This window comes from Salmo trutta, chromosome 15 (genome assembly GCF_901001165.1).
Source record: "Salmo trutta chromosome 15, fSalTru1.1, whole genome shotgun sequence".
Taxonomy (NCBI): domain Eukaryota; kingdom Metazoa; phylum Chordata; class Actinopteri; order Salmoniformes; family Salmonidae; genus Salmo; species Salmo trutta.
In genome coordinates this window covers 19,167,795-19,456,152 of record NC_042971.1, presented here as the reverse complement: position 1 = coordinate 19,456,152, position 288,358 = coordinate 19,167,795, and the positions used below count along the sequence as shown (strand labels likewise).

General features: G+C 41.9%; 5 protein-coding genes, 1 long non-coding RNA gene and 1 other non-coding gene across 20 annotated transcripts in view; 3 read left to right on the top strand and 4 right to left on the bottom strand.

Moving 5' to 3' along the window:
* Positions 1-21,287: 21,287 nt before the first annotated feature.
* On the bottom strand, positions 21,288-46,934 carry LOC115148596 (probable E3 ubiquitin-protein ligase DTX2). Of its 2 annotated transcripts, XM_029690636.1 has the most exons (9): positions 46,104-46,934; positions 43,777-44,362; positions 36,050-36,108; positions 34,381-34,533; positions 32,781-32,848; positions 31,953-32,111; positions 25,091-25,252; positions 24,923-25,012; positions 21,288-22,647 (listed from the first exon to the last, which is right to left on the bottom strand). In XM_029690636.1, exons 1-9 carry the CDS (start codon positions 46,414-46,416, stop codon positions 22,381-22,383), a joined length of 1,857 nt encoding a protein of 618 aa, XP_029546496.1. In that variant the 5' UTR covers positions 46,417-46,934; the 3' UTR covers positions 21,288-22,380. The 2 variants fall into 2 exon arrangements, with proteins under 2 accessions (XP_029546496.1, XP_029546497.1); XM_029690637.1 differs by lacking the exon at positions 34,381-34,533 and having other exon boundaries at positions 46,104-46,933.
* trnaa-ugc (transfer RNA alanine (anticodon UGC)) lies at positions 23,706-23,778 on the top strand. Its single transcript has one exon. It is a non-coding gene; the product is annotated as a tRNA-Ala (tRNA).
* Positions 46,935-54,295: 7,361 nt separating the features above from the next.
* LOC115148594 (general transcription factor II-I repeat domain-containing protein 1) lies at positions 54,296-94,669 on the bottom strand. Of its 8 annotated transcripts, XM_029690633.1 has the most exons (28): positions 94,099-94,182; positions 82,128-82,293; positions 81,892-82,024; positions 77,290-77,431; positions 76,542-76,718; positions 75,321-75,507; positions 74,840-75,171; positions 74,374-74,457; positions 72,362-72,445; positions 71,868-72,051; positions 70,972-70,997; positions 70,660-70,786; positions 70,304-70,347; positions 69,829-69,909; positions 65,576-65,695; positions 62,967-63,020; positions 62,527-62,604; positions 60,605-60,788; positions 59,992-60,053; positions 59,500-59,580; positions 58,979-59,246; positions 58,790-58,818; positions 56,781-56,828; positions 56,507-56,593; positions 56,123-56,315; positions 55,870-55,907; positions 55,649-55,758; positions 54,296-55,435 (listed from the first exon to the last, which is right to left on the bottom strand). In XM_029690633.1, exons 2-28 carry the CDS (start codon positions 82,136-82,138, stop codon positions 55,367-55,369), a joined length of 3,033 nt encoding a protein of 1,010 aa, XP_029546493.1. In that variant the 5' UTR covers positions 82,139-82,293; positions 94,099-94,182; the 3' UTR covers positions 54,296-55,366. The 8 variants fall into 8 exon arrangements, with proteins under 8 accessions (XP_029546493.1, XP_029546492.1, XP_029546495.1 ...); XM_029690632.1 differs by lacking the exons at positions 82,128-82,293; positions 94,099-94,182 and adding an exon at positions 94,285-94,669; XM_029690635.1 differs by lacking the exons at positions 82,128-82,293; positions 94,099-94,182 and adding an exon at positions 94,290-94,669.
* A 3,224-nt stretch (positions 94,670-97,893) lies between these two features.
* Positions 97,894-181,246, bottom strand: LOC115148593 (CAP-Gly domain-containing linker protein 2). Of its 4 annotated transcripts, XM_029690624.1 has the most exons (19): positions 180,715-181,246; positions 174,787-175,006; positions 167,042-167,583; positions 147,661-147,785; positions 138,327-138,540; positions 126,016-126,213; positions 115,417-115,520; positions 112,617-112,677; positions 111,955-112,050; positions 110,700-110,750; positions 109,397-109,762; positions 108,676-109,257; positions 108,310-108,367; positions 106,905-106,988; positions 102,029-102,185; positions 101,054-101,213; positions 100,309-100,500; positions 99,116-99,178; positions 97,894-98,758 (listed from the first exon to the last, which is right to left on the bottom strand). In XM_029690624.1, exons 2-19 carry the CDS (start codon positions 174,908-174,910, stop codon positions 98,747-98,749), a joined length of 3,189 nt encoding a protein of 1,062 aa, XP_029546484.1. In that variant the 5' UTR covers positions 174,911-175,006; positions 180,715-181,246; the 3' UTR covers positions 97,894-98,746. The 4 variants fall into 4 exon arrangements, with proteins under 4 accessions (XP_029546484.1, XP_029546485.1, XP_029546486.1 ...); XM_029690625.1 differs by lacking the exon at positions 110,700-110,750; XM_029690626.1 differs by lacking the exon at positions 111,955-112,050.
* A 32,080-nt stretch (positions 181,247-213,326) lies between these two features.
* LOC115148592 (myelin protein zero-like protein 1) lies at positions 213,327-236,357 on the top strand. Of its 2 annotated transcripts, none has more exons than XM_029690622.1 (6): positions 213,327-213,706; positions 221,634-221,806; positions 222,899-223,112; positions 223,593-223,722; positions 227,011-227,131; positions 236,024-236,357. In XM_029690622.1, the coding sequence occupies exons 1-6, from the start codon at positions 213,634-213,636 to the stop codon at positions 236,123-236,125; spliced, it is 813 nt and encodes a 270-aa protein (XP_029546482.1). In that variant the 5' UTR covers positions 213,327-213,633; the 3' UTR covers positions 236,126-236,357. The 2 variants fall into 2 exon arrangements, with proteins under 2 accessions (XP_029546482.1, XP_029546483.1); XM_029690623.1 differs by having other exon boundaries at positions 213,329-213,706; positions 227,011-227,119.
* A 7,868-nt stretch (positions 236,358-244,225) lies between these two features.
* LOC115148591 (uncharacterized) lies at positions 244,226-250,830 on the bottom strand. Its single transcript, XR_003866698.1, has 4 exons — positions 250,560-250,830; positions 247,917-248,037; positions 247,761-247,828; positions 244,226-244,532 (listed from the first exon to the last, which is right to left on the bottom strand). It is a non-coding gene; the product is annotated as an uncharacterized LOC115148591 (long non-coding RNA).
* A 25,154-nt stretch (positions 250,831-275,984) lies between these two features.
* Positions 275,985-288,358, top strand: part of LOC115148590 (transforming growth factor beta activator LRRC32) — an 18,765-nt gene continuing 6,391 nt past the window's right edge. Inside the window, exons 1-2 of one of the 2 annotated variants that reach the window (XM_029690621.1) lie at positions 275,985-276,113; positions 278,351-278,447. In XM_029690621.1, the coding sequence (XP_029546481.1) occupies positions 278,355-278,447 (93 nt within the window). In that variant the 5' untranslated portion in view covers positions 275,985-276,113; positions 278,351-278,354. Of the gene's footprint in view, positions 276,114-276,136; positions 276,937-278,350; positions 278,448-288,358 lie in introns of those variants that run through there. The other variant, XM_029690620.1, reaches the window with a different exon arrangement.

Below are 288,358 nucleotides of genomic sequence, written 5' to 3'. Positions count from 1 at the left end.
TGTTTGGGTGTAGGGCCTGATCAGAGCCTGAAGGTACGGCGGTGCCGTTCCCCTCACAGCTCCGTAGGCAAGCACCATGGTCTTGTAGCAGATGCGAGCTTCAACTGGAAGCCAGTGGAGTGTGCGGAGGAGCGGGGTGACGTGAGAGAACTTGGGAAGGTTGATCACCAAACGAGCTGCGGCGTTCTGGATGAGTTGTAGGGGTTTAATGGCACAGGCAGGGAGCCCCACCAACAGGGAGTTGCAGTAATCCAGACGGGAGATGACAAGTGCCTGGATTAGGACCTGCGCGGCTTCCTGTGTAAGGCAGGGTCGTACTCTGCGAATGTTGTAGAGCATGAACCTACAGGATCGGGTCACCGCCTTGATGTTAGCGGAGAACGACAGGGTGTTGTCCAGGGTCATGCCGAGGCTCTTAGCACTCTGGGAGGAGGACACAATGGAGTTGTCCACCGTGATGGCGAGATCATGGAAAGGGCAGTCCTTCCCCGGGAGGAAGAGCAGCTCCGTCTTGCCGAGGTTCAGCTTGAGGATATGCATATAATTGGTTGTATTGGATAGAAAAACCTCTAAAGTTTCTAAAACTGTTAAAATAATGTCTGAGTATAATAGAACTGATATGGAAGGCAAAAACCTGAGGAGAATCCATCCGGATGGGAATATAAAAGGAACACCTCCCAGATTGCAGTTCCTAGGGCTTCCACTAGATGTCAACAGTCTTTAGAAAGAGTTTCAAGCTTGTTTTTTGAAAAATGAGCTAGAATTTGTAGTTTTTGTAAGTGGCTCCCATTTTGGCTGTAGTGTTTTCACGCGTGCGTGGATGAGAGCGCACACTTCATTATTTATCTCCGGTAATGAACATACTATTCTCTGTCTTAAATTGTATTGTTTGTTTACATATTAGGGTACCTGAGGACTGATTAGAAACGTTGTTTGACTTGTTTGGACAAGGTTTATTGGTAACTTACAGGATTCATTTGTATGCATTTTGAAAGTCAAGTGTGCCAACTAAACTGACTTTTTGGGGATATAAAGAAGGACTTTATCGAACAAAATGACCATTTGCTATGTATCTGGGACCCTTTCGATTGCAACCAAAGGTAAGTGATTTATTTTATGGCTATTTCTGACTTTCGTGACTGTCACGGTTGTCGTAAGAACGGGACCAAGGCGCAGCAGATGTTGAGTTCCACATATTTATTACAAAGTGAAACTTCAAGCAAAAACAAATAAATCAATAAACGAACAACGAAACGTGACTACGTGGTGCACATGCACAAACACAAAACAATATCCCACAAACACAGGTGGGAAAAATAGCTACTTAAATATGATCCACAATTAGAGGCAACAATTACCAGCTGCCTCTAATTGGGAACCGAACCAAAACACCAACATAGAATTTTTAAACTAGAACACCCCCTCGTCACGCCCTGACCTACTACACCATAGAGAAACAAGGGCTCTCTATGGTCAGGGCATGACAGTACCCCCCCCCAAAGGTGCGGACTCTGGCCGCAAAACCTGAAACCAAATGGGAGGGTTTGGGGGGGTGACTGGTGTCGGTGGCGGCTCCGGTGAGGGTTGTAGCCCCCCCTGCCCAGACCCCGGATCCGACCATAGTGCCGGGCTGAACGACGTGCCTGGACTGGGCATCGGCGCAGAGAAGGTCTCCGGCCCTGGAGCTGGGTTGGACGCCGTGCCTAGACTGGGCATCAGCGCAGAGGAAGGCTCCGGCCATGGAGCTGGGTTGAACGCCGCGCCCGGACTGGGCACCGGCGCTGAGGAAGGCTCCGGCCTAGGAGCGGGACTGGACGATGTGTCTGGACAGGACACCGGCGCAGAGGAGGGCTCCTGCCATGGAGCTGGACTGGACACCATGCTTGGACTGGACACCGGCACAGAGGAAGGCTCCTGCCATGGAGCTGGACTGGACGCCGTGCCTAGACTGGGCACCGGCGCAGAAGGCGGCTCCGGCCATGGGGCGGGACTGGACACCGTGCCTGGACTGGGCACCGGCGCAGAGGAAGGCTCCGACCTTGGAGCTGGACTGGACACCGTGCCTGGACTGGCCACCAGTGCAGAGGAAGGCTCCTGCCCTGGAGCTGGACTGGACGCCTTGCCTGGAAGCTCTGGACCGTTGACCGTCGCTGGAGGTTCCGGACTGTGGACCGTCACAGGCGGTTCCGGACTGTGGACCGTCGCAGGAGGTTCCGGACTGTGGACTGTCGCAGGAGGTTCCGGACTGTGGACTGTCGCAGGAGGTTCCGGACTGTGGACTGTCGCAGGAGGTTCCGGACTGTGGACCGTTGCAGGAGGTCCTCAGATAATCGCATGGTGTGCTTTCGCCGTAAAGCCTTTTTGAAATCTAACAAAGCGGCTGAATTAACAAGAAGTTAAGCTTTTAAATGACGTATGACACATGTATTTTCATGAATGTTTAATATTGCAATTTTTGTAATTTGAATTTTGCGCTCTGCAATTTCACCGGATGTTGGCCAGGTGGGACGGTAGCGTCCCTACCCCAAGGAGGTTTTAAGTAATGCTAATTCAACATTTCCCCCCACAGCGTTTGTCCAGGGCTAAAGCAAAAATGTTCTGCTGGGGGTACTCACAGACCAGGGTAAACACTGGGTTAAAGGATAGATTTGGCAACTAATGTGCCAATCAAATATGTAACAAGGATGTGAGTTGTATACAATGGAAAGGTATATCAGACAAAAAAGTTAAGGGCCCTTACCCTCCTGTCTGTTGTGTGAGGCAGCTTGATGTACAAGTACACCCCTTGGCCAGGACGCTAGTCTGCAATCTATAGGCTATGTCACAGTTCTCTCTCCTTCGTCCCAAAATGTGCACTTGTCCACTTCCCTTCACTTATTTGAAAGAATGACGAGTAGAAGAAATATGATGGAAACTCACTCTTGCCCAAGCTCTTGCCCAAGCTTCCAATAATACAATCAATTCAAACAGTGTTCACTTGAGGATATATTGTGAAATGCTCTTCATATATCTTACCTCTGCACACAAGGCAGATGAATGAGTCTTTTGGCTTTGAGACCTGCTGCAGCTCAGAGAGTTCTTGTATGGTGGTCCTCACTGCATCCAACCCAATCAGAGACCTGGACCACCTCCTCCTAGTCTCTTTGGGAAGAGAACAATTTGGCATCAAAGTGTTTAATTATTCCAACTTGTTTTATCTTACGATGATATGGATCTTATAGCTTTACACATACTTATAAACTGTATTGTTTGCATCCTAATTAGTTAGTGAAATTCCAAATTAAATTCCAAATTCACAATTTACTACAACAGTTGAGACTAACTTTGATTTTGGCTTTTAATAGGGTAACAGTTGTCCTAGCCAGTCACATCCACACAACTTTCATTGCTTTGCCAATATACTCTACATTTAACATGAAAATGTAATTGTGTATGAAAAACGATTTTGCCGTGGTCTCTTTCTTCCTCTTTGAAGGGCCTGGGGGTCTGCCTGGGGGAAGGCCAGGACCTTCCGTGCATTCTACTTCCAATATATTGATCCTTCAGAAAAGAGAGCAAGTGAGAAAGACAAATAAAAGAGGGAGAGAGAGGGAGATCAGTGTGTTCTATACCATTATGTTAGTCAAAGCCAAGGCTGAGGGCCCCAAACCTAGATCTGTTGTGCCACGTCCAAACCTTTTATACCCATGTGGGTCCCATACTTAAAATAAAGACTTAAATTGTATGGAACTGGGCCAGTATCCATAAAATGCTTTAGAGTAGGAATGGTTATGTTGGATCAATCCATATAATTCTATTAATTATGACCTAAAAGGTATAGATATCAATCCTACTCTGAGAAGCTTTGTGGATATGGGCCTTGGCTGTAAAAAATAAAATAAAAAATAACTGTGATTCAAGTCTGACTGCCTCTATTTTTAATGCTACGTATTTGTTTGAATACACTTGTTATCTGTCATTTCAAGGTTCTACATGAAGGTCTCATATGGACTCCAGGGTTAATTACTGATTTCTACTGCCATCCAGAGGACTTTAAAAGTTACTACATGCAATTGAACTTAAAGGGACATTTCAAAATATTTTATATTCATCTGCAGCACCACCCCAACATCAACATAAGTGAAAATGGCCTGTTTCTATGTTTTGGAGTAAAAAAGATAGAGGAAGATAAGTGTTTCCAATGACATAATCGGTGTGCCTACTAATTGCCTACTAATTAGTTGATGATGTCAATGGAAACAATTATCTTTATCTTTTTAATACAAAACATGGAAACACGCCAATTCACTTTTTTTTAATTTTTTTTTTATTGCTTAATATTGCGGAAAGAATATTGCTTCCATCAATGTAATTGTCTACATCATTTCCAATCCCCCATATATTTTTTGGGGTAAATATTTATATCCATACACACATGCATACATATACACATATATACATACACATACCTATATAGACATACATACTTTTTTAAAGAATATACCTTTATTATTATTCCCCGCAAACCCTACCACCGATCGCCCAATTGCAGTAAACTAATAAACACTTAGGCTTTTACCTTCAATTTATTCATCTTATACACATTTTACAGACACAGTCTATTTTACAATAGTTATTTTTTGTTTGTTTTTAGTCCTTCCTCTATTTCTGATGTCCATCCAGTTTGATTTCTATTTGTAACTGCTATATCACAAAAGTTCTGAACATATATGCGTTTTACAGACCCGTATGTTTTACATTGTTTATCTTGTTATTAGTCCCACCCTTCAGCTCCATTCAACCCTTCCCATCTATCTCTCAACATCATCCATTTCGGATCTCTATTTGCCATATATTTTTCAACTGTGCTGTGATGCTTCACAAAACAATGGAACCTTTCTATTCTCATAGCTTCTACAGATTGTAAATTAAAAATAAACATGTTTGCTAAAGTAATTATTATATTATTGATTGATTGACTATGGCTTTTCAAATCACCCAGTATTGCTATCTGCATCGTTAGTTCTAGGCAAAATGTTGCAATTCTTCAACCATTCCTGGACCTGTGACCAAAAACGAGCAACATATGGACAATACCAAAATAAATGATCTAATGACTCTGCCTCCTCACAGCAGAATCTGCAGAGCTGGGAAGATTGTATCCTCAATATATATAACATTCTATTAGTTGCAAGAATTTTGTATAGTAATTTAAATTGAAAAATTTGAAGTTTTGAATCCGGCGTTGTTTTGCGTATCAATTCATAAACCATGTGCCATGGAATGGGCACATCGAAAATCTCTTCCCAACTATTTTGCAAGTTATATGGCACAGCTATCAGTTTTTTGCTCCTTAAATGAAATTGGTATATGTTTTTATTTATCTCACTTTTCTTTAACCATTTATGTTCTTTAATACAGGGCCGACATACAAGTTACTTACTTTTTTCCCCTTCTACTTGCCTCTTCCATTTTTGTGGTAATGCTGCAATTAATTGGTTGTAATTTTGGGTGGAGCAGACATTTCCATATGTCTGTGTTAGCTGCATGTGTGACATCACTCCACCAGTCCTATTTATAATATAATTCACTAAAATTATACCTTTTTTTAATTTCTTTGAAAAATACAGTTTATCAATTACTATATTTGAATTTCACCACAATATTTGTTGTATTATTTGTTCTGTCGTTTCAGGTGGATTAAACTGAAATTGAAACCAACTTTCTAAGGCTTGTTTAAAAAATAAAGATATTTTGGAGATGATTTCCTTTTCAAACAACCGAAAGTGGGCAGTTGTAATCTGAATAAAGGGAAAAAGGCCCTTCTTGAACATAGGATGAGACATTCGTACCAATTTACTAGAAAACCAGTTTGGATTTAAATATAACTTTGGTATGACTGATGCCTTTAGTGAGAGGTATAATGCTTTAATATTTAATAATTTCTGCCCTCCGAATTCATATTCGTTATATAAATATACCCTTTTAATTTTATCTGGCTTGCCGTTCCAAATAAAATTGAATATTTTTTGTTCATATAATTTAAAAAGCAGGTCACTAGGTGTAGGCAAAACCATAAGCAAATAGGTAAACTGTGATATGATTAAAGAGTTAATCAGGGTGATTTTTCCACAAATAGACAGGTATTTTCCTTTCCATGGTAGCAAGATCTTATCTATTTTTGTTACTTTCTATAAAAATGTATTGGAGTGACATCATTTCTTTCTTTTGGGTTTTGTATACCGAGTATGTCCACATCTCCATCAGACCATTTAATTGGTAAACTACATGGTAATGTAAAATTTGCATTTTTGTGTGATCCAATACGTAATATCATAATTTGGTTTTAATCCAGAGAGGATAGCAAAAGTATCTAGATCATCTATGAGGCCGTGGAGAGACTGTAATTGTGGTTTTAAAAGAAAACATGAATCATCGGCGTACAATGACACCTTAGTTTTTAAACTGTTTAGGATAGGGGGAGGTATTTTCACGGCCGGATAAAAAACGTACCCAATTTAATATGGTTAATATAGAATATGCATATAATTGTTTGATTTGGATAGAAAACACCCTAAAGTTTCTAAAACTGTTTGAAAGGTGTCTGTGAGTATAACATAACTCATATGGCAGGCCAAAACCTGAGAAGATTCCATACAGGAAGTGCCCTCTCTGACCATTTCTTGGCCTTCTATAGCCTCTTTATCAAAAACAGAGGATCTCTGCTGTAACATGACATTTTCTAAGGCTCCCATAGGCTCTCAGAAGGCGCCAGAACGGGGAATGATGACTCTGCAGTCCCTGGGTGAAAAACAGTAGGGCTTTTGGAAAGTGGTCATTCTGAGAACAATGACACGGGTGCGCGGGTGCATGTGAAGACTCCATTTTCTATTTTCAGTGTTTGAACGAAAACAAGGTCTCCCGGTCGGAATATTATCGCTATTTTACCAGAAAAATTGCATAAAAATTTATTTTAAACAGCGTTTGACATGCTTCGAAGTACGGTAATGGAATATATTGATTTTTTTTGTCACGATACGCGCCGGCGCATCACCCTTTGGATAGTGTCTTGAACGCAAGAACAAAACTGAACTATTTGGATATAACTATGGATTATTTGGAACCAAAACAACATTGGGTGTTGAAGTAGAAGTCCTGGGAGTGCATTCTGACGAAGAACAGCAAAGGTAATCCAATTTTTCTTATAGTAAATCTGAGTTTGGTGAGTGCCAAACTTGGTGGGTGTCAAAATAGCTAGCCATGATGGCCGGGCTATCTCTACTCAGAATATTGCAAAATGTGCTTTCACCGAAAAGCTATTTTAAAATCTGACACCGCGATTGCATAAAGGAGTTCTGTGTCTATAATTCTTAAAATAATGGTTATGTTTTTTGTGAACGTTTATCGTGAGTAATTTAGTAAATTCACCAGAAGTTTTCGGTGGGTATGCTAGTTCTGAACGTCACATGCTAATGTAAAAAGCAGTTTTTTGATATAAATATGAACTTGATTGAACAAAACATGCATGTATTGTATAACATAATGTCCTAGGAGTGTCATCTGATGAAGATCATCAAAAGGTTAGTGCTGCATTTAGCTGTGGTTTTGGTTTTTGTGACATTATATGCTAGCTTTGAAAATGGGTGTGTGATTATTTCTGGCTGGGTACTCTCCTGACATAATCTAATGTTTTGCTTTCGTTGTAAAGCCTTTTTGAAATCGGACAATGTGGTTAGATAAAGGAGAGTCTTGTCTTTAAAATTGTGTAAAATAGTCATATGTTTGAAAAATGGAAGTTTTGGGATTTTTGAGGAGTTTGTAATTCGCGCCACGCTCTATCATTGGATATTGGCGAGGCGTTCCGCTAGCGGCACATCTAGATGTAAGAGGTTTTAAGCCACGGATTTCTAATCCCTTAATATTATTGTTTGATATAATCTTAACCTGTTAGGGTATAGGGGGCAGTATTGAGAATTTTTGAAAAAATATGTGCCCATTTTTAACTGCCTATTACACCAACTCAGAAGCTAGAATATGCATATTATTGTTCGTTTGGATAGAAAACACCCTAAAGTTTCAAAAACTGTTTGAATGGTGTCTGTGAGTATAACAGAACTCATTTGGCAGGCAAAACCCTGAGACAGATTCTGACAGGAAGTGGATACGTGATGTGTTGAATTGACTTTAAGCCTATACCATTGAAAAACAAAGGGGGTGAGGAATGTTTTGGCACTTCCTATTGCTTCCACAAGATGTCCCCAGCCTTTACAAAGTGTTTTGAGTGTTCTACAGTGAGATCTGACTGAAGAAGAGCCATGGAACGTGATGGCCCATTAGACACCTGGCGCACGATTTGATGGTGGGTACTCTCATTCCGAAACGTTTTAAAAGAGAACCCAATGGTCCGCCTTGAATTTTATTCATGTTCTGGTTAAAAAAGGCCCTAATGATTTATGCGATACAACGTTTGACATGTTTGAACGAACGAAAATATATTTTTTCCGTTCTTGAAGTGAAGTGAAGTCCGGCTGGCTTAGATCATGTGCTACAACACGGAGGTTTTTGGACATAAATGATGAGCTTTTTTGAACAAAACTACATTCGTTATGGACCTGGGATTCTTTGGAAGTGACATCTGATGAAGAGAATCAAAGGTAATGGATTATTTACATAGTATTTTAGATTTTAGATCTCTCCAACATGGCGGTTAGTCTGTATCGCAATGCGTATTTTTCTGGCGCAGTGCTCAGATTATTGCAAAGTGTGATTTCCCAGTAAGGTTAATTTTAAATCTGGCAAGTCCATTGCGTTCAAGAGATGTAAATCTATAATTCTTTGAATGACAATATAATATTTTACCAATGTTTTCTAATATTAATTAATTATTTTGTTGTCATGACTTGACTGCCGGTATTGGAGGGAAACGATTTCCTGAACATCAACGCCATAGTAAAACACTGTTTTTAGATATAAATATGAACTTGATAGAACTAAAAATGCATGCATTGTCTAACATAATGTCCTAGGAGTGTCATCTGATGGAGATTGTAAAAGGTTAGTGCATAATTTTAGCTGATTTTATGGTTTTGGTGACGCCTGTCTTTGAATCGACAATACACTACACACAGCTATTGTCAATGTACTCTCCTAACATAACCTAACTTTATGCTTTCCCCGTAAAACCTTTTTGAAATCGGTAAACGTGGTTAGATTAAGAAGATGTTTATCGTGCAAAGGCTGTAAGTTAGTTGTATGTTTGAGAAATTTGAATTTTGACATTTATTTGGTTTCAAATTTGCCGCTCTTGAAATGCACCTGCTGTTGATATGGTGCGCCACGGGTGGCACGCTAACGTCCCACATAGCCCCAAGAAGTTAACAGCTAACATTTCAATGGCAATAATAAATAAATATGCTGATAGTGGACAACCTTGTTTTACTCCTCTAGATAGTTTAAAACTTTCTGAGATGTAGCCATTATTTACTATTTTACACCTAGGGTTACTATACATAACTTTAACCCATTTTAAAAGAGATTCCCCAAAATTGAAATATTCTAGGCATTCATGTATAAACTCCAGTCGTACATTATCAAAAGCCTTTTCAAAATCAGCTATGAAAACCAGGCCTGGTGTCCCCGATATTTCATAGTATTCTATTGTTTCCAGTACTTGTCTTATATTATCTCCAATGTATCGTCCATGTAAAAAACCTGTCTGATGAGGATGAATAATATCTGACAATACTTTTTTTAATTCTATGCGCCAAGCATTTTGCTAGGATGTTTGCATCACAACACTGAAGTGTAAGAGGTCTCCAATTTTTTACATGGACTGGATCTTTATATATACCATTTGGGCCCTGTTTCAGTAATAATGATATCAGACCTTCTTGTTGCGTGTCTGATAATCTACCATTTATATAGGAGTGGTTAAAACAAGCTAATAATGGTCCTTTGAATATATCAAAAAAAGTTTTGTATACTTCCACTGGTATGCCATCCAGCCCTGGAGTTTTCCCATCCTTAAAGGCCCCAATTGCATTAAGCAGTTCCTCCTCTGTAATTTGGCCTTCACATGAGTCTTTCTGTACAGATGTTAATTTTACATTATCATTAGGGGGGAAAAAACACAATTCGTTTCAGTTAGTGGAGATGGAGGAGCCTGAAACGAAAACATATTCTTAAAGTACTTTACTTCCTATTTCAAAATATAATTTGGTGAATCATGCGTGACTCCATCATTTGTAAGAAGTTTTAATACATTTTTTTGGTAGCATTTCCAAATTGAAGATTGAAAAAGAATTTGGTGCATTTTTCCCCATATTCCATCCAGTTTGCTTTATTTTGAACACAGAATCACAAAAAACAAGTGTTCGACTCATAACTATCTGTGGGCTAAAGAATTGTTATACATTTTTTGTGAAACTTATTCCCTGTCTTAGGTCAGTTAGGATCACCACTTTATTTTAAGAATGTGAAATGTCAGAATAATAGTAGAGAGAATTATTTATTTCAGGTTTTATCTCTTTCATCACATTCCCAGTAGGTCAGAAGATTACATACACTCAATTAGTATTTGCCCACAAAAATGACCGCCGCGCCACCTTCCTGTTCAAGTGAGCACAGCACAAGGTCAGTCCAAAAATGTCTTGCATGATCCTGCATAAATTATGTAATATGCCAGGGAGATATGTATACTGTAGCTAAGAAAGTAATCGTATGTTGTGTAGTAAGCTGTTAGTAGCCCATGTGCCTCACCCTAATAATTTGGTCTCTTTCCCCCTCATAACTTAGCCTACTGTTCTGACTTGGTGGTGCACATGTAGCCTATAGCATGTTTTGGAGAAATGTCATGATCGAATATTATAAGAGCTTTCATTTTCTGCTTATGTGCACCCTTAATTTATCCTACGGTTCTGACTTGGAGTACAGGTAGAATAGTGTAAGAACGGCCCATGTTCTGAATTCTGTCACTGTACATTTCAAAAGTGCTGAACAAATAGTTAAATTAACTATGTTCGTCTTAGCTCGCTCATTAATGTCTTAATCTAAATTACGGATTGGCTCATCCCCTCATCGTTCCCTTTACCCATAGTTTGTACTTCTCAATTGTCAGTAGAAACCACATTTGTCTAAGCAAGTCAACCATGTTTTTTAAGGCAGTAAATGAGGCTGAATGAACTGTTTCGCTGCCAGACAAGACTCCGCTGATAGCCAGGTGTAGCGGTGGTAAGGATTCACTTCATGGTAAAGCGACAGCTTTATGTAGGCCCTAACAGTTCATCACGGTTATAGTTCAATTAATGTATTGTTTAGTGTTGTTTAGTGTAGTGGCACTGGAAGATGTATGTCACTTAAATAAATTATATAAATCAAATCTAGTATCCATCAAAGCAACATTCGCAATGCAAATTCAGGGAATTTCATTAATTTGAACATTTGCTCAGTATTTGAAAGGTGATTAGAAAAACACATTAGACCTCTTTGAAGGTGGTAGCAAATTACTGCCATCAAGTGGATCAAAAATAGTAGAACACGGGTTATTCTATACACTACTGTTCATCCATATTTGAGACTTGATGCAGAATTAATGATAGTAACATCAACCCATGTCACATTTTTAAATATTGGATACCTTATTGTACATACAGTACCAACACATACATAACCATAACAATAAAGCCTGTGTCACAATTTTGACACTTCCTCCAAAGAGCTTTACCTGAACATTTTAAACCAGGCCTGAAAACAGGAAATGCTAGCTGAAGTGGATGGTGACTGCATTTGGCCAGTAGATGTAATTCACATTATGTGAGAGGGACTCATTATTTCAATACACATGTAACAAGTAAATAGAAGGATGGGAAACGAGACGAGTGTCTCAGCTGAAGTCCAAAAATTCTGATAAGTTCTGTCCAGTTGTCCCTCAAACAGGTCTGCAGGTTCTATCAATCAGCCTACATACCATCTGTGACTGAACTGTGAGGAATGTCAAGACAGCGAGAGAGAGAGAATTGCTCATTTTGTATTGTTTATTCCACTTGCTTTGGCAATGTTAACATACAGTTGAAGTCGGAAGTTTGCATACACTTAGGTTGGAGTCATTAAAACTTGTTTTTCAACCACTCCACAAATGTCTTGTTAACAAAATATAGTTTTACCAAGTAGGTTAGGACATCTACTTTGTGCATGACACAAGTAATTTTTCCAACAATTGTTTACAGACAGATTATTTCACTTTTAATTCACAATTCCAGTGGGTCAGAAGTTTACATACACTAAGTTGACTATGCCTTTAAACAGCTTGGAAAATTCCAGAGACGGTACTTCGAAGCATGTCAAACACTGTTTAAAATCAATTTTTATGCTATTTTTCTCATAAAATAGTGATAATATTCCAACCGGGCAACGTTGTATTCATTCAAAGAGAGAAAGAAAAACATGGCGAGTTCTCGTGACCGCGCATCTCCAGTCTCACTGTCCCCAGGCTGACCACTTACAAACTCTGCTCCTATACTTTGCCCAGAGACGTCATTCCGCTTTCTGGCGCCTTCTGAGAGCCAATGGAGGCCTTAGAAAATGTCACGTTACAGCAGAGATGCTGTATTTTTGATAGAGATGCCCTAGAAGGAGAACAAATTGTCAGACAGGGCACTTCCTGTATGGAATCTTCTCAGGTTTTGGCCTGCCATATGAGTTCTGTTATACTCACAGACACCATTCAAACAGTTTTAGAAACTTTAGAGTGTTTTCTATCAAAATCTACTAATTATATGCATATTCTAGTTTCTGGGCAGGAGTAGTAACCAGATTAAATCGGGTACGTTTTTTTATCCGGCTGTGAAAATACTGCCCCCTATCCCAAACAGGTTAAGTGTTTTGTTTCGTTTTCTTCTCATTAAATAAAGAAGATGAGCAGACATATTCCCGCTGCGCCTTGGTCCCATCTTTACGACGAACGTGACAGCATCCAGTCAAAGCTATCAACTGCCTTTTCCCTCCAGGTTCTTTGGTGTGTTTTTACCTGGGTATGGAGTTGCATGTGCCCTAGACCACATTCGGGAGATCTCTAGCCACAGAGAAATATGGCAATGATAAAATAATTACGTAAATTGTTTCTGCAGGTCAAGGGGGCACTCATGCAATCATTGGCGATGAATGTTGACCTTTTGTCCCAGTACTTTTGTCCCACTCTTCTAATATGACTGATCTCACAAAATACATTGCCACTGTCACTAAGAATAATTCCCAACAACCAGAGTGGACACTTGCAACTTGAATGGAATCCCTGTTTGTAAATTGGGGATAACAAAATGCCAAATGGGCTGCAGGATGTGTTTTTTTGCTTAGTTTGCCTAATTAACATGCTGTGTATGTGTGTATATTTTTTTATGAATTCACTCCTGTTAATAGAAGTATAACCTTTATTGTGATGATAGTATTACCATAGTCGTGGCCAAAAGTTTTGAGAATGATACAAAAATTAATTTTCACAAAGTCTGCTGCCTCAGTTTGTATGATGGCAATTTGAATATACTCCAGAATGTTATGAAGAGTGATCAGATGAATGGCAATTAATCCCTCTTTGCCATGCAAATGAACTCAATCCCCAAAAAACATTTCCACTGCATTTCAGCCCTGCCACAAAAGACCCAGCTGACATGTCAGTGATTCTCTCGTTAACACAGGTGCGAGTGTTGACGAGGACAAGGCTGGAGATCACTCTGTCATGCTGATTGAGTTCGAATAACAGACTGGAAGCTTCAAAAGGAGGGTGGTGCTTGGAAACATTGTTCTTCCTCTGTCAACCATGGTTACCTGCAAGGAAACACGTGCCGTCATCATTGATTTGCACAAAAAGGGCTTCACAGGCAAGGATATTGCTGCCAGTAAGATTGCACCTAAATCAACCATTTATCGGATCATCAAGAACTTCAAGGAGAGTGGTTCAAATGTTGTGAATGTGACTCCAGGGCGCCCAAGAAAGTCCAGCAAGCGTCAGGACCGTCTCCTAAAGTTGATTCAGCTGCGGGATCGGGGCACCACCAGTACAGAGCTTGCTCAGGAATGGCAGCAGGCAGGTGTGAGTGCATCTGCACGCACAGTGAGGCGAAGACTTTTGGAGGATGGCCTGGTGTCAAGAAGGGCAGTAAAGAAGCCACTTCTCTCCAGGAAAAACATCAGGGACAGACTGATATTCTGCAAAAGGTAGAGGGATTGGACTGCTGAGGACCGGGGTAAAGTCATTTTTTCTGATGAATCCACTTTCCAATTGTTTGGGGCATCCGGAAAAAAAGCTTGTCCAGAGAAGACAAGGTGAGCGCTACCATCAGTCCTGTGTCATGCCAACAGTAAAGCATCCTGAGACCATTCATGTGTGGGGTTGCTTCTCAGCCAAGGGAGTGGACTCTGTTGTGGAAAATTGCAAGATTGTTATAATGGTTGTTTTATTCGACAGAATGGAGTATTCTGTTAACTATTGTGTGTGTGTTTTACAGAGGATGGGCCTCTATGAGATAGCACTGACAGAGGAGATTTACGATGTCTTTGGGTAATAAAGCCTAAAGAGCATTCCAGAGAACATGAGCTAATGATTCTGTTCTATACCGTACCAGGGAGAGACGGTTCCAGTTTGGAGTAGGAGGACCAGACACTGGTCTATACAATGAAAACTGTTGACACAGCAGTTGCTGTCTGCTATGTTTTATAGATATCTTTCAAACAAATCTTAACCTTGTCACCATTCTATGTATCTGTTGTTCGTCATGTACGTTGAGGGGTGTATCTTGGCTATAAAAGATCTTTGTACTTTTGTGTTGTCACTTTCAAATGGTTCATTAGATAGCGCATCATTGAAAGTCAAGTGCTTTTGCAAAGCTCTTATTATTAAAGATGTAGTTTAAGTATAACTCTGACTGGTGTGTGAAGTTTGTCTCTCTCCTCATTTGGTAATGCAGAAATTAGCCACCATATTTGGCGACGGGGATGGGATGTGAATCTTCACTTGGTTACCGCTCCCGACGATCTGGGCAAATCGTGCACGAGGGATCCCTCAAACTTGGGATCTCAGGGAAACCACACTTCGGGAACGAAGCAGATGGACAAACTTTTGATCTGAGAGGCAGCAAGCCGAGTGGATACCACATCTCGAACTTAGTTATTTTTTTTAAGAAAGAGGTGAGCAAACCACACTTGAAGTCAAGTTTTTAGAAAAGCCTCTGTTACGTGAGCTCTGAGTGTGTATTCCTTTGTGAGGGGGGCACCTTGGAGGCGTAAGCAGGGCCGAGTCAGAGGAGAGTGATCTGAGAGTTTGCGGACTCAAAGATACTCTGCCACTGGTCGGTTGCGGGCGACCTAGAGCCGTCCTGACACTGAATTGATCACAGTGGGGATTGGTGCAGTCTGTGGGGGTGAGGGACCAGGGTGACTGTGTGTTCTGTGAGAAACACGGTACTTGGTGAAGCCCTATTGGAAGAAGGACCTCGTTCTGAAAGTGTCTGTGGGACTGTCTAAGTGACCCTCAGAGGTGGTGAATTCCAATTATTTTGAATGTGCTAGCCAGGTATGCCCTGGTTTACTCTGTGTGAGTATTTTGTTTTGGGACCACTAGGTAATCTTTGTAGAAGCGTTCTGTGTGAGCGGGGTAGGTTGACTCTGTGGGGGTAACCTTTCAATTATGTTCTGATGTTCTGTGTGGACATCCGACCAGTTCTGTGTGAGCATCTGACCAATCCTGTGTGGGTGATCCTTAAAGTTCTATGTGAGTACCTAAGAATTTCTAAGTATTCTGTGAATATAATGAAAATATGATAAATTGTATGTGTGTATAATCAATTACTAGAGATTTGATAAAGTAATGCTGAGAATATAATTAGATACAATTTAAACCACCCATTCGTAGACGTACGTAGGTTTTGAGTTGGTATCTTTAATGGATAATTTGATAAAGATGGTTTTAAGCATTATTAAACTGTCTACAATGTCTGGGAAATTGTGCTCTAGAAACTGATTGGAGTATGTCCACTTTTGGTTATAGCTTACCCTAACGATGTAACTATAAATGCTTATTGGATTATCTCCGTCTGGGTGCAACAGTTGAAATAAAACTGCCCTTAAGGTCTGAAACTGTTTTATTTTTTCCTCCCAGTATGAGAGGAGTTGCTGGATTTATTGAATAAACCGTTTTCCATAAAGTTAGAGCGAATTAAGATTCAATCTCGATGTAATTTGTCGTACAAAGCCTAGGGTATCCATCAAACTAATTATCATTCCGCGATTAATGTGATGTAGTAAAGTAATTGAAATACGTTGCATGAGAAAACAATCTACTTTTATTAAAAGGCGCAAGATCTGTTTCCTAGTCTATGAATGTCGATTTTACTCTTTGACTGCTAACTATTCATTTGGCATGTGAGAATCATCGCCGGAGTAACGCTTGGACCTTTAAATTAGGGCTATTTTCTGGGAATTGTCTCGGTTGTACGTGCCTAATTTTACGACTACAGACAATTATAAATAGGGTTATTTGCGAGGAGTCTGCGTCATTTCAATAGTGGTCCAGTGGTTTCCCGGCCAATGTACCAATTGACTAAAATCTGGGTTTCTGATTGTAATTCAACTATTGATATGTTTTGCCTGGAAAGATACGGTCGCTAGTGTTTATTGAAGATATAAACTGAACGTTTTAATAGCTTGTTTGGTTCAAATTGAAAGACGAATTCATTCAACATAAATAGCGAGGCAATTTTGATATAATACGTTGTCTGTTGCCTAAATGGCCTGCTGAAATAACATATTGCGAATAAGAGTTGGATTTAAGCAACTGAATCAAAGAAGAGACAGTTACCTGAATCTAATTAGTTATAATAATGAGCGGATAGGTAATTGCGATAGAGTTGTGCCCACCGAAATGTGTTTTTTGTTCTTATGGATTGACTGATGCATTTTATAAATTTGGCTCTTTACATGTTATTTTTAATGTCTTGGACATTTCATAAGTGTGAAGCCGAAAGAGAAGAGAAAGTTGTAAAGTGTGGTTTTAATATTACGATAGAGGTAAGGCAGAACGTTGTTTGAGTAGGGGTTATATTTTTGCCTACTGGTAAGGATAGGAGAGTTGGTTGTGCGCGCTGGGCTATATTTGGCTGTTGCTTGGTTTATTCTTTAGGTAACACCAGTGAATTTGAGCAGGAAGTTAATGCATTCTAACATTATAATCTGTTTCCATTACGTGGAACAATGTCAGGTCATTAAAGTGGATTGCAGTTTGGAGTAGGAGGAACAGACACTGGTCTATACAATGAAAACTGTTGACACAGGAGTTGCTGTCTGCTATGTTTTATAGATATCTTTCATAGAAATCTTAACCTTGTCACCATTCTTTGTATCTGTTGTTCGTCATGTATGTTGAGAGGGGTGTATCTTGGCTATAAAAGATTTGTACTTTTGTGTTGTCACTTTCAAATGGTTCATTAGAGATAGCGCATCATTGAAAGTCAAGTGCTTTTGCAAAGCTCCTATTAAAGATGTAGTTTAAGTATAACTCTGACTGGTGTGTGAAGTTTGTCTGTCTCCTCATTTGGTAATGCAGAAATTAGCCACCACAGCTCACTCACAATTTTGCCTAAGAACCATGAATAAAGAATGGTACCAACACATTCTCCGAGAGCAACTTCTCCCAACCATCCAGGAACAGTTTGGTGATGAACAATGCCTTTTCCAGCATGATGGAGCACCTTGCCATAAGGCAAAAGTGATAACTAAGTGGCTCGGGGAACAAAACATCGATATTCTGGGTCCATGGCCAGGAAACTCCCCAGACCTTAATCCCATTGAGAACTTGTGGTCAATCTTCAAGAGGCAGGTGGACAAACAAAAACCCACAAATTCTGACAAACTCCAAGCATTGATTATGCAAGAATGGGCTGCCATCAGTCAGGATGTGGCCCATAAGTTAATTGACAGCATGCCAGGGCAGATTGCAGAGGTCTTGATCTTTGCATCAATTTCATGTAATTGTCAATAAAAGCCTTTGACACTTATGAAATGCTTGTAATTGTACTTCAGTATTCCATAGTAACATGTGACAAAAATATCTAAAGACACTGAAGCAGCAAACTTAGTGGAAATTAATATTTGTGTCATTCTCAAAACTTTTGGCCATGACTGTACTATTGTATAACACAGAACGAAGGGTTTGAAATACTGAAGAATCTGGTTATGTGTTGATTTCCCTTACTTTAATAGAAGTATAGAACCTTTTGATAGAAGCTATAATCCAATGCTTACCTTGAAATGTAATGATTGTCACAAAAGTGATAAGGGGAGGGAATGTGAAGAAACATTTTATGTTTGTGCTTTTCTAATAACCAATTCGACAAGGTTCATGCAAGTGACTGATTGATTGTGCCTGGGGGGAATCCTCACTAATCGGTATCTGCAATTTGGCAGTACGCTCAGAACATTGTTTTGAGAACCGAAAGGGATATCTCAGGTTCAAGGTCTCAGCTTGGAGAGAAGCCTCGTGAGCTACTGGTCGGTCACATACATGAACCAAGCATTAATGATGAATTAATTATGAATAAGCTAAATCATGCAAATATAACTTGTCTGTGAAAGCAGCACGAGAGAACTAACGTGACAGCCTCGAGAGAACTCACTTCAGACTGGTACTTTATGCATCCAAGTTTGACTGACTTCTCCAGCTTGCTGTTAATAAAGAATGATTCAATAAATACCCCATAATGACAAAATGAAAACAGGTTGACATTTTTGCACATTTATACTTTATATATATATATATATATATATATATATTTTTACACACACACACCTTATTTACATAAGTATTTAGACCCTTTGCTATGAGACTCGAAATTGAGCTCAGGTGCATCCGGTTTCCATTGATCATCCTTGAGATGTTTCTACAACTTGGAATCCACCTGTTGTAATTTCAATAGATTTGGAAAGGCACACACCTGTCTATATAAAAGGTCCCTCAGTTGACAGTGCATGTCAGACAAAAACCAAGCCATGGGGTCGAAGGAATTGTTCGGAGCGCTCAGACAAGATTGTGTCAAGGCACAGATCTGAGGAAGGGTACCAAAACATTTCTGCAGCATTGAAGGCCCCCAAGAACACAATTGCCTCCATCATTCTTAAGAAAATCGGGGAAGAAGGGCCATGGAGGATCTTCAGAGAAGAATGAGAGAAACAACCCAAATACAGGTGTGCCAAGCTTGTAGCATCATACCCAAGAAGACTCGAGGCTGTAATCGCTGCCAAAGGTGCTTCAAACTAAGTACTGAGTAAAGGGTCTGAATACTTGTAAATGTCAGTTATTTTTATGCATTTGCAAAAGTGTATAAAACCTGTTTATGCTGTCATTATGGGGTATTGTGTGTAGATTGATGAGGGGGAAAAAAAAATTTTTAGAATAAGGCTGTAACATAAAATGTGGAAAAAGTCAAGGGGTCTGAATACTTTACGAAATTTTTTTTTTTACCTTTATTTAACTAGGCAAGTCAGTTAAGAACAAATTCTTATTTTCAACGACGGCCTAGAATGCACTGTAAGTGGGTGTAGCAAAGCATCAGGGACAGTATTCATAAAGCGTCTCAGAGAAGGACACCAAGTGTACCTATACAAGATCAGTTCTGCGTTTTTGATCATAATGAATAAGATTACATTGGCAGGGAGGACCTGATCCTAAATCAGCACTGCTACTTTGAGATGCTTTATGAACACAGGCCCAGCTTTGTTTGCATTAAGAGTGACTGCATTACAAATCTGCTTGTTTCCCCATTTTAAATGGTTAAAGATAAAATCCTTAATTGAAACCTTGGTTTCTCAAATGATTGCCTCGCCTGGTTCACTAACTACTTCTCTGATAGAGTTCAGTGTGTCAAATCGGAGGGCCTGTTGTCCAGGACTCTGGCAGTCTCTATGGGGGTGCCACAGGGTTCAATTCTTGGGCCGACTCTCTTCTCTGTATACATCAAGGATGTCGCTCTTGCTGCTGGTGATTCTCTGATCCACCTCTACGCAGATGACACCATTCTGTATACTTCTGGCCCTTCTTTGGACACTGTTAACAACCCTCCAGATAAGTTTAATGCCATACAACTCTCCTTCCGTGGCCTCCAACTGCTCTTAAATACAAGTAAAACTAAATGCATGCTCTTCAACCGGTCGCTGCCTGCATCTGCCCGCCCGTCCAGTATCACTACTCTGGACGGTTCTGACTTAGAATATGTGGACAACTACAAATACCTAGGTGACTGTAAACTCTCCTTCCAGACTCACATCAAACATCTCCAATCCTAAATTAAATCTAGAATTGGCTTCCTATTTCGCAAAAACAAAGCATCCTTCACTTATGCTGCCAAACATACCCTCGTAAAACTGACCATCCTACCAATCCTAGACTTCGGCGATGTCATCTACAAAATAGCCTCCAATACCCTACTCAGTAAACTGGATGCAGTCTATCACAGTGCCATCCGTTTTGTCACCAAAGCCCCATATACTACCCACCACTGCGACCTGTACGCTCTCGTTGGCTGGCCCTCCCTTCATACTCGTCGCCAAACCCACTGGCTCTAGGTCATCTACAAGACCCTGCTGGGTAAAGTCCCCCCTTATCTCAGCTCGCTGGTCACTATAGCAGCACCCACCCGTAGCACCCACTCCAGCACGTATATCTCACTGGTCACCCCCAAAGCCAATTCCTCCTTTGGCCACCTCTCCTTCCAGTTCTCTGCTGCCAATGACTGGAACGAACTACAAAAATCTCTGAAACTGGAAACACTTATCTCCCTCTCTAGCTTTAAACACCATCTGTCAGAGCAGCTCAGATTACTGCACCTGTACATAGCCCATCTATAATTAGCCCAAACAACTACCTCTTCCCCTACTGTATTTATTTTGCTCCTTTGCACATTCATCCACTGCAAATCTACCATTCCAGTGTTTTACTTGCTATATTGTATTTACTTCGCCACCATGGCCTATTTATTGCCTTTACCTCCCATCTCACCTCATTTGCTCACATTGTATATAGACTTATATTCTACTGTATGTTTGTTTTACTCCATGTGTAACTCTGTTGTTGTATGTGTCAAACTGCTTTGCTTTATCTTGGCCAGGTCGCAGTTGTAAATGAGAACTTGTTCTCAACTTGCCTACCTGGTGAAAAAAAATAAAAAATAAAGCAATCACCCTGTCTGTGCTTTGGTAAAAAGCTGAGGGATGGGCCTGGAGAAACATAACCACTCTCAAAATTCATAGATGCAAGGACTGACCATCCATTATATACAAATGTATAGTTTTAAACATGTTGAGGCTATACAGATTTTGTTTAAATATACATTGTTTAAACATTGGAGTAGCAATCTTCTATTTTGGGTTCTGATGGGGTATGACAATTGAACTAAGCTCATGAGGCATTTATAAGTTATATTTTTCAAGAATCAATGGGTACATATCATTAATTTAAGTAAAACATGGATGTAGCAACTAAGGATTCCACATTTCAATTACAATGCATTAAGAACAAAAAATACAACTGAAACAAAGGCAAAGTGAGAAGTTTCTCTTACGGGTTATACTTCTAAAATAACTGGCATTTACAGGTAAATCTGTTCCTTTACTGTGCTTTCATTACAGCCAAAAATGAAAATGCCCAATAAAAAAGTTTTTCCTCCATTATAACACAATCAAACAAGTACTCACTTTGCTACCATTTTGTTATATGCCTGTGTATTTGGTAACTACATTGCTCAACAGATAAACAAAAATAAGTATTTGCATAATTTACTTAAAATATATTTTTAACTATCAACCAGATAACCTGGTAATTACCATGTGTTAATTAAATGCACTGTCAAAACTAAAAGTGCTACTGATGTTCTATATTCCCCGCGAGAGCTGGCACTTTCCATGGTGCATGTCAAAAGGGGTGCGACACATCAGTCTGTTCCAAAAGAAACCAACAATCCTTTTGTCAAAGGGCACTCAAATATATATATATATATATATATATATCTCCCTACAAAAGTATATCACTACAAAAGTATATCGGGATGTATACAGGGTGCCTTTTGAAAGACAGCCTAGGTGACTAAACCAAGAGCTGATGGAGCACTACTATGGCAAATAAAGTCCAAGTCAAACCCCACATTATCAGTATGTGCAGTATTCAGCACACTGCACTTAGACATACGCTTTGCATTGAATACTTAATAAAAACACATCCAGGTGGGAATGTGAATACTTGGTTTATCCCTTATGTTCTCTATGTTGAAGTTGCGACATTACGAGGAACGTGATTCACGGTCAGTTTCACAGTGGGATGCTCCCTAGCCATAACCAGATTTCAGTAACTGGATTCAAGGTCAGTTTTCACAGTCTAGAGTTTGACGCTCCTCCCTGGCTGGGGCCCTCCTGTCTGAGGAGGCAGTCGTCGGTCACCCCCTGGGAGGCCAGCTCGGACAGCACGTTGTCCAGGTAGTTGGGGTCCGGGTAGCCATGGCCCGACACGTTGGACATCATCTCCGTCTTGTGGTGGATCTCATTCCACACCACCGTATCGGGTTCGCCTGTGGTGCTGGACGTTCCCACCGTAAAAATGAGGCGCCGTGTCCAAGCCACCTTCAGCAGCTCCAGCACCTGACATGAAATTAGACATGAAATTAGAGATGACATGCCCCCATCACTGCCATAGACTTTTAGCTAGCGGTGGCCAAAGTTACTTGAAGTTTGTAGTGGGCAACTCCATACGAGATTGGCTCAAAGATATGATGTTCCTGAAATTAAATGCATTGAAATGCCCTTTGGGGTAAGGATGTTTGGCATACCTTTGAAGTCTACCCAAAATGATTATTGAGAAATAATTGATTGAAATGAAAAATGTGACATTTTGGCCTTACCCAGGCCTTCTTTAAAGACACTACAACGATGAGTGTGTAGGTGCTACAAAGACAGTCTTGGTGTCATTTGAAACCTTACCGTGTGCTCTGAAATATGATCCGTGTTTAGATTAATAACAACATTTTACATTCATTTCTGGATAATTTAAAAATAAACAAATACCTTGAAAGTACACTTTTTGACATATTATGAGAAAACTAGAAAATACTGTCCCACGTACATTGTGTAATTGGATAATCACCAACTATCCCCATAGATATCCAACAGCGACCTAACTGCCACGGTCGCACACTGGCTGGCAAAAGTGCTATGTACTGTACTTCAGAATCACCTTTAGAATTTGACTTGGTAAAATGGTGCTGCTAGCAAGACATATAGAAATGTAATATAGAGACAATAGAGGACTTTAAACAATGTAAATATTGTATATTATATACAAAATACAACATAGAACTATAAGAGTATGAGCTAATTTAGTGACTTTCACACCTCACTAACCATTTTACTCCCCCTAGCAGAGCAGGTTAGAATGTTTTGAAGTTATTTAGACGAGTAAGTGACTGTGGTACCGTTTTGCCATAGTTAACGTACAAACGCTTCCCACGTGCGAACACACACACACATCCAACCATGCCTCCAAGACCCAAATCTTGTGTTCTTAAATGAGGAAAACCCGAAGCAAAATCTGTCAGTTCGGCCCCCTTTAAAAGTAAACCCCCTTTTAAGTTTCTCCTGGCCCATTGAATGTTCCTCACCCTGAAAGTGCTGAATGTCCCTTTTAAGGTGGTCTGCACTGTCTCCCTGTGGCTCAGTTGGTAGAGCATGGTGTTTGCAACGCCAGGGTTGTGGGTTCGATTCCCACCGGGGGCCAGTACGGAGGAAAAACAAAATGTATGCATTCACTACTGTAAGTCGCTCTGGATAAGAGCGTCTGCTAAATGACAAATGTAGAGGTATGCCCATTTGATTTCGCGTCGACAGTGACAGGAAATCAGATATAGAAATGGATTTCTTTGGCAAGAACATTTGGATGAATTATCAATAAAACAATTACCTCACACTGTACAGTAAATAAGCATTTATTAAATATAGCCAACAGAGCAGCGGAGTTGGTCGCAATGAATGGTAAATTAAAATAGTAATGAGGAATTGGAACAAGATATTCAAGTGAGAGGTTTCACTATTTTGAATGGTACACCTGAATAATTAAATATTTTCTCTTTTCCCCCCCTGAAACTGCTCAGTCAGACTTCCTAGACTGGTTTTAGCACATACGAGGAATGTGAGTGTAACAGTTGTTCAAATATTTTGTGCATTTCATCAGGTTCGTATATTCATATAGCATGTCGAGTTATTATGCTTGCCCGAATCCTGGGGAATAGGGGAGCGGGTACTTACGTTTTGCCCTGCATGCTCAAATAATTTTGACGCAGAGAGGTAGGCACGCCTTTTCTGTCATCTTCAGAAATGTTACATGTAATAAGCACAAGACACTTTTGTTCATAAATAATGGTGTACATTTAGTGTTTACTCAAAGGGATGGTATTGTGAGTATTACTTTTAAGAATAACATTTTGAATTCAACATCTGGTTGTTAGCTAGCTAGTGTGTTGTATTTGTGAATGATGGCTAGCTCCTTGACGAATCACCGTCCTTTGTATTGTGTCTGTTGTAGAGAGAGGCAATGATTGGCAGAACATATGTGCTCGACAAATGTTTTTGTATTTTCTTTTGGATGCAGATGAAACTCATTACATTGAAAACAGCTTGATCACCGAAGTCCACGTCTTCTACCAACGGAGCTACAAAAGGACCACACACACACAGCGGAGCTACGGCGGTGCAGTACAGCACCGGTTACATGAGCAGAGCAGAGTCAAAGGTTGTGTTCATTAGGGAGCAAGCTGGAAAAAAACGGAGAACTGCTAATTTTCTGTTGCGTGCCCTTATGAGCACATCGAGGGTGTTGTCAACTGTTTGCAGTGTGTTGGTTCGTTGTAAGATAGCTGCTTACCTTTCTGCCCTTTTTGTTGTCTGGGAGGAAGCAGAAGCGAGGGAAGCCTCTAGAGGTGTACGACTGCCCGGGATTAGGGTGCTCTGGACCCTGGAGAGAGTGAGGAAGTGAGTGAGTGTGTCTCGTGGTGTCTATTGTGTGTGTCTTGTGTGTGTCTTGTGTGTGTACCTGTATCCCATGGGTGATGCTGTAAATTATCTGGATAGTTCCACAGTCGGGGTGGCCAGGGAGGGACTGGGAGATACTATAGATCTCCATCTTCCCCTTGGGCTGGGTCCCAGTCTTCTCCCCGTAGATTGTCTTGCATGAGGGGCACTGGAGGCTGCCATCCTGGAACAGAGAACAGACAGTCAACCACCTTAGAAGACACCCAACGGAGGCAGACTTTCTTTACAAAATACCAAAAGGATTTGTACAGTGCATTCGGAAAGTATTCAGACCCCTTGACTTTTTCCACATTTTGTTCCAGCCTTATTCTGAAATTGATTCAAATATTTTTCCTCAATCTACACACAATACCCCACAACAAAGCGAAAACAGGTTTTTAAAAATGGTAACAAATTTACTAAAAATAAAAAGCAGAAATGCCTTATTTACATAAGAATTCAGACCTTTTGCTATGAGACACAAAATTGAACATCCTTGAGATGTTTCTACAACCTGATGGGAGTCCACCTGTGGAAAATTCAATTGATTGGACATGATTTGGAAAGGCACACACACCTTTCTATATAAAAAGGTCCCACAGTTGTCAGTGCATGTCTGAGCAAAAACCAAGTCATGAGGTCGAAGGAATTGTCCGTAGACCTCCGAAACAGGATTGTGTCGAGACAAAAACATTTCTGCAGCATTGAAGGTCCCCAAGAACACGGTGGCCTCCATCATTCTTAAATGGAAGAAGTTTGGAACCACCAAGACTCTTCCAAGAGCTGTCCGCCTTGCCAAACTGAGCAACTGGGGGGGAAAAGGGCCTTGGCCAGGGAGGTGAACAAGAACCTGATGGTCACTCTGACAGATCTCCAGAGTTCCTCTGTGGAGATGGGAGTACCTTCCAGAAGAACAACCATCTCTGCAGTACCCAACCAATCAGGCCTTTATGGTAGAGTGGCAAGACGGAAGCCACTCCTCAGTAAAAAGGCACATGACAGCCTGCTGGAAGTGTGCCAAAAGGCACCTAAAGACTCTCAGACCATGAGAAACAAGATTCTCTGGTCTGATGAAACCAAGATTGAACTCTTTGGCCGGATTGCCAACCGTCACGTCTGGAGGAAACCTGGCACCATCCCTACGATGAAGCATGGGTGGCAGTATCATGCTGTGGGGATGTTTTTCAGTTGCAGGGACTGGGAGACTAGTCAGGATCAGGGGAAAGAGATCCTTGATGAAAACCTGCTCCAACCTGCTCTTCAGGACCTCAAACTGAGGCAAAGGTTCACCTTCCAACAAGACAACGACCCTAAGCACACAGCCAAGACAACGCAGAAGTAGCTTCGGGACAAGTCTCAATGTCCTTGAGTGGCCCTGCCAGAACCCAGAATTAAAACCGATCAAAATAATCTGGAGAGACCTGAAAATAGCAGTGCAGCGACGCTCCCATTAAACCTGAGACTCTGCAGAGAAGAAATTGGAGAAACTCTCCAAATACAAGTGTGCCAAGCTTGTAGCGTCATACCCAAGACAACTTGAGGCTGTAATCACTGCCAAAGGTGCGACAACAAAGTAAAGGTTAAAGGGTCTGAATACTCTAGGAAGTCTTGGTGGTTCCAAACGTCTTCCATTTAAGAATGATGGAGGCCACTGTGTTCTTGGGGACCTTCAACACTGCAGAAATGATTGGGTAACCTTCCCCAGATCTGTGCCCTAAAACAATCCTGTCTCAGGAGCTCTACAGGCAATTTCTCCAACCTCATGGCTTGGTTTTTGCTCTGACATGCACTGTCAACTGTGGGACCTTATATAGACAGGTGCGTGCCTTTCCAAATCATGTCCAATCAATTGAATTTACCACAGGTGGACTCCGATGAAGTTGTATAAACATCTCAAGAATGATCAACGGAAACAGGATGCACCGGAGCTCAATTTTGAATCTCAAAGCAAAGGGTCTGAATACTTATGTAAATAAGATACTCTTTTTTTCCTTTTCCATAAATTTGCAAACATTTTGAAAAACCAGTTTTTTCGCTTTGTCATTATGGCATATTGTGTGAAGATTGATGAGAATTTTTTTTGGAATCCATTTTAGAATAAGGCTGTAATGTGTCTCCCGGGTGGCGCAGTGGTAGAGGTGTTACTACAGACCCAGGTTCATTCCCGGGCTCTTCCACAACCAGCCGTGGCCGGGAGTCCCATGGGACGGCGCACAATTGGCCCAGCATCGTCCAGGTTAGGGGAGGGTTTGGCCGGGGCTCATCGTGCCCTAGCGATTCCTTGTGGCGGACCGGGTGCCTGCAGGCTCACCCCGGTCGCCAGTTGGAAAGCGTTTCCTCCGACACATTGGTGCGGCTGGCTTCCGCGTTAAGCTGGCGGGTGTTAAGGAGCATGGTTAGGGGTGTCATGGACACATGACTGTACCGTCGCCTTTCCCGAGCCCGTTGGGGACTTGCAGCGATGAGACAAGATGGAAATTGGGAAGAAAAAGCGGGTTAAAATAAAAAAATAAAGAATAAGGCTGTAACAAAACATGGAAAAAGTCAAGGGGTGTGAATACACTGTACAGTGTATGAATACTTTTTGAAGGCACCTTGACCTGTGCTACAGCCTGAATTCAAAATGGATTACATTTCTCACACACTAATCCATAATGACAAAGTGAAAACAAGTTTTTATTTCTTGAAAATGAAATACAGAAATATCTAATTTACATACAGTACCAGTCAAAAGTTGACATACCTACTCATTCCTGGGTTTTTCTATAAATTTACTATTTTCTACATTGTAGAATAATTGTGAAGACATCAAAACTATGAAACACATATGGAATCATGTAGTAAAAAGTGTTAAAACATCAAAATATTTGAGATTCTTCAAAGTAGCCACCCTTTGCCTTGATGACAGCTTTGTACACTCTTGGCATTCTCTCAACCAGCTGAGAGAATGAGGTAGTCACCTGGAATGCATTTCAATTAACAGGTGTGCCTTGTTAAAAATTAATTTGTGGAATTTCTTTCCTTCTTAATGCATTTGAGCCAATCAGTAATGTTGTGACAAGGCAGGGGTGGTATACAGAAGATACCAAATAGGGTTAACAGACCAAGTACATATTATGGCAAGAACAGCTCATAAGCCCTCTGCTGCAGAGGATACATTTATTAGAGAGTTACCAACCTCAGAAATTGCAGCCCAAATAAGTTCAAACCAACAAACAGCTCAACATCAACTGTTCAGAGGAGATTGCGTGAATCAGGCCTTCATGGTGCAGTGCCTTTGTGAGACGCAGAGTAGGTGAGCGGATGATCTTTGCATTTGTCGTTCCCACCATGAAGCATGGAGGTGGTGGTGTGATGGTGCTTTGCTGGTGACACTGTCTGATGCACAGCATTCTGCAGCCATCCCATCTGGTTTGCGCTTAGTGGGACTACCGGGGCTGCAGGTAGCCTAGTGGTTAGAGCGTTGGGCCAGTAACCAAAAGGTTGCTGGATCGAATCCCCGAGCTGAAAAAGTACAAATCTGACGTTCTACGCCTGAACAAGGCAGTTAACCCACTGTTCCCCGGTAGGCCGTCATTGTAAATAAGAATGTGTTCTTAACTGACTTGCCTAATTAAAATAATTTGTTTTTCAACAGGATAATGACCCAAAACACACCTCCAGGCTATGTAAGGGCTATTTGACGAAGAAGGAGCAAGATGGAGTGCTGCATCAGTTGACCTGGCCTCTACAATCACCCAAACTCAACCCAATTGAGATGTGGGATGAGTTGGACCGCAGTGTGAAGGAAAAGCAGCCAACAAGTGCTTAGCATATGTGAGAACTCCTTCATGACTGTGGGAAAAGCATTCCAGGTGAAGCTGGTTGAGAGAATGCCTAGAGTGTGCAAAGCTGTCATCAAGACAAAGGGTGGCTACTTTGAAGAATCTAAAACACACTTTTTTGGTTACTACATGATTCCATATGTGTTATTTCATAGTTGAGATGTCTTCACTATTATTCTACAATGTAGAAAATAGTTAAAATAAAGAAAACCCCTTGAATGAGTAGGTGTGTCCAAACCTTTTACTGGTACTGTATATGGAGTGGTACTCAATAATGTGTTGCAAACATAAAACTTAATATTCAGGACAAAAAGTTAATTGCTTTGCCAACTTTTTTGCTTTACTTTACTTGTTGCAAACAGGAATACATTTTTTAAAATATATATATATTATATATAAAATATAATATATATATTTATTTTTTTTAAGAGAAAAAAGAAATCATGCGATTTTTTATTTTTTTTTCTGTACAGGCTTCCTTCTCACTGTCATTTAGGTTAGTATTGTGGAGTACTACAATGTTGATCCATCCTCAGTTGTTTTCTCCTATCACAGCCATTTAACTCTGTAACTGTTTTAAAGTCACCATTGGCCTCATGGTGAAATCTCTGAGCGGTTTTCTTCCTCTTCAGCAACTGAGTTAGGAAGGACACCTGTATCTTAGGATGGTGTATCAATACACCCAGTCACTACAGAGTGTAATAAATAATTTCACCATTCTCAAAGGGATATTCAATGTCTGCTTTATTTTATTTTTACCAATAGGTGCCCTTCGCAATTCATTGGAAAACCTCCCTGGTCTTTGTGGTCGAATCTGTGTTTGAAATTCACTGCTCAACTGAGTGACCTTACAGATAATTTAATGTGTGGAATACAGAGGTGAGGTAATCATGTTAAATACTGTTATTGCACACTGAGTGAGACCATGCAACTTATTATGCGAGTTAAGCAAATTTTTACTCCTGAACTTATTTAGGCTTGCAATAACAAAGGGGTTGAATACTTAAACTCAAAACTACGGCTGTTACGATGACCGTATTACCTCCACACCGGCAGTCACGGGTCATGATGGCAGTCAAATTCCACGGGACCGTTTAGTCACGGTAATTAAGCTTCTCCAAGCTCCGATGCTGCTGATGGTCATTAGTAGTCTACCAAACTTGCTAACTGCCTGGTACTCAGCACTACATTGTCCCTCTAATCACTCTGACATCAATGCAAACGTAATCGAACCCTTCATGAGAGCCCATGAGCTCATGTTGTGCAACATTTCTATAGGCTATGCAACTGCGTGAGAAAACAGACAGATGGCCTCTATTAAAAATTGAGGATCTCAGCTTTCTACAGGCTAGCGAAAGTAGGACATGTATTTTTTTCAGCTGCCCGTTTCGAGACAGGTGCATGATAATGGTCCATTCTAAATCAAATTTCACACAGATTATTTAGTATATGTAAAGACTAGATTAAATTAAGAATAGTATGCTGGTTGACAATATCAGCCTATCACTTGTGAATGATTCAAGAAACAGAGAATGCTTCTTTTTTTTTTGCGACTTTAAAATCAGTCACACACACCTCATGTAGCCTAGCCCATAGGCCTATATGTTTGTATCACAACTAAAAAGTGGCCAATTAACTTCTTAAAATGAAGCACATTAATACGCTTTACAACAGGTGTAGAGACATAAGAGTCAACTTTTGTACTATGGGGGATAGTAGATTGACAGGCTAGTGCTTTTGCTGTTTGTTAGGCCTACTCATCTTGTTGGCTGACGAAAAGTAAATGTGGACAGTTCTTCCAATATCTTAAATATGCACTTTGGAATTGGATAAGGACGCACACAGTTGCGTCCCCAATGTGTCGGTCTTCGGGATACCTGTGAGAAAGACCCAATCATGTGATGGAGAGCCATGTGAGTGAGGTGCTTCAGCACGCAGCGGGGAGAAGGGAATTATAATTATTATATTCAGCCCAAGGACACAACGGCAACAAAAGGCATGGATTTATTTAGGGGGCATTACGGCCACAAAAAGGGGGGGCAGCCGGGAAATTTGAGGCATTGTCAAGTGCTTGTCAAATTGTGAATGAGAGACTGACAATGTACAGCCTGCGCAAAAAACAAAGCAGAGCTCATGCCTTTCATGCGACTTTTTTCAAATCATTGGAGTCGCATCATGGAGCCTTAGAATGTATCCAAAATCAAAACATATAGCCCAACATTTGTATCAACACAGAATAGTCACATGTGCGCACTCAAATCTATTTTATTCAGCTATGTTCAATTGTATTCTTCAAACTATAAAATAATGGCACGGAATTCTAAGCAAATCTTGTAGGCTAAATTAACTAGTGTAGCCCATAGCCTGATCAGGGCCTAACATATGGACAACTCAGAGTATGCTATTCTATACTTTTGAAATAGACTACATCTTCATATCATGTTTCTTTAGACCTGTCTAAAATACATAACAGATTTACTGTGATGGTGTAGGCTATATTACATGGATTTATATCTACATTTTTTTTTAAATGTAGATGTTCCTATGGTCTACATCAGTGGCTTGTAGGCTATGCGTGGAAGCCAGGAGATGCTACGTGTTTAATTAACAGTCATTTACCGTGAGACCGGCAGTTATTTGCTTGACAATCACCAGCCGTCAAAATTTAATGACCGCCACAGCCCTTCAAGACGTTTTAGCTTTTCATTTTTAATTAATATCAACATTTCAAAAAATAGAATTCCGCTATGATATTATGGGGTATTGTGTGTAGGCCAATGACCAAAATATTCTAAATTTAATCAATTTTCAATTCAGGCTGTAACAACAAAATGTGGAAAAAGTCAAGGGGTGTGAATACTTTCTGAAGGCACTGTAATATGACATGTTGTGGGTAACACTTAACTTTAAGCCTGCAGGTATAACGCTTCATTACTTGTTATAAGCATGTGCAAGCCATTAAGGCTTATAATATGTTAATGCCTCTATGTAGGACAATATGTGGGCTGGTGTCTTCCAGGCAACCAACTGAATTACATTTAGGATATCTATGGCACCCACCTTGGTACCATTGTTGTACATGGCCAGCATGCAGAGCATGTGCAGGGAGTGTCCACACTTGAACTTGCCCACGGCGCCAGGCTGGATGGACTGGGCTCCCTCAGACGCGACGTCATAATCCGACGGACAAGACAGCCGGTCCATACAGATGATGCAGTCCTAAAACCACAGGGAGAATGTTATAATAAAATTACACGAGAACAATTATTGCAGGATCTCTATATTATATTGCAAGTCTATAAATTGAGGTTGGCATAACTTGGGGATACAGATGGGTATTGTATACAAAACAGCAGTTGGTTTGCTCATACTGCTTTAGAAATAGGCCACGCCTGTGTTCATTTTAGAGAAATATTGCTTTCAACATGCATACTGCAAATTCTTTGCAAAATAACAAATTTCTTTCTTCAATACAAATAAAATGAGTGGCTCTGTATAATTTTTTTTTTTTTAAATCACATCTTCACATGAATGTATAATTTTTACAAAAATGGTTTAAGTCAGAGACTACATGCAAACAAAAGCAGGTGTAATTCATTTAATGTTTACAATGAGTTCCAGTGTACCAGAACGAGGAAACAAGACTGATTCTCCTGCAAGAGCCGTACTTCAGTGAATGCTGCGTAAAAAGACAGCCCCAGGGAGAAGTTCCCCCTAGGTACAGATCTAGGATAAGATTCCCTTCCCCCAATCCTAACCTTAACCATTAGTGGGGAAAATGCTAAACTGACCCAAGATCAGCGTCTAGGGGCAACTTCACCCTATACCAAAAAAACTAATAAATAAGATGCGAGGGAGGAGGAGGGAGATTGACATTGACATGCGTACCTCGTCTTGAGCAGAGGCCACTTCCTCCATGTAGCGGTGAATGACATCCTCTGGTTTCTGGGCCGGGACTGAGAGGACAGTGGACACAATGAACAGAGTTGGGGAGAAGCCAACCACACACAGGACACAGGTGGTATTATAATGACAGAAATTGTATAGACTTTTTTTTTATCCATGGATTTCAGTGGTTGAAACAACAGTGGTTGCCTAGTTGTTTTGCAGTTTGTGAACAAATTATGTTCACAGAAATAATAGCCTAGATTTTAGAGCCTAAAGTTTATCCGAAAACATTTTTTAACTGACACTTCACTTTTCGCTGTATTTTATATTTCTGCCTTCTGAAAGCCTAAAGCAAAAATTCCCAACTCATTCTGCAGAAGTAGCCTACACACTTCGCTGCAGCTCAGACTTTAGGCAGGCTTCGTTGGCAAATCTGTACCATGCAAGAGCACTGCTCAAAAATGTAAAATGAGTTTGAGGCACACAGTATTAATGTTTGACAGTTATGGCTGTCATTGACACTAATCCACTAATGTGCCAAAAGCACCCTCTTGCTCTTCCTTCTTTCTTAGTAAGTCAGGGTCTGCATCACAAATGCCACCCTATTCCCTACATAGTGCACTGCTTTTGACCAGAGACTTGTGGGCCCTGGTCAAAAGTAGTGCACTATATAGGGAATGTGGTGCCATTTGGGATCCTTCTTCAGAGTTAGATTTGTGAATGTCAGTCCGCTCTGCCATCTTCATATAACACCTTTGTAAATAAAAAGCATTATATGAAGATAAGCTGGATCCAAAAAGCAGGAACACGATTAGTTCTGAAGGAAACACACCAACGTTTGTTAGCTAATGAATACGGTGTCGACTGCCAAGCAACATCACAACACTGATTTGTGGATATGAATGAGAGAGAGTCACGGAAGGGCAAATGATTCGTACAGAGACAAGTGGGCGATGGAATGCGATAAAAGAGCGAGCACATGTAAGAGAAATAAAAGGAAGCTATACAAGCCTGCAGAAATCAATCAAAACACACTGCCCGAGATGCCTTTCAGGTTACATTTTGAAATGCATATATAATATAAAATACACACACAACTTAATGATAAATGGTTCCTTACACGATAGTAGTATATCAGCCAGGGGAAATGTAATCCATGGAACAGGTTTATTTAAAAAGCCACTACTAACTTGAGCTAACTTTAGCCACCACTAGTGAAAAATCAATGGAAGTGATAGGGGCAACCATGCATATATTTTGGGCCAAATCACCTTTAAGTCAAACCAAATCAATGAGTTGATTTCAGTTGCCCCCATCACTCCCATTGATTGTAAGTCTTTTGTAGTGACTATTGAGATCCTAAAACTGAGTGAGAATAGGAATTCCTAGCTTGGATATCTCCAATGTTTCACCAGGCAGGCATATTAGTTTCCTACCACAAAAACACAAGGAATAAAAAAAAAAGATTTGAACATGTATTACAACTTGTTTGGGATGATTCAAGATGACAACACAATGGAAAGCATTGGATGTGATAAGGCACAGAGCTGGATGCAGGCCCATAATGGGGGGGTAGGAGGGGGGTGGGTGGCGTAGCTACCTGTCCTGTGCTGCCTCTTTTCCCTCCTAACCGAGCTGCGACTTTTGGAGCCCGCGGGCCTGCTGCTGCTGCTGGGGGGAGGAGGAGCGGAAGAGGGGGCACTCATGAAGCGCACGCCGAGTCCCACTGCTGACATCAAAATGGAGGCCATGCCTGGAGTGGGTGGCCAGGGGAGGACCGGTGGAGACATGCAGAGGGGGTGGGGGTCAGGGGGGGGGGGGGGTTGGAAGGGGATCGGGACCAAAGGGATGCGACATGGTGGATAAAGCAGTGACTGACTGGTGGGAAAAGAGGGCGTGTATTGGGAAGTTTGGGAAGCTTCCAGACCAATTCTGCTTGGTCTAAATAGAGAACATCGGATTCAGGAATAAGAAGTAATTTGGATTCAATGTTTGTACAGTAAAGAAAATGTGTTTGACTAACATTCCGCAGTAATAAATGTGGGCTGATGTGATAAATGCACCGATTTCCTCTTTAAAGCCATATTGTAAGGTTCTGCCTCGATTCTGGACAGCATTTAGCCTAGTGGTTAAGAGCATTGGACCAGTAACTGAATGGTTGCTGATTTGAATCCCTGAACCAACTAGGTGAAAAAAAAATCTGTTATTCATTAAGGGTACGTTGTAAAAAGAGGAATACCAGCACACAAAAAAATATTTACAAATGTGACAAAAGAAAATCTTTAAAAAATGCACTCTACATTGGCTCTCTACAAAACATTTTAGCTAAAGCCCAACTGGACCAAAAGTGTTCTTCACAGATCAGAGCTTGTTATGACTTATGACCAGTCACATGCAAAGGAAGCTGAATTTCTGTTGGTCACACATACATATATATCCTCAGTCTCAACGGGAATTAGATATTTTTTGCGTAAAAAGATAAACTACTAGTTAGGACATTGCGAAATAACCATATAACAAATAAAATAAACGGTTTGGATAAAACGACAACACCCTAAGTGTAACGAAAATAATCTAACGAGAAAGAAAAAAGTGAACTATTGCTTTAACTATCCCTTTTCATTAAGACCACAAACCCCTGAGACTACCCTGGAAAATAAACGACATCATGGGCTGGGCAACTGACAAGAACCAAGCATGGTTGGAGCACAACAGGGCCTGGTCTGCTAAATGACTTAAATGTAAATGGTCTGTGGAGATTGTGCACAGTGATAAACTGAGGTGCTAGGCTAGTTGTCTAGAGAGACAATGGCTTTCACACCATAGACAGTGACAGGCCATTGCCATGAAATCACACAGGAGTTCTCTGTATCACTGCTATAATGACTGGTCAACAAAAGCTATGCCTCTAAAATCTGTCAGGTCTATCAAATAAGCTTACTAAAGCACACAATTGCTGAACAGTGCTGTCAAATGTGTAGCCCATTTCTGGTGTATCAGCCATCTTTGTTAAGACATTAGCTTGCCATAGGCTACACATTTGGCTGAAACATCGATTTTTAGAACTTGAGTGAAAACGTAACACATTTTCACCCTCTTACTTTCAAACTGAGACGTAAACGCATGGAGCAGACAGTTCTGCCATCATCAACAGGAAAAACAATGCTTTACCGAAACCGCTAGAATTCACATGGATGGGGACTGTAAGAATACAGGTAGTACCACCATGGGGGACGTGAAAATTGGATGAATTATTGGGACCTGTTTACCTGCCAGGGCTGAGCTCACACTGGTGGATCCATTCAGTTGCACAGGAATGGCGGGGATACTGTGGCAGAGGAAACAGGAAAACAGACATTAACGAAGCATTGTGGAGGCCAAAAGGCACACACGAATCCGTACACACCATTACATAAGCAATCAAGTGAAAAACTGATGTGGTGGTTCTCAAAGAAAATGTGCTCTTGACACCGCAGAATCCATCCACGATATCATCTATATTGAATAGTTCTGCAGCCTGTCACTGCAGGTTAACAAGTATATCAATAACAATACTAAAAGGTTACGATTTGAATTTCAACATTCTAAACTAAAAAGCTAGGAAATCCACAGAAGATAAATGGCCTTCCTCTGATTAATGATGGATGGGGAGCTAGCGTGGCCTTGCTAAAACATGCCTGCCTGTGTTCAGAGTTGAACCTGCCCCCATGAGGAGGATAACAATGGACCCCCAAAAATCTGTCTTTCCTGCTCCACGTCAGACAAAGGCCAGGGGGACTGCGGTGCACTGTGCGGGTATTTCCTCCTGGTTTCCAAATCTGTCATGTTGTTCCATTGAGGCCTGTGTTTAGTGGTGCCCAAGAGAGAGCAGAGCAAAAGCAGAAACAAGTCCTGCTGCAAGTATTCCAGAACACATGCAGAGAGGGCCTACCGCAGTTACGCATATCTAGTGTAGCGATACCTAAAGTGTATATATGTATACAGCACCAGTCAAAAGTTTGGACACACTCATTCCTGGATTTTTCTTTCTTTTTCTACATTGTAGAACAATAGTGTAGACATAAAAACTATGAAATAACACATATGGAATCATGTAGTAACCAAAAAAGTGTGGGTATCAAATTAACTAGCCGTGATGGCTGAGCTATGTACTCAGAATATTGCAAAATGTGCTTTCGCCGAAAAGCTATTTTAAAATCTGACATAGCGTTTGCATCTATAATTCTTAAAATAATTGTTATGTATTTTGTCAACGTTTATCATGAGTAATTTAGTAAATTCACCGGAAATTTTCGGTGGGTATGCTAGTTCTGAACATCACATGCTAATGTTAAAAGCTGTTTTTTGATATAAATATGAACTTGATTGAACAAAACAAGCATGTATTGTATAGCATAATGTCCTAGGAGTGTCATCTGATGAAGATCCTCAAAGGTTAGTGCTGCATTTAGCTGTGGTTTTGGTGACATATATGCTTGCTTTGAAAATGGCTGTGTGATTATTTTTGGCAGGGTACTCTCCTGACATAATCTAATGTTTTGCTTTCGCTGTAAAGCCTTTTTGAAAATCGGACAACGTGGTTGGATTAACGAGAGTCTTATCTTTCAAATGGTGTAAAATAGTCATATGTTTGAGAAATTGAAGTTACAGCATTTGAGGTATTTGTATTTCGCGCCACGCGATTCCACTGGCTGTTGAATAGGGTGGGACGCAAACTTCCCACTGGCCCAGAGAAGTTAACTGACTTGCCTAATTAAATGAAATAAAAAAAATGAAATAAAAAAATTCATTCTTAATGCGTTTGAGCCAAACAGTTGTGTTGTGACAAGGTAGGGGTGGTATACAGAAGATAGCCCTATTTGGTAAAATACCAAGTCCATATTATGGCAAGAACAGCTCAAATAAGCAAAGAGAAACGACAGTCCATCATTACTTGAAGACATGAAGGTCAGTCAATCCGGAAAATGTCAAGAACTTTGAAAGTTCCTGCAAGTGCAGTTGCAAAAACCATCCAAGCGCTATGATGAAACTGGCTCTCATGAGGACCGCCACAGGAAAGGAAGACCATGAGTTACCTCTGCTTCAGAGGATACGTTCATTAGAGAGTTACCAGCCTCAGAAATTGCAGCCCAAATAAATGCTTCAGAGTTCAAGTAACAGACATCTCAACATCAACTGTTCAGAGGAGACGGCGTGAATCAGGCCTTCATGGTCGATTTTTTTTACATTAATTTAACTAGGCAAGTCAGTTAAGAACAAATTCTTATTTTACAATGACGGAATACCCCAACCAAACCCTCCTCTAACCCGGACGACGCTTGGCCAATTGTGCGCAGCCCTATGGGACTCTCGATCACGGCCGGTTGTGATACAGCCCGGGATCGAACCAGGTTATGTGGTGATGCCTCTAGCACTGAGAGGCATTGCCTTAGACCGCTGCGCCACTAAGGAGCACAACATATATGTGAACTCCTTCAAGACTGTTTGGAGAATGCCAAGAGTGTGCAAAGCTGTTATCAAGGCAATGGGTGGCTCTTTTAAAGATTCTAAAATATATTGATTTTTTAACACTTTCTTGCATCCTACATGTTTCCCTGTGTTATTTCTTTGTTTTCATTTCATTTTATTCTACAAAGTAGACAATAGTAAAAATAAAGAAACTTGTGTGGTACTGTATATACAACTGAAGTCGGAAGTTTACATACACTTAGGTTGGAGTCATTAAAACTCATTTTTCAACCACTCCACACATTTCTTGATAACAAACTATAGTTTTGGCAAGTCGGTTAGGACATCTACTTTGTGAATGACACAAGTACTTTTTCCAACAATTGTTTACAGACAGATTATTTCACTGTCACAATTCCAGTGGGTCAGATGTTTACATACACTAAATTGACTGTGCCTTCAAACAGCTTGGAAAATTCCAGAAAATGATGTCATGGCTTTAGAAGCTTCTGATAGGCTAATTGACATTTCAGTCAATTGGAGGTGTACCTGTGGATGTATTTCAAGGCCTACCTTCAAACTCAGTGCTTCTTTGCTTGACATCATGGGGAAATCAAACAAAATCAGCCAAGACATCAGAAGAAAAAAAATGGTACACCTCCACAACTCTGGTTCATCCTTGGGAGCAATTTTCAAACGCCTGAAGGTACCATGTTTATCTGTATAAACAATAGTACGCAAGTATAAACACCATGGGACCACGCAGCCGTCATAACACTCAGGAAGGAGACGCATTCTGTCTCCTAGATATGAACGTACTTTGGTGCGAAAAGTGCAAATCAATCCCAGAGCAGCAGCAAAGGACCTTGTGAAGATGCTGGAGGAAACAGGTACAAAAGTATCTACAGTAAAGTGTAGGTATCCACAGTAAAACAAGTCCTATATCGACATAACCTGAAAGGCCGCTCAGCAAGGAAGAAGCCTCTGCTCCAAAACCGCCAGACTACAGTTTGCAACTGCACATGGGGAAAAAGATTGTACTTTTTGGAGAAATGTCCTCTGGTCTGATGAAACAAAAATAGAACTGTTTGGCCGTAATGACCATCGTTATGTTTGGAGGAAAAAGGGGGAGGCTTGCAAGTCGAAGAACACCATCCCAACCGTGAAGCACGGGGGTGGCAGCGTCATGTTGTGGGGGTGAAGCACGGTTGTTGTGGGGGTGTAGCATCATGTTGTGGGGGTGCTTTGCTGCAGGAGGGACTGGTGCACTTCAAAATAGATGGCATCATGAGGGAGGAGAATTATATGGATATATTGAAGCAACATCAAGACATCAGTCAGGAAGTTAAAGCTTGGTCACAAATGGGTCTTCCAAATGGACAATGACCCCGAGCATACTTCCAAAGTTGTGGCAAAATGGCCTAAGGACAACAAAGTCAAGGTATTGGAGTGGTCATCACAAAGCCCTGACCTCAGTCCTATAGAAAATGTTTGGGCAGAACTGAAAAAGTGTGCAAGGAGGCCTACAAACCTGACTCAGTTACACCAGCTCTGTCAGGAGGAATGGGCCAAAATTCACCCAACTTATTGTGGGAAGCTTGTGGAAGGCTACCTGAAATGTTTGACCCAAGTTGAACAATTTAAAGGCAATGCTACAAAAACTAATTGAGTGCATGTCAAGTTCTGACCCACTGGGAATGTGATGAAAGGAATAAAAGCTGATATAAATAATTCTCTCCACTATTATTCTGACATTTCACATACTTAAAATAAAGTGGTGTTGCTAACTGACCTAAGACATTTTTACTAGGATTAAATGTCAGGAATTGTGAAAAACTGAGTTTAAATGTATTTGGCTAAGGTGTATGTAAACTTCCGACTTCAACTGTAATATATATATTTGTAATACTTTAGGTAGCGTTAGTTACCGGTGGTCGTTTGTACCTGCTCCAAAACGCCAGTATTTTTCATCCTATAAAACTTTTGTTCGGCATCTTTTTAAATAGTGAACTAACATGTTTTCAGCACTTTTATTTTCCTGACTGATCAAAACTCATTTTCTCATCTCTTTGCAGCAGATATATAGTGAGCAATATTTGGAGCATCAAATAGCAATATATATAGAACCCTGAGAATTGCAATACAAGCCTATGTGTTGCGATAATATCGTATTGTGAGGTCCTTGGCAATTCCCAGCCCTAATCAGATACAGTGCCTTTGGAAAGTATTGTGACCCCTTGACCTTTTCCACATTTTGTTAAGTTACAGCCTTATTCTAAAATGGATTAAATTGTTTTTTCACCCCCTCATCAATATACACACACACAATACCCCATAATGACAAAGCAAAAACAAGTTTAGAAATGTATCAAAAATAAAAACTGATATCATATTTACATAAGTATTCAGACCCTTTACTCAGTACTTTGTAGAAGCACCTTTGGCAGCGATTACGGCCTCGAGTCTTCTTGGGTATGACGCTACAAGCTTGGCACACATATATTTGGGGAATTTCTCCCATTCTTCTCTGCAAATCCTCTCAAGCTCTGTCAGGCTGGATGGGGAGCGTCGATGCGCAGCTATTTTCAGGTCTCTCCAGAGATGTTCGATTGGGTTCAAGTCCGGCTTCTGGCTGGGCCACTCAAGGACATTCAGAGACTTGTCCCAAAGCCACTTCTACGTTGTCTTGGCTGTGTGCTTAGGGTCGTTGTCCTGTTGGAAGGTACATCGTTGCCCCAGTTTGAGGTCCTGAGCGCTCTGTAGCAGGTTTTCATCTTTTCCTTGATCTTGACTAGTCTGCCAGTCTCTGCCTGTGAAAAACATCCCCACAGCATGTTGCTGCCAACACCATACTTCACCTTTGGGATGGTTCCAGGTTTCCTCCAGACATGATGCTTGGCATTCAGGCCAGAGGTAAAACTAAGTTTTATCAGACCATCAAATCGTGTTTCTCATGGTCAGAGTCTTTAGGTGCCTTTTGGCAAACGCCAAGTGGGCTGTCATGTGCCTTTTACTCTGGAGCGCTGTCAGAGAGAGCATTGGGTTCGTCACCTCTCTGACCAAGGCCCTTCTTCCTCGATTGCTCAGTTTGTCCAAGCGGCTAATTCTAGGAAGCGTCTTGGTGGTTCCAAACTTCTTCCATTTAAGAATGGAGGCCACTATGTTCTTTGGGACCTTCAATGCTGCATACATCTGTGCCTCGACACAATCCTGTCTCGTAGCTCAACAAACAATTCCTTCGACCTCATGGCTTGGTTTTTGCTCTGACATGCACTGTCAACTGTGGGACCTTATACACAGGTGTGTGTAGTTCCAAATCATGTCCAATCAATTGAATATACCACAATAACAATATAAAAACATTTAGATTCATTTTCGATAAGGTCGAAATAGAATAATTAGGTACAGCAGTCCATTTCACCTCTGACGCAGCAGGAACGTGCAGAGATGTGACAATATGCACGTGGAGAGGTATACGCCCACAAAAAACACTTAGCACCTCAAGTGATGGATTAGCCACTATTAACCACGAAAAATGAGTGATGTAGGCAAAAACAGTGATAGTTGTAAGCTGCTCCTTCTCCATGGCTAAGAAATTATTGATAAAAAGGGTTAAACTGTTTCAGTAATTTGGAAGTGGTTTGGCTTTTTGAAGTCCGACAAAGAGCAGAGCAATGTTCGGTGCAAATTGTGCCGTAGACAGGTGGCTACGAAGTCTGGTAATACGACAAACCTTTTTCAACATCTGAAGCAAAATCACTCTTTGGAGCATGCAGGAAGTTTGAGTTTGCGCCACGGTATTGATGAATGCCCCTCAACCACCAGCCAATCTAGGGATGTTTGCCCGAAGCAATCAACACTGACAGTGTTTATGCCCTACAAGCAAACATCGAAAAGACAAAGACATCACAAATGCTAGTATGCATTGCTAAGGACATGCTACCAATTAGCACAGTCAAAAAGGAATGTTTCAAGAGGCTTATGAATTTAATTGACCCCAGGTACGTGCTCCCTGGCCGCAAACATGGAACAACTTTCCTTAAAGTATAATTTTATGTGTAGCTCACGTCATTTTTATTTTATGGAACCTTTAACTAGGCAAGTCAGTTAAGAACAACTTCTTATTTACAATGATGGCCTATCGGGGAACAGTGGTTTAACTGCCTTGTTCAGGGGTAGAACGAGAGATTTTTACCTTGTCAGCTCGGGGATTCGATCTAGCAACCTTCGGTTACTGGCCCAACGCTCTAACCACTAGGCTACCTGCATAGTAGTTTGTTAAGGCATTAGGCATTCTTGAGTCTGAAGCAGATATGCACCTTTTAAACATTATTTGAGTAATATCGTCATAATTATCGTTATCGAATGAAATAATATATAGATATCGTGATAATTGATTTGCCATATCTCCCAGCCCTAGGTGGACTCCAACCAAATTGTAGAAACATCTCAAGGATGCACAATGGAAACAGGATGAGTTCAATGTCGAGTCTCATAGCAAAGGGTCTGAATACTTATGTAAATAAGGTATGTTTTTTTTTTTGTGGCAAAAATGTAAAAAAAAACTTCTTTTTAGATTAAGGCTATAACATAAATTGTGAAAAAAGGGGTCTGTATACTTTCTGAATGCACTGTACTTTGTGTGCTTTCTCTCCAAGTTGATAAGTATCTGGAGTAATGTGAATGTTTATGTTCAACATTGCTTAATGCTGCCACTTTTCACTCAAGTTATTTTAAGAATATTTGGCAGGCGCTGTGTGGCATCAAGTCTGCTTCAAAACATTCAGAAATAGTGCCACTAAGGTTTTATTGAAAACAAAAATGCTATATAACCGTCACAAGGATGACATACTAGTATGTCATCCGCGTGCTTTGTTCGTCACATGGTGTGACACAGCCTAGGCCTACTACAACCAGGGACCACATGGTGACACAACAATGGGAGGAAGTGTGTGTGACACGCAACAGTTGATGTAATGTAACCCTTTAAACATCAGCGGGCGTATTGACCAAGCAGAGCTTTGGGTCACAAATCTTGTTTCCTATCCTGCGTAACACCACTTCCTCTTTAGTGGAGGTCAACAAAAGAGCTTATCCTGGTGTTTTCGACCAGTGTTTGTGAATCTTTCAGATTCAGCACTCTATGACATACTGTAGTTTAACCCCAAAACATAACGATATGTCACTCAGCTCACTCGATATGTCACTCAGCTCACTCAGCTCAAGATGAAATTATAGATCATAGAAATAAATTGGTTCAAAACAACAATTTGGTCTAAGGCTGCGTTTACACAGACAGTCCAATTCTGATCTTTTGCCACTAATTGGTCTTTTTAATTTGCCAATAATTGGGAAAAAGATCAGAATTGGGCTGCCTGTGTAAACTCTGCCTAAATGTCAATCAGACCCTCTATCAGTAGGCTATGCCTTACTCAACTCAAAGACTATTAGTCTAAATGGATAAGCTCCTAAATGAGTCGACAATTACTTTTCAAACAATGCCAACAAAGCCGGTTGAAAAGGCCAATAGATGGACCTGAGGACCCACCTTAAGCCATTGGCACTGGTGGAGAAGGCCAGTTGAGCTCCAGGGAGTTGACTAGCGGAGGGTGCCAGTGGCCAGGGGCCTCCCCACGCCATACCCCCCACAGAAAGAGGCCTCCTGGGGTAGGGTGAGTACACTGAGGTGGGGTGAGCTCCAGTCGCCCTGCTAGGGACCTGGAGGCTAGGCCGGCTAAGCTGCCCCGACGAGAAGGAGTGGCGCGAGCGGCTGGTCATGGGGCCAGTGCTGCTGTGGCTCAGACACTGCTGGCAGGAGCAGGCCGGGCCCGAGTGGATGACGGATGCACCAGATGCCAGTGGGTAGGGGAGGTTACCCTGCCGTCGTACCTGCCGCCGGTAGCCCGTGGCCTTGTTGACCTGGGCCAGCGCCGTGAAGTCCACTATGTAGTTATAGCCGTGTGAGACAATGTCCGCCGTGGCCTGCCGTGCCTGGTAGCTGTGTTCTAGTAGGATAGAAGTGCGAGTCTCGTATGGAGTCCATCCTCCTTCGTCATTCACCCACTCCCAATATACTCCGCTAGCCAAGCCTGAGGACTGGGCAAACAATTGACGGCGTACAGACCGCGTTTTCCCTAGAGAGAAAAGAACAACACTGATTTAATAATGTACTCATGAGGCAAAAGTGCTTTGCACAGAAAATTATGCAATAGACATCAGTGAACGCCAAACTATTTATTAATTATAGTCTTAGTCTAGTAGTAGTGTGGTTCATGATGTCAACTAAGTACACTGAACATCCATTAACATCTGAGCAACGGAGCATCTACACCCCCACTTTTTTAACCAGAAAATGATCATGAGCCATTGGGTAATTTGACATTTTCAATGATTCATGTTTTGATCTAGTCTGCATTAAAATGGATTGTCCATTTTATATACAATATATATGTATACACAAAAGTATGTGGACACCCCTTCAAATATGTGGACTCTGCTATTTTAGCCACACCCGTTGTTGACAGGTGTATAAAATTGAGCACACAGTCATGCAATCTCCATAGACAAACATTGGCAGTAGAATGGCCTTACTGAAGAGCTCAGTGACTTTCAACGTGGCACCGTCATAGGACGCCACCTTTCCAACAAGTCAGTTCGTCAAATTTCTGCCCTACTAGAGCTGCCCCGGTCAACTGTAAATGCTTTGATTAAGAAGTGGAAACGTCTAGGAGCAACAATAGCTCAGCTGCAGAATAGGACCGCCGAGTGCTGAAGCGCATAAAATTAATCTGTCCTTGGTTGCAACACTCAGTACAGAGTTCCAAACGGTCCCTGGAAGCAACGTCAGCAAAATAACTGTTCGTCAGGAGCTTCATGAAATGGGTTTCCATGGCCTAACACAAGCCTAAGATCACCATGAGCAATGCCAAGTGTTGAGTGATGGAGTGAGGAATCACGCTTCATCATCAGGCAGTCCAACAGACAAATCTGGGTTTGGCAGATAACAGGACAATGCTACCTGCCCCAATGCATTGTGCCAACTGTAAAGTTTGGTGGAGGAGGAATAATGGTCTGGGGCTGTTTTTATTGGGTCAGGCTAGGCCCCTTCATTCCAGTGAAGGGAAATCTTAATGTTACAACATACAATGACATTGTAGGTGATTCTGTGCTTCCAACTTTGTGGCAAGAGTTTGGGGAAGGCCCTTTCCTGTTTCAGCATGACAATACCTCCGTGCACAAAGCAAGGTCCATACAGAAATGGTTTGTTGAGATAAGTGTGGAAGCCCTGACCTCAACCCCATCGAACACCTTTGGGATGAATTGATACTGACATCAGTGCCCGACCTCACTAATGCTCGTGGCTGAAAGGATGCAAGTCCCCGCAATGATCCAACATCTAGCGGAAAGCCTTCGCAGAAGCACAAGCATTTCACTACACTCACAATAACATCTGCTCAAATTTGATTTGAGGAGTGGAGGCTGTTATAGCAGCAAAGGCGGACCAAATGCATATTAATGCACTTGATTTTGGAACTAGGTGTTCGTTGAGTAACTTAAATGTCCACAGTTTTGGTCATGTAGTGCATATCCCTGGCTGATATAATCTCTGTGACATTGCAGTTAGTTAGCCAGCTAACTAGTTGGCCAAAGAAAACGTTGCCATCGCTGGGAAATAGACAAGCAGCTGACTCTTCGCTATTGCTGTTATCAAGCTAAGCAATGCGATTATGTTTGGTTTATGGTAGCTAACACATGATCACAACAACAGCTAGCTATCTTGCGCTGCGCTAGCTAGAGCATAAACTAAAGCCCGAAGGCTTCCGTTGAGTTGTAATATAAAGCTTACATAGTAGTTCAGTGGCTTAATTTCCTTACCTGTATCTTGGCGGAACTGCTTCAAGCTTGGTATGTCTATAAGATAAGGCGACAAACTGGGATCTGATTGTCCGAGCCAGATACTGGTGGAGCCAGGACTCCCACCTCTGTGTCCCCGCGGAGAAGAGAAACATTGTTCTATGTAGCCGCTCACCTGGCCGCTGTATGGCCGCCAGACGCCAAGATCATCCTGCCATTCCCATACAACGACCATAGGCTGTGATTGTCCAGGTGCTCCCGAGGTCGGGGTCGAGACAGAAGGTCCATTTCTAGACACATTTCTCCCCACACAGGAGCTAGAGGCAGTGGCCATATCTTGCAGCTACTAGCCAGTGCCAGCTAATGTTACGTCAAATCCAGTAAATGAAACGATAGTTAAAGGAATAAAGCGGAAGCTGGTAAACTAACGTTAGCTAGGTTTAGGAAGACAGATGGACAAACTACAGGACACCTTGCCAGCTAACGTTATCCCATCAATAAAATGTAACGTTAGCTAGCAAACCAAATAATTTACGTTTACACTATTAGTCCGCTAACGGTTAGCTAGCAAATTGGCTAACGTTACGCTAGCAAAGCACATTGAGTTTACAAGATGGAAAGCTAGCTAGCCAGCTAGCTTGGATTCTTAAAATGCCTCATTTTTACAATACGACTGATTCCAGGTCAGGCGGTAAACGTTCAAGCAAATTTATAAAACAAACATTTTGGCGAAGCAATGAATCCTTCGATTCGGAAATGATTGTATGTATCTATGCTAATCATACATTGCATACCAAACTGGCTAGCCACCAATCTGTCTGAACCACAGAAATAGAATGAATAGAATGGCCTTCCCCATTCAACCCAATAATAGATACACACAACGAGGCATAGCTTTACATGACCACGCCCCCGATTAAGGTATTGTATTGTACTCCCATTACTGTAATTAGCCTAATTTAGGCGTTATCCTAAGTGAACTACTGACACTTTTTTTGTCGTTTCAATAAACATTTTCAGCTGCCACAAATGATTTGCATGATCGTTATTCAGCCACTAATTTGTTACCCGACCTTCTAACGCTGACAGTAAAGCCGTTGCGTTTATTTCTATCTTTTTCGCCTGTTAGCTGGCTGGCTATCAAGATACATTAATCTAGATCTAATTCGCTAGTCTTAGATATGTTGTGTAACTACTTCCATGTTTTTGCTTGCCTTGGAAAGGTCGAGGTATTTAGAAAAGTTTAATGTTGGCTTGCCTATATATTATGTGCTTTCAACTTGCCAGAGACCGTCAAGTTGGGGAGACAACCCTACCAAATGGCCCAAAGTAGCCTATGGCGATAACTACACCTACTTGGTGGAATCTGCAGGTTTGCATAAATATCCAAATGCAGAGGAAAATTATTGCTGTTATTTTGACCGATACAGCTCACTAGTCCTTACTACAAGCTAACGAGCAAGCTTTGTTCAATACACATAGCTAGTTCGATACAAACAAGTGATGAAGTGGTTCGAACACATAATAAATGTGTCGAGTAACCGGAGCCCACAGCTTTCCATCGTCATCGTGGCATAATAGCCTAATCTGGTCCTTTGGCAGTTGATATAATTTAATTTAGTGGTCTTTTCTCCTACTATTGTTCAAACAAAGCGGTATGTAACAGCTTTTCGGGATCTTAAAAGCAGGGTTGGTTATCTATACTGAACAAAAATATAACACAACATGTAAAGTGTTGGTTTCATGAGCTGAAATAATGATCCCATACATTTTACATATACACAAAAAAGCTTATTTCTCTCACATTTTGTGCACAAATTTGTTGACATCCCTGTTAGTGAGCGTTTCTGCTTTGCCAAGATAATCCATCCACATGACAGGTGTGGCATATCAAGAAGCTGATTAAACGGCATGATCATTACACAGGTGCACCTTGTGCTGTGGACAATAAAAGGCAAATCTACAGATGTCTCAAGTTTTGAGGGAGTGTGCAATTGGCATGCTGACGACAGGAATGTTCACCAGAGCTGTTGCCAGATAATTCAATGTTAATTTCTCTACCATAAGCCGCCTCCAAAGTTGTTTTAGAGAATTTTACAGTACATTCAAATACCCTCACAACCGCAGACCACATGTAAACACGCCAGCCCAGGACCTCCACATCTGGCTTCTTCACCTCCGGGACCGTCTGAGAGCTCATCTGCTTCCTTCAGGGGCGAAAATCTGATATCAACTTTGGAGGGGACAATTACATGAAATTTTCTCAAGAGCAATTCCTGAGGGGGACACCAAAAGTAGTGCTGTAACACATAGCCTACATTGTAATATGGTAAATGTATATTGAGGAACCAAAGAAATAAGGTGTTTGCCGTACTCCTAACTACCGGTACCCAAAACTACACAACTAATCACAACAGCAATACCATTGCCTTTAACAAATCTTAGTTCAGTCACCAGTTTAAGTTGAGAGTGGGGGTATCCATGGCATTTTCCAATTATGTTCCTATTTTACAAGTCAAAAAAATTGAGAACCTTTCATAATGTTGCCAAACAAAGACTCAACAAACTTACCTGAGACTCCCTGTCTCTGCCAGTCTGTCCCTGCATATCTGTCCCCAACTCTGCTGTCTGTGTGCCATCTGTTGCCTGCTCTGCCTAATGACATCATTGTGAAACATTTCCATTAGAATTTCATTTCTTTCTTATGAACATTTTATCAACTAGTCTTTGAGATATTAGGCTACTAGGGTTCTTACTATGCGTTTTGGTGTATTGAAAAATACTCTGATGTCCGTCTTTTATTTTTCTGCCATTTTTCTACCTGGCTGGCTGGCTGGCTACACACACAGTGTGTAGGTTATTTACAGTAGGAGATGGGCTTCTATCATCTTCAATCATTCTATTTGGGCTTTGATCTAAAAGGTAGCTAGCAAATGTGAAACGGATTAAAATGACAAGAGTTGACAGCTGTATGAGTTCACCATTTACACAACATATGCTGCAACCTTTTGTAATTTTAATAGTTTGTTTCATATTGGCTGGCTTCCAACAATAGCTGAATTTGCAAAGCTAGCGAGCACCAATTCCGTTTCAGTGGTGTTTGCTATAATCTTTGCTACCCGGGTTAAATAAAGGTGAAATAAAATAAATAAATAAAAGTTCCCTTGCGACAATTTAGCTTTTGCAACGAGACCATTAAATATATTTAAGACAATGGTAGAAGAGAGTGTAGTTCTGTTCAGTTTGGATTTCAGTTTATCGCTAACCTTATCACAGGGACTTTGAAGCACTAACTTACATCATCTGCATGCTGATTCCATCTTTGACGACACCACATAAATGGAATAGGTACTAGAACTAGCTTAATAGTTAATATTTGCGCGCTAGCTCTGCATATTCAGCTAGTGTGTGTGCGCGATTGACTGGATTAACCTTACGTCAGTTACGTAGCAAGCTAAGGAACTGGCAGTGGATCAAACCATTGTGAGGCAAAGGGTGGGGGGGTTGCAATCTTTTGAAACTTAAAAACGCGCTATTAAGTGTCTATAATCAGCACAATTGCTTTCATTGCGTATTATTAATATTATTTAAATTACATAGTTATGTTTCCGTGATATATTGGGGGGGACAAATCATATTTTTCCCAGGATGGGGGGGTCGTGTCCCTCCCGTCCCCCCCGGGATTTCCGCCCCTGGCTTCCTTGTAACCCTCCCCAGGGTCTTGACCTGACTGCAGTTTGGCGTCATAACCAACTTCAGTGGACAAATGCTCACCTTCGATTTTTTTTTTTTTTATTATAATATCTATTTTTTAAATGTAACCTTTATTTAACTAGGCAAGTCAGTTAACCTCTCTGGGCCAGTGGGACGTTTGCGTCCCACCCTAGTCAACAGCCAGTGGAATCGCGTGGCACGAAATACAAATACCTAAAAAATGCTGTAACTTCAATTTCTCAAACATATGACTATTTTACACCATTTCAAAGATAAGACTCTTGTTAATCCAACCACGTTGTCCGATTTCAAAAAGGCTTTACAGCGAAAGCAAAACATTAGATTATGTCAGGATAGTACCCTGCCAAAAATAATCACACAGCCATTTTCAAAGCAAGCATATATGTCACAAAAACCAAAACCACAGCTAAATGCAGCACTAACCTTTGATGATCTTCATCAGATGACACTTCTAGGACATTATGTTATACAATACATGCATGTTTTGTTCAATCAAGTTCATATTTATATAAAAAAACAGCTTTTTACATTAGCATGTGACGTTCAGAACTAGCATACCCACCGAAACTTCCGGTGAATTTACTAAATTACTCACGATAAACGTTGACAAAAAACATAACAATTATTTTAAGAATTATAGATACAGAACTCCTTTATGCAATCGCGGTGTCCGATTTTAAAATAGCTTTCGGTGAAAGCACATTTTGCAATATTTTGCAAGTGCCCTGTCTGTCAATTTGTTGTCCTTCTGTTGCATCTCTATCGAAAATACAGCATCTGTGCTGTAACGTGACACTTTCTAAGGCTCCCATTGGCTCTCTAAAGCCGCCAGAAAGTGTAATGGGGTGTCTGCTGTCTCTGGGCGAAGAACAGCAGGAGAATTTGTGAGTGGTCAGCCTGGGGACAGTGACACTGGAGATGCGCGTTCATGAGAATTCTACATTTTTTTCTTTCAGCCTTTGAATGAATACAACGTTGCCCGGTTGGAATATTATCGCTATTTTACAAGAAAAATAGCATAAAAATTTACCCGGACGACGCTGGGCCAATTGTGCGCCGCCCTATGGGACTCCCAATCACAGCCGGTTGTGATACAGCCTGGATTTGAACCAGGGTGTCTGTAGTTGTAGTGCCTTAGACCGCTGCGCCACTCATGAGCCCATATATGGCACTGGCACACTGGAGAAGTGTGCTCTTCACAGATGATACCCGGTTTCAACTGTACCAGGCAGATGGCAGACAGCGTGTATGGCGTTGTGTGGGCGAGCGGTTTGCTGATGTCAACATTGTGAATGAATTGAATGCCCCATGGTGGCGGTGGAGTTATGGTATGGGCAGGAATAAGCTACGGACAACAAACACAATTGCATTTTATTAATGGCAATTTGAATGCACAGAGATACCGCGATGAGATCTTGAGGCCCATTGTCGTGCCATTCATCTACTGCCATAACCTCATGTTTCAGCATGATAATGCACAGCCCCATGTCGCAAGGATCTGTACACAATTCCTGGAAGCTGAAAATGTCCCAGTTCTTCCATGGCCTGCATACTCACCAGACATGTTTGGGATGCACTGGATCGACGTGTACGACAGTGTGTCCTAGTTCCCGCCAATATCCAGAAACTGTGCACAGCCATTGAAGAGGAGTGGGACAACCTTCATTCCACAGGCCACAATCAACAGCCTGATCAACTGTATGTGAAGGAAATGTGTCGCGCTACATGATGCAAATGGTGGTTACACCAGATACCGACAGGTTTTCTGATCCACGCCCCTACCTCTTTTTTTTTTTTTTAAAGGTATCTGTGATCAACAGATGCATATCTGTATTCCCAGTCATGTGAAATCCATAAATTAGGGCCTAATGCATTTATTTCAATTGACTGATTTCCTTATATGAACTGTAACTCCGAAAAATCTTCGAAATTGTTGCATGTGTTTACATTATTGTTCAGTGTAGTTGAAGAAAGTCCGTTGGAATCGACTCTTTGGCTGATACACTGATGTTCATTCCATGCAGACAGCTCGATCTGTTAAATACTCCTAGAGTCGATTTCCGTGCACCTGTGGAAAACTAATTAGCATAATACAAAACTCCCCATCAAAATCTGTCAGTTTAAGCTAGAGATATTCTCACAAAGTCGTCTGTACCGTCCGAATGGTTTGGCCTAACTATTATGACCCTTCTATGGAAAGGCGAGACTCTCACGAACAGTATGGTGTCATCCATTTTTCTCTATGAACCCCACAAGCATCTTGGGACTTGTCTGAATTTGGTACAGCCGATCTGCCAATTTATGTCTGTAGCGTACAAACAGTTTGGGCTACACACTAATATGACCCCTTTGTGGAAAGGTGAACAAGTCTCTGTTTTGCTCTAGGATGCCTACAAGCCTCACAAGACTTGTCTGAAGGTCCCCCATACCAGTTTAAAAAATGAATGTTGTATACCGTATATGGATTGAGTTTAGTGCCAAAAATAAGGGGTTAAATACATTTAAAAAAAATTAAATATATAAACTCAGCAAAAAAAAACACCCTCTCACTGTCAACTGCGTTTATATTCAGCAAACTTAACATGTGTAAATATTTGAATGAACATAAGATTCAACAACTGAGACATATACTGAATAAGTTCCACAGACATGTGACTAACAGAAATTGAATAATGTGTCCCTGAACAAAGGAGGGGTCAAAAGTAACAGTCAGTATCTGGTGTGGCCACCAGCTGCATTAAGTACTGCAGTGCATCTCCACATGGACTGCACCAGATTTGCCAGTTCTTGCTGTGAGATGTTACCCCACTCTTCCACCAAGTCAAGTTCGTGGACATTACTGGGGGGAATGGCCCTAGCCCTTACCCTCCGATCCAACAGGTCCCAGACGTGCTCAATGGGATTGAGATCCGGGCTCTTCGATGGCCATGGAAGAACACTGACATTCCTGTCTTGCAGGAAATCACGCACAAAACGAGCAGTATGGCTGGTGGCATTGTCATGCTGGAGGGTCATATCAGGATGAGCCTGCAGGAAGGGTACCACATGAGGGAGGAGGATGTCTTCCCTGTAACGCACAGCGTTGAGATTGCCTGCAATGACAACAAGCTCAGTCCGATGATGCTGTGACACCGCCCCAGACCATGACGGACCCTTTTTTTTACTATCTGTTAAGCTGTATTCAATGCGTTTCTATACTTTTTTTTTGATACCTTAAGGGGTTCTTAAACTCAAAATGAAATAGCTAAATTATACTTATGACCATCTTAAATTAATTCCCCCAGCCGCTTAGACTCAAGGGTTTTAATGTTAAAATGTTTACGTTTAGAATGTATTTTTAGATGCGTAGTTTGTTGATAATAAAAAAAATACAGCCTTTGTCGGGTTATGAGTTAAGTTGGCAATTTAACATGGGAGTAACGGGAGTACGCTATGGCTGTACCCTCCTCAGGTGCACGCCTCGCTGTGTGTATCTATGGCATAATGGAGGGGCTGACATTTTGAGTGTACCCATGCCAAGAAGTGAAAGCTAGGTAAAAAAAAATACAAGGTTAAGACAACACAATAATTCCATGCGGAAGCATTTGAAAATAAACAAATTCATGGGACTAACGCCATTGATTGCAAGGAGTTATGGAATATTAGAACCCTGTTGTCTTAATCTTGTAATCTTCAACCAAAACATTAGCTAGCTGGTGAGATGTTTTTCTTTTTTCTGGCATTATCTTAAAATGCTTTTTTCCCCCACCAACCTTATATGCTTTAGACCGCTTGCCTTCTGCCTAGGCAGCGTAGCTACAACGCTTGAGCTGGTCCTATTGTTGATTCGGAGCAGTAGAACCTCTGCATTATTGTGATGCCGTTGTCTTCAACCTAGAGTTAAAGCAGGACGTGTACCTTTCAATATGTACTGTGAATTGTTGAGTCAACTCAACTGACATTACAAAAAATACATTCCATTGCATGGCCCACATCAGTTAGCATCTTTTGAATGAACATTCTACATTACCATGGCAATCCAGCATCAGTTGATAGAACATTTCAAATTACCATGGAAATTACCACCACAATACCAGGCAGCCATTTTGAGTGCACCCAAGGAGCTTCCATGTTCTTTCTATTCATTCTATTTCTGTGTCTGAACAACAATAGTTGCTTGGCAAATGAGGACATGTGAATGCAACCGAAAATGAAAACTCATCTTAAGTGGCTGAGTCAAATGTGCTAAAGTTACTTGTATAGTGTTTGACACAGGATTAGCTTTTTTTTTGTGGTATAAGCGTCTATATTAACCTTGTCGTCATCAGCTACTGACAGCCAGATGTTTTTTTTTATGTAATTTAAAATGTTTAAGCCTCTAAGTCTTAGGTAGTTAAAAGCACTTAGCTGTCAATTGTCCTTTCAAAGCTCCATCATATACTTTTAATTTCTCTAATGATACCATGACAGTCAATGACACAATACGAATACAAAAGTAGTAGGTTTAAGCCTTTAGAATTATTTTTATTTTTTTACTTGCATTCATCACACACAAAGTCACTGCAGTCCAATGAAAGTGCAAGGCAGCACATTTTATTTCAAAGGCCTAAATGGCATTAAGGTACAGCATATAAATACTGGTGAATCCAGAGACAATCGTTACAGGATAACACAGACCATTCTTTCTTTTACACACATTACATTCATGTTGACTTAATGAGACATTTCAACTTAGCGCAGATGTGGAACAAACATAAGAAAAGCCGAGTTGAGAAATCTCAACTCCATGTACAAGTACTGTGATAAAAGAAAAGCCATGTAGTTATACAAAATATGAAACATTTTCTTAGATATAGTGCTATCACCTTGGGTTATTCCTACCACGGAGAATACCGGTACGCACACCTGAAGGCAAACATTTTTCAATTTATATACTTTTTGAGTTACATACAGTAGTAGTTAGTGTTGTAGAGACATTTGATTCAGTACTTAGATTACTGAACATTGTAATTTACATCCCTGCACATGTTTTTTTCCCCCATCTTCAAAATAAATAAATAAATAATCATACAAATATCTGAATGTTGTAAAACCAGATTGATCCAATACATTTGTGCCGTAGTTACACCCCATAATGAAAGTCTCCATGTTGGATCTGATAAAAATTATTTAAAAGGGTGAGTACTTCAGTAATTGTGAGTTCCATAAGCTTAGTGCCATAACATAACCCCAGTCGGTTTGAATAGCGTTTTTTAAAAATCACTTTTGAAATAGGTGTATCAAGAAAGCCCCATCAGGACTTGTGGGGGAAGACAAAAGAAAAGAAAGCATCCTGCAACAAATTCTGCACAGATTCTATAGTTCCTCCTCACCTTTCCACCCAAGCCACCTAATATTGGCAATTGCCACCATTCCAAAACACACATCCAAACCTATATTTTCAGTCAGAAGAGTATTTAAGCAACAGCACACGGGCAAAGCTGAAACTTGGAGATGTGGTTATAAGTACAGCTTTGATAAAGTCCTCTCATGTCTATTCTCTTCCTGTAGCATAGCATATTTTTCCTCTTCTAGTATTTCACCTTCCCATGGACTTGCACATTCACTCCACTGTAGTCCACCATGTACATGGGCCATTGCTACGAGCAGAAAGAGACAAAGCAATAGAAGGATCATTAGAGAGAGCATGAGGGAAACTAGTTATGCTGTTGCAGAAGCAAATTCCTGTCCAATTACACAACCTTATTAGTGCCTTTTACAAATGCCTTTAATACCTACAAATGTAATATACATTTGAGTGATCACGTAAATACAACAAACTGTTATATAATAGCTTTCTTATTCCCACGTACCATCACTGGAATCTGATTGGTTGATACCCCTGACTCGGAGGGTAAGGACACCCGGCTGCTCTCCAGGACTCTTTTGCGTTTGCGTCGATTGGTAGAAACCGCTTTCCCTTCTTAAAACACAAAAACAATAATGTCGTTTTGAACATACTGCTAAAGCACGTGTCCTTATAGACTGCATTGCTTTTAAAAAAATAAATAGGTTACTGTAGAACAATCCTTACCTGTGTTACATGTTTGGGTGCATATTTCTGCAAAAGGCCTGTGGAAAAGAAAATTAATTAAATATGAATTTAATTTCTGTAAATGACCTGAGGTGAGCCTGGCTTTGCCCAAGAATGAGTCTCTCTACTATAATTTCAACGTGTACAGTTCTTTCATGTCCTTCTTTCACATTTTCGACTTTGTATCCACAATCTGGGATATTTCCACAAACTTCAGATTGACGCTATTATAAACAATTACACAGACACTCACTGTAGCTGGCTTTTGATGTTGATGTTAATCTCATCTCGGGCTTGAAGAATCTTTTCCAGGCGGACTATGTCGTAAGTGTTGGGATTTCGGAAGCGAATATCGTCCGGAAGGCCACTAACCTCCACAGACTCGGGACTGGCACGGATCAGCTTGTATGGGACCAGGACAGAGTGGTCCAGGCCCAAAGCATGACCTAAACAAGAATCTTTTCAGTCAGTTTTGGGCGGATCTTAACTTCAACTTAGTTTGAATTTTCACTAAGTCATGCATGGATATCAATGAGAGACTAAGTGAATATTAAACTTAAGTGTAAGTTAGGATTATTGTTTTCACTAAGGCTTGTATAGATAAAGCATACAGTATGAATGAAGGATATACACTGACCATATTTCTGGTTGAAGAGTTCTTTCACTTGCTCGCGAAGGATCACTTTCTCACCGATGCAGTTAACCTCTTCCTCATCTGTCATTTCAGGAGGAGAGGAGTCAAACAGAATTGGTGGGAAAATAAAATAAATACATGTATGCAGTTGACTCTGATAAGTGCATGGTTTACTGGGTATCTGAATGCTCATATTTAGTGCATGCATTCATGACAGTTTCAAACCAAGTGTTCTTACTGCATCAAAATGAACATGTAACACAATTATAATGCTCACCACTTATTGAGGCATAGGCCTTCTTCAATAAAGTGATCCGACGAGGTGCTAAGAGGGAGACAAATGTAATGTCATTATACAACCGAGTGTACAAAACATTCTTGCTCATGCTCTTTCCCTGACATAGAGTGACCAGGTGAATCCAGGTGAAAGCTATGATCCCTTATTGATGTCACTTGTTAAATACACTTCAAATCAGTGTAGAGGAAGGGGAGGAAACAAGTTAAAGAAGGATTTTTAAGCCTTGAGACAATTGAGACATGGATTGTGAATGTGCGCCATTCAGAGGGTGAATGGGCAAGACAAAATATTTAAGTGCCTTTGAACGGGGTATGGAAGTAGGTGCCAGGCGCACCGGTTTGAGTGTGTCAAGAACTGCAACGCTGATAGGTTTTCCACACAACAGTTTCCTGTGTGAAGCAAAAAGAGGTGCAGCTCAATATTAGGAATATGTCCCTAATGCTGTGTACACTCAGTGTTTATTACTACTACACTATCTATGAGTTCACAGTTGACACGGGACATTTCCTAACAAGTCATGCACTTGTTACGAAATGTGCTTACCGCCCCAATATGTCCACAGACGACGCAATCACAGTCCTAAACCATTTGGACAAAGGGAATACCTATGTAAGAATGCTGTTCATCGACTACAGCTCAGCATTTAACACTATAGTACCCTCCAAACTCGTCATTAAGCGCGAGACCCTGGGTGCAACTGGGTCCTGGACTTTCTGATGGGACGCCCCCAGGTGGTGAGGGTAGGAAACAACATCTCCACCCCGCTGATCCTCAACACTGGGGCCCCACAAGGGTGCGTTCTCAGCCCTCTCCTGTACTCCCTGTTCACCCATGACTGTGTGGCCATGCACGCCTCCAACTCAATCATCAAGTTTGCAGACGACACAACAGTGGTAGGATTGATTACCAACAATGACAAAACAGCCTACAGGGAGGAGGTGAGGGCCCTTGGAGTGTGGTGTCAGGAAAATAAACACCCACTCAACATCAACAAAACAAAGGAGATGATCGTGGACTTCAGGAAACAGCAGAGGGAGCAGCCCCCTATCCACATCGACGGGACAGTAGTGGAGAAGGTGGAAAGTTTTAAGTTCCTTGGCGTACACATCACGGACAAACTGAAATGGTCCACTCACACAGACAACGTGGTGAAGAAGAACCTCGGAAGGCTGAAGAAATTTGGCTTGTCACCAAAAACACTCAAACTTTTACAGATGCACAATTGAGAGCATTCTGTCGGACTGTATCACCGCCTGGTACGGCAACTGCTCCGCCCACAACCGTAAGGCTCTCCAGAGGGTAGTGAGGTCTGCACAACGCATCACCGGGGGCAAACTACCTGCCCTCCAGGACACCTACACCACCCGATGTTACAGGAAGGCCAAAAAGATCATCAAGGACAACAACCACCCGAGCCACAGCCTGTTCACCCCGCTATCATCCAGAAGGCGAGGTCAGTACAGGTGCATCAAAGCTGGGACCGAGAGACTGAAAAACAGCTTCTATCTCAAGGCCATCAGACTGTTAAACAGCCATCACTAACATTGAGTGGCTGCTGCCAACATACTGACTCAAATCTCTATCCACTTTAATAATTAAAAATTGAATGTAATAAATGTATCACTAGTCACGTGAAACAATGCAACTTTATATAATGTTTACATACCCTACATTACTCATCTCATATGTATATACTGTATTCTACACCATCTACTGCATCTTGCCTATGCTGTTCGGCCATCGCTCATCCATATATTTATATGTACATATTCTTATTCATTCCTTTAGACTTGTGTGTAAAAGGTAGTTGTGAAATTGTTAGATTACTTGTTAGATATTACTGCATGGTCGGAATTAGAAGCACAAGCATTTCGCTACACTCGCATTAACATCTGCTAACCATGTATATGTGACCAATAAAATTTGATTTGAAATGAAAATTCAGAAATATGAATTGAATATCTGCTTCATAAAATATATGGAGTTACCTGGTTTAGGGATGAGTCCTTGGAAAGGTCTGCAAGAGATAAACATAGATGGAATCTTAACATCAATCAACCAACTACCAGGGAGAAAAGAAAAGTAGCAATAGTTTGTCCCGAGGGCCAGTAGCTGAACATCCCTGCCATATATCTTCTTTCCACAACCCCATGAAAACGTGAAGGAGAACTACCCACCTGGTGATGGTGAAGCAGATCTTGTCGGCAACTGCCAGGATCCTCTCCAGGTTCTGCGAGCCAAAGGTACAGGGTTTTCTGAAGGGGATACCAGGGGGCAGGCCCTCGATGATCACCGAGCCCGGGTTGCTCTTGATCCTCTTGTAAGGTACTTGGACAGGGTATTTGATACCAAGTGCCTCCCCATACTTCCGGTTGAAGAGGTCCTGGACCTGCTCTCTCAGGGTGTTGGCCAGGTCGATCCTAGACAGCTTGGCCTCTAAGCTATCTGTCAACAGAACCATATGACAACATCAGATGAATGGAGTAGTTTTGTTTATTTTATTTCATATACACCTTTGCAGCTTGAAGCTGATTGCGGCATTTAAATAGTGCTCCTCATTTTAGAGAAAAAGTGAACAAGCAAGAGGAAAAAAACAATCCTAACCAGGCTCCATATGATATCCACTATGTATTACTCAAAGTATAGGAGGGCAAATTAATGTACCGATATTGAATCAAGTATTTGGTCTCCTTATTACCTGGGAAGCTTGGTCTCTGCATTGCAGCCCCTACGTCTTCTGACAAAGCATCTTTGGAGTCCAGGTCTGTGGAAAAAAAGTCTAAACTTGCAGTGAATACAAGCAGTTCATTTGGAAATATTGATCCTAATCACTGCCTTAAATGTGGAATTACCAGCTCATTTGAATTAATTACAGAGTTAATTCTAATGTATGGGCTCAACATTTTGAACTGATCATGTGTAGAATAATAGTTGCTTTAATGGTAAAGGACACAGTGGAGAACATTATAAGAGGGTTGGGCCCATTTACACTCAATCAATTCAGTAATGAATCGACATTGAACCAAAATTCAAATTTATTTCAAACTATTGAGATATTGGCCATTATATTCAGTGGGGATGTTTAATCTAGTTTGTTAACTTACTTTGTGTATTTGAATGTTAAAATTGTTCAAATCAACTTTGATACAATCATTAAATCAGCTGGCATTTAGGATCAAGATGTATTCACCTGAATCACAGGCTGGGAGAGGAGGCGGTTCTAGCTTGACTTGATCTGTTAACAGTTCTGGCCTGGATAGTATACCACAACAAAACATGGTTAGAACTTCATAAAGAGAAGCTTGCACACAAATAATGCTTTTGTGCTTCATTCCTGCACCAATGTATACAACGTTTTACCTATATCCTCTTCATACAACCATAATAATATACAAACAAGGATTGTGTTCCAGGCTGACTACATTGCAGATGCCTTCTATATCTCACAACGCCTGGATAAGTGTTTTACACATCAGTTAACCACATCATATGATATAGCAGTCTGATGCCCGACTGGGCAGTCGATGATGCAACCGTTAGTTGATGTAATGCAACATCTGCAATGTAATCAGCCTGGAATGTGACCAAGACCTTAGTTGCGTTCCAATAATCCTATTGAAGTGTGCACTTGTTCACTGCTCCCCACAAAAGCATTAGATTGGTGTAGGCATGGGCTAGAGTGTTTCCATATACCAGTCATTTCCTATGAAATCAATGAAGGGATATAAACAACTGCAAACTTCTGGAGAAAGGAGATATTACTGGGATGCACCCTGCCCCTGTGACAATGTATGACCTCTGACCTTTTGATAACAAAGTGGATCTGGCTGCCAACGGCCAGGATCTTGCGCAGCTTGGCCGCTCCGAAACAGTTGGGCCTACGGAAAGTCATGCCCTCTGGGAGCCCTGTGACACACAGCTCCTCTGGGTACATCTGAAACTTGGAGTAGGGCACCTTTGCAGACTCAGGTAGTCCAAGGGCCTCAGCTACAGAAAGAGAGGGGGATGGGAAATGGAGAGGAATGTGGGTGATTCATTTTATGCAAAAGCCCTATGCTGTTCAATATTTAAAGTGACACTCCAGTCTCCTTTCACCTCATTAAACACTGGATTTACTTAACAAAAGGCACATCTCAATAGGTGGTCCAGGTAAGTCATGACATTGCACAAGTGGGAGGGTGGACCTTTCTTCTTTTGTTCTCTATTTCTCCTCTATTGTTCCTCAAGCAAGAGGGTAGGCTGATGACATCACGGATTCCGATCAGACTAACTCAAAACATATTTTTTTACCCTTTAGTGTTTGTACTTTACTGTGTTTACACTTGGGATATCACTTTTCAACAGTATAAGTTCAAAAATCGCTGGAAGACATCTTTAAAGGCAGTGTAGAACTTACGTCTCAATGCCAGAAACACATATAATAATAGCTTAGAGCACCAAAAGAAAACATATACCCAAATTACAAACTCTTAAATCAGTTATAATATTGTAATGTTTTCCTAAAGTTGGGTTTGAGGTTTTCTCCAAGTCAGCTCTAACTTCAGACACAGTTCCATAACACCCCTCGATCAGCGTCACAAAGTGGGATACATTGGTGAGAATGAGGCGGGCGAATTGGGTGTCTATGGTCAATCTGCATGTCATATTTAATCCCTGGGAACTTCCACAGCTATCAACAATGGAAGGACAAGAACTTGCTTCACAAAGTGAATGCTGGCCCTACCATCAACGTGACTTCTAAAGCATCTCAAACAGCCAGCAGCTTCAGCAGACTGAGCATTATCACAGTCTTCAGTGAGCCTAGAAGTGAACAGGGTAAGTGAAAGAGCTAGCTTTCTACCTCTATGCTAACATTTACTAGCTATAGAGCTACCACATGTAGTTCACATCTTCCATCTAAATAACACTGATAAAAATAACCAAATGTAAACATGTCTGCCAGGTGTTGGTAGCTAACTGCTGGTACTGTCCTACTATAGATAGTACAAGCCTATGGGAAAGAGTAGGTTTGGCCACTACGGAGGTCATGTATAGAGCCCTATGGCTGGGGCTGAAACTGTGTGTGTGGATGGCTCGTCTTATGGATCCACGCGGGTTGATGCATCACCTGCAGCAGAATTTTATTCTACCATCTTCTATGGGCTACTCAAAGATATTCCCTACACTGTACTGATGGCAGATTTTAGGAACAGAATATGTGGGGGCTGCGCGTTGCGGTAATTAGTCCGTTCTGTAGCTCTAGGGGAGTTTTCTATATGGCCTGCCGAGTGCGAGCTAAACTGGAATGCTACTCAAATTAAAAAGTGAAGTGCCACTTGGTGCGTGCCAGATAACCATGTAGAGGAGTCTACCAGCAATATATTCCTCCACTGTGTGAGTCAGAAATTATGATCTTGTGTTCGGGGCTTTCCGGCAGTCTTTGTGGTTTTTATATGCACGGAGCACAAATTTTACAATTGTAAACTAACAAATAATTGTTCAAGTTAGAACCCATGTATATTAGTTCATATACAGCACCAACTGGAATTATTCCCAGGATAGTTAAATATATATTTTTGAGAATCATTGCTTACTCTGTGACATCTTAACAAAGATAGAAAATTATGAGGCTGTGTAGAAACGGTTGATGAAGTCTAGAATTTATGATTTATTGCTTGAGTCAATTGCTCTCGCTTGGCCAGAGTCTGAACATTGAGTGTGCAGGTAAGTGTATTAGGCAGCTTACCATACTTAGTGCTGAATAGGCTTTCCACTTGCCTCCGAAGCTGGAGGATAATTTCACCTATGTCCTCAGCTAGATTTCCTTTCCGGAAAAAAAGCAAATGAAGAGAAATGTTTGTGAGTGTTTTATTCAGAGCTGAAGAAAACGACCTGATTAGTGAAGAAGAATGTGATACATGTACAAGTTACAACAGATTCCAATGCATTAAAACTGCCGTCTGAATCAACAATGGCCTGAAGGGGTAAAACAGTTGAACTAAAACTCATGAGGCATTTATACATTATATTAATCCAGAATCAATTTAAAAGTGCAAAGTGAAAAATCACAGATTACACCTTTAACAATCAATCATTTCAAATGGATTTGTTAGGCTTTGTCCAATGTAAGCATACAGTGCATCCAGCTGAAAGATCTTAGAGACAGGTTGTCCATCCTATTTTTACCTTCAGAAGATCTTCTGAGGCCTTGAGAAGCTGGTTTAGATGAAAGTGCTTCAGCTGAAAGGAAGACGGCAAAGAAGTGAGCAGGGTTGGCAAGTCCAGTTAAAAAGGTTTCACATTGGTACTTACAACTCATGCTACTGTTTGTCAAGCCAATATATACTGTTTTAAAAAATGACAAAGCTCAAACAACAGTAGAACCTCAAAGATACAAACCTCAGAAATACAGACTGACCGGTCAAACGAAATGGAAATATAAAACGAGGAGGATGTATTCAATTAAAAATCAACTAACTTTTCCAGGCTACCGACAAACAAATGTTGCTTACATTTGCTAAAAACACATCAATATTTACTATGCCATGAAAAAATAATTAAATATAAATATATATATATATATATATATATATATATATATATATATATATATATATATATATACATATACATATACACACATACATACATACATACATACACACACACAGGACCAGTCAAAAGTTTGGACACACCTATTCATTCAAGGTTTTTTCTTTATTCTTTACTATTTTCTACATTGTAGAATAATAAGGAAGACATCAAAACTATGAAAAAACAAATATGGAATCATGTAGTTACAAAAAAAGTGTTAAATCAAAATATATTTTATATTTGAGATTCTTCAAAGTAGCCGCCATTTGCCTTAATGACAGCTTTGCACACTTTTGGCATTCTCTCAACCAGCATCACAAGGGAGTCACCTGGAATGCATTTCAATTAACAGGTGTGCTTTGTTAATAGTTCATTTGTGGAATTTATTTCCTTCTTAATGTGTTTGAGCGCATTGTGTTGTGACAAGGTAGGGGTGGTATACAGAAGATAGCCCTATTTGGTAAAAGACCAAATCCATTTTATGACAAGAACAGCTCAAAAAGCAAAGAGAAACGACAGTCCATCATTACTTTAAAACATGAAGAACAGTCAATCCGGAAAATGTCAAGAACTTTGAAAGTTTCTTCGAGTGCAGTCGTAAAAACCATCAAGCGCTATGATGAAACTGGCTCTCATGAGGAACGCCACTGGACAGGAAGAACCAGAGTTACCTCTGCTGCAGAGGATAAGCTCATTAGAGTTACCAGCCTCAGAAATTGCAGCCCAAATAAATGCTTCACAGAGTTCAAGTAACAGACACATCTCAACATGCATAGAATCGCAGGAAATTAGCTTTAAAACTGCAACATGTCCTCTCAACTCCATGGAGAATTGCAGGAAATTGCCTTAAAAATGCAAAGAAGTTTCCCTCCTAAATTCAGCCGTGCAGACGGGCGCACCCCCTGCCACGCCCACCACATTTTGATCCAGAAAAAAACCTGACATTGTGTCTCACCATTGATCATAAGGCAAAGATATTGTTGTATATAATTTATCTGGTAATATGCTGTAGAAAAAAAATAACATGATATTTTTCTGCACTTACCCGTGTTTTTTTCCTTCATGATCATCGTTGGAAAAGAAAACTTGAACATAACATCATAGCAACCAAATAAAACAAACAAAATGTCTAAGGATCTAGACAAGAGGTTAGCGTGGACACTTGAGTACAATTCCTTTTCTTTCCTCTTCTCTACGAATCTTCAAATAACGAGCCAAACATGACAATGAGTGACATGATAGCACAAACAGACTGGCACTCAGGCTAGTATAGCTCCACAACTATAGCACAACTTAGAATTGAGGTTCAGAAAGAGAATGTAGTGTACTCAAGTGTCCTTAGTTACCTCGTGCTACTCGACTACAATCAGGGCTTGGGGATGGATGTTTAGGCCTAGGGCGTGGGTGACTAGGGTAGGGGGTTGGGCTGCAGGGGCTGTTGGCCGGGGTTGAGACAAGAATTTGTGTACGGTGCATGAACTGTACCGTCAAACCTGAGACAGAGTCCAAATTAAAAACATATAGCTTTAGTGAAACTCACAAACTGGACAAAATAAACCCAGTTTTGGTCAATTCTCAAATTACATTTGTTTATAAATAGAGGTTTTCTATTGCAGTTATTATATTAGGAAACTGAAACCGATCTGGATGTTTGCAAAAATTGTCATTTGTTGACCAATCTTTCTTTGAATATGTTTTGTGGGAACACAGGCTTTAACTGTGTTTAATCTGAGGTATTGCTTATGGATACTAGCTAAAATATTGGATCTCCGCACCATCCATCAGATTCTAAAATGAAAATGACACGTTCTTAAAGTCTGATTTCCAATGATGAAAGCCAAATTCATCGATACCATAAAAAAATGGGATAAAAAATTATAAATAAAAAACTGATGGACAGTGTGTCCAGAGCAGGCGGCCTATTACTTACTTATAGTGTGTTACAGGTTTGGCAGAGAGTAGGTGGGAGGTGGAGTGTAAGAGATGATACTGGGTACTAGTGACTCGGGGTGGGGTAGGAAGTGTGAGAGGGGGGAAAGGAGGCAGGGAGTATCTGTGAAAAGTGATTCCATACGTGTGCTGGTAATCTAGCTCCCTAACAGAGGGAGAGACCGTGTTGGCGGTAGTAGGCCCAGTGGCGTCGGGTCTGGGCTGTCCCGGTGCAGCCGTGAGGTGGAGAAGGAAGGCGAGGCTGCAGTTACCTGCGTGGGTCTCCAAAGGGCGGCAGGGAGCAGCCTGCGCCGGGGTGACTACTGCCAACACTGCTGCTGCAACTGGGTCAGCCTGAGGCTCACTTGGCTCCTCCACTGAAACACTGGCATCTGGGGGAGGAAGGCCGGCACATGGTTAGGGTACTTAATAAAATACATGCGGGAAAAAGAATGATGTAATTCCAGCCCCAGGCTGAAACACATTAGCGCTTTTGGCAAGTGCTCTATCAGAGGACAATGGGCTGAGGCGCGTGCATGAGTCGACCCTATGCTTTTATTTTCTTTCGTCTTTTATCCTAAACACAGATTCTCGGTCGGAATATTATCGCTTTTTTACGAGAAAAATTGCATAAAAATTGAAAACCTGAGGAAAATACATCCAGGAAGTGGGATATTTTTGATGTGTGAAGTTTTCAATTGAATGCCTATACAGTATGTATTGGGTTAGGACCCAGATTGCAGTTCCTATGGCTTCCACTAGATGTCAACAGTCTTAAGCCATTTTTTCAGGCTTGTTTTCTGAAAAATGAGGAAGAATGAGACCATTTTCTAAGTGGACTGTAGAATGAAGCAGAGCTGGTTTGCATGCGTGACCGATTGCGCACCCTTCGTTCTTTTTCCTTTCTATTGAATACGCTATTGTCCGGTTTAAATATTATCGATTATTTAGACAATAGACAACCTGAGGATTAATTATAAACATCGTTTGACATGTTTCGATGAACTTTACCGGTACTATCAGGATGTATTCGTCTGTATGTTGTGACCGCCATTGAGCCAGTGGTTTACTGAAAAAAACGCGCCAACAAAACAGAGTTTTTTGGACATAAAGAGGAACTTTATCGAACAAAACAAACATTTATTGTGTAACAGGGACTCTTGTGACTGCAACAAGATGAAGATCATCAAAGGTAAGTTATTAATTTTATCACTATTTCTGACTTTCGTGACTCCTCTACTTGGCTTGAAAATGTTGTATGCTTTTGTAAGCGGGGCCCTGTCCTCAGATAATCGCATGGTATGCTTTTGCTGTAAAGCCTTTTTGAAATCTGACACAGCGGCTGGATTAACAAGAAGTTAATCTTTAAACCGATGTATAACACTTGTATCTTTGATGAATGTTTATTATGTGTATTTCTGTATTTTGAATTTGGCGTGCTGCAATTTCACCGGATGTTGTCGAGGTGGGTCGCTAGCGGAACGCCTGCGCCAGAGAGCTTATCATCCTTATCATTTATCGCCCTCCAGGTTCCCTTGGAGAGTTCATCAATGAGCTTGACGCCTTGATAAGTTCCTTTCCTGAGGATGGCTCACCCCTCACAATTCTGGGTGACTTTAACCTCCCTACGTATTCCTTTGACTCATTTCTCTCTGCCTCCTTCTTTCCACTCCTCTCCTCTCCTCTTTTGACCTCACCCTCTCACCGTCCCCCCTACTCACAAGGCAGGCAATACGCTTGACCTCATCTTTACTAGATGCTGTTCTTCTACTAATCTCACTGCAACTCCCCTCCAAGTCTCCGACCACTACCTTGTATCCTTTTCCCTCTCGCTCTCCTCGAACACTACTCACTCGGCCCCTACTCAGATGGTATTGCGCCGTCGCAACCTTCGCTCTCTCTCTCCTGCTACTCTCTCCTCTTCCATCCTATCATCTCTTCCCTCTGCTCAACCCTTCTCCAACCAATCTCCTGATTCTGCCTCCTCAACCCGCCTCTCCTCCCTTTCTGCATCCTTTGACTCTCTATGTCCCCTATCCTCCCGGCCGGCTTGGTCCTCCCCTCCTGCTCCGTGGCTTGACGACTCATTGCGAGCTCACAGAACAGGGCTCCGGGCAGCCGAGTGGAAATGGAGGAAAACTAGCCTCCCTGCGGACCTGGCATCTTTTCACTCCCTCCTCTCCACATTTTCTTCCTCTGTTTCTGCTGCTAAAGCTACTTCTACCACTCTAAATTCCAAGCATCTGCCTCTAACCCTAGGAAGCTCTTTGCCACCTTCTCCTCCCTCCTCCCTCCTGAATCCCCCCCCCTCCTCCCTCTCTGCGGATGACTTTGTCAACCATTTTGAAAAGAAGGTTGACGACATCCGATCCTCGTTTGTTAAGTCAAACGACACCGTTGGTCCTGCTCACATTGCCCTACCCTATGCTTTGACCTCTTTCTTCCCTCTCTCTCCAGATGAAATCTTGCGACTTGTGACGGCCGGCCGCCCAACAACCTGCCCGCTTGACCCTATCCCCTCCTCTCTTCTCCAGACCATTTCCGGACACCTTCTCCCTTACCTCACCTCGCTCATCAACTCATCCTTGACCGCTGGCTATGTCACTTCCATCTTCAAGAGAGCGAGAGTTGCACCCCTTCTCAAAAAACCTACACTCGATCCCTCCGATGTCAACAACTACAGACCAGTGTCCCTTCTTTCTTTTCTCTCCAAAACTCTTGAGCGTGCCGTCCTTGGCCAGCTCTCTTGCTATCTCTCTCAGAATGACCTTCTTGATCCAAATCAGTCAGGTTTCAAGACTGGTCATTCAACTGAGACTGCTCTTCTCTGTGTCACGGAGGCTCTCCGCACTGCTAAAGCTAACTCTCTCTCCTCTGCTCTCATCCTTCTAGACCTATCTGCTGCCTTTGATACTGTGAACCATCAGATCCTCCTCTCCACCCTCTCCGAGTTGGGCATCTCCGGCGCGGCTCACTCTTGGATTGTGTCCTACCTGACAGGTCGCTCCTACCAGGTGGCGTGGCGAGAATCCGTCTCAGCACCACGTGCTCTCATCACTGGTGTCCCCCAGGGCTCAGTTCTAGGCCCTCTCCTATTCTCGCTATACACCAAGTCACTTGGCTCTGTCATATACTCACATGGTCTCTCCTATCATTGCTACGCAAACAACACACAATTAATCTTCTCCTTTCCCCCTTCTGATAACCAGGTGGCGAATCGCATCTCTGCATGTCTTGCAGACATATCAGTGTGGATGACGGATCACCACCTCAAGCTGAACCTCGGCAAGACGGAGCTGCTCTTCCTCCCGGGGAAGGACTGCCGTTCCATGATCTCGCCATCACGGTTGACAACTCCATTGAGTCCTCCTCCCAGAGTGCTAAGAGCCTTGGCGTGACCCTGGACAACACCCTGTCGTTCTCCGCTAACATCAAGGCGGTGACCCGATCCTGTAGGTTCATGCTCTACAACATTCGCAGAGTACAACCCTGCCTCACACAGGAAGCGGCGCAGGTCCTAATCCAGGCACTTGTCATCTCCCGTCTGGATTACTGCAACTCGCTGTTGGCGGGGCTCCCTGCCTGTGCCATTAAACCCCTACAACTCATCCAGAACGCCGCAGCCCGTCTGGTGTTCAACCTTCCCAAGTTCTCTCACGTCACCCCGCTCCTCCATACACTCCACTGGCTTCCAGTTGAAGCTCACATCTGCTACAAGACCATGGTGCTTGCCTACGGAGCTGTGAGGGGAACGGCACCTCCGTACCGTCAGGCTCTGATCAGTCCCTACACCCAAAGAAGGGCACTGCGTTCATCCAACTCTGGCCTGCTCGCCTCCCTACCTCTGCGGAAGTACAGTTCCCGCTCAGCCCAGTCAAAACTGTTCGCTGCTCTGGCACCCCAATGGTGGAACAACCTCCCTCATGACGCCAGGACAGCGGAGTCAATCACCACCTTCCGGAGACACCTGAAACCCCACCTCTTTAAGGAATACCTGTGATAGGATTAAGTAATCCTTCTAACCCCCCCCCAACAAGATATAGATTTACTATTGTAAAGTGGTTGTTCCACTGGATATCATAAGGTGAATGCACCAATTTGTAAGTCGCTCTGGATAAGAGCGTCTGCTAAATGACATAAATGTAAATGTAATGTAAATGAAATGCATTCCAGGTGACTACCTCATGAAGCTTGTTGAGAGAATGCCAAGAGTGTGCAAAGCTGTCATCAAGGCAAAGGTTGGCTACTTTGAATAATCTCAAATATACAAAATAATTTAATTTCTTTAACACTTTTTTGGTTACTACATGATTCCATATGTGTCATTTCATAGTTTTGATGTCTTCACTACTATTCTATTATTATTCTACAATGTAGAAAATAATCTGGAATGAGTAGGTGTGTCCAAACTTTTGACTGGTACTGTATTTCTCCGCTATATTGACTTGCTACTCCCCAGATGCTATCTGGTTTAACAGCTAAAGGTATTTCAAAGGTACTATAATGACGGAGGCGCACCACTTACCTGGTACAGTCACCTGGATGATTTCCCCATCTGGGGGTTCCGTCTTAATCTTTTTCAAGGGAATACAATCTCCTGAAGGCCCTTAAAGAGTAACAGTAAAAACAGTTCATACAGCAGTGCTGCCTCCCAAATGACACCCCATATAGTGCATTACTTTGACCTGGGACCATAAGACTCTGGTCAAAAGTAGTGCACTATATAGGGAATATGGTTCCATTTGGGGTAAAGCTAGATCTTTCTCCCAGAAAGTGACATTGGATTTTTATAGATGTGTTTCAAATGCTTTAAGTAAGTATGTTCTGTATCAGATGGCTTAAGTTTTTGATTTGCGAATCCCAAGGGACGGTTAAAGAGTGGATATGCAAAATGAAACTTATTAGACTACTGTAAAAAGGAGTGCTAACCTCAGAGTTCACGTATTGGGTTTGCATGAAAGTATTACTATAGTAGGCTATAGCATAGCCTTGTCACTAACCTGCTTCGCAGTCAGCCAATGGACTCACACAAGAGCTTGTAGATCTGAAAAGGACAACAAATGCACAATTTCGAAATATGACAAATGTATTGGCATAGATACATTGTGGTGTGTCAGGGTATGGCCTTCCATTACCAAGTGATAGACATGTAGCATTCACTGAATGGCTCTATCAATATATTACAACGGGTTGAAAAGTTTGTTTGTATTGTCTTCTGATCTAATTGTCTGTTATAGCTCTGGATGCAGATTGGCTAAATCAGGTGCGGAACACATTTTTCTGATGATTCCAAATGACATCTAGCGTCACTACACCCTCTACATTACTGACTCAGTCCTAGGATTTGCGTACAGACCTGCTGCTGTGAGGATTGGTGACCAGCTCCAGTGCAGCCGACGGGACCTGGAGGTTGTCAGGGAAACCGTCCTCAAAGATGGAGTTTATGTCATGCTTCCCCTCCTCCTTGGCCACCTTACCAGCAGCTTCGTGACACAACATAACAGAATCAATCAGATCAATCAATCAGATCAGCCATGATGGACTACAAGCTATTACAGCTAAACATCCATGGTATCAGAAGAAAAATAAGGACATGGCATTGCTAAAAGGCATGCTAAGGGCTTCTTTAGAAATCAACAATGCAAGATGAAAAAATACTCAGTATTACCTGTGAAAATCCTTTCGTCAAACATTCTGGAATGAGAACAGAGGGTTGTTATTGTTTATAAATATGATTATTGGTCATTGATAACAGTCAAGTAGGGAGGGCCCCTTGTAGTAAACTGTTGGTGAACAACAGTGCACATGTCAACAAGAGAACTGAACAGACATCTCACGAGATTAAACAGACATCTCTGCACGGTCTATATCTGGGCCATCTTGAATAAACAACAACAATAACAAATATCAAAAACAAAGTCGGGAGTGAATCACTCTTGGATAAAAATATAATCTTCAATCTGCTCTAATTGTATTAACATTAATGACATGCCCATGTCGCCTTGTGCATGGGCCATGCGCTGATACCGGTGTTGACTCAAACTAAGCCTGTCGCCCAATCTACATTTATTTCATCAAATGGGTTGAATGACAGCGAGACGTTGGCTCAATATGCCAGAGAGCAGGAGGCACCATGCTGTGTGGTGTGCGGTGGTGGTTACCAGCCAGCGGGGCATTGTCTATTGGAGGAGGGCAGGGTATTTAACCGACAGATGCCCTGGTTTGACACTTCTCCCTTCATTGATTCAGTTTTCCAAATAGGAAATTAGAGATAGATGAGATGCTGTGCATGCTTTTGTAGCTGATCAAACAGTGGTCCTCAAACAGGGTTGTTTTCATTAGGGCATGTTTCTTATTGGACAACTGCATTAGTTGTAGTTCTTCCCTGTTTCAGTAAAATAATATATATATTTCGGAGCCTAATGAACACAACCCTGGTATGATGTGTTATTCAGCCCTTATATGGGTGCACTACACACTACAGTGCAATCTCTTATTTTTGGAGGGAAGAATGAGAGAGAAAAATGACAGACTTTCCCAGACTGATCTCAGATCAGTGTTTACCTTTTCACTACAAAGCGGACCCCGTGACGCTCCTCCAGGATGCGTTTGAGTTTGGGTACTCCGTAGGTACAGGGCCTCTTGAAGGGGATTTTGTCTGGGATGCCAATGATCTCCATAGCCTCTGGGTCGCAGGCTATCTTCCGGTACGGCACTGGAACCATGTGGTCCAAGCCCAGGGCCTCCGCTGAAAATAAGGTGGTTGTCAGAAATCATTGACGGATTTCAATCATGAGGCCCTACAATGCTGTCTTAAAAGGGTATAATGTATGGATTTATATGCAGTAATGACAGCTGGAAACCAACTAAACACAATCATTGTATAGTAAAACATTTTTTTTTATAAATTGTATAAGGGACGTTTTCCCAGAGAATCTCCACTGAAAGTACTTTTTGGACTAGGACTAACCTTAATCTGGGTCCGGGAAACTGGAATGTTGTTAAAACCCTAAAAGTGTTTGTTGCTAATGCCCTACCAGAGTGGTTGACCATCTCACCATAGCGACTGTTGAACAGGATCTGCACACATTCTCTCAGCGTGTTGATGTCCTCTGTCTCTCGAATGAATGAGTCCCATTTTTCTGTTGAGCGCAAAAGAAAATAACGTAAACATAAAAAATAAGTGAAGAAAGGGAGGATGGAAAAAATAAAGTTCTTCAATCTGTATGTCTACTTTCCACATGTACACTATGAGGGTTTTGAAAGGGGCTTTGGTGGTGGTTATCAAGGTTGGGGTCAATTCCAAATCAATTTGAAATTCCTATTCAATTATTGAATTCAATCATGAAGTGGAAAATTTACGTGGAAATCAATTTGAATTTCAAAAATGTTCAAGTTATAGAATTGGAATTCTATTTGAATTGTAAAAAATGTAATCTTTGGAATTGAATTGGAATTCAATATTTGTATATTTCCCAGTTAATGGAAATAATGCACTTAGTATCAACAATTGACTACAGGATTTGTTTTAGATCATTTTAACTGCTATTCCTATATTTCCAGTATAGCTAGGCTGTCTGAACAATTACATTATCAGCCTGACGGAATTGAATTTGAGGAATAATATTGAATTGGGAATTATATTTTACCAAAACATTGAAATGGGATTTACAGGGATAAGGAATTAAATTAGAATATCATTTGTGGAATTAAACCCAACCCTGGTGGGCATTGCAGGGGGCATGACAATGGGCGCGATTGGCCCATGAGCGTGGCGCGGGGCTGAATTCAGTCTTCACCGAGGTCTAAGGGGCCTCACTGCAAATTGGTATAATGCCTTGCTGCCAAAAATACTCCCCGACTGTTTAGCTTTAAATTAGGTGATTGTTAGTTCTCAAAGATTACATTATGTAAAAATGTATTGGCCTCCATAATCTTTTCTACATACTTTCTATCTGGTTTCAGTCGTTTAAAGGAATACTATTTTCAGTGTGAAGGATGTTGAGGTAGTTTTGCGAGCCAATGCTAACTTACGATAGCACAATGAATGGAAGTCTATGTGTATATGCTAGCGTGCTAATATATAATATATGCCATTTAGCATTTTATCCAAAGTGCTAGCAGATACCCATAGAATTTCAGTCATTGCGCTAACACTAGTTAGCAACTTTTTTTAAACTGCACGCAGATACATAAAAATGTTATGAGTTCAACTGACTCTGGGAAAGTAGATAAAGGGCCTCATTGCCAAAATGCCGAAGTATCCCTTACAGTTAACACTGAATGCGTTTTACCAACCCCAAAATGTATTTCTAAAAATATACTGTATGGCCTTAGACGGCCCACCCAATAATTTACTATGTAGAATAAACCCTGACAAAGTTGAATGAGAAAATAATTAAAAATCAGACTTCTGCAAAAACTTAGAGTATGACACGCTAGCATAAACTTCACACTGTTTTGGTCCAGCAGCTATCATGTTCCAGCAGCTATCATGTTCCAGCAGCATGGTGCACATGTGCAGATACTCTGTGTGAGTGCACTGTCTTGCTTCACTCTAATCTGCAATATCTTGTGATAATGCCATATCGTTGAGTCAAATGTTAAAAATAATATGAAATCAAAGTAAAAAAATGTAAAACTATAATTCTCAATCATGTTATACAACACAAAGGAGAGGAGTCCCATAGCGTGAGGGAAAAACCATTGGTTGATTGATGTCATCCCCTTTAATTAACTGCAATGTGAGATTCACATGAAAAAAAGAGCCATTAAGTGAGCCGACAAGTCATTCTCTAAGACTGAGTCCACATTTGAGAGATTGTCTATACCCAGATGTAGAGTATATGCATTGTCTGGCAGGGGGGTGGGGTGAGATGCCTAAAGACTCTGACCCTTTTTTACACTACTGAGCCGAGTCAAACTGAGCTAAGCTGTACCTGTTACACATCCACCATAGACGCTGCAACCATGAACAATGTGAATGGAAAATATCTGAGACAGCACAAACAGGTTGGTGAGAAAAGTATGTGGCCTACAGGCCTACAGTCTGTGTCCAGTTCAAGCCTACCTGACTTCTCATGTACGAGGGAAAACAGGAGGCGCTTGGAGACGTGGATGCTGGGAGGACTCTGGCCCAACTCCCCTTGGAGTACTATCCACAAAATGACAGAAATTAAACATTGATAAACATACTCACAAGCGTAGCAGTGTTAAGCCTATTTTAAAGCCTATTTAAAGCCTTAAATCATGCTTCAAGGCCAAGCAAATCTTGAAAAATGAAAATTGCCATAATCATAAGTGATTCCCGATCAAATAAGTTATGTGAAATGACAGCCAGTAGTATAACCACTAGCAAAAATTACAGGGAGAATAGTAACCACTCCACTGCCAAATTAATTAAATTACAGACACAGAAAATGAACAGTGACTCAAAATGGTGAAGGGTTTGTCAGAAGTAACCTGGATCTCCATCATCTGCTACCTCAGCAACAGCTTCTTCCTGTGGGGTCACGTTATATATTTCTATTACTTACCATTGTCGGAACTGTCCTTGGCGGCCGTCCCTTTCTCCGCCCCTGCCACCCAGGCCCCCAAGCGGTCTTTATCCAGGTTGAGGAGGGACGTGGGCTTGAGGTCCAGCTTGCCGTCAGGGTGTGGCAGGGAGGACATGGGCATGCCATACAGGAAGCTGGAGAGCATGGAGTTGCTGGCCGAGACCGATGCAGTGGACAATTCCTGGGCGGTGGCGGCAGGCTTGGAGGCTGGGCCGTGTTTGGCTAGGATATTGGTGGTGCCCGAGAAGGAGTTGTGGTTGCTGACGTTGCCGGCACTGGACTTAGCCTCGCGCAAAGGCTCCTCTGTTCCTCTATAAACAGATGATGAAGAAGAAGGAAACAGGAGAAGATAAAGCTGTGTGTCAATAACAAGACCAGCCCTGGATCAATCCTAATTATGCTGCTATACTTCTGCCATTTATGCAGGTACATCACGGAGTACTGTATGGAGTGAGATCACCTTTTGACAGTGAAGTAAATGCGGTTACTCTGCTCCAGGATCTTCATTAAGGTCTTGGTGTTATACTCAGCAGGTTTCCTCAGGGCGATCCCCTCAGGCAGGCCGTGGGCCACCACAGAGCTGGGGTCCTTCAGAATCCACTCATAAGGCACAGGGACCAGGCTGTTGCTCTTCCCAACAGCCTCACCTGGAAAATTATCACATACGTACAGCATGTCAAATGACTGTAAATGGCAACTATCCATGACTTGTCAGAAACATGTTTTCTGTTGTGAGATGCTAAAAATTAGAAAAGGACATGTCAAACGACTGTTTGACACATGCACACGCACATTCACCTATAATATATACACTGCTGCTTCTATTGTTATTATTACTGGGTCGTTCCACTAATTCGGTGCCTTTTGAGAAGTGTAACTTGGTCAAATGTTTTTTTGATTTAACCTAATTGAAAAATTATGTCAACGTCATAAAAAAATTAGTTTTCCCCATCTCAAAAAATACTATAGTAAGTTCCTATTATGTGCCAAATAAAGTTACAGGGTTGACAATAACAAGGTTGATGATTTCATCTTAAATCAGCCATAAAACCCCCTTGTGGCAGGAGGAATGGAAGCTTGCTGTGTGCAACAGAACGTGGCAATTGAATGCAAGCTCCACCTGCTTTTACACTATGATTTGACTATTAGATGTTCAACGTTTCTTTCGATTTTTTTTTTAAGGAATAGTTTCACAATAATAAATGAGTGTTCAGTTCACATAAGAGGGTTGACCTTAAAATGAGGGACAAATTAAATCACTAATCACATGAAATAATAAAATAAAAAATGCGTAAAACAGTCCAGCGAAATGCTTACTTACAAGCTGCATTATTGAGAAACAGCTTGTAAGCAAGCCTTTCGCTGGACTGTTTTACACCTGTTGCATCCTGTACACGAGACAAATAAAGTTTGATTTGACAATGTAGACAACATTCAATTACGTGTCAGAAATAGGATTTTAGTTATGAGAAGGTAGAGATTAGAAAAGGAACGTTTCATCTGAAACGTTGTTGCATGTCAATTTACTGTAAATATCAACATTCAATCATGTGTTTGACATTTGATTTCAATTATGAGAAAGTAGAAATTAGGAAGTTAAATTAGAAAATATAAATAATTCCAATAGCACAGGCCTATAAAAATGATATCTTTGTTTGGTGAGGTATGTTGAAGCCCTTACTGTAAAGCACACTGAAGACTTCCTCCACCATTTTCCTCAAGACAAAGATGTTAGAGTGGGCATCTGTTGACGCCCTTTGTTTGCCGTGCCCGCCCTCTTTGCCAAGCTTGCTGGATTCACTCTCCTGGACTTTGGCATGGGCATTCACTTTGGTCAGCCCTTGCAGACAGGGCACCCCTGAAAGAATCAAGCATGAGAAACTAAAGGCATACATCTCTACTTTTCACCTTGCCAGTTTCACTCAAAGTTGGGCTATTCTGGTTCTCAATTGCTTTAGAATTGATTGATAGATTTATTTATCAGTAAAAAAAAAATACATATTTACACAGTACACAGATTTTTATTTTTACTTGACTGGGATTGCACAATAAAGTCAGGGACTTATTTCCATTGTGGTCCCCACTTTAAAAAAAAGTATATAGATACATTCACAATACAGTTACATGGATAGAGACACATTACAGAGATACAAACAATAAAAATGGTTCTACACTCCAGATATGAGCAAATGCTAAATGACTCAAATGTAAATGTAAAACTAGAGATTGAATTACTTAAATAAGACAAAACCTTTTTAGGCTAAAAAAAAATAAAAAATAAGTTCAACTCCAAGACAAAAGTAGGATCTGTGAGGAAAAAGTTATAGAAATTTTGCTCCAAGTGAAAAATCTAGCCTAATCGTGTTATGTGATTTGGGCAAATTATACCCAATTCAGCTTTTTTGCCCAGTACACAGCAAAGCACTCACTGCAAAACTTGTGGAAGTCTGTTTGTATTTCCCTCCGTGAGTTGAGGAAAGCTCTTCCCTTCTCTGTTCCCACGGCGATCACGCTGTCCTCGTGCACTGTGACGCAAGCCACTTCGGCATTGAGCTTTGACATGGCCGTACACTGGAACACAGGTTAAAAGACAAGGTCATAGGTCACCTCTCAAGCAAGACTAAAGCTGTGTTTGAAAACCCATACTAAATACTACATATTTAATGAGTATATACACTACATACTATTAGTTAATTTTAGAATACTGTAAATGAACGGTATCCTTTCAGTTGAGTGTACTAGCACTTTGCCTTTCTACCGGAAGTAGATGCTGTTGCTATGCAACTTCTTGGTAGCTTATTAACATAGCTAACAAATTACTAGCTAGACATCTTACGACTTCATTAACAATGTCCATTCAGAACGCATAACGACTATACCACTTAACTAAGCTAAGAAGGACGTGAATAATCAAGTCAATAAATGGTAGTTAGATAGCAAATAGTTAATATACTGGCAAGTTTGATGTGTGAGTAGCCACATTACTGCAACTGCAGTAATGATATGCTATGTGGTTTGTAAGGCTAGCGTAGCTAACAAATTGTCAGCCACCATAACGTGTAACTTATTTGAAAAGTCATTACATTGCTCAACAGTTGTCATAGTTAGTTAAAGAAATGAATTTGAATCCGCTCTCGTCAGACTTCGGCTGTATATTTGTCAATTTTCTTCAAATCTGAAAATGTGAATCCACACCCATTTTCTGAATAATTACATTATGGGCCCTAATAGTGTCCACTCCTTGTATACTTCGTATTTTGGCGAATGTAGTACGTCTTTTGGCATACTACCTACATCCATACGATGACCAATAAGCATACTACATACTCAATTTACGTCACAAATAGTACGGTTAGTATGAGTATTCAAACAGCTTAAGAGTGAATAAAGTAAAACATCTGCCAGTGTTACTGTGAGGCTCAAAGTACACTTAATCAACATTTAGAATATTGTTCTATTCAATGACTCTTCTTCCGACTTCTTACAATCCCTAGCCATTTTTGCTGTATAAATACTTTTGGTTGTATTGGCATGTACACATATTTTACTATATTACACAGTGGCTCACTTCACAATGCTTTCTGAGGCCAATTATATATATATATATAGATATATATATATATATATATATATATATTAGTACCAGACAAAAGTTTGGACACACCTACTAATTTCAATATATATAGTTGAAGTCGTAAGTTTACATACACCTTAGCCAAATACATTTAAACTCAGTTGTTCACAATTCCTGACACTTAATCCTAGTAAAAATTCCCTGTCTTAGGTCAGTTAGGATCACCACTTTATTTTAAGAATGTGAAATGTCAGAATAATAGTAGGGAGAATGATTTATTTCAGCTTTTATTTATTTCATCAAATTCCCAGTGGGTCAGAAGTTTACATAGTAATTGAGTGTATTTGGTAGCATTGCCTTTAAAGTGTTTAACTTGGGTCAAACGTTATGGGTAGCTTTCCACAAGCTTCCCACAATAAGTTGGTGAATTTTGGCCCATTCCTCCTGACAGAGCTGGTGTAACTGAGTCAGGTTTGTAGGCCTCCTTGCTCGCACATGCTTTTTCAGTTCTGCCCACACATTTTCTATAGGATTGAGTGATGGCCACTCCAATACCTTGACTTTGTTGTCCATAAGCCATTTTGCCACAACTTTGGAAGTATGCTTGGGGTCATTGTCCATTTGGAAGACCCACTTGCGACCAAGCTTTAACTTCCTGACTGATGTCTTGAGATGTTGCTTCAATATATCTACATCATTTTCCTGCCTCATGATGCCCTCTATTTTGTGAAGTGCACGAGTCTCTCCTGCAGCAAAGCACACCCACAACATGATGCTGCCACTCCCGTGCTTCACGGTTGGGATGGTGTTCTTCGGCTTGCAAGCCTCCCTCTTTTTACCTCCAAACATAGTGATGGTCATTATGACCAAACAGTTCTATTTTTGTTTCATCAAACCAGAGGACATTTCTCCAAAACGTATGATCTTTGTCACCATGTGCAGTTGCAAACCGTAGTCTGGCTTTTTTATGGAGGTTTTGGAGCAGTGGCTTCTTCCTTGCTGAGCAGCCTTTTAAGTGGATATAGGACTCGTTTTACTGTGGATATAGATACTCTTGTTCCGGTTTCCTCCAGCATCTTCACAAGGTCCTTTGCTATTGTTCTGGGATTGATTTGCACTTTTCGCACCAAAGTACGTTCATCTCTAGGAGACAGAACGCGTCTCCTTCCTGAGCGGTATGACAACTGCGTAGTCCCATGGTGTTTATATTTGCGTACTATTGTTTGTACAGATGAACATGGTACCTTCAAGCATTTGGAAATTGCTCCCAAGCATGAACCAGACCTGTGGAGGTCTACAATATTTTGTGGAGGTCTTGGCTGATTTCTTTTGATTTTTCCATGATGTCAAGCAAAGAGGCACTGAGTTTGAAGGTAGGCCTTGAAATACATCCACAGGTTCACCTCCAATTGACTCAAATTATGTCAATTAGCCTATCAGAAGCTTCTAAAGCCATGACATTTTCTGGAATTTTCCAAGCTGTTTAAAGGCACAGTCAACTTAGTGCATGTAAACTTCTGACCCATTGGAATTGTGATACAGTGAATTATAGGTCAAATAATCTGTTTGTAAACAATTGTTGGAAAAATTACTCGTGTCATGCACAAAGTAGATGTCCTAACCGCCTTACCAAAACTATAGCTTGTTAACAAGAAATTTGTGGAGTGGTTGAAAAACAGGTTTTAATGAGTCCAATCTAAGTGTATGTAAACTTCCGACTTCAACTGTATATATATATATATATATATATATTTTTTAAGATATTAAAAGTATGAATTAACACATATGGAATCATGTAGTAACCAAAAAAGTGTTAAACAAGTCAAAATATATTTGAGATTCTTCAAAGTAGCCACCCTTTGCCTTTATGACAGCTTTGCACAATCTTGGCATTCTAGTGAATCATGCCAATTCTGTTCTTCATTTTGACAGTTCGTTACAAAAGTGCTATTTTTTGTTATTTTAGTAGTAAATCTAGCTCTTTTTGCCCCTAGCAGTTGAACTCTACCATTGAAATCATGATGTAGAGAGGCACCTTGAGAAGGTCCCCCTACGTCATCTCAAGGGAGGGGTTCGGTATGAAATAAACTCTTCTGGGTGGTTCCACCTCAAGGCTTATTATAAAAGCAGGTGACAGCGCGCCTTATTTGGCAATGGTCCTGGTAAGTGGAGTGTAAGGAACATTTCCGCATATGACCAAATTCAATGTTTTTGCTTACCGTTTCATACACATCGGTGCTTATACGAAGAAGAAAAAAAACGTAGGCTATGAGGACTATACGTTTATATTCGTAGCTACATCCATCATAACAATGAAATAGATGACAATGGTGGTCATGTTAACTTGTTGTATTTTTTTTACCAACCACAATTACTGATTGGTGGCACAGTCCACTAAGACAGTTGGCTCATAGTTCAATGGCTGTAAATGCTAATCCCACATGGGGCAGGTATTTAAAATCCCTTATTTACAACATTCATACAGTGCCCACACACTTCTAAAAAGTCAAATTATACCTGTAAGAGGGATAACATTGGTAACAGTTGTAGGTTTTTAATACAGTACCCAAAACCAATCTGAGTTAATTTGACCATTGGAAAAATAGCTACTGCATAAATATTGCAATGCGGGCTGGATTGAATTGAGCACCTAATCTTCATTTTCAAGGTGACGATTGCACTTTTCTTCCCAACACAGTACCAAAAATACAAATTTCAAAGATGTATTATGTGCCCCATGGGGTATTCGAACTTACACCGCAAGTGGCAATAGATGGGGCGGCAGCTAGCCTAGCAGTTAAGAGCTTTGGGCCTTGAGTCTCCTTTAGGATTGCACATTCAGCAAGTGACCAGCAGCGGGAGTTCCCTTTGAATCTATTTTCCCATTCACGGTGTTGGTGGTGCTCATAAAATGTAGCATATCTTCAGAATTAGCAGAGAGCCCACTCTGGCAATTTGATGTAATTGTAGAGTATATTGTTCTAAACAAAGTCTTAAAATGAACAAAATCAAAAAGGGTCATTTTGAGAAATTAATATTTTTAATGTTGAATAAATTAATGTGACATTTTATTTTGGAATCAATACATATATTTGAGAGAACACCATAAGGAGTATAATGACACCAAGATGTTGTCTGTATCATGTAGTTCATAGATCATAGGGTCTTACAGGAGGCATGTATAGGTCTAAAAATAGCCAAAAATGGCCACTTTAATCATGATTTTTTTTTTATGGTTTGTGATACTAATGTAAAAAGCATTCCAAAAATCCATCCTCCCAATGTGAGAATTGCCAGAACAATCCAAAATACCAAAAATATTTTCAGCTCCCGTGGAATTGCCAAATTTGCTTTTGTAAAGAGTCATTGAAATAACACTGCCTGACTAATCAATCTTTGATATGTTTTTTCCGTGGCAAAACTAATAGCGTATGTGTATGTGTGCGAGTGGTCCTACCACTGAGTCCAGCGCAGACACTAGGCTGGTGAGGATCTCCTGTCTGGCCGACACCTGTGGGACCCGCAGCTCAGTCTGGGAGTTAGTCCTTATCCCGTCACATCCCGACTTCCTCATCTGTGCCATTCCTCTTCTGAGGGGACACAAAACAGAGGGCTTTCAATAAGTTATCAAGAAGATGAACCGAAACAGTCATTTGTGTCAGCCTGTATAGATTACATAAATGTGGATGGTACCTCGTCTGCATCCCATCAGTCACTTCTGGGAGTAGGATGAAGTTGCTCCTACACTGATCTTGGGTCAGTTTAGAATTTTACTCACTAATGGTTGATGTTATGATTGGTGATCCCAGATCTGTACTTAGGGGAAACTTCACCCCAGAGCTCGGTTCTGAATAAAACACTGAACAATGATTCAGTGTTACCCACGTCTGCAGAAAAGGAGGCTGTGTATACATGGTCTAAGTATATGGCATTTGCTAGGTAGACAAAGTCATGTCCTGCCATTTAAGGAAGCTAAAGCCTACAAATTAATGAGCAGTAACCAAATGCACATGACGTTGATCTGGAGTGAATAAGGTGTCTCTGCCATTCATCGCACCAATAAAACAACAAGAAGCCCATTTGATTTGACAACAGGGTTTGGCTGCATTTTGAATTGTGATAAAACATGGCAGTTGGATGGGGGGGTCATTTGGGTGGAGGGGGAGGTTTATTCTCATTAAGAGGCTTTTAAAAGTGGCGGTAATACCCTCCATGTAATATGCTAATACCCAAATCCGTCACACACATGCGAAAGTAGCTAATTACGATAAGCCTTTGTCAGCCAATTAAAGATAGCTCTGAATATTTATTTGAATCTCTTCATCCTTAAATTTGCTCTCCTTAGAAGGTAGCTCAGCAAATAACTGTAGAGGTTGGAATTGTCTAGGAATTGAAAGAAAAATGTATCCAAATTCTGTTTGCTCCCGATTAGGCCTAATTTCAAATTTAGGGTTGGCACGGTAAATGTATAATCGTGTAACAGGCGATTATGGATGAAGATCATCATAAATGTTTATTTTATTTTTGTGTATGTGAAACGAACATCTGACTGAAGACGGGGCCCTTAAACATAGTATGGTCATGCTACACTGAGTGTACAAAACATTAGAAACACCTTCCTAATATTGAGTTGCACCCCTTTTCCCCCCTCAGAACAGCCTCAATTCGTCGGGTCATGGACTCTACAAGGTGTCGAAAGCGTTCCACAGGGATGCTGGCCCATGTTGACTCCAACGCTTCCCACAGTTGTGCCAAGTTGGCCGGATGTCCTTCGGGTAGTGGACCATTCTTAATACACATACGAAACTGTTGAGCGTGAAAAACCCAACAGCGCTGCAGTTCTTGACACATTCAAACCGGTCCACCTGGCACCTACTACCATACCCCGTTCAAAGGCACTTAAATATTTTGTCTTGCACATTCACACTCAGAATGGCACACATACACAATCCATGTCTCAATTGTCTCAAGGATTAAACATCCTTCTTTAACCTGTCTCCTCCATCTACACTGATTGAAGTGGATTTAACAAGTTCCTAATGTTTTGTACACTCAGTGTATATCTATGGATGGGATAGACAGGAATTCCTGCGGTTGAGTCCGTTTCCATGGTAACAATGTGATGAAACTTTCTTGTTCTTTGTGGAAACAAGCAAGGTGTTGTAGCAAACAAGTCTACGGTTGAGCCCCCCCCCGGCTCAAAAAGAGAAAAAGTACATATTTTATAGCAATGACGCTGACAAATAAGTCACCCAAAATGCCTTGACCATAACAGCCCTAAATGTTCACTGTCATTTGGAAAATGGCCAGCCGTGTAGGAGAAAACTCGTAATTGACCGTTCGCTAAACCCCGCCCCAGATTTTTGGGCAATCAATCACAGTGCTTCATTGGATGGCAACTGTTACAAACTGTTAGCTAGCTGCACTGGCCACCATTGAAAATGCTGCTAATGCTAGTTAATTATACCTTGTTTTCTCCAAATGTATGTTAGCTAGCTAAGTTAGCTATATTATGTATATAACCCTCATCTGCGGTCGACATCAGGATATGATTTGAGAGCATTAATTAGCTCTAAAAGTGGTTAGTAGCTACATGCTGACACAGTGCATTCAGTCATCCAGTGGCTAGCCACACAAAAAAAAAAATATTTGACCAGGTTCCAGTGAAGCAATTGTTATAACAGTCCACCACAACATACCCGAGAGGTTCCTGATTAGTAAAGGTTAGTTTGTGTTTTATCTTCACCGAGTATTAAAAACACAGTTTGAAATCATTCTGAGGGGTTTTCTCCACTAGTTTGAACGGGGAATTGGGCTTCCCAGTAAAATGTTGTCCGAGTTTTGTCACGGGCAATGTTACAATGACGCTGATATTCCGATTTTTCACTTTAAAAGAATGTCAAACAAAAACCATTGATTGCAAAGTTAAACAAACCATACAATTCTATGCACACTGATTACCTTTAACGATTTCCACTGAAAATGTAACTAAAACACATTTACTCGAAAAACTGTGCAGATGTATAGTTTGATAACAGAATGATGGTAAAATCTCCCTCAGTTTTTTATGTGACCACATTTTCCAAAAACTCTTAAATATCTACTCCAAATTTAAAGGAGTGTCAGCTATGATATGACACCTTGAGTTTGAAAAAAATCTATTTTGTTTATTGTAATACAGTAACTGAAGTGGATTAACACCCAGTAACAGAATGACATCACGGATCTCTGATGTGCACAATACAGAAATGCATAATTATGAATATCATTCTCTTCATGGTGATGTATCCTAAATAGGTACACAAAAGGTAGAAACATTTCCTAGCTTCCTTTGCATGTTTGGGTATTATTCTACACACTGGCTATTATTCTAATGAGCTCCTCCCACAAACAAGACCAAATGTGGTTTGTCCACCACAAATCTGTACCAATCATCGACATCTGTTTCATAAGTTTGGACATCACAGTACAGCACAGTAGAGTACAGCACAGTAGAGTTCAACACAGTATAGTTCAGTACAGTTTATTACAGTACAGCTCAGTATTATACTGTGCTCTAGTGTGCTACTGTACTGTTCTAAACTCTACTGTACAGTACTGTATTGTACAGTCCTATACTCTACTTTTCTTTACTGTACTCTACTGTGCTGTCCAAACTTGTGAAACAGTCATTTATGATTGGTTCAGATTTTGACTGATCAAATTTCAACTACTTCTCATCGTCTGATGTCGGTCAGTGCTCAGTGGGTGAGAGGGCTGGTTACAGTATGGAAAGAGAGGGGGCTCATGGGTAGGTGTCAGTAAAAGACAGGGAGAGCTGACATTATTAACTGGAGAGAGAGAGATAGAAGAGAGACAGGGGGAGAGAGGGAGGGGGTTGTCCAGACGGTTTTCACACTCTTGCTTTGACCACCACAGGACAGAAAGAGAAAGAAAACATTGTGCTGAGCATAACAGTATGTCAGTGGAAGGGAGGATAGTAGCAAAAATTCCCATTGTAGCCAATTCAGTTACAGTCATTCTGTTACAGATTTTTAAGTGTTTATGTTACCAATTTGGTAACAGAATTACTTGTTTTAATCCCTTAATAAATCGAAAAACAAATTGTTATCACAAAAACACTAACTAATTGGTAGGTCTACCTTTACTTGTTACTTCTGTGAACTTTCATTATCCTCCCTCATGAACGAGAGAAACTATAAAATATCTTAAAGATATGTAGATTTTTGGTAACACAATGACAAGACACTAGGCTATATATTTTTTTTTTACTTACAGAAGGAAAATATTTTCTGAAAAACAATATAAAATGTTGATATTAGTTGCCAGGGTCTTTAACATATTTGTGTTTTGATGTATTTATAATACATTTTATAAGACTTTGTCTGCTAGATGTTTTCTAAGACCACCTTTCCATCTGTTTGACCAGAAATCAAAGCCTTTACTTATTCCACATTTTTAGGATGGAACATTTTTGAAAAAAGTGTATACAGTATATGTCTTAAAATAAATAGACTCAGCTGTCATCTGACACCAAATTTGATGTGCACCTATGAACTTCACGTTGCTCTTGCTCGACAGTAACCAATGGGGTGGGGCTTAGAAAAGGGTCAATTAGCCTATTTGCAGGGGAGTAGGCCTAACATTCATCACAAACATGTTAACTGGACAATATAATCCGTGCCAATACAAAGTCAAGGAAAGAAAGGGTAAATAAAAGTGGGAGGGAAAGAGTGGGGCATATAAAAATAATGTTTTCCCCCCTATCCTAATTCCAAGCGCTGCGTTCTCATGGCAACAGCAATCTGCTCCTTGGAAACTAATCTCGAGGCATTTGAACAATGCAGCTCCGGCCTTTAATCTCTCCAGACACTGGGAGCCATTATCCTAGCCTCTCAGGGCTGCCTCAAACCATAGACTCCACAGTAAGGGAGGGCAGAGAGAGAGACAGTCTCAACCGCACCAATATGCCTGTCTGAATAGGGCCTCCCCTGAACCAACAGCAAACATAAGCCCCCTTGAAAACTATTACACCACCGAAATAGACGGCTTCTTTCACTCCCAACTTTAAGGCAAAAGAGGCACAAAACATTTGAGAAGGGGGCACTGTCATTTTGTTCGCAGCCAGAGAAAGCCACCACCAGTGAACTCAAATGAAGTGTTTTCTGGCTGGCAGTGGTTAGGCTACTTCAAATGCAATGTCACTCAGTCACAAGTACAAATGTCAAAACAAAGAGCATGGAAATACAAAAGGGCTATTCTAAAAAAAAAACATTGCCATCTTTGACCTTTGGCAAGGACAAAACAAAAACAATTAAACTGTTTGCAATAGTAGCCTCTCTTGCCTTACAGCAAATAATTTCAGACTGTAGCCCATTTATGTACAACATTTATGATACCACCAGGCTACAGTACCTAAAATGTTTTGCCTGTGCCTTGATTGTGAGATAAACTGGCCTCTACCAAAGAAACAAAAAAGAACCACAACAGTATGGCTACACTTCAGAACACTTCCCTGGTATGAGAGTACGCCTTGATCTTAAAATGATAAAATGCTGCTCTAGCTGCCATGCTTAAATGCTCCAGCTAATGACATCCTCACCCATTTGAGTCCCCCCGGGAAGCCGGCACTGTTATTTCCTTCATGTCATGTAAACCTCTGCAGGCTACAGAGGGCTGAGCTGATCCTTTACTTGTTGAATAATTGCCCAAGCATTATTTAGCCAGAGTTATTAGGCTACAATGTACTCAGAAGGGGTATAAGGGTTTTCTGAGCTGGTTTTGCACTAAGAGGCTTGTGGCACTCGCTGCCATTGATACACAACACTTTGCTTATACCCCTTAACAAGCCATTACGGCCGGAGACCTTTTGAAGACCACAACTGTATCTAAATTGTTAGGCTCAGTGCTGATCATTGACATTTAATTAATTATGTTGATCTTTGGGCATGCCCCCAGAGGCTGTAGTAGGCCTACTAGGCTGTAGACATGCATCAGCTAGGCTATTATGCATGCGGTGTGGGATTGGCATAGCCATGAGTCATTCTAGCCATTCCTCTGTTCAGACGTTGCTGATGCATGCCATATCTTATAACACCTGGATCAGTATTTTACGTATCAGCTTACCACATCATATGATATAGTAGTCTGGTTGATGAGAGCTACGTCTGAGCAGGGGAACGCAGTTTGGAGATCTAGCTAGTTCTGGATAAGTTCAAATACACGGAACAACTGAGGTTCACAGTTCACAGGCTCATCTTATGGTCATGATGCAGCAGTGTGTAGGAGGGAGATCTCGAGATGTGAGAAGTGTGCAGGAGGGCATAAGACAAAGGAATATGTAGTATTGGTGGGAAAAGCTGTGCATGTTAACTATAGGGGTATCCATGCTGGAGATCAAGAGTGTCCAGTGAGAGAAAGCCAGGTCAAGGTTTCCAGGGTCAGAGTAGCAGGGCTCTATGCTGGACTTTTTTACAAGGAGCACGTGCGCACCTAAGTTGAAAACTGTAAGCGCACACAAAGAAATTTAGGAGCACAATGACAAATATTTGAAGTAATAAAGCTAGAATTATTACTTTTTCTTGGGGCATCTAAATATAAAATTCCAGGTTGCACAGCTAAAATATGTAGGTACATATGTGAGTAAAATGGTAGCACTGTATAGCCCCAAGTAGTACAGGTTTGATGAGGCAGTGAAGAGAGTAGTAGAGGAAGATGGGTCCAGGGAGAGGGATCCTAAGAGGTTCCCTGTGAGTAAGGGGAGGCCAATTGAGAGTAGTAGGAATAACGTGCTTCAGTAAGGTTTCCACTAGTTACCACAGCCACAATGTCAAATTGGCTATATCGAAAAAATGCAAGAAAAGTAAAATGTGTTTTTTGGTCTTCATTTAAAGGTTAGGCACAAGGTTATCAGTGTGATTAAGGATAGGTTTAAAATCACATTTTAAGAAGAGAAATTGTAGAAATAAGCGGGGTTTATGACTTTGCGACTGTGGTAACTAATGAAGACAATTTAGTAAGGTTACATGCTGACCAAAACGCATGCATGTTGATTTTGTACACCCACACCAGACACAAAACCGACACGCAGATTGAAATATCATAGACTCTGAAACAATTACATTAAATTTGGGGACAGGTCGAAAAGCATTACCGTAATAACATTTATAGCAATTTAGCTAGCTTGCTAATTTGTCCAGGGATATCAACATTGGGTTATTTTACCTGAAATGCACAAGGTCCTCTATTCCGACAATTAATCCACAGATAAAACGGTAAACCAAATTCCTTTCTCATCATCTCTCCTCCTTCCACAGGCTTCTTTTTTACTTCTTTGGACTTTATATGGTGGTTGGCAACTCAAAGGCGAAATCCATTAAAGCCAATCTAATGGAATTCAATGCACTTGACAATCAACTGTTCTCTGTCGTGGGTGATGTTGGCTTTCGCCGACTGGTCGAGCACCGGTACACACTACCAAGTGCACTATTTGTCAGATGTTGCCCTAACGGAGTTATACAGTAATAGCGTCACTGCTATTAGCTTCACGACATGCATACTATGGTGTATAGGTTTTGTATAGTGAAAGAAATAGGTTTTGATCATGTTTTGCTGGTAATGGGGACATACGTAAATTCCAACAAAATAATTGTTTGGTCAGTGTGGTGTGTGTAACCTTTATTTAACTAGGCAAGTCAGTTAAGAACACATTCTTATTTACAATGACGGCCAAACCCGGATGACGCTGGGCCAATTGTGCGCCGCCCTATGGGACTCCCAATCACTGCCGGATGTGATAGAGCCTGGATTCGAACCAGGGACTGTAGTGACGCCATTTGCACTGAGATGCAGTGCCTTAGACCGCTGCGTCCATGTGTGTGTGTTAACTATTTAACTGTACTAGAATGCTTAAAAGGCCGCTAAAATGTTAAATATCAGTTATCGGTATTGTTTTTTTTGGCAAGGAAAATATCGGATATCGGTCAAAAATGTGATATCGGTGCATCACTAGGTGTAAATGTGGAACTTTTTATCTCATTTTAAAGTCAGAGTGGTAAGCTTCCAGTGAAATAACAAATGCCCAAGCACAATATACACAAAAATATGCATTTTTGCCTTTAACAAGCAACTTCAGCTGTATTGATACAGTTCAAAGCTCCTAGCTAGCTACCTTCCAATCAACTACTGGTAGCTCGCTATGAAAGATGCAAGCATTTGTGTTCTTGGAAGCATGGCAACTAATCAGTCTCCGTTCCAAAAATACTGAATCTTAAGAGCTGATTCCTAGCAGATGTATTTTCTTTCTACTAAATGTCTTGGTGAATCACGGTATTTAAACTTTAAAGTACTTTTTTTAGAGTGGTCAGCTCGAGATTATTTGATTGAGAGTTCTGGTCGCCTAATGATGGATGCTAGTGCCGCTTCTCCTTTACAGAAAACTAATTAAAATGTGTTCTTATATGCTGACTAAACGTGACGCGCGCATTGATTTTGTACCCCCATACCAGACACGATCAGGACAAGCAGGTTGAAATATCATGAATTCTGAACCAATTATATGAATTTGTGGACAGGTCGAAAAGCATTAAACACTTATGGCAATTTAGCTAGCTTGTCGTTGCTAGCTACTTTTTCCTGGGATATAAACATTGGGTTGTTATTTTACCTGAAACACACAAGGTCCTCTACTCCGACAATTAATCCACAGATAAAACTGTAAACCAAATTCCTTTCTCGTCATCTCTCCTCCTTCAGTCTTCTTTTTTTACTTCTTTGGACTTTATATGGCGGTTGGCAACCATCATTACGATGCTACAACCGACTGGAGTGTGGACGTCAGTTCATCTTTCAATCACCCACATGGGTATATGCTCCTAAACACCAATGAGGAGATGGCACGTGGGTATATGCTCTTAAAAACCAATGAAGAGACGGGAGAGGCCGGATATGCAGCGCGTTGAGCGTCACAAATAGAACCTATTTCTATTTTAGCGCTTGGCCACGCAGACGCTCGTTGAGGCGCACGATCAGTGTGGGTGCAATGATTGAATAACATGTATGTGTAAATGTATTTTGCAGCGCTCGCACATGCGAGCGGTGTGCTCAGCATGTGAGTCAACATACCTGGTAAAACAAAATACAAAAATAAAAGTAATATGCACGTTCAGAGGCACTTCGAAACTATTTCCCGAGAATGTCATACATATTAGAGGTCGACTGATTATGATTTTTCAACGCCGATACTGATAAATGGAGGACCAAAAAAAGCCGATACCGATTAAATCGGACAATTTTTATGTATTTGTAATAATGACAATTACAACAATACTGAATGAACACTTATTTTAACTTAATATAATACATCAATAAAATCTATTTAGTCTCAAATAAATAATGAAACATGTTCAATTTGGTTTAAATAATGCAAAAACAAAGTGTTGGAGAAGAAAGTAAAAGTGCAATATGTGCCAAGTAAAAAAGCTAATGTTTAAGTTCCTTGCTCAGAACATATGAAAGCTGGTGGTTCCTTTTAACATGAGTCTTCAATATTCCCAGGTAAGAAGTTTTAGGTTGTAGTTATTATAGGACTATTTCTCTCTATACCATTTGCATTTCATTTACCTTTGACTATTGGATGTTCTAATAGGTACTTTAGTATTGCCAACCTAATCTCGGGAGTTGATAGGCTTGAAGTCATAAACACCGCAATGCTTGAACCACAGCGAAGAGCTGCTGGCAAATGCAGGAAAGTGCTGTTTGAATGAATGCTTACGAGCCTGCTGCTGCCTACCACTGCTCAGTCAGACTGCTCTATCAAATCATAGACTTAATTATAATCTAATAACACACAGAAATATGAGCCTTAGGTCATTAATATGGTCAAATCCGGAAACTATTATTTAGAAAACAAAACGTTTATTCTTTCAGTGAAATACGGAACCGTTCTGTATTTTATCTAACAGGTGGCATCCCTAAGTCTAAATATTGCTGTTACATTGCACAACCTTCAATGTTATGTCATCATTATGTACAATTCTGGCAAATTAATTACGGTCTTTGTTAAGAAGAAATGGTCTTCACACAGTTCGCAAGAAGCCAGGCGGCCCAAAGTGCTGCATATACCCTGACTCTGCTTGCACAGAACGCAAGAGAAGTGCCACAATTTCCCTAGTTAAAATAAATTCATGTTAGCAGGCAATATTAACTAAATATGCAGGTTTAAAAATATTTACTTGTGTATTGATTTTAAGAAAGGCATTGATGTTTATGGTAAGGTACACAGTGGTGCAATGACAGTGTTTTTTCGCGAATGCGCTTGTTAAATCACCCGTTTGGCGAGGTAGGCTGTGATTCAATGATAAATTAACAGGCATCACATCGATTATATGCAACACAGGACAAGCTAGATAAACTAGTAATATCAACCATGTGCAGTTAACTACTGATTATGTTAAGATTGACTGTTTTTTATAAGATAAGTTTAATGCTAGCTAGCACCTTACCTTGGCTGCTTGCTGCACTCATATAACAGATAGTCAGCTTGCCACGCAGTCTCCTCGCAGAATGCAATGTAATCGGCCATAATCGGTGTCCAAAAATGCCGATTGTTATGAAAACTTGAAATCGACCCTAATTAATCGGCCATTCCGATTAATCGGCCGACCTCTAATAGATATGTAATAGGACCATTATTCTGCATTGTGAATTGAATGTTTATTTTGTTATTGTTTAAAAGGAAAACCGATTAAAAAAAAAAGTTTCAACATTAAAATGGAAGATCGGTGAATTACAACATCACTAGGCTGCATTCAAAATAAATCTCCCTCATCCCCCGCAATTTGGCGGAGACTTGTGCCTTTTACTTTGAGTTTTGGTCCACCAGCTTCAAACAGCTGTAAAAACGATATTGTTTGTTATTGAAATTGAAAAGCCATTTCACAGCAATGTTTTCTTACGCAAATGGCAATTGAGCAAACCGTGTAGAATTTTAGCAACCAGAAAATGACAGAGCGCTTTCTACACTGGCCACTTGACCCGATTTCCCTAGACAACACAGCCACAAGTCAAAACAGTTTTCCCCATTTTGGGATGCCGGACCAGCGGGAGAAATCAATAGATGAATATCACAACACTGGTGGGTAAGTAAGACTGTGAAACACTATCATTCCACTATTGATGCAGATATATTATGGACATTTTTTAAATTACAATCCAAAAATTCCTAAATATCCTATGTGTAGCACCTTTAAGCAAAATTGTCCATTTGTCACATCCCTACTTGTAACATTTACTGAGGTAAATTTACTATGGTAGCCTAGTGGTTAAGAGCTTTGGGCCAGTAACCGCAAGTCCTCTGGCAAGGCACATAGCGATTTACAGGAGCAATTAGAGTTATGATAAGAGTGTCTACTAAATTAATAAAATTTAGAAAATTTTGGCATGGCATAGGTTACTGTAGCTAGCTGAGTTTATATCATGTCTCAGGTAATGCATGCATTGGGTAAACTGCATGTGAAGCTTGTTTGAGGTGAACTTCAGTGATATGTTCATTACATGATAGTAAACTAGCTAGCCAGCAGATTATGACCCTAACATTACACTTGTTTACACTGAGCTGCACTGGGTCGAAAACATACCTCAATCCAGGGATTAGAAATTGCATTGTACTCCGAATTGTCCCATTATGCTAACTGTTACACACGGAAGATTGAAAGACTGCTATTTTTTCCGGAAAGCTGCCTTTTCATCCTCGTGCTAGCTAGCAGTACCCACAGCAGCCATTGTGTGCCATTCCACAACAAAGGAGCTGATTGGCTGGAATGGCAGTGGTGGCTTCTACAATCTAGCCTGGGGACAAGAAGGGCAGTTTTCCAGTTAAATAGCAGTATTTCAATCTTCTTTTAGTTTGGATATAGGTCACATTTGGATAACAGTGGCACATCCCATCGCTGCAGGTACGTTTTCCGACTTATATCTCGTGCCTGCTCCGCATCGTCTTAATCTAACCATTATTACGTTCGACCCCAGTGCAGCTCAGTGTAAACAATCATAACATCAGTTGGGTCAGAATCTGCTGGCTATAGTACACTAGCTAGCTACACGCCCTACTCCAGGTTAGCTACAATGGGGAGTTTTGAATCCTGACTGTAGCTACCTAGCTAGCTATGTAGGCTAACGACCTAACGTTAGCATCAATGCAAAAATAGTGGATGAGATTGGGAAGAGAAAACTGTGCATGACAGTTGTGAAGGTGTTTTTCAACCAATGTCTATGTGGGCTGCCTGCTAGCTCGCTAGATCATGTTGACAAGATTGGAACAAAACGCTCGAGTCTAATTTAATTAGCTAGCTAAACTAGCTAGGTAGCTACCCAGCAAGCTTTCACTAAAGTAAAATGGTTGACGTGCTCTTGAAAAATGACTTAATTTATACTCAACACACCAAATGTAATATGACATCCGTTTTAGCTAATAACAGGCAACAAAACAATGACCGGATAGCTGGCCAGCTAAATTAGCTTTCTTGCTAACGTTAGCTAAACCTTCCGTGCGCACACCCAACCAAGACTCGTCGTACATCGTATCATTCTGCGAAATGTAGTTGCTCAGTTGGCTGACACATATCAAATACACAATGTAGCAACATAAATATAATTTTGCCCATACCATTGTCCGCATCTAGCTAGCTAGCTATGGAAATAGCGAGATGGTTCAATCGAGCTGGCCCATCTCCTCCCCCAGAATTCTAATCTGTAATTTCACAATTTGTACAGTCATAAAAAGTCACGTGTGTACAAAATACACGGTTTTATGTTTGAATGTTCATAAATGTTACAATAACATGATGCATACCTTACCAACATCAACGTTTAAATTGTTTTACACTGTCAATCCCGGAATATGGTTATTCCCCGTTTAATCCAACCGAAATTGTTGGGTAGAATTCCAATCTAAAATCTAGCATTAATATCGGGGTTTCGAAACCTTGTAATCTGAAGCATTATTGCACAAAATTCGTTAGCAAAACGTTATCACCAAGATTATTTTTCTATTTCCCCCGTTTTTTCTATTTTCTTTAACAGTGGAGTGTGTCCCGTTTCTTTGTTCTGTAGCTAATCCAGTAAAATTGAAACTCATTCGCCTCCACTAATCCCGGTCCAACTCAACAACAGCATCTATTGGCTGTAATTTACATATAGCTAGGATTAAGGAACCTCTGGGAAACCATGGGGGGGAACTCGCCTGGAGAGGGTCGTGAGTTAAACCTGTTGTAAAAACAAACAAACAAATATCACACTCCGTGTTAAACATTTAACTAAATAACTAAACATTTAGACTTGACTGCACAAAAACTGGTCTTAAAACTAATTGGGACTAATATAATGTATTATAAAGGATTATTATATATATATATATATATATATATATATATATATATATATATATATATATAAAATGGACAATGTATTATTTGGTTTGTTAATTTAGGTGCTTTTTAGAATTGACTCTCAACTATAGTGAAAAAGGAACACCTAAAATATACAATTTCAACATGTAATAGGATAACAATACTTTACCTCTGTATGATACCAAGAGTTGAATTGTGAACTATTTTGGTCAGCCACCTGAGCAGGGCCCAAACTGTCCCTTTGCATGTGATCTAGCTCGCTTCATATACTTGGTGACATTGGCCAAATGCATAAATCATGAATAGCAGCCTACTTTGCCCCTAGTGTTTGAGTACAGTATTGTACTCTGTCTGGTCCCACTTTTAGAAGTACATTTCTGAACACCTTCACAAAAATGTTTGTTGCTGCACTTTTTTGGGCTTCACAGCCTCTATCATGGCAATTTTCCCATGAATGATACATCACTTCCACAACTGAGCCAAATGTTTATTGTGACACCATTAGTCACCAGTGGGAGCTGTGTGTGTGTGTGTGTGTGTCTGCCTGCCTGAATGTGTGTGCATGTCCAGCAGGTAAGAACACTACAAACAAGATTTATTTGTGAGTGAGAAAATTGTAAATGGGTGTTCAATAAAGGCCTAATCTCGGTTAACCCAGAACTAAAGCCTGGCGTAATTGGTCAGCTGCTCATTACGTAGTCTGCACACGACATTAATAAATGCTTAACACATCAGAAAATATGTCCACATTAAATAAAACACCATAATCCTTTGCCCACATTGTTAACATTTAATGACTCAATCTCAGAAATCATTACAACATTAAGGGTACGAAGTGTTCCCTATCTGAAAAAGGCCATATACAATATCCAATAACAATTTGTTGCTTCAGTTTCGCTGACCAGAGGCCATGAAATGCCCATGAAATGTCAATCCCCAAGTCTTACATTCCACATTAGTCACATCAAAATAATGTTCTCCCAAAGACAGAGTCTGCATTCAAAATGGTGCACTACTTTAGACCAGGGGTAGAGCCCTGGTCAAAAGTAGTGCACAATATACAGTGAGCTCCAAAAGTATTGGGACAGTGACAATTTTTTGTTGTTGTTTTGGATCTGTACTCTAGCACTTTGGATTTGAATTTATACAATGTCTACGGGGTTTAAGTGCAGACTGTCAGCTTTAATTTGACGGTATTTTCATCCATATCGGGTGAACCTTTTATAAATTACAGCACTTTTTGTGCATAGAACCCCGATTTTTTAGGGGACCGAAATAATTGGGACAAATTTACCTATATGTGTATTAAAGTAGTCAAAAGTTGAGTATTTTGTCCTATATTCATAGCGTGCAATCACTACATCAAGGGTGTGACTCTACACATTTGTTGGATGCATTTGCTGTTTGTTTTAATTGTGTTTCAGATTATTTTGTGCCCAATAGAAATTAATGGTAAATAATGTATTGTGTCATTTTGGAGTCACTTCTATTGTAAATAAGAATAGAATATGTTTCTAAACACTTCTACATTAATCTGGATGCTACCATGATTACGGATCATCCTGATTGATTCGTGAATAATGATGAGGGAGAAAGTTAGAGGCATAAATATCATACCCCCAAAAATGCTAACCTCCCCTGCTATTGCTATGGTGAGACGTTAGCATGTCTTGGGGGTATGATATTTGTACGTCTAACTTTATCACTCATCATTATTCACAATTTCATTCAGGATTAGTTATTCCATTTTCATGTAGAAGTGTTTAGAAACATATTCTATTCTTATTTACAATAAAAGTGACTCCAAAATGACACAATACAATCTGAAACACAACCAAAATAAAACAGCAAATGCATCCAACAAATTTGTAGTCACAAGCTTGATGTAGTCATTGCATGCTATGAATATGGGACCAAATACTGAACTTATTATTAATATTATTCTTATTATTTTTGTTGTTGTTGTATTTTACCCCCTTTTCTCCCCAATTTTGACATTGTCTCATCACTGCAACTCCCCAACGGGCTCTGAAGGTCGAGTCAGGTGTCCTCTGAAACATGACCCGCCTAACCACGATTCTTAACACCCGCCCGCTTAACCCGGGAGCCAGCCGCACCAATGCGTCGGAGGAAACAACGTTCATTTGATAACCGAGGTCAGCCTGCAGGCGGCCGGGCTGCCACAGGGAGTCACTAGAGCTCCCCCGGCCAAACCCTCCCCTAACCCAGACGACGCTGGGCCAATTGTGCGTCGCCCTATGGGACTCCCGATCACGGCCGGTTATGATACAGCCCGGGATCGAACCCAGATCTGTAGTGACGCCTCTAGCACTGCGATAATACTTAACTTTTTACTACTTTAATACACATAAGTGAATTTGTCCCAATACCTTTGGTCCCCCCTATGTACAAAAGGTGCTGTAATTTCTAAATGGTTCACCCGATAAGGAAAGAAAATACCGTCAAATTAAAGCTGACAGTCTTCACTTTAACCTCATAGTTATTGTATCATTTCAAATCCAAAGTGCTGGAGTATAGAGCCAAAACAACAAAACATTTGTCACTGTCCCAATACTTTTGGAGCTCACTGTACGTAGGGAATAGGGTGCCATTCGAGACGCAGGCAGAATATCAACTAATCTCCCAAGAATACAGTAATGGACTGCACTTAGAATCTCCCCGTTGGCTTGTTCAATGGAGATAATAACATTGGAAGACCGTAACGTATCAATTCTGTACATTGTGATTAGTTGTTTACATCCAGAAGGGAGGGATCATCCAGAATGGAGGAAGCAGTTACAGTTGGCCTCCATCAGTAATGGCACTCTATTCCCTATATAGTTCACTACTTTTCTGGTCAAAGTAGTGCACTATATAGGGAATAGAGTGCCATTTGGGACACAATCTTTGAATGTTCCATTGTTTGCATTGTGCTCCAAACAGCCGTTGAGTGGCCTACTCGAATCAAAGGACAAAGTGATCACAAGGCATTGATCCAGGTTGAACTTTCTTTAGATAAATGATCAACAATAGGAAGTTAAGACTCTTTTTTCTTTTTTTTTCTTCTCACGTGTATGAAAACACTACAAAGTGGTATGGTTTCCCACTATCCAGTAAAGCCATAGTGGAATTAAGGATAACTCAGTTGAAATGAGTAAACCATTAAACTGATAGCTATTTGGTGCACATACGGCACCGAGTTGGATTGGTTCAGTTGGCTAAATACACTTTTACAGTATGCACAGTATGCACAGGTTTCAGATAATGCAGTTATATTCATATGTAGATACAACATCAGCCTAAATCCAGCAGCATCCCCGTTTCATTCACATGTTCGCTACAGAGCATGTTCGCTATGAAGCAAATTGAACGTCACTGGCCAAATCAAATCAGCTACAGTAATCTAAGAAGGATAAAAAAAGAAGTGTGGCAAATAAATAAAACAAAAAGTGATGGATTGAGGCCAAATTCTTAATCTTTGTTTTCAATCAGACACCAGAGTCATTTCATTCTCTGGAGTCACAATTCGTCCCTCATGGCTCATTGGGTCCTGATCTCTAATAAACTAACATAAAAGGTTATCTCATGCCCAAATGTCCAATTCCATCCTTGGGTATGTAGGCAGGGTATGTATCAGTTTTCAAAAGTCATACCTATAATTCTTCACCTCTGTCAACCATTTTACAGTATCTTCAAGCTGTCTTAAGTTTGGCTAATGGGTGTTTTTCTTTTTTGCAACAGATGAATGTACATATTGAGATAGAGAGACATTGTTTTGGTAGTAACTGTAAACAGAAAATGTTGTCTGGAGTCCAGTGGAGTGCTAGTCCCAAGTCGTACTGACTTCTTCTTTTAAAATGTACCTCTGCATTTCCCCAATTCAAGATGAGCTCTTCTTCTCCTATATCAGTGTTGTTCCTGGGGAGCAAGCCATCAAATTGAAGAAGCTCAAATAATGTGTCAAATACATATCAGTCAGAGTATTAATTTAGGGCAGATTATGCCTTGTTTTAGAATAAAAAGCATTTTAAATGGAGATTCTCTATTGAGCATGCTTTTAAGTCTAGTTCTAGTCTTTATCTGTGTTAGGTAAACCAGTGGTTAATGTTGTATTTATGTAACTCATTGTGGGAATGGCAATAGTGGCATTTAGTAAATCTCTAGACAGTGAGTAACTAACTGATCTATAACTGATCTATAGAGTTAAGATAAATGTAATTGATATGACATACAACATGTGTGATTGATGTGCTATTATGATGAATTAATACCTACATCTTGAGTAAAGGAAGAATTCTGTTGATGACTCCCATTGGCTGAATTTGCACCACCGTGCACCTGAAAGAGAATCATGAAAGAAGCGTGCATTTACACTATTCAAACTCATATATCCTGACTTTTGTATCGAACATCCTTCGGTACCACTTTATATTAAATTACACTGAAACCATGCATTTATGTGGATGTTACAAAGGCAAGTACAGTGTAATTGCAGTGTTGTTAGTTCTTTGTTACATGGTACATACACTGTTTGCCGTTCAAGAAACACATTTTTTTTTTTTTTTTTACATTTGCCAATCAAACTCATGTTACCATTGCTGGTAAAGGTTTCTGTGACAAACTATCGCAAGGAGACAACAGTAGTGAAAAATGTACCCAATTATCATACTTGAGTAAAAGTAAAGTTACCTTAATAGAAAACGACTCAAGTAAAAGGAAAGTCACCCAGTAAAATACTTGGGTTTAAAGTAAATGTAATTGCTTAATGTACTTAAGTATCAAAAGGAAAAATATGAATAATTTCTAATTACTTATATTAAGCAAACCAGATGACACGATGTTCCTGTTTTTTAAATTTACATATAGCCAGGGGAACACTCCAACCCTCAGACATCATTTACAAACGAAGCATTTGTGTTTAGTGAGCCCGCGAGATCAGAGGCAGTAAGGATGATCAGGGATCTTCTGAATTGGACCATTCCCCTGTCCTGCTAAGCATTCGAAATGTAACAAGTACTTTTGGGTGTTAGGGAAAATGTATGGAGTAAAATGTGCATTATTTTCGTTCAGAATATAGTGGAGTAAAAGTAAAAGTTGTCAAAAATGTAAATAGTAAAGTACAGATACCGAAAAAAAAAACCAGACTTAAGTTGTACTTTAAAGTATTTTTACATACGTACTTTACACCACTGGGAGACGATAGAGTGCCACATTTTGTTGCACACACATTGTGGGAATTGTTCTGCTAAAACCATGACACGGCCTAACTTTTAGTGCCTGCAACTGTAGCTTATATTACATTAAATTAGGGTGACTGTAAGTCCCTCTGGAGAAAAACTAAGTTTAATAGGGAAAAACAATCACAGTCATTGCAAGTAGACCCTACTTCAAAATAGCCACTATAAAACAAATTCTGTCCCAGAAAGGCAAAACAAGTGCTAGCTAGAGGTGGTCCTGTTCTAGTTTACCTCGCTCTTGTCTGGGTGCGTGCGCATGGCCTGCACCAGCTGGTCCACTTCCTGGTTGTGCTCCAGGGCTCCCCTCAGAGCCTCCTCTGTGCTCATGAGCCGCTGGCGCAGACGGGTCACCTCCGAGTCCAGGGTCGATGGGTCCAGCATAGAGTAGCGCCGGTGATCTGGGGACGAGCCCCTCTCCCTGCCCTGAGAACACACACAAAGCGTAAGGATCAACTGGGTGTTCATTAGGCACTAAAATAAAGAAAACAGACTTTAACAGAAATAGACTACCTTGACTTTTATAGTTGTGGGCCCTAATGAACACAACCCTTTCTAATTATTCAATCCATTGCTGGAAAAATGTGGAGGGCTACATCTGTCATTGCTAGATCTGCCTTTGATATGACTACACAGAGTCAAGCATATTTTAAATCATATAGGATACAGACATGAACGAAATAATAGCCAAATACTGTATCCACTTTAAATAAGAAACATGGAACATGTATAATCTTAATCATGTAGACCTTTTCTACTTCTAGACCAGATTCCATCTTTGTGGGAACACAACAAACTGTGTCGCATTGATTAGTACACACCATAGCAAAACGTTTAGCAAAGAAAACAAGCATTCCTCCTCGTTTCAGCCTGTTTACTCCCATTTGGTTACTAGTGAATACAACCCTAAGTTGATGGACACATGATGTGATGCGTAGCCAGCACTGTGATTGACATCTCCCAGCCCCTCCCCTCTCACCAGCAGGAGCAGTTTGTCTCTCAGGGTCTTGATGTCATCCTGGAGTTTCTGCTCCTTCACCCTCCACTCAGCCTTGTGCACCTCTCGGCTCAGGTCTCGGTCCAGGCCGGGCGAGTGGCGAGGGGAATCCAGCAGTAACACCCTTAACTCGTTCAGACTCCTGACACAAGGGGACGATACAATAAAGAATACCGTTAAGATTTACCCTTGCCTTCCTGATTCAGCATAGCCTGGTCCCAGACCTGATTGTGCTCTTGCCAACTCCAATGATGTCATTTGCATGACAATTCCCCAGAGTTGGCAAAAGAGCAGAAAGAGACTGGCACCCAGGCTAGATTCAGGGTTGTTTCACTATCAATGACCCAAACCTATCAATGATACATGGTATATTCTTTTTTCTCCATGAAAGGCAGATGACACAGTCAAATACTGCAAACTTAGGTGACCTAAGGGTCACTGAGATACATAATGTTGTGCTATTGTCCTTTCAATAAATGTTTGCTTATATTTCCAGGCCTAAGCGCTGTGAGTAATGGGACACTTTAAAGTAACATAGCATTCTCAGCTATGACAATGCATTGATTTGAGGGGTGAAAAGGCCTTTTGGGCCTACTTTTAATCAGGCTAATTTTCTCCATTACCTTAACTGCTTTTAACCTAAGTGGATTGATCCTCATAAAACAGATGTCTAGCATACGTCTAGTGACTGCATATCACAAAGACGAGTTGCGACTGTTTTGTCAGTCTTTGAAAACGCACGACTCTAGCACAAAATACTGTATGTGTAAAGACTGGGGACAGTTTCATACAAGTGCATTAGCAAACATCTAATCTCCTTCAGATGAATGTAAGCTATATCTTGTAGCAGTGGGTGGGCTGCCATGTTTTATTCCCTATTTCAAAGGGAAAATACTGAGCTGTGGTGTAAAATCAATAGTGTTCCCTCTTTCTCTCGCTCTCTCGCCATTAAATGACCTCTCCTTCTTCAGTAGCTCCTGGCTAATGACAACCAGCTGTCCCGATGCATCATGGGACTTCTTGGTCATGCACTCGAGGTCAGCCTCCAGGCGCATCTTCTCCTTGACCAGGGCACCGCCCTTCTTCTCACCCAAGCGAACTTTGCCCTCCAAGGCTGGTGGACAAAAAGAGGTTTGAGAAGGATTTAGAGTTAAATGTTTGGTTTGGACCAACAAGTGCTGCAATGTCAACGCTTTAAATATATATACACTGAACAAAAATATAAACGCAAAGTGCAACAATTTCAAAGATTTTACTGAGTTACAGTTCATATAAGGAAATCAGTCATTTGAAATAAATGAATTATGAATTATGAAATTATGAAATAAATGAAACTATGGATTTCACATGACTGGGAATACAGATATGCATCTGTTGGTCACAGATACCTTAAAAAAAGGTAGGTGCGTGTATCAGAAAACTAGTCAGTATCTGGTGTTACCACCGTTTGCCTCATTCAGCGCGACACATCTCCTTTGCATAAAGTTGATCAGGCTGTTGATTGTGGCCTGTGAAATGTTGTCCCAATCCTCTTCAATGGCTGTGCGAAGATGCTCGGTATTGGCTGGAACTGGAACACGCTGTTGTACATGGTAAGTATGCAGGCCATGGAAGAACTGGGACATTTTCAGCTTCCAGAAATTGTGTACAGATCCTTGCGACATGGGGACGTGCATTATCATGCTGAAACATGAGGTGATGGCGGCGGATGAATGGCACGACAATGGGCCTCAGGATCTCATCACGGCATCTCTGTGGATTCAAATTGCTATCGATAAAATGCAATTGTGTTTGTCGTCCGTAGCTTATGCCTGCCCATACCATAACCCCACTGCCACCATGGGGCACTCTTTTCACAACGTTGACATCAGCAAACTGCTCGCCCACACGACTCCATACACGTGGTCTGTAGTTGTGAGGCCGATTGGACATACTGCCAAATTCTCTAAAATGACGTTGGAGGAGGTGTAACGATTGGCGTCGGGTGATGAGGAAGCGGACCAAAACGCAGATGGGAGCGAACACATGTTTATTCTTACACTGAATTAAACACGTACACAAAACCAAGAAAATGCCTGATCATTAACTGCTCAAACAAAAGAGACAAAAACCCACAAACATCGTGGGGGGAAAAGGAACTTAAATGTGATTCCCAATCAGACATAACTAGCGACAGCTGTCTGATTGGAAATCACCTCCGAGCCCAACATAGAAATAAACCACAAAGAAAGGCTATAACAAAACACAGAAAATAAACCATAGAAATACCACACCCTGACCAAAAATAGCAGAGTTCCCCTGGTCAGGGCGTGACAGTACCCCCCCTCCAACGGTGCGTACTCCCGGCGCACCAACCTAAAGTCTATTAGGGGGGGGACCCAGGTGGGCGCCTCACCCTCGGTGGAGACTCTGGCCCCGGGCGTGTTTCTCCCCCTGCCTCCACCCTAGCCCTACCCCTCTGGCCCGGACTGGACCACGGTGGAGCGGCATGCTCAGGCTCCGAAGCGGAGCCGCCGACCGGAACAGGACTGGTCACCGGTGGACCGGACACAGGCCGTGCCGGACTGTGGACACGCACCGTGGGCCTGGTGCGGGGAACAGGGACGGGCCGGACAGGACCGGGGACACGCACCACCAACCTGGTGCGGGGAGCAGGGACGGGCCGGACTGGCCTGGGGACACGCACCACCAACCTGGTGCGGGGAGCAGGGACGGGCCGGACTGGACTGGGGACACGCACCACCGGCTTGGTGCGGGGAGCCGGGATGGGCCGGACAGGACTGTGGACACGCACCACTAACCTGGTGCGGGGAGCAGGGACGGGCCGGACTGGACTGGGGACACGCACCACCGGCTTGGTGCGGGGAGTAGGAATGGGCCGGACAGGACTGGGGACACGCACCACTAACCTGGTGCGGGGAGCAGGGACGGGCCGGACTGGACTGGGGACACGCACCACTGGCTTGGTGCGGGGAGCAGGGACGGGCCGGACTGGACTGGGGACACGCACCACTGGCTTGGTGCGGGGAGCAGGGATGGGCCGGACAGGACCGTGGACACGCACCACTAACCTGGTGCGGGGAGCAGGGACGGGCCGGACAGGACCGTGGACACGCACCACCAACCTGGTGCGGGGAGCAGGGACGGGCCGGACAGGACCGGGGACACGCACCACCAACCTGGTGCGGGGAGCAGGGACGGGCCGGACAGGACCGGGGACACGCACCACCAACCTGGTGCGGGGAGCAGGGACGGGCCAGACTGGACTGGGGACGTCTGGCAGCTCGGGACAGTCTGGGCAGTCTGGCCGCTCCGGCAGTTCAGCGCAGTCTGGCCGCTCCGGCGACTGTTGACTGGCGGGCAGCTCCGGCGACTGTTGACTGGCGGGCAGCTCCGGCGACTGTTGACTGGCGGGCAGCTCCGGCGACTGTTGACTGGCGGGCAGCTCCGGCGACTGTTGACTGGCGGGCAGCTCCGGCGACTGTTGACTGGCGGGCAGCTCCGGCGACTGTTGACTGGCGGGCAGCTCCGACGACTGTTGACTGGCGGGCAGCTCCGACGACTGTTGACTGGCGGGCAGCTCCGACGACTGTTGACTGGCGGGCAGCTCCGACGACTGTTGACTGGCGGGCAGCTCCGACGACTGTTGACTGGCGGGCAGCTCCGACGACTGTTGACTGGCGGGCAGCTCCGACGACTGTTGACTGGCGGGCAGCTCCGACGACTGTTGACTGGCGGGCTGACGCACTATAATCCTGGTGCGTGGTGCTGGTACCGGATATGCCAGCTTGGGAACACGCACCTCTAGGCTAGTGCGTGGAGCGGGAACAGGATATATAGGACCATGGAGGCTTACTGGCGGTCTCGAGCTTAAACCTGGCATCGCCCTTTCTGGCTGAATGCCTACTACCCCCTGGTAACTGCGGGGCGCTGGTATAGCGCGTACTGGCCTAAAAACACTTGGCCTTGCCATAACACCCATTACCCCGAAGCATAAGACCTGTCCATTAACTGGCCTCCGAGAAACAGTCCGGGGATTTGGCCTGGGGCTCCAAACTTGCCCTGCCAAACTACCCATATGCCCCCCCAAAAATTTTCTTGGGGTTGCCTCTCGGGTTTAATCGCCAGTCGTGTTCCTCGGTAGCATTCCCGGTCTTTGCTCCATTTCCTCCATGTATCCAATCCAAATTCCCTCTGCTCCTTCCTCTGCTGCTTGGTCCTTTGGTGGTGGGTTGTTCTGTAACGATTGGCGTCGGGTGATGAGGAAGCGGACCAAAACGCAGCTGGGAGCGAACACATGTTTATTCTTACACTGAATTAAACACGTACACAAAACCAAGAAAATGCCTGATCATTAACTGCTCAAACAAAAGAGACAAAAACCCACAAACATCGTGGGGGGAAAAGGAACTTAAATGTGATTCCCAATCAGACATAACTAGCGACAGCTGTCTGATTGGAAATCACCTCCGAGCCCAACATAGAAATAAACCAGAAAGAAAGGCTATAACAAAACATAGAAAATAAACCATAGAAATACCACACCCTGACCAAAAATAGCAGAGTTCCCCTGGTCAGGACATGACAGGAGGGTTATGGTAGAACATTAAATTCTCTGTCAACAGCTTTGGTGGACATTCCTGCAGTCACCATGCCAATTGCACGCTCCCTCAAAACTGTGGCATTTTGTTGTGTGACAAAACTGCTCATTTTAGAGTGGCCTTTTATTGTCCCCAGCACAAGGTGCACCTGTGTAATGATCATGCTCTTTAATCAGCTTCTTGATATGCCATATGTGGCAGGTGGATGGATTATCTTGGCAAACATTTTTTGTGCGTATGGAACATTTCTGAGATCTTTTATTTCAGCTCATGAAACATAAGACCAACACTTTACATGTTGCGTTTATATTTTTGTTTAAAAAAAAGGATATGTATATTCAGTCGCCAGTCAGTGAAATTATTTATTTTTATTATTCATTTGTTTTATTATTAATTAATTTAGTTTTATCATTTAATTTTAAAAATATTTTCATGCAGTATATTTGAGAGTATGTCACGGTCGTCGTCGGTTAAGGAGGACCAAAACGCAGCAGGTATGTGCAGGCTCATCTTGATGTTTATTTAACTTTCCAAAATGAACGTACAAAAATAACAAAGAATGCGAAAACTAACGAACGAACAACAAACAGTCTGGCAAAGCCTAAGGCTCAGCACAGAACAATCACCCACAAATACCAAACACAAACACACCCTACTATATGGGACTCTCAATCAAAGGCAGATAGACAACACCTGCCTTCAACTGAGAGTCCCAACCCCAATTAACCAAACATAGACATACACTCACTAGACTCCACATAGAAATACCTAAACATAAACCAAAACCCGGAATTACTAAATCAAACACCCTTTTAACAAAACACACCACCCTGAACCACATAAAACAAATACCCTCTGCCACGTCCTGACCAAACTACAAAACAATTAACCTTATACTGGCCAGGACGTGACAGAGTAAATGTTCTCAGGCAATCAAATACTGTACATGTAGTTGATAGAGAATGAAGGTGTCGTATGTCAAGACATTCATGGAGTGCAAAATATAATAAATTGAAAAAAGAGAGTACATACATACACACATCTATTGACTTGAATCGGTTCTAGATATCAAAGAATGTTCAATAAAAGGTGAAAATATACTCCACACATTACATTCTATGCTCCCATGGGAATTTATTTGACAATGTCTCGACCAATCAGGTCTTCATCAGTGTGCGGAGTCTCGTTTCACCTTTAACGCAACATATCGTAGTCATAGCAGTATCATTTACCAGTTATCTGTGATTTCAGGGCATCGACATGTGATGTGAGAGTAGAGACCTCTTTTTCTCTTTTGGTCAGATTCTCCATAGTTTCTGAAAGAAACGTAAAACCACCATTGGTCAAAAGCCTTGGAATCTACCGTAAAACTTAAATTAATAGCCTGGGCGTTTATTTGCTTAAATCAATGAACACAACAGGCGCTTATTAGAGAAAGGCTTCTATTTCCTTAACCCATACAGCTTTTGCTCATTTGCATAGTACATTTTGTTTAATTCTACCATTCACTTCCAGCATTTTAATGAATTTCTTCATTCCCTTCACTAATGTGTTATCCTTTACACACTGTGTCACATATGTTTTGTTTTAGTATACCTCTTGACAGAATAATTATTCTCCTCTTTGACTGCATTTTCGCCAGTTCTTACTTTTACCACGAGGACGATCGGATGATTTCTGCAATAATGTCTATCTGCAGACTGTGGTTACTACATGCCGCACCCACTACATTCTGCGCCAGCAGTTCTGTTAACGTTACGCCACAGTTCTGTTAACGTTACGGAGAGGGAAGTAGGTAGCTAGTGTAGCCAACCCAACTCTTGCGTGGCACTATTAGGTAGTGGCACTATACGTTACGCCGCAGTTCTGTTAACGTTACGGTGAGGGAAGTAGGTAGCTAGTGTAGCCAACCTTTGCTCTAACGTTAAAATAACTGTGCAAAAGCAGTGTTTAGTAGGCGGGGGCGAAGGACACTGTGTGCCGGTGTCCTAGATTTATTTACATTTTTTATTTAACCTTTATTTAATTAGGCAAGTCAGTTAAGAACAAATTCTTATTTACAATGACGGCCTACGCCGGCCAAACCCTAACCCGGACGACGCTGGGCCAATCACGGGCCAATCACGTGTGCTCCCAATCACGGCCGGTTGTGATACAGCCTGGAATCAAACCAGGGTCTGTAGTGACACCTCTAGCACTGAGATGCAGTGCCTTAGACCTCTGCACCACTCGGGAGGCTGGTAAATAGCTAACAGCCTCAATGACAGTGGGTGTGGCATATAGTAAGTGGGTGCAGCATGTAGTAAACACAGTCTGCAGATAGACCCTTCTCAATTTCTGTCTTTACACCCGATGTTGACTGTTTTGTGCATGCCAGTTAGCTAGCAGTTCTCAGCTGTTAGCAGCCAAGGGCTAGCTGTTTCTTACTGGCAATAAAAACGGATGATTCCAATAACTGAAGTTTTACGGTATGCAAGGTCCTCAAAGTACAATCAAAAGCCTGCAGAGGTCTGACATTTGAAATGCTTTACTATAACACAGTTTGAACATTAAGGGTCTTTAAAACATCCTCATTTACATAAAAATATGTTTACAGTAACAATACAATTTAATTAACCCGGTTAACATTTACGATACCTTCAACATTCTGTTTTAGCTTCATCTTTTCCTCCAAGATGTCATTATTTTCTATAACCTGAGAGGGAGACAAAATTGAGTTAAAATCCATGACAACTCATTGCTTTATTTGTTTATTGAGGGAAAAGATATGGAAACACACAAGGAACTAGAAAAGCATGGATATCATGTGGAAGTATTTTACTTACTTGTGTAAAGAATGTTTCTAGAAAGCTAGCATTAGATCACATGAATAAGGACTTTAGCGCCAATCTAAACGCAACCTTAGTTCATTTTATAGTTGGGTCACAGGACTCTAATCTCATCTGGAGCACAGCATAGCATATACAACCAATGCTACCACAGTTATCCCCCCAGAGGACTCACGTTGGCATCCTGTGGCATGTGGTGGTCATCCTGCACCGCCTGCAGCCGGTTCTCAGTCACCCTCAGCTTCTCCTCCAGGCTGTAGAGCTCCTGCCTGCTCTGGGCCTCGGCCTTCTGCAGGGCCTTGTAGTCCACCATCTTCTTCTCAGCCAGCTCCAAGCGCTCCCGGAGCTCGTCTCGGGCGCCGTCCTGCTCGCCCTGCAGCCTCTCCAGCTCGCCCACCCTCAGCTGGGCCTTCTGGAACTTCTCCCAGACCTCCCTCAGCTCCAGGGCCTGCTGGTCACTCCTGGCCTTCGTCTGGGCCTGGCTATTCCAGTTCTGGCTGCTCTCGCCCAGCTGGTCCTTGGCATCCTGCAGGCGGGAGCGCAGATCGTCACGCTCCTTGGCCAGCATGGCTGCCTCGATCTCATGCCTGGCCTTGAGATTCTCCAGCTCCAGCTGGTGCTCCATGCGCAGGCTCTCCAGTGTGGTCCTCAGCTCCTGGGGTTCCTGCTCCTGGCCTTTGGCCAAGCCGCTGGACAGCGAGGCCTTCAGGTCCTCCAGGGAACGCTGGTGGTCGTTGACCAGGGTGTCCAGCTTGACCTTGAGGAGAGAAGAGAAGAGAAGAGAAGAGAAGAGAAGAGAAGAGAAGAGAAGAGAAGAGGAGAGAAGAGAGAGAGAGAGAGACATTTCCAAATTAGTAATTTAATTCCCTTTATATTCTGAGAATAGTGCCTCTCACCTTCCAGTTGTCCATCATCTCCATGTTCTCTGTAGTGGCCTGCTGGACTCTCTGCTTCAGCTCGATGATCTCCTGGCTCTGTTTGTCCACCATGGCTTTCAGTTTGTCTGTCTCCTCCTGGCCCGTTGCCACTGCAGCCTCGTACTTCTCCCTTAGCTGGCTGCTCTCCTTGTGGTGCTCCCGGCCTGCCGTCAGGAGCTGCTCCCGGAGCAGAAGGGTTTCCGACTGGGCCACCGGCCCCTGGGTGGAGTCCCCGTCCTTGGCCGCATCCCGGAGCCGGACCTGGAGCTCCTCGATCTCGGCCCGCCGCAAAGCCAGCTCATCCTCCAGCTGCATGACGCGGCTCTGCTCCTCAACCGTGCTTTGCTGTGGAGGCAGAGAGAGAGAGAGAGAGAGAGAGAGAGAGAGAGAGAGAGAGAGAGAGAGAGAGAGAGAGAGAGAGAGAGAGAGAGAGAGAGAGAGAGAGAGAGAGAGAGAGAGAGAGAGAGAGAGAGAGAGAGAGAGAGAGAGAGAGAGAGAGAGACCGTCATTGCCTTAATGTGGTTTGAGTCATTACTGAAACTGTCAGGAGTATCATTCCCGTAACAGAATGACATCATATCCATTACCGGATAGTGTCAGTCCTGTAACGGGGATGACGTCTTGCCTGAAACAGGATGACATCTTTCAAGCACCAAGCGTTCAAATAAAATGCTTGAATACAGCATGCAGGCCCAGGAAAAGAGGCCTATTGAGAATCATATGAGCGTACAAGCTGGGCCAGCAGACTGCTCAGCATTACAGTGGAAATCCCTTGGTTTGATGAAACGCTTTGCTCGCAGACATCAAAAACAAGTTGAGCTTTTAAAATCAGCAGGTGCATTGCAACCTAATGAGAAGAAAGCAAGCCATTCTTTGCTATTTTGTCACTCTAGAAGCCAGGCAGATGCACAAAGCCCACACAGAAACCCCCAGACATAACACTACACATAGATAGGCAATCACTAGGAGCACACATAGCAATTAAAGTGTGACATTTTCAAACATCCGATTAAAATGACAGAACTCCATGTTTGACAGAGCAGACATAATGACACGGAGTGCATAGTATGTTAATACAGACTATTGAGGCAAAATCAACGCTACAGTTGATCAGTTTCTAGAAAAAGTAGTTATCAAAAAGTTTCCTAATAGCATTCAGATAATAATTAAGTTCAAGAAAAAGGCAAGATTGACTTCACAAGATCAACGTCGTCAAAAATAGACAACTGGGAATCAAACAGTTTAGATAGCTGAACGAAACGACGAGTCCATTTTGTTTCACCTTGGTTCTCTTACCCAACCTCAAGGGTGCTGCATCAAGTCTGCGTCTTCCCTGTAGGTAAAATCAGTATATTTGTAGCTCTATATAACATTCATGACCCAAATGTGCTAAGTGTGTTTCACCACAAAATGATTGTGTGACTGTATAAGGCAAAATTTTGGTCCTCAGCAGAACTTAATGGAAGTTTCACATTGGTGCTAATTCTAATATTATGCCACCAATTTAACCTCCTTATAAACTAATGCAAAATTATGACATCAACAGTGGAAACGACGCTGACTACAGCTGACAATCGCTCCAGCATTGCACCCATGCGAACTCAAACAAGATTTTTCTGAGTGGGCGGCAAAAGGAACGAGGAAAGAGAGCCAAGAGAAATAGAGCTGAGAGCCAAGAGAGAAATAGATAGAGGTTGTGTCTCAAATGGCACACTATTCCCTATAGAGCACATATGGCTCTGGTCAGAAGTAGTGCACAATATAGGCAATAGGGTGCCATTTGAGACGCAGACAGAGATAGAGAGGTTTTCTATTGGATGTGAGGCCAATTGTTCATTCATTAATGAAATAATCAATTCAGGTGACACTTGTGCAATTTGTTTGCCTGATTGTCAGACTCCTTGTTCCAGCCAAACGCTACACCACGTCCACAGACATTCGTTTCTTATCCGCAATGAGTCTGGATCTGAGTACCTCTCCGACCCATCACCGAATGCAAACACATTCGGAGATTTCTGATTGGTCCAGAAACCTATGGGTTGGGCCAGAGCCAGAACATACGTAGGTAAAGTGGCGGTTTGAAAATTCGTCATTGGCTTTGATACTCTGATTGGTTAAATTACTTTGTTTTGTACAATGCCCCTCGTCACCACAAACAACTTCATTGATGGCAGTCTCAGACTAAAGTATTTAGCAACGACAGAGTAGTGGAAGAATTTAGTGTGAGTCGTCAGGCTTGAAATTTGTTTCTCTCAACATGAAACCTAATATCGGTACAGAGCATTCCTGGCATTGGTAAATAAATCAGGGCAATGGCATCCAATTCTGATTGTAGTCTATGCCGTTTGATGATGTAACTGACAGGATTTTCTGTATGAGTGACTGAGTTTGGAAACAGGTGCAGGACAGGAATGACAAGGATTTGTGCTGCAAGTCCCACAGCAACCAAAACAAAAGATACAGGGGAGAAGCGCAAAGGAAAATGGATACAGGCAGGGGCTCTAGGATGGGCTAGCTTTTCCAGTTACCCGATTCACCTCTAATTCTTTCTGAAGCTTTTCTGCTCTCGACTTTTCGAGGAACAGATTCTGCTCAAGCTGCCGAAAACGGGCATGCTCCAATTTCGTCTGAGTCTACAGAGAGGAAAAGAGAACGGAGAGAGACCAGAGGTAGAAAAAAAGACAAGACACAGAAACCTGTACAGATTGAAGAGACTGTGTGAAAAATACACATCACATGTGATTTTCTGTAACAGCTGTCAAAAGATTGGAGGAGGATAGACATTTACATTTTAGTCATTAGGATTAAGTGCCTTGCTTAAGGGCATATTAGTCAGATTTTTCACCTAGTCAGCTCAGGGATTCAAACCAGTGACTTTTCCATTACTGGCCCAAGGCTATTAACCTACCTGCCGCCCCTAAACATTGAAAATGTGAAACGTCCCTCTGTCTATCTTTGCTCACTTCTTGTTTGAATCGCTATGTTTGGCACAGGCTTTTGGTCACTCTAACCTAACTGAGCATCATAGTGTCGACTGCTACCAGCCTACTACTCAATATCTTTCACATTACACTATAGAAAGAGCAAAATTCTATCACTTTTGCTAAAGTAATCTTATAAACACACATTCTCATCCCTTCGAAACATGTTTATCAAACTATTTTTGATCTAAGCTTTTTACCAAATGGTAGATAAATACCTCAAGGTCTCCTTTGGTGATTGACTCTTCCTCCACTCTGAACTGAAGGTCTTCCACTTTCCTGTAATAACACATCGGCCACAAGGTGTCGGGGAAGTGCCACAGAAGAGCATCACGACCCAACAAATGGTTTCTAAAACAATTTACAGTACAGTGACTGCATACATTTTTGACATGCGTATTTGAGCCCTGTGGGGAATGAACCCACGACCTTGGCGTATCTAGCACCATGCTCTTAATAACTGAGCTACACAGTACCACACCTGGATCAAATACATACGGACAGTGCATGAAGTAGAATTAAATAGGGGTGGGTACTCATTTTTGGTGACCGTACTCATCATAAAAGGTGCCAGTACTCCAGCAGTAGAAAATTAGAGGAGTCGGACTCAGTACACTGTATAGGAAAGCATTGTCCCACTTCAAGAACTACATACAGTATGTCAATTCAATCACTTGAGGTACACTTGACTGAGCTTGCCCTGTGCAATGGAATAGTCCCAAAAGTGCTAAATACTCCCACCCTGAAAACTGGTCAGGTTAAATCAAGCGCACTTTAAGTATGTGAAAGTGTTTGACATATGTATTTGGCACAGGTCTGATCACAGCACCGACAACCATGGATCCGTTCCAAATGGCTACCCTATTGAAAAAAGTATTACTATATAGGGAATACGGTGCCATGGGACGCATAATATCTATTTTACTGGAACAATAGATTTTATTCACAGCTGAAAGTTCTACCAAAGATGGCTAGTGCAGCTAGCTAATAAAATGATGTGTATTTTAAAAGCAGGGCATATGAAAATGACAATGCCCTAGCAATGTTCTTCTGAGTAGCATAAATGGAATAATAGAGGGGATTTTCGCACTTGAGGAAAGTTTTAGTATTGGTTTCAATTGCCGAAATGACAATAGTAATATCCTGTTGTCATGAAAGTGGATACTTTTTATATATATTTTTATATATATATATATATATATATATATATATATATATATATATATATATATATATATACTGCTCAAAAAAATAAAGGGAACACTTAAACAACACAATGTAACTCCAAGTCAATCACACTTCTGTGAAATCAAACTGTCCACTTAGGAAGCAACACTGATGTGACAATAAATTTCACATGCTGTTGTGCAAATGGAATAGACAACAGGTGGAAATTATAGGCAATAAGCAAGACACCCCCAATAAAGGAGTGGTTCTGGTGGAGACCACAGACCACTTCTCAGTTCCTATGCTTCCTGGCTGATGTTTTGGTCACTTTTGAATGCTGGCGGTGCTTTCACTCTAGCGGTAGCATGAGACGGAGTCTACAACCCACACAAGTGGCTCAGGTAGTGCAGCTCATCCAGGAGGGCACATCAATGTGAGCTGTGGCAAGAAGGTTTGCTGTGTCTGTCAGCGTAGTGTCCAGAGCATGGAGGCGCTACCAGGAGACAGGCCAGTACATCAGGAGATGTGGAGGAGGCCGTAGGAGGGCAACAATCCAGCAGCAGGACCGCTACCTCCGCCTTTGTGCAAGGAGGAGCAGGAGGAGCATTGCCAGAGCCCTGCAAAATGACCTCCAGCAGACCACAAATTTGCATGTGTCTGCTCAAACGGTCAGAAACAGACTCCATGAGGGTGGTATGAGGGCCCGACGTCCACAGGTGGGGGTTGTGCTTACAGCCCAACACCGTGCAGGACGTTTGGCATTTGCCAGAGAACACCAAGATTGGCAAATTCGCCACTGGCACACTGTGCTCTTCACAGATGAAAGCAGGTTCACACTGAGCACGTGACAGACGTGACAGAGTCTGGAGACGCCGTGGAGAACGTTCTGCTGCCTGCAACATCCTCCAGCATAACCGGTTTGGCAATGGGTCAGTCATGGTGTGGGGTGGCATTTCTTTGGGGGGCCGCACAGCCCTCCATGTGCTCGCCAGAGGTAGCGCGACTGCCATTAGGTACCGAGATGAGATCCTCAGACCCCTTGTGAGACCATATGCTGGTGCGGTTGGCCCTGGGTTCCTCCTAATGCAAGACAATGCTAGACCTCATGTGGCTGGAGTGTGTCAGCAGTTCCTGCAAGATGAAGGCATTGATGCTATGGACTGGCCTGCCCGTTCCCCAGACCTGAATCCAATTGAGCACATCTGGGACATCATGTCTCGCTCCATCCACCAACGCCACGTTGCACCACAGACTGTCCAGGAGTTGGCGGATGCTTTAGTTCAGGTCTGGGAGGAGATCCCTCAGGAGACCATCCGCCACCTCATCAGGAGCATACCCAGGCGTTGTAGGGAGGTCATACAGGCACGTGGAGGCCACACACACTACTGAGCCTCATTTTGACTTGTTTTAAGGACATTACATCAAAGTTGGATCAGCCTGTAGTGTGGTTTTCCACTTTCATTTTGAGTGTGACTCCAAATCCAGACCTCCATGGGTTGATAAATTGGATTTCCATTGATTATTTTTGTGTGATATTGTTGTCAGCACATTCAACTATGTAAAGAAAAAAGTATTTAATAAGATTATTTATTTCATTCAGATCTAGGATGTGTTGTTTAAGTGTTCCCTTAATTTTTTTGAGCAGTGTATATATATATTCAATTGCTCTAAGCAATTTAGTATTTATATACTTTTGTGCCACAAATGAATCATTCCATAGAAATCCCTGACACTGTACCTTTTCTCTTCTTATATATATATATATATATATTCAATTGCTCTAAGCAATTTAGTATTTATATACTTTTGTGCCACAAATGAATCATTCCATAGAAATCCCTGACACTGTACCTTTTCTCTTCTTCAAGCTGATTGGCCAGCTCTACTTTGTCCTTCTGAGTGCTTGCCAACAGAGTTTTGACTTGCTGGAGGTTGCTTTCAGTCTCTGTGACATACTGTAATCAGAGAAAAAAACATATCAGGGATGAGCTATACCATGCTATCACTAAGTGCTTTGACAAGTTCTCAGTAAGTACACTTACCAATACTAACTTGGCCTGGTTTACGTGTACAGTGAAATGTACAATGAAAAGAAACATTGATGAATGAATCATGTTTTATTTGTCTAGTTGAGTAGATTTATTTGTTGTAGTCTGTTGATTACACAATAAGGGTCAGTTTCCCAGAGGGTCTTTCCACCTCAAAAAGCACAATAAAGAAGTTTGACAGCCGCCATCTCAGATTGTTCTGAAATCGTTTCTTTTGTTAGGAACATATATAATTTGATCTCTGAGAAATTAAGCTAATTGATTGCACCCAAAGCGTCACTTTTAATATATAGGATTCTTATAACATTCAATAAATATATGACCTAACATCTGATTTGGACCAAACCTTTTTCCAACAATGAGTTACACATTTTCAAAATGTATCTGTCTGACAAGTAGTATGGAGCTGAGGCTCTGAGTTTTGTTTCTTCATCCTATGTTATGTATTCTCAGTGAATATGGTGTGTTTCATCCAACATCCTAATGTTACCAGGTTCTGACCACTACATGGTGCTGTTCATGCTATTAGGAGAAAAAGGTTTGTATTTTCAGGTCTCTCCAGAGATGTTCGATCGGGTTCAAGTCCAGGCTCTGGCTGGGCCACTCAAGGAAATTCAGAGACTTGTCCCAAAGCCACTCCTGTGTTATCTTGCATGTGTGCTTAGGTTCATTGTCCTGTTGGAAGGTGAACCTTCGCCCCCGTCTGAGGTCCTGAGCGCTCTGGAGCAGGTTTTTATCAAGGATCTCTCTGTACTTTGCTCCGTTCATCTTTCCCTCAATTGTAACTAGTCTCCCAGTCCCTGCCGCTGAAAAACATCCCCACAGCATGATGCTGCCACCGCCATGCTTCACCATAGACCAGAGAATCTTGTTTCTCATGGTCTGAGAGTCCTTTAGGTGCCTTTTGGCAAACTCCAAGTGGGCTGTCATGTGCCTTTTACTGAGGAGCGGCTTCCGTCTGGCCACTCTACCATAAAGGCCTGATTGGTGGATTGCTGCAGGGATGGTTGTCCTTCTGGAAGGTTCTCCCATCTCCACAGAGAAACTCTGGAGCTCTGTCAAAGTGACCATCTGATTCTTGATCACCTCTCTGACCAAGGCCCTTCTCTCCCGATTGTTCAGTTTGGCCGCGCGGCCAGCTCTAGGAAGTCTTGGTGGTTCTTAACTTCTTCCATTTAAGAATGATGGAGGCCACTGTGTTCTTGGAGACTTTCAATGCTGCAGAAATGTTTTGGTAACCCTCCCCAGATCTGTGCCTCGACACAATCCTGTCTCAGTACTCTACGGACAAGTCCTTCGACCTTACGGCTTGGTTTTTGCTCTGACATGCACTGTCAACTATGGGACCTTATATAGACAGGTGTGTGCCTTTCCAAATTGTGTCCAATCAATTAAAATTACCACAGGTGTACTCAAAACAAGCTGTAAAAATATCTCAAGATTGATCAATGGAAATAGGATGCACCTGAGCTCAATTTCGAGTCTCATAGCAAATGGTCTGAATACTTATGTAAATAATAAAAACCTGTTTTCACTTTGTCATTATGGGGTATTGTGTGTAGATTGATGAGGATTTTTATTTATTTAATACTTTTTATTATAAGGTGTTAACGTAGCAAAACGTGGAAAAAGTGAAGGGGTCTGAATACTTTCCGAATGCACTGTATATACTGGTTGTTGGGTTGGGATTGGTGTGGGGTGTGGGGGGTCCGTGGTTGGCTTTTGACCATTTCTTTGTCTTACCCATCGTTAAAAAAACTTTGGATGTTAGGTACTATAATTGAATATTATATTATTAATAATTATTGTATCCTATCAATTAAAATGGCCAATTTGGGTGCAATCAATTAGCTTAATTTCTCAGAGATCAAATTATATTTCAACAAAATGTTTCCGTAATGCTTATCTTATCTGTTTTTAACTACAGAAACAATTTCAGAACAATCTGAGATGGTGGGTATCATGGCTTGCTGAAATTTTAAATAAAAGGAAAAAAAACATATACATATATATACATAAATAAATGACATGGAACAACCCCAGACACAGATACATTTTAGTCCTGGACTAAAAAAAAACTCTTTCACTCGAAGCACACCTGGGGTGAACCAGAGCACAGTAGATATGCTTTCCTGCAAGTGTGTATTTGTGTGTGTCAGTCAGTTCCAATGATGTACAGTACACACTACTACAATACCATTATTTCAATGGATAACCACCATTGAGAATGCTTTTTAGTCTTGGATTAGGCTTAATCTGGCTGGGAAACCAGCCCTATATGTTGTCAACTTCCATATCTAACAGATTAATTTGTCTGACAGATATGCAGTTGCTTTTCTCTTAATTCAGTCAAGAGCCCAGTCATTGCGTGACTCATCAACATGTGCAGACTCATTGGGATGACATATTAAGACATTTCCCTGGTTGAGTCATAGAGTGGGTGCTGCTGATTTGGCTGGTGTGAGTGTGTAGTCTGCAGTGACCGTGACAGCATGCAACTACAGATGTAAGATCTTAATTTGAGCCAGTTATTTACAGCAGGAAAATAGTCCTGCAGCAACAGGAAATGTGAATTATTATGTGGATTATAATTAATGGGAATTTTTTGTAGGGCTTGATATATTTTGAAGTGGAAATTACAAACCTTAGAAGCCTTTTTAAATCTTGAATACACTACAAGTTTGCATTTCCTGCTGTGCAAAAAAATTCTTAGCAACAAAATAGTGATCAATTTAAGATCCTAGATCTGTATAATGACAACCTATTCCCTATGTAGTGCACTATATAGGGGATATGGTGCCAATTCAAATGCCCCTGTCATTGTCGCTGCACACGACATGCTCACACCCAAGTGCACAATATAGGGAATATGGTGCTATTTTGGAGGTAGCCACACTGTCACCACTGTCCTTGCACAGCCCAACGGCTTTTATGGCTAATTACCATCATCATCACCCGTGTTGGGATTAGTTACTTGGAAAAATAATATATTACATAGTACTAGTCACATTTAACAAAAGTAAAGTGTTACTTTACAATATTTCTTTGTGTGGAAAGTACTGCATTATTATTAGTTATATTACTTTGTGTTAGTTTCATGAAAAAAAATCTCAATCTCAGTTTATGTTACTGTTGGAGGGAGCAAGGCAAGCCGCGCACGCTCTACCAAAGATAAGCGACTAACTCAGGTTTGATCACTAGTTTCTCCTTTCATCTGTGGCGCTGCTTTCCTGTGCTAGTCTACAAGTGATATACACAGAGTAGAAAACATCAAGAACACCTGCTCTTTCCTTGACAGACTGAGCAGGTGAAAGCTATGATCCCTTATTGATGTCACTTGTTAAATCCACTTCAATCAGAGTAGATGAAGGGGAGGAGACAGCTTAAAGAAGGATTTTTAAGCCTTGAGAAAATTGAGACATGGATTATGTATGTTTTTCCCTTCAGACTGTGAATGGGCAAGACAAAAAATTGAGGTGCCTTTGAACAGGGTATGGTAGTAGGCTCAAGGCGCACCAGTTTGTGTGAAGAATTGGGTTTTTCACACAACAGTTTCCTGTGTGTATCAAGAACGTTCCAGACGCCTCATAAGTCCTTACCTGGCAGCTTCATTAAATAGTACCCGCAAAACACCAGTCTCAACGTCAACAGTGAAGAGGCGACTCCGGAATGCTGGACTTCTAGGCAGAGTTGCAAAGAAAAATACATATCTCAGACTGGCCAATAAAAATAAAAGATTAAGATGGGCAAAAAAACACAGACACTGGGCAGAGGAACTCTGCCTAGAAGGACAGCATCCCGGAGTCGCCTCTTCAGTGTTGACTTTGAGACTGGTATTTTGCGGGTACTATTTAATGAAGCTGCCAGTTGAGGAATTATGATGGATGTCGGCTTCTCAAACTAGACACTGTAATGTACTTGTCCTCTTGCTCAGTTGTGCACCGGGGCATCCCACTCCTCTTTCTATTCTGGTTAGAGCCAGTTTGCGCTGTTCTGTGAAGGGAGTAGTACACAGCGTTGTACGAGATCTTCAGTTTCTTGCCAATTTCTCGCGTGGAACAGCCTTCATTTCTCAGAACAAGAATAGACTGACGAGTTTCAGAAGAAAGATCTTGTTTCTGGCCATTTTGAGCCTGTAATCAAACCCACAAATGATGATGCTCCAGATACTGAACTAGTCTACAGAAGGCCAGTTTTATTTCTTCTTTAATCAGTACAACAGTTTTCAGCTGTGCTAACATAATTGCAAAAGGGTTTTGAAATGACCAACTATCCTTTTAAAATGATCAACTTGGATTAGCTAACACAACGTCCCATTGGAACACAGGAGTGATGGTTGCTGAAAATGCGCCTCTGTAGATATTCCATATATTTTTTTTAAATCAGCAGTTTCCAGCTACAATAGTAATTTACAACATTAACAATGTCTACATTGTATTTCCAATCAATTTGATGGTATTTTAATGGACAAAAATGTGCTTTTCTTTCCAAAACAAGGACATTTCTCGGTGACCCCAAATCTTTGAACTGTAGTGTGTGTGTGTATATACAGTTGTGTGTGTATATAAAGTCCGAAGTTTACATACACCTTAGCCAAATACATTTAAACTCAGTTTTCACAATTCCTGACATTTAATCAGAGTAAAAATTCCCTGTCTTAGGTCAGTTAGGATCACCACTTTATTTTAAGAATGTGAATGTTAGAATAATACCAGGGAGAATGACTTATTTCAGCTTTTATTTCTTTCATCACATTCCCAGTGGGTCAGAAGTTTACATACACTCAATTTGTATTTGGTAGCATTGCCTTTAAATTGTTTAACTTGGGTCAAATGTTTTGGGTAGCCTTCCACAAGCTTCCCACAATAAGTTGGGTGAATTTATGCCCATTCCTCCTGACAGAACTGGTGTAACAGTCAGGTTTGAAGGCCTCCTTGCTCGAACACGCTTTTTCAGTTTTCTATAGGATTGAGGTCAAGGCTTTGTGATGGCCACTCCAATACCTTGACTTTGTTGTCCTAAAGCCATTTTGACAGAACTTTGGAAGTATGCTTGAGGTCATTGTCCATTTGGAAGACCCATTTGCAACCAAGCTTTAACTTCCTGACTGATGTTTTGAGATGTTGCTTCAATATATCCACATCATTTTCCTGCCTCATGATGCCATCTATTTTGAGAAGTGCACCAGTCCCTCCTGCAGCAAAGCACCCCCACAACATGATGCTGCCACCCCCGTGCTTCACGGTTGGGATGGTGTTCTTCGGTTTGCAAGACTCCCCCTTTTTCCTCCAAACATAACGATGGTCATTATGGCCAAACAGTTCTATTTTTGTTTCATCAGACCAGAGGACATTTCTACAAAAAGTACGATGTTTGTGCCCATGTGCAGTTGCAAACCGTAGTCTGGCTTTTTGATGGCGGTTTTGGAGCAGTGGCTTCTTCCTTGCTGAGCGGCCTTCCAGGTTATGTCGATATAGGACTCGTTTTACTGTGGATATAGATACTTTTGTACCTGTTTCCTCCAGCATCTTCACAAGGGTCTTTGCTGTTGTTCTGGGATTGATTTGCACTTTTTGCACCAAAGTACATTCCTCTCTAGGAGACAGAACGCGTCTCCTTCCTGAGTGTTATGACGGCTGTGTGGTCCCATGGTGTTTATACTTGCATACTATTGTTTGTACAGATGAACGTGGTACCTTCAGGCGTTTGGAAATTACTCCCAAGGATGAACCAGACTTGTGGAGGTCTAAAGTTTTTTTTCTGAGGTCTTGGCTGATTTCTTTTGATTTTCCCATGATGTCAAGCAAAGAGGCACTGAGTTTGAAATACATCCACAGGTACACCTCCAATTGACTCACATGATGTCAATTAGCCTATCAGAAGCTTCTAAAGCCATGACATCATTTTCTGGAATTTTCCAAGCTGTTTAAAGGCAGTCAACTTAGTGTATGTTAACTTCTGACCCACTGGAATTGTGATACAGTGAATTATAAGTGAAATAATCTGTCTGTAAACAATTGTTGGAAAAATTACTTGTGTCATGCACAAAGCAGATGTCCTAACCGCCTTGCCAAAACTATAGTTTGTTAACAAGAAATTTGTGGAGTGGTTGAAAAACGAGTTTTAATGACTCCAACCTAAGTGTATGTAAACTTCCGACTTCAACTGATATACACAATGGATAGTCTATTGGTCACGTGAGTGTACAGCATATTGCACTTTCACAGTAAATATGCAGGCTATTGCACTTTAAATTTATTTGATTGTGTATTGTTCTGTTCTTATATAGCATATTTTTAGCGTTTTTCATCACAAATATTGTTTTGGAGGCAGCTCTGCAGATTGGCCACTAGTTGGCACAGCCACAGTCATAACATTTTAAACCCAACCTTAACCCTAACCACACTGCTAACCCTAAGGCCTAACCTTAAATTAAGACCAAAAAGCAAATGTCTGATTTCATACATTTTTACAATATATCCAATTTTGCAGGTGGCCCATCTAGCGGAAATCGCTCGGTTCTGCCTCAAGGACAAGACTCATCCCAATAAATGTCAACCTGCTTAATAAGAGGCATTAGAAGAGCCAAAATGAAAATAACCAATTGAATGACATATTGCAGGATAAGTCAATGTTAGAGTTTACATAGCTGGCCATAAATTGATGTTTCATGTTACTTTATGGATGGGTTATGCAGGCTTCTTCTTACCCATCCCTTTCTACTTCAGATAATAATATGATTAGGCTATATCTTTACATGAAAAAAAAACAAGTGTCAGATTGCCAGTCATTCCAATATATTTAATACCCCTGGACCTTCAAGTGACTGGGAAATATGGAAATATAGATCAGCCAAATTGTTTTACATGAGCATAACACAAAAACTAAGGACTAGCCAACTCTGTTACTACACTGTTGTTTATGATTTTGTTGTTATGGAGGACTGATTGGGTTCAATGCTTCGAGATGAAAAATAAATGCTGATCTCGGAATTGCATGCTTTGAGCACTACCGAAAAGTGCTATTTGCGTTTGAAAAATGTGTTCCATATGCTACATTTGCTATAGGCCTATTGTTTAGGTTTTTATTGGTGACACTTTGATATCTCGATAATTTGCAAATGTTTAAGTCTGTCAAAAGTGCGCCAGTTTGAGCATGTGTCCGTTAGACCTATGGATTTTTTTAAATCAGCGAATTAGATTGAGCTATAAAAGCGCCACTGGTGGTCTTAAAGAAGTCTCTTTCCACTTTTACGGCTGCTGCTGTGACTGAGTTTTGAATGAAGGGGATGGGTACTGTCCTGTAAAATGGTTTCAAGTTTTTGGAGGATAGGTTTTGTGTACAGACTGGTGGCTGATTATTGATCTAAACCAATTATCCTTCCCACCGTCTTGATCAAGCGCTGAAGCTTGACTTGGTCTTGTGCTCGTATGTTTCCAAACACGCAGGTCAGACCAAAGGACAGCACACTCTGCAAGACAGATTTGTAAAACAGTTGTAGGATATGGCAATCAACATTAAAATGGTTCAGTTTGCGTAAAATAAACATTGTATGTGGAAGTTTCTTTGTCTTTACAAGGATACAGTCATTGAATTTCAGTTTGTCTATTTCGATTCCCAGATATCTATACGTGGTCACTCTATCGACGGATTCCCAATTGAACTTCGTAGGGGATAGTGCAGTTCCATTCCTTCTAAAATCAATTTCAATCTCTTGTTTTCTTAAGGTTTATTTCAAGAAAGTTATCTGTGCACCACTGGACGAATTTGACAGTTTCTCTGTCAAAACCTTGGTCTGGGTGGAAAAACGCACAAGAGCGGTGTCATCTACATATTTAAAGAATGTGTGGGCTGGCTCAGAGGCTTGACCATCGTTCGTTCACAGTGTGTACAGGATCGGTGAAAGTACCCAACATTGTGAGGCTCCCGTATTCACCGTTCTAGATGTGGGGATGGCAGAGTTGAACTTTACTTGTTGGGTACAATTCACAAGGAAGCTGTTGATCCGCTTGATCAGTAGAGAGTTGACACCCAAATTCACCAGTTTGTCCACCACTGAAGACAATGAATACAATTTTCACTAGGCTATTTGCCTGTTCTAAGTGTTCGTATATGATGTTCAGCATGTCCAGTAACGCGTCATCAACACGCCTGGAGGCGCGGTATTCAAATTGGTTTGGATCTAGTTGGGATGAGACACCAGAAATAATGTTTTTTTTTGTTTTCATAGGTACAGATGTCAGGGCCACAGGACGTAAGTCGTTCTTTTCTTTTGGCCTGTTGTTTTTAGGTACTGGGACAATCAGCAACCTTTTCCATAAGTATGGAATTATCCCGCTGTCCAGTGACAGCTGGAACAGCTTCTGGAACGGTAGTGCAAGCTGGTTTGTGCATGCCCAGAGTGCCTTCCTGCTAAAGCTGTCTGGACCGTATGATTTTCTTGGGATGACATTTTGAAAGTGTTGCTTGACGTCATCACAGGGATTTGTATATCAACAGCTGGTATGCTGTCTATATTGTCCATGGCCACTTATGCTGCGATGTAAAATCACCCATGTCAAACCTTCAATAGAAACTGTTCAAAACATTTGCAAAGACAAGGTCATTATCGACAGTCATGCAATGTCTCTTTGGTTTGTAACCTGTGATGGTGTTCCAGACTTTCCTACTGTCATTGTCTTTAAAAACGTTGTCTAATTTGTCTTTGTAGGCTGCCTTGCACTCCTTGATCTTACTTTTGAGTCTCCTCTGAACATTTTTCCTTTCCTCTTTGCTAGATTAAAAAACATGAGCAGGCGCACACCCAGAAAAATGTGTTTATGTGGAGGTGCTGACTAACGGCGAATAAACTATCAAAATAAAGAAAGTCACACACTCCATGTAGAAACTCCCAGCAATTTTTTATTTATTTTTATTTTTTATTTTATTTCACCTTTATTTAACCAGGTAGGCAAGTTGAGAACAAGTTCTCATTTACAACTGCGACCTGGCCAAGACAAAGCAAAGCAAATTTAATGGGTATTTACCAACGTTTCACATTACTGTGCCTTTCTCAGGGTAATATCATGAATACTTGAACCAGGTTATGTAGACAAACAGTGCAATTAGTGCAACCAATGACACTAGTGAGGGGTGTGTCATAATTATTAAGTTCATTAAAATGAATTAGTGAAACTGTAAAAAAAAAAAGTTTGGCATATTAAATATAGTACGCTATTGTTATCATATAGAAACAATTGAATATTGTACATCACATTAGCATCAACATACATTATTGTTTAATTCAATTTCACATAATTGTTTCATATTTCATTTCATATTTGTTACATGTAATCTTTTGATTCAACCTTAATGTATAATGAGCATCATCAACAGGGGGAACATATTTGGTGTACACTAATAAGCTGTAGAAAGAATATATCAATTTATAAGACTTGTTCATAAAATAAAGATTTGTTCATAAGAAGGGCATGAGATCAAAGTCAATATTCAGACCACTAGGGGTCAATGTTTTAGATACGTTATCCAGTAAGCCTCCCTTTGCAGTAGTAGGATTTTGATGTTACCTCCTTTCCTCTTTACTGCCACATGATTTAAACACTTGTTTTTTTTCTGGTTGAGGAGCTCTTTAAATTCCCGAGTCACCCACGGTGACTGTTTTATCGTGAAGAACGCACTAGAGAAGCTTTGTCTGGCATGCATTTAGCAACTTTCTAGTGAAATAAATGCTAGCTTATTTCCTAGCTGTGTGCCTTTGACAGCATGGTTGGAGACATAAACGTAGGTATAGCTAGCCAAAGGCCAAGACCTTCTCTGTTTCCGCTATAAATGCTGATTGGTTGAGAGCGCTGGACTTAATTTCCTTGGCCACGTTAGTTTTGCATCACCAGTGCCCTGGGTGGGTGGATTTAGCATATTATTCCATTGCTCGGTAAATTAAATCTCCACCCAAACAGGGCACCGGGGAATGCAAAAACTAGTGTGCACCTTGTCTAGAAAAGAGAGATAACCATGGGATAACATTCAGCTTTGAATGGCTTTATGAATTTGAGGCTCAGCTTGCATGAGATTCTGATTCGTCAGAAGTAGCTGACTAACTGATTTGTTTATGAACGATGCACATCTCCAGGCGAACCAAAGCGCATTAGAGATGGTTTATTTACACTTTAGTACCGCTTTGAGTCTAGTAAGCCAGTCCCTCCAGGGTTCTGCGATTCTGCAATAGAATATTTTTTTGCGAAATCAACAATTATTGTGAATTTGACCAATCACCTCACTGTTTCAGCATAAAACAGTGAAATCATCGCAATATTATCGCATAAAACTGACCAACGCAGTACAAAAAGAGGGCTTGCAATTTCATGGCATGATGACAAAAACTGCCACTCAGGTTACTGCCTACCTGCAGGTGCTGGGCCTTGAGGACACTGAGCTCCTTCTCGACCTCACAGATGTGGCTGGTGGCTTTGGCCACCTCGGCCCGCTCCAGGTCCCTCTCGGCCAGCAGCTGCTCGATGTGCTGCTGTTTCTCTTTCAGTGCCTCCTGCAGCGCAGTAGTGCCTGAAATTTTGCGGGCATAGCGTGACGACGTCTCTGTGAGCTATGGAGGGGGAGGGGAGGTTGTGTAGGGGGGGAAGAGTGGTTGGGTAGGGGAGGAATGGGGGAGAGAGAAAGGGGGGAAGGAGGTGAGAGAAACAAATAAGATTAGAGGAAATTTGTCTTGCAGCATTATATTTTTTTTATACACACTCAATTTAAAAATGATTTCTATGCTGCATGAAATAAGAGGCTTTCATGATATTTTTATTATTATTATTGAGGACATTTGTCTGGGAGCATTAGAAAAAAGAATTAGGAGCAAACTAAAGATACTTTTGGTAATGTAGTGTATGTTGACACCTGCTCTTCGAACATCTCATTCCAAAATAATAGGCATTAATATGGAGTTGGTCCCCCCTTTGCTGCTACAATAGCCTCCACTCTTCTGGAAAGGCTTTCCACTAGATGTTGGAACATTGCTGCGGAGACTTGCTTCCATTCAGCCACGAGCATTAAGGAGGTCGGGCACTGATGTTGGGTGATTAGGCCTGGCTCGCAGTCGGCGTTCCAATTCATCCCAAAGGTGTTCGATGGGGTTGAGGTCAGGGCTCTGTTCTTCAGCACTCAGCGGTCCAGCTCTGTGAGCTTGTGTGTCCTACCACTTCGTGGCTGATCAGTTGTTGCTCCTAGGTGTTTCCACTTCACAATAACAGCACTTACAGTTGATCTGGGTAGCTCTAGCACAGCAGAAATTTGACAAACTGACTTCTTGGAAAGGTGCACATCTTCCACGTTGAAAGTCACTGAGGTCTTCAGTAAGGCCATTCAACTGTTAATGTTTGTCTATGGAGATTGCATGGTTGTGTGCTCGATGTTTATACACCTGTCAGCAATGGGTGTGGCAGAAATAGCAGAATATACTCATTTGAAGGGGTGTCCACATACTTTTGTATATACCGAATATAAATTCAGACATTTGAACAACAGGTCTAGACCAAGGGTGGGCAACATACGACCCCTGTGCCGGATCCGGCCCAAGAGCTGTTCAAATGGTGGGTGCTGTGGATGTGATGGATTCCTTTTTATACATTTTTTTAAAAGATTACATGATTCTTTTGGATAAAATGACATGAGTTAACACTTCAAGGTCTTAAACTAGATAGAAAGTATGCAGACATGATAATACATATTTTTTTCTGACCCCCAAATTACTTTTGATAAACAAATCCGTCCAAAGAAAATTTGTGACGCCCACCGTTGAATTTGTAAGTCCCGATATGGCCCTCAAACCAAAATTGCCTACCTCTGGCCTGATTTGAACGGATCTGAATTGTGATCAAAATAGTAGAGCCAAACTGGGTCACCCAGGCGTATGCATGCTTGTGCGCATGCATGGATTCTGCAAAGGACAACAATTCGGTGAACCCGAACTGACACTCGAACGGTGACAGTCCAGTGGACGAGTTCGGCAGTGTGTTGTCAGCATACTTTGCCCAGACAATGAACTTGGTCCAGTTGCTGGCCTGGGTGGAGACGAAACAGCAGAGGAACTTCTCCAACTCCTGGTTGGCCGCTCCGTTATCCCATTAGACTGTGGGTGGAACCCCGAGGAAAGACTCACTGATGCCCCCAACAGGGAGCAGAAGGCTTTCCAATACCGTGCGACGAACTGGGGCCCACGATCCGAGACAATGTCCTGGGTAAGTCTGTGTAGTTGAAAGACATGGGTAATCATGAGATCAGCGGTCTCCTTCGCTGAGGGCAACTTGGGTAAGGCGATGAAATGGGCAGCCTTGGAAAACTGATCGACAACCACCAGGATAGTGGTAAGCCCTTGGGATGGGGGTAACGCTGTGATAAATTCTACGGACAGGTGGGGCCAGGACCGGCTGGGGATGGGCAGAAGTTGGAGCAACCCAGCCGGTCGCTGTCGTGAGGACTTGCTTGGGCACAGGTGGAGCAGGCTGTAACGAAGGATCTCACATCCTCAATCATGTTGGGCCACCAGAATCTCCACCTCAGGAACTCCAGTGTCTGATTAACCCTTGGATGCCCAGTTCATTTCAGAGGAGTGTCCCCATTGTAGTACCCGGGAACGGGCTGATCGCGGCACTAAAGTCTGTAGTGGGACCCAGCCAGGGTCAGGTTCTCGGGTCTGGGCTTGTCGCACCATGGTAACAATACTCCATATAACGGGGGCCACATTGCGGGAGCTGGGGATGATGGGCTCAGAGTCCCTCTCCTCATTAGAGACATTGTGTTGGCGGGACAGGGCGTCTGCTTTCTGATTATTTTATCCCGGGCGATAGGCAAGTGCAAAGTTGAACCTGTTAAAGAACAGAGCCCACCTAGCCTGGCAAGCGTTCAACCACGTCGCTTCTTGAATGGAGACCAAGTTCTTATGGTCCGTCCAGATCACAGAAGGATGAGGTGCCCCTCCAACCAGTGTCTCCACCCCTCAAGGGCCCACTTAACTGCCAAGAGCTCCTGGTTGCCTACATCGTAGTTGTGTTCCACTGGCGAGAACCGCTTGGAGAGATAGGCACATGGGTGCAGGTTCTTGTCCCCCTCGTTCCGCTGTAAAAGGACCGCCCCTGCTCCGGTGTCTGAGGCATCCACCTCTACCACGAAGGGACGGGTAGGATCAGGATGGACGAGGATGGGTCCGGAGATTAAACATCCCTTAAGCTACCGAATGCCCTGTCAGCCTCGCGGGTCCAGCAAGAATGGTTCTGGGACATGCGGGTTAGGGCTATGAGGCGCTTCCCCGCACCAAAGTTGCATATAAAACGTCAAAACGTCCGTAAAACCACTGGACTTGTTTAAGTGAGGCGGGACGGAGGCCAGTCTGTGACCGCACTCACCTTTATGGGGTCAATTTGGATGCCAGCGAGAAAGATAATGTGGCCTAGGAAAGAAGCTTGGGATACATGGAACTCACACTTGTCTAATCTTGATGTATAGTTGACTGCAGGAGGCATCTCAGGAATTGGCGGACGTGCAGGATGTGTTCCGGAAGGGTCTTGGTGAAGATCAGGATGTCGTCGAGGGAAACAAAGACGAACCGATTCAACATATCCCTAAGCGTGTCATTGACCAATGCTTAGAAGACTGCCAGGGAGTTTTGTAATCCCGAAGGCCATGAATAAATACTCATAGTGGCCACTCTGGGTGTTAAAAGCAGTCTTCCATTCATCTCGCTCCCTGATTCTCACCAGATTGTAAGCGTTGCGGAGGTCCAGTTTGGGGAAGAATTGGGCCCTATAGGCAAACTCCAAGACGGCAGACATCAGAGGTAGGGGGTAACGATTCTTAATTGTAATCCTGTTCAGCCCTCTGTAATTGATGCAGGGACGCAGACCTCCATCCTTCTTTCCCACAAAGAAGAAGCCTGCACTAGCTGGGGATGTAGAGGAGTGAATAAAACCTGCCTCCAGCAACTCCCAGATGTAATTGTCCATTACTGCTGCTTCAGGGGTCAAGAGGGAGTACAGATGGCCCCGGGGAGGGGTGGAGCCGGGTAGGAGTTCTATGGCGCAGTAGTATGGACGATGAGGAGGGAGGGTGGTGGATTGTCTCTTACTGAAGGCCTCCCGGAGGTCAAAGTACTCGGGAGGGAGAGCGGAAAAGTCTTGGTCTTCAGTGGATGCCGGGGAACACGGCGAGGCTCTTTGTGGGGGTCTTCGGGAATTTAGTCTGGAAGTTCTTACCCCAGTCTAGTAGGTGTCCTGTGGACCAGGAGAATAGTGGATTGTAGCACTAGCCCGGGGTACCCTAGGATAAGGGGGTTCTCGGGAGCAGTGATCAAAAGAAAACGAAGAAAACTGTGGTTCACCCCAACCTGCAGTAGAATGAGCTTGGTCTGATATTCCACCAGGCCAGGGCCGATGGTGCATCCATCGAGGGCTTGAACCTGCAGAGAAATGGGGCATTTCACTCAGGGGATTTGCAATTCTCAATTAAATTATCCGCGGCCCCAGAGTCCACGAAGGCTTGAATGTGGTGCTGACGGTTGTCCCAATGGAGGGTTGCGGGTAGTGTCAGACAGTGACTGGGTAGCTGGGGTAGTAACTGCACAGCTCGTCAGGGTCTCCCCTTGTCCTGGCGAGCCTGGTGTTTCCCGTCAACTCTGCCTGGGCTCCTTAATGCTGGGCTCGGGGGGCTTGGGGTGCTCCGGAAACCAGTGGTGGTGTCGGAAGCGGTTGTAAATCCTGATGGCCAGCTTTATCAGGGACTCGAGGTCCTCTCCCAGTTCCCAAGCGGCAAGTTCATCCTTGATGGAGTTTAACAGACCCTGGTGGAAAGCGGTGACCAATGCCTCAGTATTCCACCCACTCCCGGCGGCGAGAGTGCGGAACTCAATGGCGAAGTGAGCCACTGGTCTGGCCCCTTGGCGGAGGTTGAACAGTCGGCTTTCCGCTTCTCGTCTACCGACTGGGTGGTTGAACACTTGTCGCAGCTTGGCAGTGAAGGCTAATGTGGAGCTGCAGTATGGTGGCTGCTGTTCTCACACCACCATTGCCCACACCAGGGCCTTGCCCGAGAGTAGAGAGATGATGTAGGCTATCATGGACCGATTGGTGTGGAACGAGGAGGACTGTAGCTCGAACACCAGAGCGCACTGAGTGAGGAACCTCTTGCATCCTCCCGGGTGGCCGTCATACTGCTCGGGGGCTGGGATCTTGGGTTCTCTGTACAGCTTCCCTGGAGGAACTATGGAGACACCTGTATCACTGGGCGATGAGACTTGGGCATTGGCTCCTCCTGGGTTGGGGTTGGGCCGTGGTTGGACAAAATCGGTAAGTGCCCAGAGAGTCTCTGAAATTTGGGAGAGTTGTTCTTGCTGCTGCACCAGTAGTTCTCCTTGGTGGGTTATAGCATTCTGGATCTGGGTGATCTCTGATGGGTCCATGTTGAGGCAGAAGCTTGCTGTGACGTAGTGAGGTTGGACCCAGGTGCAGAGAAGAGACCAGATGCAGAATCAGCGGTTAAGGGTAAACATGAATACTTTAGGATAAAAGTACACTAGAAAAACAACAACCACTAAGTCTCGAAACCTCACTCAGAAAACGACCGCACACGGTATACAATTCAAGCTTCTGCAAAGGACAACAGAAAACACACCCCTTTTAACAGGGAAATCATAACGAGTAAATAGGACACACCTGAGTGTTGTTAATGTCTCTAGGGCGGTCTCTGTCGCCCTCTGGTGACAGGTGGAACCATGACAGTGTTGGGCTTGGTGTGGGCTGACCCGTGTCGGGCTAGCCCGTGTTTAGCTGGTGTAGGCTAGCCTGTGTTTGGCTTGGTGTGGGCTAGCCCGTGCTCACCATGGCCACCGAATACCTACATGGGGCCAATGGGGTCATGTTTTCTGGGTTTATACAGTATGTCTGTACTTTAGCCATACTGCCAGCACCAAGATGGCCATCTGATGTGCCAGAATGTGATAATTAGGGCATCCTAATGCTGGCTGAGGTTAATTAACCTAATGTGCTACATCTTCCAAATATGTCACCTGACTACCTGATAAGAGGGGGAGGGGTGACATACACAGTCAGACATTTCCATCAATACTGATAATATATCAATACTATCTTTAAAAAAATATTGCATATTTATGTGCTATGATAATCAGTAATTGTGTCCCCAACGTGTTGTAACTATTCTATGTAATGTGTCACTACTGTGTTTGTGTGTGATTTGTCTCTAAAATGTTTCTATTGTGCCAAATACAGTGTATGTGTTCTGTCTCATGTACAGTGGCTTGCGAAAGTATTCACCCCCCTTGGCATTTTTCCTATTTTGTTGCCTTACAACCTGAAATTAAAATAGATTTTTGGGGGGTTTGTATCATTTGATTTACACAACATGCCTACCACTTTGAAGATACAAAATATTTCTGACTGTAAAACAAACAAGAAATAAGACAAAAAAACAGAAAACTTGAACGTGCATAACTATTCACCCCCCAAAATACTTTGTAAAGCCATCTTTCTCAGCAATTACAGCTGCAAGTCTCTTGGGGTATGTCTCTATAAGCTTGGCACATCTAGCCACTGGGATTTTTGCCCATTCTTCAAGGCAAAACTGTTCCAGCTCCTTCAAGTTGGATAGGTTCCGCTAGTGTACAGCAATCTTTAAGTCATACCACAGATTCTCAATTGGATTGAGGTCTGGGCTTTGACTAGGCCATTCCAAGACATTTAAATGTTTCCCCTTAAACCACTCGAGTGTTGCTTTAGCAGTATACTTATGGTCATTGTCCTGCTGGAAGGTGAACCTCCGTCCCAGTCTCAATCTCTTGAAAAACTGAAACAGGTTTCCCTCAAGAATTTCCCTGTATTTAGCTTCATCCATCATTCCTTCAATTCTGATCAGTTTCCCAGTCCCTGCCGGTGAAAAACATCCCCACAGCATGATGCTGCCACCACCATGCTTCACTGTGGGGATGGGGTTCTCGGGGTGATGAGAGATGTTGGGTTTGTGCCAGACATAGCGTTTTCCTTGATAGCCAAAAATCTACATTTTAGTCTCATCTAACCAGAGTACCTTCTTCCATATGTTTGGGGAGTCTCCCACATGCCTTTTGGCGAACACCAAACGTGTTTGATTATTTTTTTCTTTAAGCAATGCCTTTTTTCTGGCCACTCTTCCGTAAAGCCCAGCTCTGTCAAGTGTACGGTTTAAAGTGGTCCTATGGACAGATACTCCAATCTCCACTGTGGAGCTTTGCAGCTCTTTCAGGGTTATCTTTGGTCTCTTTGTTGCCTCTCTGATTAATGCCCTCCTTGCCTGGTCCGTGAGTTTTGGTGGGAGGCCCTCTCTTGGTAGGTTTGTTGTGGTGCCATATTCTTTCAATTTTTTAATAATGGATTTAATGGTGCTCCGTGGGATGTTCAAAGTGTCGGATATTTTTTTATAACCCAACCCTGATCTGTACTTACCCACAACTTTGTCCCTGACCTGTTTGGAAAGCTCCTTGTTCTTCATGGTGCCACTTGCTCTGGGGCCTTTCAGAACAGGTGTATATATACTGAGATCATGTGACAGATAAATAAAGTCCACCTGTGTGCAATCTAACTAATTATGTGACTTCTGAAGATAATTGGTAGCACCAGATCTAATTTAGGGGCTTCATAGCAAATGGGTGAATACATGTGCACGCACCATTTTTCTGTTTTTAATTTTTTGAAACAAGTCATTTTTTTATTTCACTTCACCAATTTGGACTATTTTGTGTATGCCCATTACATGAAATCCAAATAAAAATCTATTTAAATTACAGGTTGTAATGCAACAAAATAGGAAAAATGTCAAGGGGTTGAATACTTTTGCAAGGCACTGTATTGCATGTCTTCTTTGTCTCCCTCTTTTAATCTTTCTCTCATATGCACGCACCACCCTATTTTAATCTCTCTCATCCTCTGTCTAATTTTTCTCTCTCTCCATCTCTTGCTCTCTATCTATTGCATGTCTTCTTTGTCTCCCTCTCTGCCCTCTCTTAATCTCTCTCTCATCCTCTGTCTCATGTCTGTCTCTCTCCATCTCTTGCTCTCTGTCATCTTTCAGTCTGTTTGTGTCTGTCAGAAGGTCTGCAAAAATGTGTATAATGCAATTAAATGCTTTGGGAGCATTTTTCCAGTGTACAGATTTAGTTTTCGTTTTACGTTGTCCTCTCTGATACAGCACCTGGGACAAGTTTTTAATTGATGTGTGCATGCCGCTCAATTATTTATATCTACACTAGATGACTAACAGAGGGAGCTGTTTTGAAACCCCCGCTCCTCCATCTTGGCACTCACCCACCATTGTAAAAAATATTTTGAAAGCCATAGAAATTCATTTAATGTCTCCATTTGTTTTTGACACAGACATCTTAATGCATATTTTAAATTTAAATTTAAATTATATTATGTGAGCCAAAAATTTAAAAAAAATAAAAATGACAGAATATATAAAACATTTTCCAATTATATGTTTTGGAAAGTACTGTTACTGTCCCCACTACAACAAAACAATACTTAGATACATGTAATTTTGTCCTTTAACTGAAATACTGTAGAATTCCATTAATTCCTACAGAGCCTCACAGTGGATGTTTCAAAATACCCATAAAACCTAGAGATTAAACAGGGAAATGGTTTCTATCGTTTTTCCACCATTCATTTTCCCCATAGGGAAAACATTAAAAAACATAAAATAAGGGCTGTGTTTCGTGTAGGCTTACCCTGGTGTGACGTTTTGAGAACCATGTAAATCTCTCTTGGACAAGGTGACTTTTATCAATATATTCAGCTCAATTTACTCTCAGATTCAAAAATGCTAATTAGCATCAAAATAGACATTATGAAAACTAAAAATCCCTGCAAGCTCCTGCACATTATCTCTAGCTGACACTTTTGCTAACAGGTATTGTGTACATTTTTAAACTTGCACAAGATAGTTCACGGAATTGTCCTTTTAAAGAAATGTAGCCAATTTAATCATTATTACATTTAGCTAACATTAGATAGTTAATCCAGAGATTCTTACCTTTGTCTCGATTCGGCAGTCTCGTCCAGATCATCATGCCATTTGTAGTTCTTTATGATAGCCACATTAGCAGCTAATTAGCATTTCATTTTTGGGGGGTAAATACAAGCGAAAATATTGATAAAGTCACCTCTATACCCAACACATACAATTATCTGTAAGGTCTCTCAGTCGAGCAGTGAATCTCAAACACAGATTCAACCACAAAGACCAGGGAGTTTTTCCAATGCCTCGCAAAGAATGAAACCTATAAGTAGTAAAAATAAAAAAGCAGACATTGAATATCCCTTTGTGCATGGTGAAGTTATCAATTACACTTTGGATGGTGTATCAATACACCCAGTCACTACAAAGATACAGGCGTCCTTCCTAACTCAGTTGCCTTTGAGGAAGAGAACCGCTCAGGGATTTCACCATGAGGCCAATGGTGACTATAAAATAATTAGAGTTTTTTTATTTTATTTAATCCTTATTTTACCAGGTAAGTTGACTGAGAACACATTCTCATTTACAGCAACGACCTAGGTAATAGTTACAGGGGAGCGGAGGGGGATGAATGAGCCAATTGAAAGCTAAGGATGATTAGGTGGCTATGATGGTATGAGGACCAGATTGGGAATTTAGCCAGGACATTGGGGTTAACCCCCCTACTCTTACGATAAGTGCCATGGGATCTTTAGTGACCACAGAGAGTCTGGACACATGTTTAACGTCTCCTCCGAAAGACAGCCCTCTATGTTCCCAATCACTGCCCTGGGGCATTGGGATATTTTCTTAGACCAGAGGAAAGAGTGCCTCCTACGGGCACTCCAACACCACTTCCAGCAGCATCAGGTCTCCCATCCAAGGACCAACCCTGCTTTGCTTCAGAGGCAAGCCAGCAGTGGCTGCAATAGGAGAAAACTGAGGATGGATCAACAACATTGTATTTACTCCACAATACTAACCTAATTGACAGTGAAAAGAAGAAACCTGCACAATATACAGTTGAAGTCGGAAGTTTACATACACCTTAGCCAACTACATTTAAACTCAGTTTGTCACAATTCCTGACATTTAATCCTAGTAAAAATTCCCTGTCTTAGGTCAGTTAGGATGACCACTTTATTTTAAGAATGTGAAATGTCAGATTAATAGTACAGAGAATTATTTCTTTCAGCTTTTATTTCTTTCATCACATTCCCAGTGGGTCAGAAGTTTACATACACTCAATTAGTATTTTAAATTGTTTAACTTAGGTCAAACAGTTCGGGTAGCCTTCCACAAGCTTCCCACAATAAGTTGGGTGAATTATGGCCCATTCCTCCTGACAGCTGCTGTAACTGAGTCAGGTTTGTAGGCCTCCTTGCTCGCACACACTTTTTCAGTTCTGCCCACAAATGTTCAATAGGATTGAGGTCAGGGCTTTGTGATGGCCACTCCAATACAACTTTGGAAGTATGCTTGGGGTCATTGTCCATTTGGAAGACCCATTTGCGACCAAGCTTTAACTTCCTAACTGATGTCTTGAGATGTTGCTCAATATATCCACAACATTTTCCTGCCTCATGATGCCATCTATTTTGTGAAGTGCACCAGTCCCTCCTGCAGCAAAGCACCCCCACAACATGATGCTGCCACCCCAGTGCTTCACGGTTGGGATGGTGTTCTTCGGCTTGCAAGCCTCCCCCTTTTCCTCCAAATATAACGATGGTCATTATGGCCAAACAGTTCTATTTTTGTTTCATCAGACAAGAGGACATTTTTCCAAAAAGTATGATCTTTGTCCTCATGTGCAGTTGCAAACCGTAGTCTGGCTTTTTTATGGCGGTTTTGGAGCAGTGGCTTCTTCCTTGCTGAGCAGCCTTTCAGGTTATGTTGATATAGGACTCATTTTACTGTGGATATAGATACTTTTGTACCTGTTTCCTCCAGCATCTTCACAAGGTCCTTTGCTGTTGTTCTGAGATTGATTTGCACTTTTCGCACCAAACTACGTTCATCTACGTTCATCTCTAGGAGAACGCGTCTCCTTCCTGAGCTGTATGACGGCTGCGTGGTCCCATGGTGTTTATACTTGCATACTATTGTTTGTACAGATGAACGTGGTACCTTCAGGCGTTTGGAAATTGCTCCCAAGGATGAACCAGACTTGTGGAGGTCTACAATTTTTTTTCTGAGGTCTTGGCTGATTTCTTTTGATTTTACCACTGTTGTCAAGTAAAGAGGCACTGAGTTTGAAGGTAGGCCTTGAAATAAATCCACAGGTTCACCTCTAATTGACTCAAATTATGTCAATTAGCCAATCATAAGCTTCTAAAGCCATGACATAATTTTCTGGAATTTTCCAAGCTGTTTAAAGGCACAGTCAACTTAGTGTATGTAAACTTCTGACCCACTGGAATTGTGATACTGTGAATTATAAGTGAAATAATCTGTCTGTAACAATTGTTGGAAAAATTACTTGTGTCATGCACAAAGTAGATGTCCTAACGGACTTGCCAAATCTATAGTTTGTTAACAAGAAATTTGTGGAGTGGTTGAAAAATGAGTTTTAATGACTCCAACCTAAGTGTATTTTCTGGAATTGTCCGACTTCAACTGTAAAAATATTCCAAAACATGCATCCTGTTTGCAACAAGGAACTAAAGTAATACTGCAAAAAATGTGGCAAAGCAATTTACTTTTTGTCCTGAATACAATGTTTTATGTTTGGAGCAAATACAATACAATACAACACATTACTGAGTACCACTCTTCATATTTTCAAGCGTAGTGGTGGCTGCATCATGTGATGGGTATGCTTGTAATTGTTAAGTACTGGGGAGTTTTTCAGGATAAAAAAGAAACAGAGTGGAGCTAAGTACAGGCAAAATCATAGAGGAAAACCTGGTTCAGTCTGCTTTCCATTAGACACTGAGAGATTAATTCACCTTTCAGCAGGACAATAACCTAAAACACAAGGCCAAATATACACTGGAGTCGCTTACCAAGAAGACAGTGAATGTTCCGGAGTGGCTGAGTTAGTTTTGACTTTAATCTACTTGAAAATCTATGGCAAGACCTGAAAATGGTTGTATAGCAATGATTGAAAAAGAAAAGGAGAGCCGCACACTCTAGGAGCTCAGGTGCAATAATTTAATAACCTAATATCCAACGTTTCGACAGACAAGCTGTCTTCATTATACCCTGATGAAGACAGCTTGTATGTCAAAACGTTGGATATTAGAGAGAGCTTGAAGAATTAAAAAAAAATCATAATGGGCAAATGTTGCACAATCCAGGCGTGGAAAGCTCTTAGAGACTTACCCAGAAAGACTCACAGATGTAATCACTGCCAAAGGTGCTTCTACAAAGTATTGACTCAAGGGTGTGAATACTTACGTAAATTAGATATTTCTGTATTTCATTTTCAAAACATTTGCAATAAGTTCTAAAAACATATTTTCACTTTTTTTGTCATTGTGGGTATTATGTGTAGATGGGTGAGATAAAAACATCTATTTAATCCTTTTTGAATTCAGGCTGTAACACAATAAAGTCAAGGGGTATGACTACTTTCTGAAGGCACATGAATGATACCACCCCATTAGACTGACAGTTATAGTCATGAAAATACATTGGTGTGTTTATGTCTATGCATGCATGTGTATCTCTCACCAGGCCAGTGCGACTGGGCCGCCCGCCCACCGAGGAAGCCACAGAGCTAACAGAGCTGATGGACGAGCTGCTGGGACTGTGGGCCAAGGATGACACCCCCATGGCCATGCGCTTGCTCTTCTTGGCCTTGGCCGGGCTGGTGGAGGGGAAACCGATACGGATCACCTTGTGGATGGGTGCAAACAGTCCAAACCTGGGCGGACACTGGAAGTACCTGGGTCAGAAGTAGAGAACGACCGATATGGGTTTTTAAGGGCGAATGACGATTTGTGGGGGGTCAAGTAGGCCGACATTTAATGCCGATAATAAATATAATGAATTGTTAACTTTTTGAAGAGAAATATTCCCAGAGACAGCCATGTATCAATTCAATCAATTTGACTTTGTTTTTAACAATCTAACTACATAGCAACATAATGGTAAGAATTTATTTGAATTGTAAATCTCTTGATAAACTGGGTACATCAAGACGGCATGGGCCTACTCACAATATAGGTGAATTCATATTCAATAGGACTGTGTGCATGCATTGAGTTATTGAGCTCGTTTTGACTGATTTCAGTGGTCTATGAGGCTACAAATGGTAATCTGTTTCCCTTTCATTTAGGACCATAGGCCTACAAGCTAGGCTTCCGTTGCTTCCAGAGGCAGTTTGGAACTTGGTAGTGAGTGTTGCAACCGAAGACAGACGATTTTTACCCACTATGCGCTTCAGCACTCTACGGTCCTGTTCTGTGAGCTTGTGTGGCCTACCTAGGGTTGCACATTTTGGGGAATATTCAGAGGTGGGAATTAACGGGAATATATGGGAATTAACAGAAATATATGCAAATTAAAACCATTTAATTGTTTCTTGCATTGGATATATTTTTTATTAACTTTATTTAACTAGACAAGTCAGTTAAGAACAAACTCTTATTTTCAATGATGGCCTAGGAACAGTGGGTTAACTGCCTTGTTCAGGGGCAGAACAACAGATATTTACCTTGTCAGCTCAGGGATTCAATCTTGCAACATTGCGGTTACTAGTCCAACGCTCTAACCACTAGGCTACTTGCCACCCCAGATATATTTACCATATCATATGGAGACAGAAACATAAACCATCACCTTATCATATGTAGACATAATTGCAAATGATTAAATCCTTCCAATAGAAATAAAAAAACAATTTAGTTATGAATTGAACTTTAATTAAATGAGTTGACTCTTCACATGGGATGATTTCACTGAACAACAAAAGAAAGGGAATATTGAATGATCCCCAATGATCCATCTCATCTCCCAAAAACTTTTTCAACATACATCTGTAAAATGATAGTCTGGAAACTAAAGCTTTGGTTGTCTTCCTCTCAGGCTTCCATGTCTTCTCCCTGGACCTCCTCAATGTCCACCTCTTGAACATCAGACTCTGAGGCCTCATCTTCACTGTCACTTTCCAACCTTGTTGAGGATGGCTCGTTGTCAGGCTCAAAAAGCCTCAAATTGCCCAGATAGCCACCAATTTTTCAACCCTTGTATTGGTCAGCCTGTTACGTGCTTTGGTGTGTGTGTTCCAAACAAGGACCAGTTGCGCTCTGAGGCGGCTGATGTTGGTGGGATTTGGAGGATGATGGAGGCAACAGGGGAAAGAGCCTCAGATCCACAAGGGTCTTCTGATGAGATATGTTGATGAGATATGTTGGCACGACTGCCATATTGCATCTCCATCCCAAAGCCCTTGCCTGGAAGTGTACGTCGCCAGACTGCCAAGAACCTTGCCCTGATCCAAGCCAAGGTGGCGAGACACAGTAGTGATGACACCATAAGCCTTGTTGATCTCTGCACCAGACAGGATGCTCTTGCCAGCATACTTGGGGTCAAACATGTACGCTGCGGCGTGTATGGGGTTCAGGCAGAAGTCTTCACACTTTTTGATATATTTCAGAACTGTAGTTTCCTCTGCTTGGAGCAACAGTGAAGTGGGCAGGGCCGTACAGATTTCTTCTCTTACATCTGCAAGCAGAGTCTGAACATCAGACAGGATGGCATTGTCTCCCTCAATCCGTGCAATAGCTTCTGCTATAGGTTTCAGGAGTTTCAGGCTGCTTACCACTCTCTCCCAAAATACATCATCCAGGAGGATCCTCTTGATGGGGTTGTCCATATCGGAAGACTGTGATATGGCCATTTCTTGGAGAGACTCCTTCCCCTCCAGGAGACTGTCAAACATGATGACAACACCACCCCAAGGGTGTTGCTGGACAGCTTCAATGTGGTACTCTTATTCTTCTCACTTTGCTTGGTGAGGTAGATTGCTGCTATAAGTTGATGGCCCTTCACATACCTAACCATTTCCTTGGCTCTCTTGCAGAGTGTATACATTTCTTTCAGTGCCATGATGTCCTTGAGGACTGCTCCTCAAGGACATCATGGCACTGAAAGAAATGTATACACTCTGCAAGAGCAGCACAGCCAATGGGTGTGATGTGAGGGTAGGACTCCTCCACTTTAGACCAAGCAGCCTTCATGTTCACAGCATTGTGGTCCAAGGACATTGATGACTGCCTTCAGCTCATCTGCAATGTAGAGACCCGTGTGTCTGTTGTCCCTTGTGTCTGTGCTTTTGTAGAATACTGGTTGAGGGGTGGAGATGATGTAGTTAATTATTCCTTGCCCACGAACATTCGACCACCCATCAGAGATGATTGCAATACAGTCTGCTTTCTCTATGATTTGCTTGACCTTCACTTGAACTTTGTTGAACTCTGCATCCAGCAAATGAGTAGATAAAGCATGTCTGGTTGGAGGGGTGTAAGCTGGGCGAAGAACATTCAGAAATCTCTTCCAATACACATTACCTGTGAGCATCAGAGGTGAACCAGTTGCATACACAGCTCGAGCAAGACATTCATCAGCATTTCTCTGACTACGTTCCTCCATTGAGTCAAAAAAACTTCTGATTCCAGGAGGACCACGAGTTGTTGCTATCAATAAGGTGTCTGATTCATCATTTTCACCTCGAATAGAAGTAAAGGGACTTTTGTCAGAGGTTGCTTGTTGTGAGTGCTGAGGGAACATCATGCACTTGGCCAGATGGTTCTGCATCTTTGTTGCATTCTTCGCATATGATTTGCCACAATATTTGCAAATGTACACAGCTTTTCCTTCTGCATTAGCTGCAGTGAAATGTCTCCACACATCAGATAGTGCCCGTGGCATTTTCCTGTAAAGATTAGAAAATAATCTACATTAGTAGTACTTTTTTTTTATTCCATGTACAGATAAATAGTTAAGCAGTTAGATTAAACAACTCCTTTGTAAGATAAATGTTTTAAAATTAAACATGTATGGAAACAGGTGAATTAACACTCCTCAGTTAGCAGGCTCAAGCGAGCTAAAACCCACATGGTAGCAAAAACTTATTAGCAGAAATTGTTAACAAGTTACAAGTGATTTAAACACACTTTGCTGTAGGCTGCTATTTACAAAACATAATGTATGTCACATAAAATATATTCACCCCAACCAGTATTGTAATCAAAACTTACCAGAAAGCATGTAGTCCTTGGCTCAGACAGTGTAGTAGTGTGGGCTCAATAGCATCTCATTAGTGTGCAAGATCTTGAGAATCAGCTGTACATGTGATGGAAGAATGCACTGTGCATGCAGATGTCACGCTGGTATAAAGGATTTGGAGACAGACACAGGGATACACAGGGTTTTTAATACACCCAAAACAAACCCGTATACAAAACACTGGGATGTACCTAAACAAAAGAGCGAGGGTAAACCTTGAAAAACGACATTGGACGAGACCCGTAATACACAATGCACAAAGCACGCAGCACAAAAGCTGAAACAACGCAATGGTACTCACACAACCAACGGACATGGGAACAATATCTGACAAGGACAATGGGGAACAGAGGGCACATATATAATATACTGTACTAATCAGGGGAAATGGGAACCAGGTGTGCGTAATCAGAAAAGTCTGGGGTTGATGATAATGAATCCAGTTCAGTGTAGCCTAGAAGGCCGGTGACGTCGACCTCCGGAACTGATGAACAGAATGAGCAGCAGTACCGGGTGGATCTGTGACAGCAGAGGGTTGCAATTCCATTACATTGGGGATAGTTTAACCAAAAAATGTCCGGAAATTTACCGGAAAGTTTCCGACCCTTTTGCAACCCTAGGCCTACCAGCCGTTGTTGCTCCAAAATGTTTTCACTTCACAATATCAGCACTTACAGTTGACCGGGGCAGCTCCAGCAGGGCCGAAATTTGATGAACTGACTTGTTGGAAAGGTGTTATCCTATGATGGTGCCATGTTGGAAGTCACTGAGCTCTTCAGTAAGGCTATTCTACTACTAATGTTTGTCTATGGAGATTGCATGGTGGTGTGCTCAATTTTATACACCAGTCAGCAACGGCTGAGGCTGAAATAGCCAAATCCACTAATTTGAAGGGGTGTCCACATACTTTTGTATATATAGTGTATGTATCTTGTCCATGCCCACCGCGCCTCTCCATTGTGCAGTTGGAGAGACGCACTGCTACGCTCTGTCAAAGTCATCTGACATAAATTATGTAGCCTATACGTAGAAAAAGTATATTGCCTCTTTGGACTTTTTTGTAGCCTACAGATCAACCAAATATATGACATTGTCATGAAACAGACAATTTTTACATCATGCGTGTTTCCAATCAAATAGCCTAAATGGTGGCCGATATCAAATACAAATGCGCTTCGACGTGAATATGAATTAACATCTTATCAAACACACCATATCCTAAAAACCATACAGATAAAATGTGAAATAGCCTATGGAATGAAATTAGACTACACATGACTGCTGTACGTGAGTTCCACTTAGTGGGATAAATTGGCATGATAATTGGCGAGTTCACGTTTGTAGGCCTATTCGTTAATTTCTGAGCTGATCATGGCTAAGAAGAAAATACGGACGGTATTTTCCAAGATAACACAATGCCTGATAAACTTGGGTAGCTGACATAGGCGGCGAGTGAGTTTCAAGTTTGGGGAAGTTTACAATTTATTATACTATTTCTACCGATCTGCAGTTTAATTTCAATAATAACATTTTAATTTCTCATTTATCTCTAATAATACAAATTTCAATTAAAATGATACAAATCTGAAAGTAAGAATTCAACTAATGCAAGAGCACCAGCTTCTGCCATATGGACACATTGATACACCGTGAGCCATTGGTGGCAAAAGAAATGAGCGCATGGAACTTAGAGATAGCCTATAGGCCAATGCAGCAGTAGTCCTATAACTTCCATTGTCAACTAAGTAAAAATCCATTAATCTCTCTACTCTGCCTGTCTGCCTCCCCTTCTATCTGTTTGACTTGAAGTTTCGCTCGTGAATTGCAACATTATACCAAATCAATCAACTGTGTCCAGCCCGAAGCTGTTGCTATAGCGAACTTGCAACATTGTAACATCTATCCACTGTACAAACACTGGTTGAATCAATGTTGTTTCCACGTCATTTCAACGAATAAAATCTACATGATGACATTGAATGAACCTGGAAAAGGGATTGGATTTGCAAAAAGTCATCAACGCAAGGGAATTGTCTTTTTCTCACCTGTAATTTTTAACCTAAATCCAATGACATGGTAATTTTCAACCAAATGTAAATCAAAACAAGATGTTGAAATGACATCTGTTACCAGTGGGTAGCCTATTCCGGGCCCTCAGAGCTTCTTGCGCCAATAAATAGTTGTTACCATATTTAGAAAGCATTTCAATTATTTCATGCTCTATTGCCCCACTTTTTTGAATAGGAAAAAAAATCATATATGATTTTTCATATTTTCTGAATATTTGTATGCATTTGAGCTTGTGTCCTCAGAAGTGAGTACACCTCAGCAATTTATTTTAAAAAATTAACAGAAAGGTGAGTTTTAGACCCCCAAAATGTTGCAGCTCAAATCATCAGAATGAGGGATATTTTTACTTGGAGGGACGTCTACCAACGATCACTAAAATAATGATTATGATCACACTTCCTCAATTTAAATATTATGGAGACACCGATATATCTGCCAGCCAAGCATGAGTTATCAGTGTAGCCTGTCATCGTCTAGACATGACGTTGAAATATCTTCACGCCTAGAATAAAAACTTCCACCCCAGGCTTCTGTCATAAGAGTCAATTTAATACAAAAATAATAATAATAATTACAGGGGGCCGTTTGGAAAAACTAATCCTGTTCGAATCGTCCTTTGGAATAAAGAAAATGCTTGGATAATAATTTCATAACACAGCAAATAATAGGTTTATCGGCGTAGAGTGCACCGCATCATCCCATTGGATCTGTCAAGGCTGCGCACAGCAGAAATATCACTGAAATATTCTAGTTCCTACACATAACAATCTAAAAACAAACAAAATAGGCCTTTTATAAGTTGATAAGCAAATGGGCAGTATCATGTTCATGCCAGTCCTCCCTAGAATGCTAAATTTGTCTTCCTAGTAGGACTCTGCAATAACGAGGTGGTGTGTGCGCAGCCATTTTAGCGTGTTTTGGGAGTCAAGCAAGAGTCGACTCTTGACTTAACTCCAACCACAGGAGTCGGAGTCGACTCCAAAAATCCTGAAACTGTTCACCTCTACTAATGAATGCGAAGATTGAAGGACGCTCAGGCTTTTCACTGAGTGTACAAAACATTAAGAACACCTTCCTAATATTGAGTTGGAACCCCCCTTTGCCCTCCGAACAGCCTCAATTCGTCGGGGCATGGACTCCACGGGCATGCTGGGGCGGCAGGTAGCTTAGTGGTTAGTGTTGGGCCAGTAACTGATAGGTTGCTAGATCGACTCCTGAGCTGACAAGGTAAAGATCTGTCGTTCTGCTCTTGAACAAGGCAGTTAATCCACTGTTCATAGGCCATCATTGTAAATAAGAATTTGTTCTTAACTGACTTGCCTAGTTAAATTTAAAAAAATTGACTCCAATGCTTCCCACAGTTGTGTCAAGTTGGCAGGAGGTCCTTTGGGTGATGGACCATTCTTGATACACACGGGAAACTGTTGAGTGTGAAAAACCCAGCAGCGTTGCAGTTCTTGACATAAACCGGGCCTGGCACCTACTACCACACCCCGTTCAAAGGCACTTAAATCTTTTGTCTCGCCCATTTTTTTAAATGTGAATATTCAGTCAATTTCATTGTTTTAGGTTGCTTTTTTAAATGTTTGCTAAGTTATCTGTTTTGTTTTTGTTACTTTGTACATGCTAAAACACAAGGCGGCAGGTAGCCGAGCGGTTAGTGTTGGGCCAGTAGCCGAAAAAGTCGTTAGTTTGAATCCAAGTGTTGACAAGGTAAAAAAAAAAAGGTCAATGTGCCCTTGAGCAAGGCCCTTAACCCTAACTGCTCCAGGGTCGCCGTTGATAATGGCGACTCTCCGAAGGTGCCTCAGGGGGACTTGGGATATGCAAAAAAGCTCATTTCCAATTAATACGTGTGAAATAGGACAAATATAAGCACCCACCAAATTATGTATTATTATTTAAAAGTCTTATGACTAATACCCTTTAAAAATCTTTGAGTAAAATTAGCTCTTTTTATAAATGTTTTGCTTCTACCTTGCAAGGAAGTGGGCCATAGTTAATACATCAAAGGAAGGGATAATTAATGAGTAATTGACATCGGACATCATGCCTATGCATCCCAATGTCTGCAAAGGAGCGACTGGAGAGAGTTTCATAGCGCATTTAGTATTTTTGACCGAGGCCCTCTTAGACAAAGATTCCCATGCTATGTCTCGGCGACGTAAATACATGGTGAATTTCCTGTTGTCTCAATGTATTGTCAAAGACTCCAGTCACCCAAGTCATAGACTGTTCTCTCTGCTACCGCACGGCAAGTGGTACCGGAGCGCCAAGTCTAGGTCCAAAAGGCTCCTTAACAGCTTCTACCCCCAAGCCATAAGACTGCTGAACAATTAATCAAATGGCTACCCAGACTATTTACATTGACCACCCCACCCTTTGTTTTTACACTGTTGCTACTCGCTGTTTATTATCTCTGCATAGTCACTTTACCCCTACCTACATGTACAAATTACCTCGACTAACCTGTACCCCCGCACTTTGACTCTGTACCCCTGTATATAGCCTCGTTATTGTTACTTTCGTTTATTTATTAAATATTTTGTTAACTCTTTGTTGAACTGCATTGTTGGTTAAGGGCTTGTAAGTAAGCATTTCATGGTAAGGTCTACCTGTTGTATTCGGCGAATGTGACAGATAACATTTGATTTGATTTGCCTATGTAACTAAGTATGTAATTATGCTAAGTTAAGAGGGTTTTTTGCATGCAGTTACAGTTATGTTTACTTTTTTCCCTCTCTTTTATGAAGGGTTAGGTAAACCGGAAGGATGAACCGGTATCACGATATGCCTTGCTCAGATTGATATGAAAATGATATCAATATAATATCGAATTATTGATATTGGTGTCCACTACTAGGTTCCATCATGTCAAGTGGAAACAAGTCATTTTAAATCAGAGATTATGAAAGAAAGGTGGCAATGAGGAATTAAGACTGGTCTTTCAAGACTATTGGGAAACATTACATTACATTCATTTTAGTGGCATGTTGGAAAAGTTATATCAATGGTCTAGTATGTATTATGTCATTAATAATATATTACTGTAAAATGTGATGCAAGTCATGACTAGTTGCTGTCGAGCATTCCTTCACATCAAAAGGTATTTTAATAGAAATCAATCACTTTGAGAGGCGGAAAACATGCTTTTGGTTAAGTTGATTGAAATAAAGCTTTCTAAGGCATATTTCAAAAATCAAATATGTAAGTCGAGGAAACTAGAGCATGTTGCTGCTAGTATATGTTAGCACAGCTACTTTCCATCTCAATTTTTTATTTTTTATTTTGGGATTCATTTTGTAGGTAGAAGAGTGAAGTCATATTCTGGAGAGTGAAGTCATCTTCTGTTTGCACAGCAATTTATGTTTCCACCATTTTGGAAATAATTCAGTTGAATATTGTGTTACAGAGGGGAAGGCCTAGCTCTAATAATTTACCATACAGTGGAATTGCAACTAAAAAGAGAATGATGCTGTCTTGTCTGACACTAAACCACACATGATAGATTTGTTTAAGCCACTACTAGGCCTACAGCTAGATCTGCCAGACAGATCTGTGTGGGGGCTTTTTGTGCGTGCATGCGAGCGTGTGTGTAGGAGAGCGCGAAAGAGACAGTGAGAGACAGAAAAATTGAAATAAAGAGGGAGTTAGATCAAGTAGGAGAGGGGGAGAGAGAAAGACACACACAGAGAGAGAGAGATACCTGGTTCCAGCCACTGCACCGTCATTCTTCCCCAGGGGCTCGTCCAACTCCACGCCGCACCACTCACCCTTGGCAAAGTCAGTCTCCCCCACGTAGCGCACCACTCCTGTCTTAGTGCCCCCCACCTGAAAATACAAAGGAGCATGATGAACAGCTGCAACATCTTGGTAATTATCATGTCCAAAATACCTTGCATAGAAAGATAAAATATAGAAAAACTGCAACTGAGGTAGACATGAGGTTGTCTTTCTGTTTCTTTTTGCTCATTTGTTTCTTGGCATGTGATATTTTTGTTATTTCAGATGCCCCCAAAATGTGTATACTTGAAAAAAATACATGTTGTTTGCGACATCCTTTTCCAACTGTGCAAGGATGTTCTTACAGGTTTAAAAATAAGGTATGTAGTGTGGCGAAATCCTGCACGGCGTCTTCACCACTACAGTATATACTGTATACCAAAAAAAGGTAACAATAACCATTGGGCTACTTTCAGTGACAATGGAGTGTTGCCTTTTTAGAAGGTGGGATTGGGATGTTATGCATGTATCCCATAGTGACACTAAAGGACGTAGACACATAAGGGTGAAATCAGACAGGCATCTTGGTGTTGCATGGGGAGACATCGGAGTTGACAACGGAGCGACGGAGCTGATGTGTAATCGTGCATGACTGAAAAAGCTGATATGGCCTACATTGTCTGAAAAGGTCACAGCCGGTTACACTAGTGCGATCAGGCAGACTGATGATTAAGAAACGTTCAATCATCTACAAACAGTGTACCGATGCAAACAGAGTTCCATTTTCAGTGTTTTGGAATGCCATTGTAACCGATGTGAAATGGCTAGTTAGTTAGCGGTGGTGCGCGCTAATAGCGTTTCAATCAGGTGACGTCACTCGCGCTGAGACCTGAACTCACGAGAAAACGAGATTCTCTGGGAAAATCCGACCCAACCATATCCAACATGCATCTAGCGTGCTCCGAAATGAAATTCACATATAAGCAACAGTACTTACGTAGCCCGAGTTGGCTAGAAGTACATCCACTATAACCGTGGAAAAGCACAGGTAGAGCTGATACCACCTCTGTCTGTAACAATGGAAAAAAGTGCGCATCAATATATCCCTTTTTTTTCTCTTGTCATAATAGTGGGTGTAGCTGGTGTATGCAGTCAGGCGCAGGAGAGCAGAGAATTGGGAGCAACGTAACTTTACTCAGAATAATGAATGGTGCAAGGTAAAACACTACACTTGCCCAAACACAAACATACGAACATCAACTTTTACGAACGCTTGTTTGTAAAAAAACAGCACCCGTCGAAATAACCAGTTACCAACATTACCAAACATGACATAAAACAATCCCGCACAACACCATGGGAGAAACAGAGGGTTAAATACATGAACAATAATTAGGGGAATGAAAAACAGGTGTGTAGAAACAAAGACAAAACAAATGGAAAATGAAAAGTGGATCGGCGATGGCTAGTAGACCGGCGACGCCGACTGAACAAGGAGAGGAGCTGAATTCGGCTGAAGTCGTGACAGTACCCCCCCCCCCCCCGACGCGTGGCTCCAGCAGCGCGCCGACGCCGGCCTCGGGGACGACCCGGAGGACGAGGTGCAGGGCGATCCGGATGGAGATGGTGGAACTCCCACAGCATCGAAGGGTCCAACATGTCCTCCACCGGCACCCAGCATCTCTCCTCCGGACCTTACCCCTCCCACTCCACGAGCTACTGAAGGCCCCTCGCCCGATGCCTCGAGTCCAGTATGGACCGAACTTCGGCTGAAGTCGTGACATTTCTGTGTATTTAATGTAAACCCACTGTTAGCACATACAGATGTAGGATCTTAATTTGAGCCAGTTTTCTACAGCAGGAAAATAATCCAGCAGCAACATGAAATGTGAAGAGTTTTAGATAAAAAGAGTTTTAGATTACTTGATATTGTGTTTCTTTGTTTTTCTATTGAATGTTAGGGGCACGTTTTTAATTAAAAGAATCCGAGTGATAGAAATGGAAGTAATCCAAATGTAATCAGATTATTTTGAATACTCCTTTAAGAGTAATAAATGAGTAATCCAATGCATTATGTTACTTATTACTTTCGTTGCCATGTAATCTGTAATCAACAACTGATTAAAATGTTTAAGTCATCTGCCCAACCCCTAAACAATAACCTAACAATCGCCAATGAGTGAAATAACCTCTCCTTGATCTTCACGAAACCAAAATATACAAATAAACCAATATAAATACAAATTCTCAATGATCGATTCGATATCATATCTCTTTCCACATAAACAACAAATATACAGGATTTTTTTTATAAACATGATAAACACACACATTATGTCATCATGGTCATCATCCTAGAGGCCAAACAATGATATCATCCATGCCAGTGTGTATCTCTTACTCAAAGCACTCCTAGGAGCAGAACAATGAAATTCAGTCTGAATTCATCTGATGGCAAAACCTGGTATAGCTTTCACTCTTTTTTCAATCCCCTAAAGGACTCTCCTGTTCTTTCACAGACAGCCATATTGATTCCACTTCTGGCTGTGAGAAGATATTGTTTTCTAAATGGTATGATGACAACACAAATGCAAATAACAAAGACTGAGATGTTATTGCTCCACAAGGCTTATTTACTGGAAAAAATACACTCCATTTCCCAACTTGGTAAAACTTCCTATTAATACTGTCTTTATAATGGATTATAAGCACATTTATAAAATCTTATGAGCTACGCATAATGCAAATAAGGACTCTCCATGAAATAGGCCCTAATAATTACTCGTTAACATCTATATCTATAGAGCATTATGACAAGGCTGTATAATACCTTATGAAGTAAAGTGTTATAATGCCCTCACACCATTCTCATAGCGTTATAATACATTATAATGAGGTAGAGGGAATTCAAAGAGAGTGTTATCCACAATCATAAAAAAAATGTTGTGTGTGAATGTAGTAGAGATGGACAATGTCTGTCACTGAAATGAGTTGGTGGAGAATAGTGCTTTGTTCACTACCCAACATCTGACTCATGACTACTGCCATCTTGTTTTGAGTCACATCTTCTCCAGACTGATCCCGGGACACAGAGGCCTTTTGTGAGTGGGCTAGAGAAGAACCTACAGTAATTGCCTTTATGGAAAGAGAAAAAGGCATAACTTACTTACAGCACACTGCCCTTATGGATAGCATGGCATTGTCAGCACAGAGCAGTTTCCAGTGAATTCATCACATTCATACAAATCAGTTGTGCTGTAGGTTGTCTTGTCATGACGTGTTTTAAGAACTTACTGCTGATGTTTGAGGATAAAAACTGCACAATGAATGTTAAGGGTTGATCGATTAATTGATCGATTGAATTGATCGATGAATACATGTTTATAATAAATAATAAACGTTATTTATTATAATACATATAAATAATTATAAATATTATAATATAATATGTATTAGATATAATTATTTATTAATAATTATTATTAATAAATATTAATAATGATAGTCATCATCAATGTCAATGTGTCACGTCCTGACCAGCAGATGGAGCTGTTGTAGTAGTTTGGGGGTCAGGACGTGGCAGTCTTGTGGGTGTGTTTGAATGTTCTGTGTGTCTTGTGACTCCTGATCAGGAACAGCTGGGGATCGTTGTTCCTGATTGGGAGTCATATATGTAGGAGTATGTTTGTCACTGGGGTTTGTGGGTGGTTGTTTTTGCACTGCGTTTATAGCCTGTAAAACTGTTACTGTTGTCACCTTTATTGTTTTTTTCAAGTGGATGCTTTTACTCTTTTTTGGTAATAAAAAACCATGAGTATTCACATACCTGCTGCGCCTTGGTCCATTTATGAAGACAACCGTTACAGAACCACCCACCAAAGGACCAAGCAGCAGAAGAGGAGGAAGCCACAGGAGAGAAAAAGGGAGGAATGGACATGGGAGAACGTCCTGGATGGCAAGGGAGCCTACACCTGGGAAGAGATCCTGGCCGGAAGGGATCGCCTCCCATGGGAACAGGTGGAGGCACTCAGGAGAGTGGAGGCAGCTGGACAGAGGAACCAACATGAATGTTATGCTGGAACACGGCTGGCGAGGAAGCCGGAGAGGCACCCCCAAGAAATTTTTCTGGGGGGGCACACGGGTAGCTTGGCCAGGCCAGGGAAGAGCCGTAAGCCAGCTACCCATGACTACAGGGAGGTGCATATGAGGTGGAGGGCGCCATGTTACGCTATGGTACGCACCATCTCGCCTATACGGATGCACAGCCCAGTTCGCCCAGTACCAGCGCCCCGCAGGTGCCAGGGCAAGGGGAGCATCGAGCCGGAAGGGGTGATGCCAACCCTGCACTCAAGACCGCCAGTGCGCCCTTTCGGTCCGGTGTTTCCCGCTAGACGCACTAGCATGGAGGTGCGTGTCTCCAGGCTGGCACGTCCAATACCAGCCCCACGCATCAGGAGTCTAGTGTGTCAGCCCAGCCTCGCCAGTCAACAGTCACCAGAGCTGCCCGCCAGTCAACAGTCACCAGAGCTGCCCACCAGTCAACGGTCACCAGAGCTGCCCGCCAGTCAACAGTCACCAGAGCTGCCCACCAGTCAACGGTCACCAGAGCTGCCCGCCAGTCAACAGTCACCAGAGCTGCCCGCCAGTCAACAGTCACTAGAGCTGCCCGCCAGTCAACAGTCACCAGAGCTGCCTGCCAGTCAACAGTCACCAGAGCTGCCCGCCAGTCAACAGTCACCAGCCTGCCCTGAACTGCCAGAGTGGCCAGACTGCCCTGAACTGCCAGAGTGGCCAGACTGCCCTGAACTGCCAGAGTGGCCAGACTGCCCTCCGGTCCAGCCCGAGTGGCCAGACTGCCCTCCGGTCCAGCCCGAGTGGCCAGACTGCCCTCCGGTCCAGCCCGAGTGGCCAGACTGCCCTCCGGTCCAGCCCGAGTGGCCCTCCTGCCCTCCGGTCCAGCCCGAGTGGCCCTCCTGCCCTCCGGTCCAGCCCGAGTGACCCTCCTGCCCTCCGGCCCAGCCCGAGTGGCCCTCCTGCCCTCCGGCCCAGCCCGAGGGGCCCTTCTGCCCTCCGGTCCAGCCCGAGTGGCCCGTCTGCCCGGCGCAGCTATCGGCGCCATCAAAGTGGGCGACGCCGAGGGTGGAGCGAGGTCCACGGCCTGCACCTGAGCCACCTCCAGGATAGGTGGGTTGGGGAGGGAGGGTGTAGCACAGTGCTGTCGTTGACGGCAACCACCCTCCCTTCACTCCCTTATTGTTTAAGGGTTAGTGTTTATGGGTTTTGTTGGGGATTTTGTTTGTTGGTGTTTTTTTGTTGTTGTTAGGTGCATTCCGGGGTCTGCACCTTGAGGGGGGGGTACTGTCACGTCCTGACCAGCAGATGGAGCTGTTGTAGTAGTTTGGGGGTCAGGACGTGGCAGTCTTGTGGGTGTGTTTGAATGTTCTGTGTGTCTTGTGACTCCTGATCAGGAACAGCTGGGGATCGTTGTTCCTGATTAGGAGTCATATATGTAGGAGTATGTTTGTCACTGGGGTTTGTGGGTGGTTGTTTTTGCACTGCGTTTATAGCCTGTAAAACTGTTACTGTTGTCACCTTTATTGTTTTTTCAAGTGGATGCTTTTACTCTTTTTTGGTAATAAAAAAACCATGAGTATTCACATACCTGCTGCGCCTTGGTCCATTTATGAAGACAACCGTTACACAATGTCAGTCAAAACAGGTTAAATATCTCTGACTTCCACTCCTTCTCATCCACATATGGTGCACATTTGTACGTGAAATACAAGTACTGTCACTGTAACATCCTCACTTCCTCTGAGAAGAGAAGCTCCAGCTTGACGTGGCAGACAGACAGATTCATCACCCGTGAATCTACATAGAGATAACAAAAACACTCCCAAAGAATGTTGAATCTTCTCTTCCTAACTCACTTTGTTTACTTATAGGGACGGAAGGTAGCCTAGTGGTTAGAGCGTTGGACTAGTAACCGCAAGGTTGCAAGATCAAATCCCTGAGCTGACAAGGTAAAAATCTGCCATTCTGCCCCTGAGCAAGGCAGTTTATCCACTGTTCCCCTGGTGTCAATGATGTGGATGTCAATTAAGGTAGCCCCCCACACCTCTCTGATTCAGAGGGGTTGGGTTAAATATGGAAGACACATTTCAGTTTTACAACTGACTAGGTATTCCCCTTTCCCTAAACCTGCACAGCATGACAGACCATGTCCAAAACAGCTTTCACACCAAGGAAAACATACTGTGTGAAATAGACCACAACCTAGCTTGTCAAAACATAAGGAGAAGACATTGACCTGGGTTGACAAAATAGGAGATCTTGCTGGTTCACTGTTATCTGAGTGTTCCCTTCCATCCCTAACCTGTCCATTTTCGAGAGAACTGTGATGGAAAACTGTGACGCAAAGTGTGAAAGCCATGAGGCAAAACACAGTAGTGGGCTGCTTGTGATGCCAGTTGAATGGATGGATGACTGCATAAGGATTCACAGATTAAAGCCTGAGTGTGCCTGCCAGCAGTGCAGAGACAGTTAGTCAGCAACGTACTGTAAGACTCCTCTTGGCTACTGCCTCTCTAACTTCCTGTTTATCTGAAAGTTGGCCTGAGATGTGACTCAAAGCGACTCAGTTTTAGTGCCAAGACACAGAGAGCTACACCAGGGCACTAGGCTGTGATATATTTGTCTATGATTTCAAATGGAGGTTAGACACAGTTAGGTGAAATGAAGTGTAACCCTTAAGACATCATACTGAGGATGTGTAAGACCAGTCCTATGAGTCAGTTAGTTTGCCTTGCATTCAAAAAATATATAACTTCCACCAACTGTGTTATTGTGCTACGCAGATAGTGAAATATACATCAATAAAACATAATTAATAGAGATGGTTAAATGTTATTTACGGGTTATTTTGCACAGATTCACTGCATTACGGAAGAGTATTAGTGCCAAGTGAAGGTAAAAAATAAACGGTGATGCGTGGTGGTGCTTGGAGTTTTTTGTTGTTGCACTTATAGTACTTAAAAAACTCGAAATACTTTGAGAGTTGAAATTTTGAGAATAAATGTCCAAATTCAATTTGGTGAATAGTCGCAATATTTCCATAATAAAATCAAAATACAATTTTGAGAATAATGTATTTTGAGAATAAAGTCTAAAACGTTTGATATTTTTAGTTGGCTACTGCTACCTAACGGTATTGCGTACACATTCATTCGTAACCGCAGCATTCAAACGAGGCTGCAATGAAAACTAATGGGACTGTAGCGACTGTGTAAGCATCAAAATCCGGGGTGTTAGCTACGTTTCTATTGAAGCGTTGATTGACGTGGAAATAGACCAATAGTATACGAGAAAATATGAAAAAGAACGGACCCCTCTGACGCTGCACGTTACATCGTGACGTAAAGCATGCATTAAGCAACTCATTGTGTGCCATACAGCCTCTTTCCACCAGTGGTAGCGTGTCTCTCACAGATTAAAAACAAGCGTAACCATATACACTTGTAAGAAACCTTGGTTATTATGGTGATGTGTGGCTCAATTGGTAGAGCATGGTGCTTTCAACGCCAGGGTTGTGGGTTTGATTCCCATGGGAGACCAATAAGTAAGTTGTTCTGGATAAGAGTGTCTGCTAAATTATGTAAATTATTTATGATTTTCGTTTAAATAAGCTTTAGTATTAATATTATTATGGCTAATTTTAAACAAATTTTTCATGAGTATGGTGCTAATAGCAGTGGTCATCAATAACACACACTGAATCAATGTCACGTAGTGGCCAGTATAAGGGTTAATTAGTATTGTAGTTTGGTCAGGACGTGGCAGAGGGTATTTGTTTTATGTGGTTCAGGGTGGGTGATTGTTCTGTGCTTAGCCTTATGCCTAGCCAGACTGTTTTTTGTCGATCGTATTTCGTTTTGTTATTTTTGTATGTTCATTTTGAAAATAAATAAACGTCAAGATGAGCCTACACGTACCTGCTGCGTTTTGGTCCTCCTTCACCGACGACAACCGTGACAGAATCACCCACCAACGATGGACCAAGCAGCAGAGGAAGGAGCAGAGGGACTTCGAGTTGGACTGGCGGGAGAAGTGGACCTGGGAGGAAGTTCTGGACGGGGCCGGACCTTGGCACCAGGCTGGGGATTATCGCCGCCCGCAGTGGGAAATTGAGGCAGCCAAGGCAGAGAGGCGGAGGTACGAGGCCATGGACGCGCTGAGGGAGAAGCACGAGAGGCACCCCCAATACATTTTTTGGGGGGGGCACACGGGTAGTTTGGCTAGGCGTAGGAAGAGCCGGAAGCCAGCTACCCATGGTTATATGGAGGAGCGTATGGGGTGGAGAGCGCTATGTTTCGTTGAGGAGCGCACTCTCTCACCCATACGCTCGCACAGTCCGGTGCGAGTTATTCCAGCCCCTCGCAGGTGCCGTGCTAGAGCGGGCATCCAGCCTGGTAGGAGGATGCCTGCGCAGCGCATCTGGTTGCCGGTACGCCTCCGAGGACCAGGCTACCCAACTCCCGCTCTATGCACGGCTACCATCAGGCCCCTGCACAGCCCAGTCTGCCCTGTACGAGCACCCCGCTCGTACAGGGCTACTAGTTCCATCCAGCCAAGGCGGGTTGTGCAGGAGGTAAGATCTAGACCGACTGTGCGCCTCCATAGCCCTGGGTTTTCAGCTCCTGTCTCTCGTGCGGACCCGGAAGTGCGTCAACCCAGTCCGACTCGTCCTGTTCCCGCTCCCCGCACTAGCCTTCAAGTGCGTAAACCCAGCCTCGCCAGTCAACAGTCGTCAGAGCTGCCCGCCAGTCAACAGTCGTCGGAGCTACCCGCCAGTCAACAGTCGTCGGAGCTGCCCGCCAGTCAACAGTCGTCGGAGCTGCCCGCCAGTCAACAGTCGTCGGAGCTGCCCGCCAGTCAACAGTCGTCGGAGCTTCCCGCCAGTCAACAGTCGTCGGAGCTGCCCGCCAGTCAACAGTCGTCGGAGCTGCCCGCCAGTCAGCAGTCGTCGGAGCTGCCCGCCAGTCAACAGTCGTCGGAGCTGCCCGCCAGTGAACAGTCGCCGGAGTGGCCAGACTGCGCTGAACTGCCGGAGTGGCCAGACTGCCCTGAACTGCCGGAGTGGCCAGACTGCCCTGAACTGCCGGAGTGGCCAGACTGCGCTGAACTGCCGGAGTGGCCAGACTGCCCTGAACTGCCGGAGTGGCCAGACTGCCCTGAACTGCCGGAGTGGCCAGACTGCCCTGAACTGCCGGAGTGGCCAGACTGCCCTGAACTGCCGGAGTGGCCAGACTGCCCTGAACTGCCGGAGTGGCCAGACTGCCCCGAACTGCCGGAGTGGCCAGACTGCCCAGACTGTCCCGAACTGCCAGACTGCCCAGACTGTCCCGAACTGCCAGACTGTCCCGAACTGCCAGACTGCCCAGACTGTCCCGAACTGCCAGACTGCCCAGACTGTCCCGAACTGCCAGACTGCCCAGACTGTCCCGAACTGCCAGACTGCCCAGACTGTCCCGAGCGGCCAGACTGGCCAGACTGCCCCGAACTGCCAGAGTGGCCCGACTGCCTGGAACGGCCAGAACCGGAGCCACCTCCTGATATAGGTGGGTTGGGGAGGGGGGGTGTAGCACAGTGCCGTCGTTGACGGCAGCCACCCTCCCTTCCCTCCCTTTAGTAGAGGGGAATTTTTGTTTTGTTGTTTGGGGTTGTTGTTTTTGTTTTGTTTTAAAGGTGCTTCCGGGGTTAGCACCTTTAAGGGGGGGGGTACTGTCACGTCCTGGCCAGTATAAGGGTTAATTAGTATTGTAGTTTGGTCAGGACGTGGCAGAGGGTATTTGTTTTATGTGGTTCAGGGTGGGTGATTGTTCTGTGCTTAGCCTTATGCCTAGCCAGACTGTTTTTTGTCGATCGTATTTCGTTTTGTTATTTTTGTATGTTCATTTTGAAAATAAATAAACGTCAAGATGAGCCTACACGTACCTGCTGCGTTTTGGTCCTCCTTCACCGACGACAACCGTGACAATCAATCAATAATTCATTGCATAAGACTGATGTGCAGAATCATAAAAAGACTACCACCGCGCGAACCTCTGATCTGCATTTACACAAACAAACCCGTCACCTGCTGCTTTCGTTTTTTTGCTGTGTTCACATATTTTGAAGTATACAGTTGAAGTCGGAAGTTTACATACACCTTAGGCAAATACATTCAAACTCAGTTTTTCACAATTCCTGACATTTAATCCTAGTAAAGATTCCCTGTCTTAGGTCAGTTAGGATCACCACTTTATTTTAAGAATGTGAAATGTCAGAATTATAGTAGAGAGAATGATTTATTTCAGCTTTTATTTATTTCATCACATTCCCAGTCGGTAAGACGTTTACATACACTCAATTAGTATTTGGTAGCATTGTTTTTAAATTGTTTAACTTGGGTCAAACGTTTTGGGTAGCCTTCCACAAGCTTCCCACAATAAGTTGGGTGAATTTTGGCCCATTCCTCCTGACAGAGCTGGTGTAACTGAGTCAGGTTTGTAGGCCTCCTTGCTCGCACATGCATTTTCAGTTCTGCCCACAAATGTTCTGTAGGATTGGGGTCAGGACTTTGTGATGGCCCTCTAATACCTTGACTTTGTTGTCCTTAAGCCATTTTGACACAACTTTGGAAGTATGCTTGGGGTCATTGTGCATTTGGAAGACCCATTTGCGACCCAAGCTTTAACTTCCTGACTGATGTCTTGAGATGTTGCTTCAATATATCCACATAATTTTACTGCCTCATGATGCCATCTATTTTGTGAAGTACACCAGTCCCTCCTGCAGCAAAGCCCCACCACAACATGATGCTGCCACCCCCATGCTTCACAGTTGGGATGGTGTTCTTCGGCTTGCAAGCCTCCCCCTTTTTCCTCCAAACATAAGCATGGTCATTATGGCCAACCAGTTCTATTTTTGTTTCATCAGACCAGAGGACATTTATCCAAAAAGTACGATCTTTGTCCCCATGTGCAGTTGCATACCGTAGTCTGGCTTTTTTTATGGCGGTTTTGGAGCAGTGGCTTCTTCCTTGCTGCGCGGCCTTTCAGGTTATGTCGATATCGGACTCGTTTTACTGTGGATATAGATACTTTTGTACCTGTTTCCTCCAGCATCTTCACAAGGTCATTTGCTGTTGTTCTGGGATTGATTTGCACTTTTTGCACCAAAGTACGTTCATCTCTAGGAGACAGCACGCGTCTCCTTCCTGAGCGTTATGACGGCTGCGTGGTCCTATGGTGCTTATACTTGCGTACTATTGTTTGTACAGATGAACATGGTAACTTCAGGTTTTTGGAAATTGCTCCCAAGGAAGAACCAGACTTGTGGAGGTCTAAAGTTTTTTTTTTTGAGGTCTTGGCTGATTTCTTTTGATTTTCCCATGATGTCAAGCAAAGAGGCACTGAGTTTGAAGGTAGGCCTTGAAATACATCCACAGGTACACCTCCAATTGACTCAAATGATGTCAATTAGCCTATCAGAAGCTTCTAAAGCCATGACATAATTTTCGGGAATTTTACAAGCTGTTTAAAGGCACAGTCAACTTAGTGTATGTAAACTTCTGACCCACTGGAATTGTGATACAGTGAATTAAAAGTGAAATAATCTGTCTGTAAACAATTGTTGGAAATATTATCTGTGTCATGCACAAAGTAGATGTCCTAACCGACTTGCCACAACTATAGTTTGTTAACAAGAAATTTGTGGCGTGGTTGAAAGACACGTTTTAATGACTCCAACCTAAGTGTATGTGAACTTCCAACTTCAACTGTATATAAAGTGTAATATTTGGATGCAAACTCAAAATTGAATACAATTCAACTCTATATCTGACATGGTACAGTTCCCCCATAGTTAAATAAAGATTAAATGAAATAAAAAAATAACCATGTATGTGAGGTGTAGACTTTGGTTTCAATGTAGATTTGTTTAAAACTACCAAGAAACACTCTGTGTGACCCTGAAACACGTTTGTGTTTGGGTAGAGTGTGCATAGACTGCCATTCATTACAGTAAGAGGCTATAGCCAGACGCCTCTAGAAGTGGGGTTAGTCGCTGGTTACTTGACAAGATAGTGGTCTTAAAAAGCAGTGAGCTATAAGGACACAAGGCGAGACCCAAATGCAGACACAGGAGGCAGACGGTTGAGTCCAAACAGTACCAGACGATAGGCAATCTCGAGGTCAGGCCAGGCAGGAGTCAGAAACCAGATCTGAATCCAAAAATAGTACAAGGGGATAGGCAGGCTGGTAGTCAGAACAGACAGAGTGGTCAGGCAGGTGGGTTCGGAGTCAGGACAGGCAAGGGTCAACACCAGGAGGACTAGAAACAAACAGAGACTGGGAAAAATAGGAGCAAGGAAAAGCACTGGTTGACTCGGCAAACAAGACGAACTGGCACAGAGAGACAGGAAACACAGGGATGTATACACCGGGGATAATAAGGGACACCTGGAGGGGTTGGAGACAATCACAAGGACAGGTGAACCAGGTCAGGGTGTGACAGTGAGCAAAACTTTTACAACCATGTTAATCCTTCAACCCTGAAAGTCGCAAAATGGTTCTGAAATATGTATGAAGTATAAGTCAAACAACTCTTGTCAAGACTAAATTAGTCAAAAAACTCCTCCCTAATCTACAGCTGTAGAAGTTCCCTCCAGTGAAGTTATCATAACATGGCCGACTACAACAAAACGATCCCATGCAGGCTCTGGGTGGTCCTTTAACATAGATCAAAGCTAGAGCAACATGAGACGTTACTCATGTATATTTGGCGACAGAAGTTCTCTCTTTTCAGAAAGCATTTGTCTTCCCTCTAATGATGAGGGATCTCCGTCTCTGACTAACAGGGTCGTCTGGATTGTCTATGGGTGCCTCCCAAATGGCTCCTTATTCCCTATAGTGCCCTTCTTTTGACTAGAGCCTTATGGACAAAGGGGAATAGGGTGCCATTTTGGACACAGACTTCATTATGTCCCAAACCCCTGATAACACGATCCTTCTAACTAGGCAGGGGATGTTAGTGACTGAGCGTCCATTAGGCCTTCAGATCCCCATTACAACCCATGAAGGAATAGGCATGGTGCTACCTTGTCATTTAGGTACTACTCAATGTTAATCCCAGTGGTAACAACTGATTACTCAGTGTTTCAACCTCACAGCTTAGGGCCTTGAAAGCTGGTGCTGGTTGATGAGTAGTTCTAGTGGGCAGAGGCTGTTGGGAAGGCTTTAGCGAAAACATACTTATATCCATAGAGAGCATGGAAGGTGGAGTCCATGGCAAGTGGTTAAAAACTATGGTCAGACATGAGAAACCACAGCAATTACAGCTGCATTTATGCATTCAAATGTAATACTTTTGATAAACCTTTCAGGGATTTCTCGAAAACAATATTTTCTACTCTTGCAGGAGTTTGAGATTACCATTGTGTATTGTGTACAAAATTGGAATACAAGTCAGAGCCTATCACAAAGCATCAAGATTGAAAAGTAGAGCACCAAAATACACAATATCAATATTGCAAGAGAGGCTGACAATTTTGAAACAAGTTTCACAAATCCCTATCCAGTATCCATATTGACCAACACACTCACAGAATAGCTGTGAGTTAGAGCAGAGTGGAGAAGCAAGGTAAAATGATGTCAGCGGTGGGATCTCCTGACAGTAATCCAATGTGATTGACAAAACTGAGCATTTAGCGTAACCCAACGGTAAATGAATGGCAATGTGACCCAATTGTTGTTTAGAGAGTGTGGTTTGGTTGAAAGAACATTGTGTAAACGGCAGTCCTTGACCTTTTGTGGGAGTGCAGAATCAGTCCAGGTCTGGTTTCTCAGACTTTCAGAATGATCAAAAAAGATAGCAGATTTACAGGTAAATCATAATAAGTTAGGATTGAACTTTCATAATTTTTGGTCATTGTTTTCGTGGAGCGAGGGTCAAAGCAAACGTGCTCTTCATGTCAACAACATAATTTTCCATCATCTGTTTCCACACAGTGAAAAACATTTACACATTGTTTTTTCAAAAGTGGTTTTGTCTTGATACTATGTGGGTATGAAAGTTGCAAAATGGGAACAAAAATGTAAACGCAAAATGCAACAATTTCTAAGATTTTACTGAGTTACAGTTCATATATAAGGAAATTAGTCAATTGAAATTATTTCATTGGGCCCTAATCTATGGATTTCATTTGACTCAGAAAACCAGTCAGTGTCCGGTGTGACCACCATTTGCCTCATGCAGCGCGACGCATCTCCTTCGCATTGAGCTTATCAGGCTGTTGGTTGTGGCCTGTGGAATGTTGTCCCACTCCTGGATATTAGTGGGAACTGGAACATGCTGCAGTACATGTCGATCCAGAGCATCACAAACATGCTCAATGGGTGACATGTCTGATGAGTATACAGGCCATGGAAGAAATGGGAATTGTGTACAGATCCTTGCGACATGGGGCCGTGCATTTTCTTGCTGAAACATGTGACCCGTTTCAGGAAACTAGGCGTATGTCGTGGGTCACTACTTCACAGGAGAGCCATTTGAAAGTATACTTTTTTTTAAATCAAAATGTGTTTTTTGGCAGAAATCTCTTCTCGAACATGTGAACTTTCATGTGCCTTAATAACAAACTTGTATGCCATCTGTAAATACGAATAAAATTGTTAAATTATGAGCCTAGTTGGTTTAGCCATGGAAAAAGCGGCAACCTTCCCGCTAGCCATGAATGGCTGAGATAATGATTGGGCTGGACATGCCAAAGATGAGTTTGGATTGGTCTGCCATATGGCACGCTTCTGTGTATTTGAGCTGGAAAGTATGTCTAGGTAATCCTGTCTAATGCGTATTTTTGAAAAATGTATCGCATAGTAAAACTGCATAAGTGTGGCTCTCCACCTTCTGTAGGACCGAGTTTTGAAATCAGTGGAATTCAAGTATGATAGCTAAGGAGATGGAGAAAACACCTGTCTCCAGATTACATCTTCAAACTAAGAGCAACCATGGCATCCGACAGCTACATTTTCAGATATTGGTTAGCTATCTGCAGATTCATACATGGTAGTAATGTCATGAGTTGTGATTCTGGTTCATTGTTTAGCTGGCTAGCTACATGTCTTAACAAAAGACTCCACTATGCAAGTATCCATTTCAATAGAATGTCACTGCGACAACTGTTGATAGACGCTGGTTAGCTACCTGCAGATTCATGCAGGGTAGTAACGTCATGAGTTTTGATTATGGTTCATTGTTTACCTAGCTAGCGACATGTCTTAACCTCTCTTGGGGAGGTCATAATTCAAAGTTCTCAAACATACGACTATTTTACACCATTTTAAAGATACACGTCTCCTTAACCTGTTAGGGGGCAGTATTTACACGGCCGGATAAATAACGTACCCGATTTAATCTGGTTACTACTCCTGCCCAGTAACTAGAATATGCATATAATTATTGGCTTTGGATAGAAAACACCCTAAAGTTTCTAAAACTGTTTGAATGGAGAGTATAACAGAACTCATATGGCAGGCAAAAACCTGAGAAGATTTCATGCAGGAAGTGGCCTGTCTGACAAGGTGTTGTTGTTCTTGCCTCTGTTTATTGAAAACTGTGGATCTTAGCTGTAACGTGACACTTCCTACGGCTCCCATAGGCTCTCAGAGCCCGGGAAAAAGCTGAACGATATCGAGGCAGCCCCAGGCTGAAACATATTATCGCCTTTGCCAAGTGGCCGATCAGAGGACAAAGGGCTTAGGCGCGTGCCCGAGTCGACCCAATGCTGTATTTTCTTTCGTCTGTTTACCTAATTGCAGATTCCCGGTCGGAATATTATCACTTTTTTCCGAGAAAAATGGCATAAAAATTGATTTTAAACAGCGGTTGACATGCTTCGAAGTACGGTAATGAAATATTTAGAAATCTTTTGTCACGAAATGCGCCGTGCGCGTGACCCTTATTTACCATTCGGATAGTGTCTTGAACGCACGAACAAAACGCCGCTGTTGGAACATAACTATGGATTATTTGGGACCAAACCAACATTTGTTATTGAAGTAGAAGTCCTGGGAGTGCATTCTGACGAAGAACACCAAAGATAATCAAACTTTTCTAATAGTAAATCGGAGTTTGGTGAAGGCTAAACTTGCTGGGTGTCTAAATAGCTAGCCCTGTGATGCCGGGCAATCTACTTAGAATATTGCAAAATGTGCTTTCACCGAAAAGCTATTTTAAAATCGGACATATCGAGTGCATTGAGGAGTTCTGTATCTATAATTCTTAAAATAATTATTATGCTTTTTGTGAACGTTTATCGTGAGTAATTTAGTAAATTGTTAGTAAATTCGCCGGAAGTTTGCGGGGGGTATGCTAGTTCTGAACGTCACATGCTAATGTAAAAAGCTGGTTTTTGGTATAAATATGAACTTGATTGAACAAAACATGCATGTATTGTATAACATAATGTCCTAGGTGTGTCATCTGATGAAGATCATCAAAGGTTAGTGCTGCATTTAGCTGTCTTCTGGGTTTTTGTGACATTATATGCTAGCTTGAAAAATGGGTGTCTGATTATTTCTGGCTGGGTACTCTGATGACATAATCTAATGTTTTGCTTTCGTTGTAAAGCCTTTTTGAAATCGGACTGTGTGGTTAGATTAACGAGAGTCTTGTCTTTAAAATGCTGTAAAATAGTCATATGTTTGAGAAATTGAAGTAATAGCATTTCTAAGGTATTTGAATATCGCGCCACAGGATTCAACTGGCTGTTACGTAGGTGGGACGATTTGGTGCCACCTGCCCTAGAGAGGTTAATGTAACCACATTGTCCGATTTCAAAAAGGCTTTACGGCGAAAGCATAAAGTTAGATTATGTTAGGACAGTTCCAACACAAGAAAAACCACACAGCCATTTTCCTAGCAAGGACAGGCGTCACAAAAACCAGAAAACCAGCTAACATTATGGACTAACCTTTGACGATCTTCATCAGATGACACTCCTAGGACATCATGTTACACAATACATGCATTTTTTATTCGATCAAGTTCATATTTATATCCAAAAACAGCATTTTACATTGCCGCGTGATGTTCAGAAAATATTTTGCCTCCAATACTGCCGCTGAATCAGCACAACAATTTACAAAAATACTCATCATAAACGTTGATAAAATATTAAACTGTTATTCAAAGAATTATAGATGAACATCTCCTTTATGCAACCGCTGTGACAGATTTCAAAAAAGCTTCACGGGGAAAGCACACTTTGCAATAATCTGAGAACTGCGCTCAGAAAAAGACATCAAGCAATACAGATACCCGCCATTTTGGAGTCATCTAAAATCATAAATAGCATTACAAATATTCACTTACCTTTGATGATCTTCATCAGAAGGCACTTCCAGGAATCCCAGGTCCACAATAAATGTTGTTTTGTTCGATAAAGTCCATAATTAAAAAAAAAAGTTATATTTACGTTAGTTGAAACATGTCAAACGTTGTATAGCATCAATCTTTAGGGCCTTTTTAACATAACACTTCAATAATATTCCCACCGGCCGATTCCAATGTCTTGAAAAACGTTTTAGAACACAGCTACCTCCTCATGTGAACGCGCGCCACAAAACTCATGTCCTTCCCTGAGTCACCAACTCCCCGGCCTTCTTGTTCGCTCTCTGTTCACTGCAAAAGCCTGAAACAAGGTTCTAAAGACTGTTGACATCTAGTGGAAGCCTTAGGAAGTGCAAAATGAACCATAAGTCACTGTGTGTTAGATAGGCAAAGACTTGAATAGACTACCAGCATCAGATTTCCCACTTCCTGGTAGGATTTTTCTCAGGTTTTTGCCTGCCATATGAGTTCTGTTATACTCACAGACATCATTCAATCAGTTTTGGAAACTTCAGAGTGTTTCCTATCCAAATCTACTAATAATATGCATATTCTAGTTCCTGTAGGCCATTTAATTAGTAGGCCATTTAATTTGGGTACGTTTTTCATCCGGCCGTGAAAATACTGCCCCCTACCCAAGAGAGGTTAACAAAAGACTCCACTATGCAAGTAACCATTTCGGATGCATTCGTAAATTCAGTCTGGCCATCTACTCCGATTTCAGAGCACTCTCGTCTGAGAGTACCATAGCGTAGAATAACTGTTCAATTTACGAATGCACAACACCTGTTGAATATGGCCGTGTCAGTAAATAGTTGGCAAAAAAGCGTCATTAAACGCTTCACCAACGTCACCAACGCTCTGGATAACATGAAAGCAGCCTAATCATCTCTGCTAGGGTGAGTAAAATGGTAAGAGTTTGGGTGGGGGCTCAAGCTTAAGAGGGTGTGAACGATGCTGAATGGGTGTAGACAAAGAAGAGCTCTCCAGTAGGTATCAAAACATTCAAAGGCCATTTTCTCAAAAGTGAGGTTACAAGTTTATCAACTTTCAAAGCAGAATTACCTTTCCATTATTTCTCAAATGTAGTGAATGATATACCATGTTGTAGCTCTGTGTCTCTGTTTTTATCCAATGTAAAAAAAAAAACACAATATCAAATTTTGCTACATAAGACCGAATCAAGGTGGTCGGTCACACATGAAGTGATGGCGGCGGATGAATGGTACAACAATGGGCCTCAGGATCTCGTCACTGTATCTGTGCATTCAAATTGCCATCGATAAAATGCAATTGTGTTCATTGTCCGTAGCTTTTGCCTGCCCATATCATATCCCCGCCTCCACAATGGGGTACTCTGTTCACAACGTTGACATTAGCAAACTGCTTTCCCACACAACGCCATCTGTCCAGTACAGTTGAAACCGGGATTCATCTGTGAAGAGCACACTTCTCCAGCGTGCCAGTGGCCATCGAAGCTGAGCATAAGTCGCTCTGGATAAGAGCGTCTGCTAAATGACTTAAATGTAAATGTTACGACGCCAAACTGCAGTCAGATCAAGACCCTGGTGAGGACGACGAGCATGCAACTGAGCATCCCTGAGACGGTTTCTGACAGTTTGTGCAGAAATTCTTTGGTTGTACAAACCCACAGTTTCATCAGCTGTCCGGGTGGCTGGTCTCAGACAAAACATTTGAGAGAAATAAGCTATTTTTGCATATGGAAAATTTCTGGGATCTTTTATTTCAGTTCATCAAACATGGGACCAAAAATGTACATGTTGCATTTATATTTGTGTTCAGTATACTTGACCTAGAAACTATGTCTGAACCATACTGGTAACCCAACACTGTGTGTGTGTGTGTGTGTGTGTGTGTGTGTGTGTGTGTGTGTGTGTGTGTGTGTGTGTGTGTGTGTGTGGACATGGACTCACCAGCACGCGGTCTCCCACTCGAAGGTCCTTATCCCCGCCTTTCTTGACCGAGCCGCTGTCGGACATGTTGGAACCTGACTCGTTACCCGTCTTTACCGAACTGTTGAGCATGCCTTCCCTGAGTGGCATAACCGCACGCTGACCAGCGGGCGAAGCCCCGTTGACGCCATGGAGCGTCAGGTTCTGAGCCGTCAGGGAATCAGCAGAGTGGCCGTCGCTCCCTTCGCCCACCGGTTGCCTGGTGAGCTTGGAGGGGCGCGTGAAGATGCCCTGGTGTGGCTGGCACTCAAAGTAGCGCACGCCGCCCACAGAGCCGTCATTTTTGCCCAACAGGTCGTTGAGGACCACCCCAGCCCACTGTCCCGGGGCGAACTGGGTCTCGCCCAGGTAGGCGATGACGCCCGGTTTGACCCTGTTGACCCAGACGCGTTCGCCAACTACGTAGTCCCCCAGGACGTCGTCCCCCACCTCGGATGTTTTGGAGCACGACTTCTCCGAGGCATTGCTGCTGGGGAGTGGGGAGGTCTGCTTGTGTTGGGAGTCTATGAATGTAGAGAGAGAGAGAGAGTATGAGATCATGTAGGCTACAATCATGGAATTCCTATTTACATTCATTACTATTGTAGACAAGAGTATAGGTTACAATCAGATAATTCCTATATTCATTCAAATGGACATGGATCTACAGTATGGCGTTGATTACAATGATGAAGAGCAGTGCATGCCATAGGAACAAAAGTGCTGAATAGGGGAGAGAAAAGGCGATACACACAGGTCTAAAAACAAATAATGTGAAAAATAATCAACTAAACAACGTAGCTTGTCTATAGGATTAATATGTTGTGTTGTACGCAGGTTACAGTCCAGTTTTCTCAATTCAGTCATAATACAAATGTAGAAGATCTATAATAGTGATGAGTGGGTTTGACGGGTTTAGGGTCATGAAATATTGAATCGATGAAGAGCGGGTGGGTGGCGGGCACGTTGAATCAAGAGAAAACAATGCATTCAAAATCCAGTCACTCAAGCATCTATTTATCCAATTTCGTCATATCATATCACAAAACGGCATTTATGCAAGGTTAGCCATTACTCTACTTCCTAATGAAAACTGTGTCTGAGATTATCTCTCATGTAATGATGACTTGACCGGTACTTTGCTGTTTGACACATGATGTTTAGATGAGCACTATCCATTCTGGTGAGAGAGACACAAGCTGTTAACTGTAGCAAGGCAGCTAAGCTGTGTGTGTGTGTGTGTGTGTGTGTGTGTGTGTGTGTGTGTGTGTGTGTGTGTGTGTGTGTGTGTGTGTGTGTGTGTGTGTGTGTGTGTGTGTGTGTGTGTACGGTTGGTGCCAGGACTGTCTCTCTAAAACCACAAGAGTGGGGGAGGGGGCCCAATGGCTGTTTTTATGCCTCAATTGCTCCCATATGTTGTGAGACCGATAGACTTGGTTGCAAAATGGGTACTACATTGAACAAAATAATGTGGGTTTTAGCATGATAATTCAGTTTTGAAACTTAATGGGATCGTACAATGGCATTTATGGAGGTACAGTGCCTTCAGAAAGTATTATCACCCCTTGACTTTTTCCACATTTTGTTGTGTTACTGCCTGAATTTAAAGTTATTACATTTAGATTTTGTGTCACTGGCCTACACACAATACCCCATAATGTCAAAGTGGAATTTATGTTTTTATAAATTTTTACCAATTAATAAATCTGAAATGTTTTTAAGTAAATAATTATTCAACCCCTTTGTTATGGCAAGCCTAAATAAGTTCAGGAGTAAAAATGTGCTTAACAAGTCACATAATAAGTTGCATGGACATAATAGTGTTTAACGTGATTTTTGAATGACTACCTCATCTCTGTACCCAACACATATGATTATCTGTAAGGTCCCTCAGTCGAGATGTGTATTTCAAACACAAATTCAACCACAAAGACCAGGGAGGTTTTCCAATGCATCTATTGGTACATGGGTAAAACAATTTAAAGCAGACATTGAAATTCCCTTTGAGCATGGTGAAGTTATTAATTACACTTTGGATTGTGTATCAATACACGCAGTCACTACAAAGATATAGGTGTCCTTCCTAACTCAGCTGCCGGAGAGGAAGGACACTGCTCAAAAAACAGTTATTATGATAGAAAACAGAGGATGGACCAACATTGTAGTTACCTCACAATACTAACCTAAATATTCAAAAACATGCATCCTGTCTGCAATAAGGCACTAAAGTAAAACTGCAAAACATTAGGCAAAGAAATGCACTTTATGTCCTGAATACAAAGTGTTTTGTTAGTGGCATATCCAACACAACACATCACTGAGTACCACTTCATATTTTCAAGCATGGTGGTGGCTGCATCATGTTATGGGTATGCTTGTCATCGGCAAGGACTAGGGAGTAAAAAAATCACAAAAAAACAAAACAGAATAGAGCCAAGCACAGGCAAAATCCTAGAGAAAAACCTGGTTCAGTCTGCTTTCCAACAGACCCTGGGAGACAAATTCACCTTTCAGCAAGACAATAACCTAAAACACAAGGCTAAATATACACTGAAGTTGCTTACAAAGACAACATTGAATGTTTCTGAGTGGCCTAGTTACAGTTTGGACTTAAATTGGCTTGAAAATCTATGGCAATACTTGAAAATGGCTGTCTAGCAATGATCAACAACCAACTTGATAGATCTTGAAGAATTAAAAAATAATAATGTGCAAATATTGTACAATCCAGGTGTGCAAAGCTCTTAAGAGACTGACACAGAAAGACTCACAGCTGTAATCGCTGCCATAGGTGATTCTAACATGTATTGACTCAGGGGGTTGAATACTAATGTCATCAAGATATATTAGTATTTTTTTTTTTTTACGTTTCTTCCACTTTGACATTAGAGTATTTTGTATAGATCGTTGAAAAAAAAAGATAATTAAATCCATTTTAATCCAACCTTGTAGCACAACAAAAAGTCAAGGGGTGTGAATACTTTCTGAAGGCACTGTCTTGTATGTTCCCCCGCAGGAATGTAACATTCACCACTTAGAAAACATTTTGTTTTGTACAATGTGTTTTACGTTAATTCATTAGAAATCTATACACTGTAATTGCATGAATGAAGAGTGATTATAACATCAATCTTGATGGGTTACAGAATACAATAATGTTGTACATTAAACAAAACAAAATCAAACAATGTCATTAAGGCAACTGTATTTTGATGTGAACACAAAATAAACACTTTTAAGTGTAATGAGTGTTAATCATAAGTGTAATGGGTGTTTCAGCAGGTATCTAAGGAGGAAAAACATCAGTATCTAGCTTGTGTGGAGATTAGGTTCAAGCAGCACTGATAAATCAAACTCTAGTCTTTCTTGACAAAGACTAGGATATGCTGGATGAAACCTTGTATACATCCCAAATGACAACCTATTCCCTATGTAGTGCAGTGCTACTTTTGACAAGGACCCATAGGGCTCTGGTCAAAAGTAGTGCACTATTTGGGGAATATGGAGCCATTTGGGACACTGCCCCTGCTTCCAACAGCTACTCTTTCTGGCCATAACTAATGTGTGTTTGAAAAGGCCTATTAAATCTGAACTTCCACTATATTTGGGACTCTTATAGAAAAGGGCATAGCCTACGATTTTCAATTGCTAGTGTACATTAAAATGTCATTTTAACCCCAAATAAAGTGATTTATAATGGGACGATGAAAGTCACTTGTACCCTTCATATTTCAAGTTATTATACCTCCAAAACACAGATACTTTTTTTTACCAAACAAAGCTTTGCACATCGGCCACATGATAATGAGGACAATGTCCTGTGAGGTCATGTGTGTGCTTGCGTAGGTAATGTGTGTGTACTATGCAGTATGTTTGTGTTGGTGTGTATGTGTGAAGTAATAAAGTGTGTGCAGTAGCAGGTGCTGTATGTAGTATGTGCAGTTGCAGGGGGTATGGGTGTGTGAGCATGCTCCTGCTTGTGCATGTTGTGTGTATCATATGTGTGAGCTTTGTCAACACCATGGCCCTGTGCCACATCACTGGGCCAACACAGAGAAGAACTCTACCCACCCCCTTCTCCCTCTACAAGTTCCAGCCAGACAAACAAGCATGCACCAAAAAAGACAGGCGCAGTGCTAGTCCAAGTGGCTGGGTTGCCGGGGCAACGGAAGATCGAGGGGAAAATGAGGCGGGCAGGAGGAAGAGCAAGAACACAGGCCTCACTTTCACTATTGTGCCTAGCCACCTCCCACCACCATCTGAATCCAACTATTCAAACCAGCCCTAAACAATCACCCCACCACAACTCCTTAGAACACCCCCTCCCTCTCCCTCACTCTCTCTTCCCTTGCTCTCTCCCTCTCTATCTCTCTCTGCCCCTCTCTCTCTCTCTGAGAACTGAAAGCTTTCAGAGACTTAAGTCCAATAAGTGAAGTTGTCAACAATGTCAACATTGTAGACCTACACAAGGCTGGAATGGGCTACAAGACCATCGCCAAGCAGCTTGGTGAGAAGGTGACAACAGTTAGTGTGATTATTCGCAAATGGAAAAAACACAAAAGAACTGTCAATCTCCCTCGGCCTGGGGCTCCATGCAAGATCTCACCTCGTGGAGTTGCAATGATCATGAGAACGGTGAGGAATCAGCCCACGGGAGGATCTTGTCAATGATCTCAAGGCAGCTGGGACCATAGTCACCAAGAAAACAATTGGTAACACACTACGCCGTGAAGGACTGAAATCCTGCAGCACCCGCAAGGTCCCCCTGCTCAAGAAAGCACATATACATGCCCGTCTGAAGTTTGCCAATGAACATCTGAATGATTCAGAGGTCAACTGGGTGAAAGTGTTGTGGTCAGATGAGACCAAAATGGAGCTCTTTGGCATCAACTCAACTCGCCGTGTTTGGAGGAGGAGGAGGAATGCTGACTATGATCCCAAGAACACCATCCCCACCGTCAAACATGGAGGTGGAAACATTATGCTTTGGGGATGTTTTTTTGCTAAGGGGACAGGACAACTTCATCGCATCAAAGGGACGATGGACGGGGGCCATGTACCGTCAAATCTTGGGTGAGAACATCCTTCCCTCAGCCAGGGCATTGAAAATGGGTCATGGATGGGTATTCCAGCATGACAATGACCCAAAACACATGGCCAAGGCAACGGCCAATGAGTGGCTCAAGAAGGAGCACATTAAGGTCCTGGAGTGGCCTAGCCAGTTGCCAAACGTCAGCCTCGAAACCTTAATGACTAGAAGATCTGCAAAGAGGAGTGGGACAAAATCCCTCCTGAGATGTGTGCAAACCTGGTGGCCAACTACAAGAAATGTCTGACCTCTGTGATTGCCAACAAGGATTTTGCCACCAAGTACTAAGTCATGTTTTGCAGAGGGGTCAAATACTTATTATCCTCATTAAAATGCAAATCAATTTATAACATTTTTGTCCATGCGTTTTTCTGGATTTTTTTGTTGTTATTCTGTCTCTGACTGTTCAAATAAACCTTCCACCAAAATAATAGACTGATCATTTCTTTGTCAGTAGGCAAACGTACAAAATCAGCAGGGGATCAAATACTTTTTCCCCTCACTGTAATCACAATATATTTCTAAATGGAAAAAGTAGCCTTTTGGTATTGAAATCCAAGGAGGATGAACATAGGGACAGGACAACAAGAGGACATTATCTAGGCCTGCCTGCTTATTATCAAATCAATTGGACCTCAATAAAGGGAAGAGTATGTACTGTATTATATCACCAATCAACGACAGAAACAATGGCAATGATCTTGAACTAAAAAGGAAATTAGAGCAGGGCTTTTAGTACACAAATGGAAATTTGATGACCAAACAGCTATTCACTCAATAGCCCAAACCTGATTCTCTGTGTGCACTGCAGGCAGGCAGTTGATGAACACTGATGTGGGAAAAGATGACAGTCAGTTAGTAGGATTAGGTAAATTACTATGACTACCAGCTGTTCCTGAAATGACCCTGATCTAGAAAAATATTATAGAGACTAAGTTTGGATTTTTTTTGCTGTGGAGCCATGGTTCCAGGTGTTGAAAACTGTCTTAAAGAGTGACATTGCGGCCTATGCAGCTGTTGTAGATGTTGTAATGTTGGCTTATGGATGCATGCGTAAGGGGGCCTCCTCCGTAAGGGCGCTTGAGAAATGGGGACATTCAATAAATAAGATAATTCAATGGCATTGTTTTGTTTGTTCAGGTAACTGAGAGGGACTTGAAGTAGGCCGATATACTAAGTCCTACCTCTACCGATTTAAAAATACTTCCTTTTTATATAAATAAAGCATTGCTAATATTGCTTACAACATATATTAATATTGTGTTACAAAACTGTGCATGGAGAGAGGCATTTTACCAACATTCAATAACTAAGATAATTCACATGACTTTATTGAATTTGGATAATTGAGAAGGAATTCAAATAACACTATTAGTCCTACATCCCTTAAAATATCTATCTATTGATAGTTAATTGTACATAGATTATTGGTAGTTATACTTACAACATACACTAACACTGCACTGCAAAATAGTCCTTTTGAAGGAGGAACAAAAAAAAAATAAAAAAAATATACACTGTCAAAGGCATTACTGCAATGCCTGATTCTCATTTACCCACGACTGTACTTCCTGTGTTTTTCTCTTTCCTTTCCTTTGCTCACAACATTCCACCGTCAACTTAAACCATGACACGGCTGCCTCTGATTGAACTCTCCCATACAGGCTAATGCAAATAACAAGACAGCAGAAGCAGCCCAGACTCCCCCAGACAGTGTTTGGCCTCCTGTAGGCTAATATCAGCTGAGTGCAGCTGGGAGGGAGAGTCTAGCTGTAATTTTGCAGAAAGCTGTGCAAGGTTAGCGTTTTTCGTCATGACTCTTGTTCTGGAGGCAGTTCTACAGAGTGGTCAGTAGCTCGCACAGCCACAAAGTCATAAAATCTAACTGTAAACCTAACCACACTGCTAACCCTAAAGCTTTTTTTTTTTTAAACGGCTAATTTTTACAATATAGCCAATTTTGACTTCACAGCTGGCCTATTTAAGGGGAAATTGCTCAGTTCTGCCCAGGATGAGACTCATGACAATAAACATCATCCTGCCTAGGGTCTGGGCTTGTTATGTGATCTAATACCGGGAATAACGTAAGTGTCCTATTTCTGTTGGCTTTACACACTGTCAACACCTGGGTAGATGGAGAGTAGGTTTCGGATTTGTCATGGTGGTAGACAAATATGGTTTAGTACTAAGATGTCATCTCCGTGAATCACAACAAAATCTCCTACAACAGTGATTCTCAACCTGAGGTGCCAATACCCCTAAGGGCACCTGGCATATCCACAAGGGGTACTTGAGAAGACTCATAAGAACACAGGCCTAATGATCAGTTGCACATGAAGGGGTACTTCGGACAAAGCAAAATGTGATTGGGGCTACAGTAACCCAAAAAGTTTTTAAAACTCTGACCTAAAGCATAATACTGTACCTAGTGCCCCGAGTTTTTTCTGACAACATGAGCTGACCAGGAAAAACTCAGGGCCCTGATAACAAACAAACAATCAATAACAACAATCAAGGAATCGCTGGTCACTTCCAATGATGAAATGCCACCATGATTGATAGCCTAATTAAGTGATAGAAAATCCGCTCTCTTCCTGAGAGTCTAGAGGAAGTCTTGAAGTGTGAAGAAGTGACTTACTGTCTTTATGGCCCACAGTGCCGGAAGCAGATCCCCCACCAGAAGTTCGTCCCACGGGGCCAGGGGAGTGCTTTGGGCCCCTGCCAGGGATCTTCAGTCCACTGGACTTCAGCATGTTCATCATGTACAGGGGAGATGTGCAGGGATGAGAAAGTCCCTATCAAGGCTTTCGGTTTGAGGCACTAGAAATCGGAATGGTGGCAATCTCTCTCCATTTTAGCTGTGGAGAGGAGTGGAAGCATCAAAGTGTATTAGTGACGACGCTAGCTTTATCCATCTGTAAAGGACAATTCGGTTCATAGAAACATTACAGGAACATTCTGTACTAGCTGGGTTTCTTGTTGAGATCTCCAGCCCTTTTAAAACTTAAGCCATGTCAAGGTGTAGCAAGTATAGCCTATACTGTACTACTGTAAAGGCCTACATATTTAAATAATTGAGTGGTTCCTTTAAAAAAATTTTTTTTTAACTATAGATAATAAAACAATAGGCCCTATTTCTGATTTTGGTCAATCATCTATGTTGTTGATTCTCCTGAACTCTGGCCAATGGGCCTTAGTAAGTCAAATGTATAGTTTCAAGTGTGTTGTTGGTGAATTAATGCACAGGGACTTAAATGTGTTCACTTTCACAAAAAGAGCTTCCCGTTTTGCCTCAAAGCTAAAGTTTGTATTTCAAGAATTTTCACTGACAGAAAAAGAGACATTTGGTCTTATATCCTAGGGCTATTTATAGAATTGTGGTTATAATAGTGGTTATTAGACTTCTGTTAGGGTTAGGGTGGCCTTATACCAGTGCCATAGCATCACATGTCTATGAGAGGACTTCATTGCACTAGGCTCTGCCCACACACTCTGAGATCTGATCAGCTGCATTCCCAATTGCATGCATGGCCTACAAGACAAATAACATCTCTCCAACCATAATATGTAATTCATGACAATGTTACATCACTGTTCTAGCACCACGTCGCACTTATGCAGGTTTCGAGATAAGACGACTGACAAAATGCAAAGATGCTTTTACAGTATCATCAGCACCATTCAGTCGACTCATGTATCAACATCAATTCATAGGTTATTTTATGCAATAGTCCTGTATATGCTTTCAGAATATTTCCTCAGGGCAGTTTTATGACAGCTCTGCTAGGGGCTATATTCTTGACAATACAAAGTTGCTACTTTGTAGCCTATATACACTACATGACCAAAAGTATGTGGACACACATGCTCGTCAAACATCTCATTCCAAAATCATGGGCATTAATATGGAGTTAGTCCCCCTTTGCTGCTATAACAGCTTCCACTCTTCTGAGAAAGCTTCCCACTAGATGTTGGAACATTGCTGTGGGGATTTGCTTCCATTCAGTCACAAGAGCATTAGTGAGGTCAGGCACTGATGTTGTGCGATTAGGCTTGGCTCGCAGTCAGAGTTCCAATTCATCACAATGGTGTTTGATGGGGTTGAGGTCAGGGCTCTGTGCAGGCCAGTCAAATTCTTCCACAACGATCTCGACAAACCATTTCTGTATGGACTTCGCTTTGTGCATGGGGGAATTGTCATGCTAAAACAGGAAAGGGCCTTTCCCAAACTTTTGCCACAAAGTTCGAAGCACAGAATCGTCTAGAATGTCATTGTATGCTGTAGCATTAAGATTTCCCATTACCGAAACTAAGCCTAGCCTGAACCATGAAAAACAGCCTCAGACCTTTATTCCTCCTCCACCAAACTTTACAGTTGGCACTATGCATTCGGGCAGGTAGCGTGCAACTGGCATCCGCCAAACCCAGATTCGTCCATCGGAATGCCATACGGTGAAGTGTGAATACCATTTGGTGAAGTGTGAAGTGTAAATTTGAGAACGCGTTTCCACTGCTCCAGAGTCTAATGGTGGAGAGATTTACACCACTCCAGCCAATGCTTGGCATTGCACATGGTGATCTTAGGCTTGTGTGCGGCTGCTCAGCCATGTAAACTAATTTCATGAAGCTCCCGAAGGACAGTTCTTGTGTTGACGTTGCTTCCAGAGGCAGTTTGGAACTCGGTAGTGAGTGTTGTAACCGGGGATAGACTATTTTTTACCTGCAACATGCTTCAGCACTTGTCGTTCTATTCTGTGAGCTTGTGTGGCCAATCACTTTGCGCTGACTGTTTCCACTTCACAATAACAGCACTTACAGTTGACCGGGGAAGCTCTAGCAGAAATTTGATGAACTGACTTGTCAGAAAGGTGGCATCCTATAATGGTGCCACGTTGAAAGCCACTAGGATGGCGCCGACAGAGATGGTCACCTCGCTACGTGTTCTTAGGAAACAATACAGTATTTTGTTTTTTTATGTATTATTTCTTACACTGTTAACCCAGGAAATCTTAAGTCTTATTACGTACAGCCGGGAAGAACTATTGGATATAAGAGCCACGTCAACTTACCAACATTACGACCAGGAATATGACTTTCCCGAAGCGGATCCTCTGTGTGGACCACCATCCAGGACAATGGATCGGATCCCAGTAGGCGACCCAAAACAACAGCGCCGCAGAAGGGGCAGACCGAGCGGTCTTCTGGTCAGGCTCCGTAGACGGGCACATTGCTCACCGCTCCCGAGTATTCTACTCGCCAATGTCCAGTCTCTTGACAACAAGGTAGACGAAATTAGAGCAAGGGTTGCCTTCCAAAGTGACATCAGAGATTGTAACATTCTCTGTTGCACGGAAACAATGCTCACTCGGGATACGTTATCAGAGTCAGTACAGCCACCCGGTTTCTTCACGCATCGCGCCGACAGAAACAAACATCTCTCTGGTAAGAAGAAGGGCAGGGGTGTATGCCTTATGATTAACGAGTCATGGTGTGACCATAACAACGTACAGGAACTCAAGTCCTTTTGTTCACCTGACCTAGAATTCCTTACAATCAAATGTCGACCACATTATCTACCAAGAGAATTCTCTTCGATTATAATCATAGGCATGTATATCCCCCACAAGCAGATACCTCGACAGCCCTAAAAGAACTTCATTGGACTCTATGTAAACTGGAAACCACATATCCTGAGGCTGAAATTATTGTAGCTGGGGATTTTAACAAGGCTAATCTGAAAACAAGGCTCCCTAAATTTTATCAGCATATCGAATGCGCGACCCGGGCTGGCAAAATTCTGGATCATTGCTACTCTAACTTCCGCGACGCATACAAAGCCCTCCCTCGCCCTCCTTTCGGCAAATCTGACCACGACTCCATTTTGTTGCTCCCAGCCTATAGACAGAAACTAAAACAGGAAACACCCCTGCTCAGGTCTGTTCAACGCTGGTCCGACCAATTTGACTCCACGCTTCAAGATTGCTTCGATCACGTGGACTGGGATATGTTCCCGGATAGCCTCAGACAACAACATTGATGTATACGCTGATTCGGTGAGCGAGTTTATTAGCAAGTACATCACTGATGTTGTACCCACGGTGACTATTAAAACCTTCCCCAACCAGAAACCGTGGATTGATGGCAGCATTCGCGCAAAACTGAAAGCGCGAACCACTGCTTTTAATCATGGCAAGGTGACCGGAAACATGACCAAATACACACAGTGTAGCTATTCCCTCTGCAAGGCAATCAAACAAGCTAAGAGTCAGTATAGAGACAAAGTAGAGTCGCAATTCAATGGCTCAGACACGAGACATATGTGGCAGGGTCTACAGTCAATCACGGATTACAAAAAGAAAACCAGCCCCATCGCGGAAAACGACGTCTTGCTCCCAGACAAACTAAACAACTTCTTTGCTCGCTTTGAGGACAATACAGTGCCACTGACACGACCCGCTACCAAAACATGCGGGCTCTCCTTCACCGCAGCCAACGTGAGTAAAACATTTAAACGTGTTAACCCTCACAAGGCTGCCGGCCCAGACGACATCCCTAGCCACGTCCTCAGAGCCCGCAGACCAGCTGGCTAGGGTGTTTACGGACATATTCAATCAATCCCTATCCCAGTCTGTTGTTCCCACATGCTTCAAGAGAGTGACCATTGTTCCTGTTCCCAAGAAAGCTAAGGTAACTGAGATAAACGACTATCGCCCCGTAGCACTCACTTCCGTCATCATGAAGTGCTTTGTGAAACTAGTCAAGGATCACATCACCTCCACCCTACCCGACACCCTAGACCCACTCCAATTTTCTTACCGCCCCAATAGGTCCACAGACAACGCAATCACACTGCCCTAACCCATCTGGACAAGAGGAATACCTATGTAAGAATGTTGTTCATCGATTACAGCTCAGCATTTAACACCATAGTACCCTCCAAACTCGCCATTAAGCTCAAGACCCTGGGTCTCGACCCCGCCCTGTGCAACTGGGTCCTGGACTTTCTGACAGGCCGCCCCCAGGTGGTGAGGGTAGAAAACAACATCTCTACCCGGCTGATCCTCAACACTGGGGCCCCACAAGGGTGCGTTCTCAGCCCTCTCCTGTACTCCCTGTTCACCTATGACTGCGTGGCCATGCACACCTCCAACTCAATCATCAAGTTTGCAGACGACACTACAGTGGTAGGCTTGATTACCAACAACGACGAGACAGCCTACAGGGAGGAGGTGAGGGCCCTCTGAGTGTGGTGTCAGGAAAATAACCTCACACTCAACGTCAACAAAACAAAGGAGATGATCGTGGACTTCAGGAAACAGCAGAGGGAGCACCCCCCTATCCACATCAACAGGACAGTAGTGGAGAAGGTGGAAAGTTTTAAGTTCCTCAGCGTACACATCACGGACAAACTGAAATGGTCCACCCACACAGACAGCATGGTGAAGAAGGCGCAACAGCGCCTCTTCAACCTCAGGAGGCTGAAGAAATTTGGCTTGTCACCAAAAACACTCACAAACTTTTACAGATGCACAATCGAGAGCATCCTGTCGGGCTGTATCACTGCCTGGTACGGCAACTGCTCCATTGTTGTCCTCATCAAGGACAACAACCACCCGAGCCACTGCCTGTTTACCCCGCTATCATCCAGAAGGCGAGGTCAGTACAGGTGCATCAAAGCTGGGACCGAGAAACTGAAAAACAGCTTCTATCTCAAGGCCATCAGACTGTTAATCAGCCATCACTAACATTGAGTGGCTGCTGCCAACATACTGACTCAAATCTCTAGCCACTTTAATAATTAAAAATTGGATGTAATAAATGTATCACTAGTCACTTTAAACAATGCCACTTTATATAATGTCTACATACCCTACATGACTCATCTCATATGTATATACTGTACTCTATACCATCTACTGCTTCTTGCCTATGCCGTTCGGCCATCGCTCATCCATATATTTATGTGTACATATTCTTATTCATTCCTTTACACTTGTGTGTATAAGGTAGTTGTTGTGAAATTGTTAGATTACTTGTTAGATGTTACTGCATGGTCGGAACTAGAAGCACAAGCATTTCGCTACACTCACATTAACATCTGCTAACCATGTGTATGTGACCAATAAAATTTGATTTGAGTGCTTCAATAAGGCCATTCTACTACCAATGTTTATATATGGAGATTGCATGTGCTCGAATTTATACACCTGTCATCAACGAGTGGGACTGAAATAGCCGAATCCACTAATTTGAAGGGGTGTCCACATACTTTTGTATATATATATATGACAGTGCAGTAGGGCTAAGCTTGGCTACAATATTACAATTTGATGTTCTAAGCATCAAGGACCATTAGGATATTGAGTGATACATTGTCATTGCTAAGCTTGTTGGATACATTGTTTACACAATTATATTGCGAATTGATATTTCTGTGCTAGGGAAACAGAATGCGCATCCAATCACATACAACCTATTGACCTATTGTTATACCAATTACAGCGTGGTGTGCATTTCTACTTCAGCTCAACAAATCCCGATAAATATGCATGAAAGAAACGCTTACCTTTTAATGTACAATTTACGCATAAACGTATTTGTTTTTCCTATAGGAGAGGGGTGCGCTGATCGGTTGATTTATCAGAAGGTTGCCACTCCCTATACACCAACACCGGGATGCACAAAAAATATGGATGCTGAGCTGGAGCTGAAAGGGAGAGTGTGATAGGATGCGAGCCGCATTTGGCTATTTCAGGCGACTGAGATGCCGGTTTAATTTCAAAATGCGACTTTCAGAAACAAAATTAGATTGTTTTCAGAAACAAAATGTGATTGTTTTCTCATAGCAAACAGAAACAACAACGTAACAATATGCCAAGTCCTCGGTCTGCCTTCTTGTTTGCGGTTTTGGTGTGCAACGCAGCATCAGCAACTCGCATGCAATCATGCAGCTTCGATTCCCGTCCACGACTCTTAAAGGCGCTGTATGGTCAATCTGTAGTCTGCATTGGTCGTGCAGCGTTTACGTACGGTGATAGCCTCTACAGAAGTCACGGCACTCATAGTTCTTGCGCTTCGTCGCGCAGCGCAGAGCTGTTGTGAAGGAAGTTGTCAAGGAAGTGAGTTTGTGTTTATACAGGACCTCCCGCCCTCACCTACCATCAACCAATCATGTAAATGCGGAGCTATACGGAGTCCTACACATTGTTACACAATTTGAGAGGCACACAGTGATGCGGAACAGAGCTCAATTTGGCCTCCGCGGGTGCGTCACACCATCCATACGGCGCCTCCGAACACATTTTCGGATGAAGCATAAATTGACTCTTAAAAACGTTGACCAGTACGCAGTCAGTCGCACATGTGGCGTATTGAACACAGAAGCTGAGGAGGTTTTCAATGTTTCGCTTGGGGGCGCAATGGATTTTTGGCCTCTTTTATTGCCTCTGTAGCCTCCCCTTTCGCTGGCTCAACCAAACAAAGAGCTAAGGAAGTGGACGCTGTTGCTGAGAGAGTTGTGAATAGAAGAAGGCCAACAATGTTGTGGCCGGCTTGGAAGGCATTCATAAATAGTTGCATATTTTGTATATTTAAGGTGTAAGAGAAAGTAGGATTGACTATAATAATTTATCCAGATTATTCATTAGTCCAGTTGTTCAATTTTGCTTACAGGAATTTCTGTGCACCTGGTGCTGAATCACTGGGAAATTGTTATCTTTCCTGAAAATTCATTAAATTAGATCCCACTTAGCAATAGGCTATAGCACTGTCCCTAATACGATTTACAATAATTACAATATACTTTTTTTGTAACTCACACTTAAGGATTTCCAAATATACATACAATTGAGATAATGAACTGACAATATAATAACATTGTAATTACACTGCCTACTGTTATAATACCATACAGTCTAAATACACAGACCTGTATAAGGGAAACTTATTGAAAAGTAGGTCTACTGGATATTTGGAAATGACAACTATAAGTAGCCTTGCCCTATCTTATATTTTGCAATATTTATGGTAAAAGAAAAAAGTATTTTAAGCAGAGACATTTGAACAACTCTCAATCAGTTACACCTATAAATTGAATGTGATTTAGTGCCATAGTGATTTAGTGTGGGCTCTCGAGTGGTGCCATGTCTAAGGCACTGCATCTCAGTGCAAGAGGCGACACTACAGTCCCTGGTTCGAATCCAGGCTGAACCATATCCGGTCGTGATTGGGAGTCCCATAGGGCGGCGCACAATTGGCCCAGCGTTGGCCGAGGTAGGCCGTCATTGTAAATAAGTATTTGTTCTTAATAACTGACTTGCCTAGTTAAATAAAAAATCAAGTTAAATGTGCACTGGTCCATCATCAATACCCTTTGAAGCACTCAACAATCATCGCCTCAGGCATCTCAATGGCTGTGGCACAACATTGATAGATTGTGGTAATTTGTCAGTGTCTAGTCTATATTGTGGCCCTGAGTGTCAAGGATGTGGTTAGCCTATTACATGCTTATGCAAAAATGCTAATTTCCAATTGGGTGTAATGCAATGGGTGGCGAAAGATCTTGTTGAAGGGATGTCTCATGGTTAGTAATGTTTAGTCAACAAATGAACCTAGACTTAGCGGTGGTAAATGATGAGTTGTGAATGTAGCAGGTCAAACGGGTAGATTGAGTAAATTGAGCTACATCCATATTCAAATGTATACCATAGATTGTGTAGACACCCCTATACATGCATGAGGAAAAATCTGAATGTCTTTCTAAATAAATGGGAATTGGGAACATTGTAATAATTCCACATTAGATTACTCTTGCAGTATGCAAATGTCTCACTAATTTAGGTTCCCGTACTGAGTGTAAGAAAGTTGATATATAGCTGATAACCAGATAAAAAAAAAACCTTATGACAGAAAAGATACAATTGCATTTTCCCATTCCTAAAGCTGCATTATTGATATAAACAATTCAAAATTAATGGAACATCCAGATCACAGGTTTACAGAAGTGGAAAGTGGATAACCTATCCATAGTTGGTTGTGGCATAAATTCATATGTTATGTCGCCATATGTCTTAATATCAGTGGCGGCACCAATAATTGTCACTGGGGTAGCTTGGTCGTTGCGTAGGGATGCTTGGTGTACATGTATGTACTTATCAATTGTTTCATGGTGGTGCTAGGTCTAGTGAGGGTGTGTCAGAACCGGCAAGGCCCTCTGGAGCCGCCTCTGCTTAAAATTGAGTGAGGAAAGGGGGAGCAAAGGGGCTTGGATGTTTCTTGTTTCCATGAGAGGTTGAAGCCACAACAGGAAGTACATTCTTTCTGTAGGGCTGAAGATCTGGACTTAAGCCAAACTATGCAAACAGATACTACATGAGCCTTGATTACCATTATTTAATGCATGTTTATGTAATATTTCGCTAACAATTGTCTGACTTGGGATACTGCACTGTGTCCTTCAACAAGGAGTGACACAGATATTAATATGCCACTGTAAGTCAACTGTAATACTGTAAGTGAACCCACATTTGAGTAATAAGATAGGCATGCTGAAAGCACTATATAGAACTAAGAGTGTAGACTGAAACTTTTGATAAGCAAATGTCTTTATATCAATGTTGGCTAGATGTTTAGAGTTTTTCTAATATACATTGCACTTGATTAAATCAGAAATTAATGCATTTCATGTGTAAATGTTTTTATAAAGTATTGCCTATCTATAGCCACACAGTCACTATACAAGCCAGCACCACATTGGTGTCCACTGTATAGCTGGTTTGAATTACATTTAGATAATTCTCAAATTATTAGAGAGAACTGGAATTTCAAACTGTACTTGCAGGTGCTTTACACAAAATGTGTTGTTATGCAACATGGAAGTAGTTAACCATTTGGTTCTTCCTGGAAAGATACAGTAGAAAGTACACCAACCCTGTATACCGTACAGCGCCAGGGTACAGTTTTGCCTAGGTACAGATCTAGAATCAGCTTCCCTTCCCCCAACTGAGCCACCTAGTGGTTAATAACAATAAACTATGTTAATGGTCCAACATTTTACATTCACGCGGTGAAACAGAAAGAAAATAGCATATAAAAATGTACAATATAAATGTATAAGATTTATAAGAACATATGCACACATACAATAAAAATAATTTACACAGAATGGCAACATTAATAAAGGGATGACAATATCTTCCACTTCACATTTCTGAGAATGTATGAGAATAATCTTTCAGGGGTCCATTCGCATACATATACAGTCAATCTGTCCTCTGAAATGCATTTTTCTCCTCATCTGTACAATTGTTTATACTGTTCCAGAGCATCATATTCACAAGTGCATGTAAAAAGTCTAGGATACAGTAAATCTATTTGAATTTAATCCCTTTGACAGTACACCTTTTGATTTGAATGAAACCTTCCATTCATATTTGCCCATTGTAGAAGTGCTCAGAAAGTTACTTTTTGAACCTGAATGCTAAAACATTCCAGAGATAAAGGTGGGGACTGAGGGGGGAATGGGTTTGGGTTATCTTTGTATGCATTTTTGGGATATCTTTGTATGCACTATAGAGGGGATGAGGGAGTACCATTTGGGACATCCTAGGCCTGAAAACTGCCTGTTGAGTTGACGTTCTGTTACGTTTGCCGCTCCAGAAGAAAGTTTATATTCTTTGACCTCCCCTCCTCCACTGCAGTGTGGGAGTCCTGCAGGTCCTGTAGGACACTGAACAACCTTGTGACCCCGTCCAGCTTCTTCTCACCTGGGACAGGAGGCCAGATAACAGATTACAGACTAGGATCAACCAGCACAGAGATACACAGAGACATATCTTTCAAACACACTTTAGCCACAAGCAGCATCGCAGATGTTGCAGATGAACATGATGTACGACAATGCACTCAGAGTATTTGCACGTGCACTTAAAAAGCTACAACGTGATAGCTGCAGGACCACAACCGCAATCATAACCATGACAAATGCGTTCCCTCTAATGTCTAGGAAGGCACGTAGAAGGGTATAGAAGGGCAGATAGTATAGAACAGTGGTTCCCAACCAGGGGTACTAGGTCTATCAACAGGGGGTACTTGAGAAGACTCATGAGACCATAGGCCTACTGGTAAAATGCATATAAAGGGGTACTTCAGGGGTACTCCGGGCAGAGCAAAATTCAGTTGGTGGTAAAGTAATCAAAAAAGGTTGGGAAGCACTGGTATAGAACACAGAATTTGGCCTGTTGTCTTTCATGACAATCTATAAAAATACAATCATATGCATTCAAACAAATAATAACCAGCAACTTGATTATATACTGTATATCATTAAATGTTTCAAGGACCCTACCTTCATAATTTATGCTCCTAAATTGAAAAATGTAGGGGCACACAAAGAAATTTTTTTTTTTGGTATTAAAGCGGCAATCCACAGTTAAAACAATAACAAAGCTTTCTCAACCTCACTGTTTCGGTAAAAGGTTGAGGGATGCGGCTAGGGAAATATAACCACACTCAAATTGATAGACAGAGTTATGGATGCAAGGACTGACTGTCATAGTTGTCGTATGAATGAGACCAAGGCGCAGCGTGTGTATCATTCCACATATTTATCTGTGAAACTATGCAAGACATACTATAAACAAAGAAACAACAAACCGTGACAAAGAGGTGCAACATACACTAACTCAAAATAATCTCCCACAAACACTAGTGTGAAAAACAACAACTTAAATATGATCCCCAATTAGAGACAACGATGACCGGCTGCCTCTAATTGGGAATCATACAAAAAACCCAACCTAGAAAAAAGAACCTAGAACACAACATAGAAAATGTAAACTAGACAAAAACCCAACATAGAAAAAATAAACTAGAACCAAACATATAAATAAATAAACTAGACAAAACCCCCCAGTCACGCCCTGACCTACTCTAACATAGAAAAATACAAGCTTTCTATGGTCAGGACGTGACACTGACCATACATGATATCAAAATAACAGTTTAAACCATGTTTTGAAGCTATCTGTGTTTTTTTTACATTTACTTTGTTTACAAATATTGGAAAAATAAGCTAATATTATGGCTTCTGATGGGGTACGACATTAGAACTAAGCTCATGGTGTCACGTCCTGACCAGTAAAAGGGGTTATTTGTTATTGTAGTTTGGTCAGGACGTGGCAGGGGTGTGTTTGTTTAGTGTGTTTCGGGGTTTTTGGTTTATGTTCTATGTTTAATATTTCTATGTGGGTTTTCTAGTTTGTCTATTTCTATGTTAGTTTTGTGAACGACCTCCAATTAGAAGCAGCTGGTTATCGTTGCTTCTAATTGGAGGCCATATTTAAGTGGGTTTATTTTCTCTTATGTTGGTGGGTGGTTGTTCCATGTATAGTCTATGTACCTTACAGGACTGTTTTTTGTCGTGCTTTTGTTCAGTGTTCTTTAATAAATCAAGAAGATGATTCACATTCCCGCTGCAGTTTGGTCCGATCATTACGACGCTTATGACACATGGGGAATTTATATGTTATACGCTTCAATAATCAATAGGTTTACATAATTCATTTATAAGTCCAAAAAGTGATGTAGTAACTGCATATTTCCACTTTAATAATAAGAATTGCCAGCAATTACAAAATACAGGGTTTAAGAGCACCATTAAAAAATATATTTTAAGATTGAGATATAGCCTACATTGGGCCAATTTGAATCCTAGCTACATTTGAATCTAATTTCCTGAATAAGCTCTTCTTTCTCCTTTCTTTCTGTGCCACCATATGTTTGCAAACTACTGAGGCTGTGGGACAGCGAAAAAAAATCACTACAACAGTTATTATCTGGGTGATTGTTTTGTAGGGGCACTGGTGCTCCAAAATAAAAATTGCAGTTAGAACGGCAAAATATTTAGTAGCACATGCCCCCCAAAATTGTAGCACTGTAGAGCCTAGGCCCCAATTGCATGAAACACGTTAAGTTAATTCCACCTTAAGTCAGTTGCACAAAACATTTCAAAGTGAATTTCCCCTGTAAATTAAGTGAAAAGTTTAAGGGTACACAAGGGGTGGTTACAAAAGGAAAACATCAACCAGCTAGCTACTTAGCTAAACAATGGAAGGTGCACAATCCATGGCTACAAAGCTAGCTGGCTAGTTTGCTATAGGTACTCTGTAAGCTAACTTGATGTACTAGAAAGTGACTACAAGAAACGTGATTTATTATCTTCTGAAGCAATTTGGTTATCCTGTCTTGATTGTAGAAGTTTTATTTTGCTCTCTCACAAAATGATAGCAATCTCTTTGAGGAGTCATTTATGTAGTGAGTCAGGCATCTCCATGGTAACCAGATACTCTTTCTGCCATACATGCCTTCAAACTACCATAAAACCCCTTAAGTATGCTTTGACCTAAGGAAATATTTGAGGGGCTCTATGCAATGGCCTTAAACAATTTCCTTGGGTAAGGGAAAATTATTCCTTAAGGGAAACGCTTAAGATGTTTTATGCAACTGGGCCCTGGGCCCATAAAACATCTTAAGTTAATTTCCCCCCTTATCTTTTCCCTTAAAGTTTCTTTAACTTTAAGTCAGTTGCACAAAACCTTTAAGGTGAATTCCCCCCTTAAATTAAGTGAAAAAGTTAAAGGTTCCCCTTAAGTGCTTTATTTAGTATGGATATCAATGTAAACAGCATTTGTGGAGTTGAATGTTGCTTTCCTCTGCCCTGTTGCAAAAGGAAAACATCAACCAGCTAGCTAGGTGTATAGCTAGCTAGGTACTTAGCTAAACAATGGAAGGTGCACAATCCATGGCTACAAAGCTAGCTGGCTAGAAAGCCATCTACAGTTGAAGTCGGAAGCTATAGTTTTGGCAAGTCGGTTAGGACATCTACTTTGTGCATGACACAAGTGATTTTTCCAACAATTGTTTACAGACAGATTATTTCACTTAATCACAATTCCAGTGGGTCAGAAGTTTACATACACTAAGTTGGCTGTGCCTTTAAACAGCTTGGAAATTCCAGAAAATGATGTCATGGCTTTAGAAGCTTATGATAGGCTAATTGACATCATTTGAGTCAATTGGAGGTGTACCTGTGGATGTATTTCAAGGCCTACCTTCAAACTCAGTGCCTCTTTGCTTAACATCATGGGAAAATCTAAATAAATTAGCCAAGACCTCATAAAAAAATTGTAGACCTCCACAAGTCTGGTTCATCCTTGGAAGCAATTTCCAAGCGCCTGAAGGTACCACGTTCATCTGTATAAACAATAGCACGCAAGTATAAACACCATGGGACCACGCAGCCGTCATACTGCTCAGGAAGGAGATGCGTTCTGTCTCCTAGAGATGAACGTACTTTGGTGCGAAAAGGGCAAATCAATCCCAGAACAACAGCAAAGGACCTTGTGAAGATGCTGGAGGAGACAGGTACACAAGTATCTATATCCACAGTAAAAACGAGTCCTATATCGACATAACCTGAAAGGCCGCTCAGCAAGGAAGAAGCCACTGCTCCAAAACTGCCATAAAAAAGCCAGACTACGGTTTGCAACTGCACATGGGGACAAAGATCGTACTTTTTGGATAAATGTCCCCTGGTCTGATGAAACAAAAATATAACTTTTTGGCCATATTGACCATGGTTATGTTTGAAGGAAAAATGGGGAGGCTTGCAAGCCGAAGAACACCATCCCAACTGTGAAGCACGGGGGTGGCAGCATCATGTTGTGGGCTTGCTTTGCTGCAGGAGGGACCGGTGCACTTCACAAAACAGATGGCATCATGAGGCAGGAAAATGATGTGGATATATTGAAGCAACATCTCAAGACATCAATCAGGAAGTTAAAACTTGGTCGCAAATGGGTCTTCTAAATGGACAATGACCCTAAGCATACTTCTAAAGTTGTGGCAAAATTGCTTAAGGACAACAAAGTCAAGGTATTGGAGTGGCCATCACAAAGCCCTGACCTCAATCCTATAGAAAATGTTTGGGCAGAACTGAAAAAGCATCTGCAAGCAAGGAGGCCTACAAACCTGACTCAGTTACACCAGCTCTGCCAGGAGGAATGGGCCAAAATTCACCCAACTTATTGTGGGAAGCTTGTGGAAGGCTACCCAAAACATTTGACTGAAGTTAAACAATTTAAAGGCAATGCTACCAAACACTTAATTAGTATATGTAAACTTCTGATCCACTGGGAATGTGATGAAAGAAATAAAAGCTGAAATAAATAATTCTCTCTACTCCTATTCTGACATTTCACATTCTTAAAATAAAGTGGTGATCCCAACTGACCTAAGACAGGGAATTTTCACTAGGATTACATTTCAGGAATTGTGAAAAACGGAGTTTAAATGTATTTGGCTAAGGTGTATGTAAACTTCCGACTTCTACTGTACCTACTCTGTAAGTTAGGTTGACATGCTAGAAATTAATAGAAACAAGTTGAGAAAAAAAGTTACTACAATAACATGTTTCATTATCTTCTGAGTCAATTTGTTTATCCTGTCTTGAATGTAGAAGTTATATTTTGCGATCTCCCAAAATAAATCAGGGAATCAGGTCATCTCCATGGTAACAAGAGACTCTTTCTGCTGTACATGCCTTCAAATTACTGTAAAATACCCTTACCTAAAGAAAACATTTGTTGCTCTCTGCAACACACAACCTGTTTGGGATAGGGGGCAGTATTGAGAATTTTGGAAAAAATATGTGCCCATTTTTAACTGCCTCCTACACCAACTCAGAAGCTAGAATATGCATATTATTGTTCAGGTTTGGATAGAAAACACTCTGAATTTTCTAAAACTGTTTGAATGGTGTCTGTGAGTATAACAGAACTCCTATGGCAGGCAAAAGCCTGACAAGGTTTCATGCAGGAAGTACCCTGTCTGACAAGGAGTCGTGCGTCTTGCAACTGTTTATTGAAAAGTAAGGATCTTAGCTGTAACGTGACAATTCCCAGGGCTCCGATAGGCTCTCAGAACCCGGGAAATACCTGAAGGTTGACGAGGCAGCCTCAGGCTGAAACACATTATCGCCTTTGGTAAGTGGCGGATCAGAGGACCTTTGAATGAGGCGCGTGCACGATTCGCTCCTGAGGAGAAATTTAATTCGGCTGTTTAGGCTCAATGCATATTCCCGGTCGGAATATTATCGCTTTTCTACGAGATAAATGGCATAAAAATTGGTTTTAAACAGCGGTTGACATGCTTCGAAGTACGGTAATGGAATATTTAGAAATTTTTTGTCACGCCAATGCACCATGCGCGTGACTGTGATGTTGCATTCTGATAGTGTCTAGAACTCACGAACAAAACGTCGCTGTTTGGATATAACGATGGATTATTTGGGACCAAACCAACATTTGTTATTGAAGTAGAAGTCCTGGCAGTGTATTCTGACGAAGAACAAGCAAGGTAAGAACATTTTTCTTATAGGAAATGTGATTTTGGTGGAGGCTGACCTGGGTGGGTGTCTAAATAGCTAGCCCTGTGATGCCGGGCTATGTACTTAGATTATTGCAAAATGTGCTTCATCCGAAAAGCTATTTTAAAATCGGACATATCGAGTGCATAGAGGAGTAATGTATCTATAATTCTTAAAATAATTGTTATGCTTTTTGTGAACGTTTATCGTGAGTAATTTAGCAAACTGTTAGTAAATTCCCCGGAAGTTTGCGGGGGTTATGCTTTTTCTGAACGTCACATGCTAATGTAAAAAGCTGTTTTTTGATAAATATGAACTTGATTGAACAGACATGCATGTATTGTATAACACAATGTCCTAGGTGTGTCATCTGATGAAGATCATAAAAGGTTAGTGCTGCATTTAGCTGTGGTTTGGGTTTATGTGACATGATATGCTAGCTTGAAAAATGGGTGTCTGATTATTTCTGGCTGGGCACTCTGCTGACATAATCTAATGTTTTGCTTTCGTTGTAAAGCCTTTTTGAAATCGGACAGTGGGGTTAGATTAACGAGATTCTTGTCTTTAAATAGCTGTAAAATAGTCATATGTTTGAGAAATTGAAGTAATAGTATTTCTAACGATTCAAAAATCGCGCCACTGGATTTCAGTGGCTGTTACGTAGGAGGGACGAGTTCGTCCCACATGCGCCAGAGAGGTTAAACAATTCCCTTGGGTATGGGGAAATTATTCCTCAAGGTAAATCCTTAAGTGGAACACTTAAGATGTTTCATGCATCTGGGCCCTGGCCTTCCAAAGTCTCTCCGTCATCCTTTTCATCTGTCTTGGGGAGTGTTTGTAAATTAAATCTGGAGTGCCAGAGTTTGCTCAGAATGCGCTATGGGCATTCGTAAATTCAGAGCATTGTCAGATTGTCCATTAAAATTCAGAGCATTTTGCTCACAGAACGTTCAGAGCTCTCTTACCTCACAACCGCATTCAAGCACCCATTCAAGCTAACTGGCTAACGTTGGCTAGCTTGCTAGCTACTTCCAGACACAAATGAGAGAACACTTCACTTTGACCATTTTACTTACCCTAGCAGAGCTGGTTAGGCTGTTTTCATGTTATCCAGAGTGTTGGTGACTGTAACTGTGCTGCTGGCAACAATTGAATTAAGCTTTTTTGCAGACATTTACTGACACCAACCATATTCAACGGGTGTTGAGCATTCATAGATTCATCAATTATTCTGAGCTCTGGCACACTCAGATGAGAGTGCTCTGAAATCTGGGTATATATATAGCATTTTTTACGAACCCGCCCTTGATATTTTTCTTTGAAAGACAACATAAAACAATCCAACTGTCAAAAGTCAATGTGCAAGGCCTCCCAAGTGGCGCAGCGGTCTAAGGCACTGCATCACAGTGCTTGAGGCATCACTACAGACTTGGGTTCGATCACAGGCTGTGTCACAGCCAGCCGTGACCGGGAGACTCATGAGGCCTCGCACAATTGGCCCAGCGTTATCCAGGTTAGGGGAGGGTTTGGCCGGCCTGGATTTCCTTCTCCCATCGCACTCTAGCGACTCCTGTGGTGGGCAGGGAGCGTTCAAGCTGACTTCGGTCGCCAGCTGTACGGTGTTTAATTTCGACACATTGGTGTGGCTAGCTTCCGGGTTAAGCATGGCTCTCGACCTTCACCTCTCCCAAGTCTGTAGGGGAATTGCATTGATGGGACATGACTAATTATCACAAAATTGGGGAGAAAAAAAGAGGTAAAAATGTAATATATAATTAAGTCAATGTGCAGCAGCCTACAGTACCAAAACACAGGAACTTACTTGACCGGTCAATATGTATGTTAACAGGCATGGGTTGAAATGTTTTCTTTCAAATACCTTGAGCAATTGATTGCACTTTTGAGACTATTCTTGGGATGTGGCAAATGGAAAATGTAGCTTAATGTTTAAAGTGCAATTAAAAAAAATCTGTTTTCCGTTAAAACGATAAGTAAAAAACCATACAATTCCACGTCAATTCACATTGCAGAATAATGGTCCTATTACTTATATATGACCACTGGTGCTGGCCAATGAAGTTACTGTACATCTACCGCGGTCATATAGGCTAGGCTTGAAAGCGCCTTGGCTAAGGCATGTTTGTTTATCTGTAAGGGTACATTACGGCTTTTTAATTGCAGACGCGAAACCTTCTCTGGAGCGGGCATTTTACTTGTCTGTAAAGGAATGCCACTTCTGAAGCGGGACTAAAATTCATCACTAGGCAACCAGAACTGTCAATCAAAACAAATACAATTTGAACACAGGTCTGCCTGTGAGTAATAACAAGAGGGATATAGGCTTCTCCGATGTGTTTTGACCTGTACCTCATAGCTTGTTGGACTCCAATAAGGTGCCGGTAGATGAGCTGGTATTCCAGGTCTGGGTCGAGGGGATCGTACAACTCCTGTAATGTCACCCCATGTTTGATCTTGTCACATCCTTGGTCTGAATGGACAAGAGCAAATATTGACTTAACCCCACCTACCATTTGTCCAGCATTTTCCATATTGTATTCAAGGGGGTGGCCAACCCTCCTCCCGGGGGAGCTACTGGGTGTGCAGGATTTTGTTCCAACCCTACTCCAACACACCTGATTTAAGTAATCAGCTGGTCACCGGGAGCTCGATTTGCTGAATCGTTGTTAAGAGTAGGGCTGGTACAAAAACCTGCACACCAAGTAGCTGCCCAGGAGGGCTGGCACCTTGTGTGGCAGGTAGCCTAGTGGTTCGAGCGTTGGACCAGTAAACGAAAGGTTGCTGGATCGAATCCCCTTGCTGACAAGGTAGAAATCTGTTGTTCTGCCCCTGAGCAAGGCAGTTAACCCACTGTTCCCCAAGCGCCGTGGATGTTGATTATGGCTGCCCCCGCACCTATCAGATTCAGAGGGGTTTGGTTAAATGCGGAAGACACATTTCAGTTGAATGCATTCAGTTGTACAATTGACTAGGTATCCCCCTTTACTGTATTAATGCATTGCATTGGCACGTCAAACTGCAGTACCTGCTTTGTCCTTCTGGTGGCAGCAGCTCCATCATTCTCCTGTGTAACCCCTGGGTGGAAGGAGTGTCTGTTGTGGCTGCAGGCTTTCCTCAGGGCCAGGAGCCACTGATTCAGCTCATTGACACTCTACAGGTGGAGAGATAAACAGAGAGATGGTAGAGACCAAATCAGAGACTTAATCTAGGCCCATATTCATAAAATGTCTGTGTGAGTGCTGATTTAGGATCAGTTCTGCCTTTTAGATCATAATGAATAACATTGCATGAAAAGGTCAGAACTGAACCTAGATCAAGACTCCTCTGAAACACTATGAATACAGACCCTGTACTTATCGGTACTACCACTGACAGGCAGCAGTGGTGTATGGTCTTAATATGAGCAGATTCTCACAGCAGGAAAATAATCCTGCAGCAACAGGAAATGTGAATTATTGTGAGAATTAGAATTAATTTACATTTTTGCAGTGGTTGATAATTTTTTTGTTAGGGCAAATCAATTCTGACATTTTAACGTGGAAATTTCCTGCAACAACAGGGTGATCAAATTAGTTTGTGTGCATTGTGTGATCGCCACATGTTTATTTTGAAAATCTTACATTATGTATTCCGTATTTTGTATTTTTTTTATCACTTGTGTGTGATACAGAGAAAAATTCCCAGAGACCATTTCTGGCAAAAATAATGTTTTCCGATTAAGAATAAATATGTTAAACTTAAGCTGTGTGTAGTACACATTTTGGGGCTGTCCCAAACTGCATGCACCACCACTATTCCGTGCCGATAGTGTATGTGTCTGAAATGGCACCCTATTCTCTATATAGTGCACTACATTTGACCAGGGCCCGCATAGGGAAGTGGGTGTCATCTGCTTTGTGAAGAGGCTGACCTTACAGTACAGATATGGGCTGCATCTCAAAATGCACTCTGTTCTGTAAATTGCTTTGGATAAAAGCATCTGCTAAGGGGCATATATTATAATGCAACAAATCAACCACACAATATAGAATGAATTAATCAGGATTAAGACCAATTATCTTACTACATATAATCCAATAAAGGTTATTATTTAATGTACTAAAAAAAGCTTTGAAAAACTCTTGAGTCTCCAGTTAAAAGGCAAAGGATGAAAACTAGCATACATGGCCTGTGGCCCTTGAGGACCGGAGCGGTTAAGCTCTGATCTAAGGCAACCCAGGAGACACATGAGTGACAGAGGTGTGGCATTGATTTGGCACTCACATTAAGATGGGGGCCCATAGATTGGCACAGCAGCTCTGATAATGGTTGGTAGTGGCCGGAGGGTCTCATCTCAGAGGTGCAGCTGCAGGCGCAGAGATTCCAGAATGCCCCTGGAGCAGAGTACAGAAGAAGAAAATAACTGGATGTCATATCAAAACAGAGGGAAATATTTTTCTGGCAAATCTTTGCGGAAAGGAGAACCTTGCCTATGACAAAAACATATTAAAGGAGCCAGTATACCCAGCCAATACCAATGCAGTCACTGAAAACAGTCCTGAAAGTATCTTAAAGATAAACATCTTAATTTAAAAAATAAGAAGAAGAAGAATTGAATTCGGAAACTATAATGATAATAATTACATTCGGAAAGTATTCAGACGCCTTCACTTTTTCCACATATTGTTAGGTTACAGCCTAATTCTAAAATGGATTAAGTAGTTTTTTTTCCCTCATCAATCTACACACAATACCCCATAATGACAAAGATCATTTATAAAAAATAAAAAAACTGAAATATTACATTTACTTAAGTATTCAGACCCTTAACTCAGTACTTTGTTGAAGCACCTTTGGCAGCGATTACAGCCTCAAGTCTTCTTGGGTATGATGCTACAAGCTTGGCACCCCTGTATTTGGGGGATTTCTCCCATTCTTCTCTGCATATCCTCTCGAGCTCTCAGGTTGGATGGGGAGCATCACTGCACAGCAATTTCAGGTCTCTCCAGAGATGTTCGATCGGGCTCAAGTCCAGGCTCTGGCTGGGCCACTCTAGGACATTCAGAGACTTGTTCTAAAGCCACTCCTGTGTTGTCTTGACTGTGTGCTTAGGGTCACTGTCCTGTTGGAAGATGAACCTTCTCCCAAGTCTGAGGTTCTGAGCGCTCTGGAGCAGGTTTTCATCAAGGATTGCTCTGTACTTTAATCCGTTCAACTTTCCCTCAATCCTGACTAGTATCTCAGTCCCTGAAAAATAAAGGGATGGTGCCTTTAGGTGCCTTTTGGCAAACTCCAAGTGGGCTGTCATGTGCCTTTTTACTGAGGAGTGGCTTCCGTCTTGCCACTCTACCATAACGGCCTGATTGGTGGAGTGCTGCAGAGATGGTTGTTCTTCTGGAAGGTTCTCCCATCTCCACAAAGGAAGTCTGGAGCTCTGTCAGAGTGACCATTGGGTTCTTGGTCACCTCCCTTGGCATTTTCTCAACCAGCTTCACCTGGAATGCTTTTCAAACAGCCTTGAAGGAGTTTCCCACATATGCTGAGCACTTGTTGGCTGCTTTTCCTTCACTCTGCGGTCCAATTCATCCCAAACCATCTCATTTGTTTGAGGTCAGGTGATTCTGGGGGCCAGGTCATCTGATGAAGCACTCCATCACTCTCCTTCTTGGTCAAATAGCCCTTACACAGCCTGGAGGTGTGTTGGGTAATTGACGCAGCCCACTCCCAAGGACTGTGGGCTCTCCTCCTCCGTGGCCGACGTGAGTAAGACATTTAAGCGTGTTCACCCTCGCAAGGCTGCCGGCCCAGACGGCATCCCTAGCCACGTCCTCATAGCATGTGCAGACCAGCTGGCTGGAGTGTTTACAGATATATTCAATCTCTCCCTATCCCAGTCTGCTGTCCCCACTTTCTTCAAGATGTCCACCATTGTTCCTGTACCCAAGAAAGCAAAGGTAACTGAACTAAATGACTATCGCCCCATAGCACTCACTTCTGTCATCATTTAGTGGTTTGAGAGGCTAGTTAAGGATCATATACCTTCTACCTTACCTGACACCCTAGACCCACTTCAATTTGCTTACCGCCCTGATAGAGCCACAAACGATGCAATCACCATTGCACTGCATACTGCCCTATCCCACCTGGACAAAAGGAATACCTTTGTAAGAATGCTGTTGACTATAGCTTAGCATTCAACACCACAGTACCCTCCAAGCTCATCATCAAGCTCGGGGCCCTGGGTCTGAACCCCACCCTGTGCAACTTGGTCCCGAACTTCCTGGCGGGCCGCCCCCCAGGTGGTGAAGGTAGGAAACAACACCTCCACTTCACTGATCCTCAACACAGGGGCCCAACAATGGTGCGTACTCTGCCCCCTCCTGTACTCCCTGTTCACCCATGACTGCGTGGCCACACACGCCTCCAACTCAATCATCAAGTTTGCAGATGACACATAGTAGGCCTGATTACCAACAATGACGAGACAGCCTACAGGGAGGAGAGACCTGATGGAGTGGTGCCAGGAAAATAACCTCTCCCTCATCATCAACAAAACGAAGGCACTGATTGCAGAGGGAGCACGCCCCTATCCACATTGACGAAACCGGAGTGGAGAAGGTGGAAAGCTACAAATTCCTCGGCGTACACAACACTGATGATCTGAAATGGTCCACCCACACAGACAGTGTGGTGAAGAAGGCGAAACAGCGCCTCTTTAACCTCAGGAGGCTGAAGAAATTTGGCTTGGTCCCTAAGACCATCACAAACCTTTACAGATGCGCAATTGAGAGCATCCTGTTGGGCAGTATCACCGCCTCGTACGGCAACTGCACCGCCCGCAACCGCAGGGCTTTCCAGAGTGTGGTGTAGGCTGCCCAACGCATCACCGGGGGCACACATCCTGCCCTCCAGGACACCTACAGCATCTGGTGTCAAGGACATCAACTACCCGAGCCATGGCCTGTACACCCCGCTATCATCCGGAAGGTGAGGTCAGTACAGGTGCATCAAAGCTGGGACCAAGAGACTGAAAAACAGCTTCTATCTCAAGGCCATCAAACTGTTAAATAGCCATCACTAGCCGGCTACCACCCGGTTACTCAACCCTGCAACTTAGAGGCTGCTGCCCTATATACATAGACATGAAACCACTGGTCACTTTAATCATGGGAAAATAGTCACTTTAATAACGTTTACATATAGCTTTACTCATTTCATATGTATATACTGTATTCAATTCTACTGTATTTTAGTCAATGCCACTCTGACATTGCTCATCATAATATTTATACATTTCTCTATTCCATTATTTTCCTTTTAGATGAATGTGTATTGTTGTGAATTGTTAGATATTACTGCACTGTTAGAGCTAGGAACACAAGCATTTCGCTACACCCACAATAACATCTGCTAAATACACTGCTCAAAAAAATAAAGGGAACACTTAAACAACACAATGTAACTCCAAGTCAATCACACTTCTGTGAAATCAAACTGTCCACTTAGGAAGCAACACTGATTGACAATAAATTTCACATGCTGTTGTGCAAATGGAATAGACAACAGGTGGAAATTATAGGCAATTAGCAAGACACCCCCAATAAAGGAGTGGTTCTGCAGGTGGTAACCACAGACCACTTCTCAGTTCCTATGCTTCCTGGCTGATGTTTTGGTCACTTTTGAATGCTGGCGGTGCTTTCACTCTAATGGTAGCATGAGACGGAGTCTACAACCCACACAAGTGGCTCAGGTAGTGCAGCTCATCCAGGATGGCACATCAATGCGAGCTGTGGCAAGAAGGTTTGCTGTGTCTGTCAGCGTAGTGCCCAGAGCATGGAGGTGCTACCAGGAGACAGGCCAGTACATCAGGAGACGTGGAGGAGGCCGTTGGAGGGCAACAACCCAGCAGCAGGACCGCTACCTCCTCCTTTGTGCAAGGAGGAGCAGGAGGAGCACTGCCAGAGCCCTGCAAAATGACCTCCAGCAGGCCACAAATGTGCATGTGTCTGCTCAAACGGTCAGAAACAGACTCCATGAGGGTGGTATGAGGGCCCGACGTCCACAGGTGGGGGTTGTGCTTACAGCCCAACACCGTGCAGGATGTTTGGCATTTGCCAGAGAACACTAAGATTGACAAATTTGCCACTGGCACCCTGTGCTCTTCACAGATGAAAGCAGGTTCACACTGAGCACATGTGACAGACGTGACAGTCTGGAGACGCCGTGGAGAACATTCTGCTGCCTGCAACATCCTCCAGCATGACCGGTTTGGCGGTGGGTCAGTCATGGTGTGGGGTGGCATTTCTTTGGGGGGCCGCACAGCCCTCCATGTGCTCGCCAGAGGTAGCCTGACTGCCATTAGGTACCGAGATGAGATCCTCAGACCCCTTGTGAGACCATATGCTGGTGCGGTTGGCCCTGGGTTCCTCCTAATGCAAGGCAATGCTAGACCTCATGTGGCTGGAGTGTGTCAGCAGTTCCTGCAAGAGGAAGGCATTGATGCTATGGACTGGCCCGCCCGTTCCCCAGACCTGAATCCAATTGAGCACATCTGGGACATCATGTCTCGCTCCATCCACCAATGCCACGTTGCACCACAGACTGTCCAGGAGTTGGCGGATGCTTTAGTCCAGGTCTGGGAGGAGATCCCTCAGGAGACCATCCGCCACCTCATCAGGAGCATGCCCAGGCATTGTAGGCAGGTCATACAGGCACGTGGAGGCCACACACACTACTGAGCCTCATTTTGACTTGTTTTAAGGACATTACATCAAAGTTGGATCAGCCTGTAGTGTGGTTTTCCACTTTAATTTTGAGTGTGACTCCAAATCCAGACCTCCATGGGTTGATACATTGGATTTCCATTGATTATTTTTGTGTGATTCTGTTGTCAGCACATTCAACTATGTAAAGAAAAAAGTATTTAATAAGATTATTTCATTAATTCAGATCTAGGATGTGTTATTTTAGTGTTCCCTTTATTTTTTTGAGCAGTGTATGTCTATGTGACTAATAAAATGTCATTCGATTTTATGAGTGTATGAGGCATGAGTTGAAGTGTTCAGAGGATTGACTTCAGTGCAGGATAGGATTTGACAGGGAAGACAAAAAAACAATAACACAACACACTTAGACAAAATAGCTAAGAATGAGTTAGTCCAAGCAAGGAGTAAAATCATTGATGTGTAATAATGTGATTGTGTTTGTGTGTGTGTGTGATTGATTGACTTTACATACAGTAATGACAAAAAATTGATAGGGGCCTCACAGTGCTTGGAGAGGAAACATTCAATGTGCCAGTAGATGAGCGGGCACATGAGATGTGGCTTCAGTTCATGTCAGGAGAGAGTTGACAGTGGTAGTGGAGTGGAGTGGTCATACCTCCTAAATCAGGGAACAGGAGGGGGCTGGAAATACAAATAGCTGATACATTCCATTACAGCTGTGCCAGCGTAGGTTTGAACAAGAAGTTTCTCTGTTAAGTTAAATACAGACTGCACATCTCACCCACATGACACATCAAAGTAGCCCAAGAAACGTTCCTGAATAAAGCCCTGATCATCCACATACCTGACGATAACTGACAACTGCAAGCAGACTGGTGGCACCATAGGTCACAGAGTGGGGGGGGGGGCAATTTTTCCTTATCTGTTAACCTAACCAGGACAACTCTGGACCCTATAAGGTAGGACAGTGATTAATCCGTTCTAAAAAGGTTTCATAAGGGCTTTAGACCAGTTTTCCCTAATCAGGTCACATGGTTTTAAAAAAAACGGATAAACTCCTGGTCAGGGGAATATGAAACCCTGTCAAACTGCAGCAACCTTACACTTGTTCATATGAATTATATTTAGACTAGATTAGGATAGGTATTTCCACTACCCAGACACAGAGACAAAAACTGATAGACAATAGAACTCACAGGGCTGAACTTGTTTTATGCATGTTTGCATCATGCAGGCCAATGCAACTCTAAGCCGTTTAAAACATGTGCTCACATCTACTCACATTATGTTGATTGATGAATTCCAGTTAATAATTTTGGATTGAAAACATATAGGCAGCCTAGCCAGCCCAATTTTGAATATAAATCAAATTGGATCACATTCACATTTTCTCCTGACACACAAATGGACTAGAACATTACCAGCGCACATAGGCTGAATGCAGCTGCTCTTATTAGTAGCCTACAGCCGATCAGACTGAAAAATGGTCTTGTTTTCATCCAACTTTTAATGGATGATGCTATGGAAGCTATCAAATAATTCTGAATTGATTTCGACATCCCAAAAAAGATTGTAGAAAGTTTCATATGTTCAGCAAGTAAAGCATCGTAACATGCTGACCAGACCGGACACGTCGTGTGCGCGAGCGTCGCCAAATACATTTAGAAATCCATGTTATTCAAATATTGCACCCACACTGCTCGCACGCGCCAACGAGCGTCTGCGATGCCAAGGGCTAAAATAGAACTCTTTTCTATTTCTGACGCAGATCGCGCTGCAAGTCCTGCCTCTCCCATCTCCTCATTGGTTTATAGGAGCAGGTACCCACGTGCCATCTCCTCATTGGTTATACCCACGTGGGTAATTGAAAGACGAAATGTTTTGCCGGTCGTCGTGGTAATACTATGAAAGTGTAGATGCCAATCACAATAAATTCAAAGATGAAAAAGCCTGAAAGGAGGAGAGATGACTAGAAACAATTCAGTTGGCCGTTTTATGAGTGGATTAATTGGGTAGATTAGAGGACCTTGTGCATTTCAGGTAAAATAAGAACTCAATGTTTATATCCCAGGACAAATTAGCTAGCAACATCAAGCTAGCTAAATAGGACAAATTAGCTAGCAAGTGCAAACTAACTAGCTAAATTGCCATATATGTTAAATGCTTTTCGACCTGTCCCCAAATTAATATAATTGGTTCAGAGTTTGTTTTGATATTTTAACCTGCGTGTCGTGATCGCGTTTGGCGCGCGTGAGCAGTGTGGGTGCAATAATTGAATAACACAGATTTCTACATTTATTTTGCAACACTCGCGTCGCGTTGGTCAGCCTGTAACTTTCTCATTGTGTTGCGCAGTTTGAATACGGTAGTGATGGGCATTCCGGCTCTTTTCAGTGACCCGGCTCGAAACGGCTCTTTAATAAAAATATGTTTTGTATTTTTTAAAGTCAAACAGTTTGCGTTAGTTTGACTATGATTGGTGTTAAAACAATTCAAATTAAATTATTCAATGAAATCATACTCTTTAAATGCAAATAGAAATCTTTTTCATAACAAACCAATGCATTTTTAAATACATTGTGGATAACTTTTTAATGTATATAAAAAAAGTGCATATAAATGTAACAATTCAAAACAAATACAATCTGAACAACATAATAATAGAATATTGCACCATATCAAAGAAAAATAAAAAACAATGTGCAAACCTGCAGCATCCCACTTAAAACATTAAACTGGTCCCTCTTTTCTCTCTCTTCTTTATTGCCATGTTATAACCAGCAGCACACAGCAATGCTGACCATATTTTACTTTTATGAGAGATTTGCATTCAGAAATGCAAGCTGCCTCATTTGAGGGGCTGATGCGGTTTCCTCTCTCAGTAATTATTTGTCCCGTATTCGAGAAGACCCTCTCAGAGGGAACGGATGTGCCCACTATGCAGAGTCTCCCTGTCATGACTTTAGTAAGCCGTGGGGAGACAGAGGCCTTGTTCTTCCACCAGCTCAGAGGATCTGCAGATCTTTGGAGGAGGGACTCTTCCAAATAGGATCGGACCTCCATTATCGCATCTGCTAAGGGATTCCTTCGTGCTGCATCCCCAGTTGCTCTCTCGTCAAACAGCATCCAAACAGCAGACGTTTGTGGCACTACTGCTGGTGCCTCTCCTCCATCTGATCTCTCTTCTTCCTGTTGCCTTGGTGCCTGAGCCAGCTGACTGCTGGGGCTGTCCCTCCCTGCTGCTGAGGTTATTCTTTGAAGAGCCTCATCAATCGCTCTGGCATCACTGAAGGCGGTTTCTGATAGCATGTGATTATATTCCATTCTGTGGAACTTTCTGTCCATTGATGAACATAGGGTGTCTGTTACGAACCCCTTTAACCCTGCAGTCTAGGGGGGATGCAAACGAGACCCGTAACATATCTCATGCAAATCATAATAGCGAAAAGGAACAGTGAGAACTAAAAACAACAGACAACCTAAATCTACCGTCAAACACTTAAGGTTTATTGTTCAAACACACAGTCTAGCCTGCTTCATGAACAGCTAGCTAACTAACCAATAAAATACAGTGGGTGGTCCGCCCAGTTCTAACTAGAGTACTTAGACAAAGTTTTCCTACGGGTAATGTATGCCCATGGGCGACTTGGCTTTGTATCCCCTTTTCCCACCAACAAACAAACAGTCATACACCACAACAATACATACTCACATAATAACGGACAAATGTGCCATGTAGGCGCAAAAACAAAAGAGATAGCTCTAGAGACAACTGATTGGGTTTCTTTTCAACCAAGGGAAAGGGGATGTGATTGGGTAAGAGAAAAGGAGCAGGTGTGTCTTCTGATTGGCGACTGATGACTGCCACCTGTGAATAGGGCAGAAGGAGAGAAAACAAATACACACAGGATACCTGTATCCGTAAAAGTGTCCATCAACTCAGTCACATGTGTTGTGGTTACATTTGCTTCTCTCTGACTGCTGGCTGGGATTCGCTGCAGACCCTTACACAGGAGTATCATTTTTGAGGCTGTCAGATAGCTGAAAAGAGAGAACAGTAACTTATTAGTTCAGGTTCATGTTTTGACTACTGATACTACATTCTCATCTACTGCTCATATTCATATGTAATACTGGATTAAATAATGATGTAGTAATAACTGCTTACTGTACCTCTCTCCACTGATCTCCACAGTGACCTGCTCAAAGGATTCCAGGACTCTGCACACCTCCTCCACCACCTCCCATTCCTCTTGGGTCAGAGCATCAGCAGGTGCATTGACAATGGCCAGGGTAGAGATGATGGCATCCTTTGACTCAAAAAACGTCTTCAACATATAAAATGTTGAATTCCACCTTGTCGTGCAGTCTTGTTTAGGCCTCAGCTCAGGCATCCCCATCTGGCGTTGTGTAGACTTTAGTTTTTCAGCACCTACTGAGCTCCTGTGGAAGTGTTCCACAGCTGCTTTCACTTTGTCCACAGTGGGCTTCATCACCTTCAGAGCATCTCTTACAATCAGGTTGATTGTGTGGGCAAGACATGGACGATGAGTCCATTTTAACATTTTCATGGCTTTGGTTATGTTAGCTGCATTGTCGCTAACACAACAGACCACTTTTCCATCTACTTGCCATTCTCTGGCCACTCTCAACAGTTCCTCTGCCAAGTTCTCTGAGGTGTGTCTGTCGCTGAACTCAAAGCAGTCCAGAAGACAGCTAGACATCGGAAAAACTTCAATGAAGTGGCATATAACCGACATGTAAGAAGTGGTTACCCTTGATGTCCAGCAGTCAGTGGTAAGGCAAACTGCAGTAGCTTTTTGGACTCTTTCCCACACCGAAGCCTGTGTGCTCTCATACAGTTGTGGAATAAGTGATTTTGAAAGGGTTTTCCTGCATGGAATTGTGTACATTGGATATAGACTATTGCTATAATTTCCAAAACCTCTGTCCTCCACCATCGAAAATGGCTGGAAATCGGTGGCAATCATTTTAGCCAATGCAATATTAATTTGGCCTTGTTTTGCTACAGACATAGACTTTGGCATAAACTGGTCCATAGAAGACTGCGTTGCTGTGGGTCGCGGAGTAGAGCTACTTGACTGAGTGGATAGAGATGCTGGCTCCACCACTATCACTAGCAGGCCCGCTAGTTTCTCGAAGCTCCACTACAGCTAGCTTCACAGTTGGGTGCACAGTTCGCATATGCCGGTGTAGGTTGTGCGTAGAACCGGCTTTATATGAGATTTTGTTTTGGCAAATTCTACACTGTGCTCTAACATTGTCTACATTATTAAAATGCATCCAAATGCAACTGTGCCTCTGACTAATTTTCCAGCTGTTGTTTTCACAGCTGTCCTTCCTCTCTCTCCTCGACTGCTAAGTGTGTGACTGTGAGTGAGTTGGCTCGGCCCTCCCTTATGCAACTTTGGTTCATTGGTTGACACTGCGTGTCTGATTGACAGGAACAACAGGTGAGGCTGTTAGTCTGAGCAGACAGTCAGAATGATTGTGTGTGCGCTTGAGCATTTAGACCTATATTATTTTTTTTAAATGTTATTTGAATTAGTTAATTCTATTAATTTAAATCTTTTGATTATTCATATCTTAATTTTTTATATTTTTATAAATAGATTCGGCTCTTCTGATATGCGAGCCAGCTCCCAACGTTCACCTACAAGAGCCGTCTCTTAGAGCCAACTCGTTCACGAACGACCCATCACTAATACCCAGACTGTCGTCATGATCGATGCGGCTTTTTCCCAGAAGCTTGAATTTGATGTGGGCATTTATATGCTCCCTGCTTTTGTTTTGCCGTTTAGCTGAATGATCAATGTTCTTCAGGTCACTGTACCCACCTTTCGACCAAGGCTCAGACTTTCCAAAAAGCAGGCAAGGCCAGCAATACAGGCGGCTTGATGAAAGGCTCCCTGTTAACCAGCTAATCTTTTGATACCAGTTGGTATTTAATGCCCTCACCTTTTCATCCTTCTTCATGAAACTGATCTCAGGCAGAGGTTGACCCTTGGTTTTAATTCACACCTTTTCCATGTACCGCAGAGAATGAAAGGGGTTCTTAAACAAAAAGTCAACAACATTTGCGGTAGCATTGGCGGCAAAAACTGCACACTGGAGCTACTGCTACTTGCTACTAAAGTTAGCAAGGCAAATTGAAAAATATTGCACTAACTGGACACAAAAATTAAGTTCTAAAACGAATAAAACAATGTATCTACCTCCTTCTTCTCCTGTAGTTTGAAGAAACTAACTTGAATATCCCAAAAATGCTAAACTATCACTTTTCAATCTCCATCCAATAATGTCACTAATTTACCAAGCTTCTCAACACATAGAACCACCACCCCCCATAATGCTCTGTGGCACAACCCCAATACAACACACTAGGTTCATTCTCTGATCCTAATCCTATGATCGGATGGACAACATACTGCAAAAGCTTTGATTGGTTGGAGGTCATCCTCCGGAAGTGGTCATAATTACCATGTACGTCTATGGAAGTGGGTGAGGCCTATGAGCCTCCAAGGTTTTGTATTGAAGTCAACATACCCAGAGGAGGACATTAGCAAGCTGTCCTCCAGCTACGCCATGGTGCACCCCAGAGAGTGCTGTTGAAGTTACTATAGACCTACATTGCAAAACAGTGTGTTTTAATTTATTATTTGGTGACATATGAATATATTTAATATAGTTTTATCTAAAAAGGATAACTTTTTTTAGTGTTTCACAATTTTTATTTATTTCACTGAGGAGGATGGCCCTCCCCTTCCTCCTCTGAGGAGCCACTGCTGCGAACATGGATGAGTACAAACAGTCCAGCTATGCCCTCCGTAAGGCAAGCAAACAGGCAAAACATTAGTACAGAAGAAGTGGAATCGCAATTCAACAGCTCAGACACTGGACGAATGTGGCAGGGACTCCAGGCAATCACGGATTATAAAGGGAAAACCAGCCACGGGGCGCACACCGACACCTTGCTCTCGGACAAGCTAAACACCTTCTCTGCACCCTTCGAGGAAAACACAATGCAGACATTTAAGCATGTTAACCCCTCACGGCATCCCTGTCCGCATCCTCAGAGTATGTACAAACCAGCTGGCTGGAGTGTGACATATTGAATCTCTCCCTATCCCAGTTGTTTCAAGATGTCCACCATTGTTCCTGTACCCAAGAAAGCGAAGGTAACTGAACTAAATGACTATTGCCCTGTAGCACTCACTTCTGTCATCATTAAGTGCTTTGACAGGCAAGTTAAGGATAATATCATCTCCGCCTTCCCTGACACCCTAGACCCACTACAGTTTGCATACCGCCGCAACAGATAGACGGATGATGCAATCACAATCACACTGCCCTATTCCATCTGGACAAGAGGAATACCTATGTATGAATGCTGTTCATTGACTACAGCTCAGCCTTCAACACCATAGTGCCGTCTGAGCTCATAGTGCCAATGAGACAGCCAGGAAAATAACCATAACCTCTCCCTCAACGTCAACAAAATAAAGGAGCTGATCCTAGATTTCAGGAGACAGCAGAGAGAGCATGCCCCCATCCACATCAATAGGGCCACAGTGGAGAGCTTCAAGTTCCTTGGCGTGTACATCACTGACAATCTGAAATGGTCCATCCACACAGACAGTGTGGTGAAGAAGGCGCAACAGTACTTCTTCAACCTCAGGAGGCTGAAGAAATGTGTATTTGCCCCCAAGACCCTCACAAACTTCTACAGATGCACCATCCGCAACCGCTGGGCTCTCCAGAGGGCCCAATGCATCAGGCCAAGAAAATTATCAAGGACCACAGCCACCCGAGCCACATCATGTTCACCCTTCTACTACAGTTGAAGTCGGAAGTTTACATACACCTTAGCCAAATACATTCAAACATTCAAAGTTTTTCACAATTCCTGACATTTAATACTAGTAAATATTCCCTGTCATAGGTCAGTTGGGATCACCACTTTATTTTAAGAATGTGAAATGTCAGAATAATAGTAGAGAGAATGATTTATTTCAGCTTATATTTCTTTCATCACATTCCCAGTTGGTCAGAAGTTTACATATACTCAATTAGTATTTGGTAGCATTGCCTTTAAATTGTTTAACTTTGGTTAAACGTTTCAGGATCCTTCCACAAGCGTCCCACAATAAGTTGGGTGAATTTTGGCCCATTCCTCCTGACAGAGCTGGTGTAACTGAATCAGGTTTGTAGGCCTCCTTGCTCGCACACGCTTTTTCAGTTCTGTCCACAAATTTTCTATAGGATTGAGGTCAGGACTTTGTGATGGCCACTCCAATATCTTGATTTTGTTGTCCTTTGGCGTTGGAAGTATGCTTGGGGTCATTGTCCATTTGGAAGAACCATTTGCGACCAAGCTTTAACTTCCTGACTGATGCCTTGAGATGTTGCTTCAATATATCCACATAATTTTCCTACCTCATGATGCCATCTATTTTGTGAAGTGTACCTCCCTCCTGCAGCAAAGCATCCCCACAACATGGATGCTGCCACCCCCGTGCTTCACGGTTGGGAAGGTGTTCTTCAGCTTGCAAGACTCCCCCTTTTTCCTCCAAACATAACCATGGTCATTATGGCCAAAAAGTTATATTTTTGTTTCATCAGACCAGAGGACATTTCTCCAAAAATTATGATCTTTGTCCCCATGTGCAGTTGCAAACCGTAGTCTGGCTTTTTTATGGCGGTTTTGGAGCGGTGGCTTCTTCCTTGCTGAGCGTCCTTTCAGGTTATGTCGATATAGGACTCGTTTTACTATGGATATAGATACTTTTGTACCTGTTTCCTCCAGCAACTTCACAAGGTCCTTTGCTGTTGTTCTGGGATTGATTTGTACTTTTCGCACCAAAGTATGTTCATCTCTAGGAGACAGAACGCGTCTCCTTCCTGAGCGGTATGACGGTTTCGTGGTCCCATGGTCTTTATACTTTCGTACTATTGTTTGTACAGATGAACGTGGTACCTTCAGGCATTTGGAAATTCCTTCCAAGTATGAACCAGACTTGTGGAGGTCTACAATTTTTTTTCTGAGGTCTTAGCTGATTTATTTTGATTTTCCCATGATGTCAAGCAAAGAGGCACTGAGTTTGAAGGTAGGCATTGAAATACATCCAGAGGTACACCTCCAATTGACTCAAATGATTGACTCAAATAATCTGGCTGTAAACAATTGTTGGAGAAATTACTTGTGTCATGCACAAAGTAGATGTCCTAACCGCCTTCCAAAATTATAGTTTGTTAACAAGAAATTTGTGGAGTGGTTGAAAAACGAGTTTTAATGACTCCAACCTAAATGTATGTAAACTTCTGACTTCAACTGTAATTTATGCAGCAGCATACAATACATTTTTGGACTCACCTTGCTGTGCTGTGCTCACTTGAACAGGAAGGTTGCGGCGGGGTCCTTCTTGTGAGCAAATGTTGTCATCAAACTTTATCATCGAAGTCTGACATTCTCTGGATTTATGGTGCTTTCAAGACAACTGCGAACTCTGGGGGGGGAATGGTGAATCATGATGTCAGTGATCTTCAGGTCGGAGCTCTAGAAAGAGGCCGAGTTCCTGACTTGGAATTCCGAGTTGGATGACCGTTCAAAACGTATTTTCCCAGTCGGAGCTCATTTTTATTTGAGTTCCCAGTTGTCTTGAACTCAAGTCTGAGATTTACCAGATCTGAGTTTTTAACGTGGCAGAAGTCATGTTGGATTGACAGCAAGGCCAACGTATTCAACCTTTTCTCACCCATGGTGTTGCATGTGAAAGTTTATCCTTTTAAGCTTGGAAATAAGACCCTTAAACCCAGACTTGGACCACACACCCTCTCCACTGAATAGCAGGCAAGTGATTGCTTTGCAACACTTGCAGGTAGCCACTGATTCCTTCCAAACCACTCACTGTTGAATTTGCGATTTACAAATTGTTGAGTAATGTTTATGTCCAATGGCCGATGAGCAAAGATACGTTTTACCTATAATTTCTCTTCATTTGACAAGGATTGAAAAGGATTTGCAGCAGATTGTTGACTCGATTCATGATGCTGACTGCTTGTCTAGCTTGCAAGCTATGATTTTGAAAGTATGATGTTGACATGATCAGTCCAATCAAAGCTACGGTAGATATAACGTGATTTGATGTCATTTTATCTGTGACCAGAGCCGCGTACAAAGCTCTTTCTCGCCCTCCATTTGGTAAATCCGACCACAATTCTATTCTCCTGATTCCTGCTTACAAGCAAAAATTAAAGCAGGAAGCACCAGTGACTCGGTCTATAAAAAAGTGGTCAGATGAAGCAGATGCTAAACTACCGTTTTGCTATCACAGACTGGAACATGTTCCGGGATTCTTCCGATGGCATTGAGGAGTACACCACATCAGTCACTGGCTTTATCAATAAGTGCATCGAGGACGTCGTCCTCAAAGTGACTGTACATACATACCCCAACCAGAAGCCATGGATTACAGGCAACATTCGCACTGATCTAAAGGGTAGAGCTGCCGCTTTCAAGGTGTGGGACTCTAAACAGGAAGCTTATAAGAAATCCTGCTATGCCCTCCGACGAACCATCAAACAGGCAAAGGGTCAATACAGGGCTAAGATTGAATCATACAACACCGGCTCCGACGCTCGTATTATGTGGCAGGGCTTGCAAACTATTACAGGCTACAAAGGGAAGCACAGCCGCGGGCTGCCCAGTGACATGAGCCTACCAGACAAGCGAAATCACTTCTATGCTTGCTTCAAGGCAAGCAACACTGAGGCATGCATGACAGCATCACCTGTACCGGACGACTGTGTGATCCCGCTCTCCGTAGCCGACGTGAGTAAGACCTTTAAACAGGTCAACATTCACAAGGCTGAGGGGCCAGATGGATTACCAGGATGTGTGCTCCGGGCATGTGCTGACCAACTGGCAGGTGTCTTCACTGACATTTTCAACATGTCCCTGATTGAGTCTGTAATACCAACATGTTTCAAGCAGACCACCATAGTGGTCTGTGCCCAAGAACACGAAGGCAATCTGCCTAAATGACTACAGACTGTATCACTCACGTCCATAGCCATGAAGTGCTTTGAAAGGCTGGTAATGGCTCACATCAACACCATTATCCCAGAAACCCTAGACCCACTCCAATTTGCATACCACCCAAACAGATCCACAGATGATGCAATCTCTATTGCACTTCACACTGCCCATTCCCACCTGGACAAAAGGAATACTTATGTGAGAATGCTATTCATTGACTACAGCTCAGCGTTCAACACCATAGTACCCTCAAAGCTCATCACTAAGCTAAGGGTCCTGGGACTAAACACTTCCCTCTGCAACCGGATCTTGGAGTTCCTGACGGGCCGCCCCCAGGTGGTGAGGGTAGGTAGCAACACATCTGCCACGCTGATCCTCAACACTGGAGCCCCCCAGGGGTGCGTGCTCACAGTCCCCTCCTGTACTCCCTGTTCACCCACGACTGCATGTTCAGGCACGACTCCAACACTATCATTAAGTTTGCAGATGACACAACAATGGTAGGCCTGATCACCGACAACGACGAGAAAGCCTATAGGGAGGAGGTCAGAGACCTGGCCGGCTGGTGCCAGAATAACAGCCTATCCCTCAACGTAACCAAGACTAAGGAGATGATTGTGGACTACAGGAAAAGGAGGACCGTGCACGCCCCCATTCTCATCGACGAGGCTGTAGTGGAGCAGGTTGAGAGCTTCAAGTTCCTTGGTGTCCGCATCACCAACAAACTAGAATGATCCAAACACACCAAGACAGTCGTGAAGAGGGCACGACAAAGCCTATTCCCCCTCAGGAAACCAAAAGGATTTGGCATGGGTCCTCAGATCATCAAAAGGTTCTACAGCTGCAACATCAAGAGCATATTGACTGGTTGCATCCCTGCCTGGTACGGTAATTGCTTGGCCTCCGACCACAAGGCACTACAGAGGGTAGTGAGTACGGCTCAATACATCACTGGGGCTAAACTGCCTGCCATCCAGTACCTCTACACCAGGCGGTGTCAGAGGAAGGCCCTAAAAATTGTCAAAGACCCCAGCCACCCCAGTCATAGACAGTTCTCTCTACTACCGCATGGCGAGCGGTACCGGAGTGCCAAGTCTAGGACAAAAAGGGTTCTCAACAGTTTTTACCCCCAAGCCATAAGACTCCTGAACAAGTAATCAAATGGCTACCCAGATTATTTGCATTGTGTGCCCCCTCCAATCCCTTTTTTACGCTGCTGCTACTCTCTGTTTATCATATATGCATAGTCACTTTAACTATACACTCATGTACATACTACCTCAATTGGCCCGACCAACCAGTGCCCCCACACATTGGCTAACCGGGCTATCTGCATTGTGTCCCGCCACCCCCTCTTTTACGCTACTGCTACTCTCTGTTTATCATATATGTATAGTCACTTTAACCATATCTACCTCAATCAGCCCGACTAACCGGTGCCTGTATGTAGCCTCGCTACTGTTATAGACTCGCTACTGTATATAGCCTTGCTACTGTTCTTTTTCACTGTCTTTTTACAGTTGTTTTTATTTCTTTACTTACCTAATTGTTCACCTAATACCTTTTTTGCATTGTTGGTTAGAGCCTGTAAGTAAGCATTTCACTGTAAAGTCTACACCTCTTGTATTCAGTGCACGTGACAAATAAACTTTGATTTGACCAATGGCCTTGAGCCTTCTTAGACAGGCACTTCTAATGCAAATCTATGTCAGCACCCAAGGGGCTTGAATTTTCGCACTCTCCCTGTTGATTTCGCGATTACATCGTGTCCCCATGAGTGACAGAACACTGAGCCAATCCCTGCGCAACTAGAGAACATTACCAACCCCAACACTCTGTATTTTCTGCTGGCTGCCCCACCACCACAGAACGCACTGAGCTAGACTGAAACACCTGAATGTTGGAGCAGCCTTACTCAAGAAAGCAAAAAAATAGACAATTTTTGAATGCGACTTTATTAACTCAAAGATTATTATTTAATTTTTTTTACAATGTTTGTAACCTGATATGTGAGACGTATTAAAATGGCCAAATAACATGCAAAGCAGGCAACAGTTAACTAAACAGGTGGGGCTCAGAACACCTGCCTTGAATGACGGGTTGCCACTGGGTATGGGTAATTCCTATCATATAGTTAAACATTATTTACTGTTGGATCCGACCTCAAAGCTATTTTTTATGTCGTCTGCAGAGCGGCTAGACAGCATACAGCTTTGAAAATAATCATCCAAACAGCGACTGAAGGGCGAATGCGATCTAATGCACGTCTTGCCAATGTGCAAATTCTCCATACTACATCAACCCAATGTATCATGTATATATCAAGCCGACGTCGGCGCGATATACAGTATGTGTGCTATCTGGGTAGCTAACAAACACATAAAGATTGATTATTTACAACAAATCAGTCTGATATAATATCAGTGATATTTTAGCATAAAGTTGCCTTAATTTTGAAAGATGCTTGCTATATCAACTTTTTCCCTCTCTAGGCTTGAGTAGTGATGGAACGATCAATACCGGAGCTCTGATGCTCCGATGCAGTTTTCACAGCGCTACTGATCCAAACTCTTAAAAGACACACCCTATCCCCTCAGCCCTGAAATTAAGTGGGGACTTCTGATGACGTTTCATGACGTCTGACGAGTTGACACTTGCAGGGCGAGGGAGGAAGGAATGATTTTTAAATGGACCACCCTTGTCCGGAAATTCGTCACTCGTTCATCCCAAGCTTCTATCCTAAATAATGCCATAGAATCACCGTTTTTGACAGCAAAAAATAGGGATTCACAGCAAAACAGGGAAGCATGATGGAAGGTGCGAACCTGTAAGTGACAATAGGCTAAAACCCACGACTAACCACTACACCACGATATGTGATATATTGTGGAATAACCTTCTATATGAACATCAAACGCTGCTTTTCATTGCTGACCAGCAGAGGTCGCTAATGGTCATTGTGTTAAACTCAGCAATTAACTATTTTTCAGCACAATTTGGTGAAAGCCCAAAAGGCTTCAGAAAGCCTTGGTTTCCACATCATTAGGCGTTAGCGTTCTGGTTCTGTTTGAATGTTGCTCGTTGATACTTGTATCGGTTGGCTCTGGTGTTGAGGGCGGCACGTAGCCTGTGAGACCGAGCCGCCAGTCAAGCGCTGTTTAGGGCTTAAACGCCCCACGAACATTGCTTACAGGAAGAGGGTGCAGTGGATGAGCAGCTGAACGCTGGTTAACGTTAGACCTAAAACAGGGAGGGGGCAATATTGATGAATTCTAAGTTATGGAGCTAAGACGGACAAACCCCGCGTGCAATTGTGTTTTACTATGTGGAATAACCTTATGTCTTATTTTCGGTAAGTACTGCTCTAGCCAAGCTGATAACAATATGGTCGCTATAGTTGATAGCTAGCTAGTGAGCTAGCCAGTACAGTAGTTTGCATGCTAGATAATTGCTAACATAGTATGCTTTAGTTAGCTGGCTACTATACCTAGCTAAACGACGATAATAGTTGGCTTTAGTTAGTAACGTTAGTGCGTGACTTGGTACGATAGTCGTATTTCTAATTAAGGCATGTGATGCAGATAGTAACTAGAGTACTTGCTAGCTGGTTAGATTCCTAATTTATGGGGTCTGATTAGCTTAACTTGTTTGCTAGGTAACGTAACTAGTTGGCACAAAACCAAAGAATATCTCAAGTTACGCGAGTGTGCCCGTTGGTGTGACACTTGACACATGTTGACTTAATGACCTAAATATTTCTGAATTTATTGTTTTGGCATGATAACTAAGAATTGACCAACTTATTGGCTAAATATGACGGATTCAAATTACAGCAAGTTAAAAAGATTTAACTTAGTTCATGTCACTTTTAGCAACGATATTCATAACTATGATGGTTTATTTTTCAATGGGGGGAAACATTTTTTTTATAGTCGGCAGAGCAAGCAAGGAGGTGGGCAAAGCCATGCACGAACTAGCGAGATCCTATTGGCTCATTCTAACATGTATTTGCATATTTCTGTTAGCGAGCATGTGTGCATGCTCAATAACTACATTTCACACTTGAACTCCTTGTAAACAAACACGACTCCAATACCATTAAGTTAGCTGACAACACAACAGTGGTAGGCCTGATCACAGACAACGATGAGACAGCCAATAGGGAGGAGGTCAGAGACTGCCAGGACAACAACCTCTCTCAATGTGAGCAAGACAAAGGAGCTGATCGTGGACTATAGGAAAAGGAGGGCCGAACAGGCCCCCCATTAACATCGACAGCAATGAAGTGGAGCAGGTTGAGAGTTTCAAGTTCCTTGGTGTCCACATCACCAACAAACTATCATGGTCCAAACACACCAAGACAGTTGTGAAGGCACAACAACACCTTTTCCCCCTCAGGAGACTGAAAAGATTTGGCATGTGTCCCCAGATCCTCAAAAAGTTCTACAGCTGCACCATCGAGAGCATCCTGACCGGTTGCATCACCGCCTGGTATGGCAACTGCTCTGCATCTGACCGTAAGGCGCTACAGAGGGTAGTGCATACAGCCCAGTACATCACTGGGGCCAAGCTTCCTGACATCCATATACTAGGCGGTGTCAGAGGAAGGCCCAAAAAATTGTCAGACTCCAGTCACCCAAGTCCTAGACTGTTCTCTCTGCTACCGCACGGCAAGCGGTACCGGAGCGCACCCCCACCCCCCCATTGTTATTGTTATGTACATTTATTGTGTTACTTTTTGATTGATTAGATTTCTTTTTACTTTAGTTTATCTAGTAAATATTTGATTAACTATTTCTTGAACTGCATTGTAGGTTAAGGGCTTGTAAGTAAACATTTCATTGTAAGGTTGTTGTATTCGGAAGATGTGACGACAACATTTTGATTTGAAATGGTCAACAAAACTTAGTGCACCAGTGCCGGGGCAATACCAGCATCGCAATGTATTTTCCATGGCAAAAATGAAAACATGAAGGAGATCAAACTCTTTGGTCCCTTAAAACCCTGCTGTATGTAAAATGTTGTGTGCTATAGCTTGGAAAATAAATACATGTGTTTCTGGATGACAACATGATGTTTGCTTCCAACACTAGGGCTGTTTTCCTAAAGAAGTTAAATCTGCTTCGTGCTTTGTTTCCTTGCCACGATACTAATGAGTATCGCGATACTGGTATCGTCCGTCCTGAATTGAGATCAGGCTTTTCTTTGATGAGGAAAAATCTGCAGAATGTTGGCCCAATTCCATCTCGCTCTGTACTTGGCCCAATTCCATCTCGCTCCGTACTCGCTCCGCTAACATAGTATGCTTTAGTTAGCTGGCTACTGTACCTAGCTAAACGACAATAATAGTTGGCTTTAGTTAGTAAAGTTAGTGCGTGACTTGGTACGATAGTCGTATTTCTAATTAAGGCATGTGATGCAGATAGTAACTGCTTCCTCTCCTCGCCATATTTGGTGGGTAGTGGAAATTCCAACCGGATGCTTCAGATTTATACATTCGGTAAAACATCCGGTGAAACATCTGGCTCCTTGTTCTCTTTTTTTGGTGTAAAAGATAAAATGTCATGGTTATTTTAGCGCATCATTTGTTGTCTACTGCACTTTTGAGATGCCATATCATATCACTTCCAATGGACTTGGTTTCTATTTGTGTGTTGCTTGCACACAGTCTGTTGGGTTGAAATTCAAAGGCTTGCAGGGAAAGTGTCCAGCTGTTTTATTATTGCATTCTGCACTGTCAGCATGTTTTTGTCACTGCGTGCCTTCCTCTCTGACCTGGCTCTCTCTAACTGGGGAAGATGTTGTCAAATATGTACAGAAATCTGTTGAACGACTCGCTGTATAGGCTAGTAAACGCAGATTAGTGTTGTCACAATAGCAGTATTGTGATACTACGATACCAAATTTTCTTTGGCAAAAACCCAGAAGCAGACTTAACTCTATGGTCCTTTTAAAACCTACTCTTGTAAAATATTGTGTGATATAGCTTGCAAAATAAACAAATGTGACTGGGTGACAATAAGGCGTTTTTTATTATTTTCATAAACATTAGGACTAAACCTCATGTTTTGTTTCCTTTGCTTCCTTACTTCCTAGTATCGCGATACTGGTATCCTGACAACACTAACACAGATTGTTGTAAGAACACAGAAGCGAATGTCTGTATATCCTCTTTTCCCGATAGCTGGAAATTACTTGCACCTAGTGCCTTTTAGAATCCGAGAGTGGAAGACTCGTCTCTTACATTGTAGGCTCAACATTTCCAAACAGTCCCATTACAAGTCAGAATGTTGAATAAACCTCATTTGGATTTATTTTAGCTGTTGTCTTTGTTGGAGGCAATCTGAGACAAAATTTCCACAGGGAAGTGTTGTTAGCCCAACTTTTAGTATGCTGGTCTGTATATGGTTCTGTCGGTTTGTATTTTCAATTCTGGCGCAATTCGCACACAACGTAAACACTTGCAAGATATGTAAACAATGGCTGAGAGAAACCAAACCACTGATCGAACGTTGCTGACTTTGAATTTGCGGTGAGATGCAGGTACTTCCAGCTGAATGCGAGGAAATGTGCTTTGGTTGACAACATTTGGCTATTGTTTACCTATTGTGCATCACGTGCAATGCTTCAGGAGATTGAAAATACAAGCCTACAGAGCCATATACAGACCGGCACCCTATAAAGTCAGGTTAATAATACTTTCTTGTGGACATTTTATCTTCACTTACTACTGTCATTATGACCAACAGCACGGACAACCAGTGAAGTACATTTTAACATAATTTTATTCAACACTCTGGTTTGAGACTCTTGTGACTTCTTTCAGACTGAATATCCATGGGGTAACCAAGGTAACAGTCTGATGTATTAGGCAAACTTAGGCCAAGCAGCTATAAAGCATCAAAGCTTTGATGTATACATATAAGTGCCTATAGAGTCCCAATCCCTCCCTGCTTCTCAATGTTGAATACATTAACCTCACTAGGGGATGTGGGACGCTACAGTCCCACCTGGCCAACATCCAGTGAAATTGCAGAGCGCCAAATTCAAAAACAGAAATACTCATAAAAATTCATGAAACATACAAGTGTTATACATGGGTTTAACCTGTTTAGGATAGGGGGCAGTATTTTCACGGCCGGATAAAAAAACGTACCCGATTTAATCTGGTTATTACTCCTGCCCAGAAACTAGAATATGCATATAATTATTTGATTTGGATAGAAAACACCCTAAAGTTTCTAAAACTGTTTGAATGGTGTCTGTGAGTATAACAGAACTCATATGGCTGGCCAAAACCTGAGAAGATTCTATACAGGAAGTGCCCTCTCTGACCATTTCTTGGCCTTCTATAGCCTCTTTATCGAAAACAGAGGATCTCTGCTGTAACGTGACATTTTCTAAGGCTCCCATAGGCTCTCAGAAGGCGCCAGAACGGGGAATGATGACACTGCAGTCCCTGGCTGAAAAAGAGTAGGGGTTTTGGATAGTGGTCGATCTGAGAACAATGACACGGGTGCGCGCGTGCATGTGAAGACACCATTTTCTTCTTTCAGTTTTTGAATGAAAACAACGTCTCCCGGTCGAAATATTATCGCTATTGTATGAGAAAAATCGCATAAAAATTGATTTTAAACAGCGTTTGACATGCTTCGAAGTACGGTAATGGAATATTTAGAATTTTTTTGTCACGACATGCGTCACCGTTCGGATAGGGAACTGAACGCACGGACAAAACAGGATATTTGAACATAACTATGGATTATTTTGAACCAAAACAACATTTGTGGTTGAAGTAGAAGTCCTGGGAGTGCATTCTGACGAAGAACAGCGAAGGTAATCCAATTTTTCTTATAGTAATTCTGAGTTTAGTGAACGCCAAACTTGGTGGGTGTCAAATTAGCTAGCCCGTGATGGCGAGCTATCTACTCAGAATATTGCATAATGTGCTTTTGCCGAAAAGCTATTTTAAAATCTGACACCGCGATTTCATAAAGGAGTTCTGTATCTATAATTCTTAAAATAATTGTTATGTTTTTTGTGAATGTTTATCGTGAGTAATTTAGTAAATTCACCGGAAGTTTTCGGTATGTTTGCTAGTTCTGAACGTCACATGATAATGTAAAACGCTGGTTTTTGATATAATATGAACTTGATTGAACAAAACATGCATGTATTGTATAACATAATGTCCTAGGAGTGTCATCTGATGAAGATCATCAAAGGTTAGTGCTGCATTTAGCTGTGGTTTTGGTTTTTGTGACATATGCTAGCTTGAAAAATGGGTGTGTGATTATTTCTGGCTGGGTACTCTCCTGACATAATCTAATGTTTTGCTTTCGTTGTAAAGCCTTTTTGAAATCGGACAATGTGGTTAGATTAACGAGAGTCTCGTCTTTAAAATGGTGTAAAATAGTCATATGTTTGAGAAATTTAAGTAATAGCATTTTTAAGGTTTTTGAATTTCGCGCCACTCGATTCCACTGGCTGTTGACTAGGTGGGACGATTTCGTCCCACATACCCGAGAGAGGTTAAAGAAACTTCTTGTTAATCCAACCATGGTGTCAGATTTCAAAAAGGCTTTACGGCGAAAGCATACCATGCGATTATCTGAGAACAGCGCCCAGCAGACAAATCATTACAAACAGTAACAAGCCATGTAGAGGAGTTACACAAGTCAGAAATATTGATAAAATTAATCACTTTGATCTTCATATGTTTGCACTCACAAGACTCCCATTTACTCATTAAATGTTTGTTTTGTTCGATAAAGTCCATGTTTATATCCAAAAACCTCCGTTTTGTTGGTGCGTTTTGTTCAGCAATCCATTGGAACAAAGCGCGGTCACAACAGACAGACGAAAAATCAAAAAAGTACAATAAAAGTTCGTAGAAACATATCCAACGATGTTTAAAATCAATCCTCAGGTTGTTTTTGTCATAAATAATCAATATTTCAACCGGACAAAAGCTTCGTCAATAGAAAAGGAGAAACAAGAAAGGTGCGCTCTCGATCGCGCGCTGGACTCATGTCTGGAAATTTCCACTGTCCACTGATTGAAAGTGCTGTATCTCCCTCATTTTTCAGAGTAAAAGCTTGAAACAATGCCTAAAGACGAGAGGTCGACCGATTGTATGATTTTTTTAACACCGATACCGAACATATATATTTTTTACATTTGTAATAATGACAATTTACAACAATACTGAATGAACACTTATTGTAACTTAAGATAATACATCAATAAAATCAATTTAGCCTCAAATAAATAATGAAACAAGTTCAATTTGGTTTAAATAATGCAAAAACAAAGTGTTGGAGAAGAAAGTAAAAGTGCAATATGTGCCATGTAAAAAAGCTAACATTTAAGTTCCTTGCTCAGAACATGAGAACATATGAAAGCTGGTGGTTCCTTTTAACATGAGTCTTCAATATTCCCATGTAAGAAGTTTTAGGTTGTAGTTATTATAGGACTATTTCTCTCTATACGATTTGTATTTCATATACCTTTGACTATTGGATGTTCTTATAGGCACTTTAGTATTGCCAGTGTAACAGTATAGCTTCCGTCCCTCTCCTCACTCCTACCTGGGCTCGAACCAGGAACACATTGACAACAGCCACCCTCGAAGCAGCGTTACCCATGCAGAGCAAGGGGAACAACTACTCCGTCTCAGAGCGAGTGACGTTTGAAATGCTATTAGCGCACACCCCGCTAACTAGCTAGCCATTTCACATCGGTTACACCAGCCTAATCTCTGGAGTTGATAGGCTTGAAGTCATAAACAGCACAATGCTTGAAGCATTGCGAAGAGCTGCTGGCAAATGCAGGAAAGTGCTGTTTGAATGAATGCTTACGAGCCTGCTGCTGCCTACCACTGCTCAGTCAGACTGCTCTATCAAATCATAGACTTAATTATAACATAATAACACACAGAAATACGAGCCTTTGGTCATTAAAATGGTCGAATCCGGAAACTATCATTTCGAAAACAAAATGTTTATTCTTTTAGTGAAATACGGAACCGTTCTGTATTTTATCTAACGGATTGCATCCCTAAGTCTAAATATTGCTGTTACATTGTACAACCTTCAATGTTATGTCATAAACAATTATGGCCTTTGTTTGGAATAAATGGACTTCACACAGTTCGCAATGAGCCTGGTGGCGCAAACTGCTGCATATACTCTGACTGCTTGCACGGAATGCAAGAGAAGTGACACAATTTCCCTAGTTATAAGAAATTCATGTTAGCAGGCAATATTAACTAAATATGCAGGTTTAAAAATATATAGTTGTGTATTGATTTTAAAGAAAGGCATTGATGTTTATGGTTAGGTACATTGGTGCAACGACAGTGCTTTTTTCGCAAATGCGCTTGTTAAATCATCACCCGTTTGTCGAAGTAGGCTGTGATTCAATGAGAAATTAACAGGCACCGCATCGATTATATGCAACGTAGGACACGCTAGATAAACTAGTAATATCATCAACCATGTGTAGTTAACTAGTGATTATGTTAAGATTGATTGTTTTTTATAAGATAAGTTTAATGCTAGCTAGCAACTTACCTTGGCTTCTTGCTGCCCTTGCGTAACAGGTCGTCAGCCTGCCACACAGGCTCCTCGTGGAGTGCAATGTAAGGCAGGTGGTTAGAGTGTTGGACTAATAACCGGAAGGTTGCAAAACGAATCCCCGAGCTGACAAGGTAAAAATCTTTCGTTCTGCCCCTGAACAAGGCAGTTAACCCACCGTTTCCTAGGCCGTCATTGAAAATAAGAATGTGTTCTTAACTGACTTGCCTAGTTAAATAAAGGTGTATTTTATATATATATTTTTTTAAATCGACCGATTGTTATGAAAACTTGAAATCGGCCCCAATTAATCGGCCATTCCGATTAATCGGTCGGCCTCTACTAAAGACTGGCCACATGTAGAAGAAGCCATAGAGATCGTGAACTGGGTCCTAAGTCTTTGTATGGTGGATATGTTTTCAATGGAAAAACAGCCTTTCAAAATAATAGTACTTCCTGGATGGATTTTCCTCAGGTTTTCGCCTGCCATATCAGTTATGTTGTACTCACAGACTTTATTTTAACAGTTTTGGAAACTTTAGAGTTTTCTATCCAAATCTACCAATTATATGCATATCCTAGCTTCTGGGCCTGAGTAGCAGGCAGTTTACTTTGGGCACGCTTTTCATCCAAAATTCCGAATGCTGCCCCCTACCCTAGTGAAGTTAAGCAAGAAATTGAATGTTGGTTCTTTATCAACAGGTATAAATCTAACATTCGCTATAGAGTTGTACGCCCCGGCGGAAGTGCTGGTTGAGAATGGCACCACGGGGATCCTCAAGTGTTCTTTCAAGTCCAGGGAAGTGATCAGCAGTGCAGCCACAGTCACCTGGTCGTTTTGCCCGGCGGGATCTGACGCCGGAAGCGCTGTTTCCGTGAGTCCTTTCTTTTTCTGAGGTCCATGAAACTCCCAAGAGCTTACTCTCAGATCTTCCACCGATGGGTGTTCTAGCACAACCTGTTTCCTGGTATTATTTAGGCCCACTGCCACAGAAAAGAGTGAGGGAGTTTGCGTGTGTGTGTTTGTGACTGGTCCAATGAAAGGAAAGGAGCCTGAGGAGGGTTGTGTTATGTTCTAGGCCACTTCTTCCTGACCATCTGCGTCCTTCCCTTTCATGTTTCTCCAAACTTAAGCTTTGAATTCAGTGCTCCTCCCCTCCTCTGGTTCAGGGCAATATGTACATAGATTTTTGTTTCCTCTTTCAAAAAAATATATTGTGTGGCCAAATGAACATGACCCACAACTCATTGAGGCAGTAACTTTGACCTGTTTATGTGGAAAGAGTGTTGAGCCTGACAGAGTAGTTTCTGAAGGTTAATTCATATTTGCAATGCTGAGATTTGAATGGAAATGGCAGGAACAAGGGTAACTAGTCCCCCTATTCCCATTTCCCTCCCCTAGAGATCTAGCTAGCTGGCTCATCTTGCCCATAATGCTGTGCTTGTATCCGGCCTCGTAACAGAGTGCAGTTGGAAAGGGAGTCACCAACACCCACACTAACGCTAATGGCTATTTGTCCACTCTCAACTTTTAAACAAAATGACTATTAAGGATATCCGTCTGTCATGTAAATGCTAAACAAATTGCCCATCAGTTTGGTACAGTAGCAGATACAAACATAACACATAGTATCAGGGGAAGTTTTGCTGTTGCTTGGCAAAAGTGCCCAGTCATGTAGGTAAGCCATAAGCATCCCAACGGTTAAACCTGTTTGCTGTCTTTCCCATTTCCTGTAATGAGTCCTTAGTCATTGGCTATATCTCAAATGGCAACTTATTCCCTATATAACCTAGTGTATTCATTTTGACCAGAGCCCCATGGGCATACTCAGAAGAAGTGCACTATAAAGGGAATAGGGTGTCATATGGGACGCTGACACTGTGTGCAATTCTTGCGCAATCTGTTTTCTCTTCCGTCATTCTTGTATATAAAAAAATTTATTCAATGTCTTTTTTTTTTTATATAGATTTTCTATTACACTTCTGCAAACCACTACCCAGGGAGTGTGGCTCAATTCAAAGACCGCGTGAAATGGGCGGGAGACCTGAACAAAAAAGATGCCTCAATCCATTTAATTGAGGCGCAGTTCAACGACAACGGCACCTACTCGTGTGCTGTGATTAACCCGCCTGACATATCTGGCACCGCCGCTCAGACACAGCTCAAGGTCGTCATCAAAGGTAAACTTGCAAATAGATTCACAACAGTACAGCAAAACTCAATTCACTTTTAAATAGGACCTGACCAATGTCTCTCACGTTGAAGGATGACTTGGAATAAAACAGCCAGAAAATACATTTCACCTAACAAACCAACTGAGTGATTAATCATATCTTACTAACCAGGGATTGAGAAACACTCGTACAAGAGATTCACAATTTTAACACTGATTTTTAACGTCTCAAACATTGAACTGGTATTATATGGCCCTATAAAATTGGTATTATTTGTTTTTCCAAATTCCATTTATTTTTTTCCAAAATTCCGTTTTCACTGATGCATTATGTTAATCTATTATGATAGACTTCAATACATTTAATTGATTCCCTACTAAGTTTAATTTAAAAAATGTGTAGGGTCCTAGTAGTATTTGCACAGCTGTGACTTTGTAACGTAATTGTTATGTTGTATGATGATGCTTACGTTGTCTTGTTTTGCAGAGTCTCTCCCTCAAGACAACACGGCCGTCATAGTGGTCGCCGTGTGCGGCGCCGTCATCGGGCTTATCCTCATCTCTGTGGTTACCTGCCTGATCATCAAGAGGCATCAAACCACCCATGAATACGAAGGGTAAGGCATTCTCCCTTGTATTACCATCAAGGTAGTAGATGGCTTTAATAGTACTTGAATAACTTTACTTTGGTCAGTATCAATCATTACACCTGACCGTCAGTATCTGTAGAGTATTTTAGGAGGTATCTAAAAATGAAATGATATGAAATATTTGATCAAACAAATGAAATCACACAGAGGACTCTTATCCTGGTGATATACACTGAGAATACCAAACATTAGTAACACCTTTCTCATATTGAGTTGCACCCCTTCTTTTGCCCTCAGAACAGCCTCAATTTGTCAGGGCATGGACAAACATGGTGTCAAAGGCATTCCACAGGGATGCTGGCCCATGTTAACTCCAATGCTTCCCACAGTTGTGTCAAGTTTGCTGGAGGTCCTGTAGGGTGGTGTGAAAAACCCAGTAGTGTGGCCGTTCTTGACATAAACCTACTACCTACCATACACCGTTAAAAGGCACTTCAATCTGGTCAGTCTATGTCATGGAAAGAGGAGGTGCTCTTAATATTTTCTATACTCTATAATTTTATTTTGTGTGCGACTACTACTCTACTGTCAAACCAAGATCAATCAAAAGGAACTTAATCTCTGCAGAAATGATGCATCAGATGTTCATGGTTGTCTTTTTTTGTGAAAGCGGCCTTTGCAGTGAATGGAGGTCTACTTTCAAACTGATGTTTTAATGGCCTGTTGGGTTGAGGGGCATGCCATGAATATCTCTTCTCTCTACTTCCCAGTACACACACGTTCTTAGTCAGCAGACCTTAACTCCGCTGCATGGGATATGGGGTTTGGGTTATGGTAGATTGTCGCTTGTGCCCTCTCTTGGAATAATACAGTAACATGTTTGTGATTTGATTAAAAATGTTTGTGTCCGAAATAACCTTAAATGAAAACTAATTCGAAACACGCGGCTGGATGAGAGACATGAGTAGAGGACGTCACGCTAGTTCTAACTAGATGTTTAGACACTTCCCTCTTTTCTCTCTGTATCACATGATTGGTGTCAAGGTTTTTTCATGATTTAGGCCTAATATAAAGCATTAGTTGACGCACATCCAAATCAGTAGGGGAAGTGCTGACTAACGGAATCGTAAACTTAGCGAAAGTCGTAGACTAAGATGGACTCCTGATGATTTAATGCAGGAATGGGCAATTGGCGGCAGCTCCCCTTTTGTAGGCCCGCGAATCAATTTCCCCCCAACTCAGTAGGGGTCTCAACTTAATGTTGAGAGTTAGAATAGTAGGTGCAAGTTCGAAATTTGATTGTGCATCGGCGGTTTTGTCATGATGTCAGCCACTTGCAGTCACTCAATTTGCCCATGTCATTGGTAAGTTTGTCTTGCCAGCTATCTAAACTTGTAGTAATCATGGTCAAATTACTTAATTTTGTTAATCACTCTCACATCATTTTAAAAGCTGCAAACATTGCTCTCCACCCTATGGCAGAATTTATAGATTTCAGGAAGTTCGCTGTAAAACTGCAACAACAAAAAATCTCCGCCCCATGGCAAAATGAGTAGAATTGCATAAAATGAATTATACAATTGCAAAATCTTCCCTCAGCCCCATGGTAAAATGTGTAGAATTTCAGCAAACTTGCTTTAAAACTGCAACATTTTCTCTCCGCCCCATGGCAAAATGTGTAGAATTGCAATAATGCCCCCAAAAAGATAGGGACAGCTCTGACTGCATGCATGGATGTGGGTACGCAGACCCGCAAGCCACTACGGCTCCTCATGAGTTCAGATTTTGTGGCCCCCACTGCCATCAAAGTTGCCCCTCCCTGATTGTAATAGGTATAAAACACCAATGTGTGCAACTTTATTTTTTCATTAAATTATCTTGGCTAAAGTCATTTTTGGGTGGATATCACATTAGATTTAAATAGATAATTTTTTAAACACTGCGATTAAAACTGCATTTAGACTCAATTTGGAATGTTTTTTTTATAGTTAGCCTATCATCCAAATCCACCATAATTATTGACAGCAATGTAGAAAGACGAGAGATATCATGTCTGTCAGTGCCCACAGTGAAGTATAAAAAGTGCATCGTTAAGCTTGGCTTGTCATCTAACGTTCATGTTGTCTGCCACTCACATGTCACTCATCCACTACTAACCACTAATCCCTCCCTCTTCTGTCACATGTTTCCTCTAACACTACCTTCTGAACAACATACACATGTTCAAGTCTCACAAAAAACGAAATGCTAACAGTTTCAAGATGACCTTTTAGTCATTTAGCTTACAGGAGCAATTAGGGTTAAGTGCCTTGCTCAAGGGCACAGCTACAGATTTTTCAACTTGTCGGCTCAGGGGTTCGATCCAGCGACCTTTCGGTTACAGTACCAACGCTCTAATCGTTAGACTACCTGCCACCCTAGATTAATTTCTAGAATCATTTTTAAATTGTATAAATTATATTGTATGTATTTTAAATTAAATGTATATGGTTTTTCTATAGTTTATCTTACTCTAAGACGCTTAATACATCCCCTGGTTAGATGTGAGCTGAGAGATCTTGTAGAGTGAACAAACTGTTGTGTCTCAAATGGCACCCTATTTTTTTATATTGTGTGCACTTCTATTGACCAGGGCCTATAGGGCTCTCGTCAAAAGTAGTGCACTATTTAGGGCATAGGATGCCATTTGGGACATATACATGGTGTGTGTGTGTTTCTTTAGAGTGCCATGTTTGCTCTTCAGTGTTTAGTGGACGACTGATTGACATTGGTATGTACACATCTGAATGTTCACACAACTAATCTCTCAAGTGGGTGACCACATCTTTGGGGTGGGGAATGTTGTTTTTCTCTAATCCACTTCTTTATTTATTCTCTTATCTTATTGACCAATTGATTGTAGTATAGGCTATTAGGTAAACAAATTGGTTTTTAAGTCACTTTTTTTAAGTTGATGCTTTTTCTTAGTTGATCAGTTATTGTCTTCCATAGGATGAAAGACGATCTTTATTTGAATTTGCTCCTGGTGCCCATACAAAGGCTTTGTTAATCTTCCAGTACAGTGTCTCTACCCAATGTATGTCACTCCTGCAAACCTCTCCTCCCAACCACTAGGAGCAGTCATTTAAAAATGTGCCACATAACCTATGCAGAATCTGCCCGTTTCTCATTTGCATTTTTGTCCCGTAAGTCTTCTCCTGTGTGTGTCTGTGTCTGTATGTGTCCATGTTGCCTATTTCTCTATGCGCCAACGCTTCCCGAACTGCACAAAACAAACCTCTGGTTTGCAAACCCCTCACCCGGCGCAAAAACTAGCTGCACCTCAGTGGAGAGTGTGAGCTCCCACGCCACACGCCCGGGGGGGAAGAAACCAGAGTCCAGCTTGGATGGCTCCAGGTGTAGCAGCCACTCCACCCCGGTCCAGGTAGGAGCTACAGTGAGTGACAAACCAACCATCCACACCCACCGTCGCCCAGGGGACACTTACAGGGTGGAGAGGGATCCACTAACTAACTAGAGCTGAGATGCACTACATTTGACATGTTTTGTAATTTAGCAAACGCGCTTATCCAGAGCAACTTAGTTAGTGCATTCATCTTAAGATAGTTAGGTGGGACAACCACATATTACAGGCATAGTAAGTATCGTAAGAGCTTGGACTAGGAGCTGGCCTCCCATAGGGGTGGGAATGCGAAGAGACCAGAGGTTGCAGTACGTAGTGCTCAGGTTGGGGTGTAGGGTTTGAGCATAGCCTGAAGGTAGGGAGAGGCAGTTCCTCTTGCTGCTCTGTAGGCAAGCACCATGGTCTTGTAGTTGATGCAAGCTTTGACTGGAAGCCAGTGGAGTGTGCGGAGGAGTGGGGTGACATTGGAGTACTTAGGAAGGTTGAAAACGCTGCAGTGGCAGGTGTTTGATGGCACTAGCGCAGAGCCCAGCCAACAGCAAATTGCAGTAGTCCAGATGGAAGATGACAAGTGCCTGGATTAGAACCTGCACCGCTTCTTGTTTTTAGGTAGGGTCGAAGGCAGCAGATAGACCTAGGAGGATGAGAACAGAGGAGAGAGAGTCGGTTTTGTCAGTGCGTAGAGCCTCTGTGACACAGAGAAGAGCAGTCTGTTGAGTGACCCGTCTTGAAGCCTGACTGGTTTGGGTCAAGAAGATCGCGTGCTAAAGTGTTTTAGAAAGAAGGGATACAGGTCTATAGTTTTTGGCGTCAGATGAGTCGAGTGTTGGTTTCTTGAGGAGAGCGACTCGGGCCATTTTAAAGTCAGAGGGGATGCAGCCAGTGGCCTGGGATGAGTTGATGAGGAATGGGAGAAGGTCTCCAGAGATCGTCTGGAGGAGGGAATGGGGTCGAGCCGGCAGGTTGTCTGGCAGCCAAACCTCGCTAGTCACAGGATTTAATCTGCACTACAGCATTACACTTGCCCAGATCTATTTGTGCTCTTGCCAACTCTATTACCGTCATTGACAAGCCAACATTTGACAACTACAGCATAGGGATTCAAGCTGATCTCCTTGATGGCTTCTGTGCCTGCTTGTTCTTTAGTTTTTCATCCATCTGATTTCAGACCTGGAACACCAGGGTTGTGTTAAGTACAGGAACATTGTAACAAAATGTTGACAATTCTACCTACTGAACACAACCCAGGTGGACACTCTCCATAACCAATCACAGGTATTAATACACTCAAATGTAATTTGTCATTTGTTTTCAGACCTCAGAAAGTAGTCTAATGTCGAGATGAGTCCATGTCCCAGGCCATGTGTTGTGTAGGTCCAGCTACAGTGGCAAGAAAAAGTATGTGAACCCTTTGGAAATACCTGGATTTCTGCATAAATTGGTCCTAACATTTGATCTGATCTTCATCTAGGTCACAACAATAGACAAACACAGTCTTCTTAAACTAATAACACACAAACAATTATACGTTTTCATGTCTTTATTGAACACACCATGTAACATTCACAGTGCAGTGTGGGAAAAGTATGTGAACACTTGGATTTAATAACTGGTTGACCCTCCTTTGGCAGCAATAACCTCAACCAAACTTTTTCTGTAGTTGCGGATCAGACCTGCGCAACGTTCAGAAGGAATTTTAGACCATTCCTCTTTACAAAACTGTTTCAGTTCAGCAATAGTCTTGGAATGTCTGCTGTGAACTGCTCTCTTGAGGTCATTCCACAGCATCTCAATTGGGTTGAGGTCAGGACTGACTGGGCCACTCCAGAAGACGTATTTTCTTCTGTTGAAGCCATTCTGTTGTTGATTTACTTCTGTGTTTTGGGTCGTTGTCCTTTTGCATCACCCAACTTTTGTTGAGCTTCAATTGGCAGACAGACAGCCTAACATTCTCCTGCAAAATGTCTTGATAAACTTGGGAATTAATTTTCCCGGCAATTATAGCAAGCTGTCCAGGCCCTGAGGCAGCAAAGCAGCCCCAATCCATGATGCTCCCTCCACCATACTTTACAGTTGGGATGAGGTTTTGATGTTGGTGTGCTGTGTCTTTTTTTTTCTCCACACATAGTGTTGTGTGTTCCTTCCAAAAAACTCAAATGTAGTTTAATCTGTCCACAGAATATTTTGCCAGTAGCTCTGTGGAACGTCCAGGTGCACTTTTGCAAACTTCAGACGTGCAGCAATGTTTTTTTTGTACAACAGTGGCTTCTTCCGTGGTGTCCTCCCATGAAAACCATTCTTGTTTAGTGTTTTACGTATCTTAGACTCGTCAACAGAGATGTTAGCATGTTCCAGAGATTTCTGTAAGTCTTTAGCTGACACTCTAGGATTCTTAACCTCATTGAGCATTCTGCACTGTGCTCTTGCAGTCATCTTTGCAAAACGGCCACTCCTAGGGAGAGTAGCAACAGTGCTGAACTTTCTCCATTCATAGACAATTTGTCTTGCCGTGGACAGATGAACATCAAGGCTTTTATAGATACTTTTGTAACCATTTCCAGCTTTATGCAAGTCAACAATTCTTAATCTTAGGTCTTCTGAGATCTCTTTTGTTCGAGGCATGGTTCACATCAGGCAATGCTTCTTGTGAATAGCAAACTCAAATTTTGTGAGTGTTTTTTATAGGGCATGGCAGCTCTAACCAACATCTCCAATCTTGTCTCATTGATTGGACTCCAGGTTAGCTGACTCCTGACTCCAATTAGCTTTTGGAGAAGCCATTAGCCAAGGGGTTCACATACTTTTTCCAACCTACACTGTGAATGTTTAAATTATGTATTCAATATAGACAAGAAAAATACAATAAATTGTGTTTTATTAGTTTAAGCACACTATGTTTGTCTATTGTTGTGACTTGGATGAAGATCAGATCATTTGTTCAGTTTATGTAGAAATCCAGGTAATTCCAAAGGGTTCACATACGTTTTCTTGCCACTGTATATGTCTCAAACTAAAATCAATGGAAAAGATAAGCACCATTTTGCATTGCTTGTCTTTCCCATTCATTTGGGGTTGACGCGTAGATGGATTTACACAACAATTGGCATGGGATGTGGACTAGGGCGATATGGACAAAATATAATATAATCACAGTATTTTTTTTTTTATGTTGACGGTATAAAAGTTCTACGTTTTGCTAGTAGTGTGTTACCCTAGGGTGGCAGCACATACATTCTAAGTTAATTTAATGGCTCTTTCTCTAGTCTGATTGTTTTATACAGTTCAGTTAAACTTAAAACAATTTCTGCATTTCCTGCACTCATTTGAGATAATTTATATGCTGCCACGTAGGGTTGCATGATACGGGCAACCAATCTAGACCTTATTTTTAACCAAATATTGCGATTTGACTTCCGATTTAGAGCAAAACACTTGAGTGAACATTGAATGTTTTCTCTTAGCTACTTCATGTAGCTAACATATTTACATATTCCTCTTTGATTTAGAAGACACTGTTGCACAAACAACATGCTGATTCTACACCATTACTGGTACTATCGGGCTGTATAGCTAGTTATGCTTACTCTGGCTACATTTATTAGCTAGGTAGCCAGCTAACTAGCGATTTAGTATTAGCGGCTAACACGATTTAGGCCCAACTTGCTAAGAAAAGACAAACTAGCCTTTTGCAGATGTAAGTAACACAAACGTATAGTGTAATTATAGAACGCTAGTGGATTTATATTAAGAAGCAAAGTGAAAACAGCATCATTGTCATCAACATTTCTGCATGTGCTGCATTGACCATGCAGACTGAACACAAGTGTCTTGTGGTCAAGGAACAACAAATGCACTCCTTGTGTGACAGGGGGCGGGCTTGGTCTGCGTGGAATGTGTCATGGAGATAAAGCAGAGAGAGGTGACTCAAGTAGCGGTGTAAACTATAAAAATGGACGTTGCACACAGTATCACATTTAACAAACCAAACATTCAAATACCGTTTATAGAAGGTAAAGTAAAAACCCAAACCAGTCCGTGCATCAATACCGGTGTATAAAGTAAAATATAGTATACTGCCCAGCCCTAATTTGGATTTATCTTGAAGTTGGATTACTTTTAAGGTCTGAAAACCTTTGAAAGCTTTGATTTTGAAGTGTAATGTCCCTTTAAGTCTAAGATGGAGACCCGTAGACATTGCAGCCTTCAAGTACTGTAGGCAGATACCCCTTCTCTACAGACTGACTTCAGTGGTCACCAACCCTGGGCCTGGAGCAGGCTTTTGTTCTATCCCATCAGTGACCCACCTGATCCAAATAGTCATCAATTATTATTGAATTGATGAGGTGTTTTGGTGCTGGACTGAAACAAAAGCCCACACATCCTGTAGCTTTCCAGTACTAGGATTGGTGATTAACAAGAGTACATTAACAAGTATTGTGTGAGACCTCTTATTTAGGTTGAACTCTAAATGCTTATGTCAACAACAGCAGGCCGGAGTGTCACAGCATATTCTTTTGCGAAGCTGCTGTTGCTGACATAAGCATGCATAGATGTTCATTTAGTGCCTATGAAGGTGTTATGCATTGCTTATGAATTTTCATAGGAGTCCTCTAATTTAAACTGATATTGTAGGATTATGTCTGGGGAAAAAAAGACCCTTATATGCTTTGTGTCTCTCTGAGAGGCGTTTGTTTACGGTCAACTTTGCCGGTCGACTGGTTTCGTTTGCTGATCTTGTGAGGGACGTCATGAGAGGCGCCTCTCCCTTATTACATTAAGAGACGTGTCGGGGCAGATCTGTGGTGGCTACATTCCTGTGTACTGTACTGTACTTTTCAGTTGTTTGTGTGTTGTTTCCTCCCCATCTACAGTGCCTTCAGAAAGTATTCACACCCCTTGACTTTGTCCACATTTAGCTGTGTTACAGCCTGAATTTAAAATTGATTAAATTGAGATTTTTTTGCCACTGACCTACACACAATACCCCATAAGGTCGAAGTGGAATTATGTTTTCCGAAATGTAGACAATTGTTAGTTATTTTTATGTAAAGTTGAAATGTTCGAGTGTATTCAACCGCTTTGTTATGGCAAGCCTAAATAAGTTCAGGAGTTAAAATTTGCTTAACAAGTCAAATAATAAGTTGCATGGACTCGCTCTGTGTGCAATAATAGTGTTTAACATAATTTTTGAATGACTACCTCATCTCTGTACCCCACACATACAATTGTCTGTAAGGTCCATCAGTCAAGCAGTGAATTTCAAACACAGATTCAACCACAAAGACCAGGGAGATTTTCAAATGCTTCGCAAAGAAGGGCACCTATTGGTAGATGGGTAAAAATGAAAAAAGCAGACATTGAAATTCCCTTTGAGCATGGTGAAGTTATTAATAACATTTTGCATGGTGTATCAATACACCCATTCACTACAAAGATACAGGCGTCCTTCCTAACTCGGTTGCAGGAGAGGAAGGAAACAACTCGGGCCAATGGTGATATTAAAGCAGTTACAGAGTTTAATGGCTGTGATAGGATAACTGAGGATGGATCAACAACATTATAGTTACTTCACAATACTAACCTAAATGAGTTAGTGAAAAGAACAAAGCCTGTACAGAATAAAAAATATATTCCAAAACATGCATCCTGTTTGCAACAAGGCACTAAAGTAATACTGTAAAAAATGTGGCAAAGCAATTAACTTTTTGTTGTGAATACAACGTGTTATGTTTAGGGCAAATCCAAAATACCATATTACTGAGTACCACTGTACATATTTTCAAGTGTAGTGGTGGCTGCATCATGTTTTGGGTATGCTTGTGTAGTGACGTGACTACTATTAATCTGATGATTTATGTCTCGAATCAACTAACTATGTTTAATTGTTACTCGATTTTAAAATACTTGTGTAAAAATGTACTCATTAGGACTAGGGGCACCACGGAAGAAGTTGTTTAATGAGTTATAGTCTTCTTGAGTTTAATTCGGAAGATTGTGTGTATATATATATCTATATATATCTATATATCTATATATATCTATATATCTATATATCTATATATCTATCTATATATCTATATATCTATATATATCTATATATCTATATATCTATATATCTATATATATATCTATATATCTATATATATCTATATATATCTATATATATCTATATATATATATATCAGTTATTTATCGATAAGTCACTTATTAATCATTACCTCATATCAGTCTCATTCTGAACGACGCAGACCTCTTGAATCCACAAGAACCCCAGCCTTTTGTGATTATTCAGTACTACACAAATGTATTTACTTACTAAATAATAACACAGAATACACATGCTCTTACACAAGACAAAAGTCCCTAGTGGACTGAGAAGATATGACGGCTTATTACACAGATGGAGAGGGGGTGGGGGGAGATGGAGAAAGGGACATTTATTGTGGATACATTTCTATAACTTTTCTCACATTAATCATATGCCTTGCACATGAACCACCGCCTGCTTGGGTAAGAAAGTAACGAATGTATTTATGTGGTGAATGCCTTCGTTCATCTATCTCGGTCAGAACCAAGCCCTGTCGGAAGGATGTTTCGGTGGGCTCTCCCGTAGGTGTAAGGCTCTGATTGTCCATCGGAGGTCACAATGTCCTTCTTAGTTGTTGTTTGTGGCTTCAATGATTCACCAGTGATTGTCTGAGGTGAGCTTCTTTATGCTTTTCTTCCTCGGGTAGATAGTCAAAGTTCTAGGATCACCTTTTACATGCACAGTTGCAGACTGTCAAATGTTTTGGTATAGTCTTTATCTTCTTAACCTTGTGTGGAGATTTAAAGTTCTAACCATTTTCGGCCGTGTAGCCATAGCTACACGTTTTCTGGTTTTAGAGTTTCAACCATTTCAACATTTAGCTCATGCTTCACTTCTGCTGGTCCGTTAATCCTTAGCGAGTCCTCTTAAGCACTCTGGTCAAAAAGGGCGGTTCCATCACACTGACACGCTCTTCTGACCTCATTCGGGGCGTGGCTTCGTTTTCATGTCCGTTACACATTAACTATGATCTCGTTAGAAAACTAAAATCACATTCCAATCTTAACCAAAATAGTTTCATTGTTCTTGATATTTCCTACACAACGTAAAGGATGTAAACCTGACATACACAGTGTGAAAGCTCTTCAAGTTACAGTATTTTAGTTTATACAGTTTTTAATAGCATCACAAAATGAAAAGCAATATGACATGATTATTCTTTAGATCCTCACTGACCATTCTTAACAGTCGTAGCTTCGAAATATTGTTCCAAAGTTCACTCTTTGGGCGGCAAAATGTCTTCATAACAAAGACATTCCGATCTTAATACTAGAGACCAAAAGGAGTCGTCTGCTGCATACAATTTACAATTGGCGTGAGGTGTCATAAAATGGGCCCAGCCCTCCTCTCCAGTAAGAGAGGGGGGTCTGGTTATCTGTCAGCCATTTGCCAAGCTAATCTGAGGCCTTGGATCCTTGACCAGGAGAGTCATGACACTTGTAATTGTTAAGGACCTGACAAGTGTTTTTAGGCTAAAAAATAAATATAATGGAGCTAACCACAGGCAAAATCCTAGAGGAAAACATGGTTCAGTCTGCATTTCACCAGACACTGGGAGACAAATTCACCTTTCAGCAGGACAATAACCTAAAACACAAGGTGAAATATACACTGGAATTGCTTACCAAGAAGACGGTGAATGTGGCAGTTACAGTTTTGACAAATCTATGGCAAGACTTAAATAGTTGTCTAGCAATGATCAACAACCAATTTGACAGGGCCTGAAGAATTTAGAAAATAATACTTGGCAAAAGCTTTAAATCTTTTTTTCCATTTAACCTTTATTTAACTAGGCAAGTCAGTTAAAAACAAATTCTTATTTACAATGACTGTCTACACCGGCCAAACCCGGACAACGCTGGGGCCAATTGTGCTCCGCCCTATGGGACTTCCAATCACAGCCGGTTGTGATACTGTAAACAGCCCATCTATCTACCTACCTCATCCCCATACTGTATGTATTTATTTATCTTGCTCCTTTGCACCCCAGTATCTCTACTTGCACATTCATCTTCTGCATATCTACCATTCCAGTGTTTAATTGCTATATTGTAATTACTTCGCCACCATGGCCTATTTATTGCCTTAACTTACCTCATTTGCACTCACTGTATATAGACTTTTTGTTTTCTTTTGTTCTACTGTATTATTGACTGTATGTTTTGTTTATTCCATGTGTAACTCTGTGTTGTTGTATGTGTCGAATTGCTATGCTTTATCTTGGCCAGGTCGCAGTTGCAAATGAGAACTTGTTCTCAACTAGCCTACCTGGTTAAATAAAGGTGAAATAAAATTAAAAAAATTAAATACAGCCAGGAATCGAACCAGGGTGTCTGTAGTGACGCCTTTAGCACTTGATGCAGTGCCTTAGACCGCTGCGCCACTCAGGAGCCACAGCTCTTAGATTTACCCAGGAAGTCTCACAGCTGTAATCGCTGCCAAAGGTGCTTCTACAAAGTATTGACTCGGGTGTGAATACTTATGTAATTGGTTTCACGTTGCCATTATGGGGTATTGTGTGTAGATGGGTGAGAATTTTGAATTCAGGCTCTAACGCAACAACATTTTGAATACTGTAGGTCAAGGGGTATGAATATTTTCTGAAGGCACTATGTTTCCTATGATTTTCTTTTTAAATTAGTTTTGTTTTGTGTGATTCTGCAGATGGAAGCCTGTAACAACGCCTTTGTGCTACAGTCTGGCGTTGTTACAGGCTTCCATCTGCAATCGGCCATTTGAACTTAACAGCTGAACCAGTCTGACATGTATTTTTACTAACACAGCCCCCCCTCCCCTTTTCCTCATCTCTCCACCCATTCATATGCTCATCACAACAGGGACCGGTGATATACGCCCAGTTGGATCACTCAGGCACCAAGAACCCCAACTCATTCCACAAGATGGAGCCAGTGGTCTACGCTGACATAAGGAAAAACTGAAGAGAACTGGAGACCAAAAGGGACAGGCCACCATAGCTCGCTGCTTTGGGATGGGTGGGTGGGTTTTGTTTAAATACAAGGTTAGAATTTATGCTGTTTTGAATTTTTTTTTTTTTGTCATTAATTTCTCCTTTTTTCTGCTGAAAGCATTCATTGCATGTTCATGTGTGTGATAAAACAGTTACGCTACCAAGGCTTTCAATACAATAATAAAACACAGAGATTAGAAAAACAGTGCCTTCAGAAAGTGTTCATACCCCTTGACGTACTCCACATTTTGTGTTACAGCCTGAATTCTAAATGGATACGTTTTTTTTTTTTTACCCAGCTACCCACAATACCCTATCATGACAGTGAAAACATGTTTTTGTTAGCAAATTTATTGAAAATGAAATATATTAAATTCACGTAAGTATTCACACCCCTGTGTCAATACATGTTAGAATCACCTTTGGCAGTTATCACAGCTGTGAGTCGTTCTGGGTAAGTCTCTAAGAGCTTTGCACACCGGAATTGTACAGTATTTGCACATTTATTATTTAAAAATTCTTCAATCTCTGTCAAGTTGGTTGTTGATCATTGCTAGACAGCCATTTTCAAGTATTGCCATAGATTTCCAAGCCCATTTAAGTCCAAACTGTAACTAGGCCAATCAGGAATATTCAATGTCGTCTTGGTAAGCAATTCCAGTGTATATTTGGCCTTGTGTGTTAGGTTATTGTCCTACTGAAAGGTGAATTTGTCTCCTAGTGTGTTGGAAAGCAGACTGAACCTGGATTTCCTCTAGGATTTTGCCTGTGCTTGGCTCTATTCTGTTTATTTTTCCCCCACAAAAACTCCCTAGTCCTTACCAATTACAAGCATGTTACCTGTAACATGATGCAGCCACCACCATGCGTGTTACTCAGTGATCTGTTGTCGGATTTGCCCCAAACATATCTCTTTGTATTTAGGACATAAAGTTAATTTCTTTGCCACATTTTTTGAAGTTTTACTTTAGTGCTTTATTGCAAACAAAATGCATGTTTTGGAATATTTTTATTCTGTACAGGCTTCTTTCTTTTCACTCTGTCACTTAGGTTAGTATTGTGGAGTAACTACAATGTTGTTGATCCATCCACATTTTTTTTACAGTATTACTTTAGTGCCTTGTTGCAAACAGGATGCATGTTTTGGAATATTTTTTTAAATTCTGTACAGGCTTCGTTCTTTTCACTAACTAATTTAGGTTAGTATTGTGGAGTAACTATGTTGTTGATCCATCCTCAGTTTTCTGCTATCACAGCCATTAAACTCTAACTGTTTTATAGTCACCATTGGCCTCATGGTGAAATCCCTGAGTGGTTTCCTTCCTCTCTGGAAAAACCTCCCTAATCTTTGTGGTTGAATCTGTTTGAAATTCACTGCTTGACTGAGGACCCTCAGTCAATTGTATGTGTGGGGTACCGAGATGAGGTAGTCATTCAAAAATAATGTTAAACACTATTCTTGCACACACTAAGTCCATGCAACTTATGTGACTTGTTAAGCACATTTTACTCCTGAACTTATTTAGGCTTGCCATAAAGGGGTTGAGTAAACTCATTGTAAAAATGTATGAAAACATAATTCCACTTTGACATTATGTGGTATTGTGTGTAGGCCAATGACACAATCTCAATATAATATTTTTAAAATTCAGGCTGCAACACACAACAATATTTGGAAAAAGTCAAGGGGTGTGAATACTTTCTAAAGGCACTGTGCATTAACTGCATGTGTAGGAAGCGTAAAATACATAGGCTTTAGCTGTTTTTTTGTTTTACAATCCAGGAACCATGATAACAACATGTTAACGATCAGCTCAGTCCAACACATTGGATGTTAAATTGATGGTTTAGATGTAGGATAACTGAAATGCATTGGTGTTTTGTCTGCAATCATGTTGCCTTAACAAAATTGTTACCTTGTAACATATTTAGATTAACTCCATATATCACACCGGTACACAGCCATGGAAAGCCTCATGGTGAAATTACTTTGGTGTAGAGTTTGTGTATTGTCCTATAGGTTGGCACATTGCATTGATATATCCATGACTAAAACCCTACCTGCCACTGGCTTAGAAACTGAACTGTTAAATGGAAACATGGACAATGACCAATTTTTTTTTACATTGCTTTTATTGTATAGATATTATACACTGTTTACATGTAATTTATTAACTAAGCACAACTAATTATGACAAAAACCATGTTTGACATATTTTCGTTTTGACATGTTTTAGATTTCATGTGAGACTGATATCATGGGCCAAATATCTTCCATTAAGAACTCTACTTTGATGTATCACTGTGCTTTAAATATATTCAAAGGTCACACTATAAGTCTTATTTTATGTTACAAAGCCAAATGTTTCTATTCCAATGAGTCAATCATGTTTGATTGAAGAGATGCATGAATAGTCCGTTTAAAGAGCAACTGAACGTAATAAGCAACTTTTCCTTTTGAAAAGAGGCTATGTGGCGTCTGAGTCAAACATTTATTTTAGTGTCAAAATTGACTACAAAGTGTAAATAGGATCATTTGGGTCATAAAGTCAGTCTCGTACAAAACAGAGATTTGTGAGACAATATTTTCCTAATATGTCATGGAATGAAGGGTACCATAAACTCAACCCCAGGATAACTGTTATTTCAAACCTGTCCACAGCTGGCAGCGCCCAAGTAATCATTAATTTGGAGCGCAGCTGCATGCTACCTGATATAATGTCCATGTTGAATTTGGTTTGACATTAGATATCCTTATGAGGGTAGTTGGGGACCATCAGTGAATTACAGAATGTACATGGGACAATATTTGTTATGCAAATAGCTCCAAATGTCAATGACTTGACCTCAAACCAACTGTAAATTGTTGAAATTCATGTACAAATATTCACAGCAATTAATGAGACAATTATTAAAAGGTGTGCAACAAGAAATTTTGGTTCCATTTATATAGTGTAATTTATTGACGGTCCCTAACTTGCCCTACAGATGGGCTATCCAAAGTTAAACCAATTTTGCCAAGGTCTCACACCAGCTAGCTGAAGCTAATTGGCAAATTTAAGTTGACCATCTTGCTAGCTAGGCTAGGCTAATCCCAGACACAATACCTGGTTACACTGTTTCAAGTTATCTAGAAAGATGAGTGACTGTAACTGTGTACTGTTCCGACAGTGAAAGTGCACACTCTTCCCATGTTCGAACACACACTAGACACCCACATCAAAGCACACCCCCAAAACCCAAATCCTGTTTTCAGTCGCATTTCCTAATGAGGAGAATTGAAACCAAGTCTAAATTGGGACATTCAACACCTCTTAATGTTTTCCTTGATTCCTAAATGCAGTTGTCTTACCCCGACCAACATTTATGCATATGAATAGTTTAATGTACGTAAAATATAGTGCTCCTTACTGTAATTCATTCCTTTCTGCTCAATGGTAGTATCTCTTGGTGTTTTAGCAAAATAATCAATTATGAGTTTCAGAATTCCAATTTGATATTGTGTATCTTATTTTTAATTTTTTTTATGCTCTGTGTTGATGCTGAGCCCTCCACTGTCATGTCTTAAAAATCCGTCTTTAGTGTTTTTAACTGTTTTCGCTGTTGACAAAATGGTTTTGATCACCCAAGAGTGCTAGAGGAAGCGTCATTCCTTTATTCCAAAACTGCCTTATCCACTAGTCCTGCAAAATATAGCAAAAGTAATTGACAATTTACATTCCAAAAAAATGTATCAAGTACTGTAGCTTATCTTGTGCTTGTGCAGTATTAGTGCGCGTGTGTGTGTGTGGTAATAGTTAAAGTAGTATTGTCCTTGATTATGCATTATGAAAAAGCGTTTAGTTTACAGTAAGCTCAAATGCTCAAAAAATTACGGTGTCTAAGTTTGGATAAGTACAGTTTACAAAACCCATTCCACTGTTACGTGTCTTAAGTGTGAAGTTGTACGTTTAGCTGTTAAGTAGCAATATAGTGTGTGTCATTTGGTGCTTGTTTATATAATATTGTATGTTGCAAAACCTGCACTATATCCCGCATATCAAAGACCACAAGCACTATATGATTTTATTTTTCTTCTTCTGTTCGATGTCTTAACTGGAATGTAGTACATTTAGTGCCTTTTGTATTTCATCTACCAACTTGAACACCTGCTCTCGCTCTCAAATTTCTTTTTCTAATTTATTTACTTCCTTCATTGTATGTATTTTTTTTATACATATAGAAAAACATAATCCTCTGTATCTGATGTTCAAATGTTATATAAAACCATTTCCTGATTTAAATGTCTTTGTCATTGTCATTGTTTACAAAGATTGTATTTTGGGTTGTTTACCAGATGGAATGCTGCAAGTCAAACATTTGAAGTCATTCCAAACTTGCTGCGGGGTGAAGTTTACCCTAGCGTCTAGGGGAAACTGTACCCTACTCTTACCCAAACACATTTTGCATGTCAGAGGCCAGCAGCCAGGTAAGTCACAAGTGTGGCCACTGCATACATATAACCATGTGTTTTTAACATAATTGACAAATCCTAGTATTAAGATACAAGATCTTCCACTTGGCGATTTAATTGGCAGTAGGAAAAAAATGGCTTCTTGATTGCCCGTATGGAGAGTGATTAAAATATGTACATAACCTGCCTATTTGTCGCCATCATCCTTCTGTTCTGGAGAATTAAATTAGCGTTACTATCAACATCTGTTCTGATTATGTATGGAAGAGGCCTGTTGACAGCACTGTCACATTTTCACTGTTAAGCTATTACTACCAAAATTAAATCTCATGTAGCCATTAATTGGAGTTCAGAGGAACAGCAATCAGAAATTTTGTCAACCACCAGGGTCCTCAACCCAGAAGCTCTGATGGTTATCACATGTGACAAAATGTCTTACCACTGACGTTTGAGTATGATAAGAATTTGTGTGTAAGTGCTGGTGATATTATTTGTCAACTCAGTTCTCATTTCCATGGAAGAGGTCTGTTCTATTCCAGTGAAGGCCGGCACTGCTGCACTGCACGGCATTGCTATCAGACCAAATAGTGGTTTTGGATATCTATGTTTACTGTTCTGGTATTTTGGGACTGATGTATGGGAGAAAACAATCCAGGTACCATCTCACTAACTTGGAAGTTCCACAGAAAACTTCAGAGGGAGGTTACCTTAGGTTTTCTTAGAGAATTATTCTGAAATGGTGAAATGGAATATGTTCTCATGTAGATAGGAATGTCTTCTTAAGTAGAAATGTGTCGAGGCTTAAAGTGTCCATAAGCTTCCAGCCAAAACAGTTCAGAAGAGTTTGTGCATATATTATGACTACATTTTGTGCTGTTTCGGACTTCTGTGAGGCTTTTTCGGCTGTTGGGGCGCACATTTTTTCTGGAGGCAAGCCGAAGTTCGGAGCCGAAGTCTACGGCCCTTTGTCAGTGATTGGTCAACAGGGATTCTTCAATGAAGTCTTTGTTGTTATTCCACAAGAGACGACTCATTTTCATGCATGTTTTTTCATTGAGAAACACTGCACCAAACATCTTAGATGTAAAGTTGCGCGACTAAGATCTCGGCAAAAACGTTAAAATGAATGACAGATTTCTTGAGTTAGATTCATTCTGATTTTGGCTACTCAAAATTGACAAACCGTACCCTATGCTGCATTTTAATTGTTTTTTCAGCAAAGGTATTTTAAGGGAGTATGCGAGTGTACTCTTTGGCTCAGCTAGCCGACAGCCATGACTGAAGCATGCTGACACTTTTAGTGATGCGATAGTCCCCCAAGAGTATTTCTCCATTGTTCTCTATGCCCTGTCAGATTGTCCCGTTTGAATATCTGTTATGTCTATTACTAACCACGTTTCCATCCACAGTTATGTGAGTAAAGTCATACCATATACAAAAAAAAACACCTATGAGGGAAACAGGAAGTTTCGGTACATTTTATAAATGCAAACAGATAATTTGTTTGTTCGACATGGTGGGATCTTTTTATGTCGGTAAAATGAATTAAGCGAGAAAGGGCAGTGGAAACATCTTTATACTGAAATATTGATATAATAACCATCATATTGAAGTAAACTTGGAGTAAAGCGATAATATGGTGTGTGGTCCGCCCACAACGACTTGGGAAACCAACCACTGGGCACACACTGACTGAATCAACGTTGTTTCCATGTCATCTAGGTCGGCAGGTAGCCTAGAAGTTAAGAGCATTGGGACAATAGCTGAAATCTGTCAATGTGCCCTTGAGCAATTGCTCATGTAAGTCGCTCTAGACAAGAGCATCTGCAAAATGACAAAAATATATTTTTTCACATGAAATTACGTTGAAGAACCAATGTTGAATTGACATCTGTGCTCAGTAGGATGCAGTTTATTAGGCTACAGATTAAATAGATTATGAACTTTACAGGGTGGTAAAAGTGCAGCATGATGAGCTTGATGCTGCCTTTGATAAATATCAAAGGACTTATTCTGCTGACATGATGATCGATGCTTGACTGCCATTTGACAAACAAATATTCTTTGTGGTGTGAATTTCGATTTGTGCTCGAGCAAGATTAAACTTAATTATGAGAAGAAACACTTGAGTCGAGAGAACTGTGGTCAAGCAAGCAGAGGATGGGAGCCGTGAGCACAAATGTATCTTTCTCCCTCACACCAATTTTCCAGTTTGCTATCCAAAATCCATTTTGCTCTCGCAACTGCTTACTATAATTTTATAACGGGGAAATTCTAGCCAATGAACATAGCCGTCTACTGAAACACAATTAGTCAGGTTTTTGGACCAATCACGGCTCGACTGCTCTCTAACCGGATTTTTGACCATAGAGATGAAAGGGGATGGTGAAAGGTGAACGATGGCTGACAAAAATAGAGGTAAGTTGGCTATCTTATCGGGAGAAGTTGCAATGGCGGAAGCAGAAGTGTTGTTTGAAGATGAAAGCGTGTCGAGTAGTTTGTGAGAAAGATGAAGTCCAAGAACAGTGAAGTCCAAGAATGGAGCAAAAAGGGCTAACATTTTTGTGGAAAATAAGTCTGATGAATCGTTGCTTGTTGGAGGATGTTTGGATAAGGATGTTCATTTGGGAAACCCTTTTGAAGTCACAAGGATAGTGAGGAAGGTGTTGGGAAAAGTGGACACAGTCAAAGTAACCAGGAGTGGTATGGTGTTGATATTGTGTGTATCCCAAGAGCAAAAGGAGCATGCATTGTGGCTCGCAAAAGTATCAATGCAGGAAGTGGACAACTTTGATTTTTGGAGCAGGGCACCGGTAAAAGGTGTCATCTCTGGCATCCTGTTGGACATTGAAAAATCTATATTTTAAGCAAGAAATTCCAGGAGTAGTTAATGCTCGTCACTTGACCCGAATGGGGAAAGGGAGAAAAGTTTCTGTATTATTGATGTTTGAGGAAGAGTATATATCACCTTATGCAAAGCTGGGATATGAGACAAGAAGAGCGTTTGTGCAAAACCCAATGCAAGAAGTGTAAAAAGTCTGGCCACATGTCAAGTGTTTGCAGACAGAAGGAATATGTTATTGAAGAGTCTGAATGTAAAATGTTGCAACTGTGGTGGGGATTATATTTACGAATTCCCTGCGTACCCGGTTAGGGTGAGAGAGTCCACAGCCTGTCGTTTCAAATGGGAACAAATGAGTCATAGTGGGCAGAACAAGCAAGGAGGGGGACAGAGCCAAGCACGAGTGTTACGTACGCTTCTTGGAGAGGGAACGCAACACCCTGCTACAACAGCTCCCCGCAGAGTGAAAGAGGTATGGGATTGTAAGTGCGAGTTAGGATAACAAAGGGCAGAGAATTTATTCCTTCACACGGTCAATTTTGGGAAAAGGGGCTGAACGGAACCAAAGCAAAATGTCAAAGCCCCCTCTCCTACCTTACCTGCCTACCCACTACTTACCTAACAGCACCATTTGGTGCGCTAACCAAAATACAGGGGGTGGTCCGCCCAGGTTTTGCCTAGTGTGCATAAACAGTAAATACTACAGGTTATGCATGCCCGCAGGCTTCTTACCTAAGCACTCCCTAGGTGCCTTCCCCTTCCCCCCTGGGAATAAATGACAGAATAATCCAAACGTAAGTAAACAATTTCAAGAATCAAAAACACTGCATCCTATTGACACACACAGGACATACTAATAAGCTCTCTCTTAGCAACAACCAACACAAAATATAACTATCAGCTCTCGTGCAGCAACAACCAACACAGGGCATATCAATCAGTTCTCTCCAAACAAAGGAACACTTGCTTTTCTAGCTTCAGAAGGACACTGTAATAGGATACAGCTGTATCCTCTGACGTGAGGGCGGGGTCAGCTCCAATCATCGACCAATCAGATGCTTGGGGGAATTTCAGGAAGCCATCCTGAAACACACACATACAAACAAAACCACAACACAGAAACTGGGGAATGTAACAACGAGCTAGCGAGATCCTATTAGTGAGTTTTATCATACATTTGCATATTCCATTAGGGAACGACTACTCTGTGAAGTGCGTATGTGCAATAACTCAATTTGCCTTTACACTCCTAATCAATGGAGTAAAGTCTAGAAAACTTAGTCCACACTGTTTGTAACAGATTATAGTTTTGAGAACAGAAAACTGTATTGAGATCAATGGTTTCATCATTGACAAAATGATCAGAATGTCGGGCCAAAATCCATCTTGTTCCATCTTCTCCCACTGCTGGCCATTGGGTTTCCTCTCACTACCATATTTGTTACTTTTATGTCGTGCGTCACTACTTCACAGGAAAGGCATTTGAACGTGAATTTTAAAATAAAATCTAAATTATTTTTGGGGGCAGAAATGACTTTTGGAACATGTGAACATTCGTGTGCCTTAATCACAAACTTGTATGCCATCTGTAAACTTGAATAAATATGTTCACTTACCAGCCTAGATGGTTTAGCCACAGAAAAATTCAGGAATCTTCCCGCTTGCTATGATTGGCTGAGATAATGGATGGGCTGGACATGAGTTTGGTCTGCCATGTACCACGCTTCTGTCTATAACATAAACTGGGTCAGTATGTGTAGGTAATTATTTCTAATGCAGCTTTTTTGAAAGATATCACGTAGTAGAACTGCAAAAGTGATGCTCTCCATTTTCTAGAGGACTGAGTTTTGAAATCAGTGGAATGCCCAGTGGAATTAGAGTACGATAGCTAAGGAGCTGGAGAAAATTCTGCCATTTGATTGGAAATATGCAGAGGGAGTTGAAAAGAGAACACACAGAAGGCTGTTGTATAATACACCTGTCTCTGGATTACATCTTCAAATTAAGGGCAACCATGGCATCCGTGACAGAGAGGAAGAAGCATCCATCTGTCACGCCCTGATCTGTTTCACTTGTCCTTGGTATTGTCTCCACCCCCCTCCAGGTGTCACCCATCTTCCCCATTCTCCCCTGTGTATTTCTACCTGTATTTTCTGTCTGTCTGTTGCCAGTTTGTATTGTTTGTCAAGTTTACCAGCGTTTGTCCTTTCAGCTCCTGCCTTTTCCCAGACTCTTTCTTTATTGTCCTCCTGGTTTTTGCCTCTGACCCTGTAACCGCCCGACCACTCTGCCCGTCCCTGAGCCTACCTCCTATCCTGTACCTTTGCTCCACTTCTGGATTACTGAACTCTGCCTGACCCTGAGCCTGCCTGCCTGCCGTCCTGTACCTTTGCTCCTACTCTGGATTATCGACCCCTGCCTGCCTTGACCTATCGTTACATTAAACATTGTTACTTCACACAGTCTGCACTTGGGTCTTACATTGATAATTTTTCAGCATTAGTGGGTTCGATTACAGGCTCAAAATGGCCAGAAACAAAATGAGCCTGTAATCAAACCCACAAATTCTGATGCTCCAGATACTCAACTAGTCTAAAGAAGGCCAGTTTTATTGCTTCTTTAATCAGAACAACAATTTTCAGCTGTGCTAACATAATTGCAAAAGTGTTTTCTAATGATCAGTTAGCCTTTTAAAATGATAAACTTGGATTAGCTAACACCACGTGCAATTGGAACACAGGAGTGATGGTTGCTGATAATGGGCCTCTGTACGCCTATGTAGATATTCCATTAAAAATCAGCCATTTCCAGCTACAATCGTCATTTACAACATTTACAACATTACAACAATGTCTACACTGTATTTCTGTTCAATTTGATGTAATTCCAATGGACAAAAAATGTGATTTTCTAAGTGACCCCAAACTTTTGAACAGTAGTGTATATTTTATATTTGAGATTCTTCAAATAGCCACCATTTGCCTGGATGACAGCTTTGCACACTATTGGCATTCTCTCAACCTGCTTCATGAGGTAGTCACCTGGAATGCATTTCAATTAATAGGTGTGCTTTCTTAAAAGTTATTTTGTGGAATTTCTTTCCTTCTTAATGCGTTAGAGCTAATCAGGTGTGTTGTGACAAGGTAGTGGTGGTATACAGAAGATAGCCCTATTTGGTAAAAGACCAAGTTCCTATTATGGCAAGAAAAGCTCAAATAAGCAAAGAGAAACAACAGTCCATCATTACTTTAAGACATGAAGGTCAGTCAATATGGAACATTTCAAGAACTTTGAAGGTTTCTTCAAGTGCAGTCGCAAAAACCATCAAGTGCTATGATGAAACTGGCTCTCATGAGGACCATCACAGGAATGGAAGACCCGGAGTTACCTCTGCTGCAGAAGTTCATTAGAGTTTCCAGCCTCAGAAATTGCAGCCCAAATAAACGCTTCACAGAGTTCAAGTAACAGACACATCTCAACATCAACTTTTCAGAGGAGACGGTGTGAATCAGGTCTTCATGGTCGAATTGCTGCAAAGAAACCACTACTCAAGGACACCAATAAGAAGAAGACACTTGCTTGGGCCAAGAAACACGAGCAATGGACATTAGACCGGTGGAATATGTCCTTTGGTCTGGAGTCCAAATTTGAGATTTTTGTTTCCAACAGCCGGGTCTTTGTGAGATGCGGTGTGGCTGAACAAATGATATCCGCCTGTGTGGTTCCCACCGTAAAGCATGGAGGAGGAGGTGTTATGGTGTGGGGGTGCTTTGCTGTTGACACTGTCTGTAAATTATTTAGATTTCAAGGCACACTTAATCAGCATGGCTACCACAGCATTCTGCAGCAATACGCCATCCCATCTGGTTTTGGCTTAGTGGGACTATCATTTGTTTTTCAACAGGACAATGACCCAAACACACCTCCAGGCTGTGTACGGGCTATTTTACCAAGAAGGAGAGTGATTGAGTGCTGCATCAGATGACCTGGCCTCTACAATCACCCGACCTCAACCCAATTGAAATGGTTTGGGATGAGTTGGGCCGCAGAGTGAAGGAAAAGCAACCAACAAGTGCTCAGCATATGTGGGAAATCCTTCAAGACTGTTGGAAAAGCATTCCAGGTGAAGCTGGTTGAGAGAATGCCAAGAGTTTGCAAAGCTGTCATCAATAAACATGATTCAAACATGTGAAACATTTATTCGAAAGCATTAAATTGTCCACCAGAAATAGTCACTAAAGCGGATGTGATTGAATAGAGCCCCAAGTGAGGGAGAGTGTGCATGTGTGTATACATGCATGTGATAATTACCTGTATCACCTGCCATGGCCGGTGTAGGAGATGCAAGGGCAGAGGTTGAGCTAATAGGGGTGTCAGATCTAAAAGAGAGAGGAACAATTTTCTTAAGTTAAAATAATTATACAACAAAACAGATTGAGTGTGTATACGTGTGTGTGTGATAATTACCTGGACCACATCACACTGCTTCAGGTCTACAAGCCCCTGAAAGTTCCAGCGTGCCACTCCAGGCCTGGAACAGCTTGGTGGAAAGATGTTTACCTGTCACCCACCAAGCAGGTTGGCAGATCTGAAAAATAGGCACAATATAATTTTTATGACAAAGCCATGGCTCTATGTACTACAAGCCCAGTAGTACATAGAGCCATGACTACTTGGAACTCTTTGTCCACATCAAGTAACTTATGCAAGCAGTAAAATTAGATTTCAAAAACAGTTAAAAATACACCTTACGGAACAGTGGGACTGTGAAGAGACACATGCATACACATGATAACATACACACTGTACACACACGTATATATGGATTTTGTGTTGTAGATATGTGGAGTAGAGTAGTGGTCTGAGGGCACACACTTAATGTGTTGTGAATGTATTGTAATGTTTTTAAAATTGTATAACTGCCTTAATTTTACTGGACCCAAATAAGAGTAGTTGATGCCTTGGAAGCATCTAATGGGGATCTATAATAAATACAATACAACAAATGAATTACGTTTGTGTGTGTATCTGGGAACCCACACAGCAGACTTCATTTTCCCAACTGCTCATTGTACTTGCCCTTGCAATTGATATGTGTGTGTGTGTGTGTTCTGTGTTATTATGACTTAGAAGTGTCAACCTGACCACATCCTTGTTGTAGGACATTCAGTGATTAGCTTTGGAAAACATTACTATCAACAGTGTACAGTAAAAAATATATCAAATATTAAGATCTGGATTGACATGTTGGCTAAATCATGTGAAGTTGCAAACCTCTCGGGCTTAGTCTACACTCAAGTTAAATAAAGGATGCAGGACGTGAGCTCTAGGACTATGCCTCAGGACTACCTGGCCTGACGACTCCTGGCTTTCCCTGTCTCTAATCCACCTGGTCGTGCTGCTGATCCAGTCTCTGCTGTTTCTGTCTGCAGCTATGGAACCCTGACCTGCTCAAGGCTCACCGGAGGTACTACCTTGTCCCAGACCTGCTGTTTGATCCTGTCTCTCTCTACCGGACCTACTGTCTCAACCTCTAAATGCTCAACTATGAAGAGCCAACTGGCATTTACTCCTGAGGTGCTGAACTATTGCACCCTCTATAACCACTGTGATTATTATTTGACACTGCTGGTCATCTATGAACGTTTAAACGTCTTGAAGAACAATCTGGCTTAAATGGCTGTACTCTTTTATAATTTCCACCAGCACAGCCAGAAGAGGACTGGCCACCCCTCAGAGGCTGGTTCCTCTCTAGGTTTCTTCCTAGGTTCTTGCCTTTTTAGGGAATTTTTCCTAGCCACTGTGCTTCTACGTCTGCATTGCTTGCTCTTTGGGGGTTTAGGCTGTGTATCTGTATAATCACTTTGTGACAACTGCTGATGTAAAAGGGGCTTTAGAAAATACATTTGATAGATTACTTGTATATGCTTCTATTCATGTCAGTAACTCTAAATCTAAATATGACATTGAGTTGTCTTCCATTTCCTCAATAGGAAGTTGTACCTTAAGCCAACACTTTTTCCTGATCTTTCCTGCTGGGGACAGTTGGCTTCAGGTTTGGGAATGGAGGGCCAAGAGAATTGGAATATTAACAATAATTAGTGTCCACATTTATGAATGGATGAAATTTGGGTTAGCTGTGTATCTCATCTAATTGAGAATTGCTGTTGATATACTGTATGTCTATTTTCTTTTGAAAATCTGACACCAAACCACACAATTCTATTTAGTGAGAGTGCATTCAACCATTAGCTTATTTTACCAATTCAAAAATAACATCATTTTGTCAAGGGAGACCTGGAAAAGAGGACAGAGCTCTCAAGTAAAAGGCATATCCATAGCAACAGCTATGGTATGGATAGACAATGTGACACCACTACAGCTGCATGAATGTGTGATCTTTCTATATTAGCTAATTTAACAATTTCCAGACCCAACGAATAACAAAACAGTAGGAAGGCTATTGTTGCTGTATTGCAGCCTCCTGTACCCCACCCCATCAACCAACTACTAGCTAGTCACAAGGCTACGTTGTTATCATTTAGTAATGTTGTTTTGTAGCCTACTGCACCGCAAATCAACCAACTTGCCAACTAGTAGTGACAAGGCTATATTGTTGTCATTCAGTAATACTGTAACGGTACTGTAGCCTACTGTACATCACACTATTATCCACCTAGCTAGCTAGCCCCAAAGAATCAACCAATGACAACAGGCTTTTTAACAAAATATCGATCTAGCAAGCTACTGTTGACTAACCCTATTCCGTACAAATATGCGCAACCGCAGCATTCAAACAAGGCTGCAATGAAATTGAATGGGACTGTTGCGACTGTATTGGCATCAAAATCTGGGGTATGAACTACATTTCTAATCAAGATTTGATTGACATGGTAATAGCCTGATGGTACTGGAGAAAAGTTTAAAAAACAGACCCCTCTGACGCTGTACGTTAACGACGTAACGTACAGCACGCATAATGCATCGCATCACTGCAAGCCGACATGACTCTCAAAAGCCACGACAGCCGCTGTTCGCTTCTGAAGATAACTTTAGTATGTAAAACAACTTTACAGATGATTGCAAAGTTTGAAAGCAAAGTTGACTTACCAGTTTTCTGCTCTCGGGAACTAGAGTAAGGCATCCAGATAAGAAGTTAGCTAGCGCTGTTAGCATTAGCTAGCTAGCATCGCCAGCATGTTAGCTATCAAAGTATCCAGCAACAATGTTGAGGTCAAAAATGAAAGAAACTATGTTAAGCCATGCTGACTTCGTAAGATAAGTCTAATCGGACTGAAATAATTTGCCTAGAGAGACCTGAAAATAGCTGTGCAGTGACGCTCCCCATCCAACCTTACAGAGCTTGATAGGACCTGCAGAGAAGAATGGGAGAAACTCCCCAAATACAGGTGTGCCAAGCTTGTAGTGTCATATCAAAGACTTGAGGCTGTAATCACTACCAAAGGTGCTTCAACAAAGTACAGAGTAAAAGGTCTGAATACTTTTGCAAAAAAAAAAATATATATATATTTTTGCTTTGTCATTATGGGTTATTGTGTGTAGATTGATGAGAGAAAAAACTATTTTACCCATTTTAGAATAAGGCTGTAATGTAACAAAATGTGGAAAAAGTCAAGGAGTCTGAATACTTTCCTAATGCACTGTACATGTCAATCTCTCCTGACTCAAAGTAGAGGAGAGAGTGACTGCATCACTACTTGTCATTGTGAGAGGTATTGATGTGTTGATGGCACCAAAATGTTTGTTCAAACAGCCAACACACAGTTCAGACACCACTACATAACCAACACGATATGCCACCAGGGGTCTCTTCTCAATTATGCATTATGATCCTGGAAAGGTGAAAGCAGTGGTGGATTGGCCTCAACCAATGTCCAGGGTGCAGTTGCAACGGTTTCATGGGTTTGCAAACTTCTACCGCCGTTTCATTAGGGATTACAGCACCCTGGCGGCCCCCCTCTCGGCACTCACCTCCCCCGTTCAAATGGTCTCCAGCTGTCGACAAAGCCTTTGTGGACCTGAAGCATCGGTTCACAACAGCACCCATCCTCATCCATCCCGACCCCTTGCATCAATTTGTGGCAGAAGTGGATGCTTCAGATGTTGGAGTGGGGGCCATCCTGTCCCAGCGATCTGCCCAGGACCAGAAGCTTCATCCCTGTGCCTTCCTGTCCCATCGTCTCAATCCTGCTGAGAGGAACTACGATGTTGGCAACCCAAGAACTCCTGGCGGTGAAGATGGCGTTGGAGGAATGGAGGCACTGTTTGGAAGGAGCAGAACAGCCATTCCTGGTCTGGACCGAACATAAAACTTGGAATATCTCTGTTCATCCAAACACTTCAACTCAAGGCAGGCCCGGTGGGCCCTCCTGTTAACCAGATTCAACTTTACCATTTCCTACCGTCCTGGGTCTAAAAATGTGAAGCCTGATGCTCTCTCCCACCTATACAATTCGTCTGCCACACCCGCGACTTCTGAAACCACCAACCAAGAAGTCTGAACTGTCAGAGCCCCATATAGGGAACCAGAACCTGCTGAATCTTGGCTATGTGCATTGACAGGCTAACACTGCAGCCCAAGTCCATAGACCCCACGGTTCCAAGAACAATACTTACCTTGCAAGCCTAAAATGTCAGAACTCATACAAGGAACCGCAAGTCAAAAACAAAAGAACACCTGCTGTAACTTGGTAAAGCGCACACGTGCGCTGCATAGAGTTGACCAGAGTCAAACCCACAGGAAACCTACAGTAACCTGGGCACTGTGTAATTGCGTGCTTCCACAGCAGCCCAAGGCTCAAACCCACAGAAAACTGTGGTAACCCTGATAATGCAAACTTTACAAGCTGCCTCATTCAGAGACTTGTCCCAAAGCCACTCCTGCGTTGTCTTGGCTGTGTGCTTAGGGTCATTGTCCTGTTGGAAGGTGAACCTTCGCCCCAGTCTGAGGTCCTGAGCGCTACGGAGCAGGTTTTCATCAAGGATCTTTCTGTACTTTGCTCCGTTCATCTTTGCCTCGATCCTGACTAGTCTTCCAGTCCCTGCCGCTGAAAAACACCCCCACAGCATAATGCTGCCACCACCATGCTTCACCGTAGGGATGGTGCCAGGTTTCCTCCAGACGTGACACTTGGCATTCAGGCCAAAGAGTTCAATCTTGGTTTTATCAGACCAGATATTCTTGTTTCTCATGGTCTGCGGGTCTTTAGGTGACTTTTGGCAAACTCCAAGCGGGCTGTCACGTGCCTTTTATTGATGAGTGGCTTCTGTTTGGTCACTCTACCTTAAATGCCTGATTGGTGGAGTGCTGCAGAGAAGGTTGTCCCTCAAAGTTTCTCCCATCTCCACAGATGAATTCTAGAGCTCTGTCAAAGTGACCATCGGGTTCTTGGTCACCTCCCTGTCCAAGGCCCTTCTCCCCCGATTGCTCAGTTTGGAGGCCAGCTCTAGGAAGAGTCTTGGTGGTTCCAAACTGTCAACTGTGGGACCATATATAGACAGGTGTGTGCCTTTCCAAATCATGTCCAATTGAATTTACCACAGGTGGACTCCAATCAAGTTGTAGAAACATCTGAAGGATAATCAATGAAAACAGGATGCACCTGAGCTCAATTTCAGGTCTTATAGCAAAGAATCTGAATAATTATGTAAATGATGAAACGTGAAACGTCCCTTGAGCTCCATGAATGCCCTTTCAGGCTCGGGGGTCCAGCAAAAATGGGTCTGGGACTTCGGGTTAGGACTGTGAGAGGTGCTGCCACCGCACCAAAGTTGCGTGTAAAACACCTGTAAAAATTGCCAAACCCGAGGAACCACTGGACCTGCTTGAGTTGGTAGGACGGGGTCAGTCGGCGACCGCCTCAATCTTTACGGGGTCCACTTGGATGCCTGCGGTAAACCTGGCATATGTGGAACTCACACTTCTCTATCTTGACATAAAGTTGACTCTGCAGGAGGCGCCTCAGGACTTGGCGGACATGCAGTATGTGTTCCGGAAGGATCTTGGAGAAGATCAAGATGTCGTAGAGGTAAACAAAGACGAACCGATTCAACATATCCCTCAGGGTGTCATTGACGAATGCTTGAAAGAAGGCCGATGAGGTCGATAATCCGAAGGTCATGACTAAATACTCATAATGGCCACTAGAAGTGTAAAAGTGTCTTCCATCTCATCTCCCTCCCTGATTCTAACCAGATTGTAATCGTTGCAGAGGTCCAGTTTGGTGAAGAATTGGGCCCCTTGGACCAACTACAATGTGGAGGACATCAGGGGTAGGGGGTAACAATTCTTGATTGTAATCTAGTTCAGCCCTCTGTAATCGATGCAGGGACACAGACCTCCACCCTTCTTACCTATGAAGAAGAAGCCTGCACCAGCAGGGGATGTAGAGGGGCGAATGAAACCTGCCTCCAGCGACTTCCAGATGTAATTGTCCATGACTGCTGCTTCAGGGGTCGAGAGGGAGTACAGACAACACCGGAGAGGTGTTGACTGTGCCATTGAACTCCAGTTAGGAGTTCAATGGCACAGTCGTAAGGACGATGATGGGGAAGGGTAGCGGCCTGTCTCTTACTAAAGGTTTCCCGGAGGTCGAAGTATTCGGGAGAGAGAGCGGAAAAGTCTTGGTCTTCAAGGGATGCAGGAAGACATGGCAAGGCTCTTGGTGGGGGTCTTAGACATTTAGTCTGGCAGTCCTTACCCCAGTGTAGTAGGTGTCCCGTGGACCAGAAAACTAGTGGGTTATGTAGCGCTAGGCAGGGGTACACTAGGAGAAGGGGGTTCTTGGGAGCAGTGATCAACAGAAAATGCTGGAGTGGTGTCAAAAGGGCGTTGTCTCACCTGTTCCCGGATGCGGTTGTCAATCCTGATTGCCAGCATTATCAAGGACTCGTGGTCCTGTCCCAGTTCCCGAGTGGCCAGTTCATCTTTGATGGAGTTAGACAGACCCTGGTGGAAAGCGGTAATTAGTGCCTCCGTATTCCACCCACTCTCGGCGACGAGGGTGTGGAACTCAATGGCGAAGTCAGCCACTGGTCTGGCCCCTCGGCGGAGGTAGAACAGTCGGCTGGCCACTTCTCATCTACCGACTGGATGGTTGAAGACTCGTCACAGCTCGACAGTGAAGGCTACTATAGATCTGCAAGATGGCGGCTGCTGTTCCCACACCACCGTTGCCCACGCCAGGGCCTTGCCCGAGAGTAGAGGGATGATGTAGGCAATCTGGTGCCAGGAGGAACCATGACAGTGGTTGGAGTTTTTTATGTTGAATTTGGCAAAAAGTCCTGCATGTCACATCCTACATATTCCTTTATATTCCTTTGGAAGTCGGGTAGGATGATTATTTGGCCGATATTTACTGTGGGTAGTTGGCTGTGATTACGGTCTGGGGCAGGCCCAGCAGGAGATAAATAATATATGCCATTTAGCAGACGCTTTTATCCAAAGCGACTTATAGTCATGCGTGCAGACATTTTCGTATGGGTGGTCCCAGGAATCAAACCCTCTAGCCTGGAGTTTCAAGTGCCGTGCTCTACCAACTAAGCTATGGTTGAGGAGGATGAGGAGCATGACAGAACCTGTGAGGGTGACCTCAGGTTACCTAGAGCTTACTTTGAGTGTAGGTCATAGACTACGGCTATGAAGTGTTGCTTATGAGGGACAGCTCCACACACATATACATTTGATGATGATCCCTGGGCTTTGATGGAAAGTAAAGGGGTTGCAGAGGTGGTGGAACTGATCAAATATGGTGCACAAAGACCACTATCTCAAAGTCAATCGCCAGCCAAGCGATCACATACTGCATATTGTTTTTTACGTTTGGCAATCCTAATGGTTCTCTTGTTTGCCATAGATGGCATTATGTCCTTATTGGGATGTTAGCATTACTGAACAGTTTTCCAGACCAATTTCAGAGTCACCACAGCATGAGAGCTCATTCTTCACATGCGAGTCCAGTTCATGTGTCACATAGGCTGGCCAGACATAGGTGGTATCAAAATAGGTAAATATGAGGACAATGCACACCAGCACTTTCCAGAAGGCATTTTGGCTGTTGAATGGCCTCCTGACATGTGGCAGTTCAATTCCATGGTGTCTCTGTCTTTATTAACTGTCAGAGGGTGGATTGATGGTGGAGTGGGCCTATTGAGGACAGTTCTGGGAGATTCAGGATGGCATTGACATTGGAGGTATGTTGGTTCAATGTGGTGAACTCCTGCCTTATGAGCTTGTCATTATGTGTGATTGCATCCTCCCTAGACACCATAATGTCACCAAGTCAACATGTACGGCAACTCCAGGGCAGACTGGGAGATTTAGGATGGCATTAATATTGGAGAGGTGCAATTCCTATGACATGTGAAGGCCCACTAACTTGATGGCATTTCTTGTCAATGAGTGTCAGGTTGTGTTGTAGTGAACACCTTATTGTAGTGAACACCTACCTGCTTTATGCGCTTGTCATCATGTGTGGTTGCATCCATCTCATACACCATAGCCTCATTTATACCTTAATGTGAGTTGCGTGATCTGATCTACGATCTATCTATCCAGTCACCATCTGATCAAGGTTTGTCGCATCTACACATTGTATTAAAATGTCTCTCATCTGTCCACTGTGTATGCATTTTGACAAGATTTTCTGGTGCCTCACAGTATGCAAATTATTTGACATATATTCTTTTAAAATAATATTTATTTATTTATTGTAAGACAGTTACTGATGCCATATGTCACTGGTGCTATCTGTCAATGATTTTAGAGGCCGGTATAATAATGTTTAAAATGGTTTGACCATCTAGATCTGTTTACACTTGATTGACATCCAGAAACAATGTGTGCCTGGCTACCTCCGGAGGCCAGCTGAGCCACTGGCTTAATCCTATTCTTTAAGTTTTATTTTTGCTTTGGTTGGAGACGTGAATCCCAACATATAATTTGTTAACTTGTCGACAAGTTAATAAGCTATTTACTGTATTGCGAAAGGAGATGTATATTTTGTGTCAGTGACTGAGTCTGGCGTTAATTCCAGTTTGTATACAAATGAACAATTGATATGTTGGATTCACGTCTCCATCTCAATTAAACATCGTAAGTTTGATTTGGTTTAGTTCTATTCTTTAACTTACATTTTTGGTTGAGAAGTGAATGCAGCGTATCAATTATTAATTTGTAGATGAACTGGAATTAAAGCCAGACTACGTCAGTGGCACAAAAGATAAATGGTGGCACAGTTGGAACTATCCAAGCAGAAGTTACATCTCCTTCAAATGTTGATATTTGGTTGTGAAGACAACCAAACACAATTCAATATCCAGTTTGTCTACAAATTAATAATTGATTTGTTGGATTCACTTCTCAACCAAAAATGTAAGTTAAAAATAGGACTGCATCTAATCAAAGTTTAAATGCACTTTAAATCGCATTTGTTTTTATTTAGTCCTATTTTTTTACTTAGAATTTTGGTTGAGATAGACAAGGGATAAAATATATGAATTATAAACTTGAAGACTAAATTTGAAATCAACCAAAGCTTGAAACCCTAAGCCTACCCATAAAACATCAATTAACTTCTATGGGCTACGCGGGACACAGCCAGTGAAATATCAGGGCGGCAAATTCAAAAACAACAAAATGTCATAATTCAACTTTCTCAAACATACAACTATTTTACACCATTTTAAAGATACACTTCTCCTTGATGTAACAACATTGTCTGATTTCAAAAAGGCTTTACAGTGAAAGCAAAACATTAGATTATGTTAGGAGAGTACATAGACAAAAATAATCACACAGCCAAGGACATATGTCAATGAACCCAAAACACAGCTAAATGAAGCACTAACCTTTGACGATCTTCATCAGATGACACTCCTAGGACATTATATTAGACAATACATGTATGTTTTGTTCGATAAAGTTCATATTTATATCCAAAAACAGCATTTTACATTGGTGTGTGATGTTCAGAAAATGTATTCCCACCAAAACTTCCGATGAATGTGCACATCAATTTACAAAAATACTCATCATAAACGTTGACTAAATATATAACAATTATTTAAGGAATTATAGATAGACTACTCCTGGATGCAACCGCTTTGAGAAAGCACATTTTTCAATATTCTGAGTACATAGCTCAGCCATCACAGCGAGCTATACAGACACCCGCCAAGTTCGGGCAACCTAAACTCAGAATTAGTATTAGAAATATTCTCTTACCTTTGCTGATCTTCGTCAGAATGCACTCCCAGGACTGCTACTTCCACAAGAAATGTTGTTTTTGTTCGAAATAATACATATTTATGTCCAAATACCTCCGTTTTGTTTGTGCGTTCAGAGCACTATCCAAAAGCATAACGCGCAAGCGCGGTACCAGAGACGAAAAGTCAAAATGTTCAATTTCCGTATTTAGAAGCATGTCAAACGCTGTTTAAAATCAATCTTTATGGTATTTTTAATGTAAAATTGCGATAATATTAGAACCAGACAATAGCATATTCATTCAAGGAGAAAAAAAAAGAAAAGTGACCTCGCATATCCAATCCCTTTGTCCGCAGGCAGTCCGCTCAGTAACTGAGCTCCTGTTATCTGCCCAGTAACAGGAGAAGGCTGAAACAACTTTCTGAAGGCTTTTGACAGCCAATGGAAGCCTTAGGAAGTGCAACGTAACCACACAGATACTGTAGTTTCAAAAGGGACTAGAAAGAAGAACTACAATTCTCAGATCCTCCACTTCCTGGTTCACTTTTTCTCAGGTTTTTACCTGCCATATGACAATTTACAATGTGATTTCTGTTATACTCACAGACACCATTCAAACAGTTTCTGTTATACTCACAGACACCATTCAAACAGTTTTAGAAACTTCAGAGTGTTTTCTATCCAAATCCACTAATAATATGCATATTCTAGTTTCTGGGCCAGAGTAGTAACCTGTTTAAATTGGATACGTTTTTCATCCAGCCGTGAAAATACTGCCCCCTAGCCCAGACAGGTTAATAGCTTGGGTGTGTATTTGCTTCAATCACTGAACACAACTGTAGTTATTACAGACTACAAAGGGAAGCACAGCTGCGAGCTGCCCAGTGACACGAGCCTACCAGACGAGCTAAATCACTTCTATGCTCACTTCGAGGCAAGCAACACTGAGGCATGCATGAGAGCATCAGCTGTTCCGGACGACTGTGTGATCACGCTCTCCGTAACCGACGTGAGTAAGACCTTTAAACAGGTCAACATTCACAAGGCTGCGGGGCCAGACAGATTACCAGGATGTGTGCTCCGGGCATGTGCTGACCAACTGGCAGGTGTCTTCACTGACATTTTCAACATGTCCCTGATTGAGTCTGTAATACCAACATCTTTCAAGCAGACCACCATAGTCCCTGTGCCCAAGAACACAAAGGCAACCTGCCTAAATGACTACAGACCCGTAGCACTCACGTCCGTAGCCATGAAGTGCTTTGAAAGTCTGGTAATGGCTCACATCAACACCATTATCCCAGAAACCCTAGACCCACTCCAATTTGCATACCGCCCAAACAGATCCACAGATGATGCAATCTCTATTGCACTCCACCTTTCCCACCTGGACAAAAGGAACACTTATGTGAGAATGTTATTCATTGACTACAGCTCAGCGTTCAACACCATAGTACCCTCAAAGCTCATCACTAAGCTAAGGATTCTGGGACTAAACACCTCCCTCTGCAACTGGATCCTGGACTTCCTGACGGGCCGCCCCCAGGTGGTGAGGGTAGGTAGCAACACATCTGCCACACTGATCCTCAACACTGGAGCTCCACAGGGGTGCATGCTCAGTCCCCTCCTGTATTCCCTGTTCACCCACGACTGTATGGCCAGGCACGTCTCCAACACCATCATTAAGTTTGCAGACGACACAACAGTGGTAGGCCTGATCACTGACAATGACGAGACAGCCTATAAGGAGGAGGTCAGAGACCAGGCCGTGTGGTGCCAGAATAACAACCTATCCCTCAACGTAGCCAAGATTAAGGAGATGATTGTGGACTACAGGAAAAGGGGGACCGAGCACGCCCCCATTCTCATCGATGGGGCTGGAGTGGAGCAGGTTGAGAGCTTCAAGTTCCTCGGCGTTAACATCAACAACAAACTAGAATGGTCCAAACACACCAAGACAGTCGTGAAGAGGGCACGACAAGCCTATTCCCCTTCAGGAAACTAAAAAGATTTGCCATGGGTCCTGAGATCCTCAAAAGGTTCTACAGCTGCAACATCGAGAGCATCCTGACTGGTTGCATCACTGCCTGGTACGGCAATTGCTCGGCCTCTGACCGCAAGGGGGGTAGTGCATACAGAGGGTAGTGCATATGGCCCAGTACATCACTGGGGCTAAGCTGCCTGCCATCCAGGACCTCTACACCAGGCGGTGTCAGAGGAAGGCCCTAAAAATTGTCAAGGACCCCAGCCACCCCAGTCATTGACTGTTCTCTCTACTACCGCATAGCAAGCGGTACCAGAGTGCCAAATCTTGGACAAGTTTTTACCCCCAAGCCCCCCCCAAACCCTCTTTTTACGCTGCTGCTACTCTATGTTCATCATATATGCATAGTCACTTTAACCATATCTACATGTACATAATACCTCAATCAGCCTGACTAACCGGTGTCTGTATGTAGCCTCGCTACTTTTATAGCCTCACTACTGTATATAGCCTTTCTTTTTACTGTTGTTTTATTTCTTTACTTACCTATTGTTCACCTAACACATTTTTTGCACTATTGGTTAGAGCCTGTAAGTAAGCATTTCGCTGTAAGGTCTACCTACACCTGTTGTATTCGGCGCACGCGACAAATAAACTTTTATTTTATTTTATTAGAGACAGGCTTCTATTTAAGCCAGGCATCTATTTTCCTTAATGCACACAGCTTTTTCTCAATAAAATGTTGAGAAGACTACCACAGAGTTAATTGTGATCAGTATGACCATTATAACAATTATAATAACAAATCGATTGCAGATCAGACTTACAAAGACTAGGCTGCCTATTATGTGTTTCAGCACCATTCTCTCACTCCTTGCACCTTGTTGCACCGTAGTTGCAGCAAGATCACACCAGATAGACTTCAGTATTCAACATTTGTCCAGGTCCCCAGCACGTCGGGAGATGCCTTCAAACCATAATCCTTACCAGTCCGAATGAATGCCTAAACTTAACCGTCAAGTTTTTTACTCTTAACCAACAATTTTTTGGGGGGGGTTGAAAGTTGAAGCTCATTTACTGCATTGCTGAACAATTAAAAACATAAAAATGCTATATGTAGAACAGAAAAAACAAGCAAAAATGACCCCAGCCATTATCACCTTGACTGCTGTAGGTTCATTCACCACAGTTGATCTAAAAACACAGCCTTAGCTATACAATTGTAATGTTATACCTTTTAAAGGGGGGGAAATATGAGAAGTTATTCCCACTGACACGTAGCATCAGTGACTGTTAAGTCAGTTGTAATGTTGAATTTCACAAAATCATTAACTCTACATAGATATCTCTTTTTCTCAAATGACATAGCGTTCACACTTGTATTCCTAAGCATTACTAATCAAACAGACATCAATGAAGCACAAAGATGTTCGTATTATCAGATTCACATTAATTATTAGAATATTTCTTACGAGTCCATATTAATATCAATGATGTAGTGGTAAATAAAAGGTGGGAAATGGGTAAACTATAAACTCCAGTGTGCGATCAAGATAAAACGAACAACCACCAATATAAACAAAACTGTATGACATTTTTTGTACTGTATTGTCTGCATTTTAATGTAGGCCTATAGGGAAGATAGGAGATGTTGAAGATTCATATTGAAACATACATTTTTTATTTTGTTCCTAACTCACGGTCTCTCAAACTTGGTCCTCGGGACCCCAAGGGGTGCACGTTTTGGTTTTTGCCCTAGCATTACACTGCAGATTCAAATGATCAACTAATCATCAAGCTTTGATCATTTGAATCAACAGTGTAGTATTAGAGTAAAAAACTAAATGCACCTCTTGGGGTTTAAATCATACACCAACTCCCTGCATAATTTTTTTAGCAGTAAGACTGAAGCTAGTTTATACAAATACAAAAATATAAACACAACAAGTAAAGTGTTGGTCCCATGTTTCATGAGCTGAAATAAAAGGTCACAGAAAATGTCCATACTGTCACAAGCATCAAAAGGATTAGACCAAGGCGCAGCGTGTATAGTGCTCATCTTTGGATTTTAATGAATGCACTTCAACAACAAAATAATAAACGCTCAACAGTTCCGTCAGGTACAATCACTAAACGGAAAATAAATACCCACAAAACCCAAAGAAAAACAGGCTGCCTAAGTATGGCTTCCAATCAGAGACAACGAAAGATTGGAAACCATACTCGGCCACACAAGGAAAATGAAACATAGAAACAGAAAACTAGAACAAATTCCCCTAGAAACAAACCAACCCCAAAACACACAAAACAACCCCCCTGCCACGCCCTGACCATTCTACTATGGCAAAATGACCCTTCTCACTGGTCAGGACGTGACATATACGAAGCTTATTTCTCTCAAATATGGTGCACAAATTAGTTTACATCCTTGTTAGTGAGCATTTCTCATTTGCCAAGGTAATCCATCCACCTGACAGGTGTGGCATGTCAAGAAGCTGATTAAACAGCATGATCATTACACAGGTGCACCTTGTGCTGGGTACAATAAAAAGCCACTCTAAGATGTGCAGTGTTGTCACGTAACACAATGCTACAGATGTGCTGAGGGAGCGTGCAATTGGCATGTTTAACCTGTTGGGGATAGGGGGCAGTATTTGCACGGCCGAATAAAAAATTTACCCGATTTAATCTGGTTACTACTCCTGCCCAGTAACTAGAATATGCATATAATTATTGGCTTTGGATAGAAAACACCCTAAAGTTTCTAAAACTGTTTGAATGGTGTCTGTGAGTATAACAGAACTCATATTGCAGGCAAAAACCTGAGAAGATTCCCTACAGGAAGTGGCCTGTCTGACCATTTCTTGCCCTCCTTGATCATCTCTATCCAAAACAGGGGATCTCTGCTGTTAGGTGACACTTCCTACGGCTCCCATAAGCTCTCAGAAGGCGGGAAAAAGCTGAATGATGTAATTCCAGCCCCAGGCTGAAACACATTAGCGCTTTTGGCAAGTGCTCTATCAGAGGGCCATCAGACTGAGGCTCGTGCATGAGGGGATCCCATGCTTTTACTTCCGCTCTCATTGTATTAAAAAACGATTTCCCGGTCGGAATATTATCACTTTTTTACGAGAAAAATGGCATAAAAATTGATTTTAAACAGCGGTTGACATGCTTCGAAGTACGGTTATGGAATATTTAGAATTTTTTTGTCACGAAATGCGTCGTGCTCGTCACCCTTCTTTACCATTCGGATAGTGTCTTGAACGCACGAACAAAACAGAGGATATTTGGATATAACTATGGATTATTTGGGACCAAACCAACATTTGTTATTGAAGTCGAAGTCCTGGGAGTGCATTCTGACGAAGAACACCAAAGGTAATAACATTTTTCTTATAGTAAATCTGACTTTGGTGAGTGCTAAACTTGCTGGGTGTCTAAATAGCTAGCCCTGTGATGCCGGGCTATCTCCTCAGAATATTGCAAAATGTGCTTTCACCGAAAAGCTATTTTAAAATCGGACATATCGAGTGCATAGAGGAGTTCTGTATCTATAATTCTTAAAATAATTGTTATGCTTTTTGTGAACGTTTATGGTGAGTAATTTTGTAAATTTTTTGTAAATTCACTGGAAGTTTGCGGGGGGTATGCTAGTTCTGAACGTCACATGCTAATGTAAAAAGCTGGTTTTTGATATAAATATGAACTTGATTGAACAAAACATGCATGCATTGTATAACATCATGTCCTAGGTGTGTCATCTGATGAAGATCATCAAAGGTTAGTGCTGCATTTAGCTGTGGTTTGGGTTTTTGTGACATTATATGCTAGCTTGAAAAATGGGTGTCTGATTATTTCTGGCTGGGTACTCTGCTGACATAATCTAATGTTTTGCTTTCGTTGTAAAGCCTTTTTGAAATCGGACAGTGTGGTTAGATTAACGAGAGTCTTGTCTTTAAAATGGTGTAAAATAGTCATATGTTTGAGAAATTGAAGTAATAGCATTTCTAAGGTATTTGAATAACGCGCCACAGGATTCCACTGGCTGTTACGTAGGTGGGACGATTTCGTCCCGCCGACCCTAGAGAGGTTAATGTTCATTTCTCTACCATACGTCGTTTTAGAGATTTTGGCAGTACGTCGAACTGGCCTCACAACCGCAGACCACGTGTAACCACACCAGCCCAGGACCTCCATATCCAGTTTCTTCACCTGCGGGATCATCTGAGACCAGCCCCCAGGACATTTGATGAAACTGTGGGTTTGCACAACAGAATACTTTTTGCACAAACTGTCAGAAACCGTCTCTGAGAAAACTCATCTGCGTGCTCATCAGGGTCTTGCCCTGACAGCAGTTCTGCGTTGTAACCGACTTCAGTGGGTTTATGCTCACCTTCGATGGCCACTGGCATGCTGGAGAAGTGTGCTCTTCATGGATGAAATCCGGTTTCAACTGTACAGGGCAGATGGCAGACAGTGTTTATGTCATCATGTGGGCGAGCGGTTTGCTGAGTGCCCCATGTTGGTGGTGGGGTTATGGTATATATAGGCAGGCATAAACTATGAACAATGAACACAATTGCATTTCATCGATGGCAAACTGAATGCACAGAGATACCGTGACGAGATCCTGAGGTCAATTGTCGTGCCATTCATCCGCAGCCATTACATCATGTTTCAGCATGATAATTCACGGCCACATATTGCAAGTTCTTCCATGGCCTGCATACTCACCAGACGTGACCCATTGAGCATGTTTGGGATGCCCTCTGAATCGACGTGTACAACAGCGTGTTCCAGTTTCTGCCAATATCCAGCAACTTCGCAAAGCCATTGAAGAGGAGTGGGACAACATTCCACAGGCCACAATCAACAGCCTGATCAACTCTATGGGAAGAAGAAGTGTCGAGCTGCATGGTGGTCACACCAGATACTGACTGGTTTTCTGATCCACGCCCATATCTTTTTTTTAAGGTATCTGTGACCAACAGATGCATATCTGTATTCCCAGTCATGTGAAATCCATAGATTAGGGCCTAATGAATTTATTTCAATCGACTGATTTCCTTATATGAACTGTAACTCAGTAAAATCTTTACATTTGTTGCTTGTTGCGTTTATATTTTTGTTCAGTGTACATTTCATGAATATCATTTTTTTATTTTTTATTTTAGCAAAGACTTATAGATGACCTGGAGCCAGTGGGTATGGCGACAAATATGTAGCGAGGACCAGCCAATGAGAGCATACAGGTCGCAGTGGTGGGTAGTATATGGGGCTTTGGTGACAAAACGGTTGGCACTGTGATAGACTGCATCCAATTTTCTGAGTAGAGTGTTGGAGGCTATTTTGTAAATGACATCGTCGAAGTCAAGGATCGGTAGGATAGTCAGTTTTACGAGGGTATGTTTGGCAGCAAAAGTGAAGGAGGCTTGTTGCGAAATAGGAAGCCGATTCTAGATTTAATTTTGGATTGGAGATGCTTAATTGAGTCTGGAAGGAGAGTTTACAGTCCAGCCAGACACCTATGTATTTATAGTTGTCCACATATTCTAAGTCAGAACCGTCCAGAGTAGTGATGCTAGTCGGGCGGGCGGGTGCGGGCAGCGATCGGTTGAAGAGCATGCATTTCATTTTACTGGTATTTAAGAGCAGTTGGAGGCCACGGAAGGAGTGTTGTATGGCGTTGAGTCTCGTTTGGAGGTTTGTTAACACAGTGTCCAAAGAAGGGCCAGATGTATAGAGAATGGTGACGTCTGCATAGAGGTGGATCAAAGAATCACCTGCAGCAAGAGCGACATCATTGATATATACAGAGAAAAGAGTCGGCCCAAGAATTGAACCCTGTGGCACACCTCCATAGAGACTGCCAGAGGTCCGGACAACAGGCCCTCCGATTTGACACACTGAAATCTATCTGAGAAGTAGTTAGTGAACCAGGCGAGGCAGTCATTTGAGAAACCAAGGCTGTTGAGTCTGCCAATAAGAATACAATGATTGACAGAGTCGAAGGCCTTGGCCAAGTCGATGAAGACGGCTGCACAGTACTGTCTTTTCTCGATGGCGGTGATGGTATCGTTTAGGACCATGAGCGTGGTTGAGGTGCACCCGTGACCAGCTCGGAAACCGGATTATGGAATGGAGAAGGTATGGTGGGATTCGAAATGGTCGGTGGTCTGTTTGTTCACTTGGCTTTCGAAGACTTTAGAAAGGCAGGGCAGGATGGATATAGGTCTGTAACAGTTTGGGTCTAGAGTGTCTCCCCCTTTGAAGAGGGGGATGACCGCTGATTTGTAGGGATCCAGATTTTACAGCTCTATTAGAACGTCAGCTGTCTGGATTTGGGTGAAGGAGAAGCATGGCCAGCCGTAGAGAAATGCTTATTGAAATTCTTGATTATCGTGGATTTATCAGTGGTGACAGTGTTTCCTAGCCTCAGTGCAATGGGCAGCTGGGAGGAGGTGCTCTTATTCTCCATGGACTTTACAGTGTCCCAGAACTTTTTGGAATTAGTACTGCAGGATGCAAATTTCTATTTGAAAAAGCTAGCCTTTGCTTTCCTAACTGACTGTGTATATTGGTTCCTGACTTCCCTGAAAAGTTGTATATCGCGGGGACTATTTGATGCTAGTGCAGTACGCCACAGGATGTTTTTGTGCTGGTTAAGGGCAGTCAAGTCTGGAGTCTCATTCAACTGAGACTGCTCTTCTCTGTGTCACAGAGGCTCTCCGCACTGCTAAAGCTAACTCTCTCTCCTCTGCTCTCATCCTTCTAGACCTATCTGCTGCCTTTGATACTGTGAACCATCAGATCCTCCTCTCCACCCTCTCCGAGTAGGGCATCTCCGGCGCGGCTCACTCTTGGATTGCGTCCTACCTGACAGATTGCTCCTACCAGGTGGCATGGCGAGAATCCGTCTCCGCACCACGTGCTCTCACCACTGGTGTCCCCCAGGGCTCAGTTCTAGGCCCTCTCCTATTCTCGCTATACACCAAGTCACTTGGCTCTGTCATATCCTCACATGGTCTCTCCAATCATTGCTGCGCAGACGACACACAATTCATCTTCTCCTTTCCCCTTTCTGATAACCAGGTGGCGAATCGCATCTCTGCATGTCTGGCAGACATATCAGTGTGGATGACGGATCACCACCTCAAGCTGAACCTCGGCAAGACGGAGCTGCTCTTCCTCCCGGGGAAGGACTGCCTGTTCCATGATCTCGCCATCACGGTTGACAACTCCATTGTGTCCTCCTCCCAGAGTGCTAAGAGCCTTGGCGTGACCCTGGACAACACCCTGTCGTTCTCTACTAACATCAAGGCAGTGACCCGATCCTGTAGGTTCACGCTCTACAACATTCGCAGAGTACGACCCTGCCTCACACAGGAAGCGGCGCAGGTCCTAATCCAGGCACTTGTCATCTCCCGTCTGGATTACTGCAACTCGCTGTTGGCGGGGCTCCCTGCCTGTGCCATCAAACCCCTACAACTCATCCAGAACACCGCAGCCCGTCTGGTGTTCAACCTTCCCAAGTTCTCTCACGTCACCCCGCTCCTCCGCACACTCCACTGGCTTCCAGTTGAAGCTCGCATCTGCTACAAGACCATGGTGCTTGCCTACGGAGCTGTGAGGGGAACGGCACCTCCGTACCTTCAGGCTCTGATCAGTCCCTACACCCAAAGAAGGGCACTGCGTTCATCCACCTCTGGCCTGCTCGCCTCCCTACCTCTGCGGAAGCACAGTTCCCGCTCAGCCCAGTCAAAACTGTTCGCTGCTCTGGCACCCCAATGGTGGAACAAGCTCCCTCACAACGCCAGGACAGCGGAGTCAATCACCACCTTCCGGAGACACCTGAAACCCCACCTCTTTAAGGAATACCTGTGATAGGATTAAGTAGACTGGTATGTGTTTTGATACACTTTTGAGTCAATAATGGCATTGAGACAGGCTGTTAGCAAAGACGTGAAACGGGGGGCTTGACTTGTAGACAGTCTGGTCATGTATTGTGTATGAGCACCTACAGTTGTGCTGTTGAGTAGACAAGCAATGCCAACAATAGAGTGAATAGGCTAGAAGAGTATATTAACAGCCCCTCTCCCCCATGTCAAAGAACTGACTGCAAGTGTGTGAAAAGTTTGAGGCACACTTGGCTTGTAGACAGTTTAGTCACAAGAGGGTATTGTGCTTTTATAAATCATGTACCTTTGGCTGTCCTGGCTTGTTTCAAAGTCAGATGATGTTGAGGTTGAGTTTATTCCAGGCTGAAAGCTTTCATGGAATGGGTCACAGACTATGTACTAATAAAGCTGTTGTCAAAGTCATCATCATCAGCAGCAGGCTTAGTCTTAACCAAAATTTTACTACTTTGCCCCCACCAATACACACTCAAACAATGTACTATATCCACCCACCTCCCTCATCTCAATAAATCATTCATACTAACCTTCACATACAATACCTACCCCCAACAGACCCCAGTGAGTCACCCAGACCATCCCCTCCTTACTAATACCTCCATTTCTCCAATTTTCTCCAAGCCTTGCATGAACAATCAACTAAGCCTCCATAATACAGAGAAAACTACAGTAGAAGTTGTAGCCTAGTTGTAAACACCAACTATAGCAACAAGACATGGACCATGCTTATTCCTAGCTCCAGTATATTTATTTGCTCATCATGGAGTCATGGAAAGATTGAGTAGATTTTAGAAGTTGACTTACACTAGTTCCTGGTGCTGAGCTTAATGTTGATGCCTCTGCAGATGTTGATAGGATCGGACTCTAAATAGAATATAGTCACTTTAGCCTCTGTGGTAGTTAGTTAGCTAGCTAGCTAACTGTTAGCTAACGTAGCCTGACGAAGCTAACGTTAGCATGCAAAGTTACAAATTACATCGGCAGATATCAGCTGCCAAATTATATTGATATTCTTTGGAATGTATAGCCAGCATATTATGAAAGCCAGTTAGCTAGATTTTGGTTTAGATTAACAAATGTAGTTCGCTAGCTAGCTATCTAGGTAGCTACATTATTTCAGGTTGACTTATTTTCTGCTGCGCGGATGTTGGCTGATCAGATAGCTCCCTCTTTGAAGTGAAGGGGAAAATCGATAGAATAGCATCACTTTTCAACATTCGACTACATGGCAACCCCATTTGAGACTTCAGTTCCATTTCGAAATCCTCTCGCTGAAAGTGCTGGCTACAAAGACAGACATTTTTATATTTCTCACACCTCCACGACGGGGTCCTCCACATCCTACATTTTTTATGAATTCTGGATATTGTGGTGTGCTTACAACCAGGCCATGTATCAGCTAAGATGCATAAACGCTCATATTTGCGTTTAATGAGGAAATTCTACATTTTTATGACACATATGATATGTTAATAACACATTCATGGACATATACACTCACGGGCCAGTTTATAAGGTAAACACATCTACTACTGTCTGGTGCCCCCCTTTGCCTCCAGAACAGACTGAATTCTTCAGGGCATGGATTCTACAAGGTGTTGGAAACAAGTGTTTCTCATTTGGTATCAATGGACCTAACGTGTGCCAGGAAAACATTCCCCACATGAGTACATCACCACCAACAGCCTGTACCAGGCAGGATTGGTCCATGGACTCATGCTACTTACGCCAAATCCTGACTCTGCCATCAGCATGACGCAACAGGAACCGGGATTCGTCGGACCAGGCAATGTTTTTCCACTCCTCAATTGTCCAGTGTTGGTGATCGCGTACTGATAGGAGTGTAACCTGGTGTGGTTGTCTGCTGCAATAGCCCATCCGTGACAAGGATCGATGAGTTGTGCGTTCCGAGATGCTATTCTGCACACCACTGCGCCATTATTTGTCTGTTTGTGGCTGGCCTGTTAGCTTGCACGATTCTTGCCGTTCTTTTCGACCTCTATCATTAACAAGTTGCTTTCGCCCACAGGACTGCCGCTGACTGACTGGATGCTTGTTGTTTGTCGCACCATTCTCTGTAAACCCTAGACACTGTCATGCCTGAAAAGCCTAGGAAGGTGGCCGTTACTGGATAGATACTGGACCTGGAGCTCCGGGAGTTGACAATCATACTATGCTTAAAGTTGCTTAGGTCACATGTTTTGCCCATTCTAATGTTCAACAAAACAGTAACTGAATTCCTTGATGCCTGTCTGCCTGCTTTATATAGCAAGCCACGGCCACGTGACTCACTGTCTGTAGGAGTGATCCATTTTTTGTGGACAGATGGTGTAGCTAATAAACTGTCTGGTGAATGTATAGTGAAATAGAGCAGCTGTGAAATTCCCCTTTGTGTATAGAGAGAGATTTCACATATTTGGCAGAAATTTTTGGCAGAAACATGTGTATATAAGTAGATAAATTCCCCTTTATTTTGTATTATTAGGATGTTTAGTAAGCCTATAGGGTTTTCTTATAATACATTACTTTTGGGGGTGGTTTCCTGGTCACTGATGAAGCCTAGTCTAGGACTAAAATTAATGTCTATGAAGAATTTCCATTGAGGTGCTTTTTGGTCTGGGACTATTCTGTGTCTGGGAAATCAGCCCAAAAGCACTGCAACTCTATGGACAATACAATCATTTGTAAGAAAAAGATAAACTCTACATTTGACTAATAGTACAGTATTGTGAGAGGAGGGGCTTACACACCAGCAGAACAACAGCTGATCCACTTGACACAAACAGTGTGTCAGTTTTGTAGGCAAATACCGAATGATGGGGTTCTTAATGAGAGAGTATGACAGTGTTTACAGTTTGGAATGCTCCTTGTTTCCAGAATCCATTATAAGAATCATGTTAAGACAAGCTCTAAGGCACAAAAGAATAGCATATTCTTGATTATAGCCTGTACAATCCAAGGAGGATTACAGTTTGGAGAACTTCTTCAAATGGATAATGTGTAAGTTGGCAACATGTAACACGAGAGTAGGTAACATGATTCTGAAGGCGTTCTTTGTAAAAGGTAACATTGCATGAAATTCCACAAAACATTCCCAAAAATTCCACAAAAGCAAGACAAGGCTCTCTGTCTCTTCTATGTCACAATTGAAGAACCTCGGTTGACATTTGATATATCGACACAGGGAGTACTTGTTATTCCATAATCCAGCTATTGTTTGAGTTTACAAGCCTTTGTCTCAGTGTGGTGAAGAGTAGAATAACAACACGTGCCGGTAGATTATGTTATGTCAACTATCTTGCAATTCTGTTGCATTGAAAACTTCAGTTTTTGTATCCGTATTTAGAGTTGGGGTATGCTTGTCTATATTCACAAGTTCTTAAGCTTGAACTGGGGTTTCATGATATGTGTGAAGGAAATCAAATAGTTTTAATGTAATAGTTTACCCGACTCTAATATCCTTTTCACATTACCATACCACCAAAACCGTACTGTGCTGGCACAGATTTTTTCACACGGTTCCAGCAACTATGGTGGATGCGTAACCTGGCCAGCGCGGGTTACTCAACTCAATTCTGAAAAGGGTCGTCTAACCTCTACTGTACTTCTAACCCCTTGCCTTTGAACTATGTTTTGGGGGAAGTTTCCCCTAGTTACAGATCTAAGATCAGCTTCCCCTTCCCTAATCCTAAACTTAACCATTTGTGGGGAAAATGCTAAACTGACCCAAGTGTAGAGACTCTGACCCAACGGGGGCAACTTCACTCTACACTACAGATCCTAGCTCACCTTGTTGGTATTACAGTCGTTGCTTACAGTCCCACCAATGACGTAGAACTTGCCAGAGCAGCCCACCAGAGCTGCTGAGCTCACAGCCAGCAGTAGAGGGACAACAGTCCGCCATTGGTTGTTGTAGATGCTGTACACACTGGAGAGGCGCTCAATCCCGTTGAAGCCTCTCACTGCATGCAGCTACAACCACAAACATAGGCACACAGCCAAACGTAGTACAATTGTTATTCTACACAGTCTAACATGGTCAAATTGCAAACCAGCCTGCTACAAAGATTTAGCCTGATATGCATTATGGTAGCCTGGTACCAGATCTATTTTTGCCTTATAGACAACAGCACAACCAGATATGGGAACAGGTCAGCATTATGAGAGAAATCCTAAGCGCTCACAACTGACTTGGACTCAAACACACGTGGATGTCAATGATTATGGGGCTTCGTATCCTCAATGGGAGGCAACTGGAACAAAGGCAGGGTAACCTTTCCAAGCAGAGCAGCCATCTTGTGCCTTCACCTGGCCTTGGCCAAGGAGGCACCTTGGACCGTGGTCCACCAGGGGCATGTACCTCCACATGTCCGAGCTGTTCAACTGACCTCCTGCAAGACGATACAATCAGGTCAGGGTCAACATGTAGGCTATCAAGCGTTTCAGAGTAGGAGTGCTAATCTAACATCAGTTTTGCCATTTAGATCACAAGGAATAAGATTGCATGGACAGCTGATGCTAGATCAGCACTCCTACTCTGAGACTCTTGATTGATACCACTCCAGATTTCAGGAACTGAGGCAATGGACATGTTCAATAGCTTTGAAAAATGCCACTGCATTCCTGAGGGGAGATGTTCTTTGCCACTATATCACCTTGGGCTTTCTTATAGGCTTTGGAAATGTCTGTCTGGGTAAATAAATCTAGGGCAGAGATACAGTGAAAAGCAATTAAAAACAAACTGCATTGAACTACATTGAGGAAGAAAATGCAATTGACCTGTGCATCCATCTAAGTAACATAATAAAAAAATCCCTATCAAAATTTGTCAGTTTAAGCTAGATATATGTTTTTTTGCATGTGCTGCATCTCAATCTGCCGCATCCACCTACTGTACAGTATGTCGGCTTTACACATCTGCAGTGGAGGTGGCTGAGCTACAGCGGTGTTTGTCAAACCATGAGACATCCCAAAAATCAGTCTATTCACGAAAACGTCTGCAGCATCCGAACGATCTGAATGGCCTACAAACTAATATGACCACTCATGGAAAGATGAGACTCTCACGAACATGATGCTGTTCTCCGTTTTGGTCTACGACCCCCAAAAGCCCCACGGGACACATCTGAAGTCGGCAATGCTGATTTACCAACTCTGGGTCTTCCTTTCCTGTAGCGGACCTCATGAGAGCCAGTTTCATCATAGCGCTTGATGGTTTTTACGACTGCACTTGAAGAAACTTTCAAAGTTATTGAGGTTTTTCGGATTGACTGACCTTCATGTCTTAAAGTAATGGTGGACTGTCATTTCTCTTTGCTTATTTGAGCTGTTCTTGACATAATATGGACTTGGTATTTTATCAAATAGGGCTATCTTCTGTATACAACCCCTACCTTGTCACAACACAACTGATTGGCTCAAACGCATTAAGAAGGAAAGATATTCCACAAATGAACTTTTAACAAGGCACACCTGTTAATTGAAATGCATTCCAGGAGACTGCCTCATGAAGCTGGTTGAGAGAATGCCAAGAGTGTGCAAAGCTGTCATCCAGTCAAAGGTTGGCTACTTTGAATAATCTCAAATATAAAATATATTTTGATTTGTTTAACACTTTTTTGGTTACTACATGATTCCATATGTGTTATTTAATAGTTTTGATGTCTTCACTATTATTCTACAATGTAGAAAAAAATAAAGAACAACCCTTGAATGAGTAGATGTGTCCAAACTTTTGACTGGTACTGTATATATATATCTTGAGCTTTCTTATCTCATATCTTCTAGACATAGTACTGTCTTTTTTTTGCCATTTATGGATGTGTTATTCAATAGTAAAGGCCAAATTAAATATTTTAGCAAATATTTGTAAAATATAATTGTATTTATACCTAAAATCAAATAGCTAAATGATCCATGGTATGTTAGCTTAGTCCCCCCCAAACGCAAAGAGGATAATTTAGTTGCTTTGCCAGTACCATAGAATTAGATTTCCTTTCCCCCACCCTCATATCCTGGCAGGTAGGAGTGTTGAGCCAGTAACTGAAAGGTTGCAGAATCGAATCCCTAAGCCGACAAAAATCTGTCGTTCTGCCCGTGAGCAAGGCAGTTAACCCCCAACAACAACTTCTCCCTGGACGCCTCTGATTCAGAGGGGTTGGGTTAAATGAGGAAGACACATATCAGTTGTTGAATGCATTCAGTTGTACAACTGACTAGGGTATCTCCCTTTCCCATATCACCCAGACCCAATGAATTTCATACACAAAGCAGAAGATTTCAGATTTGTCTTAAAGGGACCATCAGAGGTATGCCTGTTTTTTGTTGCAAGGCTAATTTTCCTGAGGTATAATAAAGTATTATATTATATTCTATTCTTCTAAGAACTTAGTAAGGCTCTGCGGAGGTGTTTTTTTTGTGTGTGTGCCTCTTCTCTGATCCTGTGCCCCTGTACAAAATAAGATTCATTATTATTTATTTAACTTGTAGAGCGCTTCACATTACAAAAATGATCTCAAGCGCATGGAAAGCTATAAAAAAAATACTAATTGATTTGATGGATATTGAATGTCTCTAGTCAGCTTCAGATGATGGAAAGGCAGATGAGGCAGTTTAGGTTGGAAAGAGTTTTAAAATAGTTTTAAAACATAGTTAAGTGTTATTTTAAACTAAAAGCACATTATTGTACAATAACCATGAGGATATAATATCACCTTGTCTCCCAACAGTGGTTTCATGATTAGTAGTCCATAGACTGTCAATCATGGCACACACATGCCTTGTTCAATAATGCTACTGTAAGTGCAATATAAAAAGGTATTTATTAGGCTTATGTAAGAGAGATACGCTGACATCTGCAGGAAAATATCTAATGCACATGAGTTTGGACATGTTCAATGGGTGTTTGTTTTGCGTCGCCCGGTGCCCTGGGTGTGAGGAGTTTACTCATTTTAGACCATTCCATTGGTCCTAAAGTGAAATTTCCACCCACCCAATGAAAACAAAGCATTCAACATTTTCAGTATAAAGAATGTATAATAATTATACTAAATATTCAATGTCTGAGGAGTCTGAATCACAGACTACTACATTTCACACCAAGTAATCGCTGCATATTAACAATGTATTTAAAAAAAAATCTGAAACATTCATCACAAAATGGTTCAATGCAGTACTGTAATGAAGCTCTGTAACATAAGCTCCGGGGTGAAGTTTCCCCTATAGGTACAGATTTAACCTTAACCATTAGTGGGGAAAGTGCAAAACTGACCCAAGATCAGCAGCATCTAGGGCCAACTTCACCCTACTTTGTAATGTAAGAGGAAAAGGAAAATAGCTCCACCACTAACAGGTACTTTAGAAATGTATGGAGCTATGGATGCAATAACTGATAGCCCATGACATCAGCATGATAGTTTTTAACATATTTTGAAACTAACATTGTTGTGTAGGCCAACCTCATATGATAGGGTCAGAGTTGTAGTAAATTCATGAGGGATTTATAAGTTAAAAACGTCACAAATCAAATTTAAATGACCACTGAGAACCCTTAACCTTTTCAGATTGCACAGGAGTAATTTTCAAAGTGAAGAATGGTTTTCAACATTCTCTAGTGTTTATGTGGAGCGGAGGTCACTCATGTGCAATACATTTTCTTTGGCACTAGGGGGACACATATACCTTGATAAATAAAAAACATAAAGCTGAAAAGTTCTGTTTTCCACTCAAACAGGTGTGTCTAGAGATGTTCACCCTTTCAACCTTTAGTGGAGTTAATTCAGAGCCAGAGTTAAGTAAATGACAGATAGTGACGAAACTTCATAACCTGCCAACACTGGGTAAAAATGGATAGACCATTATTATTGAGAATGCACTGAAGACATTTCCCAGTGAGCACCGTCCAACGTCGATGTCCATAGACATCTAAAAGACATCATTTTGCTCACTGGGTGAGTACTGTCCCATGGATGTCTAAAATACGTCAATTTGCTTACTGGGTTGGATAAATGAAACCAAAACCGAAAGTGTGTTAATCCTACACTCAGAAAAAAGGTGCTATATAGAACCTAAAAGGGTTCTTCTGCTGTCCCCAAAGGAGAACCCTTTTTGATTCCAGGTAAAATCATTTTTGGTTCCAAGTAGAACCATTTTGGGTTCCATGTAGAACTATTTCAACAGAGGGTTCTACATGGAACCCAAAAGGGTTCTACCTGGAACCAAAAATGATTTTACCTGGAACCAAAAAGGGTTCTCCTATGGGGACAGCCGAAGAACCCTTTTGGAACCCTCTAAGAATGTAAGCTTGATAATCTAATTTTATCCCTTAGGGGAGGCAGACCATGTCATGGGATTCCCCATTGGGCTCAATATAACTGGACTGAGGATGCTGCCAAACGCACTGCCACTGACAGACACTCACTTCAATGCCTCATGTATACCTCCGGATGACCTAGGGGAGAGAGGAACATATTTCTGCCATTCAATTCTGGAACGGTACAACATCTCAGAAGACATTGTCTCCTTGGATGGAAATGGTGAGACAGTGTATGTGTGTGCATGTGTGTGTGTGTGTGCACTCGCGCACGCATGCGTTTGTGTGTGCCTGTCTTTTACATCTTCAGTTGAGGCTTAAACAGTATTTGAAAGTTAGCCATATGTCCATGACATGTAACCTAATTGTACGTCTTGTAAATATGTATGTTTGTCTTTCTCCGAAGAATAGAATAACAATCTGGTTAGCGTATGATAACTTGGCTGGCCACAGAGACCACATAATAAATAGCCTCTCAACCGAGCGCTTTCAGAAGTTTATGTGTTTGCATGCCTAGCTGTTTACAGAAAGATACAAGGAATTTATAACCTCACTATGTATGCAGCTGTTCCAAAATGAGCAACTGCCAACATGTGGGAATGACAAGCCACAAAGAAGTAGGACCCAGTTGTTCTGATTGATTAGCAATAGATGAAGAGAGGGAGGAGAAGAAAGAGAGAAGAGAAAGATAGCGTGAGAGAGAAAGGAAGAGAGAAGTGAATAAATGGAGATAGCGAGAGGGTGAGTGAGAGAGAAAGAGAGAGAAAGGAAGAGATAGAGAGAAATTAGTAGGATATTGGAGGAATTACGGAGAGAATGGACTTCCCAATCCCATTTAAAGTATTTCCCTAAAAAGGGGAAGGGGGAAAGCAACAATGATGCCGGATATTCTCACAGGATGTGTTAGCACTGGACCAGCACTGAAAGGTGCAGGGTAGAGCCGGCTGTGTTTGTGTGGGAGTGTGTATCAGTGAGGATGTAAGAGTACAACAGGAGCAGCAGCATGAGCAGAAGACTGCAGGGGAAAGTAACCATTTCGAAGAGAGGTAAACACCTATGGACAATGATATTGGATAGTATTCTGACGTGTGTGGTTTCTATTACTTGCTGGTTAGGGTGAATGGTAGGAATGCCTTGGAGAATGATAGAAGTGTCCTCAGCTGTGCAACAGAGGGCAGAGGAGAGGAGAATGAGATACTTAGCAGTGGAGCTTGTGGAGTAGGGAAAGAAATGTCCTATGTAAAAAAGTAAGGAAGAGAATTAGAAAATGTGTAGATGGGTGTACAGATGAACATATGAGAGAGAATGTGTGAGGTATGTTCTAATGGGCTATTGTGAAGTCTCTGAGGCAAGCGTCATTCAATGAGGATTCAAAGGATATTTTCCTGTTACCTGAGTGATGTGGATAGCATTGTGCTCATGTCAAAGAAAAGTCATGCAATGACAGTCTTGATTTTGCGGTAGATGTATGACCCCGACAATGCTATTAATTTCTGCAACTTTTTCATTCTACCTAAAAACAGTCTGAGAACTTTGAGGCTTTGTACAAAAGACACATAGGTCACGGAGGGAGAATCACACTTTCATCTCTGGAATTAGTTTTAGCTGTCAAATTATACTATTTCTGGTGAGACAGTAAATATCTACAATGTTAAAAAGGTCAGCACTTCAGCTGTAAGAACCAAAACAAGTCATTGTTGTTGGTTAAAGACTACCTTTGTTCCAATAATAACTGATAACCTTTTAGATCTCGGCTTGAGTGATCAGTGGGAGATTCCTTTTGCGTCACTTAAGACTAAAAACAAGCCTGAGAGGAACAATAACTAAATATAGTGGCATGCTAAAATGTTTACGTATCCACTGCACTCACTCTTATTTAGCAAACCAATCTCTCTCTTACTCTCATTCCTTGAAATATTGTAAAGTATTCCATATTTTCATGTAGGGTCATATTGTGATTGATTAGGTTTAACTGCTTTAATGTTGGTGGACCCCAGGACCCCAGGAAGAGTAGCTGCCTTGGCAGCAGCTAATGGGGATCCTTAATAAATACAAAAAAATACAAATGTAATTGGTGGTCAGCAGACACCAGAGACATTGAGGTGACAAGCGTAATCATTTTCATGATTTAAGAAATAATCACAATTTAACTCTCACAGGATTTAATATTCCTGCAAAGTATTCAAAGCAAAGCCTTGCATGTGCGGGCTTCCCAAAACGAACTAAGACATTCTCAGTTAAGATCAGTCATGCATTTTTAGTACCAGCGATTTGACGTCACAAGTGGAATAAATGAACAATGACAAGTCAAACAAAGGCAACCGTGTCCAGATAAACAACTTCCCTGTTAGGAATTCCTCCTGTGGATGGTCTCAGTTCATGTCATAACCCCATCATTGTGTTTCCTGCACTCATGTCTGCTCTGTCTTTTCTCACCTCCCCTCTCTCTGTGTGTCACAGCACCATGGCAGCCTACCTCTGGCTGGTCCTGGCCATTGTCAGTGATGTGGCAGAATCCTTGTTACATGCCTCACACCAGCTCTCCCCCTGCCAAGTGGTAAGTGACCCTGAACTGAGTTGCCGCAGTAGCAGACTTTTTGAATGTTTTCATAGCTGTCAACCACATATAAGTAAGTCAGTTATAACTGCATAATGTGTAAATTATGTAACTGCCATGTAAAATATGAATACATTTAATTTGTAATGCACTTTTTCGCAAAGTGTTAGTGTGTGCAATACAATAAGTAGGTATTGGGGTACTTATTTTAATGTGGGACTCCTGATTATAGTTACACAGAGGGGAGGAATAGTGTTGATAGTTGCTGATAACTGATGTTTCTCTTATCGGTTTTGATAGAGTATCCTATGTTTTATTGATAAAGCTGAGTACTACTACTGCCTGTGTGTACCTCGATGTTATTATCTGAGAGTTTTGGCAGTTTTATCACAAATCTCTCATATACTGTATATCCAAAATATATTGGTTACATTCGAATTCTCCGGTGGCAGAGAACGTTTCTATTGAAGTCTTGTGATATGAAACCGATCTTTGTTGTTATTCTAGCCATGCTGTTTCCTCATGCTCTGAACAGCAGATAACAGAACATACAGTTTGACCACATAACCCATATGTAGTCACACCTACACTGTTTCATTTTGAGATGGAGAAGAATAAGTAAATGTGCCCAGGCAAGATAAAAGTAAACTATAGCCATAGAGGAGGCACATGTTCCACTACCTCACGGCTCTGCACTGTGCTTGTGATGTCTCAAATCACTTTCAGACAGTGTATTCAACTCTCATCCTCCAAGCACCTACATTAATGTAAGTTTTTAGACATAGCTGGACATAAAGTCTGACTCTTCTTGGCATCTTCCTTGGGTAGACTGACTGACTAACTTCCTCTGTCTAAATGGTTGTCGTGACAAATGTGTAATCTCTGTCTAGCTCCGTATTTGGATGAAGCGGCTCTATGTCCACAGCCAAACGGACCATATTAAGGAGCTGAAAGCCCCAGGGCTGCTTTCCATAAGGGAATTTTCCCTCTCTCAGGTACTATGAATCTGGACCTGATGTTACACAATTTTCTTTGTTAGTCTTTAACTAAAGGAGGCTCTGGCATACAGTAGCTTTCTGCCCTGAGTCCATAGAACATTAAAGTCCTTTGGTGTTTTCCTTCTCTCATTTTTCCACCCTCTGCGAAGACACAAGAAAACAATATCTGATACGAAGTTCATATTGCTGTAGTTCTGGGAATGTATTGCATTCCTGACTACTAACGACTAAACTGTATAAACAGGCAGGATGAATTGGAGCTGGGCAGGAAATTGGCTCTTTAGACTGCAAGAACTGATATCATAGCGTGCCAGTTTGAATGGAACAGACTAGAAGGAGATGTTTTCATTTTTAGAGGCAGTGTTCATTGTTTATGCATTCTCTTAGTTTTATTTCATAGCTTTGGTACTATTTTCACAAGTATGTGATGAATTTTCTAAACTCTTAGTACAAAACTACAAAGTGGTGACACTTTTAACACAAAAGCTTTCATTGTGCATACATTTGGTTTGTAGACATCTTTCACCATACAACCAATTTTTACTGTGAATATAATGAGTACATTCGTTTAATCCCCAGCACATCTTAATGATATCTTCTCAATTTTGTTATTTTAAAAAACAGTTAATTCAATAGCAAAACATGTAAGATACATATAGTGCCCTTCATAATTATTGGGACAGATAAGCATTTTTTCTTCTTTTGGCTATATACTTAAAAAGTTTGGATTTGAAATCAAACAATGACTATGAGATTAAAGTGCAGAATGTCGGCATTAATTTGAGGGTATTTTCATCCGTGTTGGGTGAAGTCACCTTGCAGTCACTTTTAAGAATAGGTATAGATATAAGAATCAATATGTTTCTATGAATGTGGATGCTACCATGATTACGGATAATCCTGATTGAATCGTGAATACCCCCCTTCCCCCAAAGAATGTTAAAAAAAATGCTGTTATTGTCATGGTGAGAGGTTAGCATGTCTTGGGGGTATGATATTTGTGAGTCTGTAACTTTCTCACTCATCATTCACGATTCACTCAGGATTGTCCATAATCATGGTAGCATCCACTTTCATGTAGAAGTGTTTAGAAACATATTCTATTCTTATTTTCAATAAAAGTGACTCCAAAATGACAGGTCATTATTTACCATACATTTATATTGGGTACAAAATAATCTGAACTGCAACCAAATCAAAGAGGAAATGCGTCCGACAAGTCACAAGCTTGATGTAGTCATTGCGTGCTATGAATATGGGAACAAATACTTAACGTTTGACTACTTTAACACACATACAGTTGAAGTCGGAAGTTTACATACACTTAGGTTGGAGTCATTAAAACTTGTTTTTCAGCCACTCCACAAATTTCATGTTAACAAACTATAGTTTTGGCAAGTCGGTTAGGACATCTACTTTGTGCATGACTCAAGTCATTTTTCCAACAATTGTTCACAGACAGATTATTTCACTAATAATTCACTGTATCACAATTCCAGTGGGTCAGAAGTTTACATACACTAAGTTGACTGTGCCTTTAAACAGCTTGAAAAATTCCAGAAAATGATGTCATGGCTTTAGAATCTTCTGATAGGCTAATTGACATTATTTGAGTCAATTGGATGTATTTCAATGCCTAGCTTCAAACTCAGTGCCTCTTTGCTTGACATCATGGGAAAATCAAAAGAAATCAGCCAAGACCTCAGAAAAACAATTGTAGACCTCCACAAGTCTGGTTCATCCTTGGGAGCAATTTCCAAACACCTGAAGGTACCACGTTCATCTGTACAAACAATAGAACGCAAGTATAAACACCATGGGACCACGCAGCCATCATACCACTCAGGAAGGAGACGTGTTCTGTCTCCTAGAGATGAATGTACTTTGATGCGAAAAGTGCAAATCAATCCCAGAACAACAGCAAAGGACCTTGTGGAGATGCTGGAGGAGACAGGTACAAAATTATCTATATCCATAGTAAAACGAGTCCTATATAGACATAACCTGAAAGGCCACTCAGCAAGAAAGAAGCCACTGCTCCAAAACCGCCATAAAAAAGCCAGACTACGGTTTGCAACTGCACATGGGGACAAAGATCGTACTTTTTGGATAAATGTCCTCTGGTCTGATGAAACAAAAATAGAACTGGTTGACCATAATGACCATCGTTATGTTTGGAGGAAAAAGCTTGCAAGCCGAAGAACAGCATCCCAACCGTGAAGCATGGGGGTGGCAGCATCATGTTGTGGGTGTGGTTTGCTGCAGGAGGGACTGGTGCATTTCACAAAATAGATGGCATCATGAGGCAGGAAAATTATGTGGATATATTGAAGCAACATCTCAAGACATCAGTCAGGAAGTTAAAGCTTGGTCGCAAATGGACAATGACCCAAAGCATACTTCCAAAGTTGTGGCAAAATGGCTTAAGGACAACAAAGTGAAGATATTGGAGTGGCCATCACAAAGCCCTGACCTCAATCCTATATTAAATTTGTGGCAAAACTGAAAAAGCGTGTGCGAGCAAGGAGGCCTACAAACCTGACTCAGTTACATCAGCTCTGTCAGGAGGAATGGGACAAAATTCACCCAACGTATTGGGAGAAGCTTGTGGAAGGCTACCTGGAACATTTACATTTTTAGTCATTTAGCAGACGCTCTTATCCAGAGCGACTTACAGTAGTGAATGCATACATTTTCATAAATTTCATACATATCATACGTTTTTTTTTTTGTGTGCTGGCCCCCTGTGGGAATCGAACTCACAACCCTGGTGTTGCAAACACCATGCTCTACCAACTGAGCTACAGGGAAGGCTATTTGACCCAAGTTAAACAATTTAAAGGCAATGCTACCAAATACTAATTGAGTGTATATAAACTTCTGACCCACTTGGAATGCAATGAAAGAAATACAAGCTGAAATAAATCATTCTCTCTACTATCATTCTGACATTTCACATTGTTCAAATAAAGTGGTGATACAAATTGACCTTAAACAGGGAATTTTTACTCGGATTAACTGTCAAGAATTGTGAAAAACTGAGTTTAAATATATTTGGCTAAGGTGTATGTAAACTTCCGACTTGAACTGTATAAGTGAATTTGTTGCAATACATTTGCTCCCCTAAAATGGGGGGACTATGTAAACAAAGTGCTGTAATTTCTAATCGGTTCACCCAATATGGATTAAAATGCACTCACATTAAAGCTGACAGTCTGCACTTTAACTTCATAGTTATTGTATCATTTCAAATCCAAAGTGCCAGCATACATTACAAAAACAATAGCCAAATTTTCCCTCCCTATACGTGATTTCAAATACCAAACTTTTGGAGTATAGAGCCAAAAGAATAAAAAATATTCACTGTATTTCAAAATTGCCCTTTGAATGTGCACTGTACAAAAATATAAATGCAACATGCAACAATTTCCAAGATTTGCCTGAGTTACAGTTCATGGAATGTTGTCCCACTCCTCTTCAATGGCTGTGCGAAGTTGCTGGATATTGGCAGGAACTGGAACACGCTGCCGTGCAGAGCATCCCAAACATGCTCAATGGGTGACATGTCTGGTGAGTTTGCAGGCCATGGAAGAACTGGGACATTTTCACCCTCTTGGAAATTGTGTACAGATCCTTGTGACATGGGGCCACGCATTATTATGCTGAAACATGAGGTGATGGGCTTATGCATGCCCATACCATAAACCCACCATTGAAACTGGGATTCATCTGTGAAGAGCACACTTCTCCAGAGTGGGTATCGAAGGTGAGCATTTGCCGAACTGCTGTCAGGTCAAGACCCTGGTGAGGACGACGAGCCCACAGATGAGCTTCCCTGAGACGGTTTCTGACAGTTTATGCAGAAATTGTGTAATGATCATGCTGTTTAATCAGCTTATTGATATGCCACACCTGTCAGGTGGATGCTCACTAACAGTGATGTAAACTTATTTGTGGACAACATTTTTGCGAAATAAGCTTTTTGTGCATATGGAACATTTCTGGGGTCTTTTATTTCAGCTCATGAAACATGGAACCAACATTTTACATGTTGTATTTATATTTTTGTTCAATGTAGTATGCTATTGTACAGTACTGTAAATTACAGTACATTACACTGTTTTCACATTCGGCACAGCCCATTAAAATTGACTGAATATTAATGTCCATGATTTTGGTCCCATGTGTGATCAAAGGTATGATCATTGAAGACATCTTTCACAATGTAATCAAATGAAAGAAATAAAATGATGTTTAGCAGGCACTAATTTGCATCAAGCCTGTCTTGAGCATTTGGCCATAGGTTTGTATCGAAATTACAGTGAATAACCTCATTGTTAATGCAGCTGTGGAAAAAACCTTTGGCATTGCGAATCCAAATCTGACATAGGTCTGGATTGAAATTATTGCGTGCCTCATCCATGCCCTGAAGGAGGGTGGTACGCAGGGGCATAACCAGAGTTTGAGTTTTGGTAAGGTCCAGAATTATTTTTAAAAGTTGAAGCTCATACAATTGGAGAACAGCAAAACTTTAGCTTTTAAGAGTCAATTACAAAAAATTACAAAATAAAACATATAATGGATTAACACACTAATCTTCAGGGGGCATTTTTGTTTTTATTGAATAACAAAAAAAATGTGTCCTCTTATTTCTCTTCAAAATGTGTTTGTCTAAGGATACCCGTTATGCACATCCCTTCTGTGGGAGGGGGTGGACTTTTCCACCATGTTGTTTTTTCTCTTTCTCTGTCTCTCTCTCTCTCTCTCACTGGTCGTGCCCCCCGAGAAGGTTGGGCTCCCATTGGGCTTCCTCCCACTGAAGGAGACATTGCTGGTGCCTCCCGCTGCTAAATGAGGCTAGAAGACCCCTCTCATAGATGCTGGAGGTCAGATGACCCATCTCATGGGCTAGATGCAGTGGGAAACACCAGCCCTAGATGGGGATCTCTTGAAGTGGTCCTAAACACAAGTGAAGTGGTCCGACACAGCCCCTCTCCCAGGAGAAGCCACAGTAGATTGGACCCCGGACAGGGATACCCCCGACTGCTTCCTGGGTTAAAAAACCTGCACTAGCACTTTGAAAGGACCCTTGTAGCGCTTCTGTAACTTAGCACAACCCCCCCCCCCCCCCCGATTCCTAGCCTAATTTCAAACCCCAAACCAATTCACCCACAGAATAATATTGAAAATTGGCCAGAAAATCGAAGTTAGCTTTCTGCCGACCAGAGGCTCTAGCTTGGTGTCTTTTCACTGCCCCCACTACTATAGACAAAGTGTCAGCCAGCCTGTATGAGGTAAACTCTACTGCGATAGGCCATCATGACATACAGTAGTAGAACGTCCCAGTTCAACTGATTCTCATCAACAAAAACGGACAGCATAGACAAAAGGGTGCAATTAAAGCGCTCAACCCACCCATCTGACTGGGGATGATATGCAGAGGTTTGAGATTTGTGTATGTTCAACAGCCTGCAAACTTCTTTGAAAAGATAGAATTTAAAATGTCTTCTCTGATCTGAGTGAATACTGCGGCGATGGAGTAGGCTTCTTGGATGGGAAGAGAAAATGCATTATTCCATTTAAAATAATCTGCATCTTCTTGTTGAGCTTGTGCCAAATCATCCCCCACTCCTGCTTTCTGTTCTAGCCCTGCCAGATGGTTGACATGCCTCAATGCACAAATCACAGGGCAATGATCAGAAGGGGGGCTTGACGTCACACAGGTCACGTCAGAGAATGTGGGTAGCCTCGACAGGGCGTCTGCATTTGCATGCTGCTTTCCGGGGCGGTACACAATCTTATACTGACAAATGGCCAACTGTTCCACCCACCGAGCTAGCTGCCCTTCTAAACCTTGAAAGTTGTGCAACCATCGTAGGGAGTTGTGGTTGGTAAGCAAAATGAACTCTTTGCCTAAGAGGTGATGTTTGAAGTATTTTGTGTAAGTAACCATGCCCAACTACTTATATTTGGTTGTAGCATACTTGAGTTCTTTTTTTGTCAGAGCTCTACTAGCATACACTACCACACGCTCCAATCCCCCCTCTTCTTGGGGTAGTATAGATCCTACTCCATCATTGCTAGCATCAGTATCTAGGATAAACACCTTGTGGTCTGGGTAGAAAAAAATGGTGCTATAGTGAGGCTAACTTTAAACTGCGTGAACGCCTGCTGGCAGTTGTCCCCTATTGAAACAGTCTTCTTTTCTCAGTAAACTGGTGCAGAGGGTGGACTATTTCAGTGAACTCTTTCACAAACCGCCTATAATGAGACGCCAGCCCCACAAAACTCCTTACTTCAGTCTGGTTCTTAGGAACAGGCCACCCCCTCACAGCTTCTACCTTGGCAGGATCTGCCATCCGTCTTTCATCTGAGATGATGTGGCCCAGATACTGTACTTGAGAGTCAAAGAGATTGCAGTTGCAGAGCTTGACCTTAAGATTGGCCTGGCGCAGCTTGGAAAGAACTTCATCCAAATAGAGGAAATGTTCTTGAAAGGTTAGCCCGAAAACAATGTAACCCAAATAAACTAAACAGGTGGTCCACTGTGAATCTGCTTGGACTATGGAACCTCTGGAAGGTACTTGGTACGTTGCATAAACCAACACCTAAAACGTTGAATTCAAACAAGCTCTGTCTTGTAGAAAACACAATTTTTGGTCTATCTTTGGGGTCCACCTTGACCTGTCAGTAGCCACTGGCTAGGTTGACGGTGGAGAACCAACAAACCTTGTTCAAACTATTAAGAGCATTGTCAATTCTTGGGAGCAGGTAAGCATCTTTCTCAGTGACATTGAGTCTCTGATAATCAGCACAGAAGCTTAAAGTTCCATATAAAAAAAAAAACAGAATGACAGGGTCTGCCCAGGGGCTACATGAGGGGCGGATGATGCCATGATCTATGCTCAATGTGGTATACAGCGTCCTGTTGCAGTTGGAGGGGGATCCTGCATGGGGCCATTTGAATTTGTTTTGTGTTACCGGTATCGGATGCATCGTAAGGTGAGTTTGGATAATTACTTCGCTGCTCTGGGCGTGACAACTGTATCAGAATGAACAGTAACAAGTTTGGGTTGGTTAGCATCATACAGCAATAAGAGAGGTCAGCTTCTTTCCCATTAGTCGGCAGAATCTTTCCCCCAGATCAATCACAGCACCAAATTTAGCTAGAAAGTCAGTGCCAAGCAAAAGGTCTTGGGGCAGGATATCCACAACTAAGATTTCAGCAGTTACAGCTAAGGACACAAATTGACAAACGGTCTGCCAATGGGCAGCTACAGGAACTTTGACCTGGTAACCCATCAACTCAGTGTCTCCATTAGTTATTTTTAGCCATATATGCTTGGAGACAATGGAAACTTGAGCACCGGTATCAACTAGTAGACAAGTGTCCCACCCACCTGGTTTAGCATGGAGGTACACCCCAGAAGTGTTCTTGTCATATGGAGATGCCAGTCTGGCAGAAGGAGGAAAGGGGGCGTGCAGATAGGGACAGTTTCCCAGCAGGTAGGGGTATTTCGCAGTGTATGACGGTTACATTCCGAGCAGATTTCGCCCCGGCCTCTGTTCCCTTGGTCATAAGCAAACCGGCTTTGTCCCCGAGCGGCAGGGGCGCTAGTCGCGTGAACCGGTTCAGACGGTCTGTTTGGTTGGGGGGCTTGCCCCTGTTTTACCTCGTCGAGCATAGATTTTGACCTCTTGTCAAAGCCTTTCTACTACACCAAGCAAAACCTCCATTTGAGCATCATTAGTTGACTTGAGATCCGACGCCCCAAACCCTGGCATCGGGGTTATAGGACTATGTACCAAACTCCTGATGACTTCCATCTCAGAACCAATACTTATGGCCTGCTCCAGCATAACAGGCCTAGCAGACCAGAGACTGACTCACGATTCCCCACTACATACACTTTTTTACATTTACATTTTAGTCATTTAGCAGACGCTCTTATCCAGAGCAACTTACAGTAGTGAATGCATACATTTCTTTTCATACATTTTTTTTTTCTACTGGTCCCCCGTGGGAATCGAACCCACAACCCTGGCGTTGCAAACACCATGCTCTACCAACTGAGCCACAGGGAAGGCTGTGGCACTTTAGCCAAATACATTTAAACTCAGTTTTTCACAAATCCTGACCTTTAATCCGAGTAAAAATTCCCTGTCTTAAGTCAGTTAGGATCACCACTTTATTTTAAGAATGTGAAATGTCAGAATAATAGTGGCGAGAATTATTTATTTCAGCTTTTATTTCTTTCATCACATTCCAATTGGGTCAGAAGTTTACATACACTCAATTAGTATTTGGTAGCATTGCCTTTAAATTCATTAACTGGGGTCAAACGTTTTGGGTAGCCTTCCACAAGATTCCCACAATAGGTTGGGTAAATTTGGGCCTATTCCTCCTGACAGAGCTGGTGTAACTGAGTCAGGTTTGTAGGCCTCCTTGCTCGCACACGCTTTTTCAGTTTTGCCACAAATTTTCTATAGGATTGAGGTCAGGGCTTTGTGATGGCCACTCCAATACCTTGACTTTGTTGTCCTTAAGCCATTTTGCCACAACTTTGGAAGTATGCTTTGGGTCATTGTCCGTTTGGAAGACCCTTTTGCGACCAAGCTTTAATTTCCTGACTGATGTCTTGAGATGTTGCTTCAATATATCCACATAATTTTCATGATGCCATCTATTTTGTGAAGTGCACCAGTCCCTCCTGCAGCAAACCACCCCCACAACATGATCCTCCCTCCCCTGTGTTTCACAGTTGGGATGCTGCTCGTCTGCTTGCAAGCCTCCCCCTTTTTCCTCCAAACATAACGATGGTCATTATTGCCAAACAGTTCTATTTTTGTTTCATCAGACCAGAGGACATTTATCCAAAAAGTACGATCTTTGTCCCCATGTGCAGTTGCAAA

Excerpts from the sequence above, each read along its gene's own strand:
- LOC115148596 (XM_029690636.1), bottom strand. The coding sequence starts at position 46,416 with ATGGCCACTGCCTCTAGCTCCTGTGTGGGGAGAAATGTGTCTAGAAAT. Across the intron at positions 44,363-46,103 it reads GCAGTTCCGCCAAGATACAG|GGAAAACGCGGTCTGTACGC; the intron begins GTAAGGAAATTA and ends TTTTCTCTCTAG. Across the intron at positions 22,648-24,922 it reads ACAACAAAAAGGGCAGAAAG|GTGCTGGAGCTGCTGAAGGT; the intron begins GTAAGCAGCTAT and ends ATTTCATGTCAG.
- LOC115148594 (XM_029690628.1), bottom strand. The coding sequence starts at position 92,016 with ATGGCCGATTACATTGCATTCTGCGAGGAGACTGCGTGGCAAGCTGAC. Across the intron at positions 63,021-65,575 it reads CCCTTTGGAGACCCACGCAG|CTGAAGCACTTTCATCTAAA; the intron begins GTAACTGCAGCC and ends TCTTCCTTTCAG. Across the intron at positions 55,436-55,648 it reads CCAATCAGATTCCAGTGATG|CAATGGCCCATGTACATGGT; the intron begins GTACGTGGGAAT and ends TTCTGCTCGTAG.
- LOC115148593 (XM_029690624.1), bottom strand. The coding sequence starts at position 174,910 with ATGATGAACATGCTGAAGTCCAGTGGACTGAAGATCCCTGGCAGGGGC. Across the intron at positions 138,541-147,660 it reads GGTGCAGTGGCTGGAACCAG|GTACTTCCAGTGTCCGCCCA; the intron begins GTATCTCTCTCT and ends CTTCTGACCCAG. Across the intron at positions 112,678-115,416 it reads CAGCTTGAAGAAGAGAAAAG|GAAAGTGGAAGACCTTCAGT; the intron begins GTACAGTGTCAG and ends GTGTTATTACAG.
- LOC115148592 (XM_029690622.1), top strand. The coding sequence starts at position 213,634 with ATGGAGCTAAGACGGACAAACCCCGCGTGCAATTGTGTTTTACTATGT. Across the intron at positions 221,807-222,898 it reads ACGCCGGAAGCGCTGTTTCC|ATTTTCTATTACACTTCTGC; the intron begins GTGAGTCCTTTC and ends TTTTTTATATAG. Across the intron at positions 227,132-236,023 it reads CGGTCCAGGTAGGAGCTACA|GGACCGGTGATATACGCCCA; the intron begins GTGAGTGACAAA and ends TCATCACAACAG.